This window comes from Tamandua tetradactyla, chromosome 2, assembly GCF_023851605.1.
Source record: "Tamandua tetradactyla isolate mTamTet1 chromosome 2, mTamTet1.pri, whole genome shotgun sequence".
Taxonomy (NCBI): Eukaryota; Metazoa; Chordata; class Mammalia; order Pilosa; family Myrmecophagidae; genus Tamandua; species Tamandua tetradactyla.
The window spans coordinates 68717330-68954950 of record NC_135328.1 but is presented as its reverse complement, the minus strand read 5'-3'; the positions used below and the strand labels follow the sequence as shown (position 1 = coordinate 68954950).

The window sequence follows — 237621 nt, the reverse complement described above, 5'->3', positions numbered from 1 at the left end:
ACTGAATAGGGATTAGAAGAAGCCATTGTCTCACAAGATTGATTAGGATTAAGACATGTCCTAGAGTACATAAAGCCATTCAAATTGGCACAGCAGCCATTCTTATAGGTGTGAGGTAGTATATCATTGTGGTCTTGATCTGCATTTCCCTTATAGCTAATGAGAACGAGCATCTCTTCATGTGCTTTTTAGCCACCTGTATTGGCTCTTCAGAAAAATGTCTATTCATATCTTTAGCCCACTTTATAATTGGGCTGTATGTTCTTTTGTGGTTGAGTTGTATAATTTCTTTATGTATACAGGATACCAAACCTTTATCTGATATGTAATTTCCAATTATTTTTTCCCATTGAGTTGGCTGCCTCTTTACCTTTTTGTCAAAGTCTTTGGAGGCACAAGCATGTGATTTTGAGAAGTTTCCATTTGTCTGTTTTTTCTTTTGTTGTTTGTGCTTTGGGTGTAAGGTTTAGGAAGCTACCTCCTATTACTGAATTTTGAAGATGTTTCCCTATATTTTCTTCTAGGAGCTTTATGATACTGGTTCTTATATTTAGGTGTTTGATCCAATTCGAGTTAATTTTTGTATGGGGTATAAGGTAAGGGTCCTCTTTCATTCTTCTGGCTATTGATATCCAGTTCTCCCATGCCCAATTATTGAAAAGACTTTTCTGTCCCAGTTCAGTGAATTGGAAGGCCTTGTTGAAGACCAGTTTACCATAGATTTGGTGTTCTATTTATGCACTCTCAATTCAATTCCATTGGTCAATACTTCTATCTTTGTGCCAGTACCATGCTGTTTTGATTGCTGTGGCTTTATAATAAGTATTAAAATCAGGGAGTGTTAATCTTCTCACTTCGTTCTTCTTTTTTTTAGGAAGCTTTTAGCTATTAGGGGTTTGTTTTCCTTCCAGATGAATTTGGTAATTAGCTTTTCCTAGCCTTAAAAGCAGGTTGATTGGTACAGAGTTAATATGTAGATAAATTTGGGTAGAATTGACATCTTAACTACATTTAACCTTCCTATCCATGAATATGGAATATCTTTCACCTATTTAGGTCTTTGATTTCTTTTAGCAATGTTATGTAGTTCTCTGTGTATAAGTCCTTTACATTCCTAATTAAGTTTATTTCTAGATACTTGATTCTTTTAGTTGCTATTTTTAATGGAAATTTTTCTTTAATTGGCTCCTCAGTTAAGTCATTGCTTGTGTATAGAAACATTACTGATTTTTGCACATTAATTTTATATCCCACCACCTTGCTGAATTTGTTTATTATCTCAAGTAACTTTGTTGTAGATTTCTCAGGATTTTCCAAGTATAGTATCATGCCATCTGCAAATAATGAAATTTTTACTTCTTCCTTTCCAATTTGGATGCCTTTTATTTCTTTTTCCTGTCTGGTTGCTCTAGCTAGGACTTCTAGTAAATGTTGAATAGTAGTGGTGACAGAGGGTATCTTTAGGGGGGAAGCTTTCAGTCTCTCCATTGACTATGATGCTGGCTATGGGCTTTTCATATATGTCCTTTATCATATTGAAGAATTTACCTTTGAGTCCTATCTTTTGAAGAGTTTTTTTCAGAAAAGGATGTTGAATTTTGTTGAATGCTTTTTTTTAATATCAATCAAGATGATCATCTGATTTTTCCCTTTCAATTTGTTAATGTGCTGTATTACATTAACTGTTTTTTTTGTGTGTTGAACCATCCTTTTCATTCCTGTTATAAACCCCACTTGGTCTTGGTGTATAATTATTTTAATGTGCTTTTGGATTCAATTTGCTAGTATGTTGATGAGAATTTTTGCATCTATGTTCATTAGGGCGGTTGGTCTGTAATTTTCCTTCCTTGTAGCATCTTTACCTGATTTTGGTATTAAAGTGATGTTAGCTTCATAAAATGAGTTAAGTAGTGTTCCGTTTCCTCAATTTTGGGGAAAAGATTGAGCAGAATTGGTGTTAGTTCTTTTTGGAATATTTGGTAAAATTCCCCTGTGAAGCCATCTGGCCCTAGGATTTTCTTTAGGAAGATTTTAGATGACTGATTGAATCTCTTTACTTGAGATTAGTTTGCGGAGCTCTTCTATTTTTTCTTGAGTCAGTGTAGTTTGTTTCTGTGTTTCCAAGAATACTTCCAGTTCTTCTAAGTTGTCTAGTTTATTGGCATATAGTTGTTCATAGTACCCTCTTATGATTTTTTTTTCTGTTTCTTCAGGCTCTGTGATAGTGACAACCCTCTCATTTATCATTTTGTTTACTTGCATCCTCTTTGTTTCTTTGTCACCCTTGCTAGTGGCCCATCGATTTTATTGATTTTCTCAAAGAACCAATTTTTGGTTTTATTGATTCTTTCTTTGTTCTTTTATTCTCCCATTCATTTAACTCTGTTTTAATCTTTGGTATTTCTCTTCTATTTGCTTTGGGCTTAGTTTGCCGTTCTTTCTCAAGTTCCTCCAGGTGAGCAGTTAAGGCCTTGAATTTTGCTCTTTCTTCCTTTTTAATATAGGCATTTAGGGCAATAAATTTTCCTCTCAGCACAGCCTTTGCACAGCTCATACATTCTGATATATTGTATTCTTGTTTTCATTTGTCTCAAGATAGTTACTGATTTCTCGAGCAGTTTCTTCTTTTACTCATTGTTTAAGAGTATTATTTTATCTCCATCTATTTGTGCAAGTTCTCATTCTTTAGTGGTTATTGATTTCCAGCTTTATTCCATTGTGATCAGAGAAAGTGCTTTGAATAATTTCAGTGTTTTAAAATTTATAAAGACCTGTTTTGTGCCCCAGCATATGATCTATCCTGAAAAATGTTCCATGAGCGTTAGAGAAGAATGTATATCCTGGTGTAACAACCTATAAATTTCTGTTAGGGATAATTCATTTATCAAATTGTCTAAGTCCTCTATTTCCTTCTTGATCTTCTTTCCAGTTATCTATCTATAGAGGAGAGTGGTATATTGAAATCTCCTATGATTACTGTTGAAATGTCTATCACTTCCTTTAGTATTATTATTATTTTTTTTAACATGGGCAGGCACCAGGAACCGAACCCGGGTCCTCTGGCATGGCAGGCGTTCTTGCCTGCTGAGCCACAGTGGCCCACTTCCTTTAGTTCTGACAATGTCTGTCTCATGTACTTTAGGGTTCCTTGATTGGGAACATAGACATTTATGATCATTATTTCTTCTTCATTACATTTTCCTTTTACTAGTGTATAGTGTCCTTCTCTGTCTTTTATGTCTTTACATTTAAAGTCTATTTTGTCTGATATTAGTATAGCTACTCCTGCTTTCTTTTGGTTACAGCTTGCATGGAACGTCTTCTTCCACCCTTTCACTTTCAATCTATCTATATCCTTGTGTCTAAGATGTGTCTTTTGTAAGCAGCTTATAGCTGGTTTATTTTTCTTAATCCATTATGCCAGTCTGTATCTTTTCATTGGTAAGTTTATTCTGTTTATATTCAAACTTATTACTATAAAGATATTTCTTGAATCCACTACCTTATCCCTTGGATTTTGTTTGTTAGAGCTATATATTCTTTTCCTTCTTTCTCTTTTTATCCTTTAAATTACCCTTATTGGTCATCTTCCATTCTGTGCCATCCTCCAGCCCTACCTCTCCTGACTTTTTTTTTTTTCATCTGGTAGAGCTCCCTTTAGCATTTCTTATAGAGCTGCTCTCTCTCTCTCTCTCAATATTTTTATTGTAAGCAACAAACATATAACATTCTTGACACACAGACATTCTTGACATGTTTACAATCAATGGCTCACAATATCATCACATAGTTGTGTATTCGTCACCATGATCATTTGTATCTGTCCAGTCAAAAAAAATTAAAAAAAGGAAAAATTCGTACATGCCATACTCTCTACTCCTCCCTCTCATTGACTACTAATATTTCGATCTATAGAGTTTGTCTCTTGTTGACATATTTTCTCAGCCTTTGTTTGTTTGAGAAAATTTTAACCTTACCCTCAGTTTTGATGGACAATTTGGGTGGGTACAGAATTCTTCGCTGGAAGTCTTTCTCTTTCAGGATCTTAAATATATCATACTACTTCCTTTTCAACTCCATAGTGCCAGTTGAGTCGTCCAAACTCAGTCTTACGTGGTTTCCCTTTTATGTAGTAGATTGCTTTTCTCTTACTACTTTCAGGATTTTCTGTTTCTCTTTAACATTTGACAGACTGATTAGTATGTGTCTTGGGGTAGGCCTCTTTGGATTTATTCTACTTGGAGTTCATTGGGCATCTTTTTTTTTTTTTCTTTTTTGGCATGGGCAGGCTCTGGAAATTGAACCCAGCTCTCCAGCGTGGCAGATGAGAATTCTGCCACTGAGCCACCATTGCACAGCCCTCATTGGGCTTCTTTGATTTGCATATTTATTTCTTTATAAAGGTTGGGAAAATTTCCCCCATGCCCTTTGCTTGTTGACATTTAGTTTTGGCATAATGCCTTTGTTACATTCAGTGGAAGTAAATTCCAATGTCGCTGCTGACTATAGACCCTAGCTTGCATTGATTGTACTTTTTCCTATATACCATCCATTTTCAACACATTCCACTAAGACATTTATTTGTTCTCCCTCATGCAAAAACGTTTTTTATTTGTGCATTTAATCACCATCATTGTCCACTCTAGGCATTCCTAAATTACACCATCTCAGTCTTTATCCTCTGTCTTTTCTTCTGGTTTCATATATGCCCCCCAGCCCTTCTCCTCAATCAAACTCACATTCAGCTTCATTCAATGTACTTATATTATTGTGCTACTATCAGGTATAAATGTGCTATCCATTTATGAATTTTTATAATCAGCCCTCTTGCCCAATCTTTATCCTCTTTCCATCTCCTTATAACCTGTGTTCTTAACTTCACCTTGCAAGGTTCACTCATTAGTGTTAGTCCATGTTAGTAAGACCACACAGTATTTGTCCTTTTGTTTCTGGCTAATTTCACTCAGCATAATGTACTGAAGGTTCATTCACATTGTTACATGTTTCATGACTTTATTCTGTCTTATAGCTGCATAATATTCCATCGCATGTATATACCATAGCTTGTTTAGTCCTGGCTACATTTTGAAAGGAATTAGTATAATGGTTAATATTTGGACTTGGGGACTTTATAAATGATATCCCTAAAGGCCAAGAATGATTTTTCAGCCCCCTTCTTTTTTTTTTTTTTTTTTTTTTTTTTTTTTTGCATGGGCAGGCACCGGGAATTGAACCTGGGGCTCTGGCATGGCAGGCAAGAACTATACCTGCTGAGCCACTATGGCCCACCCTTTAGGTCCTTTTATACACAAAGGTAAGACTCATAATTCATGATTTTGCCAAGATCTAATCAAGATCAGGTGCCCAAAGGATGTTTCATCAAACTCTAGTACCATAACATGATTTACAAAAAACTTTCTTTAATCAATGGATTTGGGAAACACTTCATGTTTTCCCTCTTCTAAACAGTCTTGATGCATGTTAGCCTAAAGCCTCCAAGAATGCTATAGCAAGAAACCACTTTTTAACATTTTTACCCAATATTTTAAATTCATTTGACTGTGGTAAATTTGGAGTTGATGCAATAACTGCATTTGTGGGTAAGTTACTTTGTGACTAAGAGCCTATGAAGAGTGCGCAGCCTTTGTAGGGATGCAAATATTTACTGAATTGCATAAAATTCCCTGCCGTGTTTTCCACTCTTGTCTATTTTTATTGCCAAGTCAAAGGCAGAAATGTTTACTTCCTCTTTTTGGTATATATTTTTCTTCCCTGGAGGACTAGTCTCCTCAGGAACAGTGGATGCCTTGTGGGAAAATTGAAAGGTTTGAAACCCCTTGGCTGACACTATAGGGGCAAGAGCTCCAGTGTTTCCCTACTGCTCTCTTCAAGCCTGCACAGCTTGAACTTCTGTAGTCTTCTCTTCCCTTTTATTCTGTGGGTAGCAGCCTGGTGTGATGGTTACGCTCGTGTGTCAACTTGACTAGGTTATGGCATCCAGTTGTTTGGTCAAACAAGCACTGGCCTGATTGTTACTGTGAGGATATTTCGTGGATTTAAATCATTAGTCATTTGATTGCATCTATGGCTGATTACATCTACAATCAGCAAGGGAGGCTGCCTTCAGCAATGAGAGAAGTCTCATTCAATCAGTTGAAAGTCTTAAAGAGAGAACTGAAGATTTTAGAAATTATTCTCTATAAGAAATTATTCTCTATAAATAATTTCTATCTCTACTTAAGAAGAATTTCTGTCTCTATTTCAGTCACCCAGCTTCTCCTGGGAAATTCATTGAAACCTTTATCAGAGTTCCAAATTTGTGGCCTGTCCTACAGAAATTGGACTTGATAATCCCCATGGTTGCATGAGCCAATTCCTATAATAAATTTCATAATATTTACGTATCTATATATCTCCTGTCAGTTATGTTTCTCTGGAGAACCCTAATATACCTGGTTAGCAGCATCAGCTTCAGTGACAGTAAACCCATATGTTTCCTTTCCTTTGACCCATCAATTTGACAATCTTAACTATTAATCTTAACTTTTCATTAGACTCAGGCTTTCTGTATTCTGAAGGACGCACTCATTTCACATGCATAACTTTCTCATCCATGCTTCCCAAGTTTCTTTGAGCTTTTCTAGTGTAATTTCATGATCCCTATGGTGAAAGAAGCTTTGTCATTAGGTTAGCAAGTGGATCTAAAAGGAGGAATAATTTCTTACTAAATAAAGCAGGGGGAGGAAATCAGTTCAGTGATTGAGAACAGAGGTTCTATAAACAGACTACCTGGGTTCAAATCCTACCCCTCCATTGAGCAGCTGTATGACCTTGAGTTGCTATTAGACCTCAATTTTCTCACCTGTAAAATGGTAATACTAGCACCTGCTTTAGAGAGTTGTAGTGAAGATTCAAGATAAACCAAGTAAAACGCTTGGCATGATGTCGGGTACCATGTGAAAGCAGGAATTTTCCTTGGGTGAACTCTGCACTGTTTCCCAGCATGTAATCTCAGTACCCAACCTCTACTTCTGATATATATTACAGAATGTTCACCAATATTTCCCTCAGTGGATGGTTGTGAGAATAGGATGAGAGGATATGCATTAGTACCAAGCACACTGTTTGACACAAAGTTGAGCCTTCATATATATGAATTCCTGGTCTGTCTTTCCCCTAAAATGCCTTGTTAATTCCCTTAAAGCACTCAGCACACCCACCTGCACTGCTTTCAGTCCTTGGTAACACACTAACTCAGGAATCCATGAGCAGCCGATGTTCATTTAAAAATCACCTCGTTTATCTGCTACCCCTTCCTCCTTTTCTGCAGTGGGTGAGGGGCTTAAGTACCTTCTTTTCAAGTATATCTATCCAACTCGCACAGAAGTCTTTTTGCAGTCACTTAGGAGAGATAATGCAAGTTGCAATAAAGTATTGTGAGCCAAAGGACGGCATAATTATTTTTTCTCAGTGCAAACGACAACAATGACAACAACTGGCTTGTTACGCATTTTCGGAACTTTCTATTTCTTGTATTTCAAACCCAGAAGCTTGCAGGGTTTGCTGAATTCAATGTTCAGATAATGCCTTGCCAGTACTTAAACCAAAGCTACACCTTATATTATCTGTACAACTTTAGAAAGCTCATGCTGAAGTTGAAAATTGTGCTAAAAGTTATTCCTGAAAGTTTGAAATAGAGCTTGCCTTTTGAATGAATTTTCTTTAATGTCCTTGGTTCGGTAGTTGCTGAATCTACTGATTTGATGTTACAAAACAAAACCAAAGACAGATCCCCCAACCACCTGCCCTTCTTTTGATAAATGCTCCCTTTTTCTATGCACTGTAATTGAAGCATTTTTGAACAATGGAGAGCTCATGGAGCCCTAGGAATGAGAAGGCAAAACACATACATTATAGCATATTCATTTCATCCAGCTTTAAAACATAGACTTTCATTACGTCCTGACTTGTTAATGGTCCCTCAAAGGAAACACAAACAGGAAAACGTTCATGGTCTGTGTAACCCCCAGTGACTTCAAAGGAACCTGCACAAGTCAGGTGGATAGAATGGATGCTGCTTTTAAGATGTAATGTGTCTGATTTTAAATGTAGTTAATGGAATACATGTATTAATAAACGTTGGGGTCACACAAATATGCCTCTCAGCTGCATCTTTTTAATTATGTGTTTGTTCATATAACCACATATTTTATATTATGGCTGAAGAATGAATGCCAGTAGATTTCTTTCGTAGATAAGGAAAATTAGCAAACATTAATTGTGATAGTTCTACCAATTTCTGACTGTCAAAGCTAAAGCTTTGGTTTGGGTGTTTCTATTTATTAATTCCTAAAAACATATTTGTATTCCCATAAATATGAGTGAAATTCGTGGAGCAGGACCTAGAAATTTCTTGGGTCTTGTTTCCTCTGTTAGCTGACCCAGGAACACCCTAATCCCACTCTGGGTGATTCCTCCTGGACTTCCAGACTGTCCTCTTGGCTTCAGCCGTCTCAGAGACCCCACCTTGGCCTTGGACTTACCCTAACACCACTCAACACTCTGTGGCTGGATTATTCTGACCTTCTAGTGTCCCCCTCTGTGCTGGTTTGAATCTATGGGGACCCCAGAAAAGCTATGTCCTTTGATCCTCATTCAATATTGCTGGGTGGGAGCCTTTTGATGGTTCCCATGGAGATGTGACCCATCCAATTGTGGGTGGTAACTTTGATTAGATGATTTCCATGCAGGTGTGTCTCCACCGATTGAAGGTGGGGTTGCTTACTGGAATCCTTTAAAAGAGGAAACATTTTGGAGAGAGTCCCTTTTGTAGAGCCACGAGAAAGCCAGCAGATGCCGCCATATTTGCCACGTGCCCTTCCAGCTGAGAGAGAAACGTTGAAAGTCATCAGCCTTCTTGAACCAAGGTATCTTTCCCTGGATACCTTAATAGGACATTTCTAAAGACTTGTTTTAATAGGGACATTTTCTCAGCCTTAGAACTGTAAACTCGTAACTTATTAAATTCCCCTTTTAAAAAGCCATTCCATGTCTGGTATATTGCATTCAAGCAGTTAGCAAACTAGAACACCCTCTTAAATCCATTGTTCCATCTAATCTCTGAATCAGGGTCTCTTTTTTTTTTTTTTTTTTTTTTTTTTTTTAAAGACAGAGAGAAGGAAGGAAGGATGGAAGGAAGGAAGAAAGGGAAACAACTTTAAACATTTTCTTGTTTTTTTTTATTGTATTTTGTTTGTTTGCTTGTTTTTTACATGGGCTGGGGCCGGGAATCGAACCGAGGTCCTCCGGCATGGCAGGCAAGCACTTTGCCCGCTGAGCCACCGCGGCCCGCCCAGAATCAGGGTCTCTTTTACTCCTATTATCTCTAATGTACATCATGATCTCAGATGGATTGATCCTAGTACCACTAATGCAACTGCATTAACAAATGATCAGGAAAGAAATGGAACCCTGAAATTGCTAATCCACCTGGAGCCTGTGGCCATAGAGAGGGAGACCATCTCAAAGAGTGTCCAGTGCTGAGTAGGTGAAGGCACTGATACCTACAGTTAGGCATGTAGGCTCTGGAGCACAGCCGTGTGACATTAAATCCTGACTCCACCACTTTCAGCATATGACCTGATGCAAATTACCTAGGTAACCTTGATTACAAAATCGGGATAAACATAGATAACCAACTTCAAGTCTGTCATGAACATTAAATGAAAAATTTAATGTGAAAAGTCTATAATATGCACTCAAAAATGTAAGCTTTTGGTGTTAGTATCATCAAATTAGTATTATCATTATTATATATTGCTTTTAATTAATATCACTTCAGTAGCAGACCTTAATTAGGCACTAATTGGGCAATGTGAATACATTCATTCCATTCACTCATCAAATATCTGTTGAGCATCTTCTATGTGCCATTTTGTTCTAGGTGCTTGGGATACAGCAATAAACAAAATAGAGACCTCTGTTTTCATGGAGCTTATATTCTAGTATGGGAGACACATAATAAATGAGGGAATAAGAAAATTATGTAAGTGCTATGGGGAAAAAATAGAGCAGAGAAAGGGGGATATCACACGCTGGGGACAGGTGCAGTCATCAGAGGTTTCATTGAGAAGGTGACATTTGAGCAAAGACTTGCAGCAGGAGAAGGCGTCCACCACATGGCTACCTGGGGAAGAGTCTCCCAGGCAGAGAAACATTCAGTGTCAGAGCCATAAGCATGTATGAGGTCAGCAGGGAAGCCAGAGGGGCTGGGTTGGAGGGGAACATCAGGAGGCCAGTGGGAGTGGAGGCTTTTGGTCTAAATGTAAACAGTGGCCATTGCAGGGTTTTAAGCAGAGAAGGGACTAGGTTCATGTTTTCCTCTCTGGCAGAAACATCTACAGACAGGGCAGGGGTGGGCAGGCAGTTCCTCCTGGCAGTGTTGACCTCTCCCGCTCGACTTCATCCCAACTAAAAAGCCTAAGCCTCTTTACCAAGATTTTACCTTCGGGACAGACTTATGTGGGCCAAATGTCCCTGTTGTGCCATCATGTGGGTATAATTTGAGATTAAGATAATCCGTAAGTGAAATAACTAGCCTTTAGATTAATACATCACAATCTATGAATTTGCTAAATGCTGCTGCTTCTTATGGATATCAGTTAATGTGCAGTTTTGGCAATACCAAAGACATGTTGTAAAGAGAGATATAGATGCACAGTTATGTAGAATAAGCAGTTATCCATAATGATGTTTCTGAGTCAATAAAACAGAATTACATTGATACCTATTTTCCTCTGTGTCCTAAATATTTCTTGAGAATGCTTAGATTCTTGTCTTTTGCTTATTTGATAAAATGTGAGGTTATGTCTCAATCATATGAGATGATTTTCTCTGGAATAGATATTTAGCTTAATTTAGTATGCAATAATAGTTATAAGCCCATATTTTAATAAGATTGAATAGGACTTCCTCATTTAGTTTTTAATCTAAGTACTGTGACCTTTTCCTTGTTTTTTGTTTTCTTGAGAGCTGCACTGAAACAATGAGACGTTTCAGTTAAAACAAAATGTTCTGCTCAAATTTATGTAACAAGGAAAAAGGACAAAACAAAGCATAATTTTTATAAATAACACTGGCATTGCTTTGCAAAGATATTTCTTTATCATTTTGGTTAATGTAGCAAATAAAAATACTTGGAAGCAAGAGCTGAAGTTTGTTTAAGGATAATTAAAAGATTGGATTATTTTAATGGTCAGCTTAACTTCTATGGGAGTAAGAATTTTATGAGAGTGTCAACTTTTGTAATTGTTGGGTGGGTGATTAAAAGCCATCTGGGTTGAATTCATTGTCTTCTAAGATTGTTTCCCACCCACTATAATTAATACAATGCCCCTTACTAGAAAGAATATCTAATGTAGTAGACGGTCAATGTGCATGGGATAAATTGGAAAGTAAATATAGAGTTTCCGCGAATGGCCTCTCTAGGCACGGTAGAACAGGGGGTGCGATATGGATGCCTTTAGGAACAGGCAAGAAATGTAAATGAGGAAAGCAGCGCAGTGTAAGAGGACAAGTGCCAAATAACATTCAGCCACGTGTCTGAGAGGCAAAAAGGAATGGTGGGGACAGTGGTAAATTGGAGAGAACATTACTCAACTAAATGGGCTAGCCATTTCTCAGCTAATTCTTGTCACATAAGAATAAGAGCCTGGTGTTATCAGATCTTCTAATTTAAGAGAGGCCAAAAATCCTGACTTTTATGTGTCAAATTTCCCAATATTTAAATTGTTGATGACTAGTTTCCTTTTTCTAAATAAGTTTTTCTAAGAGGACACTGGGAGGTCAAACAAAGCCTCCTGATAAACAGATTCGGGCCACAAGCTGCCTCTGCCACATCTTGGTGTAGAGTTCAGACAGCAGAACTGAGAGGCAGAGAAACACTTTATATTCTGTTGATTGGTCCTCAAAGTCTTGTTCCCTGCTGGCACATGTCTAGAAGTCACCTCATCACAAATAGCTTTTATCAGATATAATGTTTCATTATTGCTGTTAGCAGGAATAGTGATTATTATATAATAACTGATATTATTATGTTAATATGCAGAATGTGTATACTCCAGTTTAAAAAAAACTGTTAACATTTTTACCTCATTTTATACTCCTAAAACATTTATAAGTTACATAGGAACAAACCTATAAAGCCAGTTTGGTTTAGAAATTGTCTAAGCATAGAACAATTAAATAAACTATGCAAGGTCACACAAGTAAGGTAGTGACAAACTTCAGATTCAAATTCAGGTTTGTTTACTCTGGTCAGTGTGTTTTTTCTAGACTTATTGTTACATACCATGTTATCATTAAATTTAATATTGCAAGAAAAGCATGTAAAACATGAATCTGTAGAGAAGCTAAACTATATGCGTGATCTCCTCTTGGGATATTCTGTAATAGGATAAGGAACTTTTGCTAAAATGCAAATATGTTCATGTGTATTTTCAAATGAATTTTGAACAATTTTAGGTAGCATTAATTATAATCCTTTTATTTACTGTTCTAGGACAAGTATAAGAACATATTTGTGAAAGAAATAAATTGGACATATAAAATAAAAGACAATAGATGATGGTTATGTGTTGTTTATTTGTGACATTTGAATTCTAAGCATACATAAAGCTGACTTCATAAATATCCTTTAATTTTATCTTGTTTTTCTAATTGATTTAATTGTGTTAGTCTGTCTTTCTTTTAGTAAAACTCTTAATCTAATCACAGATGGAACTAAAAATACAGTAAACTTTTTTTCTGATGCAATTTTAAAAGATTCTGGAAAACTTTGAATTAAAAATACTGAAAGTTAGTCCAACAGTTTATTTGATTAGAAACAGACTCTTCCCCCTAAAAGTTATGAAAATCCTTATTTATTCATTGAAAATCATACCCCAAATGGAACATGCCCAGAAGGAAATAGTCTGTTGTAAAAGTTGTTGGTATAATTTTTTTAGCACAGGAGAAAAAAAATAACCATTTTAAAAATACACTCTGCTTAATTCTAGAAGAGAATCACCTATTTCATCAAGTACTAAAGAAAATCAAAGCAAGCTTGACAACAGTATTATCCAAACGAAGCCTTGACTCCCTTTAGTGATTCTGCCTTTGAACCCGTTTCTTGACAACATGGTCATTCTTTTCCTGGTATTTCTTTTTCTCTCACAGTGTGATACCCATGGGGTGTGGAAGACAAAGGTCTGGAGACCACAGGCAGTGGTGAGCTTCCATCAATGACCAGGATACACTAAACACAGCTGAGAGGAACTCTATCCTCAATGTTTTGCCAAATTCAAAGAGATGATTTCACAAACAAAACACAACAAAAAGCAGTGTAATCTGATGAAATGTGTTCAAGACAGGCAGGAAGGAAATGGTTGAATATAAGATAGAGAACGCTTTTTGTAAGGGCAAATAAAATAGAAAAGAAAATCTGTGAATGTATAGAAAAGAAAGTCAGGATTTAGCAAAGACACAATATACTTTGGAGGAAGTGTGAGATCATTTCTTACTGTGATCGCTGTTGCTCATCCATAAAGCCAGGGGCCATGGCGGGCTTTGGGAGGGTTCCAAGGTGAGCTACAGAAATGGCTAACAATAGGCAACAAGACTTAAAGATATGGCTACAGTAAGAACTCTGGAAGAAAGAAGGCTGAAGGGCAATTGGTAAGACTTCAAATATTTAATGGATGCTCAAATTAAGTTTTTATTTATTGTATTTTTACTCATGAGGTGTAGTTGTAAAATCTTTCTTAATGTGGGACACTAAAAATGATATGCTAAACTTCAAAGATAATTGTTTGTTGAGTTAAATGGAGCATTTCAGATGCTGTAAGGTGTTCAGTAGATTACACCAAAGGATGCTATGGAATTTCAGTGCCTGAAGATCTGTGACAGGAGAATAGGAGATTCAGTTGGAATGCCCCTGACATGATTTGAGAGGGTAGGAGGGATGTATTAAGAAATACTTCCACCCCTCTTGGCTCTAAGACTGCACTCTTAGAAATAAGAAAACACCCCAGGAAGAGAAAATTAACAGCATAAGAAGCAAAAATTGACTCTAGATCACTATTTCTCTACCTATAGATATATTTTTCTTATCTAAGGAGCATTTTTAGACATTTAATTTCTAATCATACCCCTATCCTACTTATGTATTTTATATCTGTTTATGTACTGTGTCCTTTTTGGAGAGTGATAAGCCATTGTATTATCTAAGACTTTTTTTCTACTCCCCCACCTTTCCTGCTCAAGAACCAATTTTGTCTCCTTGGGCAATTGCCTCCCTTGAGTGTGTACTCGCTTGATAAATGAAACGGGAGGTCACTGAGGATGGGAGCAAAATATATATATATAAAATTGAAACTGGCTGTAGGGACCATATAAATTCTCATTAGCCAAAATACCAACTGATCACCTGCACAGGGAATCTTCCTGCTTCCCTCTCCCTCTGTTAATGGAAAGGCATGAGTCCTTTGTTACTACGGTGTCATCTAATGGCAATTAATCTTTTAATTAATCAATTAATTAATAATCAATTAATCAACTAATCTTTTGGGGATCCTGAACCTCTTTGTGAATATTAAGAAAGGAGTGCATATATACCTAACCTTACACTTTATAAAATATTATGTGTACTGAGGTTCATAACTTCATAGCCAAGAGGGAAGTTTATAATGAATGACCAGGCAGACAACAAACACCTCAACCCATTGCTCAATCTTAACATCACAGAAAAGACAACTAGACGTTAGATGTGATGCAACAGGAACGAAACAATATCACTTATGCAGTTATTCTTGCAAAAAAAATGTTTAATCTGAATCTAATTATGAGGAAACAATCAGGAAAAAAAAATCCAGACTGCAGGACATTCTACAAATAAACAGCCCTATGACAGGGGAACTCTAATAGATTAAAGGAAATGAAAGAGAGGGATAACAAAATGCAACATGTGACTCTTGAATGGATCCTAGATTTTTTAAAAAGAGCAGCTATAAAGAACATTTTTGGGACAACTGGAAAAATTTGAATATGGATCATATATTAGTTGCACACAGGATATGTGTTCAATCTCTTGAGTATGATCAGGATATTGCAGATTGGAAAATGCTCTGATTCTTCAGAGAAACATGAAGTAGGTTAAAGTTTTATGATGCCTGAGGTTTATTTTCAAATGGTTCAGCAATAAGAATCAATATTTACAGAAAGAAAAAAGAAAATGTGGAAAATTTTAGCAATTGATGGATTTCAGTTGAGGGTATATGGATGTTCATTGTAATCTTTCAGTTTGAAATTTCAACTTCGAAATTTGTAAAAATAAAAAAGGGGTGGAAAAAGAAGAGGGGTGTGGGGCTATGCAGCCAGAGCAGCCAGAGCAGCCACAGCAGCCAGGTTTAAGAAGAAGCAGAGGCATCAGTCTGGGACCCAAGGGCAGGAGATGCCCGAGTGCCTGCTGGGAGCTTAGGTCCTCCGTTTATGGTACCAGATGCACAAACGTTGCATTCATTCCAGAGAGATACAAATTGCCTGTAATGATTCTTTGTGGAAGAAAAGGAAATGTCTTCATATAGATAATGGTGGTGAAGGCATGTCTATTTACTTAGGCTGTATTGTATGATATGTGAATAAAACCAAACAGAGAGAAACAAGTGCTAAAAAAAAAAAGAGATGTACCTATTCTCTGTCAGTAGGAAATTGAGGTGCAGCCCCTTGGAGGGCAGCGTGGTAGTTCAGAGGAGGCTAGGGGTGGGGTTGCCATATGATCCTGAAACCCCATTGTTCAGTATATTCCTGGAGGAACTGAGTGTGGGGGCACGAATGGACATTTGCACACTGGTGTTTATGGCAGCAGGTTCTGATTCACAATGGATGGAGGTGGCTTAAGGATAACAACTGAGGAATGGAAGGGGAACTGTGGTGTATACATACAGTGGACTATTGAGCAACCACAAGAAGGAATGAAGTTGTGAGGCATGCAACTAGGTGAATGAACCTTAAGGACTGTATGTTGAATAAACTGTCAGAAACAAAAAGACCAATATTATCATGCCTCACTCATATGGACTAACTATCATACAAAAATCCGGTGAACTGAAGTCAAGAGCATGGATTTTCAGGTTGGGGCCTATTGTAAAGGGTCCTAGATTGTAAGCACTCACAGCAATCACATATATTCAGCAATTGTAACTATTATTTCTAAATTTTGAGATGCTGAGCTATTTGAGTATGATCTAGTCATTCCCAGAAACTTGGAGTATTTATGTGACACTGAGACTCAGAGCTCTGAAGCTATGACAGTCAGCAGTACCCCATACAGGAACGGTTTAAAAAGTTGAAAAAAAGGATCAGACTTTAATTAGAGATATGAAGGAAGCTGATTTGGATGGTACTGGAGTAGATCAGAATACAGGATAACGTATGATATCATCCATATTTTAAAACTTTTGTGTGAGATCAAAAGGAAAGCTATATATTTAGTGCAAAATTTATATTTTAGGTAATTTTAGCACATTACCTAATTTAACTTGTATAGCCAGTTTAGTTAAACATGACAAATACATGGAATTTTGACTAGGGGGGGGAGATTTTGTTGGTTTGTCCATGTTAGTGTGATGCCCCAATATATACCAGAGTAATTGGGCAGCAAATAAAGAAGTTTTGCAAAGTCCCATTGGCGGAGTAGGGAGAAAGGAGGAAACATTCACCTTCCCCATTTGGAGGATTTCTGATATTCTCTCAAGCAGTGGGGACAACCAAATCAAGAAGCTGAGCCCTGGATCTTGGGGTTCACCCATACGAAATGTATTCCTGCAAAGGATAGGCTAAACTTACTTAAAATTAGGCCTAGGAGTCACCCCCAGAGAATCTCTTTTGTTGCTCAGATGTGGCCTCTCTCTAAGCCAACTTGGCAGGTGAACTCAATGTCCTCCCCCCTACAAGGGACATGACTCCCAGGGGTGTAAATCTCCTTGGCAGTGTGGGATAGAATTCCCAGGATGAGCCCGGACCCAGCATCAAGGGATTGAGAAAACTTTCTTGACCAAAAGGGGGAAGAGAGAAATGGGACAAAATAAAAATTTCAGTAGTTGAAAGATTTCAGAGTTGAGAGGTTATCCTGGTTATTCTTATGCATTATATTGATATCTTTTTCTAGGTTATGGTTTTTTAGAGTGGCTAGAGGGAAGTGCCTAAAGCTTTTGAGCTGTGTTCCGGTAACCTTGATTCTTGAAGATAATTGTATAATGATATAGCTTTTACAGTGTGACTGTGGGATTGTGAAAACCTTGTGTCTTTCACACACCTTTTATCCAGGGTACGGACAGATAAGTAAAAAAATATGGATAAAAATAAATAATAGGGGGGTAAATGGTAAAATAAATGGGGTAAATGGAAATACTAGTGGTCAACTGGGGGGAGGCGTATGGGATGTATGAGTTTTTTCTTTTTCCTTTTTTATCTTTTTTAAATGGAATATTCTAAGAAATGATCATGGTGATGAATACACAACTATGTGATGATATTGTGAGCCACTGATTGTGCACCATATATGGACTGTATGTGTGTGAAGATCTGTCAATGAACATATTTTTTAAAAAATCGCCTATAATGATTTTCTTTAAAATTTGCCAAACAAAGTTCTGCAGGAACAAGAACACCCTGTAATTAAAAATAAGAGCAGTTTGCCAGAACGTACCCTAGAAGAGTTGATTAGTGCAATTAACAATATAACCAGAAGGAAGCTGTTCCATGACATTTAAAAAAAATTGGATTTTTGAATTGAGTGGAATTTTGATATGCACAGTTAATAGAAAATAATCTTAAAAAGAATGAATAACAAATGTCCAGATTCTAGACTCCTACTTATTTAGACATAACTGAAATACAGGAACATAGTCAACTTGCTAATATAAAAATCCTGTGGTCTCCCACGGTGCAGCATGGCAGAGTTCCTCTTCGGGCAGGTCGCCACGCTGTCATTTCTCTGTCCTTCTGTCCTGTATTTCCACGTGGTACTACTGTATTGCACGGGCCAGGAACAAGGGCTCCTCTTTCTCGTTCTCTGCATCCTTGGGTCAAATATTCTTTCAGCCAAAAGTGATGCTGAGAAAAACCTTTGCCTATCTTGTCCTCTCAACGTTACTTAGGAAGCAAAAAAAGAAAACATGTTTGTTGATGACAGCACAACATGGAGAGAGGTAGCAGCGCTTGGATTCCATGAGGTAACTTTTGCAGGATACAAAGCAAGGGTCGGTCTGCTCAGTGAGGACAAAATTGAATTCCCCGCACACACCATCAGCCCTTTCTTAGTGTGGACAATGACCTCGTGCTTTCTAGGACTCCCGTGGAGGCACAGATATCTCTGACACATTACGTATAATAAAACAAAATCAGAGTTGTTTAGTTATCCTTTAATTGTTATTATGTTAAAATGTGCTAATACATTCTTATCTACTTCCCCCCACTGATGAATAATTTGTTTAATTCAAATGATCACTTGAAGTATGGTTAGCGCCTATTGGCAGGCATGCTGACAAGACCACCACGGTTTTGTGAATGAACCAGAGAAGACATTATTTCATCAACTAAAACTCACTCGGGTTTCAAAAGGCAGGATGTAGCCCAGAACACATTATTCTGACTGTCTACTGGAATAGAAAAAGTGAAAAGGATAAACGTCAGCTCCAGCTCCACTGTTACCTTGGCAACTGTGGCACAGTCGTAAGGACAGAAATTCATTTTGTGCCATGAAAAAATATGGTGGGGACGGACAGCGTGGAGGATGAAAACATGGGGTTAGAAGCTGAGCTCGCGGGTCCTGTTGGGAAGGTTACACGTCAATGGGCTGGTTGTTTGATTTATGTGCACCAAAGGACCAATTGTACCTTTGTTTTTTCACCGACATTTTAGTATTACGGGGAGACAGCCATGGCTCCATTCTCTTTAAAAAAGAACAAACACAGCATTGATCTGGCTCAGAGCTCCTGCTGATCATTCTCGGTCATTTATAACTTCCTTTTATTTCTCTCTTCTGGGAAACCGGAAAGAATATCTCGAATGGGAGAGACAAGGAACGAGGATGGTTATAAAAGACACATTCGGATCAGGGTGAACTGGTAACTTATGCTGGGGACCAGTCTTTTCCCTGTAAGTTAAAAAGTTTGGGGCAGGGTGCACGGGTGGTGCAGTGGTAGAATGTTCGCTTTCCATGCAGGAGACCCGGTTCGATTCCTGGGCCATGCACACCCCACCAAAAAAAAAAAAAGTTTGGGGCAGAACTGAGCCACCCCCAGGAATGGTCCCTGATAAAACCGTCTATTAGGGAAATTGTGTTGATGCTGCCAGTTGAGGTCTCCAAACTCCTACAGCCCCACCGCCCTGCACAAGGCTAAGCCCCCGGATCAGGGTGGAAGCTTTAGGAGACTCTTAAGGAAGGCTTGCTAAAGAAAGCCTTGCTGCACATCCAGAGTCCCAAAATTCACTCTGTACTTCAAAACAAATGACAGAAAAATCGGCCAGCTGACATGACAGAGTGGAAATACACATTTGGGCATCTCAGTCTCACAACCTGAAGCACAATAAAGCTTCGGCGGCAGGTCCCGGACAGAGCTGCAATGCGCTTAGAAGTGCAGAGGCTTCCTTCCAAACCATTCCCGAGCCGGAAGGAAGCAGGGGACGGTCTTTGTCTTTTCCATCGTGGTCTGCCTGGTCACAGGTCTTGGCTAGCAGCACTCAGGGGGTTAAGAGCACACGGAGAGGGTGGGAAATGTCCTCTGGGGGTGGTCGCTGGTCTCCACCCCTCCTGCTGCGGGCAGTACGCCCCCTCCTGCCTGCGCAGGACTCCAGTAGGAAACAGCTCTCCTCTTTCTTCTGAAGGGTGAGAGGGAGCACTAGTGACACATTCTGCTCGTCATCTCTTTCTGGAAAACAAGGGGAGAAGGAAGGTTAAGAGAAACTGTAAGCAGAGCAAGTACTGGAGGGATTCTGCAGATCTCCGGAGCCTTTACGTAAGAGGCTGCGAGCCTGCCGTGAGTCAGGCTCAGTGTGTGGATGTGTTCTGTTTCGGGTTCGTCTGCAGAATTTTTTCGTTTGCTTGCTTGTTTTGTTTTAACAGAGGCAAAATTTAAACCCTTGGCTATTATCTCAGTTTGCCTGGGCAGTGGTATCAGACAACCACAGGCTAGTTGCCTTAAATGAGAATTTATCATCTCACAGTTTTGGAGACAAGAGGCCCAAAATCAAGGTGTGGTCAGGCTCACCCTTTCTCTGAGGTCCGTAGTACCCCAGTGGTGGGCTGCCAGCAGTCCATACCTCACCGTCTCCCTCAGTCACATGCCTTCTGTCTCCTCTGCTCCTACACCTGTATGGGCAAATTCCCTCTGCCTATAGGAGTCTAGCTATATTCTAGCTATATTCACTCTGACTCAGTTTGGCCTCACCTTAGCTAATAACATCTTCAAAGTTCCTATATACAAATAGGTTAACAGCCACAGGCTAGGGGCTAGGACTTGAACATGCCTTTGTGAAGGATTGGTTTAACCTGTTACAGCTATTTTGCAAAAAATTCAGATTGCTGGCATTTTTCTGAAAAACTTCAAGATTTGGAGCCGTTGGACAGCTGAAGATGAAGAACAGATAGAGAATTCCCTTCAGATGGAGAATACACCTTCCAACTTGTCCCAGGTTCCACCACTCCCTGTTATCACTGGATTTGGACTGCCATATTTCTTAAAGTAGAGAACAATTTCTCTTTACCCAAGCTTCGATAAAAGGTAGGAAAATGAAAAATAGCTTAAGTGGGTCGTGGTAGGTAGGTTCAGGTGTCAACTTGGCCAGATGAAGGTGCCTAGTTCTGTTGCTGTGGACATGAGCCAATGGTACGTGAACCTTATCTGTTGCTCATTAACATTTGCAGTTGGCTAGGAGGCGTGCCTGCTGCAATGAATGATGTCTGATTTAAGTGGCTGGTGCTTAAATGAGAGAGCTCAATGTAGCACAACCCAAGCAGCTCAGCATACCTTATCTCAACACTTGCCTCTCAGCCCAGGCCTTTGGAGATGCAGAAAGAAGTCACCCCAGGGAAAGTTGTTGGAACCCAGAGGCCTGGAGAGAAGGCCAACAGAGATCATCCTGTACCTTCCTGTGTAAGAAAGAACCTCAGTTGAAAGTTAGCTGCCTTTCCTCTGAAGAAGAAATGAAATAAATCCCCTCTTATTAAAAGCCAATCCGTCTCTGGTGTGTTGCATTCTGGCAATTAGCAAACTAGAACATGGGTATAGGTCAAGAAAAGTGGGGGAGAGGCTATTTCTTATTGGGAATTAAGGCTATACCAGTGTGTCTGACATGCAATCACCTGGGTGTTGCCCATCTATATCACTTCCCTGGCTCTTGTGGGCATTTGCAGATCCCAAATGCACCATCTTGCCTCTCACTTCTGGGCCTCTGCACTGGCTGAGACCCTGCCTGTGGCCTGCTCCTACCAATTCTATCCCTTTTTTTACTTGGCTAATTCCCATTCCTTTCCTCAGGAAAGATAACTTCCACCTGCCTGGGGGACCGTTCTGACACTCCCTACCCATGGGGTTAGCCACGCTCCCTCCGTTGTGCATACCTCTAGTCTTACAGCTAATGCACTGGCGTGTACCCGTGTGTGTTTATGCTGGAGGCATGGCTGTTTGCCCTACTGGACTGTGAGTTACTAAATGGCAGGAAAAAACAAATACTCATTGAATCGCCTATGTGTCTTTCATCTTTGTATACGCCATCCCTAGCACAGTGCCTGGGGCGCAGGCTGGTCATGGGCCCTGTCATTCAGCATCTTGGAGGGACAAATTTAATGTCATTTTAATTTGATAAATAGGCTGCTTCCCCGTTCACCTGCTGCAGAGCTGGTGCCAGCTGCTGTATCTCTTGCAGGCTGCCCTGGATCACTCAGTCTGTTAAACTGGAAACATCTGAGTAAAAAGAGCTTCATGGGATGAACACAGTTTTTGGCATTAGTACAGATTCTATGATTGCTTGCAATGGGTCAGTACTTACAGAACTAGCATTTGTTGAGAGTACCAGGTGCTTTGGGATGGTTATGTCATTGCATTGGTTTAACTCGAAGAGAATACCAGAAGAAGAATCCAAGTCTCAGGGCAGAAGTGATTTGCTCACGTAAATAGGTAAGCTTCAGAGCCTGAGCAATAACAGCTGCCCCACTAAACAAAAGTCTGCTATTTGTCAATTCTGTTTTCCACTGCTCTGTGTATATTACATCATGTAACCCCCTTCCTCTGCCCCTGTAAGGCAAGAGCTGCCATCCACATTGTAGTGGTGAGCAAACAGGCCCCGGAAAGGATGGTGACTTGTTATAGCCACAGAACTAGAAAGCAACAGGGGTGAGATTTAAACTCAGGTCTGTCTGACTGCAAAGGCCAGGCTTTTCCCACTATACTACATGATTCTGGCTTGCAGCTTCTGGTTTTAAGAATCTGAGATATTCTTATGAATGTGTATCAGGCGAGTTTGACTTATATATTAATTATAGTTTGTTGCAGCCATTCCTGAAATTTCAAAATGCTAAAGAGACCATCTTTTCTTCTCTTAGACTGATGCCATTTGAAATTATATTATGAAAAATGCGAGGGGTAAGTATAAATTATGCCATAGAATTACTGTGGATAACAGGAATATAGAAGAGATTTTTTTGAAGCAAAGGAAGTTTCAAAGTAGTCATGGGGCTTATCCAAGGCAGGTGGGTTAGTCTGTGAAGAGCCAGGACCAGTGCTTTCCCACCACATGACACTACCTCAAAATGTAGGAGAAAAACTATTTTCTGACGTGTTTCTTAAAATTCCCTTAGGGGCAGCGTGGTTGAAATAGCAGGTCAGAAACTTGAGGAAGGGCCTTTCATTTGGAGTTTTTCTGCACAGGCCTTCTAAGCTGTATTCTGGAACTTACCCACTGGGTGGCGCCAATGAGTTTTTTTAAAAGAAAACCTGGTTCTGGGGAAAACAGGAACATTGAGTTCCACAGCCTCTTCCTCATCAGAACCCTCCTGCAAGCCCTGGCATCTAGCAGGGTCATAAGGGACAGTGGCCTAAACAACTTCTACCCAGGGTGCTCTTAAGGATGAATTTGCCACTGCAGATGTTACCCGCACAAAGGCAGACCACTACAGAAGTCCAAGAGGTGCTTTACCAGGCTTTCACCAAGACAATGAGAATTTCCTGAGAAATGTTCAAAACGACGATACTTAGTTTGTACAGGAAAATGCTTTCAAACACTAGCAGTTTTTAAAATATATTATTCAAAAGAAGGGTAAAGCAGGGTGTTGGTTTTGGTTGCTCGGTATCATTTGCTTTAATATAAGGTGGGAATTGATTCTGTAAAACCGCTGGTTCCCTGTTGATTACTGAACAAATTCCATACTCCGCAGCCTGACAAGCAAGGGCTTTCAGGACGCAGTCCCACAGCTCCCCTCCCCTCCTGTTGAAGCCCCCCCTGCCCCCTGGGCAAACTAGATTTTTCCGGATCTGCCACAGGCCAGGTTCTATGAGGTTTCTAGTTGTTTCTCACACGCTGTTCCTTCCGTCTTGTATGTGCTTTTTGCTTTTCTATACCTAGCAAATTTTGACATTCTTCCTGATCAAACTTTCAGCTCCCAGAAACTACTGTTAGCAACCTCCTTGGGTTACACCCTCACTTTGCACGACACCTGTAGTACGTCATGTTCTATCAGCATTGGGATTCATCATTTTATTTCATTTTTTGCTGACTCTGAGAGGACGTTTAAAAGTTGGTAGTAAGGACTAATGTATGATGAGAAATATTTTAAGTTACATGATAGTATATATGGTTTGATCCAGTTATTTTGGTAAAAATATATGAATAAAAGATGAGCCCAGCATGGTGAATTTATCTCTGAGTGGATAAAATTATGTATGTTTTCTATTTCTGACATTGTTCCCCCTTTGTATATTTTTTCATTTTTAGATTTTTAATAAGCATATAACTTTTTCTGATAAGAAAAAAACACAAGTAATTTTAAAAATAAGTAATTTTAAAAAAAGGGAAGTACAAGAAGACCCCAAATTGAAATTATATTTAACTTTTGAAGTGAAGTTAAAATTACTTTTGCCTCAGTTTTGGGGTGGGTGGTTGGTGGTGGGGGATGAAATCAGTATGACTTTTGCATGATATTTAACCTCTGCTACTCTGTTCTAAACACTTTAAAATGAAAATATTTTCTATGTGCTAACCATTGCAAAAAGTGTTTTTTTAACATATGTAAAACAGATCCATGAACTCTGAGACAAATTTCATTCTTCTCCCTCAGTTTACAGACTTTAGAAATGGCAGAGAATGGAGGGTGGGGAGTAAGAGGTCCAAAGAAGTAAAATGATGTATTCAAGGTCACACAAATGATTTCTGATTCATAGCTTACTACAGTACACCACCACACAATTTATTAATCTAATTTTTACATGGACTATATAAAGAAAAAATAATTTTGATGCCTATTGGGTGTCAGTCCTCATGCTAGTCAATTTTAATGTTAACTTTAAAAATGATAAAACAAGTCCCAAGAGAACACAGTGACTTAATTATGTAATTGTAGACTACTGCTGATTCTGGGAGGAGACCTGGGGTATCATCAAACCCAGCACTTTCATGTCAGAGGCATGAAAACTCAGACCCTGAGAGATGAAGGCTGCTGAACTTCACCCAGTGGCCAAACTAGGATTCCTGGCCTGTGAACTCTGAACTTGTTGATTTGAAAGAGTCATTTTGTGTAAACAAGGATTTCTTAGAGTCAGCCTTGCATACTTCAGGTAAGATCCCCTGTGCATCATGGTACTGCCTAGCCTAAACTCCTTTCGTGGCTCCCCCCTGGTTTCCTAACTAAGTCCCAACCCACAAGGTTCTTTGTGATCCAGCCTCTTCTCAAGCTCTTGCTCACACCCTCTCACTCCCTACCACTCCTCTCCTGCTGAACCCACAGCAGTTCCCAGACAGCTGTGATTTGCTCCCTTTGCCCAGATGGCCTTTCGCCCAGATCCAATACCTCCAAGGCTCTTGATCAGGGCGCTCCCTCCTGCCCTTCCCACCTGTCCCAGAGAGCCTTAGATGCCTCTCTTCTGGCTTCCTCTTGCATCTGCAGCACCTTTCACAATATTCTGTGATGGCTGATTGCTTTCCTGGTTCCAGAATGAGATTGTTGTTGAAGTGATGAACCATATCTTGTTTTATTTGGATCCCAATGCACAAGATTTGGTGCATACTAGGTGCTTAAACAATACTTGTTAATCAGAATGAATCCAATGAGGAAGAACAGTGATTAGGTCTGAGATCCAAGTCAAGAGTGAAGTAGAGGGAAATGCATTGAGTGCCTGCTATGGCGAAGACATGTATTTATTTCATGTAATTCTTTCTCATAACCCTAGGAAGTAGGCATTACTTTTTCTAATTTACAGATGAGGAGTGGACCCTCAGAGCATTGAAGTTACTTGCCCAAGTTCACATAACTAATAAGTGAATGGATAATTAAGGATTTGAATTCAGGTTTGGTTGACTCAAAATCAAAAACAAGCAAACAAACAAAAACATGCTATTTCCGCTATACCAGTGTGTGTGTGTGTGTGTGTGTGTAAAAAACAAAAAAGAGTGAGGCCTTTTGTTTTTCTGATGTTTTAAAATATATCAGAAATGGAAAAGCTACAGGAATAGCTTTGAAAAGCCCATTTCTTCTTTTTATTTCCAAAAAGGGAGAAAAGAGGAAGAAGAAATACTAGAAACACAGATATGATTGAAGAAGAAACAGTGTGCTGGTTTGAAACTGTTATGTCCCCCAGAAAAGCCATGTTCTTCTATTCCAATCTTGTGGGGGCAGACCTATGTGTGGGGGGCCTTTTGATAAGGTTGTTTCCATGGAGATGTGATCATCCAATTGTGGGTGGGACCTCTTAATTAGGTTGTTTCCATGGAGATGTGACCCCCACCCATTTAAGGTGGGTCTTAATTCTTTCCTGGAGCCCTTTATGAGGGAGAACTCAGAGCTGACGCAGAGGGAAGAGAGGTGAAACCAAGAGATACAGATACTTGGAGATGCTGAGAGAGTTGTTTGGAACCAGAAGCCTACAGAGAAGGACAGCAGACATTGCCATGTGCTGTCTCATGACTCAATTGGCCTTTCTTGATAAAGGTATCCTCTCGTTGGTGCCTTAATTTGGACATTTTCATGACCTTAGAATTGTAAATTTGTTACTTAATATTTTCCCATTATAAAAGCCAATCTATTTCTGGTATATTGCATTCCAGCAGCTTTAGCAAACCTAAACAAATGGAGCACAGGAAGATAAAAACAAATGGAGATAAAAGGGAGGTAGGTATAGAAAGCTTACCAATATGATAAGGAGAATAAAAAGAACATTTTGTGCACAAAACTTTGCAAAAATGACTTTTACGTAAATGGACCGCTCCCTTCATTAGCTACCATTAAGAATCCAGTGGCTTAAGAAGGGTAGTGAGAAATACACAATATAATGTTAGGTTCGGCCCTAAGAAGTAAATTGCCTCTGAGTTAACATAGCATATGCACACATACACTCCCACACACACACACATATACACACACACACTTACACACACACACACACAAGCCAATGGAAATGAAATAGAAAGCAGGGGAAACTCATCTCTCTGAGCATCTTCTCCAACAAAGGAATCCTGTCAACACATTTTAAAGGCAATATTTAAAATGACAGTTGCTGAAAAGACGTGAAAGAAAAACTTCAGTCCATCAGTGAAGGCAAGTCAAAGGGCTTGCTCTATTTATGAAGTGCTTCTTTCCGACCAATCAGCAGCACAGCCTCACTCCCCACCCCTCTCCCGCTAGGCCCTTCTCCAATGCTGGAGCTTGTGCTGGCCTCTCAGCCCCCAGTCTTCACTCAGCTAGAGATAGGAGCAAAACAGGCTTGAACTGCAGCATGAAGTGTAGGGTCACCTTTCTGGCTGGTGTTGGGTAACTTCCAAACCCTGTACTTGGGAAGAATTTCATTCCTGATGGCTACATTAGGCTGTGGGGGCAGCAGCCTAGGTCAGAGAGATGCTTCATGCGGTGCCTATCATCCCTCACACTTTTAGAGACTTAAAATCCTCCAGATTGTTTCCATATTATCCGTGTTTCTTTTGTTATTGGCTATTTCTTTCCTCCCCAAAGTGTGTGGATTGAAAAGGTTCATCATCTTGAAAATTTCATTTCTCTCCTGGGTCTTCCCCATTTCCCTCCTCCACTCCAAACAGCTGTGCTGGTGAGGTCTCTGCCACGATCTCACCAGTATCATCCCCTCCACCCACCCACCGACCCTGCCCAAACCCATTTCCCTCAGGCCATGAATGTTTTTACCTTTAAGGTCAAGCAGACATTTTGCTATTTCCTCATCTTGTAATGAACTCATTGGTATCAAAAGCAAGACCTTTTGGAACAAGCAGTCTTCCGAGGAGCAGTGAGGATGAGAACCAAAGGAAAAGTGAGTTGGTATCAGCAAGGGATGCTGTGAAACTCGGCTAAACTGTGTCGGTTAGTTTGAAATAATTTTTGAGGAGATAGGGGCAAAGACTCAACAAGGTTGCTTCTAACGCTGTGACACTATGAGAAGCGTGATGATACAGGTGTCCTCGAAAGACTCCCAGCTGTAGTTTCAGGGGTGTACAATCAGAAGAGGAGGTACAATTGTGCTAGAGCATTTGAGCCTAAGAATCAAAGAAAATATTCTCTCTGAACCATCCAGGTTTGAAGGACTCAGAAGTTCTTTGGATACCACTATGTTTTGTGGTGATTGTGGTAACAGCCACAGGGTTCCAACCACTATTATAATCCCTGCCGGTGTCAACTGGCTGGAAAGGACACCGCTGAAGCTCCAAAGAGGCATAAGACGTGTTCCCACCCATCTCTGTCTCCTACCACATAAAATCCCAGCAACTTAATGTGACCTGCAGTGTTTTCAGGACCTGCCTCTCTCCAGTCTCCCCACTCTTGCTCACGCCCGTTTGTAGGCTCCTGTGTCCTGGTGCACCTGTTCTGCATGGACAGCTCCTTTCTCTTCATCTGCCCAGCACACTTCCCTTCATCTTTTCAAGACCTGCTTGGGTTGTCTGTGGGGCTTGCAAGCCACCTGGATGACAGACAGAACAATTCAGAGAAGGGGAACAGGACCCAGTGTGTGAGGAAACAGGGAATAGGGACAGAGAAAAAGGGTCCGAGTAAGGCCCCACAGCCAGTTGCTAAGAATTTGGCCTGGCAGCTAGAGGGGTGTCGCACTTCAAGAGAGAGCCCAGGAAAAATATCAGATGGCTTGCTGTACAGAAATCCGCATCAAAAGGAAGAAAAAAAAGTGAAGAAAAACAAACACGCATGCCCAAAGCATCCCAAACAACTCTTGAGCCAATTCCCTGTGGAAAAGCTGGAACTGTTGAAGGTAGAAACAATAGTGGACAGCTCCAGTTTGGCCTCAGGCGTGGGGAGGGCCCTGGTTTCAAAGACCACAGCTGTTCAAATGAGGCGGCCCTCCCATTCCTGTAGTGACGCTTCTCCTTTCACTTTTTAGAATCCAAACAGCTGAATATATCAGAGGAAATAGCATTGGCCTTTTTCCAAAGGGCCTGACAATTCCAGGGGAAGAGCCCTTCCCACCCCAACTACCTGGGGCAGGCCAGGGACACCATGGGGGGCCTCCCGGGGCGTGACTTCCTAAGGAGCTCTAAGTTTGGCCCAACACAAAACGAGCCACCTCGGAGGGCCAGCCACCTTCATCTCTAATGCGGCCACCTGGCATTCTCTCCTCCAGGAGCATTCAGCTCTCCCTCAGGGGAACCGGATTATTCTGAGCTGGGAGCCAGCAGGAATTCCAGGTGAGGAGTCCTGAGGGTCAGGAAACAGGGTGAGTCCTCCTGGGAGAGTCTTGGTGTCTCCCCCCACCCTGGGCTCAGAGCACTTCATTCTCACTCTCAGGGTCTTTAACTGGGAGGGGCCGGCTCCCCCGCTGTGATCAGGCAGGTGGGCGTCTGCTGGGGGTGGGGGGCAGCTGACCAGGAAGTAAAGGGCAGGCCCCGCAGGTGAGGAGCTGTGCCACCCAGAGTGGACATGCTCGTGGCCCTGGTTCATGTTCTGGTGGGTGTGGACCCGTGGTAAATACAATCTTTTCAAGATGTTACTTCAGTTTAGTGGTGGCCCACCTGGAACGGGTTGAGCATTAATCTAGATTCCCAGAGTCCTTTATAAGTGGAGTGAAAGTCAGAAAAGGAAAGAAGCTAAGGGGAGCAGCCAGAAGCTGGAAGTCAAGGGAACCCAGAAGAGAAAGAAGGTGCTGCCATGGGCCATGCCAGGTGACAGAGAAGCTAAGGAACTCCAAGATTGCTGGCCAGCCGGAAGATACTGACCCTGGGAGGGAGCAAGCCTTCTAGCCTCTTTTGAAACTGTGAGCCAATAAATTCCTGATGTCGTGCCAACCCATTGTATGGTATTTGTTTCAGCAGATGAGAAACGAAAATGGGGCCTAAACATTTTTTTTAATTTAAAAAAAATTCCTGTCTGTTAAACAGGAATCAGGAGAAAGAATATCATTAGGAAACTGACACCAGGCACCATAAATTATTTTGGGAACAAGGCTTTATGTGTATAAATAACTTGAATGAATGAATAAATAAATAAATGAATTAAGAAGTAGTATCCAATCACAAAAGACAGGGAATGAGTGAGACAGGGCAGTGGCAAAAGAGCCCTAATTAATCAACAAAAGTATATTGAGGTCCTATTAGAGTAGTATCTACTGCTTGCAAGGTATTTTCAAGGTGCCAGACACTGACTGCATTCAATGTTTTATATTCATTATTTTATTCAGTCCTTGTAACTGTTTTATGAGGTATGTGGTATTATCTTCATTTTACAGATGAGGGAACTGAGGCTAGAAAGGCTAAGTACCTTGGCCAGGTCACCTAGCTGGTAATTAAGGTAGCCAAGCTATGTACTCGAAAATCTTCCCTTCTAATCAGTGCGCTGTGTCCCAAGTCACGTGCAGAATACAGCTTCATTCATCTCTGCATGTGATTTTGGTTGAGTCTCTTTGAATCAGTGGCCATGCAAAGCCAGCCCTGACTATGGGAGAGGGGAGACCCCAAGCAGGAGCAGGGACTTGGCCTGTGGAAACGTTCACAGCTGGGACTGTTGTTTTTCCTTGCTAGCATCCCAAAGTCAGAGTTCTTGGAAGACAGTCGGGGCAGCCAGAAATTCAATTAAAAAAAAATTCTCCTGACTCTAAGTATACTCAGGATCCAACCAGCTCATGGGCATTACAAATGTTCTTTCTGTTTTCTTTTAAGAATATGTGTAGCAAATCAACCAAAAGAAATTAAAAAAAAACATGGCAGGCCAGACCTCCCTATACCTGCAAAGAACAATATTTATTTGGTTAACTTTATTCCTAAACAGCAGCACACATTACTGACACGAAGGGCATTCCACAGTGGAGGGGTGTGTGTGCGTGAGTGTGAGCATCTGCACATATATGCAAGCCGCTACGGACATGCCTGTGGATGTGTGGATAAACATACAGCCTGCCACCTACAAAGAATATTTATTCATACTGATAAAAGAATCAAACTGCTCTTCTTTTTCCAAATCCTACAAGCATTAAAAAGTCACTTCTAAATGTACAAATTTAAAAATGTTTTTGCATGAGGAAGAACTAAGGGGTGTCAATACTGCAGGGTGTTGAAAATAGATGGCAATTCATATCTTAAAACTTTAACTTATGTGTGAGACTAAAGCAAAAAATGTTTATTTGGTTCAAAATTTATATTTTGACTAGTTCATTTCCTAATATAACTTATGTGAACAGCTTAATTGAACACCATAAGTACATGGAACCTCGAGTAGGGCATGAGATTTTCTAGGTTTGTTCAGAGTGATGCCCTGATAAATCCCAGAATAATTTGAACAGTGAATAAAAAAGTATTAGCAAAGTCCCCTTGGGGGAATGGTGAGAAAGGGGGAAAATTCAACTTCCCCAAGTGGAGAATTCCTGATATTCTCACAAGCAGTGGGGACAACCAAAGCAATAGGCTAAACCCTCAATCTTGGGATTTGCTCATATGAAACTTAACCCTGCAAAAGATAGGCTAAGCCTACTTAAAATTAGGCCTAAGAGTCACTCCCAGAGAACCTCTTTTTTTTGCTCAGATGTGGCCTTCTCTCTTCAGCCAACATCACAATCAAGCTCACTGCTCTTCCCCTCTCTACGTGGGACATGATTCCCAGGGGTGTAAACCTCCCTGGCAATGTGGGACAGAAATCCTAGAATGAGGTGGGACTCAGCATCAAGGGATTGAGGAAACCTTCTTGACCAAAAGGGGAAAGAGTGAAATGAGACAAAATAAAATGTCAATGACTGAAAGATTCCAAACAGAGTCGAGAGGTTATCCTGGAGGTTATTCTTACACATTATATAGGTTTCCCCTTTTTAGTTAGGGTATATTGGAGAGGCTGGAGGTAAGTGCCTGAAAATCTAGAGCTGTGTTCCAGTAGCCATGTTTCTTGAAGATGATTGTGTAATGATATAGCTTTCACAATGTGACTGTGTGATTGTGAAAACCTTGTGTCTGATCTCCTTTTATCTATGGTATGGACAGATGAGTAAAACATATGGATTAAAAATAAATAAATAATAGGGGGAACAAAAAACAAGTCACTTTTTGTAAACATACTTCAGCCTCTTGATGTACATTGGTTCACATTTTTGAAGTTCTCTCATTTAACCAAGGGATGGGTCAGGGACCCTTGGCAGGCTGCCTCACAATACGTCAGGAGGAGCGTGAACCTAGATCCCCTCTCAGGAGCCGCAGGGGCCTCCAGTTCTGCAAGCCCACGATTTTTATCATCCTGACTTGCTCCACAGATCCACCTGCGGCAGGACAGAATGGGGCATCAAGGCTGGGCTCTGGTTTCCTACCCAGCTCCAAAAGAGTAAGTGTGCAACTGCAAACTCTGAGGACAAGAATTTCTCCTCAATCCCTGAAACACCCCAAAGCCGTAAAGCTTGTAAGATCATGGGCCCAAAACAGACTTTTAGTTAATAATAGAAAGCCTGGGGTCATAAAGATTGTTAAACTATGTGTCCAAATAATGTGACAGAGCTCTACAAGCACCGATGGTTATCTCCCTCCTCCTGAAACAAAGAAGACACCTGGTGTTCAAAGATCGAAGTGGAAAACCACTGCTAGCAAAACCTCCCTATAAAACAAGCTAAATCCACACCACTCAGTGCAAGTCTCTCTTGAGCACATAGGTGCTAATTTCTTTAACCTTTCAATAAACTTGACTGCTTACTGCTACCTGCCTTCTTGTCCCTGAATTCTTTCTCCTGGTGAGACTCAGAACCTAGGGCAGGGCTCAGCGCTGGTGTCAGCAGAGCTCTGGTTATACACCCACCATTTCCTCCCACCCTCAATCATTTGCTGGTGCACTGTTATCACCTGGCCATGGCAGTGCAGTGGATCCAACCTGACTTCTGCTCACAGTGATGTTACCTCTGAGCCAGTGTGGCAGCTGTCACTGCCCTCTTTGAATGTCAGCCACACCTCCTTCCTGCTTCCCTTCTCTGCCCACCCATCTCCTCCATGGCCTGACTTAGTTCCCACACATCTGTAAGGGATCTAGCTCTCTCCCTCCCACACCCTGCATTTGTCAGCACAGCAGGATGGGCTTCTGACAGATGCTGCTCATGCCCTTATTTAGGGCTGCACAAAGGGCTGACTGAATGTCACCTCCCCCAGCCTCCTTAAAGGGATGAGACAGATTTAAACCTGGCCCAGTACACACCTGTCAGGTTGCCTGTGGCCTTGAAGACTGGAAGTGGGAAGGTATGTAAGGAATTCTCCCATTTGCTTCTGCCATTTAGTGTTTTATCAGATGTGGGAGCATAAGATACTAGCCTATGAAGCCAAGAGGTTCACTTTAGGTTAGGTTGCAGACACAGTTTTATTTATTCTGAGAGTAGCTCAATGGGTCTAACTTTGATGGTGTTCACGTAGCCTGAAGAAACATAATTGGTCATTTTGGGTGTGCCCTGAATTTTTAGGGCACTGGTCCCTAAGGGAAGAATTTACCTTTTCTGGGCAAACAATGAATTGCATAGAAGTCATTCAGCCTAGCTGAGTTCCCACAGGACAGAACTTGCCATCATTTAATAATACCTCTATTGTGTGTCCCATGCAAACATATGGAGACTTTCTTCTTCAGTGAGCCTGAAATTTAAGATGCTTGTAATCTCTCAGCAGTTTCATTCCTTTTGTAGGAATGGAGTAAATAGATAAGAAACAATCTGAAATTTTCACTTTAATAAGATAATCTCTTATCTTATTAAAGATAATTTGATAATTAAAGGTAATCAAAGAAGCTTAATTGAAACCTGTTCTCAAGTTCACCTAGAGGAAAATTTAGGCTTCTCACAGTCAGAACACAAAGAGGAACCAACATTTGCTGACAATTGCTTTGAGCCCCACTTTGTCACCAACTCTCATCTCTGTGGGGTGCCCATTATGCTTCCCCTATGGAGAAACTGAAACTCAGAGAGGTGAATGATTTGCTCAAAGCTAACATTTGGTAAAGCGGGAATTTGAACCCAGATCTGTCATTCAGCCTTGAAATCCCATTGTTTTCTCTACCCCAGGGACTAGCAAACTACACCCTGCTGGCCAAATCCAACCCGCTGCCTATTTTATACGGCCCATAAGCTAAGAATAGATTTTACATTTTTAATTGTTGGGAAAAAATCAAAAGAAGAATAACATTTCTTGATGTATGAAATTTAAAGTTCAGCATTCATGAAGTTTTACTGGAACACAATCATGTCCATTCATTTACATATTGCCTATAAGCTGCTTTTGCACTACAGAGGCAGAATTGAGTACTTAGTGACAGAGACCATGTGGCCCACAGCCAAAAACATTTACTATCTGGCCTTTTACAGAAAAAGTTTACTGACCTCACTCTACACCAAGCCTAATTCCGTGACCAATGTAACTCTAGAGTACCCATGGCCATGTTGTTAGAAAGAGTCCCCAAGCTCCCTTTCCAGAATTGACCTGGCAGTAAAAACAGTTCACTATTTCTTGTGATATCAGTGATTTTGTATCAGTAGAAAAACACATGAAATGAGAGTGGAGTGAACCCTTGGTTCCTTGAATCCCCGTAGGACTAAACTTCTATGGCTTTTAGAATATGGGGGGAGGCAAAGAGCTTTTTTCCCCCCATATCCTCAGATTCCCATTAATGAGCCATGAAAACAGTATGGATTTTACATAAAAGGAATGTGCTTTATAAGCTAAAGTAATTTTTACCTGTTAGGGCTCCTCTCTCACTTGTCCTTCTGAGCTTTATTAGAAGGCTGGGATATTAGACTTTTCAGAGGTCATTATATGCCATTGTTTTTTACACTATGTTTTGCTGTCAATGTAAGAGGGAAATTGCCCAATGCATTGCAAATTGGTAGTAGCACTGCCTCAAGAGAAATAAAAGGAGTTATCCTTTCCCTTACATACTAATTTTTCCCCTTTACAACTTCAATTGTATATTTTCAAGGGCTGGCCCACATATGAAAAGAATGTAAGCTATAGGTATCCATTTTGGAAAAACAATTTCAAAAGCTTCAAATAAGATTTTTTTTTTTTTATTAATTAAAAATAGAATTAACAAAACAATTAGAATTATTATTAAGAATTATCAGTAATTCTTAATAACATCACATAGTTGCATATTCATCATTTCTTAGTACATTTGCATCGATTTAGAAAAAGAAATAAAAAGACAACAGAATAAGAATTAAAACAATAATAGAAAGAAAAAAAAACAAAAAAAACAAAAACAAAAAACCTATACCTCACATGCAGCTTCATTCAGTGTTTTAACATAATTGCATTACAATTGGGTAGTATTGTGCTGTCCATTTCTGAGTTTTTATATCCAGTCCCGTTGTACAGTCTGTATCCCTTCATCTCCAATTATCCCTTCTCTTTTTTTTTTTTTTTTAATTAACGGAAAAAAAGAAATTAACCCAACATTTAGAGATCATACCATTCTACACATGCAATCATTAATTCTTAACATCATCACATAGATGCATGATCATCATTTCTTAGTACATTTGCATTGGTTTAGAAGAACTAGCAACATAACCGAAAAAGATATAGAATGTTAATACAGAGAAAAAAATAAAAGTAATAATAGTAAAATCAAAACAAAACAAAACAAAAACCTATAGCTCAGATGCAGCTTCATTCAGTGTTTTAACATGATTACTTTACAATTAGGTATTATTGTGCTGTCCATTTTTGAGTTTTTGTATCTAGTCCTGTTGCACAGTCTGTATCCCTTCAGCTTCAATTACCCATTGTCTTACCCTGTTTCTAACTCCTGCTGAACTCTGTTACCAATGACATATTTCAAGTTTATTCTCGAATGTCCGTTCACATCAGTGGGACCATACAGTATTTGTCCTTTAGTTTTTGGCTGGATTCACTCAGCATAATATTCTCTAGGTCCATCCATGTTATTACATGGTTCATAAGTTTATCTTGTCTTAAAGCTGCATAATATTCCATCGTATGTATATACCACAGTTTGTTTAGCCACTCTTCTGTTGATGGAGATTTTGGCTGTTTCCATCTCTTTGCAATTGTAAATAATGCTGCTATAAACATTGGTGTGCAAATGTCCGTTTGTGTCTTTGCCCTTAAGTCCTTTGAGTAGATACCTAGCAATGGTATTGCTGGGTCGTATGGCAATTCTATATTCAGCTTTTTGAGGAACCGCCAAACTGCCTTCCACAGTGGTTGCACCCTTTGACATTCCCACCAACAGTGGATAAGTGTGCCTCTTTCTCCGCATCCTCTCCAGCACTTGTCATTTTCTGTTTTGTTGATAATGGCCATTCTGGTGGGTGTGAGATGATATCTCATTGTGGTTTTGATTTGCATTTCTCTAATGGCCAGGGACATTGAGCATCTCTTCATGTGCCTCTTGGCCATCCGTATTTCCTCTTCTGAGAGGTGTCTGTTCAAGTCTTTTTCCCATTTTGTAATTGGGTTGGCTGTCTTTTTGTTGTTGAGATGAACAATCTCTTTATAAATTCTGGATACTAGACCTTTATCTGATATATCATTTCCAAATATTGTCTCCCATTGTGAAGGCTGTCTTTCTACTTTCTTGATGAAGTTCTTTGATGCACAAAAGTGTTTAATTTTGAGGAGTTCCCATTTATTTATTTCCTTCTTCAGTGCTCTTGCTTTAGCTTTAAGGTCCATAAAACCGCCTCCAGTTGTAAGATCCATAAGATATCTCCCAACATTTTCCTCTAACTGTTTTATGGTCTTAGACCTAATGTTTAGATCTTTGATCCATTTTGAGTTAACTTTTGTATAGGGTGTGAGAGATGGGTCTTCTTTCATTCTTTTGCATATGGATATCCAGTTCTCTAGGCACCATTTATTGAAGAGACTGCTCTGTCCCAGGTGAGTTGGCTTGACTGCCTTATCAAAGATCAAATGTCCATAGATGAGAGGGTCTATATCTGAGCACTCTATTCGATTCCATTGGTCGATATATCTATCTTTATGCCAATACCATGCTGTTTTGACCACTGTGGCTTCATAATATGCCTTAAAGTCAGGCAGCGCGAGACCTCCAGCTTCGTTTTTTTTCCTCAAGATGTTTTTAGCAATTCGGGGCACCCTGCCCTTCCAGATAAATTTGCTTATTGGTTTTTCTATTTCTGAAAAATAAGTTGTTGGGATTTTGATTGGTATTGCATTGAATCTGTAAATCAATTTAGGTAGGATTGACATCTTAACTATATTTAGTCTTCCAATCCATGAACACGGTATGCCCTTCCATCTATTTAGGTCTTCTGTGATTTCTTTTAGCAGTTTTTTGTAGTTTTCTTTATATAGGTTTTTTGTCTCTTTAGTTAAATTTATTCCTAGGTATTTTATTCTTTTAGTTGCAATTGTAAATGGGATTCGTTTCTTGATTTCCCCCTCAGCTTGTTCATTACTAGTGTATAGAAAAGCTACAGATTTTTGAATGTTGATCTTGTAACCTGCTACTTTGCTGTACTCATTTATTAGCTCTAGTAGTTTTGTTGTGGATTTTTCCGGGTTTTCGACGTATAGTATCATATCGTCTGCAAACAGTGATAGTTTTACTTCTTCCTTTCCAATTTTGATGCCTTGTATTTCTTTTTCTTGCCTAATTGCTCTGGCTAGAACTTCCAACACAATGTTGAATAATAGTGGTGATAGTGGACATCCTTGTCTTGTTCCTGATCTTAGGGGGAAAGTTTTCAATTTTTCCCCATTGAGGATGATATTAGCTGTGGGTTTTTCATATATTCCCTCTATCATTTTAAGGAAGTTCCCTTGTATTCCTATCTTTTGAAGTGTTTTCAACAGGAAAGGATGTTGAATCTTGTCGAATGCCTTCTCTGCGTCAATTGAGATGATCATGTGATTTTTCTGCTTTGATTTGTTGATATGGTGTATTACATTAATTGATTTTCTTATGTTGAACCATCCTTGCATACCTGGGATGAATCCTACTTGGTCATGATGTATAATTCTTTTAATGTGTTGTTGGATTCGATTTGCTAGAATTTTATTGAGGATTTTTGCATCTGTATTCATTAGAGAGATTGGTCTGTAGTTTTCTTTTTTTGTAATATCTTTGCCTGGTTTTGGTATGAGGGTGATGTTGGCTTCATAGAATGAATTAGGTAGTTTTCCCTCCACTTCGATTTTTTTGAAGAGTTTGAAGAGAATTGGTACTAATTCTTTCTGGAACGTTTGGTAGAATTCACATGTGAAGCCATCTGGTCCTGGACTTTTCTTTTTAGGAAGCTTTTGAATGACTAATTCAATTTCTTTACTTGTGATTGGTTTGTTGAGGTCATCTATGTCTTCTTGAGTCAAAGTTGGTTGTTCATGTCTTTCCAGGAACCCGTCCATTTCCTCTAAATTGCTGTATTTATTAGCATAAAGTTGTTCATAGTATCCTGTTATTACCTCCTTTATTTCTGTGAGGTCAGTAGTTATGTCTCCTCTTCCATTTCTGATCTTATTTATTTGCATCCTCTCTCTTCTTCTTTTTGTCAATCTTGCTAAGGGCCCATCAATCTTATTGATTTTCTCATAGAACCAACTTCTGGCCTTATTGATTTTCTCTATTGTTTTCATGTTTTCAATTTCATTTATTTGTGCTCTAATCTTTGTTATTTCTTTCCTTTTGTTTGCTTTGGGGTTAGCTTGCTGTTCTTTCTCCAGTTCTTCCAAATGGATAGTTAATTCCTGAATTTTTGCCTTTTCTTCTTTTCTGATATAGGCATTTAGAGCAATAAATTTCCCTCTTAGCACTGCCTTTGCTGCATCCCATAAGTTTTGATATGTTGTGTTTTCATTTTCATTCACCTCGAGGTATTTGCTAATTTCTCTTGCAATTTCTTCTTTGACCCAGTCGTTGTTTAGGAGTGTGTTGTTGAGCCTCCACGTATTTGTGAATTTTCTGGCACTCTGCCTATTATTGATTTCCAACATCATTCCTTTATGGTCCGAGAAAGTGTTGTGTAAGATTTCAATCTTTTTAAATTTGTTGAGACTTGCTTTGTGACCCAGCATATGGTCTATCTTTGAGAATGATCCATGAGCACTTGAGAAAAAGGTGTATCCTGCTGTTGTGGGATGTAATGTCCTATAAATGTCTATTAAGTCTAGTTCATTTATAGTAATATTCAGATTCTCTATTTCTTTGTTGATCCTCTGTCTAGATGTTCTGTCCCTTGATGAGAGTGGTGAGTTGAAGTCTCCAACTATTATGGTATATGAGTCTATTTCCCTTTTCAGTGTTTGCAGTATATTCCTCACGTATTTTGGGGCATTCTGATTCGGTGCGTAAATATTTATGATTGTTATGTCTTCTTGTTTAATTGTTCCTTTTATTAGTATATAGTGTCCTTCTTTGTCTCTTTTAACTGTTTTACATTTGAAGTCTAATTTGTTGGATATTAGTATAGCCACTCCTGCTCTTTTCTGGTTGTTATTTGCATGAAATATCTTTTCCCAACCTTTCACTTTCAACCTATGTTTATCTTTGGGTCTAAGATGTGTTTCCTGTAGACAGCATATCGAAGGATCCTGTTTTTTAATCCATTCTGCCAATCTATGTCTTTTGATTGGGGAATTCAGTTCATTGACATTTAGTGTTATTACTGTTTGGATAATATTTTCCTCTAACATTTTGCCTTTTGTATTATATATATCATATCTGATTTTCCTTCTTTCTACACTCTTTTCCATATCTCTCTCTTCTGTCTTTTTGTATCTGACTCTAGTGCTCCCTTTAGTATTTCTTGCAGAGCTGGTCTCTTGGTCACGAATTCTTTCAGTGACTTTTTGTCTGAGAATGTTTTAATTTCTCCCTCATTTTTGAAGGATAATTTTGCTGGATATAGGAGTCTTGGTTGGCAGTTTTTCTCTTTTAGTATTTTAAATATATCATCCCACTGTCTTCTAGCTTCCATGGTTTCTGCTGAGAAATCTACACAAAGTCTTATTGGGTTTCCCTTGTATGTAATGGATTGTTTTTCTCTTGCTGCTTTCAAGATCTTCTCTTTCTCTTTGACCTCTGACATTCTAACTAGTAAGTGTCTTGGAGAACGCCTATTTGGGTCTAATCTCTTTGGGGTGCGCTGCACTTCTTGGATCTGTAATTTTAGGTCTTTCATAAGAGTTGGGAAATTTTCAGTGATAATTTCTTCCATTAGTTTTTCTCCTCCTTTTCCCTTCTCTTCTCCTTCTGGGACACCCACAACACGTATATTTGTGCGGTTCATATTGTCCTTGAGTTCCCTGATACCCTGTTCAAATTTTTCCATTCTTTTCCCTATAGTTTCTGTTTCTTTTTGGAATTCAGATGTTCCATCCTCCAAATCACTAATTCTATCTTCTGTCTCTTTAAATCTATCATTGTAGCTATCCATTATTTTTTCTATGTTTGCTACTTTATCCTTCACTTCCATAAGTTCTGCGATTTGTTTTTTCAGTTTTTCTATTTCTTCTTTATGTTCAGCCCATGTCTTCTTCATGTCCTCCCTCAATTTATCGATTTCATTTTTGAAGAGGTTTTCCATTTCTGTTCGTACATTCAGCATTAGTTGTCTCAGCTCTTGTGTCTCATTTGAGCTATTGGTTTGTTCCTTTGACTGAGCCATATTCTCAATCTTTTGAGCGTGGACAGTTATCTTCTGCTGCTGGCGTCTGGGCATTTATTCAGATTTCTCTTGGTGTTGGACCCAGCAAGGTTGTAATATTTTTCTGTGAAATCTCTGGGTTCTGTTTTTCTTATCCTGCCCAGTAGGTGGCGCTCGTGGCACACGTTTGTCTGCGGGTCCCACCAGTAAAAGGTGCTGTGGGACCTTAAACTTTGGAAAACTCTCGCCATCCTGGGGGTTCGCTAGCCGAAGCGGCTTGAGCCGGCCCGGGGTCTGAACGCAGGGAGGGTGTCTGAACGCAGGGAGGGTTGCTGGTCGCCGCAGCCAGGGAAAGAGCCCGTCCGAATTTCCTAGTCGGCCCTGGGCAACAAGCGTGGCGGGAGGGCACCAGCGGCAGCGGCCCACCCGAGAGAGTGCACGTTCCCCGGGAGTCACGGGGTCACCGTTCTCCGCGGCCTGGGGGTTTCCGATCCAATTCTCTCAGTTGGTCCGGGGGCTGCGCGTGGTGTGGGCGCCAGTCGCCTTGGTTTCAGGGGACCGCCTCTCCAATTCTCCCAGCCGGCCCGGGAAGGGGGAAGGGAGTAACTCCGGCCGCTTGCCACCCTGCCCGGTAAGGCCCGCGCGCCTCGGCGATCTCACCCGAGCTGCTTCTCTCAGCCAGCCAGCCGTTCCAGGATGGGGTACGCTGTCTTTTTTATCTCTGTTGTGGCTTTGGGCGCTTTCTGTATCGTTTCTACTCCCCTAGTAGGTGTCCTGGAGAAGAAACTAAGATCCGCGCGTCTTACTAAGCCGCCATCTTCCAGGAAGTCCCAAATAAGATTTTTATATACAATTCCATTAACAAAATGAAAAAAAATCCCTAGAAAAGGGCTTTTGAAAGATTTGAAACTTTATCAGGAATAAATGAGCATTAGCACGTGTATGTGTGTTTCAGGAAAACATCCATGTCCAACAAATGCAATTCCCTCTGTTTTGCTGTTAAGCGGAAGTAAAAATGTTTACCAGAATTCCTCCATTTAGAATAATCTCTACTGATGGAAAACTCTGAGTACTCTTGTACCAGCAACAGAAACCAAAATAAAGACTACATCTGAAAACCTCTTGTAACTCTCTAACATCTTACACCAGCAACACCAAAGGGGGAAACCCACACCTAGTGAGCCACTTATTAAGATTCCTGGGTAGTGTTACATACAAACGCTCTTGCAACTGTTAGAAGAGTGCCTACCAAATAAAGAGAAAACCAGAATAGAAATCTTGAATTAAGAATGGAATTTAGATACAAGCAGGAGTGCCAACCCTAATGAAAAGTTTTTCTCTTCAATCATTAGGCCGTAAAACTAAAACCAGCATATGTTGGATGTGGCCAAACATCTTATTTGACTCCTTTCCATTTGCCAGTGTATTTCAAAGATTCATTAAGATAAAATCCCTCGAGCATGTGCTGTGAGGTCTCTGATACTTTCCTTGTTTCCCAGAGCCGAAGTAGTATATGGCACGGGTTTCTGAAGGCCCTACTGTTGGCGGTAAGCATATACAATAACAACAGCTGCCTGGCAGTGACAGGGTCAGCAATCTAAAGTCCAACTGGTGATGACACCAGTTGTGTTGAGTAAAGCCACTGACAAAGGAACAGACGTGCTCTGTGTTTCTTGGGGCCTGGAAGCAACTCAGACACTGCAGACCAGCAACGGTGATGGAATATGGAGCAGCGTGATGTGAAGTTGGCATCAACTCCATCAAATGGCTACTGAGTGTCTGCCTCTTATAAATACCATACCATCCTCTTCCACATATACGCTTCACTTTATAGGCTTGGATGTTCTGGACTTTTCAAGTTAAGGGAAAACTTTTAAAATAACACTATAGGGCAGGTTATGGTGCCTCAGCAGGTAGAGTTCTCACCTGCCATGCTGGAGACCCAGGTTTGATTCCTGGTGCCTGCCCATGCAAAAAAACTAAAAATAAAAATAACACTATAAGTGGACACTAGATGTGTTAACAGGTTGTAATGGGCTAGGACCTGTCCTGTCCACCATAGGTTTGATATAAAGCAGGGACGCAACTGATGGCTCCTAAGCAAATTGAACTTCTAGAAGGAGTTTGTTAGGCCTGTAGATTTAAAAATAAGTCAAAAATCAAAATGGCTCTGATTAGTTGTCACCATTTAAAATTCTGGAGAGCTCATCTAAAATGTTAGCGCTCCAATTTCTCTCAATTTGGAAATATTGGTCCTCTATTCCCACACTGGAACAGTTGCCCAGAGTTGTTGTAGGACACTCCCACAGCTTCCTATTTTCTCCTACCTGCTTGCCAATTTATCATTGCTGCCTGCCTGGTATCAGGTGGCTTTGGTTTGGGATCTTTTGCTCTGTATTCATTAATATTCTTGAAGATTTTAGTCACTCCAGTATTTTGTACTAGCTTTTTACATACTGCATCCCTTTGGAGACATTAAACAATGTGCACTGCAAGGGTTCAGGGGACTGAAGTGACTCAGTCAGGGTCTCCCAGACCAGTGCTGCTGAGACAGCTCTAGAATCTGCTCTGGCTGGGGATGTTAGAGCCAGAGGCCCTGGCAGATCATCTGGTTGCTGTAGAACCACAGAACCCACTGGAGTCTATGTGCCCCTGAGCAAAAATCCACCAAAAATGAATTTCCTCATCGGAGGGTTTTGTCTGGGTTTTGGGGGCAGACTGTGTTCAACTCCTGGCTCCATAAAGCTATGTGACATTGGGCAAGCATTTCATCTGCCTGTCTGATACTCCTTAAATAAAAATAAAACAGTATTTATCTCATAGAATTGCATGCAGATTAGATGAAGTCATGCTTAGTCATATCTCCCTTGCAGCACCTGATCCATAGTTGTACTCAGACTTTCCCCTGCTATTAGCTCCTCAGGAGCTGAACATATAAAATGAAAAAAAAATGTAATTTTTACAGGACATTTAAAGTTCTTCTATGCCAAAGTATTTTAATAAGACCTAAATCGAAATCTCCACCATAATTTTCTATTTTAAAATAATTATATTATTAGAAAATTACATGAAATAAAATGAAAGGCAGTGATAATCTGTGTCATTGTGGATTCCACAATGATACAGAACTGGAAGAAAAACTAAACCTTTCCTTGTTTCCTGAATATAATACTTTTGTTCTAGCAGCAGAACCCATTTATGCTAACATAATCTTACACAGAAATCATTAATAATAGAAATGTAGCAGCGCTGGTTGGAGAGCTTCCCAGGTGTTCCTGGGCAGGAAAATCTTTGATAGACACCATATTCACTCTCACCTGGTCTCACCTGTGGCATCAACCAGAATCACCTGGAGAGCTTTCCCTAAAAATGTTGCTTCAACCCCACTTTTAAAGGTTCTGACTTAATAGATTAGGAATGGGACCTAAGAATTGGTACACTTTCTGAAATCTCCCCAGGTGATGTACACCAAGGGCTGTAAACCATAAATAAGTGGTTTGCAGAGGTGGGGAGAGCCTCACCTGGAAACAAGTGCTTGCACACCTGCAACAGCTGGGGTGTGTGAGGGCTTAGGACACATGCCAAGGAATCAGGATAGTCATTTTCCTCAGTCACTGGGCTGGGCAGAGGTTTGAGAGAGGATCCGTGTCTGCTGAGCTCTCCAAATGGGTTATGAGTCCTCTCAATACCTCCTGTGCAGGCCTTTCCATTCAGCTGCCACTGCATCTGCTATATGTCTGCTTATATTACTTCTAATATATATGCATGCCTAGGAGACTGACCCTGAGCAACACAGAAAATTTCCCTTGCAGTAGATTCCTCATGTCTTTCTCTGTGACATGAATTATTTTTGCTATTATAACCAACCAAAAATGCAGATATTCTCATTTGCCCATAGAGATAAGTTACTACTTTCCTTTTCAGTTTGTCTAGTTAGCCACCCAGGCAACAAGGAAGAGAAATATTTTCATCAACACCTGTTGAAATACTGTTCTTGGAATACTCAAGTTGTTTTTAAAATATATTTAAAAAAATCAACTTCTTTGAGGTATAGTTTGTCTTTTATAAAATGAATCTATACAAAAGCATAGTTGGATGAGTTTGGACAGGTATATGAAACTACCATCATGCTTAAAATATGGAACATTTCCATCACCCCAGAAAGTTCCCTTTTGTTCCTTTGCAGTCAATCCCCTACTCCCATCCCTGGGCCCAGACAACTACTGATCCACTTTCTGACACTGGTTAGTTTAGCTTGTTCGAAAATTTCATTTAAATGGAATCAAACAGTATATACTTTTGAGCCTGGTTTCTTTCTTCCTGGCACAGTGTTTTTAAGATTCATCCATAAACAGACGTTGTTAATGGATAATGATATCCATTGTTTCTTATCTGTAGTAAAAGTTAAGTGCACAAAGGCTGAAGAGAAGGAATGAGTTTCTGGAGTGGTAAAGGCAGATTCCTGTGAAGTGAAAGGGAAGAGAGGACATGGAGACAATTGGCTAGAGTTCTTTCAAGGAACATGACTAGGAAGGGGAAGAAGAAGAGACCGCATTGAGAAAATGGGGGCAAGTGGTTTCTGGAGCAGTGAGCACTTTGGGGAAGCAGCAGACCTGGGCTGTAGGAAGTGGGAAATGGGAGAGAGACATGTTGGGGATTGAATTAAATCCCTCAAAAAAGGCATGTTCAGACCCCAATCCCTGGTCCTGTGTGTGTGAAACCACTGTAAATAGTTTCTTTGAAGATGTTATCAGTTAGGGTGTGCCCAAATTGCATGAGGGTGGCCTTAACCCAATAGAGCTGAAGTTCTTACAAGCAAAGGAAATTGGGCACAGAGCGAGAAGCCATAAGGAACAGCAAGAGGCCGGAAGCTAACGGAACCCAGAAGAGAAAGGAGAAGACATCGCTGTGTGCATTGCCATATAACGGAAAAGCCAAGGATCCACAAAAACTGCTGGCCAGCCTGAAGATATTGGCCTGCCCACCTGGGAGGAAGGCGCTTTCCAGCTTCTGCAATCACTAGCCAATGAATTCCTATTGTTAAACCAACCCATGTATGGTCTTTGTTTTAGCAGCTGAGAAATGAAAACTCCAGGAGACCAAAAACAAATCTAGCCAGTTAAAAAATTTTGGTCTGCATGGTGGCTTAAAAATATGTACAAAAATTCTTTGATATTCCTCCTTTCAAGAAACAGAGCTTGATTCCACTCCGCTTGCGTATGGGCTGGACTTAGCAATTCACTTCTTATGAACAGAAAATGATGGAAGGAATGGTATGTCACTTCTGACACTGGTCCATAAAAGATATCGTGGCTTCCATCTTGGTTGCCCTCTCTGGGATCAGGGAACTCCAGCAACAGTCAGCCCTAATATAGTGTAGGGTGAAGAGAGGTCATCCCTAGATTGGGAAATTAACTTGAGACTCGTAGGATAAGCAGGGCTTAGGAGGACATAGAGGCTGAAGAAACTCCAGGTCCTAAGTTCTGCAGGTGAGAAGACCTGGTTCATTCAAAGAACTCTAGAAAATTCCCTTTGGAGTAGTCTGCATTTCTCTTTTCTTCATCCAGAACTACCTGTGTTCATTTCTTTGTTTTTTCGCTTGGGCAGGTACCAGGAATCGAACCCGGGTCTCCAGCATGGCAGCTGATGTGTTCATTTACTTTTCTGTATTGGTTCAGTAACAAGGAAACTCACAATGTCATAGGAATCTATTAGCAGTAGCATTGTGGAACTAATTGTCATTAGTAAAGTGCTCTAGCAGTACTTTGTGTTTAACTGGCTTTGTAGGAGGCTCATAGATCTGGCCTTTATATATACAAATTTTACGTTTCAATTTTATGTATAAATAAAAGTTTTATGTATAAAATTGTTTCCTAAGATTATACAAGTGTCTATATGAATCCCTAGGTTAAGAACTGCTTGTTATCTTGCCCTCATGCTTTTACTGTTGTCGGATGGTGAAAGAAGATAATTATTATTAATAAGCTAAACCTTCTTGCATTCAAATCCCAAGTTAATACTCATTTGATATCTTTTAAATGCCTCCAAAATCTACTCTTACCTAGCTGGGAAATTTGAAGTAGTCTGGACCACACATAGCAGCCCAAATTTGGCAGGTTTATATATGGGCATCAAGCCATACTGACTATTTATATTTTCATATAAATGTTCATGGAGGGGAATTAACCTCTGTTGGGACTGACATTCTGCAGCAACTTCCAACACTGTTTTAAAAAATGCACTTAGGATTTGTTGCCTCAGAAACAGAAAGCACTCCTGAGGTGCTGAGGAGCTCCCTGATGTAGAGACCCAGTGGGTCACCCGGGGAGAAACATCAAGCAGAAGGCTCTGAGCTTTATCTAGTCTTCATTTGTGAAGTGGGAGAGAGCTGGCCTATCAGACAGAAGCAGACCCTTCCAGGGGCTTAGGTAGCTAAATGGCCAACACCTCTCTGAGCAGCATGGGGGCCATTTTGAATGCATCTGGCTTACTGATGATGGGAGAGGGTATTAAAAGTATATTGTAGGGCGGGCCGCGGTGGCTCAGCGGGCAAAGTGCTTGCCTGCTATGCCGGAGGACCTCGGTTCGATTCCCGGCCCCAGCCCATGTAACAAAAACGGAGAAACAGAATACAATAAAACAAGAAAATGTTTAAAAATGTTTCCCTTTCTTCCTTCCTTCGTTCCTTCTATCCTTCCTTCCTTCTCTCTGTCTTTCCTTTAAAAAAAAAAAAAAAAAAAAAAAAAAAAAGTATATTGTAGGAAGTAATTTGAATATAGAGCCTCTAATTTAGTGATTTCCAATATGATAATGGAAATGTTCTGTGCCTGGGTCATCCAATGCAATAGCCATTAAGTGCATGTGGCTAATGAGCATTTTAAATGTAGGTAGTAAGACTGAAAAACTAAGTTTTAGTTTTATTTAACTTAAATTTAAATGCTAGCTGATGGCTACTATATTGGAGTGTGCAGCTCTAGGTAATGGGTTAAAGGGTGTAATTCTTTAAAACTGTGAGCTTTTTAAAGAATGGGTGCATCTGATTTGACTGTCACACTAGTGCTTAGCCTAGTGCCTGTCATATAGTAGGTGTTTAGAAATGTTTATTAGCTGACACTTAGCAGTCAGAAGAGGATTGACTTTATAATACAGATGGCAGATCAGACAAAACTGAAAGGTCAGTATTTCCCAAGGGGTCCTTCAAAAACCACTAGTCCCACAAAATGCTCTGTAGAAAAAGTATTCCTTGATCAGATAAATACTGCATATTCTATGCCTTGTTTGGAGAGTTAGGATGCATGTTAGCGTATTAAAGGAATAGCTTTAACTCACTGTTTCCCATAGTTATTTGGCTGTTAATTCATGAAGACCTCTCTGAGCAAAGCGAGGTCATCTAGAATGAAAGATGACAAGGCTAGTGTCACATCAACTCACAGATCAGTCTCAGAAACTAAGGGGACTCTAGAGATGATCCAGTCTTGCTCTCTCTCCCACAGATGGGGGAAACTGAGGCCCAAAGACATTATGCACCATGCCCAGGGTCAGATACCTAATGTGGTAATGTAATAGTGGAAATGACAAACTGCCAGACTTGCAAGCTGAAGCTCTTCCTGGCCGGCTGTCTCCATGTCCAAACCATTTGGCTGAAAGTCAAGGAACCCACCTGACAAGCAGCCCAAAGGCCTTTGCATAGATAATGTTGCAAAAGAAAAGGTCTTTTTGAAAGTCCAACAATGCTGGTTCATGGTTCACTTTAGATTTTTCACAGTCCTGACCCGATCTGGTGATTATGGCCCAAGCTTGGCTACTGTATTCACCTAAGCAGCTCCAGGGGAAGTACAGGACCAGCACGGCCACCTCTCAGGGGAAGGCTAGCTCAGCATTTGCTTAAGCCTAGATGGGCTTGTACCTTAGCCATTATAAAACAGGCTTTCCAAATCTTTGGTTCTCAAATTGTTTATTCTCCATTCTGTCTTACAGTACCTGTTTTTAGGGATGGTTTTGGTGTTGAAGTGTGTACCTCAATCATTTGCCAAAAGTCCCTACCTACAAATCAAAGGGTGTGTGTGTGTGTATGGGGGGAGGGGGGGGAGTAGGGGGCATTTCTTGTAACAAAATGATGGTAATGGATGAGAGGGGTGGGGAGGAATGGGGTTTGGAAGCTGAGAAATTGCCTGTTTGAAGTGGAGATACCCAGCGTGAGGAGTAGGCAAAATAATATACAGAGAGAGCTTAATGGAATGAATATCTGGCATCCAAGAGGAGCTATTGTTTATTTCTTGAAAATGCTGTTCTTTGCACATCAAAAGAACTCAGAGTGGGATGTCATAGCCCTGCATTTGTGGGAGGATTGAGGAAGGAGAATGAAGAGGTTTAGGTTTCATTTTTTCCTTCCATGAAAGACCTGCTATATGAGGAATTTCAATTCCCTCCCTATCCCTCTCTTAATCTTTCCTTTTCATTCCCCACAGCAGAGGGGAGTGTGTGGTTGGAAAGCGGTGGCAGCGGGGAGGGAAAACTCAAAACCTAGAGACACATCATAAAGATGAGCAGGGTTCTCGAAATATGTCCCAAAGCTCATGATCTCTATAGGACATAAACTGGTGATGACAATTAAACAACAAAAATGTTTAGTAGCCAAATGCAGTTAAATTGGGTGATTGGGTGAACTAGACAAAATCAAACCAGTTTCTTCACTGGATGACTTCTCAAGGCCTTTAATCTGACACTGCACATTGTAAGTCTTCTAGAGTGGAGCTGATGTAATATTTTGTAAACTCATTTGACCAAGAAAGGAAGTCTCTCTTCACTGAGCATCACTCAGCGAGGGACACTCGTGGGATGTGCAGCTCCTCAAGTTATTCGCCTTTATTGTACTTTCCCACCTCACTGAGCTAACTCCCAATCTCAGAGAAGGAGAAAAGATGAGGTGCTAAAAATAGCAATTCTCAAATTTGAGGGCACCATCTGAGGTCTTGGTCCTGAAACCAGCACAACGGATATCATAAACCCTGGGAGCGAAATGCTGGCCAAGCCCCGCCCCAACTGCCAAATAGGAATTTGCATTTTAACAAGATCCCAGGTGATCCATATGCACATTAAAGTTTGAGGTGTATAAACTGAGGATGCTTGGTACTAGGCACTAAACTCACTAATTCTAATAAAGCATGCTTTAGGGAGGCCCGGGTATGCACATTTTAAAAAGCTCTCCTGGGAGGTTTGGATGCAGGTGGTCTGTGCTCCCCTTCCCCCATGAGGAACATTGATTTAATTAAAGAGTTCCTAGGACCCTAGCTTTCTGATGTAAGGGGTGACATTTGGTTTCAGGGCAGCACTGTGGCCAGGCAGGTGATGATGGGTAGTTACCTTCATTGTTAGAAATAAAGAGACGAGTCTGGAGAGAAAGTGAAGTGCCTAGACCAAGGTCACCTAGAGGTCACCAGGTGCATTTGGTGAACGAGCACCTCCTGCCCCTCAACCTCACCACCTCCTCCAAATCTTTCCCCTTTTGTCCTAAAAGATTCTTCATTCCCCAGATACTGCCTTGCTAAAAGCCCTCTTCAAGTCTGTTTTTGTTTTCAGTAAACGTCCACTAAAACACCGCTGGCTATGAGCGTTTGCTAATGATAATTCTGTTAGTTAGATTTTGTCCACTGACTCCTAGGCTGCCAAGGACCAAGGGCAGCCTGCTTATTTGATCAGGGGCTGCCTATTTTCTAATGATCAGGATCACTGGGCTGGTTCTGCCAACTGTGAACTTGCCTGAGTTTGGGCTATCCTCAGCTGTAGCAGTCACATGAGAAATGGATGATTTGTCACATCTGTGTCTAGTCAGTGCTCCAGCCTCCCCCTCCCTGTTGGGGACCAAATGAAATGGCATGTGTTCCTTGGTTCCCAGGCTGCCAGGAGGCAGTGGCTGAGAGACAGGCCCCAGGGGAGGGCCATGTGGCAAGCCCTGTGGGTGGATGGACATGCTGACCTTCTTCACTGGGCTGACCAGGGAGACCTCTTCCCAGCTTTGGAATCCCAAGTCACATTCCCACTGAGAGGCCTGATAGAGTGACCAACTGTCCCAGTTTGTCCAGGACTGAAGTTTTTCCCTGGACCCTGGACTTTCAGCGTCAAAACTGGGAGGGCTGATCACGGGTTGCCCTATGCCTGACATGCCAGGACACATGGGCAGTATGAGAGCATTCAACATTCCCTGTGTGAGCCCTGTCTGCAATTTGGAACAGAAAATTGACTGGGAATTGGGGCCCTATCTTCCTCTATGAAGCCTAAAGCCTAGGATGCATCCCATTACTGCTTTGTGCCTTATTTTGCCTTTAATCTCCATTGCTAATTGATAGGATGAAGCATTATTTCCAAGAAGGGAATGGATAAGTGGAGGGCTGCAGGCATGCTCTGATAAACGCTGGTACCAATGAAACAAAGACTGGTATGGAATCCCTTTGAATCATCCTTAAAGTAATCTCAACTCAAAAATGTATTAAGTATTTATTATGTACTAGGCATATGGGCAACACAGGCATGCTCTGCATACCCCAAGCCCTTAAAGATTTGTCATTCCCATGGGAGAGACATTACAACACAATCAATACACCTGCTACCCAGGATACCCTACGATGGCCAAGGGCCATAGGATCCAGGAAAGAGAGAGACAGGGTATGATAAAACTGTATTAAAAAAAGCCCTGGGGAGCCCTTGAGAGAGAGAGAGAGAAAGAAAGAAAAAGAAAAAAATACTACCAACAACAACAAAAAAAACCCTATACTCTCTTAAGGTCCCTTTTTATCTTCTGAAACTTGAAATCTCCACTAAGGCAGCTGATCCAGGTAGCCAGTCAAGCCCTTAGTTCATGACATTTGCCCCAATACAAAATAAATTCCACCTGCCCTAAACCTACCCCTATAACACAGACAGACCCTGGTCCAATCAATAGGAGTCAAGCTACCTTCCTTTTTATGCCTATAAAAGCCATTCGTCATCCCTAGAATGCAGAAGCTGCTTCTGTTCTGGTATCCTTTGTTGTAGCAAAGCTTCAGAGAACTGAATAAAATGCCATAGTCTGCAAACTCGACTGATTTCTCTTTCCCAGGTACTTTCACTTACTATGTGCCTGATTACATTCATTTCACTTAACAGATTGTGAACAGTAAGTTCAGGAGCACTTATCATGTAACTAGCCCATTTAATTTTTGTAACAATTCAACTATTATATCCATTCTACGAATAAGGACATGAGGCTTTGAGAAGCCAAGTATCTTGCCCAAGGATAGTAGTAAGTGAAGCCTTCAGAATTTGAACCTGACTGAGCCTTGTGTTAAGCACCGAGTCTCCCACCTTTGTGGGTTTCTGGACCCCACACAACCAATATGTCAGATATTCAGTCAACAGGGTGGGCCCTGGGAACAGAGGAGTGTGGCTGCAAATGGAAGAAGCTCAGCAGTAGGAAAGAGGAGGGGTTGTCTCAGCTCTACACCATGCAGTCTCAAGGCCCCACACCAGGAATGTCCCACTGGAGGGGTGGGAACTCTGGGAATGCTGGGATTCTAAAGGAAACTGGCTGCACAAATGCTGCCCTCTGGCCTCTAGCTACGTGAGACTCTAAAGAATGTACAATTAGAATGTGAAGCCAAATGCCTGACTTCATCAGCTTCAAGGGCCAAAGCCGAGTGACACTCATTATTTTATATTCCTTAGACTGTACTATACATTTGGAAGCATGTCTTTCTTATGCATTTGGAACATCAACACAACTTGCTTTGCGTATATAAAGTACTCAAGATATGCAAATAAGGAATGTGTTGGCCTGATATGCTGTAACTGATTGTAATATGTGCACTGCAACAGTATGCTTAGAAGTCAGATATCCACTATCATCAACTATTGGAAATGATAGCTCTCATTTCAGCAATAAAAATCCACAAGAACAGTATTCCTAACAGGCGCAGCATGTGCTAAGTATCTGGCATCTGACATTATTTAATTATTGTCCTCAGAAATATCCTCTTTTGCTGGCCATTTATAGGTTTTGGTTTATAAAATAAATACATATTTTGGGGGCAATTAAGCATTTTTAAAAATAAAGCTTATTAATATGTAAAAGCATTAAATGCATTCATTTCCTTGTAATTATATTGAACAAAATAAAGTTGTAGGAAGGATACCGTTTCAAGCAAGATTCAGAGTATACATTTCTGGGGAAAAAGAAACCAACACCAAACTAGCTCACTTCCACTATTAATAATTCCTGGTTAATCTAATCTTTGTTTTTCTCCCAGTTCCCCAAATTAGCTCTTTTCTAGAATACTGGCTAGTTTGGAGTTTTGTCTGAGCTCCTGGCACTGCCAGGTATTAGCCTCTCTAGTGCTTATTTTCAATGGCAGTAATTAACTGAGAGTCTTTTGATGGCAAAGAGAGGATCTCTCTACTTGCTAACTTATGTTCAACTTTATCCTATAGTGGCTTTCATGCCTCTCTCTGTAAAGGAGAGATTGACTTTCAGCTCTGCCTATCTGAGGTTTCTGCTCCTTTAGCTTACCAAAACCACCAGCATGAGCATTTAGGAAACCATCTTCCTTCTGGTGAGTCTCTGAGGAGAGTCCTTTCACTTTACCCCAACATGTCCACAGGTGAGAACTGAACTAAAAGAACAGAAGAAGCACGATGGAGGATGCACAGTGGTTTCTCCATGTGCTGGTTTGAAACTATTGTGTACACCAGAAAAGTCATGTTCTTTAACCCTGATTTAGTAATGCTGGGTGAGACCTTTTGATTAAGTTGTTTCCATGGAGATGTGGCCCACCCAATTGTGGGTGGGACCTTTTGATTAAGTAGTTTCCATGGAAATGTGTCTCCACTCATTCAAGGTAGGACTGCTTATTGGAGTCCTTTAAGAGTGAATCATTTTGGAGAAAGCTTTAGAGCCCACACAGTCAGAGACCTTTGGAGATGCAGAAGGAAAATACCCCTGGGAAAGCCTGATGAAATAAGGAGAGAAAACTAGCAGTCTTTGCCATGTAGAAACCCCAAACATCATTGGCCCTTTCTCTAGAGTTAAGGTATCTTTCTTCGGATGCCTTAGTTTGGACACTTTTGTGGCCTTAGAATTGTAAATTTGCAACTTAATAAATTCCCTATTTAAAAGCTATTCCATTTCTGGTATATTGCATCCTGGCAGCTTTAGCAAACTAAAACACACCACCTTCTTCATTTACATGTCCTCTAGCCATGTTTTCCTTTGCAAAACTTTATGAAATTAACCTTATTAACTCTCCAGTCTTTTAAACTATCTCGAATGGTCTGTACAGTTTTTTCCCATAAAGATCGTGTAGTGGCTATTTACCCACAACAGTCTTTGTAAAAGATGCAGTAGCATAACCCAACCATCAATGCCTTTAGCTTCTTTCCACCGTAGTTGTCCAACTGAGTTCAAGATGACTCAGTTCCTGCCCCCAGAGAGCTTTCTGGAAAACTGTTGTGTATGGAAAATGAAGAAAATCAGTTCATCTTAGATATAACATACATCTCAATTGTATCCTGAAAGTCTTGATTTGTCCCAGAACTTTTGAGTGATGCAAAGAAAAATATTTTTGCCATGAACTCTCACAGCACACTGACATATTTCAAGTTGAGAAGCTCTGAAGTGATATATAAAATATACTAACTTTTTCTTTTTTGTAAGACACAGGTCGAACACAGAAAGAGAAAGGCCAACAGGGTAGCATGAGAGGACAGCCTAGCTCCAGCATTCTGGCCATTTTTTCAAATAGACTTGGATGGAATTTAGTTGTTCTGTCAGGTGTTTTTGGTAAAACTGTCACTTAAGCTGTTTCAAGAAAAAAAAGCATGATTTTACAATAAAGCAATACATTTACTGGATAAGAACTCAGAGCCAGTCAGAAACAGCGGTGACGAGGCCGTGCACGTTAAGTTGCCACACGGTACAAAGGGTGCTGGGCTTCTTTGGGGTCTTTGGCTTCTAAAGGATAGATTGAGTCCAACTGGAAAATAGTTTATGAATAAAATAAAAGTGGTCCCCATTCACCTAGGCAATAACACTAAAGTTTTTATATGAAAGCCCCTGAATTCTAATATATTCTGTTAAAGCTGCATTGCAGGAGATTCCACATGAAACGTCAACTCCCTATGCACTGTATTTTCAATTTGGATTTACTTCTATCTCTATCTCTGGAGTAAAAGTCGCTCAAAGGCAGTTTTCCTGACTTTGTATGCCTCGCACTCGCACATTGTAAGGCACTAAATATTCATTTACTACCTGATGAAATGTTTCTGATCCTCCCTGATTAGTTACATAAACAGGTGACTGATATTGGAGATGGAATGCAAAGCCACTTCCTCTGGCCAAACATTATCTTCCCACTAAGTCACACCACTTCTAAGAGAGGAATCTAAGACACTTATTTAAGTGTCAGTGAACATCTTGGCATCTCCTGGCCTTCAGCTGACTTCTAAACCCATTCTAATTCTGCAGTGCCCCACTAACAGCTAACCTTCAGGGGGCATTTTCCATGGGTCTGCCAGTACCGAGGCAGATGGCTGAGTTCCTGAGGGTGTCTCAGGGACTACTGGAGCACAGTGGTGCTTACCAAGGGTTCCAGCTCCTTGCGATCTATGAGGTTCATCTCTGTGACGAAGTAATAGAAGTGTTTGTAGCAGGTGTTGACGTGGGCTTCTGCACCCATGACAATGACCCGATCGAAGTGGTGGATATAGACATGGACAAAGACCCGGAAAAGGCGGCACAGGATCTTCTTGCAGATCTGGAGGAAGTTCTTTGGGAAGGGAACCCCTAGAGAAAAAAAAGAAAAGAAAAGAAGCAATGAAACCATGATGGGGAAACTTTGACCCGGAGACCATGAGTGTGTCTGGAGGATGGCGCTGACCCTGAGCTTCCAAATCGGCCTGCTAAAGCCCAACTCTCCTTGGGCAGCTGTGTACGAAGCTGTTGGAAAAATGGCTAAAGGTGGGTTAAGTTCAAACTCCAACAAGGATCAGAGGGAGATAAAAATGAATGAAGAGGGGGTGGTGCGGCAGTGGCTCAGTGGAAGAATTCTCGCCTGCCATGCTGAAGAACCCAGGTTCGATTTCTGGTGTCTGCCCATGCAAAAAAAAAAGGAGTGAAAAGGGCCAGGCTTCTTTCTTTGGTTGTATTTTTTGTTTGTTTGCAGATGAACTTTGCATATTAAACATGCAGAAATATTTTTTTCTTTCTAAAAATAAATACATGCCTTCCCATTTTGCTTTTTTTTTTTTTTAAACTTTTCCTGCATTTTAGGGCACAAGAAAGTTTATCTTCCTCTTACCTGTAGTAGAAGAAAACTGGTCAGGGGAGCAATAGGAAGTGGAGGGGACTGGAGCAAATCAGAAAGTACCTTCACCTCAAAGGGAGCAGCCACTGCTCAATTCCAGCCAATAATGGTCAGGTAGGAATGGAGGCCCTGGCTGCCAGAATTTCTGATTTGTTCAAGGAAATTCTGAAATCTGGAGTTTTATGTGAGCATGCTACATTTTTAAATTGTTAGCAATTGAAGTTTTAAAAAAAACACCATGGAGCAAAACCAAACATCTCTATCAGATTTTCCCTGCATGCTGTCAGTTTACCAATTTTGATCCAAAACCTTTCTGGGATATACTGTTTTTGAGCTGGAAGAATTCAAGAAAGTTCATAGATACTCATCACTTTCATTCCCAGTTTATCTCCTTGAAGAAGGTTAGTTTGAAGAGTTATGTTTTTCATTCATAACACAAAAAGGTGAGTGGTCGGATAGAATCATCCAGATTTCCTGCCTGATGGCCACTGCTTCCTGCTTAGTCAAGGCAGCAAATGGCAAGATTGCAAGCCCACTTCCTTTTCTCCCTCTCAAACACTGCTTAAATTCTTGTTATTTACACTGTTCTTACGAGGTGACATGCTGTATTGGATCTCTAAGTTAAACTTTGAATCCCTCGTCTGCTCCTCTTCTAGGTGTATGGCCATGAACAAGTTATTTAACATCTCTGAGCTTCAGTTTTTCCATACGTAAAATGCAAATTAAAATTTCAATGGTTGTGAGGATTAGAAGCAGTACCTGTGCAACTTTGGTTTCTCATCTGTAAAACATGGGTCTTTGTTGCTTGGTTAGCTGGATGTTAACATCAGTAAAATCCTCCTGTAGTCCCTAGAATATGGGAAGAGCTCGCTAAATTGGAATATCCCCCTTCTCTCTGCAAGGTAAGATCTGGAGCTAGCTCTATATTGTTATAAGGAGAAGAGTTACTTCCAGCCTTTTAGCAAAATGTAGAGCTGTACTCTGGGCATGCCCCCAGTCCCCAGGAACTGGGATTCTGTGACCCATGCCTTGGCAGGGACCCAGTGACAGCTGTCTGGTAAGAGTTACTCTTTAAAGGGATCACCTGGGACCCCCAGGGCACTTCTGGTAATCAGCAGTGGCAAGATCTGCCTCCCCACAGCCCTAACATTGACACTGGCTTTTCTTCAAAATCAAATTGGCAACATAGCAAATGAACCAAGGGAGAGAAGGAGACACAGCTTGGCAGCTGACTGCCTGGGAAACTGATGCTGGGTTTTAGAGGGTGCGGTGGGGAGAAGGTGGAGAGCAGCCACCTGCAGAGCTCATGGGCTGGTCCCTCTGCTGCAGTGAGACCTGCAGAACCCCACGGCCAGGTGGGTCTTTGAAGAAGCTGAGTCCCAGAGGCAATGGAATCCCTCTGGTTGAGCCTAGACCCCTCGGAAGGAGGATCATGTCACCCATCCAGCGCCAGGAGGCTGACATGGAGGACCTTCTCAACTTCTCAGTGAGGTTGGTTTTATTATTCCTACTTTTCAGATTGAAAAACCTGAAGCTCAGAGGCATGAACTAACTTGCTTCAGGCCGCTCATCTAAGAAGTGGCAGGGCTGGGATTTGAACCAAGTCTGCCTGACTCTAAAATCCAAAGTATATGGTTATGTTGGAGTGTGGTTCCCTCTCTTGCCTACAAGACAGGCACTACTTGGTTGATAAGGACAACGAGGCATCTGAAGGTTATTCTTCAGTGGCACAGAAATCTAATTAAATAAAAGAAGGGTTAAACAAGCAGTGATAGCACAACCTTGTGAATGCAATTAACAGCACTGAAATATGAAGCTGAACATAATTAAAAGGGAAAATGTTAGATTGTTTATTATGGTAACAGAATAAAAAAATTTTTTTAAAAAAACTGTGGAGTTACACTGCCTAAACAGGGAACTCGAAATTAAATCATGGACTTTAATTAATAGTGCAATTATAAAAATATGCTATCATCAATTGTAACAAATATTCCATACCAATGCAAGGTGTTGGCAGTGGGGGGGTTACATGGGAAACCTGTGTTTCATGCATGATTGTTCTGTAAACCTACAACTTCTCTAATAAAAGGAAAAAAAAGAAAAAAGAAATAGTCCACAGCATGCAGAGACACACAGGTGGAGGTCATTGTGAGGTCAGCCGATATACTCCACTGCCTTCAAGGAGAAACGTGCTTTCCTTGCCCGGGCTTAAGGCCATGAACCTCTGATTGATAGTAACAGCTAACATCTACTGTTTTCCATGGACCATGCCAGGCACTTTGCATGGATTAGCTGATTGAGTCCTCAGAACCACTCTTGAAGGAAGGCACTATTATTACTTGTATTTCCTAGATGAGGAAACAGACTTAGGAAAATCAAGTCACTTCCCAAGGTTACCCAGCTGGCAAATAGTAGAGGAAGATTTGGAGCAAGTAGTCTAACTCCAAAGCCAGTGAGCCCCAACCACCCTGAAATCCTGACCTCTTGCTCTGGGGTTCTGCACACACCTTAAGCCTCATGGCCCTTCCATTCCAAGTGGCCTGAACTCCCTCAGGTGTACTCATCTTTCCCTTCTCCCAGCTCCACTGGGGAGGCTCACTACCTATGATGACATCTGGGGAATTTCAGCTGTGCCATCTCACCTGTCTGGCCCTTTAAGCCAGTCCCCACACCTATGACTATATATAAGGCAAAGTCGTGAACACACATACATGGCAGTTGCCGGAATCTTCTAGGTTATCCACAAGCTGCTTTTTTTCCCCACCGTACCTGTATCTGCTCAGATCTGAACACTTGGCTCTGCCCTCCATTCTACACTTGGTCCCTCTGGCCTTGAACTTAGTTTGCCCCTTGCCTCTTCCCTTTTTTTTTAGGCCCAATTTTTTAACATTAATTTTTTAAAAAATATAACAACAAACAAACACAAACATTCTTAACATATGATCATTCCATTCTACATATATAATCAGTAATTCACAATATCATCACATAGTTGCATATTCATCACCACGATCATTTCTTAGAACATTTGCATCAGTTCAGAAAAAGAAATAAAAAGACAACAGAAAAAAATTCATACATACCATACCCCTTACCCCTCCCTTTCATTGATCACTAGCATTTCAATCTAAATTTATTTCAACATTTGTTCTTTCTATTATTTATTTTTATTCCATATGGTTTACTCATCTGTTGATAAGGTAGATAAAAGGAGCATCAGACACAAGGTTTTCACAATCACACAGTCACACTGTGAAAGCTATATCATTATACAATCATCTTCAAGAAACATGGCTACTGGAACACAGCTCTACATTTTCAGGCAATTCCCTCCAGCCTCTTCATTACATCTTGACTAGCAAGGTGATATCTATTTAATGCGTAAGAATAACCTCCAGGATAACCTCTCGACTCTGTTTGGAATCTCTTAGCCATTGACACTTTATTTTGTCTCATTTGGCTCTCTACCCTTTTGGTCAAGAAGGTTTTCTCAATCCCTTGATGCTGAGACTGAGCTCATTCTAGGATTTCTGTCCCACATTACCAGGGAGGTTTATACCCCTGGGAGTCATGTCCCACTTAGAGAGGGGGAGGGTGGTGAGTTTGCTTGTTGTGCTGGCTGGAGAGAGAGGCCACATCTGAGCAACAAAAAAGATTCTCTTGGGGGTGATGCTTAGGCCTAATTTTAAGTATTGCCTCTCCCTTTTACTTTATGGCTGGGAATTATCTTTCTAGTAGTTGAAGGAAGTTAGTTTTGGAATCTGGAGGACCTAGTTTAAAATCCTAGCCCTACCACTTCTAGGTACACAGGCAAGTTACTTCATGACTGTGTTTTATTCATAACATGGGTAAAAGCCATTTACCTTGTAGGATTCTTATAAGTGTGTGGCACTTAGTAGGATCTTTGGGACCATGTTCTACTTCTGTTATTTCCCACCTGGCTCCACAGGCAGGTAGGATTCTATCCTCAGAATTCTGGTCCGTCAGAATCTCTTAGTTCTGGCTGCTAAGTTGGACCTGACTTTTCCACCATTCCCTCTAATTTAATTCATTCTGCAAAAGTGAAAGTTGCAAATGGATCAGGTCAGGACATGTTCAATATGCACCATACTCACCACAGGCTAGCACGAGCAATTGAAGAGAGGCTGGGAGTCAGGGTAGAGGGCCTAGGAACTCCAGTGAATGCTCTGCTAAGCCAGAGAAAAAAATCCCAGCTCAGAGTGTGGGGTTAAGAATAAGAAAACTACACAGACTTTGGGAAGTTCACTCAAATATTGATGGCTCAGGGGCCAATTCTATAGCTTGGTTACTATCTTAGCCACTTTCTCCTTTTCTCTTTTGCTTTTTCAGTATTCAGATTTTCATGTATGTCTGTGCATGTGTGCTTTAAATAAACTTTCTTCCAAAAGTGAGAAATGAAAGAGATTGCCCCAACAAATGCAGGGAACCTGGATGAGAACACTTTGGCAGACTCTGCAACTTTCTCTCTCTGTGTATCTAGCCTCATGGCAGCAGGATGGGTGAAATCCACTCCTGTTCCAGCTAGGTCCTACAGGGGCCAGTTCTTGCAAAATTGATTTATCCAATCCCCACTTAATAACCAGAGAAAAGGGAACCTGGAGTGAGGCCTAATATGTACATGTGTGATATCATTTAATCTCTGTGACACCCTGGATTGTGGTATTATTTGTTTAAAGAAAAAGAAGAGATAACTAAGGCTTAGGTCACTTAAAGCCCTGCCCCAGGTCACACAGCTAAAAGGAGGTAGATATTCGGCTCCAAAACTCAGGCTTTTTCTTCCATATCCAGTTACTAAAGGCTCCAAGGAGACAGGGTATATTATGGTTTGAGACCAATATTTTATTACCTGCACTTAGCTCAGTATCTGCAAGTAGTAGGGATGCAGTAGATGTTTGTTTTAAATGAATACAGCATAGCAGTAGGAATAAAGAAAGGCTAATGAATCATCTCAAATGAAGCCATGGCTAGTTACAATGGCAACTTGCACAAATGGTGGTTGGGCAGTGACTGGGTCTGGGCAAAAGGTAGTCCATGTGGTCCACTTAGCAATACCAACTCAGCATCAGGACCATTTCCAAAACCCTCCTTCAATTCCTTTTCTTTCTTGAGAACATCATCTTCTATGGACTTTCCAGTTTAGTATTTCCCAATGTGTGTTTTAAAAGATCACTAATCCTGGGGGATCCTCTGCTAAAAAAATGCTGCTTTCAGAGAGATTTACAATATTCCTAGGCATAGTAAAGAATCTGAGCATTCATGTAGCAAAAAATCCTATTTAGCATTGGGACCTTCTTTTCCCCAAATATCTATTGGTTTAAAACACAGACTCTGTAAGCAGACTTTCTAGATTTCATTACTGAACCCATCACTTGATAACGATGTAGCTATTGCTAATTGCCTATGACTTAATCTCTCTAAGTTTCAGTTTCCCCATCTCCAAATGCGGATATTAATAGCATCTATACCTCATGAGGTTTGGGGAGGATTAAATACTTACACATAAAAGACTTTACAAAATTCCTAGCAGAGAGTAAGCACTCTATTGTTAACTGTTAATTTTAGTCTCCCATTGGCAAAATGTTCTTTTTTTACCTTGGAATTATATTAATTGCACATATTTATTTTCAGGAGGGCAGTCTTGGTATTAACATAACAAATTCTGAATTTACAAAGAAGTTAGAGAGGCAGATACTCAGTGAGGCACTGGGTTATAGTCTGCTTTGAATTATTTCCTAAGTTTCTCATAATTATATCTTATATTGCCATACGTTCCTTGAGCAAAGGGATTGTTTTATATTTTAATTCTACCTTTAAAAGCACCTGGCACAGGTCTAGGTAGAGAATATGTCAATCAAAACTGAATTGGAAAAGAGCAGTGGTCATGTTTAGACAAGATGTAAATCCATCATCTTCTATCTGGGGGAGGAAAAACCCACAGCCGAAATTACAGCTTTTTTCCAGCATCTTGATATAGCTCCTGGCATGGAAGGATGCACTCTGCTTTCGGGGAGAAGAGAGGAGAACTCTGAGTTCAAGAACATTTTGATCCAGCCCAGGGGGTGGGGAAAAAAGAATCTGAAACTCCACTTGTTTTACCATTAAAACCTCCCTTCTTCTCCTTCCAGTTTGGTTTTTCAGGTAGTGATAGTAAATTTTCAGTCACTGTACTCAATTAAAAAGTTAATGCCAGACAATATTAACCAGGAGTCCTAACTGAAATAGGATTTGGAGTTAAACTTTGACTAGTTTTATAATAACCCAGACAAACCATCCAGCAATAATCCCAGACAGTTAGATATGTACTGATAGCACAGAAAACAAACTTTGATCAGAAGGTTATTAAGTGATCTGCAATTACTAATTGAGGCCCAGAGCATGCTCTTCCTCTACCCTACCGGAGACTCGCAGATTAAAGCCAACTAAAATATCTCCAAGAAGTTGCCTGGGATGAGAAAATCTGTTCAGAGGAGGACTCCACAGCCAGGTGATGGACATCTACGTGTCAAAGGTTGACCTTGGACCTGGATGACCTTGGGCCGTATGGTGTGACTTGGTCTCTGCCAATTGTCACTACTGAAATGAGACTAATGAACCTAAAACAGGGCCTGGCTGAGCTTAGATTCCAGAGTGATCTGAGGCATGATGCTGGGATAGAGAATCCCAAGCCAATCCACTTGGTTCTATTAGATTCAGAAGGCAAGTCTAGGGTTTGCTGGGTGATCAGGCCACGGAGGAGGCAGGCCTGGCAGTTGAGGAGAAAGCAGAGGGTGAGGTGCGTCTGTGGGCCTGGAGCCCTTGGAGGCCTCGTGTGGCGGCCCCCAAGCTCCGGCTCCCAGGCTCAAGAAACCTCGGTCCTTAGTTGTGAACCAAGATCTGACGGGGTCCTGCTGAGTTGATAAATGTTTCTAACCACAACTTTCTGATTTCCATGCTATATTCAGTGTGAGAGCTAAATCAAGTATGGAATATAATAATTTCCCTGGGGCTCCAGCTGATTTGCCTTTCATGTCTGACTTAGTAAATCTCCTTTACTCCAAACAACATTTAATAAAAATTCCAGGACTTCTGAGCTTCAATCTACTTTTTTCTTCCTCTTTCCCTCCTCTCCCTTCCCTTTTACTAACTCCTCAAATGCTCCATTCAATCCTTCCTTTTCTGGCACCTGTGAAAGAAAATAACTTATCTAAAATGCTTGTGTTATTTCTTTTATCCTGTTGTGGAGTCCAAAAATGGATAGATCCCTCAGAGAATGCAGAAATGCACTGGGCAACAGTGCCATGGAATGGTGGCCAAGACTCCCAAATCAAACATGACACTGGGAGTTTCTGAGCTAGCTGTCATTCCTGTTTTTACTCTTTTCTCTTTTAGGAACAGGACTCTGGCCTGAGGTCAAGGCTGGACTCTGGAGGTCTGAAGGGTTAGGACTAAAAGTTTGTCTCTAGGAGCATCAGAGAACTGCTCTCAAAACATCTCCAGTTGCATACACAGCTTACAGATGTCCCACCCATTCATTCACCTAGTTAAGGCCGCTCCGAGCCCAGCTCAAGCCTTTCCTGACCCTCAGACTTGGGTCCTTGGCATTTGCTATCCTGCTCCTAAAATTTTCCTGACTGCAGGCCACAGACAGTGATTGCACACTTATCTGTGGAAACCCTGACTCAGGTCTCTGAGTCACTCTATTCAATACACTCCCCGAGGGCAGGAATCTGTCCATCTTCTCCTCAAATGTGTCCTTAGCGCCCAGCATGGGACCTGGAGCAGGGTGGTGTGTAATAAACATTTGTTAACTGTTGGAATAAGCCAAGCTCCTGTGCCCTCTGCTTACTCCGAAAGCAAAGCTCAGAAAGATGAAGGCGCAGGGTTAGGATTCACAGAGCCAGTCTGCGATGAAAAGAGATCTGAATTCAAGTCTGATTCCAAAGCCTGCGCCCTTTCTGCTCTGTCACGATGTCTCAAGGGGTTCTCGCCTCTCCTTTCATCTCACTCCAATCCAGCTGGCAGAATCAGGGAAGCAAAACTTGTTAAAAGACGAATGTGGAAAAGGGCGGCTTGGCTCTTATTTCCCAAATATCTGTGTCGTCAGCAGTTTTGGACAGCAAGTGTTTGTCTCTGGCGTCAGTCATACTTAGGTTTAGATGCCAGCGGTGGACTTCCTTCTGTTTACCCTTGAGCAAGTCTGCTAAGCTCCAAAAAGCACCATTTTCCTATCTGAGGAATGGGGATAATAATACCTCATTCTACGTGAGTTTGTGAGGATTAAGCAGAGGGCCAGCCGGCAGGCATGGAGAAGACAGTCAGTCAATGGCAGTCACTGTTATTAGTATTACAAAAATGACTCTTCCTCATCAAAGCCACCAAGGGTAGGCCAAAGGAAACGGGACAGGTGAAGCTGCCTTAGCTCCAAAGGACAAGCTCTTTCCTGGAAAGTGGATTTGGAAGAGTCGTGATTTACGGGAACATTGTGTGAACCATCTTGAGGAGCTTCCACATGACACATGATGAAACCTACTGTCCTGGCCAATCCTCTGGGGACCCCTGCTAGCCTGTCAGTAACAACCGTTAATGCCCACATCACTCTTTAAACCTGTATTTATGTCTCTGAGAACATTTGTGCTGCCTTTTGTCCTGGAATAGGAGTGCATATGTGAAAATCTCTCTACAATGAAAAAAAATCACTCATTCTCAACAGCTCATGAATAAAAACAACATCCCACACATGTGGGAAAAGCAAACAGTGCTCCTCTGGCAGCATGGCTGAGAACATACCATTTCCAAAATACTTTCAAAACAAAATAGAATTGGATCACAGGGTGAAAAAAATTAACAACAAAGATCTGCTTCTTAAAAATACACATACCCTCCTCTTAATTTACTCTCCTGCCCCTTCATGTCCATACGCATTCTCCTGCCTCCTGCAAAACAGATACATATAACATGGTTGTATATATATAAAGTCTTGTACTCTTGCTTATGAAACTTCAGCTGTGGAGGACCGTTCCTCTAAGCAGATGTTTTATGTTATCTCAGTGCATTCCTCAAGAAATTGTCTGTTCATCCTGCCAAGGAAAACAATTCTGTGTAGTAGGACTTTGTTCCTCTGCCTAAAAAACAAGAACAACAACAACAACAACAACAAAAAAAAAAACCTTAAAAAAAACCCTAAACAAGTGGACAGCTGCAAGTGGTTAAAAATAAACGGCTACTACTCTATTCCCCAACTCCCTCCCTCAGCACCGCTGGTGTTACCCTCCTGCCTATTATCACAGTGGTTGAAACAAAAGGAAGGAAAATATGTTAATCTGTGATTAAATGTCCTAAACTGATTGTGAATTCTTTCACACGCGGGGCATGGGAAGCCCCGTTTCAGCCACCAGAAGGAACGGCTGGAAACCCTGAGTGCCGCCTTGCCACACTCCACGCTCCTCCCGCAGGGCCCCTTCTCTGTCCCGGGAGGCTGTTCCGTGTGCACGCACCCAACCCCCCCGACGGCCGCCTCACCCACTGCTGTCGTGGCGAGGAGGTGGAAACAGATGAAGACAGACCCGAGACACCCTGAGAACGCTGTTCACTATGGACGGACAATAAATGTCATTACAAACAAACGCCAGCTAGTTAGAACCTGCTGAGGTTGCTGAAAATCACATGGCCAAATGAGACGGAGTGAGTGGAGAATGGGATGTTAATCGACTTCATTAGTCCTGGGAAGTTAGAATGCACGCAGTTTCATCGTGAGCCTCAGGCAGAACTGGAAAATAGTTCAGACTCCTTGCCGTGAATGTGATATTGTAAGTGCCTTCACAATAAAACTTTATCAGCAGAAACTTTCTTCCATTATGTGGAAGATCTGCTTCTTAAAAATGCACAGACCCTCCTCTGAATGGACTCTCTGGCTCCTTCATGTCTCTCCACATTCTCCTGCCTCCTGCAAACATATATAACAGGTATATTATGTATAATGTAATTATAAGCTTTCTAATTTATGAACTTCTATCCAACAAACCTGCCACTACACTTGCGCAAGCCAACATCACCTCCTGCCTGGGTTTATTGTAGCTGCCCCTTTACTGAGTTCTCTTCCTCTTCTCTTGCATTTCTCCAGCCTTCACTTGATAGTACATCTTCCAAATATATAAATCCAACTAAGATTTCCTCCTGCATAAAACTCTAAAGCAGCTTCTCATGCCTTCAAGTTAAAAATCGTTGCAGGCAAACTTTTATGATTCAACACCAGGCAACTCTCCATCATTACTTTTGGATCTTTCCAACTTGCATATAGTACTGCCGCCAGCCTGAGCTAAGCTCCTCTTGCTTATTTCCAGGTGTTGCTACAATGGGAGGTTGACAACTGGAAACTCTCTTTCTTAGTTTTCCTTCCTTGTCTGGCTAATTCCCATCTGTTATTCAAACCTCAACTAAGTTATCACTTTCTCTATAATGCTTCTTCCCCTTCCCGCACCATCTACTTAGGCACATAACACTCTGTACTTCTTCCACGACAATACTTAATACATCTTGTAATTGTCCATTTGTTTATATATAGATATAAACTTCTTATTTTAAAATAATTTCAAACTTAAAGGAAAGATAGTTGCAAAATAATACAAAACGTATACAGAGAACTCCAACATGCCCCCACCCAGATACCCAGATACACCAATTTTTTATTTTGCTACATTTGCCATATCATTCTATCTCACTATCCATCAATCAATCCATTATCTATCTATCTATCTATCTATCTATCTATCTATCTATCTATCTATCTATCATCTATCCATCCATCTATTTCTGTCTCTACCTAGTCTATCACCTACCTATCTTCTGTATGTCTATTTCCTGAATATTTCTTAGTAGGTTGTATACATTATACCCATTTCACACTTAGGACTTCCATGTACTTTTCCAAAAACAAGGATATTCATTTATGTAAACACTTTAAATACAGTTATCATGTTCAGAAAATTTAACATTGATATAAAGCTTAGAGTCTATATTCTCTTTAGTTTGTCTCTCTCTCTCTTTCTAATTGTAGAAACATATATCAAACATGAACTTTCCCATCTCAACCACTCCTAAGCATACAATTCAGTGGGATTAATCATATCCAAAATGCTGTGCTACTCTTACCACCTTCAATTACCAGAACTTTCCCATCACCCCAACCATAAACTGTACCCACTATGCATTAATTCCCTATTCTCACCCTGCCTCTCCCTCCAATCTGTAGTTTTGTACATTTGTGTCACATTAGATGGAAAGTTTCATAACGTCAGGGGATGTACCTTTGCTGTTCACTGTTATATCCCTGGCTTTTAATGTAGTTCTAGCATCGTAGTACTGTTTAAGTATTTGTTGAATGAATAAATGAGATGTTGGATGCATAAACAAGGGTAATGTGGGGGTAGTAAAGAACTCGGCCTATTTGGGTTCCCCCAGCTTCCTCCAACTCCAAGCAGTGGCACTTGAGTCACACAATGTGAACTACATTGCTCTGTGGAAAGATCCTCAGGGAACAGAATTACACCCATGTTCAACCTTGACATGGCTAAGGCTGTAGGGTGAAGTGAAAATTAATACATGTCTATCTCTTCACCCTTGGCATATCAGAGAGATATGCATTTTCTATCAGGTTTGCATTGATACCCAGGAAGATTGTATCTCCGTCCTCAAATTGTATTGGATATTATCACTGAAGGCTGCATATTTTCATCTATACAAAGAATTGTCAAACTGGTCATTTTCCAGAGTAACCAAAGCTGGAAATATGCTTGGATTAATTAACAAACAAAGCATCTTGAGATACATGATGGGAGAGATGGGAGTGTAGGAAAGGTAGCAAAAGTGATTGATTCTCATTAGAAAGTGTGAGGGGATCCAGAAAGAATGATAACTAGAATCCCCAACCCAATTTGAGAGGTGCTTTTTAGAGTCAAAAGGGGACAGTGACCAGGAAGAAATTAATCTGAGGCAGGGCTGTAGTTATTGGGGGGTGGATGGTGGGGGGGTGGTTAGGATGGATAGTGATCTTCTCCAAAAAGAAAGCGAAATTTGTTAAACTAGGGGAGGGCAGACTCTGTATGCAAAGACTTCCTCATGCATGGGGCTGAGGGGAAAGTGAATGCAGAACAACTCTTTCCACCTAAGATGGAGGAGTTAAGGCAGGAATTAAGGAAAGAATGATGAGTCATTGCATTTGCATGAAAGATCCAGTGCAAGTTGGTGGGATAGGTATGAAACCAGAAATATAGCTCTAAAATCTGATCATTGGGTTGAAGTCAAGCTACATTCATGGACTACGCCACATACCCTGTAAATTACTTACTTGAATATGCTTTGAACCAGGAATCACATGTTCAAATGCCTTAAGGGTCAGAAAAGAGCATAAATAAGTCAAGTAGGTTGGTGTATACAAAAGAGAGTGATGTGCACTGGGTCTACCTGGGAAGCGCATTTTGCTAGAAAGGAAAAGTGTCTTTCAGCTTTAGCTGATTGGTGCCAAGCAGGAGTATGGGCCCAGATGTCCACACTTTCTAGTCTCTCAAGAGAATCCAGAGAAGTATATTTTTTATGTGACATCTTCTCAAAGTTAAATACTGGTAGTTTCGATGATTAAGTTCATGTATACCTTGGCTAGTTTGTGGTGTCCAGTAGTTTGGTCGAGTAAGCCCTGGCCTGATTGTTACTGAGGGTATTGCCTGGTTTTTAAATCATTAGTCTGTTGATTGCCTCTAAGGCTGATTACATTTATGATCAATATGAGAGACGGCCTTCAGCAATGAGAAGTCTCATTCAATCCGTTGAAACCCTTAAAGGGAGAACTGATGATTTCAACAGTCAAAAAGAATTTCCATCTCTACTTCATTCAGCCAGCCTTTCCTGGGGAGGTCATTGAAACCTTCATCGGAGTTCCCAAGTCATGGCCTGACCTAGGGATTTGGACTTGCCAATCTTACCAGTAGCATGAGCCAATTCCTATAATAAATCTCATAATATTTACAAATCTATTTCTCTGGAGACCTCTGACTAATACAGTAGTTAATCCAAAAACATTTTTTTAAATTTTCAAACATTTTATTTGTTAACACTTATTTTTACATAGTTAATTCAGCTGGAAAAGTTTAATCTCCCATAAGCTAACTGCTGAATTAAAAATTAAAAAAAAACTAAAAACACTCGGCTTAGCAACAAGCTACCAGCATCCAGCTCTTGGTTTCAAATGCCATTTTTTTCAGTGAGAAAATCAGGGCTCTTTAGAGAAATAGCTGATTCTAGGTCTAGGGCAGGGACTATATAATGTGCCAGAAAGCAGGGGAGTGGTCAAACACACAAAAATCAATAAAACCTACAACAATGGGGTATGACAAGGGATACAGAAGCCAACCTGCAAGAGTTCTTCATGGCCAAAGCTGGAACAATTTCAGTAGTATTGAATTATAACCCAAAGTATACAATAAATATCCATGATTCCATACTGATATAAATAAATGATTGAATATGTAAATGGGGTAGAATAGAGAAATCTCCAATGAAACATATAATTTATGGAGAAACTCCCCCCTCAAGGAGCATTTCCCTAATACGGCAGGTTTTATCCCTCCATTCCCATTAAAAAAAATTGTTTCTTAGTTAACCCCATTATCAAGCAAGTGCCCTGCAAAGCTAGTCACACAGCTCTTAAAATCCATAACTGAAATACATTACTGTGAGGTCATTAGCCAACTTTAAGGTCTTTCATGAAACATGGCTCTTGAGGAGAAGAGGCTGAGAGTTTAAGAAATTTCCCTTTTGGAATTTTTTTGGTGGGGATGGGAAGAAGAGTGAGAGGATGCAGGATGGACTAAAGCAATTGCTCCTTTAGAACTTGAGGTTCTAAAGTAGAGGTGAAAGACTGACAGCGGCAGGCTGGAGTCAGCCAGCAGGAGTGTTTTCTTTGGACTTTGTCATATTTTTAAAAATGCTACCAGCATTTAGAAACTTGGAGCTATAACACGAAGCTCAAGAATTCTGGCTTCTCTTTAAGACCTACCATAAGTGGATTGAAATTCCCCCATAGCAACAGCTAAGAAATGTTTGCTCCCTTACAACATAGGCCTGGGCAGGCCTATTCATTTCATTCATTTATTTTACCAGCCTGGATGCTTGAAAGAAGAAAACATTGCCTGTGGTTGCAAATTCAATTGCAGCAAATGGTGGGGACTCAGGGCTGGGTGTCCCTCCTTGGGACAGGTCTTCTGTCCTCCAGAGACAAAGGATGTCATCACTGTGGGGCCACTGACAACTCTAGGTTGGACAATCAATCCCAGGTATTGTGGAAGCAGATGGTCAAGACACTCTTTGTTTTGTTGTGGTAAGACTAGATGGGACTCAGTTGCACGTAAAATGCCTATTGGCCATATTGAAATATCATTACCCTAGTAACACTGTCCCTGTGGCCCTCATAATTTCAGATTCCTTCCTTCTGATACCTGTAGTGGGACTCTTGCTGTTTCTAGTACCAATTTTACACCATTTGCTTTTTTCTGAAGGCAACCCTGAAAAGCCCCAACAGACTTCTGGGGAGTGATGAAGGCAAATGGGCTTGGTGTTTTGCAGCACAGGAATTTTTTCCCTCCATCTCTTCTTTGTTAACATTTGTAGGTGGTCCTCATGCTACATTTGCTTGACTTTGTTACCACCTGCATATTTGCACAGTACACAGAGCCATTACTAAATCGACATTGATAGAGTTGTATTTGATCTATGACACATGAACTGATACAATGATGCTTTGGAGATGCCACACAGAAGCACTGTGAACCAACTGCCCTTCCTGGAGGAGAGAACCAAAGGCTCCCCTCCTGTGTGCATGCTGAGAGACCCCTAGCAACCCTGCTGCCTGCGCCCACTAGGGGGAGCAAGTGTCCTCTTGCCCAGCCCACCTCCCCTGGGTTCCTATGAAGGTTCTCACATTTTCTGGGCCCAAGGGCAGTTAGCACCATTTGGGACCATAATCAGCAATTTCTAAATATTTCTGAAGGAGAAGGCTTATAATTTATAAATCTATTGTCTTTCAGACAGGAATTTTTGAAACATGCTATTTATTGCCTAAATCATTTTGGTCTAATCATAAAAGTAATACTGTTTGAAAAACTAGAAAATGTCAGATATGAAAAAGATCATTATCACTCATAATCCCACACCAAGAAATAACCACTGGTTATGTTTTGGTGTGCTTTCTTCCAGTCTTTTTTTCTAAGCATATCTATTGCATATAGTTTTTTAAAAGTAAGATTGGAATCATGCCATCTATTCAGTTGTATTCTCCTTTTTGCTTTTTAACATTGTATCATGAGCATTAATTAAATATTTTTTGAACAGTGAATCATCCTATACCCATCATACAGATTCAACTAACAGCAAGACAAAATGACGTTTGGATGACTCTCCTTGTGCATATCTTTGGCAATTAGTCTGGCAATTTTCCTTGGCTGGATTCTTTCAGGTGGGTTAATTCCCATTTTTTAAATTAATAGGTCATGCACATTTTGCACTTTACTGCATAGCAGATCCATTTGCCTTGTGGAAATTATTAACATTTCTCTAAATCTTTTAATTAAATTCATGTTCCCTATTCATCCTGCAGCGTTGATCCTCCCTGGCACACCACTACTTCCCTGGTTGGAAAAGCATTGACACAGGACTTAAGAATCATAGCTGTAAACAGCAATAAGCAATCTTCCTTTGTGAGTAGCAGTGGCTCTCAACCCTGGCTGCACATTAGAATTGTCTGGGGAGCATAGTTTTAAAAGAAGAATGCCAGGGCCCCACACTGAAGCCATTGAATCAGAAATTCCCAGGGATGATTCTAATGTGTAGCCTTGTTGAGACACACTGGCCTCCAGCAATGGTTCCTAAAGGGTGGATCCCGGGACTGGCAGTACCAGCATCATCTGGGAACCTGTTAGAAATGCTGATTCCCAGGCCCCGCCCCAGGCACACTGTATCAGAAACTCTGGGACTAGGGCCCAGCAATCTATATTTTAACACCTCTCCCGATGGTCGTGATCGCTGCTAAAGTTTGAACCCCCCTGGCTTAGAGTGTTCCCTTGTGCATATTCTTGGCTCAAAGATATGGCCTGCTTGCCCAGGAGGGGAAGCTGGTTGAAGATACACAGAATCTGGCATTGGACAGGCTTGAGCTCAAGGCTCCTTCTGTCTGTCGCTTACTAGCTCTGTGATCTTTGGCAAATAACTTAACCTCTCTAAAGCTGTCTCATCATTTGTGACATGGGGATAATATGAATAGTAGCTACTGTTTTGGGTCATGAGAATTAAATAAAAAAATAATAATGAAAGGTATTTTCCAACATAGATAGAGCTTGGAGATATTTGCTATTATCATTACCCATCAGAGATATCATTATTTTTTAGTCAAGAGGTCAGGAGGAACATCCAGGACAGATGTTTCCTGACTCTTCTCTAGATTCAGGCTCAGATTTGGATTTCACCTGCAGTCAGCATGTCATCTCAACCCCAGAATGAGATGATAACCCATTCTCTCAGGAGCTGCCTTTAGACTGTGGAAGTGCTGACAATATACAGCTAGAGAGCTGGGCTTGGTCCCCTGGATCTGTAAACTGACAGGGCTGGGAGGAAAGGAACAGCGGAGAGGGACCCTGCTAACACCTGGGTCAGTGTTCTCAAACTGGAGCCAGGAGAAGCAGCTGGAGGGCTTGTTAAAACAGTTTACTGGGCTGCACTGCCAGTTTCAGCAGGTCTGGGTAGGGACCCAAGAATGTGCACGTCTAACAAGTTCCCAGGTGACGCTGCTGCTGCTGGTCTGACCACACTGTCGGTGCTAAGTTGAAAACACTGGCAGAATTGATGGGTCTGAAATGCAACCCTGAACTGTGACCTATAAAAGTGCAAGAAGGGGAGAAACATTCTCTAGGACTTTCACATCTCCTCTGTAAAATTCCAGTTTGCCTGGTAGTGCTATTTACATTTGCCTCAGAACAGGACTAGACAATTGTACAGACGTGCTGATGGCAATGTTTTCATTAGAACCTGTGCGGGACATGGGTGGGGGTGGGGGTGGGGGTGGGGTGGACAGGAGGATGGATGGCTGCGTCCCTCTCTGTTTGGCTTTCACCTGAAGTGTGGGACGGCTGGGAGTGAGAAATCAATTGTTCCGAGTTGTGCCCCTCCCCTAAAGAAACCAACATGTAGCAATCACTTTGTGTACACTAAGTGTTTGTATACACAATGTCATTTAATCTTCCCTGCAACCTTCCTAAGGTGGGTATTGCTTGCAGTCCCATTTCACAGATGAAGGAACTGAGTCCCGGAGAGGTTAAGTAAATTTTCTGAAGACACATGACTGGTAACAAGGATTTTCAGGTCGGCAATCAGACCTCAAACGTTCACTTCCTGATCCAAACAATGGACTGGAGAGTCCTGGCTTCTAGACTGAAAAGACCAAGTGAATGATTTGGGAATAAACTGCAGTTTTGGTATCAGATCATTCTGCATCTGAGTTGGGACCCGCTCTTTGGCCCTCTGGTCCACTCTCCCAGCCACTGCCAGCTCTGATTCGGTATCTGATTCAGAACCGCTATTGGAGAACCACAGGCATCTCTGGATATGATATGATTGGCTTGGGGCAGAGCCTGGGCAGATTACTAAAACAAGGGAAATTGAGGCCTTATCATATAGGGAGACTGAGGAAAAGAAAATAGAGAGGGTGAGGTTCCATTATCTGAAAGACTGTCATTTGGAAGATGAAAGGAAAGAGTACATAGGAAGCCATTTGGCCAGTGCCACAAAGCTAACAGACACTGTCATGGAGTTCAAGCCCAGTTTGTTCTGACTTCAAAGCAGTCTTTGAAAAAAGTTCTGACTTTCCACTACTTTGTTCTGCCTCATTATGAGTGGAGGCAGGCCCTTCCTTCTTTATGTCAATGTAAGAGCAAGCTTTCATATAGTCAGAGGGATGCATTGCCTTGAGTGGTAGTGAGCTCTCCGCACCAGGAGGTATCCAAGTACAGCTCTGGAGTCCACATCCTAGGGTTGTTACAGAGGATGTTCAGGTTAGAGAACATGCTTTCTATCATTGACTGCACATCACAATCACCTCTATTGCTTGTAAACAGGACAGATTCCCAGGCCCCTTCTCTTTCTGTGGGCCTTGGATGAAGCTCTGGAATAGGTAAGTTTTAAAAACACCCTAGAGGATTCTACAGTGACTTTAGGAATGGTAGGGGTTTCCTTCAACTATGGATCCTATGGCTTCAGGAACTCTGGTGTAAGAGAAGGCCATGTGCGAGCTGTCAGTGGTAGTGATAAGAGCATCAACAATACTAGCTAAGGATTGTGTTGACTCCAGGTCAGGACCTGCTCCTAAGTGCTTCACCTACATTGCCTCACCAAGTCTTCCTGGCAACCCACAAAGCAGGCACTGCTGCTATCTCCACTTCACGGATGAGGAAGATAAAGCTCCCCGCCCAAAGTCACACCTCAAGGAAGTGGAGTGTCCTGGCTGGGAGCCCGCACAGTCTGGCTCCAGAGCTTTACTCTTCCCTGGAGAAGGAGGGGGCTCCAAGCATGTCCTGACCCAAAGCCATTCTGTGCAGGCAGGTTCTAATAAAACCTGCCAACGGTTAACCTTCCAAATAACAAAAATTGCACACTAGCGGAAGCACCAAGAGAAGGAAACCGACTCTTAGACATTGAAATGACGATAAGAAATGAGAAAAGAGTTGCAAATCTCGTAAGGCATGAAGTCTAAACCTTTCTTGGGTCTAAAGGTATTATATTTGGTTTTCAAAATGTAAACGTTTCAATACAGTTCAAAGTTCACCCAGGTGATTCCTACCTCCACTCCATCATTTTTAAAAACCAATTGTTCACTGAAAGTGTTTTCATTCTGTGATGGAGTGTTCAAACAGAATGGCATGAGTTATATTGACACAACGGTTAAAACATTAACCCCAGTGAAACTCCTGATATGCTAATTCAACAGAACCTACCCACGCCCTTCTGAGAAAATCTAGGTCAAGTCCTGTACCTGGAAAGGTGTACCCAAATCCTCACCCATTGCGGGGTCTAGAGGCCACCTTGGAGAGGCCCCTTAGCACGAGTCTCTCTCTGGGCCAAACTCAAAGTCTTAGGAGGGCCAAGTAGCAGAAAAAGAGATAGGGTTTCTATACTATGAGGACTGAAACCGGTGGGGATTATCCAGGTTAAACGACCTTTTAAACTAACCCTTCCATTAAAATTGGTTTAGGAAAAATGGTGGGAAGAGTGGAAGTGACTGTTTTCTGGCTTCTCCTTCTTTTCTCCCAAGTCACAAATCGCCCTCAGGGAGTTTTCGTGGCTCCTGACCACAGATGAGATGCTTTAAAACTTAAAGGAGGGAGTTAAAATAGCCTACAGGGCATCATCTAGTCAAAGGAGATGTCTAGGACTCTTCATACTGATAAGGAAATTCAATTTACAATGGCAGTGTGTGGTGAGGGAGAGCTCAAGTCATTTTTTTCAGCCTGAGACATCGTCTGGAGCGCGTCAACTCACCAACATCTCACCAGACTAATGATTGGGTGACCTTTGGAGGAGCTTGATTAACCTCTCTTGGTTCAGGGCTTCTCAGCTGAAAAAGCAAGAGGTTTGGCCGAGATCAATGTGTTTCAAACTCTTTCCTGTGGGCGCTGGGGTGCTGCCACAAGGAACAAGAGATCCCTTCTTCTACCCACAACCGATTCAAGTTCTTTGTAGGATTTCACTTGATGAAGTTAAAGCATGAACGTTGCTGGCCTAGGTGACATGTAGGGTTCCTTGATGAGCACTGAGACCTAATGCTCTGTGGTTCTGAGGCTCTATTTTTCCACAGAAAGAGGTGGTTATTGCCTCTTGGCACTGTCTCCCCAATCCAGATCAATCTGAGGATTGTTAGTGACTTAACACACCTTTCCCGGAGTCATCAGGGCTGCACGTCTGCGTTTACCAAATACTATGAAGCCAACTCTATTTTCTGAATATCGTCAGTGCTCCTGGAATTCTGCCAAATGCTCATGCTCACCAAGCCAAAGGGGACAGCAGGGATCTGGTGGGATGGCCACAGGTGGTATGCACCCCCACCAGGGCCCCTCATGGTACTGCCTGATCAGTGATGGAATTAAGGATGTTTTCCTTTCAGGCACTTCCCCCAGGATTTCTAGGTCTGTGTCAGTGATATTAAATGGCTTAGGAGTGGGCATTAACCTATATGCAGTGGGCATTCTCTAGCCTGGTGCCCTGGAGTCAGAAAAACCGGGTTTCATTTTCTGATTCTCCTCCTTCTAGCTCTGTGGTCTTGAGCAAATTGTTTCATCTTTTTGAGCCTCAGCTTCTTTACAGGTTGAACCGGTGATTGAGGATATTGTGTGTGTTGATAGCTTGGTACAGTGTCTGGCACTGTAAATGCTATAATTATTGCCACCACTTTGTACTAGTTCATCTTTTGGACTGCTTTAAAATGTGAGGGTAATAAATAGAGGCAAAAAAAGTGAAGAGGCTCAGTCAAAGCCACCCAGCTATGCGGGATGCCCACTGCTTCAGATACAAAACCAATGTTCTTTCTACGTGGGCTCCTCTGCAGAAAGCCCCAGGTGCCCCATAACACACTGAGCAGAACCAGACATTCCTAACTTTCTGTTCCCTGACTCACTCTTTGCAACTAAGAGCTGTGCAAATGTGGGTGCTGTTCAGAAGATCAGGGCCATCCCTCCCAGCCCCCCACCCCATCCCGTGACATCAAGGTACATGGTGAGCATCTTCCTGCTGACCCACACAAATAGCTCCTTGAATCCAGCCTGGGTTGAGAAAAGATAAAACTAAGAACTCCCAGGATTTTGCCCTCCTAAGACAACACCAACCAGAAAAACCGGCACATGTAGTGAGATGTGGCCCTCCAGTGTGCTGCAAGGATAGAAGGACACACTAGGGACCCCCTTATAATGTTATTCCTTGCAGAGCAGAACTGGCAGTAAAGGGGTGCTTCCCACAGTTCCTCCAGAGGTGTCAAATTACCTGAATAAAACCCCTCCCTACCCCAGTTAAAGCCCCACAACTTCTGGAACTTGATGCGATGTGACCTTTATGTATTAACCATATAAAAACATAAAACTTTATTAAGCATTTACTGTGCACCATTTGAAGGAGATGCAGAATAAATTGATCAGTAAGATCGATTTGCTACAGAGACAAAAGTTGAGGAAGGAGAAGGGATCTGGAGGGAAGAAAAAAATGCCCATCAATATACACCTATTATGGCGCCAGGCACTATTTAGACCCTTTGTATAAGAGGCAGGATGGTGAAGTGGTTGAGATCATGGACCTGGAACCCAGCCTGCCCATGTTCACATCTGGCACAAGAACAATTACTTAACCACTTTGGCCACAAAGTTAATAACAGACCCCATCCTCAAGGCTGTCATGAAAATGAAATGAATTCGTATGTGTTGTAGCCTTCAGAACAGAGCCTTGCACATAGGAAGTGCTAGAGAAGAACTTGCTATTATTCATAAACTAGTATTCACATTCATTTTCAATCACCCCATCTGGTGTTGATCTTCATGAAATGGACAAAGTCCAATTTTGCAGTGGGAAAAACGAAGGCACAACTAATTTATACGAGATCACATGGATAGTAAGTGGAGGTCTGGGGATGCAAACCTAGGCTTCAGTGATTCCAAGTCAATTAGACAAATAACACTGGTGCATGATGGTGATATGACAGAAGGACAGAAAATATATGAAAGGAGTTGACAGAATGGGCTCTATAGGTGGCTCACAAGCCCAGTCCTGAAGGGCGAATGGGTTGTTTATATGGGGAGGTGGGTGTCGAGGGATAACCATTCTTGGAAGTAGATTATTTTTCTTTTAAATCAGAAGAGAGCAGCTCCATAAACCTAGTGAGCTGGTGCCTTGTAAGAGTGATTGGGAAATGTATACGTTTCCAGTTCAGGTGCTAGCAGACTGCGTTCTTAATTTGTTGTTTACTTATACTGTGCTCTAGAATACAGTGGGCACCTAATAAATGGCTATAATTACTGTTACTACTACTCTATGTTAGCATGAGGTTAAATTTACATATACTGTCCATCATCCCCCAGAGTTTGATCTGATATGACAAGACACTCCTCAAAAAAAGTTTTAAAGATTATCACAGTCAAGTGAGTTCTTTCCAGGAAATGTGGTGCATATAAACCTTGTAAGGACTCTGAGAAATTTTACAGTAAGAAATTCTTCTTACTTTTAATGCAGTGTTTCCAAAGCCTACTTAACCATGGAACCCTTTTCTGTACCATAGAAACTTCAGGAAATACAGAAATGACCTCAAATTTCATGACAGCCCTGCAAGGGAGCGATTATTATTCCCACTTTCCGGGTGAGAAACCTCATCCAGTTAGAGGTAGAGCCATTATTAGACATCAAATTCCCTGTCTCCAAAAGAAGGAGCAGTCCCATTTCTAAAACACATCACACTACAAAACCTACTATCCATTTCATTTTTTAAATTTACAGGTAAAACCAAACTAAATGTTAGTGGAATTTCCCTGGAACTTCAGATATTTGTGTGACATTTGAGATTCAGAGTTACAGCTCTGAAGTTATAAAACTCAGCATGACCCCACACAGCAACTGTTAAAAAGTTGAAAAAGTGATCAGACTTCAACTAGAAATATGAATGAAGCTAATCTGGATAGGACTAAGGTAAACTAGAATACAGGGTAAAGGATGCTATGGTCTAAATTTTAAAACTTCAACTTCTGTATGAGACCAAAGGAAGAGATGTTTATTTGGTGCAAAATTTAGATATTTGGTAGCATACTATCTAATTTAACTTGTACGGGCAGTTTATTCAAACACCATAATTACATGGAATCTTGAATAGAGTGTGAGATCTTGTTGGTTTGTACAGGTTAGTGTGATGCCCTGATACATCCCAGAGTAATATGGGCAGAGAATAAAAAAGTATTTGCAAAGTCCCCTTAGGAAACTGGGGTGAGAGGAGGAAATATTAAACTACCCCACCTGAGGAATTCCAGATAGTCTCACAAGCACTGGGGACAACCAATTTAATAGGCTGAACTTATTAAACTATGTAGCTTTTACAATGTGACCATGTGATAGTGAAAACCTTGTGGCTGATGCTCCTTTTATCCAGGGTATGGATAGATGAGTGAAAAAAAAGGATAATAGATAAATCAATAATAGGGGAGATAAGGGGTACAATAAATTGGGTAGATGGAAATACTAGTGGTCAATGAGAGGGAGGGGTAAGAAGTATGGTATGTATGCATTTTTTCTTTTTTGTTTTTATTTCTTTTTCTGGAGTGATGCAAATGTTATAAAAATGATCATGGTGCTAAATACACAAGTATATGATGATATTGTAAGCCATTGATTGTATACTTTGGATGGACTGTATGGTGCGTGAAGATATCTCACTAAAAAAAATTTAAAAACAAAAAAACTAAATATTAATGGAATTAAATGACTTGGTAAAGATCATAAAGCTGTTAAGTGCTAGAACAGGGTCTCGGGCTTAAATTCACTAACTTAAAAATCTATAAACATAGAAACAAACCACCATCATTTGTCATGGTGGTTTGTGTGCACACCTGGCTGAAGCACACCTGAACAGCAGCTGACCTCTGAAGGCATGGAGGGGTTAGTTCCAGACATGGGCTGGGGGAGAACCTGTTATCTCACAGTGCAATAGTTCAACAATCTCAGTCTATTCATCTCAGCAATCGGTTGGCACACACCTCATTGGACTGATGAAAAAAAAAATCTGGTCATTTGGAGGCAAAATCACTCTTACTAAAATGAGTGTTTTCAACATCCTTTATCTGGCACTAGAAAAGAACAGCAGAGGCAACTATGCTTTAGGAGTGTTGCACACCCACAGCAACGCTCTCTCCATCTACTCTCTCCAGCATCTCCCTGGCCCGCCTGAGCATCTGACAGAAGTGCCCCCCAGCCTTGCCAAATGGCCACTCGCATGGCGCACTCGCTCTTCCTCCATATGTAGCATCCAACACTGAGGAGTCCTCCTGACCACACGGCTCCAAGCTTGTTCCAGGGCAATTGAGCTTTGGTGAGGGCAAGAAAGTGCTCAGATCCTCCACCCACGCTCTCAACCTCCAACCACTTAGGTTGGTGAGGCTGGCAGTCCCTATCAAGAGGAAGCAGGATAAGCACTTGGGGACAAGTAAGTGTTGGGGATTGGCATTTTGCCCTAGAAATTAACATCAAGTCAAAACTGTTTAATTGCTGCTACAATGTCCTGCCACAGGGCAGGAAGCTGGAGAGAAAGGGGATGAGAAGAGGGGCAAAAATGAGGAGTTGTGGAATACATTTCCCTGAAGGAGTTTTCCAGCTGAGTTCTCCTACAGCATTTTACTTATTCTCCTGCCCTCTTATACAGTACGTAACATTTTAAAAAGCAAAGCATGACATGCAAAAGAACAGTGCTTATTTTTTGTCCAACTTGTTTTAACTCAATCAAAAATTATTGAGAACTTCGGCCCAGGATTGTAAGATACAGTAACAAATAAGATGAAGAAGAAGTTAGGACAAGACCCAGCAGTGGTTTTGAAATTGTATTCTGAAGGTTTTACAAAGGTGCCTTGCGGGCCCTGATGTGGGGGTGAGGGTGGCGAGAAAGGCTGAGAGTATGGAGTTCTCTTCCCATATCCCCTCCCACCAATTTGGGCAGCTCTGCTTTCATCAGTTCTCCATGTTTCCTTACAGGAAGCACTGTTGGGAGACCTACTTTATTACTGTTTGAAAAGCCCCTGGAGATTTTTGAGGGTACTTTCTGCAGGACTGAGCGAGAAACAGGACTCATACTAAGCATGCAAAGACAGATGCCAATACTGATTGCTTTAATGGGTTCTGGCAGAGGGAAAACACTTTGCTGAGAGCTTTTGAGCAAGCACAAGCGCAGACCGGGCCTGGCACTGCCTCAAGCACCTACTTGCCACCTCTGACAGTTGGCTGTAGCAGCTTCTGGGATAAGCCCTGGAGCACCTTGAGGTTTGGAGACTTCTCTTGCCAACCTTTGTGGAGGAGGCGCCTTTGGGGCTAATGCACAGGGAATGAAGAAGGTTCTCAGACCCATCTAGGGAGTTTTTTAGACTCATGAGTCTGGACACATGGATTGCTGCACAGACAGCACAGGGACTATCCATCCTGCTGCTGCATTTCCTTTGGTTGTTCATGTTCATAGCAGGAGGCAGCAAGTGGACGGGACTGGGAGCCCCAAAATCAGACAGTCCAAGGTTCAAGTCCCCACTGGTGACCTAGGGCAGGCAACACCTCTCTTCAAACCTGTTTTCTCTTCTGTAAATGATTTACCTCTCTCAGGGGGTTGAGGGATTAACCTATCCATGAGAAGTGATAAGTACATAGTAGGTTCTGATAATACTATTATTAACATTATCATTGACACATCTGAGAGGAACAATTCAACAAAGCCAAAGAAAATGTCCAGTAAAAGCAATAAGCCATTTGATGATCTCTGTTCTGGAAGCAATGCTTGTCAAAATGAAAACTAAAGCAGATTGAAGGAACTATTTTGTGGATGGCAATTTTCTGTCTCCTCAAAAATAGCCTGAAGAATTTTTTTTGCAGGCTCCATTGCATAAGTACAAGTAACTTGTCTCTGTAGAGAAATTCACCAGATGGAAGCGCTTCAAAGGAATTAAAAAATTTACAAATGTGCCATGAACAGGGACAGGTGCAACCTTGTTCCGGTTGTCATCACACTCTTGATGGCACTTAAGGCCCAGTCGGCCCGAGATCCACCGATACCTCATTAGCTACAGGAACTGCATTTCAGAACTCCATTTTTTTTTAACTTTTTTTATTGTATAATGTAACATATATACAAGCAAAGAAAGGCAAAAGCAATAGTTTCAAAGCACTCTTCAACAAGTAGTTACAGGACAGATTCCAGAGTTTGTCGTGGGCTACCATACGATCCTCTCAGATTTTTCCTTCTAGCTGCTCCAGAATATAGGAAGTTAGAGGGCTTGAAGATTTTTTTTATCATCACAATCAATTTTTTTCCTTTTTTTGTGTGTGAAAAATAACATATATACAAACAAGCTATAAATTTCAAAGCACAGTACCACAAGTAGTGTAGAACATTTGTTAGAGTTTGACATGGGTTACAATTCCATAATTTTAGATTTTTACTTCTAGCTGCTCCAGAATATAGGAGGCTAGAAGGCATAAATATTTTTTTTTATTATCACAATCGATTCTTTTCTTTTTCTTTGTGAAAAATAACATATATACAAAAAAGCAATACATTTCAAAGCACAGCACCACAGTTAGTTGTAGAACACACTCCAGAGTATGACATGGGTTACAATTCCACAATTCTAGGTATTCACTTCCAGCTGCTTCAAGATACCGGAGACCAAAAAAGATAGCAACTTAATGATTCAGCATTCATATTCATTTGTTAAATCATATCTTCTTTGTATAACTCCATCATCATCTTTTATTTTTCTATCTTTCTGTTTAGTGGTATTTGGGCGATGGCCATTCTAACTTTTTCATGTTAGAAAGGCCTGTCAGTAATATGGGGTAGGTAGATGGAACTAGCTGATGTTCTGGAGAAGCTGGACCCCCTTGGTTTCAGAATTTATCTGGTCCAGGGACTCATCTGGAGGTTGTAGGCTTCGGAACTCATTTTGAAGGAAAACTTCATGAGCTTATCTTTCCAGGAGCCAAGACAGCAATCAGAGTTTCAGCTCATGCTCATGCTCTGTCATTCAAGCCCATTTCCCTCTAACTCAGTTTGATACCAGGGGGCAGAGTGTGAGAACACCCCTACTAAATCATGTAAACTCAGCACACCTGTAATTTCACTGCTGCCTGCTGTTGCCACAGAAATGGAAGTGCTCCTAATGACTCCTCCTTGCAATCTGTAAATAGCAGCAAAATGTGCAGAGCTACAAATCCATGAAAATGAATCACTGTGGTTTAATGAAATCTGTGGTCTGCCTGTGTACTTGTTAAGAAAATTTAAGTTAGATGTCTTCTTTGAGCAGATTGAAAGGCCAGTGGATGGATGAATCAAGGAATAACTATTTACTTAAAATATTTATCACCAGTGGGAACCATGCTTCCCAAAATACTTTTGACTTTGGGAATTTTCTCCTGAAGGGTCTTCACAAATTTAGAAGTGTGATTAAGGATTAAAGGTGATGAATCTTAACAGGAAGATCATTTTATACCCATTTCCTTGCTGCAAATTCTCCCTCATAAGATGCCCTCCTCCCTTGGAAATGCAATAAAGTTAAGAGCTTTATGAACTCAGGGGCCAGATTGCGCAGGTCAGGATCCAGCTACATCCCCTGAAATAGCAGCATGATCGTGGGTAAATTATGGAACCTCAGTTTCCTCGTTTGTAAAATAGGAATGAGAGCAATAGTACCAAAATCATAGTGCTGCTGTGAGGATTAAGTGAGTTATATTCATGAAGTATTTCAAACTATGTATGGCACATTCCTATGTAAATGTTTGGTATTATTATTATTATCACCATCATCAGATTCTCCTAGTAAATTCTTCCTCCTCCAGTCTGCCCTGAAATCCCCTGAATCAGCAACCTTAATGGAAATATTTTGAGGCCAGAGATGCCATCTCCAGGACATCCTTCTAGTGTCTACTTAACTATTGCCCTGGATTAGCATTTCAGATTTGAGCAAAGTCACCTTCAAAGGCTGTGAGTACAGGCTCTGCGGGGCTGGTGGGGAATCAGGAACATTCAATGGGGAGGAAAGTTTCTCTGTGGCAACGCATATGACAAAGGAGTTAAGGGTAGAAGAATGGCACTCTTAAGGTGGTAGTTACTCTTAAGGTGGTAGTTCTCATTGGGGGTGCTTTTGCTCCCCCACTCAGGGGACAGTTGGCAACATCTGGAGATATTCTCCCATTGTTACAACTGGGGGGTGAGCAGGTTGCTACTGGAATGTTGGTGTTAGAGGCTTGAGATACTGCTAAACACCTTAAAATGCACAGAACAGCCCCCCACTACATAGAATTTTCCTGCCCAAATGTCAATATTATAACAGCTGAGAAACCCTGCCTTAGGGTGAACCTCAGATGTAAAAGTACCCTGGTCCCAGAGGAGCTTCCACTTCAGGCTGAATGTAGTGTTAACCTCCAGCCACCAAAGAGCTAACCTAGTTTCCAAGGGTGCCTGACCTACTTCTAAAATGACTTACATGGGCTGTTGTTCATACAGTACAGAAGCAACTTATTTCAGAACATACCCAGTTCCTGGAGAGAGGAGGCAAAGGCTCTGGCTTGGTCTCCTGGTACCTGTACAGTTTAGTTTGAGCAAACAGTTATCGCCTCCAACATTTTTAGTTCACTCATTAAAGCCTGTATACATGCCAGGTTCTCACCGTCAGAGACAAAAATAGATGGTTGTTTAAATTTAACATGTCCAATTTATTCTTTTCCTCACTCCTCTCAACATCCTCCACTTCCTCTCTTTCCCTCACCCATCCCATCTAATCCACAGGTTAGTCCCACTGCCAACACTGTCTTAATCCATCTTGAATTATCCCGTTCTTCTCCACAGCCACTGCCCTGGTCAACTTCGTCTTCATCTCTAACCTTACCACTATGAATAGCATCCTAAATGGCCTCTCTACTTTTATTCATGCAACTTTCTAATCAAGTCTCCACACAAGGGCCTAAGTAATCTTTAAAAGAAAAAACAATTATGTCCCAAATAGCTAAAAATACCTTGAGAAAGAGGAATGAAGTTTGAGGTCTCACAATACCTGACTTTAAAGCATGTTACAAAGCTTCAATGGTCAAAACAGCATGGTATTGGCATAAAGACAGCTATACTGACCAATGGAATCAAACTGAGTGTTCAGACATAGAACTCTCTCATGTATGGGCAATTGCTCTTTGATAAGGTGGTCAAGCCAATCCAACTGGGACAGAGCAGCCTCTTCAATAAATGGTGTTTTGAGAACTGGATATCCATATCCAAAAGAATGAAAGAGGACCCCTATCTTATATCTTGTAACAAAAATTAACTCAAAATGGATCAAAGACTTAAACATTAGAGCTAAGATGATAAAACTTTTAGGAGAAAATGTAGGGAAATATTAAAGATCTCATGATGGGAGGTGGTTTCCTAGATCTTACCCCAAAGCATGAGCAATGAAAGAAGAAATAGATAAATGGTATCTCTTAAAAATTAAACACTTCTCTACATTGAAGGACTTTGTCAGAAAAGTAAAAAAAAAAAGGCAGCCTTTGCAATGAGAGACAATATTTGGAAACCACATGTCAGATAAGGCTTTAATATCCAGAATATATAGAGATCCTACAACTCAACAACAAACAGACAAACAATCCAATTAAAAATGGGCAAAAGACATGGACAGACACTTTTCCAAAGAGGAAATACAAATGGCTTAAAAACAAATAAAAAGCAAACAAGCAAAAGCAAAAACAAAAACAGCAAATCACAAGTGCTAGAGAGGATGTGGAGAAAGAGGCACACTTATTCACTGTTAGTGGGAATGTAAAATGGTGCAATCACTCTGGAAGGCAGTTTGGCAGTTCTTCTAGAAGCTAAGTATAGAACTGCCATATGATCCAGCAATCCCATTACTAGGTATATATTCAGAGGAACTGAAGGCAAGAGCACAAACAGACATTTGCACACCAATGTTTATAGCAGCATTATTCATGAGTGCCATAGGATGAAACAGCCCAAAGGTGCATCAAAGGATGAGTGCATAAACAAACTGTGGTATATACATATATGATAGAATAATACACCATGGTAAAGCAGAATATAGTCATGAAGCATGCAACAATGTGGATGAAACGTGAGGACATTATGTTGAGTGAAAATAGCTAGGAATAAAAGGACAAATACTATATGGTCTCACTAATATGAACTAACGTTAATGAGCAAACTTTGAGAGTTAAACTTGAGAACACAAGGTTTTAGGAGATAGAAAGTAGAGATTGGGCATTTGATGCTGAAGGAGTACAGAATGTTCAACAGAATTGATTGTATAGATCATAAATGGATAACACAATACTATCTAATGGTAGCACAATATTGTAAGTACAGTGAACAAAGATGAGTGTGAGTGTGGTTGAAAGGGAAAGGCCAGGAGCATGTATGACACCAGAATGAATGATAGGAGACAAACACTGGGATTGTATAACTTAGCGAAACCTAGACTGGTCAATGATGGTGATTAAATGTATACATATAAGAATATTTTTTACCTGAGGAAGGACAAATGAATTTCAACAATGCAGTGTGTTAAAAATGGGATGCTATATGGAAAAAATACAATCAATTGCAAACTAGGGTCTATAGTTAACAGCAACATTGTAATATACTTCCAGTAAATGTAACAAAAGGCGATTTACCAAAGCTAAATGTCAATAAGAGGGGGATATAAGGTGGGAGGATGGCTTGGTGTTGGAGTTTCTCCTTTTTATTTTATTTATAAAATAATTACAGAAATAATCTATTTATATTTTATTCTTCATTTTTCTTTTTCTTCCTCTTCCTCTTTCTTTGAGGAAGAAATGGAAATGTACTCATATGGATCATGGTGGTGAATGCATAGCTAAGTGAGTATACCAGGAACCATTGATTGTTCACTTAGGATGTATTATATGGTATGTGAATAAAACAGTTTAAAAAATAAACAAGAAAAATTCAAGTGCTGGAGAAAAAGTGGAGAGAGGGATGTACCGTTCCCTTTTCTTTACTGTTGGTAAAGAAGTAGAATGGAGCAGCCTCTCTGGAGGGCTGTGTGGTGGTTCCACAGGAGGCTGAGTATAGAATTACTATATGATCCAGCAACCCGTTATTAGATGTATACTAGGAAGAACTGAAAGCAGGGACATGAATGGACATTTGCACACTGGTGTTTATGGTGGCAATATTCACAATTTACAATGATGGAGGTGGCCTAAGGGTACATCGACTGATGAACAGAAGGGTAAACTGTGATGTATACATACAGTGGAATATTGAGCAGCTGCAAAAAGGAATGAAGTTGTGAGGCATGCAACTAGGTGAATGGACCTTGAGGTCAGTATATTGAGTGAAATAAGCCAGAAATAAAAAGACAAACATTTTAACACCTCACTAATATGGAATAACCATAATGTGCAAACTGAGAGCATAGGTTATCAGGAGAAGGTTTATTGTAAAGGTTCCTAAAATGTAAACTCTTACAGCAGCCATAGCTATTCCTGAGTTGTAGTGCTTATTTCTAAATTCTGAGGCGTGAGCTCTTTGTGAACAACCCGGTAGGTCCTCGGAAATTTTGGGTATGTGTGTGACATCTGAGACTCAGAGCTAGAGTTCTGCAACTCTGAAAGTCAGCATTACTGCATATAGCAACTATTGAAAAAAAGAAACTGAAGTCAGAATTACCCCATATAGCAACTGTTAAAAAGAAAACTGCAAAAGAGATCAGATAGCAATTAGAGATATGAATGACTAAGACTAAGTTAGGACTAAGGTAAATCAGACTAAAGGGTAAAGGATGATAATGACTGTGTTTTAAAACTTCAACTTCTGCATGAGACCACAGGAAGAGATGTTAATTTGGTACAAAATTTGTAGTATACTATCTAATTTAACTTGTCCGGTCAGTTTATTTGAGCACCTTAATTACATGTAATCTTGACTAGGGAGTGAAGTGACATCTTGTTGGTTTGTACAGGTTAGTGTGATTCCCCAAAATATCCCAGAGTATTTTGGGCAGAGAATAAAAAAAATATTTGCAAAGTCCTCTTGAGGGATTGGGGGAAAATATGAAAATATTAAACTTCCCCACCTGTGGAATTCCAGATACTCTCACAAGCATTGGGCCAGTTTGATAGACTGAGTCTCAATCTTGGGGCTTGCCCTTAGGAAACTTGTTCCTGCAGTGGGGAAGCTAAGCCTACTTGTAATTATGCCTAAGAGTCACTCCCAGAGAAACTCCTTTGTTGCTCAGATATGGCCTCCTTCTTGAAGCTGACTTGGCAGGCGAATTCAATGCCCTCCACCGCACCCCCCACCCCATGTGGACATGACTCCCAGGGATTTACAGCTTCTTGACAACGTGGGGTGTGACTCCTGGAAATGAGCCTGGCCCTGGCAATGTGGGAGTAAGAAAACCTGGATCAAAAGGAGGAAAAGAAATGAAACAAAATAAAGTTTCAGTGGCCAAGAGATTTCAAAGAGTCTTGAGGTCACTGGAGGTTATTCTTATGCATTACATAGATATCCCTTTTAAGTTTCCAGTGGATTAGAATAGGTAAAGGGAAATACCTGAAACTATTAACTGTATTCCAGTAGCCTTGATTCTTGAAGACAGTTGTATAACCATATAGCTTTTAATGGTGTGGCCGTGTGATTATGAAAACCTTATAGCTGACACTCTGTATAACCAGTATATGGACAGGTAGGTAAAAAAATTAAAGACAAAAAATAAATAATGGTGGGGGGATAAGGGGTATGGGATGTTTTGGGAGTTTTTTTATTTTCATTTTTTTTCTTATATGTATTTTTTTGGGTGTAATGAAATGGTCAAAACTAGTGGTGATGAATGAACAAATCTATGATGACACCATGAACCATTGATTGTACAGTTTGGATGATTAAATGATATGTGAATAGATCTCAATAAAATCGCATTAAAAATAATTAAAGGTCATCACTCTTGACATCCTTTGATGATTTCCCACTAATGCTTCAAATAAGATGAAAACCCCCATACCTTGACATAAAAAACGCCTTATATTTATGGGTTCCCAATGAGAGGTCCCTAGACCAGCAGCATCATTACCACCAGGAGCTTGTCATAAATATAAATTCACAGACTACATCCCAGACCTCATGAATCAGAAACAGGGGGTGGGGACCAATAACTTGTAGTAATGATGATGAATGTTGCAAGCTGAGAACCACTGCTTTATATCATCTGGCTCCTGCTGACCTTTCTGACCTCATCTTGCTCTGTCCCCTCCTTTACCATTACACTCCAGCCAAATGGTTTTATTTTTTTTTTCTGCAAATCTTATTGCGATATATTCACATACCATATAATGCCTCCAAAATATACAATCAATATCTCAGTGTCATCACTTAGTTGTGCAACACATGGGCTTCTTTGCAATGCCTTGAACATGCCAAGGTCTTTTCTGCTTCAAGTCTTACCTAGGCTGTTCTTCCTGTCTGGAAAACACATCCCAATCTTTCTTCTTAACACTTTAGATCTTAGCTCAAGAGGTCTCCTTTGATCACTCTTTCTAATGTAGATTTCCCTCCCCACCTTTAATTCTCAGTGGCTACAAATTGATGTTTTCTTCACAGCATCCCCCATCACTAGTTATGGTCCATCCTTATTTTCTGGCTTAACTTCTCATTACCTGGCTCCTCCACTAGTCTGCAAGCTCCATAAGTCCAGGAGCCAGGCACTACAGGGCTTGGAACAGAGTAGGTGATCAGTAAATTAAGGGCATGGATGGGTTAATACCTATAAGGCACTTCCAGTCTGGTGGAGGAAAAGAAAATATATGGCTTATATGTCCTCATTTCCACCCCTTGACTTAAGCAGACAGGTCTACTTCATCTCCACAGTCTTTCCCCCTTATGCCCAGAAATGGGCTCAGAATTTTTCACAACACTGGATTCTAAGAATCTGCTTTTAAAAAAAAACAAAACAACAGCAACAAAGTTTTTCCTTGCAACAGAAGTAGAAGAGATGGATACATGAATTTCTTAAATAATACTATAGCCATAATTTAACTGCTGATATTATTTATGTATCAGACATTGTGCTAACATTTCATAAGCATGTTGGGTCTTATGAACCCTGTGTGGCAGACACAATTATTCCCATTTATAGATGAAAAATGGAGTGTAAGATGATATTTGCCCAAGTTCTCACAGAAGGTAAATGGTAAAGAGAGGCTCTGAAGCCAGGATGAGCTGATTACAGAGCCTGAGCTCATCACTGAATCCTTTCACCACATTAAAAAATATATATGTGATCAGTGTACAGCAGTGAGAAAGTAATGGAGGAGCAGTTTAAGGTGTCAGAGGGGCATCCTGGAGAGACTCTGGGCAGAAGTAAAGTCAGGCAAAGAAGTGGGGAAGCAAAGGCATGAACCCTTTGCTCACATCTATTCTCTCCTTAAAAGAAGTCTGAGTTGGAAGGAGGAGAGCTTTGATAACAAGGAGCTAAACTCACAGGGTGATGTTTGGGGAGCATATTCTATTCAGAGGAGATGCTGCTGCCTACCTCTAACCTCAGCAAATTCTTCAGTGATAATCTTCCTGTTTTGACTATTGGTGGCATATCTGACCTCTATAATGTTTATTCATATAAATTAATGGTGGGGTAAGGTGAAGACACTGCTTAAAGGAGGGGTTAGTGCTTTTCAAGTTATACTTTCGTGCCCCAGATGATCTTATTCACCTCTCCTGGGCCAATAAACCCTCTGGGTAATGAGGTATGTTATTGTTGGAAGGAAGCATGTCATTCATGTGAAAAATACGACTGCAGAAAATATTTAGCCACAGATATAAATTATTAAAGTATTCCCATTAAAGTAAGTGTAATACATTTAAATATACTCTCTTAGTGTGCCCATACTAATAGAAATAATTCTCAATTGATTTGCATTAAAGGAAAATCTGTGTGGAGGTGGAATTTATACACAGCCTTCATTTCCATGGCAACTGAATGTGATATCATATGGGCCCAGGACTCAGCTTGGAGGTATGATATGTTTATTTAATCCCAAACATGATTTCAAATTTAGGGAATGGCTTTTTTTTTCTTTGGCATGGGCAGGCACCAGGAATCAAACCTGGGTCTCTAGCATGGCAGGCGAGAACTCTGAGCCACTGTGACCCATCCTAGGGAATGGCTTTTTAATATTATTTTTATCAACTTATTTAAGATAAATTAATTTTAGAAAGAAGTGCTTAAAATAAGTCAGATGGTTCTGCTCCAACCAAAAATGGGTGTAGATGCCTCATATAATTCACAAAGTGGAGCTTGACATAATGCCATGCCTGTATGGAACGAATACAGAGAAGAGATCACTTCTTATCAGATCCAATGCCTTCCTTTGAGGGTTTCTAGAGAGTATTATCCCAGACAAATAGCTTACTATTCAGGAAAAAGTTTCTCCAAATTCTTATTTGGAACCATGTTTTGATGGAATCTGAAAAAAGAAAGAAGGAAACATTTCTTTATCCTATCAAGGAGCAGGTTAATTCTTAAACATCCCATAGCTTACTGAGCGATACAGACCATAACCACATACTACACCCAAACCTTGTAACAGAATGCAAACGGGGACATTTAAAACATATTTTTCACATGAATGACATGCTTCCTTCCAACAATAACATACCTCATGTTTAAAAAGTTGAAAAAGTGATCAGACTTTGACTAGCGATATGAATGAAGCTGATCTGGATAGGACTAAGGTAAATCAGAATACACGGTGAAGGATGATATGGTTCATATTTTAAAACCTTAAGTTCTGTGTGAGATCAAAGGGAAAGATGTTTACTTGGTGCAAAATTTATATTTTGGGTAGTGCATTATTTAATTTAATTTGTATGGTCAGTTTATTTGAACACCTTATTACATATAATTTTGAATAGGGCATGAAATCTTGTTAGTTTATACAAGTTAGTGTGATGTCCTGATATATCCCAGAGTAATTTGGTCAGAGAACAAAAAAAGAATTTGCAAAGTTCCCTTGGGGGACTGGGGAGAAAGAAGGAAATATTAAACTTCTCCATCTGGGGAATTCCTGATATTCTCACAAGCAATGGGGACTACCAATTCAATAGGCTGAGCCCTCTATCTTGGGTTTCGCCTCTATGAAACTATCCCTGCAAAGGAGAAGCTCAGCCTGCTGATAACAATGCTTAGGAGTTGCCCCTAGAAAACATACGTTGTTGCTCGGATGTGGCCTCTCTCTCTAAGTCAACGCAGTAGGTAAATTCTCAGCCCTCCCCTCTACACAGGACATGACTCCCACGGGTGTAAATCTCCCTGGCAATGTGATATAGGACACCTGGCATCCAGGTATGCCAGGACCAGGCATCATGGGATTGAGAAAGCCTTCTTGACCAAAGAGGGAAGAGAGAAATGAGACAAAATAAAGAGTCAGTGGCTGAGAGCTCTCAAACAGAGTCGAGAGGGTATCCTGGAGTTATTCTTATGCATTACACAGGTATCCCTTTTTAGTTTATAGTGTATTGGAGTGGCTGGAAGGAAGTACCTGAAACAGTTGAGCTGTGTTCCAATAGCCTTGATTCTTGAAAATGGCTGTATAATCATATAGCTTTTACGGTGTTACCATATGATTGTGAGAACCTTGTGTCTGATGCTACTTTTAGCCATGGTATGGACAGATGAGTAAAAAATAAGGATAAAATAAACAAATAATGGTGGTGAGGATAAGGAATTAAAAAAAATCGGGTAGATTAAAATACTAGTGGTCAATGGGAAGAAGGGGTAATGAGTTTTTTGGGCTGTATGAGTTTTTTCTTCTCATTTCTTTTTCTGGAATGATGCAAATGTTCTAAAAGTGATCATGGTGATGAATACACAACTATGTGATGATATTGTGAGCCACTGATTGTATACTTTGGATGGACTGTATGTGGGTGAGTATATCTCAGTAAAAATATTTTTAAAAAAAAAAGCAGAGAAAAAAACCCAAAACATCTATATATATTTTGAGGAAACAAAAATAGCATAACATAACAAACAGTACTAGAATTCTGGGGTCCGAAATCCAGCAAAATTTCTTAAAATGGGCCATAACATAAAGTTACCTACTTTTATTTTGCCAACAAAGGCAATTTAAAAACCTTACCAACTGTCATTTTCAAAAGAAAGTGCATTTTTAACCCCCTGTGCCTTCCCCCCCCCAAAAAACAACTCAGGAACGACATACTCTGGGAATAAATGACAGTATTTTCAATGGATTAAATTTAGGAATAAATATGAAGCACTTGATACGGTGCCCACATTTTTTCTCATTCTTATTGTGCTCAGGTGAAATTCTCCTTTGGCTGTGGACCTGTAAAATTCAGAACAGGTTACCTACTGCAGGGAGCACTGTCAGGCATTGACACTGGGACGCTCTTAGAAGGTGCAGAGACCAGGACATCTTAAAGACAAAAATCAACTTCTAGCTCTGATCCTGCTAACCATGTGATTTGGGCATCACTTGCATACCTCTCTGACTCTTGGTTTTCTTATCTATAAATAAGGATAATTGTCATTATGCTGATTAATGACCTGATAATGGACCTGACACACAGAAGGGACTCAAAACAAGTGCTACCTCCTTGGTTTCTTCTGATGGCTTTACAGTCTACTAAAAATATTCTTGCACTTGAGATAAAAAGACTGGAAATAAAGAGTTGCTTGAGACAAAAAGAAAGAAAAGGACTGCTTAATTGATTGTTTCTAACATTTTTTTAGCCTCTCTTTATTTAAAGTAAAACATTAGACAGTTCCTTTGGACCCGTTACCTCAACTAGCACTTCTCTGTCTAATTTGTTACAAAAAGCAGGAGGTACATGTAAATTGCTGGCACAAGCATTAAAACTCTCTCTAGCTCCTTTCTGCTTTTTCTTTTGTGCCTATTTATGAATAAGTTATTTCCCTCAAGTAAATACAGGCCAGGGTGATTATTGTATAGGATGCAAACTTATGTGTGTGTGTGTGTGTGTGCACATGTGTATGTGTGAGTGAGAGAAAGAAACAGAGAAAGAGAGAGAGACTGATAGGGAGGTTGTGGAGGAGGGTTATTGTCTTGTGCAACTCCAGGGGGCACCATTCCAACTGTACTCCATGTGAATGGTGCCCCAATATTAATGGTGCCCCAAAGAGCTGTGCACAATGATAGACCTGGATAGTAGAAGGCACAGACACTGAAAATATTTTGCCACAAACATCCCACACATGGCCCTCTAAAGAATTTAATAGCAATAATTTCATACCTAACATTTGTCAAGAACTTATATGTCAAGTATTGTGCTAAGCATTTTACACACATTGACACATTTTATCCCCGACAACAACTCTAAGATTATTATTCTCACTTTGTATGTGAGTCACCTGTCCAAGATTATCCAGCTAGTCAATGGCAGAGAAGAATTTGAATCCACACCTGTGGGAATCCAGAGCCCAAAGTTCAATCACTTCTCCAAGAAGAAAAAAATAGTGAATAGAGATCTTGCTTAATAGTTAATTAATTGATTAATTAAATGAATATTTAATATTCAAACTTTAAAGGAGGGCTAATTTTCTTTTCTCCTTTCCATTCTCTTAAAAGTAGTTGACCAGCTTTGGCTTACATTCTACCTCATGAAGAAAGAAAATAAAATCCTTTGTGAATAAATCATTCATCAATCCCTAGAGCAAAGATATCTCTGGTTATGAGGGACAGGGAGCGTTTTAGTTTGTAAAAGTTGCTGGAATGCAATATACCAGAAACCAAAATGGCTTTTTAAAAGGGGAATGTATTAAGTTGCATGTTTACAGTTCTAAGGTCATGAAAATGTCCAAATTAAGGCAACAACAAGAGGTTAAGGTCATTCAAGAAAAGTTGATGCCATCCGGGACACTTCTGTCAGCTAGAAAGACACATGCCTAAGTCTGCCAATTTTCCCTCCCAGCTTCTTCAAAGGTTTCCCCAGGGGCATTTTCTTTCATCTTCAGAGGTCTCTGGCTGTGTGGGCTCTGAAGGTTTTTCCAAAATAGTTCACTCATAAAGGACTCTAGTAAGTGACCTACCTTGAATGGGTGGAGCAGATTAGGAAAACACCTAATCAAAAGGTCCTACCCACAACTGGGTGGGCCACATCTCCATAGAAACAACTTAATCAAAACAATCTCACCCAGCAACATTGAATGAAGATTAATATTCTGGACTTCCGGAGAAGATGGCGGCTTAGTAAGACGCGTGGCTCTTAGTTCCTCCTCCAGAACAGCTACTAGGAAAGTAGAAACGATACAGAACAGCTCCCGGAGCCACGACAGAGACCAAGAAGACAGCGTACCCCATTCTGGAACGGCTGACTGGCTGGGAGAACCCGCTCTGGTGAGATCGCTGAGGGGCGCGGGCTTCCCTGGGCCGGGGTGGAAGGCGGCCAGAGTCCCTCCCTTCCTCCTTCCCGGGCTGGCTGGGAGAATTGGACAGGCAGTCCCCTCAAGCCGCGGTGGCTAGCGCCTCCCCCCACGCGCGGCCCCCTGGACCAGCTGGGAGAATTGGATTGGAGATCCCCAAGCCGCGAGAATGGCGACCGGGGTCCCTTCCAAACACGTGGCTTCCCGGTCTGGCTGGGAACGGTGGATAGGCACTCCCCCAAGCCGCGGAGGCAGGCGACCCTCCCCACGCGCAGATCCCCGGGCCAGCTGTGAGATTCGGATTGGCACTCCCCCAAGCCGCTTCGGCTGGCAACACCCCCCCCCCCCACAGCGAGAGTTTTCCAAAGTTAAAGGAGCCACAGCATCTTTTACTTGTGGGATACGCAGACAGATGAGCACCAAGAGCGCCACCTACTGGGCAGGATAAGAAAAACAGAGCCCAGAGATTTCACAGAAAAATCTTCCAACCTGCTGGGTCTCACACCCAGGGAAATCTGATTAAATGCCCAGATGCCAGCAGAAGATAATGGATCACACTCAGAAAATTGAAGATATGGCCCAGTCAAAGGAACAAACCAAAAGTTCAAATGAGATACAGGAGCTGAGACAACTAATGCTGAATATACGAACAGAAATGGAAAACCTCTTCAAAAACCAAATCGATAAATTGAGGGAGGACATGAAGAAGACATGGGCTGAACAAAAAGAAGAAATAGAAAAACTGAAAAAACAAATCACAGAACTTATGGGAGTGAAGGACAAAGTAGAAAAGATGGAAAAAACAATGGATACCTACAATGGTAGATTTAAAGAGACAGAAGCTAGAATTAGTGAATTGGAGGATGGAACATCTGAATTACAAAAAGAAACAGAAACTATAGGGAAAAGAATGGAAATATTTGAACTGGGGGTCAGGGAACTGAATGACAATATGAACCGCACAAATATACGTGTTGTGGGTGTCCCAGAAGGAGAAGAGAAGGGACAAGGAGGAGAAAAACTAATGGAAGAAATTATCACTGAAAATTTCCCAACTCTTATGAAAGACCTAAAATTACAGATCCAAGAAGTGCAGCGCACCCCAAAGAGAACAGACCCAAATAGGCATTCTCCAAGACACTTACTAGTTAGAATGTCAGAGGTCAAAGAGAAAGAGAGGATCTTGAAAGCAGCAAGAGAAAAACAATCCATCACATACAAGGGAAACCCAATGAGACTATGTGCAGATTTCTCAGCAGAAATCATCGAAGCTAGAAGACAGTGGGATGATATATTTAAATTACTAAAAGAGAAAAACTGCCAACCAAGACTCCTATATCCAGCAAAATTGTCCTTCAAAAATGAGGGAGAAATTAAAACATTCTCAGACAAAAAGTCACTGAGAGAATTTGTGACCAAGAGACCAGCTCTGCAAGAAATACTAGAGGGAGCACTAGAGTCAGATACGAAAAGACAGAAGAGAGAGGTTTGGAGAAAAGTGTAGAAAGAAGAAAATCAGATATGATATATATAATACAAAAGGCAAAATGGTAGAGGAAAATATAATCCAAACAGTAATAACACTAAATGTTAATGGATTGAATTCCCCAATCAAAAGACATAGACTGGCAGAATGGATTAAAAAACAGGATCCTTCTATATGCTGTCTACAGGAAACACATCTTAGACCCAAAGATAAACATAGGTTGAAAGTGAAAGGTTGGGGAAAGATATTTTATGCAAATAACAACCATAAAAGAGCAGGAGTAGCTATACTAATATCCAACAAATTAGACTTCAAATGTAAAACAGTTAAAAGAGACAAAGAAGGACACTATCTACTAATAAAAGGAACAATTAAACAAGAAGACATAACAATCATAAATATTTATGCACCGAACCAGAATGCCCCAAAATACGTGAGGAATACACTGCAAACACTGAAAAGGGAAATAGACACATATACCATAATAGTTGGAGACTTCAATTCACCACTCTCATCAATGGACAGAACTTCTAGACAGAGGATCAATAAAGAAATAGGGAATCTGAATATTACTATAAATGAGCTAGACTTAACAGACATTTATAGGACATTACATCCCACAACAGCAGGATACACCTTTTTCTCAAGTGCTCATGGATCATTCTCAAAGATAGACCATATGCTGGGTCACAAAGCAAGTCTTAACAAATTTAAAAAGATTGAAATCATACACAACACTTTCTTGGATCATAAAGGAATGAAATTGGAAATCAATAATAGGCGGTGTGCCAGAAAATTCACAAATACGTGGAGGCTCAACAACACACTCTTAAACAACGAGTGGGTCAAAGAAGAAATTGCAAGAGAAATTAGTAAATACCTCGAGGCGAATGAAAATGAAAACAAAACATATCAAAACCTATGGGACGCAGCAAAGGCAGTGCTAAGAGGGAAATTTATTGCCCTAAATGCCTATATCAGAAAAGAAGAAAAGGCAAAAATGCAGGAATTAACTGTCCACTTGGAGGAACTGGAGAAAGAACAGCAAACTAATCCAAAAGCAAGCAAAAGGAAAGAAATAACAAAGATTAGAGCAGAAATAAATGAAATTGAAAACATGAAAACAATAGAGAAAATCAATAAGACCAGAAGTTGGTTCTATGAAAAAATCAATAAGATTGATGGGCCCTTAGCAAGATTGACAAAAAGAAGAAGAGAGAGGATGCAAATAAATAAGATCAGAAATGGAAGAGGAGACATAACCACTGACCTCACAGAAATAAAGGCGGTAATAACAGGATACTATGAACAACTTTACACTAATAAATACAACAATTTAGATGAAATGGACGGGTTCCTGGAAAGACATGAACAACCAACTTTGACTCAAGAAGAAATAGATGACCTCAACAAACCAATCACAAGTAAAGAAATTGAATCAGTCATTCAAAAGCTTCCGAAAAAGAAAAGTCCAGGACCAGACAGCTTCAGATGTGAATTCTACCAAACATTCCAGAAAGAATTAGTACCAACTCTCCTCAAACTCTTCAAAAAAATTGAAGTGGAGGGAAAGCTACCTAATTCATTCTATGAAGCCAACATCACCCTCCTACCAAAACCAGGCAAAGATATTACAAAAAAAGAAAACTACAGACCAATCTCTCTAATGAATATAGATGCAAATATCCTCAACAAAATTCTAGCAAATCAAATCCAACAACACATTAAAAGAATTATACATCATGACCAAGTAGGATTCATCCCAGGTATGCAAGGATGGTTCAACATAAGAAAATCAATTAATGTAATACACCATATCAACAAATCAAAGCAGAAAAATCACATGATCATCTCAATTGATGCAGAGAAGGCATTTGACAAGATTCAACATCCTTTCCTGTTGAAAACACTTCAAAAGATAGGAATACAAGGGAACTTCCTTAAAATGATAGAGGGAATATATGAAAAACCCACAGCTAATATCATCCTCAATGGGGAAAAATTGAAAACTTTCCCCCTAAGATCAGGAACAAGACAAGGACGTCCATTATCACCACTATTATTCAACATCATGTTGGAGGTTCTAGCCAGAGCAATTAGACAAGAAAAAGAAATACAAGGCATCAAAATTGGAAAGGAAGAAGTAAAACTATCACTGTTTGCAGACGATATGATACTATACGCCGAAAACCCAGAAAAATCCACAACAAAACTACTAGAGCTAATAAATGAGTACAGCAAAGTAGCAGGTTACAAGATCAACATTCAAAAATCTGTAGCATTTCTATACACTAGTAATGAACAAGCTGAGGGGGAAATCAAGAAACGAATCCCATTTACAATTGCAACTAAAAGAATAAAATACCTAGGAATAAATTTAACTAAAGAGACAAAAAACCTATACAAAGAAAACTACAAAAAACTGTTAAAAGAAATCACAGAAGACCTAAATAGATGGAAGGGCATACCGTGTTCATGGATTGGAAGACTAAATATAGTTAAGATGTCAATCCTACCTAAATTGATTTACAGATTCAATGCAATACCAATCAAAATCCCAACAACTTATTTTTCAGAAATAGAAAAACCAATAAGCAAATTTATCTGGAAGGGCAGGGTGCCCCAAATTGCTAAAAGTATCTTGAGGAAAAAAACGAAGCTGGAGGTCTCGCGCTGCCTGACTTTATGGCATATTATGAAGCCACAGTGGTCAAAACAGCATGGTATTGGCATAAAGATAGATATATCGACCAATGGAATTGAATAGAGTGCTCAGATATAGACCCTCTCATCTATGGACATTTGATCTTCGATAAGGCAGTCAAGCCAACTCACCTGGGACAGAACAGTCTCTTCAATAAATGGTGCCTAGAGAACTGGATATCCATATGCAAAAGAATGAAAGAAGACCCGTATCTCACACCCTATACAAAAGTTAACTCAAAATGGATCAAAGATCTAAACATTAGGTCTAAGACCATAGAACAGTTAGAGGAAAATGTAGGGAGATATCTTATGAAACTTACAATTGGAGGCGGTTTTATGGACCTTAAACCTAAAGCAAGAGCACTGAAGAAAGAAATAAATAAATGGGAGCTCCTCAAAATTAAACACTTTTGTGCATCAAAGATCTTCATCAAGAAAGTAGAAAGACAGCCTACACAATGGAAGACAATATTTGGAAACGACATATCAGATAAAGGTCTAGTATACAGAATTTATAAAGAGATTGCTCAACTCAACAACAAAAAGACAGCCAACCCAATTACAAAATGGGAAAAAGACTTGAACAGACACCTCTCAGAAGAGGAAATACAAATGGCCAAAAGGCACATGAAGAGATGCTTAATGTCCCTGGCCATTAGAGAAATGCAAATCAAAACCACAATGAGATATCATCTCACACCCACCAGAATGGCCATTATCAACAAAACAGAAAATGACAAGTGCTGGAGAGGATGCGGAGAAAGAGGCACACTTATCCACTGTTAGTGGGAATGTCAAATGGTGCAACCACTGTGGAAGGCAGTTTGGCGGTTCCTCAAAAAACTGAATATAGAATTGCCATACGACCCAGCAATACCATTGCTAGGTATCTACTCAAAGGACTTAAGGGCAAAGACACAAACAGACATTTGCACACCAATGTTTATAGCAGCATTATTTACAATTGCAAAGAGATGGAAACAGCCAAAATGTCCATCAACAGACGAGTGGCTAAACAAACTGTGGTATGTATATACGATGGAATATTATGCAGCTTTAAGACAGAATAAACTTATGAAGCATGTAATAACATGGATGACCCTAGAGAACATTTTGTTGAGTGAGTCTAGCCAAAAACTAAAGGACAAATACTGTATGGTCCCACTGATGTGAACCGACATTCGAGAATAAACTTGGAATATGTCATTGGTAACAGAGACCAGCAGGAGTTAGAAACAGGGTAAGATAATGGGTAATTGGAGCTGAAGGGATACAGACTGTGCAACAGGACTAGATACAAAAACTCAAAAATGGACACACAATAATACCTAATTGTAATGTAATTATGTTAGAACACTGAATGAAACTGCATCTGAGCTACAGTTTTTTGTTTGTTTGTTTGTTTGTGTCTTTTGTTTTTTTTCTTTTTCCTTTTTTATATAATTTTTTTTATTATCATTATTATTTTTATTTTTTTCTCTATATTAGTATTTTATATCTTTTCTGTTGTTTTGCTAGTTCTTTTCCTAAATTGATGCAAATGTACTAAGAAATGATGATCATGCATCTATATGATGATGTTGAGAATTACTGATTGCATATGTAGAATGGAATGATTTCTAAATGTTGTGTTAATTTCTTTTTTTTCTTTAATTGATAAAAAAAAGATTAATATTCTGGGGTACAGAAGATTCATTTCTGGGGTACACAATAGTTTCAAACTGGCCTAGAATTTCATCTTCTGGACCCCAAAAAGACATGTTCTTTCCATATACCAAATACATTCATTCTATTAAGATATCAGAAAGCCTTAAACCATTTCAGTAACAACACAAACACAATACAAAGTCAGAAACAGGGCAAAATTTAATTAAAGTCAGTTACAGGAATGGTCTATCCTAAGGTAAAATTCTCCTCTGGCCGTGGACCTGTAAAACTCAGAACATGTTATCTACTGCCAACATATAAAGGAGAGACAGCCAGAGGATACATATGCCCATTTCCACAGGGAGAAATGGGAAGGAACACAGGGGTACGAGACCCAAACAATTCCCCAAAACCTGGGTAAACTCCATTAGTTTTCAAAGTCTGAGAGTAATTTATCCTTGGGGCTTTAGAAAGCAGCAGTCCCACCCTTTCCATGGGCTGACACAACAGCCCTGTTCTCTCCAAATGCAACCTTGGGGGACATTGGAGAGATCACCTTTTCTTGGCTCCACCCTCTCCAAACATATGGGCAACACCGGGGTTCTCTGCCATCTCCAGGGCACATGCTCAACCACTCAAGAACAATGTGGTGGCAGGAAGGTTCTCCCCAATCCCCAAGGAATGTGCTCCACCCACTCCAAGGCCTGAGGCACTGATAGTCCTGCCCTCTGACTTTGGAGCTAACTCACCCTGTACAAGTGCATGGGTGGGTCCACTCTCCTCGTCCAAGGTTTCTTGACTTCAGACCTTAGCTCCCAAGGTTCTGCCTTTGAAGGTGTTTCTCTGTCAATTTGTTCCTTTTCTGTCTCTTTTAGTCCAGATGGGCAGTGGTTCCATTTATACAGATCCCACAACATTCTTGTTGGTTTTCTATGTAGTATACAGGTATTATAACCATCAAACAATAGGGCTTTCCACAAATCCTTCCTGGATAACTCCATCTCTAATCTTGGCTTTCTCTGAAATGACTGACTGGTTCCATGCTTGGTTAAATCCTTCCATGGGGCACTATTCTCTGGGGTCTCCATTTCTGGAAGCCTAGAATTTTCCAGACCATCAATTTCCGGTTTCTTTGTCCCAAGAGTTCAGTTTGCAGCTCATCACTTTCCTGTCACATTTCACTATATGCTGCAAGGAGAAACCAGGCCGCACTTTCCATATTTAATCTGGAAATGGAAATCTCTTCTGTTAAATATCCAAGTTCATGGCTTTTAAAATCTGCCTTCCATTTAAAGCCAATAGTCAATTTTGCTAAATTTTCTGCCAATTTAAAACAAGATTCACTTTCCTTCCAGTTTGCAATAACATATGCATCATTTTCATCACAGGCCTTATCAGAAGTATCTTTAGAGTCCACTTTTCTAACAACAGTCTCTTCAAAGCATTCTAGACCTTCTCTATCAAGCTTCTCACAACTCCTTCAGAATCTTCCCCTTATCCATTTAAAAAGTTGCTCCAACATGTTAGGTATTTGCAAACTGCTGCACCCCACTTCTCTGGCACCAAAATCTGTTTTAGTTTGTTAAAGCTGCTGGAATGCAATACACCAGAAACAAAACAGCTCTTAAAAGGGGAATTTATTAAGTTGCAAATTACAATTCCAAGGTCATGAAAATGTCCAAATTAAGGCATCAACAAGAGGTTACCTTCTTTCAAGAAACACCATCTGGACACCTCTGTCAGCTGGGAAGGCAATTAGCTGGCATCTGCCAGGATCTTTGACTTCTAGACACCTCTGTCAACTGAAAAGGCACATGGCAACATATGCTAGCTATCTCTCCCAGCTTCTTCAATGGCTTCCCCGGGGGTATCTTCTTTCATCTCTAAAGGTCTCTGGCTATGTGGGCTCTGAAGCTTTCTCCAAAATGGTTCCCTCTTAAAGGACTCTAGTAAGCAACCTCACCTTGGACGGGTTGAGACACATCTCCATGGAAACCACCTAATCAAAAGGTCCCAGCCACAATTGGGTGAGCCATATCTCCATGGAAACAACTTAATCAAAAAGATCCCACCCAAAAATACTGAATGAGGATTAAAGAATATGGCTTTTCTGGAGTACATAACAGTTTCAAACCAGCACGAGGGGGAGGGGAAGCTTGGGGAAGAATTCTGAGACTCTCAGTATTTGAGTTTTTCTCAGGATACATTGGTTGTTGTATTTCCTAAAGGGATGACTCCCTTTCTTCAAGAAGTAATCACCCACACCCCACTAAACTGGGCTGAAAGTGGTAGCCAAATATCCTGTCACCAAGCCTCCTTCAAGATAACTCTGATGAGCAGTTATTTTGGCAATGTCTCTAATCTGTCATGCTATGTAGCTTTGCTAAGATTCACTTTATTAGTTACAACCAAGAGCTAATAAAACATGTCAGGAAGTCTCTGTAAGCTGTAAAAACATTTCCAAAGGTCACTGACAACACTCCAAACTTCAATGACTTTTTAAAGGAAAAGAAATAAAAGCAGAGGCCTAGAATTCCAAAACACAGAACTACTGAAAGAAGTGAAGCCAAAAGGGTTTTAAGGGCTGACAAATTGATTACACCAGCCAACGAATAAACCCCGCCCAAAGACACCTTGAAGAAAGAGACAAAAAGCCTCACAAGCGCAAGGGTATGTTGGTAATGAAAGAAAGAAGGACATCTTGGCCTTGATCTCATCTGATTATTTCTCTTGGTTTTTTAGATTTTCTGTGTGGGGCTGGAACAGCATCTATAACAGACTTCTTTATGATAAATATTGTGGATGTCAGAGAAGAAATAATTATAGATTAACCATAGCATATCAGGCATTCTTCATAAGAAATGACTTTTTAAAATTATAAAAGTAAACAGACTTTATTATTAAAGTTGTAAAAAAAAGGGAGAAAGAACCATATTACATTAAAAGCTGGGCATACAGTTTGACAGCCACTGTATATTTCATGTGCTGGGAGACATTCATTGACATTGGGGATGTTTTGAGATAAGTGATGGTGAGCCAGCGATCCTACTAGATTGGAAACATTAATAATTTAGATTTCTATTCACTGTTGATAGAGAACTTAAGGCACTGAAGAAACAATAACATTTTTATCCTAGTTTAAGATAAAAATTTTAAACATGAAATCTTTACCTTGTTTGGGGGGTAGGGAGATGGATTAGGTCATCTGTGGAGTCGGTAAATCAGGATGCTGCCTTACAGAAGCTCAGTTTCAAAGACCGTTGATAGGTTGGTATGCCACTGACAGAGGCAGGTTCTGTCCTGCTTTTGAGCAGTTGCTGTCCTGCTCTAATGCACTGATTATACGTGGCTGTCAATCATTTATTGCCGACTTCAATAGGGAGTGAATGTGATTCAAATCCCTAAACATTGCAGTGTTCTGAGATATCTTACAACTGAGTTGCTACTTCCATTTTGTGTTTCTCTCTTTTCCTTTTCCTCTTCTGTTTGCTAAGAAAAAGCAACATAGAGTAATGAAAAGAGCCTTAACCTTGGAACCTAACTGACCTGGAGCGAGTCCCTGGCTCCATCCTTTAGTCTCTGGCTCTGTCCTGTCTGCTTTCTAACTTTAGACTGGTTCTTTCCTCCTTTAAGTCATACCTATACAATGGACAATTAAATAAGATATGCTTTTAAACCTCTCAGCAAGAAGCCTGGCACCTAGTAGGAAATCAGTAAATGAGGAATTCACAATTATTGTGTTGCTGGACTGTGAATTCTTTGAGGACAGTGGTCATATTTCCTTCTTCACATCCTGAGCACAAGGTGCCTGGCTGGCAAGGGAGAGGGGATCTAAAGATGTTGAAGAACAAATGAAATTGGTTGGATTTATTTCACTTTCCTGGTATAGTTTCCCTATGTTTTTTTTTTCCTTCTCCAAAATAGTAAACTACTTTTCCTCTTGCTTCAAAGAGATGTGTCATCAACAGCAAGTTGAGGCTGGCCCAATTCTTATTTTTTTACTTATTCTAGAAATATTTATATTTGAATATTAAGTACTATATTATTCAGTACTATAATATTTTCAGCACTGTATTCTTTCCCTCCTTCCTCTTTTCATAGCTTTCTTCCCTGGGGTAGCTGCCCCTCCCTTAGTCATTGTGGTTCTGAATAGTTTGCTCATCTCAGCTCTCCCCACCAACCCCAACCTATCCCAATTCATATTCACCCAGAATCATCATTTGACTCTGAGGCTTGCCCGCTTTCTATTAAGTACTCATTTCCTGTTCAGATTACTCATAGTTTCTGTTATCTGCAACCAAAGGGCCTTAATTGATTTGCATCTTGTGTGTTTCTTCCTTTCTAGGCATGTCTCTTGTTTACTTCATTAGATGAGTTTCCCACATTTCTCCTTAACCATCTACTACCAAAGTCAATCTGGTGATTAAATTTGAATAGGGCAGAATATATTCCACTCTGTGAGCAAGGATGACAACACCTCTTGTACAATGAGTTCAACCCTCCCTTTATCTAGCACTTGGGCTCCCTCAAATTTGGTTACCCTCAAGGCAATTTGATTTCTTCCTCAGCAAAATGTTAATGTTGGCATGCAAAGTGCCCTAGACAGCTATCACAATCTAGAAATGGTAATGCTTGAGAAGTTGCCACCATTCTCTCTTCATTTTACAGTGAGAAGAAAGGAAGAGGCTTTAATGATTTGCTGAAGGTCAAACCACCAGATAAAGGACAGATTAGAATGCAGTCTCCTGATCCTTGGTAAAGCACTCTCCTCAAGTCACCTTGCTGAGCAACTTATAAGGAAGTAATGTTGTTGACCCAAACCAAGAAAATTCTGTGAAGTAGAAAAAGATTTTGTCATAGAACAGTGTATTAGTCAGGATTCTCTAGAGAAATAGAACTGACAGAAGAGAAATACCTTGTTGAGAGAAAGAGAGAGAGACAGCGATTAAGGAGTTTGGCTCATGCAACTGTGGGGCTGGCAAGTTCAAACTCCATAGAGCAGACTGCATGCAGGAAACTCTGATTAAGGTGATGCTGGAATCGTTAGCCAGAATTCTCCAGGGGAAGTTGCCTGGCTGGACACTGTATCTGTAAAAATGGGGGAATTCCTAGAGCTGCATATGTACCCCAAGACAGGAAGCATTCACTGAAAGGATCAGGGAGGTCCCTATGCTTTGGTTTTGAGTTATTCTGTAAACTCATTGTAAGGATCAGCTCTGAAGGAAAACACTCACACAATCTGCAAAAACTAGGAGAGGGAAGCTTTGTCATAACACTAGCTATATTCAAGCTTAAGGAATAGATGCTTTAGAATCTAAGTTCCAGCGCTAACACATTAAAATATCAAAACTTCCAGATAGCAACAAAGAAACAGGAAGTGATGGCCCAGACAATGGAGAATATTAAAGCATTGAAAAGCATCAATGAGGAGGATCAGACCTGGATATACCAGGCAAAGACTTAGGAAATGAAATGGTCCTAAATGTGCTCAATGAGCTAAAGTAAAACATGGACAAAGAACTAAAAGAAATCTGGAAAATGATAAATAAACACAAAGGGAATATTAAAAGAGAGATGGAAATTATGAAAAGGAACCAAACAGGGCTGAAGATCACAGTAATAGAAATTAAAAATTCCCTAGAGGAGTTCAATAGAAGATTGAAACTGGCAGGAGAAAGAATCAGTGAACCTGAAGATAAGACCATTAAAATCATCCAGTCTGAATCCCAGAGTGATTTGATCAGTGAGTGGAAAAGTATTTGCAAGCCCCCTTCGGGGAATGGTGAGAGCAGAGAGAAATTCATCCTCCCCAAGTCAAATTCTTGATATTCTCACAAGCAGTGTGGACAACCAAAGCTACATGCTGAGTTTGTTCATATGAAACTTAACCCCACAAAGGATAGGTCAAGTCTACTTAAAATTTGGGCCTAAGAGTCACCCCCAAGAGAGCCTCTTTTGTTGCTCAGATGTGGTCTCTCCCTCCAGCCAACATGACGAGCAGTCTCACCACCCTCCCCCTCTCTGTGTGGGACATGACTCCCAGGGGTGTGGACCTTCCTGGCAATGTGGGACAGAGATCCTGGAGTGAGCTGAGACTCAGCATCAAGAGACTGAGAAAAACCCTAGAATGGGCTGAGAATTAACATCAAGGGATTGAGAGAACCTTCTTGACCAAAAGGGGGAAGAGCAAAATGAGACAAAGTGTCAATGGCTGAGAGATTCCAAACAGAGTCAAGAGGTTATCCTGGAGGTTATTCTTATGCATTAAGTAGATATCACCTTGTTGTTCAAGATGTAGTGGAGAGGCTGGAGGGAACTGCCTGAAAATGTAGAGCTGTGTTCCAGTTGCCATGTTTCTTGATGATGATTGAACAATGATATAGCTTTCACAATGTGACTCTGTGAATGTGAAAACCTTGTGTCTGATGCTCCTTTTATCTACCATATCAACAAAAGAGTGGAACAGATGGAATAGAAATAAATAATAGGGGGAAAAACGTTAAAATAAATTTAGTTTAAAATGCTAGTGGTAGATGAAAGCAAGGGGTAAGGGTATGGTATGTATAATTTTTTTTCTCTATTATCGTTTTCTTTTTTCTGTTGTCTTTTTGTTTCTTTTTCTGAATCGATGCAAATATTCTAAGAAACGATGAATATGCAAATATGTGATAATATCGTGAATTACTAATTATATATGTAGAATGGAATGATATCTTATTGTTTTGTTTGTTTGTTGTTAATTCCATGAGCATGTGCCCATTCCCGCACTTCATTTGCTGTGAAGTGTGTTCCTTGATCCGAAGCAATGCTATGTGGAATACCATGACGATGGATAAGGCATTCTGTAAGCCCACGGATAGTAGTTTTGGCAGAAGCATTGCGTGCAGGGAAAGCAAACCCATATCCAGAGTATGTGTCTATTCCAGTTAGAACAAATCACTGCCCCTTCCATGAAGGGAGTGGTCCAATGTAATCAACCTGCCACCATGTAGCTGGCTGGTCACCTCGGGGAATGGTGCCATATCAGGGGCTGAGTGTGGGTCTCTGCTGCTGGCAGATTGGGCACTCAGCAGTGGCTGTAGCCAGGTCAGCCTTGGTGAGTGGAAGCCCATGTTGCTGAGCCCATGCATAACCTCCATCCCTACCACCATGACCACTTTGTTCATGAACCCATTGGGCAATAACAGGAGTTGCTGGGGAAAGAGGCTGACTGGTATCCATAGAACAGGTCATTTTATCCACTTGATTATTAAAATCTTCCTCTGCTGAAGTCACCCTCTGGTGTGCATTCACATGGGACACAAATATCTTCATGTTTTTAGCCCACTCAGAAAGGTCTATCCACATACTTCTTCCCCAGACCTCTTTGTCACCAATTTTCCAATTATGGTCTTTCCAAGTCCCTGACCATCCAGCCAAACCATTAGCAACAGCCCATGAGTGAGTATACAAACGCACCTCTGGCCAGTTTTCCTTCCAAGCAAAATGAACAACCAGGTGCACTGCTCGAAGTTCTGCCCACTGGGAGGATTTTCCCTCACCACTGTCCTTCAAGGACACCCCAGAAAGGGGTTGTAATGCTGCAGCTGTCCACTTTCGGGTGGTACCTGCATATCGTGCTGAACCATCTGTAAACCAGGCCCGAGTTTTCTCTTCCTCAGTCAATTCACTGTAAGGAACACCCCAAGAGGCCATAGCTCTGGTCTGGGAAAGAGAAGGTAATGTGGCAGCAGGAGTGGAAACCATGGGCATTTGTGCCACTTCTTCATGTAACTTACTTGTGCCTTCAGGACCTGCTCTGGCTCTATCTCGTATATACCATTTCCACTTTACAACAGAGTGCTGCTGTGCACGCCCAACTTTATGGCTTGGTGGGTCAGACAACATCCAACTCATGATAGGCAACTCAGGTCTCATGGTAACTTGGTGGCCCATGGTTAAGCATTCAGTCTCTACTAAGGCCCAGTAGCAGGCCAAAAGCTCTTTCTCAAAAGGAGAGTAGTTATCTGCAGCAGATGGTAAGGCTTTGCTCCAAAATCCTAAGGGTCTGCATTGTGATTCTCCTATAGGGGCCTGCCAAAGGCTCCAGACAGCATCTCTATTTGCCACTGACACTTCCAGCACCATTGAATCTGCTGGATCATATGGCCCAAGTGGCAGAGCAGCTTGCACAGCAGCCTGGACCTGTCGCAGAGCCTCCTCTTGTTCAGGTCCCCACTCAAAATTAGCAGCTTTTCTGGTCACTCGATAAATGGGCCGGAGTAGCACACCCAAATGAGGAATATGTTGTCGCCAAAATCCAAAAAGGCCAACTAGGCGTTGTGCCTCTTTTTTGGATGTGGGAGGGGCCAGATGCAGCAATTTATCCTTCACCTTAGAAGGGATATCTCGACATGCCCCACACCACTGGACACCTAAAAATTTTACTGAGGTGGAAGGCCCCTGTATTTTTGTTGGATTTATCGCCCATCCTCTGACACGCAAATGCCTTACCAGTAAATCTAGAGTAGTTGCTACTTCTTGCTCACTAGGTCCAATCAACATGATATCATCAATATAATGGACCAGTGTGATGTCTTGTGGGAGGGAGAAACGATCAAGGTCTCTGCGAACAAGATTGTGACATAGGGCTGGAGAGTTGATATACCCCTGAGGTAGGACAGTGAAAGTATATTGCTGACCTTGCCAATTGAAAGCAAACTGCTTCTGGTGGTCCTTACTAATAGCTTTTGAGAAAAAAGCATTTGCCAGATCAATAGCTGCATACCAGGTACCAGGGGATGTATTGATTTGCTCAAGCAATGATACTACATCTGGAACAGCAGCTGCAATTGGAGTTACCACCTGGTTGAGTTTACGATAATCCACTGTCATTCTCCAAGACCCATCTGTTTTCTGCACAGGCCAAATAGGAGAGTTGAAAGGGGATGTGGTGGGAATCACCACCCCTGCATCTTTCAAGTCCTTAAGAGTGGCAGTAATCTCTGCAATCCCTCCAGGAATACGGTATTGCTTTTGATTTACTATTTTGCTTGGTAGGGGCAGTTCTAGTGGCTTCCACTTGGCCTTTCCCACCATAATAGCCCTCACTGCACGAGTTAGAGAACCAATGTGGGGATTCTGCCAGTTGCTCAGTATGTCTATGCCAATTATACATTCTGGAACTGGGGAAATAACTACAAGTTGGGTCCGGGGGCCCACTGGACCCACTGTGAGACGGACCTGAGCTAAAACTCCATTGATCACCTGGCCTCCATAAGCCCCCACTCTGACTGGTGGTCCAGAGTGACGTTTTGGGTCTCCTGGAATTAATGTCACTTCTGAACCAGTGTCTAATAATCCCCGAAATATCTGATCATTTCCTTTTCCCCAATGCACAGTTACCCTGGTAAAAGGCCGTCGGTCTCCTTGGGGAAGACTTAGAGGAAAATTAACAGTATAAATTTGTGGCAGTGTAACAGGTTTCTCCCCCATAGGGACCTGGCCTCCCCTTCATTCAAGGGGCTCAGGGTCTGTAAACTGTTTCAAGTCTGGAAATTGGTTAAGGGGCCGTGACTCTGTGTTTTTGTAATTCAGGTTAGACTTCTGTTCCCTTGACTTAGAACTCTTTTGTTTATACAGCTCCAACAAGAATTTTGTAGACTGCCCTTCTATTGTATTTCTAGGCACCCCATGATTTACTAGCCAATGCCACAAATCTCTGTGTGTCATATAATTTTGATGCCTCCTTTGAGTTTGTTGTCTATTATAATACCCACGTCTACCCTGTCTTTGGTGATTTAGTGCTGCCACCTGGCTTCTGCCAACTCGGGATCCTGTCATCCCCATTGTGTTTAAGGATTCCAGCTCAGTGACAGCAGTTCCTACAGTAATATCTGACCTACAGAGAAGTGCAACCACAGAGCTCTTGAGGGATGATGGTGCTAGTCTCACAAATTTATTTCTCACTGTTCTGGTAAAAGGTGCATCCTCTGGACATTCCTGGGGTGTAAGAGCAGGCTTTGCATGATAAATCCACTCTAATATCCCAATCTCTCTAAGCCTCTGGATCCCCTCGTCTACATTATACCAGGGCAGTTCTGGCATTTCAACCTCAGGTAATGTTGGCCACCTTTTGATCCATGTTTCAACCAACCACCCAAACAAGCTGTTAACACCTTTTCTAACTGCTCGAGCTATAACATTGAATGCAGAATCTCTGCTTAGTGGGCCCATATCAATAAATTCAGCCTGATCCAGCCTTATATTCCTCCCACCATTATCCCACACTCTTAAAATCCATTGCCACACATATTCCCCTGATTTCTGTCTATATAAATTGGAAAACTCACACAGTTCTTTTGGAGTATAACGTACCTCCTCATGTGTGATACTTTGTACCTCACCTTTAGGGGCCTGTTGGGACTTTAGTCTAGTTACAGGTCTAGAAGAAATGAGGGGTGGTGGGGGTGGGTCATGAAAAGAATTAGAAATATCTTCCAAGCCATTTGCTTCAGGGCTTTCATTTGCAGTTTCATCTGGTGAAACAGGATTAATAACTCTAGGGCTAATCCCTTCAGGAGGAGGTTGGGTGGCCAATTCCTCAAGGCAGGCTGGAAGTGGGGCGGCTATGTCCTCAGGGCAGACTATTACAGGGTTATCTAAAGAAGGCTCAGCATGGTCTAGGGTTTCAACCTCACCCCCAACATCATTATCAATCCATATGTCACCATCCCATTTTTCAGGGTCCCACTCCTTTCCAATCAATGCCCTCACTTTAACGGCAGACACCATGCAAGACTGAGATTTCAGTTTACGTTGTAAAGTTGCTACTCTAACAATAGGATTCTGAGTCTGATTTTCAGAGATCTCAAGTCTACGGCTACAGGAAATAAAATTTTCCTTCAGGATACTCATAGAAACCTCTACATCTTTCAGACGGCACTTAAGCTTCTTGTTTGAAGCCTTAAGCCCATCCCTTTCACCCTTTAATGTAGACAGTGTATCTAACAACAACCAACCAACATCTCTATAACTCTTATTTCTACAAAACTCTGTAAAGGTGTCAAAAACATTATCCCCCAGAGTCTGGCTTCGTACAAGCGAAGCATTAGGAGAATCGAATGATGATATTTTGACTATCTCCTTTGCCAACTCAGTCCATGGATTGGGAGTGTCATTCTGATTATGGGAATCAGAGTCCTTAGTGTCTCTGAGCCCAGTCAGAGTAGAAAACCATTCATAAAAACCCATTTTTAAGATTCTGTTCCTTAAGAACCACTCCCGGTACCAAGATGTATTAGTTAGGGTTCTCTAGAGAAACAGAATCAACAGGGAACACTTGCAAATATAAAATTTATGGAAGTGTCTCATGTGACCTTAGGAATGCAGAGTCCAAAATCCACAGGGCAGGCTGCGAAGCCGACGACTCCAATGGATGGCCTGGATGAACTCCACAGGAGAGGCTCACCAGCCAAAGCAGGAATGCCACCTGTCTCCTCTGAGTCCTCCTTAAAAGGCTTCCCATGATTGGATTTAGCATCACTAATTGCAGAAGACACTCCCCTTTGGCTGATTACAAATGGAATCAGCTGTGGATGCAGCTGACGTGATCATGACCTAATCCTATGAAATGTCCTCATTGCAACAGACAGGCCAGCACTTGCCCAATCAGATGAACAGGTACCACAACTTGGCCAAGTTGACACCTGTCCCTAACCATGACACTTGGTAACTGCAATTAAGATGGTTATGCAAGTGAATATCCCTGGTCTTAGGAAATGAATGTGGCAGTATTAAGTGTTGAAGGAGCATGATTTATACAACTCAAGTGCTTAGAAAATGATTGCTAAATAGACAGATGGCTAAATAGATAGGTGGATGGATAGTTGGATAGATAAATAGATTCTACACAAATGAAAAAATGTTAGCACTGGTGGGTCTTTGTGGGGAGAAAGGGATGTTGGAGTCCTCTATGAGGTTTGTATTATTTTTGTATCTGTTCTGTAAGTTTGAAAGCATTTCAAAATTAAAAAAAAAAAAAACCAACCAACAAACATATGGTAGACCTCGGATGAGACATTATTACTAGGAGTCTTGAAGAAATGGCAAAAAATGGATGACTGATACATTAACAATCCCTTTTAATTCAAGTGTTTTCTTTCATTGAACCACAGTTGGTGTTAATACGGTTTTGGCTCTACTAGCTGTATAATTTTAGGCAGGTAGCTGAATCTCTCTTAGCCAAGCACATAGCACAGCAGTGGCACATAGAAATCATTTCACATCTGATAGCCATTGCCTCTGAATGCATCTGTCCACTTGCCTCTCTGATGTTATCCTTCTGGGAAAATATAGTTTATATTATGTACAGTAGGAGGTAATATGAATTGAAGATGGTATCTCCCCTCCTTTCCCAAAAGGAATGGTTGGTGTGTGACAATGAGAGAAAACCATTTGGTTAACAAATTGTATATTACTTATATCATTTGGATATATAACTACTTAGAAAGTAATATCCAAATAAATACAAATCAATAATCTTCACTGATTATAATGTAATGCAATATATTACAAGGGAATAAATCAATAATGCTTCAACATTTTCAAATTTCACTAATTCTGAACAATTATTTCCTTTGCTTGCTCTAAGTAAAAATGTGTGAAGTTTGACTATATCTCTTTTCTTATTAAAATACAGTTTTTGCATTCATAGAGTCCTCAGAAGAGTCTAATAATAATTTATTAATAACACTACTTATTTTTGATGATAATAGATATTCCCTCTTAAAAATTGCTTTAATGAGCATACATTTTATAATGAATAAATACGATAATTTTTTGTGCAAATTAGTACTTCTAAAATACCTGATAGTTTGTTGAAATTAACTCTTTCTTTGAGATCAGTTGAGCCATTTTCCCTGCAAATTCACTTTAGAACAGTGTTTCTCAACCTCAGCACCTTTGAAATTTTGCACCAGATAATTTTTTATTGGGGGGAGGGGGGTGTGTCAGTTTGAAACTATTATGTGCACCAGAAAAACCATGTTTTACTCCTGATTCAATCTTGTGGGGCCAGACCTATTGTTTAGGGCTGGAAACTTTGGATTGTTTCCATGGAGATGTGACACACCCAGTTGTGGGTGTGACCTTTTGGTTAGATGGAGATGTGATTCCACCCATTCAAGGTGGATCTTGATTAGGTTACTAGAGTCCTGTAAGAGGGAAAACATTTTGGAGAAACCTCAGATGCAGATGCTTGGAGAACAGTTGCTTCAGAGCTGATAGAGACACTTGGAGATGCTTGGAGTGCAGACAGAGAGCAGATGCCTAGACAGGAACATTTGGAACCCAGCAGACATTGCCGTGCTCCTTCTCATGAGATGCTCAGCAAGCCTGAACCAGTTGTACCCCAGAGGAGCTAAGTGAAGGCCTACTGACACTTAGAGAGGAAACCACTGGCATCAGATGCTGGAAGCAATGAACTAGGAACAAGGACTTCAGATGCCAGCCATATGCCTTCCCATGTGACAGACATCGGCCTTTCTTTAGAGTTAAGGTAACTTTCTCTGGACGTCTTAGTTTGGACATTTCTATGGTCTTAGAAATGTAAACTTGCAACTTAATACTTTCCTTTTTAAAAGTCATTCCATTTCTGGTATCTTGCATTCTGGCAGTTGTAGCAAATCCAAACAGGGGGCTATCCTGTACACTGTAGGATATTCGGCAGTTATCTACCCATATATGACAGGAGCACTGTCTCAGTTGCGAGAACAAAAAATGTCTCCAGCCATTGTGAAATGTCCCCTGGGGGTGCAAATCATTGAGAACCTTCTCTTCAGACCACTTATTGCTTACCAACCTCTCCTCTCCTTCTAAAGATCATGCAAAGATAAATTTCATGCCATGTCTCTTTCCCATCCAAATGATCATGCTTCTGGGTTATAGAAATTAAAGGGATTTTACCTTAAATTATGCAGCATCCTGGGAGGAGCTCATGTGTTATCTTCATTTCAGCATTGAGAAACAGAACTGTATATCTCACAGGGAGATACAGATACTATGTATTTCTTGAAGCTCAGCTCAGGATTCTTTCCATCAAAGCACAAAGCTTCCTTAGAGCAAAAATATATCTCCCCACCATGGAGTATTCTTTTATCACTGTCATCACTTCACTTATTACCTTCTTTGGGAAGATAATTTTGTGTTGGAGAATTCCATAGATCAGAGAGAGTTAAGCAACAGTTACCATCTCCTAGGTAATTTGGGGCACGTTATCTAATCTCTTAGAGCCCTAATTTTCCTACTTATAAAAATAAAGATAATACTTCCTACCTTTTAAAGTCATTGCTAGGAATTAAAGAAAATAATGTACAAAAAGTATTTAGCGTGGAGTCTAGTACTTAGTAGGTGTGCACAATAAACTTAGGTCCTTCATTCCTCTTCAGTGGGAAATCTGACTAGTGCCAAATGAAGTCATGCTGGAGATGAGAGGAGTTGTGTGGAAAAGGATGTGGCACGTGTCCTACCCATCACAGATTTAAATGAATGGGGGAATTCAATATATCAGGCAAAAAAGATTTTGAAGCAGAAATACTGATTTTGTATATCACAAAGGCTTTCTACCAGCAAATAAGTGACATGTAATCAAATACTGCAATGCCTTTTTAAAGTCATGTATGAGCTGAGTTAATTAAAAAGACATCTGGAGCTGTCATGGTAAATTACTCAAAATGTACATAGCATTTCTTTCACTTTCACTTCACTGTCTCCATCCCTTGCTGTTTATAGTTTAAACCATAGGAACTTGCTTAAAAAATAGTCGACTATTTTTATCTGCAAAATGATTATTTCATATGGTTCAATCAAGTAATTTGGAGGGTAAAAAGACTCTTTCAAATATCTAAAATATAAGTTCTCAAGTGGAGGTCAAATAAATTATCCTTACTTGTGTGAGGAGAATTCTGAGGAAGCCAAGCCCACGTGTGAAAATTTCATTCCTCCTCATTGTTCTTCATAAACCTTAGATGCAAATTTATACAGCACCCAAAAGACCCTCCAGTAAAAGAGGCAGCTGCTTGATCTCAATTCCCAGCAGGACTCTGAATTAATTACAGGGAGAAGGCATATCCTATCTAAAGCTGCCAATAGGCTATTAAATAAAAGAGATTGCATATGCATGCCACACAGGGCAGGATAAAGAACACCTGCAGCATAAAATGGCATGAGGGAAATGCAGTTCGGGCCATTATGGATTTGGAAAGAAATCCATGAGTGAGTATCCCGCCCCTCAGCTCACTCCCACCTAATTGCCCTACAAGGGAGCAGAAAACACTGGGGAGTAAGAGGTGGTGTTCCAGGGGCAAGTCACTGAATAGCTGTTTTAGAGTGTTCTGCATAGCGACTAAGCCATCATGTGGTGTAGGGAAACTTTCATTAATAAAAATCTTGAAAACTATCATGTACATTTCTTGGGGCCATTTCACTAATCACAAGGACAAGAGTGCTAAAATCTCCCAAATTTTTATATTCAGTCTTGACTGCCATGAGATCACCTTTATCTCTATATCAAATCTAATATGTCCTCAAATGAAATAATATCCCCTTTGTCCATTCCTGTTCCCATATCATCTATCTCAGTTAATAGTATTACCAATGACACCATCTCCAATGAGGAAAACCTGTGGATTTGGCATAGGACTGCTTTTCATTCACCCCATACATGTAAATAATTCTGCCTCAGAAGCGTCTCTGAGACCCACTTGCAACTCTCCAAGCCACAGCCATTGTATAGGACCAGACACTTGATTCTCACTTGGATGATTTCATCTGTCCACTGCCTGCCTTTCCTGCTCTCCATCTCCCTTCAGGCCAAGTCTCTTCTCCCCACTGACCACAGAGCTGTCATCTCACCAAAGTGGCTTAAAAATCTTTCTATTCTCTCTCTCTCTCTAAGCCCAACTTTGCAAGTGAAATCATTACCTTTCCCGCTGCATGGGACAAGACATCCAGGGGAGAAAGTCTCCCTGGCAGCATGGGAGATGACTCTCAGGGATGAGCCTGGCCCTGGCACTGTAGGATCAACAATACCTTTCTGACCAAAAGGGGGGAAAGAATTGTAATAAAATAAGGTATCAGTGGCTGAGAGAATTCAAACAGAGTTGCGAGGCTATTCTGGAGGTTACTCTTACTCAAGCTTCAGATAGATATTCCTATTTATCATGGTTGCCAAACCCCAACCAAAACCATTCCTGCCAACCCCTAAAGAACATTTAAGGCTCTATCTGAGATTCTACAAAAGTTCCATGCACTATCATTATTTTCCAGAAATCTACAACCTCCAGATGGTTTCCTAGGCCAGAGAAGTCCCCAAACCCAGGGGGCCTAACCCCTCTAGAACATCAACTTGTTCCATCCCCTTATCCCATGTTATCAACAGCCCTTTCCAACATGAAAAAGTTGGACTGGACATAGCACAAACACCCCTAAAATACCCCTAAAAAGATTAAAGGAGAAGGTGGAGTTACAATACAGAAGATAGGATTTCACAAATGCATATGACTGCTGAATCATTATATTATTTTTTTTAATCTCCAATGTCTTGGAACAGCTAGAAGGAAAAACCTAAAATTGGAACTGTAACCCATACCAAACTCTAAAGCCTGTTCTATAACTAATTGTTGCAGTGTGCTTTGAAATTTGTTGCTTTTTTGTATATATGTTATTTCTCAAAATTAAAAAGAAAAATCTTTACATTGGTTGAACATTTTCCACAACACATTTGGTTGGCATTTAATTAAATGGAATAATACATATAGATGACTTACTTTATCTCTGCTACAAAGTAATGGAAGTAATAATAATAATTATGAATTGTATTTCTAATTGTATACTTGGCTCTTTGAAAACTGACCCAATCCCCCTCTCTATCCTTATTCCTGCTGCTTACCACAAACTCCCACTTCTCCAACTGCACTTTCTCCTAGTTCCATGAATTCCATGGGCTCTTACAACTCCCTGCCTTTGCCCATTCTGTTCCCTTTGTCTGAGTGCCTGCCTCCTTCCCCTCATCCACAACTGCTCAGCAAACAATTACTCACTTTTCAAGACAGAGCTCATAAATCACCTCCAAGATGAAATGTTCTCCAGTATTCTCAAGTGAAATTAGTCATTCTCTTAGAGGAATTTTATTATAGTTCTGCTATAGAAGCTCCTACATTTTACAGTATTTTTATCTGTCTTCCCATATTAGACTGAACACCTCAAGAACTGATGCTATATCGTTCATCTTCATCTATCCAGCAACTAGCAAGAGCCTGACGTAGAAGAGTTTCTTCTAATGATGGCTGAAAGGAATGGCCAGTGACCTGAGCTTAACATTATTCTTATAGTGTTACATTAAGTGTATAATTACCTCAAGTGGGTGAATTTTCTTATGTGCACTCTATTACTTCTCTTAGAATAATATGAAACATCTAGCATAGTCTTCTATGCACAGGGCAGATGTATCTGAGACCTAAAAGTAGGATATCATGGGGTTGGTTCTTCTATTCCCTTTAGATGTGTTACAAATTATTTTACCTACCTTGAAAGCATGTGTTTTGATCTATCTATTACAAGAAGCATACTCGAGGTATTTAAGTAAATGGGAGGTTTTGTGTGATAAAACATGGCACCCAAGAGCATGGGGTGAAGCACAGTGGTGGTCCTGGGCCAGGGAACCGACGGGTGGACACTGAGCATTTTTGCTTTCACTGGCCATGTGGTCTCTCTTCTCAACCTCACTCTAGTCCCTGGAGCAGTACACCCTCTTCATTTTGACATGCACGTGACCCCCAAATAGCAGCCTCAGCCTGAGTCTGACAACTTTCCAACTCAAAGGTTTACATCTGACTAACAACTTCCCTCTGGGTCTTAGTATAAAGGTCTTAGCTCGAGTGGCCTTGCTTTCCTTTTGGGTGGTACACAGTTCACATGGCAAAGGCCCACCTGTGTGCTCCTGCCTCAGTTCAGGTGTCCGCCCTGGTCCAGTCACCTGTGTCAAGGACAGGTGGGATCACATGGATAGCTGCTAACTCACCTGGGTCTGTGAGTATGTTTGCAGGCAGGATAACCTTCTCTAAATGTATCCTTTTCCTCAAAGAAACTTGTCCTATACCTCTTCTCCCTCCATTCCTCATTTTTGACCACACTGCCAGCTTTCTGCTCTGCCTGTGTTGACAGTGCTGGGACAGAGCAAATCTATATGCCAAAAGTTAAATCTTTTTAGTACAGTAATGAGGAATTGAACTATTAAAGTAACTTAAAAGCAAGGAAAGCAAAAGGAAAATATACAGGTAAGTCGAAAGTGAGAAAGTTTTGCAAATTTAGCAATCTATCTCCTAGCTGATAGCAGGCTTTGAAACCTGAGAGACCACAACTACTCTGGGAGCTAAACGTCATTTCACCTGTTATTCCATATGACAAGTGGGCATTACACTCTATCAGTATTCTCTGCTCACCTCCAATGGCCTGGTATACAACGTGAAAATACTTCTGTACTGGTAGAAATAGAATGTAGGAGTCAGACCAACTGAGTTCTGCTGCTTAATACTTGTGACCAAGGGAAATTCATTTACCTTCTCTATGCTGGTTTTCTCATCTATAAAATGGAAACAATAAAATCTACTTTCCAGGGTTCTCTTGAAGGTTAGTTGTGATAGTTATAAAGCATGTGTGCCTATGCCTGGTATATAGGAAACATTCAATTAATAGTATTAGGTTGAACTATATGAACCATATGACATTTTGGTAGGTTACATTAATATTACATACAGCCCTTGTCAGAAAACTTATCACCTTTTATTATTATCATGTATTTATATGTTTCTGCCATTAAACCATGAGCTCCATGAGAGTGTAGACTCTGCTTATCTTACTTTACCACACAATGCCTGGTAAACACTTGGCATTTAATAGGTATTTTATACATACTTTTAAATGAATGAATGTTGATAACAATAACGATGGCAGTGATAATCAAGGTATCCCTTTAAACTGCCTATATCTGGGAACAGTTATTGTCAATGCAGTCCTTTATCACAGTGCCTGACATACAGGAGGGACCTAATAAATATCTACAAAATGAATGAATGAGTGAATAAATGAATGAATGAATTTCAATTCTCCCTATAAAAAAAATCCAGATAGACCATCAAGTCAATAAAAGCTGCTAGGAAACTGGTTTTCAGTCATTGCCATCAAGACGAACATCTAGAACCTTGCCTTCATTATCACGTCTCAGCAAGTTCCTCGGTGCAGTGTGGACGCTGTCAGCACTTACTTGGCCTCACAAGCCTCCCAGGAACATGGGAGGAGAAATGCCATATGACAAGCCAGTAACATGTAAGGATGTTGGGTTTAGCCCCCAGACACCTGCTGGCTTTAGTCTACCCAGGGACAGCCAACAGCTCAAAATTATGCAAGGAGCCCTTTGGATGAATAAGACCTTCTCATGGCCCTGTGTATGGCTACTTATTGCAATTTTGATCCATAGAGCGTACTTAGTCAACCCTCTACATCCCTCACCCAAACATTCAACCTCCATAAAGGGAAACAGATTACAAGGAAAATTAATCCTGAAAAAAAAAAAGATCCGGTATCTGGCCCTAATCACCCCAGGACAGTAGAAAAGGCCCTGGGCTTGGAATGATCAGGAAGACAGAAAAATAAGCTACAGTGAAAAGTGAAGACTTAACCCAGCCATACATATGTCCTTATTATTTCAAATAATGGCCAGTTTATGTCTCTGGATATTAGAATAGAGTGACATCTAATGTAGGGGAATGTACTATGGTTTTGACAACAAATAAAGGGAAAACAAAGTATGCAAGGTAGAGTGTAGTGGCATACACAAGAAAATCAGTCACTTTCATTTATTTAAACTTCAGAGACAACAAATATAATGTGCGGGTGGGGTGGTGGGGTGGAAGAAGAATTGCTGAGTCTAAAAAGACAAATTTCTATTATCTCCAAATATCTCCAGCACTGTTTAATGCTTGGCCGTCCTCTCTATGTTATCCAACAGGTCTGGGAAAAAGTTGTGCATGTAGCATTTCACCATCTCCCTTTAGGAAAACATTTAGAGCAGAGAGCATCAGGGAACCACTCCCAGATGAGGCTGAGGATTCTGCCATTTCTCATGATTCCAGAGCTGGTCTTTTCAACTCAAGCTACTGTTTACAGGAGTGTCACCACAGGAATATAATTACAGGTTTTGTTTAGTTTTAAAGCAGGTCTGACTCTTCCGTCAAAGGAGAGAGGAAGCAACTCAGAGGCGTAGAGTGAATCTTTTAGACTCACGGCTTGATGGAATTCCCGTGCTCCTGGAACACCCACATGCTCAAGAATGCCTCAGTCTCCTGCTACCTCTGATCAGGTTTACACAGCAGGCTCAAATCTCACAACAAACAAGGTGCCTCCAAAAGAAGGTGGTGAGTGAAGAGGGAGATCTGTTAGCCTTTCATCCCCATAAGAGCCTGCAGAGATTAAGATAATATAGGTGACTTGGCCACTGGAATAATGCATGCACCACTTCTGAAATGACCTGGCAGGCTCTGTCGAGTTAATGAGACACACAAACCACACTGGGGCTGAAAGTAAAAACTAACCTCCTCCTAAGAGAAATCAACTTGACACTATCCAGCACCTACTCATTGGATACATAACAGACCAGGCTAGGACTTAGTCTTCAGCCTATCTAAATTGCCAAGAATCTTCATTTCCGCACTCAGATGGGGATATTTTCTATCAACATCTGAACTTTGCCTTCTTTCAGTCTACTTTCTTCCGGGTCCTGGAACATTAGCATTCCATTAACATTTGGCTACTTGAAGCTACATTTTCCCATTGCATTATTATGCATTGTGAAAGAATGTGGTAGCTGCTGCTATAAGACCCACCACCTATCACAGGTCAGTAATCTTCATGCAGTGCAGCTCATATTGCACTCACTGTGTCTGTTTTTTTCTGGTTTATGGTCTGGTGGCTGGGCCAATTGAAAGCATGCCTCCTGGTTCTCCACCCTATCTCTCCTCACCACCCCACCCCCACCTCACCCCAGCATCATTGCCAGGGAGCACATTTGCTCTGGGAGCTCTGGGCTTAGTGGATTTTGCAGCACTTCCCCTTCCTTCCTGCTACAAAGGTCTGGCTTAGCATGAAAGCCGCCCACATCCCTGAACCCATGGCACACTGCCTGCCTCATTGAACTCGTCACCTATACAGCCTCAGCACTGGCCTGTATAGGAAGCCCCCTACTTAAACATAACAAGCACACCAACTACCATCTACTGAATACTCACCAGCAGCCTGCTATCACTGGCATTTAATTCCTGGTGGTATTTAACTCCCTGCCAGGAGGGCATCATCTTGATTGTCATATTATTTAGTTGAGGAAACTGAGATGTAGTTTATTAAGTTAGGTAGCAAAGTCAGTAATTAATGGAACTGGAATTCATTTATTCAACAGATATTTTTAAGCTCTTAACGACATGCCAATCACTGTCCCAGGGATCAGGGATATGTTAGAAAACAAAGCCATCTAAAATTCTTGTCTCATGGAACTAACATTCTAACTGGGTTTAAACCCAAAGCTGCTTGACCCGGGAGCTGGAGTCCTTAACTATTCATTAGATGATGCTACTTAGTTCAGAGATGGTCACATCCCCACAGAAATGTTCACCTTAAGAAGTTTGATCATAGAGGCAATCAGCCCAAGAACAAAAGACAATAGCCAATTACTGAGGGTCCGTGGGGTTCACAGTACAGGCCTGCTCCTTCTGTAGTCTGATTTCAAAGTGAACAAACACCTCTGCCCCCAAGACACTTAGGGAAATAAACACACCAGCTTTCCAGAAAGTCTCAGATCATCTTTTTGCAGTGGAGTCATTGAGCACTGATGCACAGTCAGTAGAATACAAATATAATGAACACAGTTTGATAAAGAAGATTGCCTGGGAATATTAGGAACTAGCAAATTTGAGTAACCCAGTTCAAAAGAGATCTTTAGATGTGCCTGTAGAAAAACTGCAACTAGCTAGGAAATTGCTTAGAAAAGAGGATTTTTGCCTTGTGTTCCAAGAAAACTTTTCTTTTTAAGAGTCCACTTGCTCTTGTGATGAGTGCATAGTTTTCACCTGTTTGTAGTCAAGCATGAGCAAATTGAATACTCAATCTGACCAGGGCTTTGCACCTCCATTACTTCTAATGAGATTTGCTAATTAAAGGAAGCTGCTCAGTTGTCTTCTGTCTGGGCACATCTCCTAAAGATAGTCATAACACAGGCTCATATTGCGTTCTTTAAAACAGAAAGTCATAATGTTTTTCTGATTAGAAAATGAATGCAAGCTCACTGTAGAAAATTTGGAATGACTATAAACATAAAAAGAAAATAAAAATTGTTATAATCACATCAGAAAGAAATAACCATTGTTCAACCCACTTGGTAATCTGATTCTTGCTCTCTCTCTATTTATATATATAAATGAAATTGGAATCATACTATATACAAGCCTTATAAACCATTTTTCCTTTAACATTACACTGAAAACATATCTCCATATTTTAATATTCTTTGAAATGTGATTTATAACGACAGTCTAATATTGTGTCATATAGATACGTGACTCAATATTATAAATGATAATGCAGAAGCATGATAGAAACTTGGTCTGCTGTGAATCTGTGAGGAAATGATCCTCTCATTCCTATATGCTCAGACTGCTTTTTATATGGACCTTATGCATATAATGGGGTTTGATACAGGTATTGTCTAGGGCACGTATTAGGGCCAATGTCCTGGATCTAGCCATGGGGTCTTCTCTAACAGGTGACTTATTTTGTGGCGTATGTACTTCTTGTATAGAGAAAAGGCATATTCCTTTCAGTCTGAAATTTGTACCTGGGAGGAAAAGTCATGGGGTTAGGGGGATAGAGTATTACTGCCGTGAAGGAATCCAACTCTTTCTTGGGCCCATAATAGGGTTCAGCATTTCTAGGAAGGAACACTTAAAGGTCCTCTGTTTGAAGATAGGCCATGAACTTTTCCAGCAAGACACCTGCAGATTTGTAGCAACCTTTTGGGATTACAGTGCTGAGATCAGAAGCTGGTGTGGAACTGTGAATGGGCAGGAGAGCCTGGAGAAGCAGGACAACCACCATTAGAGCGCACATCGGTCCATTTGTAGACTTTGAAACTGTCAATGTGTATTTCCTTGCTGGTCTCCCTCAGGATTTGGCAAAATCTTTTGAAAATTTGAAGCATTATCAGCTGTACTAAGTGAACCAAAAGAAAGGGTCTTGCTCACATTTGGAAACATGACAATAAACAAATTAAAAAATCCATTAATAAGGAAAAAAAAAAAAGGAGAAGTACCATGCCTCAGTCCAGTGCTCTGGTCCAGTTTGGTAGCTATAGGGGTAACTCAGGGGGACAGGGAAATTGGATCCTCTTCCCACCTGGAGATTCTTCCCAAGAGCCACATCTTAAAATTTCCTAGTTAACTTCCAGTAAGGGAGGGAAGCATTCCATGATGAAGTCCTCAACTTTCCAGGTAAAAAGGGTTATCGGTTACATGAGGAAACAGAACCAAGACTAAATTTCCTTTTTGCTTCTGTATTTATTAGGGTTTTCTTTTTTCTTCCTTCCTTTCTCCCTTTCCTTCTCTCTCTCTCTAAATTAAAGCACTGTGTTCCAGTTCCTGAAAGGAAGTCATCTGGATTTATAGCCATAAACCAAAAAATGAGGGACTAGATAAATTTTCCTAGGTAAATTTTTATCTAGGAAGAGAATAACAGTTTGTGCTGAGGGTGTACACAGCATTGTCTCAGGATTAGGACGAGCGCATCTTATGGGTTGAAATGTGTCTCCCCAAAAGACATGTTCAAGTGCTAACCCCTGGCCTGTAAATGTGACCCTATTTGGAAACAGGGTCTTTGCAGGTGTTCAGATGAGGCTGTACTGGATTACGGTGGGCCCTTATCCAATAAGGACTTGTGTCCTTATAAGGAGGGGAGAAGAGACACAGACACAGAGAAGGCCCTGTGATGATGGAGGCAAAGATTAAAGCAACATAAGACAGGGAATGCCAAGGATTGCTACCAAACCACCAGAAGCCAGGAGAGAGGCATGGGACCGATTCTTTCCTGCAGGCTTCAGAGGAAGCACGTTCCCACTGACACCTTGATCTGGGCCTTCTAACGTCCAGCGCTGTGATGCAATAAATTTCTGTTGTTTTAAGCCATCTAGTTTGTGGTCATTTGTGTTAGTCTTAGGAAATGAAGACATTGCTACAGCTGGTCCTGCTTTAAATAGAAACAGTGCCCCTGGCAGGTAACTTAGCTTGTTACAGCTAGTCACTAAAGCAGTATCTTTCAGCTTCTATTTCTTAGTTAAATTCTGATGACTCAACCACATCTCCTTGGACTACAGACCACACCACAGTCCTACTCTGGGGCATCACTCTTCCAAGGCCACAGATGATTGGACCTTGAGTGGACCAGGCGGGTCATCCATTTAGTGAGAATCTCCCACCAAAGATTTCTTTAAAGAGTTAGCTTTAGCCGTCCTGGCCCAGACAGCACTTACCCGACTGAGAAAGGACTATGCTATCTCTTGTCTCCTGCTCCCTCCCCTCTGCTTTGATCCTGGAAAGGTCCAAAATAGCAGCCCTTCCTAGGAGAAGGAAGTCTCGGAACAGGAGCAAAATCCTGCTGCATCTCCATTGCTCCATTCCCTGAGGCACACAGCCGCATTACAAGTCTTAGCACAGCAGAGGGCTGGGGGCCAGGAGGAGTCATAGTTTTAAAATGTTATCATCTTGGGCTGGATGCATTCTTATTACTGAACTGGGACTTTTTTGTGACTTAAAGTGACATAAGACTGCCATTACCTGAGAGTGACCATAAAAGTGATGGCCTGCCAGAATTTTATCTAGGAACAAGGGGACAACTACCATATTGAATACATTTTTTAAAAGGATAGTAGGAGAAAAAGAATAGATTTACATGTTGTTTGCAACATGAGTTATGCCCACTGATGAACCACTTAAATAAATATGACTAGGTTTGTTTTAAACTCTCCCTCTGAATATATTGAAGAGGTTGGATTGGAATGGGGCAAGAGTGAGGTCAGGGGACCTACAAATTGGATGGTGCTACTGTATTCTAATTGAGAGATGACAATGAAGAGAAATGAAGAAATCCAAAATGCATTAAAAGGTATACACAATAGGGTTTGACAGTGGAATAAAATTGCAGTTAAGGGAGAGGGAGGTATAGGTTTAAGTTTCTGGCCTGATCAATGGAGTGGAAGATATGAGCACAACTGTGAGCCAAAGACCCTTTTAGGAAAAGTGGCTTTGGCCCAGAAAACAGAGGGTGTCTCTAACAAATGCAAGCCTTAGAAAGTGCCTGAGACTACTTTAAAAACAGTCTTCTAAACAGCTTTGGTTTCTTTGAGGTGCCTCAATGAACAGACGGCAAATGTGTAATCTGAGATGTATTTTAAAAACTGACATATGGGTTGGCTGGAGTCAAGTTTTCATTTAGCTTGGGAGCAACAAACCATCCTGTGACGTCTCCACACCATGCCTAGCTCTATAAATCTAAAATGCGTTCTGATAGAGAAATACATGTGATCTCTCTCATTGCTGCTTCCCAAGGGAAGACCTTGCTTTTCAAAACAGAAAATGCTTGTCTACTCTAGTCAACAGATGTCAGCTCCTACAGGTACCATTAAATGGCTTCGGAAAACGTCAGAGCATGACTGTGAATAACCATCATCCCTGGCAACAGTCAGGGAAACTGTACACTCATTTCCCAGTATTCAAAGCAGAAACATGTGTCTAAATTCACAATGCCTTGATGGACTCAAGTAGCCGGGAACCCGAGGGGCTCATTCATCTTAACACTAGATTGTTGCAGATGTTTGCAGCTGCTGTGAGCCCTTCAGAAACTTATGGCCTCCGTTCAACCGGGACTGGTCAGTGGCATGGCCCTGAGGATTCCCCACACCATGTAAGACATACCTCTTGCCTCAGCAAGGCTAAAATGAGAATTCAGTTTAAAATGTCAGAGTCTTGAGTGAAAGACAGTTTTTCTTGGCTCCTGCTACAGAGGATATATTCCCCACGGCTCTAGATTTGGTGATAAAGAACCAGTCACAGACGGTATAATTTTCAAAGTTGTGCCTCATTACTTAAATCATCAACATAAACACAAGAAGACTCAACCACAATTTTTTTTCTTCTCCAATAAGTCAAATTGATGAGACCTTCCAAGCAGCTGTTTGTAGGAACTGCTGTTCAGATCTTCAAAGATTCTTATCCAAAATGAGGAAGAAACCCTGCAAGAGATCTTGGCTGAACTGTACTTTAACGTTGGTTTTCAAGTTATTTGGAATGAAGGAATTTTTAGATCTGGCTTTGAGTGTGTGTGCACAATCTGTAAAGACAACTTGCCAATTTTCTTTCAAACAAAGGCTAAAAATGAAATTTGCTTTCAGAAAAATTATTAAAATTTACGACTTTTTATTAACTTTTTGGGTTTGAGAAGTGTGCTATGGCAATGTAATATGTTGACATTAGAAGGAGGGTGAATGATATATGGGGATTCTATGTGCCATTTATGCAACTTATGTGTTAAGACTAAAATTACTTCAAAGTATAAAATTTTACAAGTAGGACTTGGCTCTATGGTCTCTGAGATTTCTCATCATCATTCCTTTCTCCAGTTTGATCATCTGATCAAATTTAGATGGGATGATTTAAAAATCAATGAGGTAAGCACTTAACATTTTATATCCATCTAAACTTTGTAGTAATTGCCCCAACATGGGAGCAGAGCAACATCAGTGCACGATGTGAGAAAGATCCTTATTTTTTTTCACTTTCAAATGGAAAAGGTCCTGGCTGATTTAAATGGATTTGGCTTTAGATCTAAAAACAACTGTATCCTCTGCGGACAACCAAACAGATGTGTGTCTACTTTACTGGAAGTGCTGCCTTGCTTAGGAAAACACAATTCCATCACATCTGGTTTTAAGCTCCAAGACTAGTGGATTCCATCCCTATACAGATTTTAATAAGGGTTTTTACACACTTACATATTTCGCTAATTCATGCAGATATAGGATTAGATTTGTTTTCTGGTTGCTGAAACCTCTGGATTATCTACAGATAATCCTAAAATGATAGAAGAGTTTGCCAATATTTGGACTTATAACATTTTTTTGTCTTCCTACTATATAACAAACCTGTATTTTGGGTTAATGCAAAACTCTGATTGATAAAACTGTTATGTAGCATAGACAAGTATTATTGAATTCTGAATAATTAGAATGCAATAAACTATATTCAGAGAAAATAATTAACTATTTCTATTAAGCATCAGGATAAGATTTCCCTTCATGATCTTGAAGGAACTCAAGACTTGATGGCAGCTGTGTTTAAGGATCAGTTAATAGGAGAAATCCAGTAAGTGGCATATCAGAGAAAACAGCTTTCACTGGATTTGAATATGAACAAATTCGGTGAAATTTCAATAGTAGAGGGACCTCAGAAATCTTGTCTAATCCATGTTTCCAAATTTCAGGAATTTTAAAATGACTGGCGCTTACTTTGGGTGTGGGGTAAGATGCTAGACACTTTTGAAAATCTCATAAAAGCTATTGATATTCTACCTATAAAATGCCTTCTTAAATGCTTTAGCTATCATTCAGAAAGTTTTGTGGAATCCTGGAGCCAATTTCTTAAAAAAAGAAAACAAAAGACAACCACCACCATAAATCTATAGATGTGTTTATAACTGTTTGAATAAGCAAGGGAAAACTAAAGGAAGATACATGCTAACTTAACTTTAGCTACATTCAGAGTTTGGAATTGGAGTAGGGTTGGGAATGGAAGATAATTATATCAAGACTCTAGACATTTGGCTTTTTAAAAATTATTTCTACCAAGATGTACTACATTGAAACACAAATGCATGAATGAATAAAGGAGAGAAAAAGGCCCTCTGCTTTAAATGAAATGATAAAACTATGAGTGAATGAGTTCACTACAGTTCCTCTCTGCTCACGGGTCTCCCTGACCCAGGACCTCAGAATCAAGAGCTCTCCTCTCAGATTTTTCAAATCACTCTCCTAAGCCACTAATCTTCTCCTGCTCAGAGTCCTCAGGGGAAAGAAGGGAAGCTGGTACTTCGGAGTCCAATAGTAAAAAGATGGAGAAGGAGACCAATGGTTACTGAGCTCCACTAGGCACTTTACATGTATGATCTCATGTGATCCTTATATGAACACTCTGGGGCATGAAAATAGGAAAATCAGCAACATACATCACTGATCCAGGGCTTGAGGGCAATCATAAGCACATCGGTGTTGGGAGGTCTTTACCATATGTGAAAGGTAATCTTCCCAGCTTTCTCCCAGAGGGAGTAGAAGGCAGTCTCACTCCCACTTTACAGCTGAGGAGTTGAGTCTTGCAGGCATGGAACTAGTTAAGTGAGGGTAGCAGAAATCAAAGCAAATTTCTCCTCACACCCAGTACCTCTCTCAAACCTCACTGTTCTCCAAGAGGTCTCAAACCATACAGCAGCTGGTCCGGTTCTTTTATAATAAAAGAGAGATCCCTTGATGTTTCTGCTCAAAATCCTCCTCTGGCTTTTCACCTCCCTCAATAAAATTCCCTAACCCCACCCTGGCCTTACCTGATTTGACTTCCTTCAACTTTCCCCATTTCTCCACTCCAGCCACACTGGCCTCCTTGCTTTTCCTCAAGTATTCCGACGAGTGTCCCTTCTCAGGCCCTTGGCACTTGCTCTTGCGTCTGCCAGGAAAACAGTCTCCCCAGCTGTCCGGGCACTGGCTCCCTCACTTCATTCAGGGTTACTCCAGTATCACTTTCTCACCATGGCTTTCTTGACCCCGCCACTAGGTAGTTCTCTTTTTCATAGCACTTATCAGCATCTGACATACAATATTTTTTATTATGTTCTACACTGCCCACTCAGATATAAATTCAATGAGAGTGGGACCAAGTTTTCTGCTTTGTCCCCAGTACGTGTCAAAACAGTACCTGGAACCTGGTAGGATGTCCATTAGTATTTGCTGAATGAAGGAGGAAGTAAGCACATGAATAAGTGAATGAAGGCTATTGATACAGGACAAAGGCGGTGGATTCTCAGATGGCCGATTGGCCCCAAATTTGTCTCCCTGAAATGCAGTACTCCCCAAAACTTCATAGTGTCATAAGATGGGCAGGTTCTAGGATAATGAGCACAACGGCTCCAGAGGATGTAATTAGAAGTGATCTAATTATTGAACATGCACAGATTGATTACATGTTTAGTCAAAGAACATATGTAAGAAAATGGCGGTCTTAATATAATGATGGGCATGATTTTTAGTATTATAATGAGGTATAGTTGGTTTGTGGGTGAAAGTTTAAGCTACTACCCATATCAGGTGGGGTAATTTTTGGTTAGATCCAGTTTCGGTTATCAAAATAACTTTGGAATTGGGGTGGGTTAGTTCTGGGCTGACCCAACCCTGTATTAATAAAAGTTAGGGGCTGTCTTTAGTGATAACTAAGAAATTTAGGCGTTGTCTTTAGGGATTTAGAGAAGACTCTAAAGTAAAAAAGAAAAACTGGATAAAAGGTACAAATAAAGGTCAGTCACAGAGTTTTTACAATCATAAGGGCACAAAAAAGGCTATACTATCATTACCAGAGATCAAAGCAGCTGGATTATAGTTCAAAGATTTCAGGCATTCCCTTCTGTACACTCTAATATACCAGAAAGTAAAAAGAAATATCTATATAATGATTTAGTAATCATAATTGTCCATTAAATCCTAAATCTCTGTTATACTACTTCTCCTCAAGGGAGTAAGTTACAAATGAAAAATGGTGAGTGATCAAATATGCAATTCAACTTGCAAATCTTTACCATCCTGCTTTCCAATTAGATGGCTGACTTAAGATTTATACTTCAGTTTTCATTTTCCATTATTTCTTGAGTTCATTCATTTCATCTCCTGTGCATTAAAATAAATCAAGCACTTGCTGTTTTCATGCATACATTAAATGCAGTTCAACCTTACTCCTTACTTTCAGAGAAGACTTTTAAAACAGAGACATTTGTTGAAAGTGAAATATAGTGAACACCTATCTTGACGTCATTTTTCTGGTTTTGCTGATGTAGTGTGACCGAGGTTAAAATTAGGCGTCCTGTAGTTGTTACAGTTATCAATGGAATGTAACTACTGCATCATGTTTAATCAAGATAGTGAAGACAGATTTTATTTTTCTATTTTCATGTATGTGCAATACTTAGTTTTATATCTTGCCAACAATTTCAGGGCAACAAATGTACTTCTTAAGCTTTTTGCATGACAATCTTTATGAGAACAGCCTCTGATGAATATTAATGGTTTGGAAAAGATTGGCTCTGAAAGAAATAATTCTAGGACTGGTTGAAGCATGTTCACCACTAATTCTACTTTGCCTGTAAATTCCAGTTACAGAAAAACTTGGCAGGAAGCATCATGTTATGATTTTGAAAAATTACTAAATGTATATGTAAGATTTTCAAAGATATGCCTTGAAAATTAGTTTTCTACATTCTGAATTAGTAGACAGAAAAAAAGGTGCAGATACACAGCTTCTGGGACTAAAAAGGGTCAGGAAGAAAATGTTCAACTGTTATTTGGAAAGAAGTGGAATATTAGATAAATAATTCTAATAATACTAAGTGAGTGTGAAATCTGAAAATACTACATAATTGAGGTTTTACTTGTCTTCTGCATGGAGAATCAGAAACAACACTACACAAGGAGTCAGGATGCCCGAAGCCATTCAATCCAACAAATTATTTCTTATGCTGATTATGTTTCAGGCACTGGCTATGCCTGCGATTTGGACTCAGCATTTACTATTTTGAGCTTCAGTCTTCTCATCTGTAAATTAGGGATAAACCCCACCCCTCGATTTCATATGATTGCTATTACAATTGACGGTAAAGAATGAACTGCTAAGCATTCAAATCTTCTAATTATTAATATTATTATTGGAACCAAAAACAATGACTTCACCTGTTCTGTAAACATCTTTGGTTTCCACAAATAAGATGGGAAGGAAAATAACTTCTTTTCCTACCAAACCCAAGATTTAAACTACTTCTTATCCCAAGCAAGCAACTCTTGGTATGACTGCTATTCTAAGTCATCCTCAGTACTAATGATTCCCTGATCCTTAAGAATGTATGGGATATTTAGTACAGAGTTTCATAGGGTAAAGACAAGTAAGTTGGATTTATGATGTTCTGATTTCTGGTAATCTGTTTAAAAAGTATAAAGCTTGAGTTAATATGCTCATTACATGTATAATAACTTGTTTAATATCGATCTTCAACACTAGAGTAGAAGATAAATGAATGGATCACCCTTTCAAATGCAAATGCCTGTACATGATAGATACAAAATATCTACAATAAATATTTGTTTAATGAATGAAGAAGATTCTGACAGACTCCATGCTCATCAGAGGAAAGTACATGGATAAATCTGAAAATAGCACATATTATCTAGAATTTATTGTATATCAGGTGCTTTCTAAGCACTTTTACATATATTACCTCATTTAATCCTCACACCAACTATATGAAATAGTTGCTATTATACAGATGAAGAAACAACAAAAGGTTAAGTAACTTAACTTGCCCAAGGTTACACAGCTAGGACATGTACCTAAAAAGGCTTGCTTCAGAGTCTGTACCCTTAACCACTGGGCTAATATTTTGTGAATGTCTGTGACTACTGTTTAGGTACGTGTCTCAAAGCTCCCACTTCCTGACAGTTAACTATTGTCCATGTTGATTTAGATTCTTGATATCCCCTATGCCTATGTATGAAGCTTTTAGAAAAGAAGCAAGTAGGGAAAGGACATTTAGAGATGTTCTACAGCTTCATAAATGTACTTAGAAGAAAAATAATTAGGCTGATTTACAGGTTCATCTCCCAAATCCCAAATAGTCATGTTCAAATGCAACCAGGCCCCAAGTCCTGCTGGCCAAGGAGAGAGCTTATATGAGTGGAACTCAAAGTGAAAGCCCAAAGAAATGCTGAGGAACAGGGTAGGTCCTGAGTGAGTCCTTCATTTCAAATCACCAGTTGCTTTTTTTTGCCATCCTTCGCCCATTTTACTTCATTTCTCATATATGTCTCAGATGAATGACACCCTAAGGCTGTTGGGAAAATCAACTCTGATTGAGTCCTGCTATAGCCAGACCCAGTGAAGGAGCCATTAAGAATTGATCAGAAACAACATGGGGACTCACAAGTGTTCAGTCAACCTGACTGCTACTCCATTGAATGGAAGTTTAGCAGAGCCTTGGAAGACCAGCATAAAGAGACTCTACAAAAGGCAAGTTCTGATGGTGGGCTTAATAGGAAAGTGCAACTAACTCATGCTGGTCACCAAGCAAAGAATATGTCAGATTGGAAAGTCAATCCATCAGTTAAGTTCCTACCACTTGCCATAGATTAGTCTCCCAGGGTTATGACTGGTGCATCAGCAGCAACCACCCATATCAGTGCCATAAGATTCAGAACTCTACAGAGGTTGCCCAAGACCTGCTGGGTCCTGCTTCCATCCCTTTCCAGAGGCAGCTGCATTTCTGCCCCATGGTTCTGTGAGATAATCCTATAATCCTTGAAATAAATTTCTCCCCTACCACCCCCAATTTATTATTTGTTTGCTCAAGCTACTTCAAGTTAGTTTTTGTTACAGGAAAATCTTTAGTCAGTGTCATTGGGCACAGATTTGGCCCTCAAATTCAGGATTTTTCAGAATTTAGAATAGTAACACAGTGCATATATTATTTATTATTTAACACTCCCAGTAGAGGCTGTGGCAGGACCATGGAATCAGTGCCTTAATATCTATCTTTGTAATAAAGCTTACCAATGTTCATACTAAGTGAAATAAAGAGTATAAATAGCCTTGGGCGAAATGAAAACGCTTTGGTTTTCAGTCCTTTCCTGGGTTTCAGAATGGCTGATAACGAATTGTGGAACTGTATTTATAATCCATAATCCAAAACAGTGGACTTCACAAACCTAGAAGAGGTCAGCGTAGGGTGCAACACAAGCTCGGTTTGTCCATCAATGGTCTGTGGGTTCTCTCATCAGTCCTCTCCTCACTTCCTTTTTCTTTTCTAACAGCCCCTTTCCCCAAGGTATTTCCAAACATAAAGCATTTCAAGCATACCTTTACCATTTGTTTATCAATCAAACCAAAGAGTTGGGACTAGAAAAGGCATAGATAAGTAAGGAAGACTGGACACTGACTTGCCCACTAGGTAATATAGCCTGGATTCACCTAGAAGAAAGAGGAGGGATTTGCTTCCCCATGAAAAAGGAAAAACAACACACAAAAAATCCAATATTTACTCAGTGCTTGCCATAGTAGAGCACTGTGTTAGGCCTGTAAATATAAGGTTTCATTTCATTCTTTCAGTAAATCTTAGGAGAGAAGAACTATAGGTGCTATTACAGTCCCCATTTTACCTGTGAAGATGGGGACACTCAGATTAAGTGACTTGCCAGCAAGAGCCGAACTGGGATCCCAACCTAGCCTATGTAGTTACCACACCCCACAGTCACACTGTTTAACAGTGTAAACAAAGTCACTACACTGAATATGACTCAACCCCAATTTACTAAATTACAAGCACATTTAGGAAGGAAGAAAGGGCCATATAATTTGTTGTTTTGGATTGGATTTCGCTTTTGATTTTGGAATGAGCAGGACAGGGGTTATGTTGGGTGGTGAGGTTTGGGAAGGAACAGTGTTTCTCAAGTCTCAGCAGAAATGCCACATATATTGGCAGAGCTTGTGCACACGGACGTCCAAGCCGGTGACCAGGCTGCTGGGAGGTGAATCTCCACTTTGGCAAGAATTCCTGAAACCAACGTGAGAAAGTCAATGCCTCTTCCCTGTCACAAGCCCTAGATCATATCTAGGCAGCAGCTGCTGCTTCTGCAAATGAAGTCCCAGTTCAGCTGAACTCTGATCTCAAAATAACATACGACATTCTCCCCCTTCTCTCTGCATCCAAGGGGAAATAGAGCTCTTCTAAGTTCCCCAGGGCTTATGTCTCTGGCCTGCACTGTTTCCTTCTCTGCAGCTTTGTGCTGACAAGACTGGGTGGACTGGCTTCAATCAGATCTATTCTCCCTCCCTGTGGAGAGCCGCCTCCCGGGTCGGGCCTAGTGGACACGCCACAGCCTGCTCTAGAGTTCCCCCCGCCCATCGAGTGAGTCAAGATGGCGCCCGCATCCTGTTTCCGCGTATGACGCACGCGCCCACCAACCCTATCTTCCAATCACCTCTGTATACGTGGCACTAACCTATTGGGTTTGGGCACAGTATATAAGAGGTTACCCGGACAGGGTGGGTGGAGACGACCCACAGGGAGCCGTACCTGACGGCCGCATAGAGGTTGTTCCCCCGCGGGGTATCTTGTCCCGCGTGGAATCTGTAACAGAGAATGCAAGCTTAACTCCAGTAAAGGTCTGTGCTCACAACCGTTGCGTGCCTCGAACCCGTGTTTGTCACTTAAGTTGGTTTGCCTGCGTCTGTCTCTTTCTCCCCTCCTGTTCCCTTCGCCGGCCGGGGATCAGAAGCCGAACGAGACGGCTGCGGACAAGTGGTGGCCCGTACGGGGAACCTCCTCTCTCGACACCTCTTCTGCAAGGAGAGCCGTACTGTCTCTTCTTGAACTGAGAAGGACGTGCATCCTGAGCTCGCAGCGGACTTCCCGCGCCTGATCACCGCGAGAAGGTGAGTACTTCTTATTATGTGAGAGTTAAGGCCCGCGGGCTTTCAGGTAGCCCCGGGGACTCGGAAGAGCTCTCCGAGTGATTAAAGTACAGTGCCGACTGCAAGCATGGGGCAGTCAGGAAGTTCACCTTTGTTAGCTCCCTTAAAGACCCTTTTAGCGGACGGCTCCTGTGAAAGTGAGCCGCCCACTTGTAAGCCGCCAGAGTCTGGCGCTAGTTCAGACGACTCTGACTCAGAGTCAGATGGTGACGAGACCGAGGGTGCAGACGCGCCTCCGCTGATCGATTGGGGGAGGCCCCCTGTCTCACCCACGCAGCCTTCCGCCCCGCCAGCGCCTGCTGCAGGGGCGCGGCGGCTTCCGGTGAATGGTTTTGGTGATCTCGCCAAAAACCCTCACCACGGGCTCCCTCTGGTGGCCGAATCAGGTAATTACAGTGGCCCTCCTTTGCGAGACCCGGAACCCCCTACAGGCTGGTTTAGGGAGGGGCAGTTACAGCTGTGCCCCCCGCCTGCGTACGCAGGCCCTCAGGGTCCCACGTCATCAAACAATAGAGGGAGGCATTTCTGGAATTGGATTCCTTTTTCAACTTTTAGACCTTTTGGTATGCTGGGTGGTTACAAGCCACTTGGGCCGGAACCAGTCTCAGAGATGTACCCGGTTATTGTCAATCCCCAAGGTAACAATCAGTATGAGTCATATGATTACAAAGTCTTAAAGGAGTTGAGGCAGGCCGTCCATCAGTATGGCCCCAATGCTCCTTTTACCCTGAATATTGTTTCTGATTCCTTGTACGTCGTAAATTCTGTAAAAGTTTTAGAGACAGTAGGCATTATAAAGTACTCCTCCTCAGTAAGACCATTTTTTCTCAAACTTCAAGAGACAATACTTGCTAGACATCACCCCTTTTACATAACTCATATTAGGGCCCATACAGGCCTGCCTGGCCCCATGACACAGGGAAATCACATAGTAGATGTAGCCTCTCGAGAGCCACACATTTTCCCTGTGCAGACGCCGTATCAGCAAGCCCAAAAGTTCCATGCCAAATTTCACATCAATGCAGGTACCCTAGCTAGGCGGTTTAATATACCACGTGCGACAGCTAGAGATATAGTCCGAGCGTGCGGAAATTGTGTAGAACAAAGAGCAGTCCCTTCAGTTGGGGTTAACCCTAAAGGTCTCATCCCGGGAGACATTTGGCAAATGGATGTCACCCATCACTCAGAGTATGGTAAAGTTAAATACCTGCATGTGTCAGTGGATACTTGTTCTCAAGTTTTATTTGCCTCTGCCGAATCAGGAGAAAGAGTCCACCAAGTAATTGCACACTGCCTTGCCGCTTGGGCAGCTTGGGGTAAGCCGAAAATATTAAAAACAGACAACGGACCCGCTTACACCAGCAAAGCCTTCCAAAGATTTTGTGAAAATATGGAAGTGCAATTAAAACATGGTATCCCCTACAACCCTCAAGGGCAAGGAATCATTGAAAGAGCACACAGGTCTCTTAAAGACTTGCTCAAAAAACAGAAAGGGGGAATAGGCCACGGCCTGTTCCCGAAGGCTCAACTGTCTGTAGCCTTATTTACATATAATTTTTTAAATGAAAATTCACTAGGAATGACACCTGCTCTTCAGCACACTACTCCGAGTCCTCCACATAGAGGTCTAGTCCGATGGAAGGATGTCCTGTCAGGACAATGGCAAGGCCCTGACCCGGTGCTCAGCTGGGCCAGAGGCTCTGTTTGTGTTTTTCCCCAGGAACCAGGACGTCAACCTGTGTGGGTTCCAGAAAGACTGGTGAGAACCGTGACACCGCCCGGGGGCGCCGAGGAACTGCTGCCCAACAAATCAGCAAACCTTCAACCTGAACCGTCCGACCCGGCCTCCAACTCTGCTGATGATGGCGACGAACGACAAGATGACAACAGGAGCGCTAGTCACCCTTCTATCGTATAGAAAGGGGACCAGCTTTAAAACCTCCCTACCTTTACTAACCTCTCCCAACAGGTGGATTCAGACCTTCGAGTGCTTGGGGATATCAAGTTGACCCCCGTTGACTTCGACCTTTCCAAACTGGGCGAGACTGTACAAAGTCTGTGGAACCGAGTCACCTCATGGTTCTCTTGGCCCAATTTGACTACTTGGATCCTCGTGGCAGTGGGACTATTAGTGGGCTTAGTCACTGTTAAATGTTTGTTAGAACGCTTGTTCCAGACACAGCAGCAATTACCTGTCACTACCATGTTGGCTATGTCACTCGCCCCTGATGCTCCTGGCAACGACCGTCCCGCTACCCAGTCCTTCCCCTCACCGTATGACCCGTCCCGGCCACTCAGGGCGGGGCGCTCGAAAACAGGATCTGCTGCAAAGCCCATGGCCGTGTCCCGGGTGTAAAAGGCGGCACCAGAAGTCATAATTTTTGTCTAAAGGATGATCTCTACGGCGGAGTCACGGTCCTGGCCAGACTAGACTCCGGCCATTGCACAGAGACACCTAATGACGCTCTCGGCTCTGGTTGCCGCTCTCCTGCCCCCCTACATAACCCAGTTGCGAGGCGAAGCACTGCAGGGAGAGTCACGTTGTTTCCAGTTCACGGGCTCTCCGGTCTCTATATGAGGAGGCATTCTGGTTGGTGCCTAGCAAGCCTAGTCCAGACTCCCCAAAGCACCAAAACATGTAGTGGGCCGCTCAAGCCCACGGGAGCTCACTCATCAATGGAGACACTGGGTCAAAATAAAAAAGGGGGAGATGTGGAGAGCCGCCTCCCGGGTCGGGCCTAGTGGACACGCCGCAGCCTGCTCTAGAGTTCCCCCCGCCCATCGAGTGAGTCAAGATGGCGCCCGCATCCTGTTTCCGCGTATGACGCACGCGCCCACCAACCCTATCTTCCAATCACCTCTGTATACGTGGCACTAACCTATTGGGTTTGGGCACAGTATATAAGAGGTTACCCGGACAGGGTGGGTGGAGACGACCCACAGGGAGCCGTACCTGACGGCCGCATAGAGGTTGTTCCCCCGCGGGGTATCTTGTCCCGCGTGGAATCTGTAACAGAGAATGCAAGCTTAACTCCAGTAAAGGTCTGTGCTCACAACCGTTGCGTGCCTCGAACCCGTGTTTGTCACTTAAGTTGGTTTGCCTGCGTCTGTCTCTTTCTCCCCTCCTGTTCCCTTCGCCGGCCGGGGATCAGAAGCCGAATGAGACGGCTGCGGACACCTCCCCATGAGGGCTCTGGAAGCGAATACTCAGAGTTCATTATAAGCAGAGAGAGGTGAAGGGGAATGGAATGAGAAAGGACACGATTTTTCTTTCAGAATCTCATGCCTATATGGGCAAGATGGAATTTGCAAGCATACACTGGATTATCCGAGGTGCTAACTTCTGCAGAGGGTGTTGAAGTTGGCCATGGGCAGAGGCAGAGTGAGTGCTATGTGCTCAAGTCCCAAAAACAGATCCTAGTATTCCAGGGCAAGGAGGGCAGAAGGCTTCAAAGGCTTGACATCCCTCTGACCTATAGAGTTCAGGGACCCTTGACACAGTGTTAAAATAGTGCTGCTTCCATTTTTCTCTCCCATCCTAGGCCCAAAGCTAAGCCTTCTTGGCATAACCCACAAGATTTATGTTTAACAAAGGGGGGAATTTCTGCAACTAATATGGCACCAATGTACAAGCATCCCAGAAGGGCATCTGGTTATCACCTAGTAAAAAGGAGATGCCAGTAGGAGTGAACTGCTTCACCTGTAGACAGTTCCCATGTGGCTGACATCAAACATTCCTCCAGAGAGACCAGTTGGCAGGGAGATGTCTGCACAGACAAGCAAAATCTTTTCATAGCCAGCATTTCAATGCCCCAGTTACTCTAATGGTGCCTTAATGTCAGTCCAGGTCATCATGTATTTGAGATAAGTAGGTGTGGAGAAGCATCTACTAAAATCTCAAATTTTCTAACTTGAGAGATGGATTTAATCCACTATTTATTTTGGCTCCTTTCCCTGTTAACTTCAAATGCAAAGAAAGAATGCTTAGAACAAAGAAGATTTTGTTCATATTTTCTGCCTTGTCTTTGATTTAGTTGGAATTTCTGTTTCAATACTGGATGGGAAATGAATGCCAGTCTACTTGTCCAAACTTACTCCCCACCATGCCCTTCCGGAACCCTCACAGAGGCTACCCTGGCCACTCTTCTGCTTCTTTGGGTCAGTCTCTGTTCTCCTCCCTCCTGGTTCAGGTTATTCAGTAGGAACACAATTTTTGTGAAGCCAACCAAGCCCGCCTGGGCCCACTTTGCCTATGAGGTTGGCTATTACACCTGTGGGTCACTCTACCCAGCCTCAGCCCAGCCCACTCTTCCTGGCTCCACTGAGTAGGGTAGGAGTGAGGATAGGCTCCACTCCTATCCTCAGCTTGCTCCAGTCTAGCACCTCCCAGATTACACATTAAGCACACATCCTGCCCTTATAGCAGCTGCTGCAAACTGAATATTTGGACTTCATGATTATTACAAGCCATTCACACACATCCAGCAGTTATTTATTGTGGGATTGTCATGGGCTAGGCACTGCCAAAGGGGATAGGGTAGTAAAAAAGACTGTACCCTTGTGATCAGGGATCTTATGGTCCAATAGGTCTGTACTCCTCACACTTTAGAATGCATATGGGTCACCTGGAGATATCATTAAAATGCACATTTTTATCTGGGGTAGGGCCTGAGATTCTGCATTTTTTTTTTTTTTTACATGAGCAGGCACCGGGAATCGAACCCAGGTCCTTGAGCATGGCAGGCAAGCATTCTTGCCTGCTGAGCCACCGTGGCCCGCCCAAGATTCTGCATTTTTAACAACTTAAAATGTGAATCACACTTTGAGTACCAGGTAGTAGGGAAGTTGATGGGCAGGTAGAGGGTGCTGAGGGAGCCCACCCAGATACATATAAGCAGGTCAGTGATATTGCAGCTGAGATGATGAGAAGTTGGCCAGAAAAAGATGTATTTGCGGTATAGGGGGACATAAGGGTAAGCTGGGGCTAGAGATAAAATAAAGTAAAAATGCTGAGTTTCCAATCACTTCAGTCCCAAAGCCTGCACAAAAAAGAATTTAAGGATTATTGATATGACTTATTGCCAGGTGAGAGGGCAACATCTAAAACAGCTGGATGGCGGGTGCCAAGACTTCTAGCTGTGCCAAAGATTCCTGCAGCCCAAGATTGGCACAAACACAGCACATTCATGGGGACCATGTGGGCTGGTATAATGGGCATCTCAGTGGTAACCAGTGTAAATAAAGGACTGGCTGGACTGCCTTGATGTTTTGTCTCTGAGAAAATTCCCAGAAGCTTTGCCAAACTTCAAGGAAGGATAGAAAATAATGTCAGAGGCTGGATCTCCCACCACCTGGTAGACTAGGAGCTGTACTCAGCTGCAAGTTGAATGAAAGAAAATAAAGAAACATGATACTATATTCACATTCAAGTTTGTGGTTTTGATCCATACCCACTTAAGAAGCATAAGGAATTCCATGGTTAAATTTGTATTTAGCATTTAGGAGACACTCTGGCTTCAGATTCAAGCTGTGGGTGCCATGCACAAACAGAAAGGCACAGAGTAAAACTTCCAGTGCTTCTTATCAATCTCACAAATACCCATGTTAGAGTCACTACAACTGACATGTCTTGGTTGGGTTTACAACTTCAGAATGATATTATGTGAGGAGCCACTTGGAAAGCCAACTAGATATAGCAGTTATGTGAGCCAACTGCACAGTCCCACATTGAAAATTGTGATCTTTGGATATATCCCCATGCAGTGAATGCAATATGTAGAAAGAACAGTAATATCTCACAGCAGACAGCAACTGGAAGCTGATCACTGAGTTCATAGGGAAGGAAAAAAAATGGTAACAAAACTGTCCAAATTTTTTTAGATCACACTCAAAGCACTTCAGTACGAAAAACAGATAAGAGAAAAATATAACCACAAAACATTAAAAGACACAGAAGAAATATTCTTGGGAACTGGAACATGATTCATTTACATAGTATGCTGTGTCAGTTTGATTGTGGCAGTAGGAAAAAGCTGGGCTGGACACTAGGAACATAGGAATCTGGGAATAGGCATACTCAGATGTGTGCTATAGCTGTGGCATGGCTGCAAAGCTTGAACCAACCTGCCAATGGTCCAGGTGGAAGGTTACCCATGCAAGGACATGAGCTTAGTGTTTCATAACCATGAGTTTCAAGGCTACTCAAGGATTAAACACAACTGACAGCTAAAAGCCTGACATCTCTAATGATGTCCATGAAATCAAGTATCAGGGAAGAGCATAGATGTGTTGAGGGTCAGAGGGTCTAAGCTAGGATCTGAGGCCCCTGGGTCACAGGGGGAAATGCAACTGAGCTATCTGCAGTCCCTCTGCCTCAAAGAGAGGGAAATCAATTATCCTGTAGGAACTTCTCAGAAATGTTAGTTAAACCACCCTGCCTGATCAACCGCTCTGGTTTTAAGGAGACATCACTACTTCCTGACCAGGTACTGTCAATTCTCACTATTCACTGACTCTGTATTCATGAATTCACTTACATGCTAAAATTTGTTTGTAACCCAAAAATCAATACTCAATGTGCAGTGCTTTTGCAGTCATTTGCAGATATAGGCAGAGTCACCTGAAGCATACTTTCTCGGTTGAGGTTGAACAAGGCTTTCTTGTTTCAGTTCTCATACTATAAATGAGTGGTATTTTCAAGGTATGTTTAGTGCCAGTTTTTTTTTGTGTGTACAATTTTATTGTTTAAAATGGCCCCAAGCATAGTGCTGAAGTGCTGTCTAGTGTTCCCAAGTGTAAGAAGGTTGTAATGTGCCTTATGGAGAAAATATGTTAGAAAAGTGTCATTCAAGGATGAGTTATAGTGTTGCTGGGTGTGAATTCAATGTTACTGGGTGTGAAGTCAATGTTAGAAAATCAATATATAATAAGCAAGCTGTCTTTTAAACAGATGCACACAGAAAACAAAGTTATGTATTGATTAGTTGGCAAAAATGTGACTAGAGGCTCACAGGAACCTACCCCTGTTATTTCCCCTAGGAAACACAACCATCGTATTCCTAATTCAGTGTTTGCAGTGACTTTATAGAACCTAACTACTGCGAATAATGACAATCAACCATCCACATCTTCTGCCAGGGTGATCTTCTCAAGATAGATGGGGATTCTTGGAGAAATTGCTCAATCCATGAGGGGCTTGAACCTGAACTCCCAGCCTCCTACTTCCTGTGATGTAGGGATGGTGGTCTCAGGTAGCCTCTCATGGTCTGTGACCCCTTCCTGACTCCCAATAAAAAGAAGGAAAGTAAATCCCAAGGGAATTTTGAGTCACAAAGGCTAATGGAGCAGTGGATTTCTGTTTCTCAAAGTTCTAAGGAAGCTATCTCAAGGGGAAGGGGTAGAAATGAAATGGGTAAGACTCTGAGGCTTTCCCCCACTACTGCAGCCAAAGCAGATCCATTTTTATTTTACTTACACCTTCTTTCTTTCTTTGTTCAAAAATCTAAAAAGGTTTGAAAATCGCCATAATGGTACATCTGTATTGACAACAACATGCCGTATTTTCTTCAGTTAGAACAACTGGAGAATTGAAGCCAAGGTAAAAATAGAGTGTGTCCAGATGGAATTCAAAGGTGATGGAAAATTCCTGAAACAGGTTATTGTGAAACACAAAAGCTCATTGGGCCAGTTGTCTTGCCTATTAAGTGAGGGTTTTGTGTCTTCTTCATTGTTTTTAAGTATTGTCTGTGAAAGTAGGCCCAATTGCTCCTGATTCTTAGCCATGATGCTAACCTTCTGAACCCTCGCCTTCAGGAGGTTGACCACGTGGGATTCTTTCACATAGTTTGCTAAACTGTCATCCTGCCTGCCAGAAAAAGAGAAATATTTCCCAATCAAGGATCAGATTTCACTTGAGACACTTTTAAGCCCCCAAGAATTTAATCACTGCTAATTTAGCCATTCCTTAAACAGGTTCCTCTACTTGTAAATGCATAGCTGGAAAAATTGACTTGTGATTGTGGAAAAAAAAAGTCAACCTTCTTTTTTTTTAAGAGAAAAGTTTTCTTTCTTCATTTTTCTGTGATTTTCCACTCTTGAAGGGATAGTCTTTATAATCCCAAAGGAGGAGATGCTAGATCACCCTACAGTTAAGAAATAAACAAATAAAGCCCATGAATCACATCCCAGGAATTAAAAGTTAAACAAACATTATTTCCCTCACTTAAATAGAGATTTAGTGTGTGGTTTTATTTTGATTGTTAAATCTAACCTCTAATCTCTTTCCCAATTGGCCTATTGACTTAATTACCATATTTGAAAGGCGATCTAAGAAGGAAAATGGGGACAGGCAAAGGGACCAGGGGATGACAGGTGAACCTTCTTGGATGTTCCCTCACCAATCATCACAGGATTCAGAGGGAGTCCTGCCCCATCAAGGAAAGAGCCTTAAACACTTTTTAGAAAGACAACGCCTCCCTTGGGAATGAAAGTTTGACTTCAAGTGGCCATGAGAGCTAACTGCTGTGGAGAGACCATAAAGACCATTGATATAAATCATCCTTATAAATCAAAGGACAACACAGATGACTGACACTCATGAATTCTTGTCTCTCTACTCCCCACCCCCATCTTATTTCAAGTCCGCTTCTATTTTGCTTTTGAAGTTGTGGCGTGAGGATGATTAAGAGGTGTGATGCTAGGAATTGTGAAATGCAGAACTCTTGAGGCAGCCCTGGAGGAAGAAGAGAAAGAACATTCTTCTCTAAATAACACCAAGCAGCCTTAAGCAACATTATTTGTTCAGAAAAGGTCAGTAAAGTCATGCTTTTCCCATCAAAAACTGTACACAACTGATCAACATGAAAGATAAACATAACCCCATGTACCAAGAGAGGCAAACAGGCTAAAAATTACCCCAAACTTTCCAGGATACCAGGCTGATGTAGCGCACGTGGAATAGATGGGCATCACAGTGTGTGGGGCTGGTTAAAGCCAAGCTAAATTAACTTTTAGGACTAGAACAAATAAGCATTAGCCTGGAGAAAAAAGTAATGTTGAGAGACAGCCCAACATCTATTAGGCAGTGCGCTTCACAAAAGCAAAAGATAATTTTTGCTACACATTTACAGATAATTTACTACATGTTTTCAGAAAAATAAAGCAGGTTCTTGTAGAGCTAAGAGAGAAATTAATTAAAGGGAGGAAGACAGCCTATTAAGAAAATGGTAAAAGAAAAAGTAGTGAATTCAAAGTTTCATAAAACCTATTTTGATCACCCAATCAGACAGGATTCTTTCCTTCTTTTGCAATTCTATAAGGTATATTTTTTTCTGTTGAAATGAATTTCTTCCTCTTGATAGTAGGGACTGATACTAATCAAAACTGGTGGGTTCTCTGCCTGATACACTCAAATGACCAATCCCTGAGTCATTCAAAGAGAGAAAGAGTTTACTGTTAAGCACAAAGCAGATCAGATGGCCTGTTAGCCCAAAAATCTGTCTGTCCAAACTACAGTAACTTTGATCATTTTATAGTATCAAAAGATGGGCAGGTGTAGGATAATGAGTACAATGACTGGAGATGACGAGGTTAGAGATGATTTCATTATTGAGTATGTACAGATTGATTACATGCTTAGTCACAGAACATATGTAAGAAAATGGAGGCCTTAATATTATTATAATGAGGTATAAATTAAAATCTAAGCTAATGCACATGTCAGGTGGGCCAATTTTGGTTAGATCCAGCTCCATCTAGCAAGATAGTTTTGGAATTGGGGTGGGTTTAGTTCTGGGCTAACTCAAGGCCCTTCATTAATAAACATTATGGGTTGTCTTTAGTTATTATAAGACTCCAAAGTTGAAAAACAGGATAAGGGGTACAAGTAAGGGTCAGTCACGAGGGTTTTACAATCACAAGCTAAAGCTATATAGTTACACAATCAGTATCAAAGATCAAGGCTACTGGATTAAAGTTCAACAATTTCACATATTTACCTCTGGCTATTCCAATACACCAGAAATGTAAAACAAATATCTATATAATGATTCAGTAATCATAATCATTTGTTAAATTCTAACTTCTCAGTTACAGCTCCTTACTTTTATTGGACCATTCTCTCGATCTTGAGGGATATTGGGACAACAATCATTCTAACTTATTCATGCTGAAAAGGTGTGTTGACATCATGGTGTAGAGGAATGAAACTGGTTGTTTTCTTGGAGAAACTGGTAACTGTGTGTTTCAGGGCTTATCTGACATAAGAACAATCCAGAGGCTTTAAGATTCTGAAAAATAAACCTAATAAGTAAAACTTTTATATAGACTTAGATAGAGCCCAGGGTATTCTTAAGGGTTTTCAGGAACACTGTTGGTTGAGGTGTGGCATATTGTGGCAGTTTTACAATATCTGGCTGAAACTTGCATAAAAGAAACCTCCAGAATTGCCTCTCTATTTGAAATCTCTTAGACACTAAAACTTTATTTTGTTGTATTTCTTTTCCCCCTTTGGGTCAAGAAAGCATTGCCATTCCCCAAAACTTGGAGCTATTAAACTTCCCCATCCAGGGAATTCCTGCTATCCTTTTAAGCAATAGGGCCTCCCATTGTTCTCAGGGAGTTTACATTATAGTCAGAGATTAAGGGGTGAGGGAAGACACAACATATATATAAGTAAAGTCAGTATACAGACACATCATTAGAAGAGCTATAAAGAAATAATGTAGAGTAAGGGTAGTAAGGTGTGTGGGTGTAGTGGGGAAGGGGCCACACTGCAATTTCAAATAGAGTGGTCAGGATAGGTCTCACCAAGAAGGTGACACATTTTAAAACAAACATCAGATTTAGCAAAACTGAAAGTTTTATCAGTATTTGTTCAATGCAAATTCTCTAACTGTGCCTGGCTTCTCTTTTGAAAGTTCCTTTTTGTGGAAGATGAAGTTCTGATTTATAGCTGGCCACATGTACTTTTAGAGAAGCATTAGAGGAGAGTAGTGTAACTGAAAAGAAGATTCTATTGCTTCCATGATCTTTAACCTTCTTCTGAGAATAACCAAAACTGTGACTAACAATATCATATCAATGTTGTTTAATATCATGCAGCTCAGTGTTGAGATATAATATGGACAGTGAGAACATTATAAAGTCTTTAGGGATTTTATATAACCCCTAAATATATGAATAACATTTCACCCATACAAATTTAGCTAACAGAAGGATAGAAAATCTCTTATAACTATTATAATAGTTCCTGAAAACTTCCTATGTAAAATGTTAAACTGTTTTAGTCCCTCAATTTTCCAAGGTGAAAGAACAAATCCTTTGTAGCAATTTTCCTTTAAAAATGAGAAGAATTGTCTTCTGAAATAAAGGATAATAAGGTCAACATAAACATCAACAAGGATATTATTCTGATGTGATATAAAAACTTTGCCTTCTAAACAGAGTACTCAGATGGTTAAGAAAAACTCTTTATAACTTTTCATTAAAAGTAAAACAATCCATGTTATTTTAACAGAGAGAGAACTAAACTCCAGTTTTGAATGAATACATGTTTGACACCAAAGCTCTTTTAAAAAATATTATAAATAAGCCTATCAAATTTTGGGTCAGCATTGACTATGATAGACATAATTTACCTTCAAAAACTTTCTACAACTTTCCATATCCATTCAAGTCTTGTTTTACATATTAAAACCAGGCATTTTACTTTGAACAAACCATATCACTTTAGACACGCTTATCAAATTTTAGTCAGCATTGACTACAACAAACAAAATTGACTTTCGAAAACCTTCTACAGCTTTCCACACTCACTCAGTCTTTGTCTGACACATTCTCAAGGTTAAAATCACACACTTTTCTTTAAAAAGCACATCTTATACATTACATACCTGCATTCTTTACATTATCATAAAGATCTCTGATACTGCGTTTAACTATTTTATGAAGCATAGTTATTTTTGAAAAATTTTGTCAAAGTAATAATTTTATTAAACACAAACTTACATTTTTTAAACCATCAAGTTTATTTTATCAGCAAACTAGTATAAATTAAGGGAAAAATAACTAAGTAGAATAAAATGTGTATTTGTTCAATTCAGAAAGTCATCATGAAAACAGAAATTAGGACCAGGGTTTGTCACTGTATTTTTTTGAGGCTTTATTTCCTTTTTTAATTTTTGCTATTGGAGGCTAAAAAAAAATCATTGTTTTCATAATATCATAAAATTATGAACAACCTCAAAAGTGTGTTGACTATCAAACTCTGGAAAATATACTACAATTGTTTAATTTCTCCCAAGCACAAATCCAGGAAAGTTTTCCCATAGCTGTCAAGGACATTTTCTTTTACTTACTGAAATTTGGGAATTAAATCTTATTCAGTTACTCCTATCTCAAGGCTATTTATATTTTAATAATGATTTGTTTACTATGGTTACCATTGCAAAGGTATTACTGGAAAAATAACTTTAATTGGGAAAGTCTTTCAAAAAAAAAAACATGGACTGGGACTTCCGGAGAAGATGGCGGCTTAGTAAGACGCACGGGTCTTAGTTCCTCCTCCAGAAAAGCAACTAAAGAAACAGAAACAATACGAAACAGCTCCTGGAGTCAAGACAGAGACCAAAAAGACAGCGTACCCCATTCTGGAACAGCTGACGGGCAGGGAGAATCTGCTGCGGTGAGATACCCGAGGGGCGCGCGTTTTCCTGGCCGGGGCGGCTGGCGACTGGGGTCCCCTCCACGCACGTGGCTCCCCGGTCTGACTGGGAACGTTGGATAGCGGGGCCCTCCCATCACGCTTGGCGTTTCGGGCCAGCTGGGCAATTAGGACCGGCACTCGCCCAAGCCGCGGCGGCCAGCGACCCCCGCCTCCACGCGCGGTTTCCCGGGCCGACTGCCGTGCAGACAGACGAGTGCCACGAGCGCCACCTACTGGGCAGGAAAAGAAAAACAGAGCCCAGAGATTTCACAGAAAAAGCTTTCAACCAGCTGGGTCCCACACCCAGGGAAATCTGATCAAATGCCCAGACACCAGCAGAAAATAATGGATGATGCTCGGAAAATTGAAGATATGGCCCAGTCAAAGGAACAAACCAATAGTTCAAATGAGATACAGGAGCTGAGACAACTAATGATGAATATACGAACAGAAATGGAAAAACTCTTCAAAAACCAAATCAATAAATTGAGGGAGGACATGAGGAAGACATGGGCTGAACAAAAAGAAGAAATAGAAAATCTGAAAAAACAAATCACAGAACTTATGGGAGTGAAGGACAAAGAAGAAAAAATGGAAAAAACAATGGATACCTACAATGGTAGATCTAAAGAGACAGAAGCTACAATTAGTGAACTGGAGGATGGAACATCTGAATTACAAAAAGAAACAGAAACTATAGGGAAAAGAATGGAAAAACTTGAGCAGGGGATCAGGGAACTGAATGACAATATGAAGCGCACAAATATACGTGTTGTGGGTGTCCCAGAAGGAGAAGAGAAGGGAAAAGGAGGAGAAAAACTAATGGAAGAAATTATCACTGAAAATTTCCCAACTCTTATGAAAGACCTAAATTTGCAGATCCAAGAAGTGCAGCGCACCCCAAAGAGAATAGACCCAAATAGGCGTTCTCCAAGACACTTACTAGTTAGAATGTCAGAGGTCAAAGAGAAAGAGAGGATCTTGAAAGCAGCAAGAGAAAAACAATCCATCACATACAAGGGAAACCCAATAAGACTATGTGTAGATTTCTCAGCAGAAACCATGGAAGCTAGAAGACAGTGGGATGATATATTTAAATTACTAAAAGAGAAAAACTGCCAACCAAGACTCCTATATCCAGCAAAATTGTCCTTCAAAAATGAAGGAGAAATTAAAACATTTATAGACAAAAAGTCACTGAGAGAATTTGTGACCAAGAGACCAGCTCTGCAAGAAATACTAAAGGGAGCACTAGAGTCAGATACGAAAAGACAGAAGAGAGAGGTATGGAGTAAAGTGTAGAAAGAAGGAAAATCAGATATGATATATATAATACAAAAGCCAAAATGGTAGAGGAAAATATTATCCAAACAGTAATAATACTAAAAGTTAATGGACTGAATTTCCCAATCAAAAGACATAGAATGGCAGAATGGATTACGACCCAGCAATACCACTGCTAGGTATCTACTCAAAGGACTTAAGGGCAAAGACACAGACGGACATTTGCACACCAGTGTTTATAGCAGCATTATCTACAATTGCAAAGAGATGGAAACAGCCAAAATGTTCATCAACAGACGAGTGGCTAAACAAACTGTGGCGTATACCTACGATGGAATATTATGCAGCTTTAAGACAGACTAAACTTATGAAGCATGTAATAACATGGATGGACCTAGAGAACATTATGCTGAGTGAGTCTAGCCCAAAACTAAAGGACAAATACTGTAAGGTCCCACTGATGTGAACCAACATTCGAGAATCAGCTTGGAATATATCATTGGTAACCAGCAGGAGTTAGAAACAGGGTAAGATAATGGGTAATTGGAGCTGAAGGGATACAGACTGTGCAACAGGACTAGATACAAAAACTCAAAAATGGACAGCACAATAATACCTAAGTGTAATGTAACTAGGTTGGAACACTGAATGAAGCTGCACCTGAAATATGGTTTTTTGTTTGTTTGTTTGTGTGTTTGTATCTTTTGTTTTTGTTTTTTTCTTTTTCCTTTTTATATATATATATATATTATTAGTATTATTATTTTAATTCTCTTCTCTATATTAACATTCTGTATCTTTTTCTGCTGTTTTGCTAGTTCTTTTCCTAAATCGATGCAAATGTACTAAGAAATGATGATCATACATCTATGTGATGATACTAAGAATTACTGAGTGCATTTGTAGAATGGAATGATTTCTAAATTTTGTGTTAATTTCTTTTCTTTTTTTTGATTAATAAAAAACTTAAAAAAAAAAAAAAAACCATGGACTATTCTGTGGCATTTCTTCTGGGCCTACCATTTTTTAAAAATATTTTTATTGAGAAATATCCACACACATACAGTCCAACCATATTATACAATCAATGGCTCACAATATCACCACCTAGCTGTGTATTCTTCACCATGATCATTTTTAGAACATTTGCATCACCTTAGAAAAAGAAATAAAAAGAAAAAAAAAGAACTCACGTGTCCTATAACCCTTACCTTCCCTTTCAATGATCCACAGAATTTCAATCTACCCAATTTTTACCCTTTATCTCCCCCTATTATCTATTTGTTTTTTAATCCTTTTTTTTTTTTTTTTACTTATCTGTCCATATCCTGGATAAAAGGAACATCAGACACAAGGTTTTCACAATCACACAGTCACACTGTAAAAGCTATATAGTTATACAGTCTTCTTCAAGAATCAAGGCTACTGAAACAGTTTCAGGTACTTCCCTCCAGCCACTCCAATACACCATAAACTAAAAAGGGATATACATATAATGTGCATGTAAGAATAACCTCCAGGATAACCTCTTGTCTATATTTGAAATCTCTCAGCCACTGAGACTTTATTTTGTCTCATTTCTCTCTTTCCCCTTTTTGTCAAGAAAGTTTTCTTTTCCCCATGATGCCAGGTCCTAGTTCATCCCCAGGAGTCAGGTCCCATGTTGCCAGGGAGATTTACATCCCTGGTAGTCATGTCCCAAGTAGAGGGGGAGGTTAGTGAGTTCATCTGCCAAGTTGGCTTAGAACAACAAAATAGGTTCTCTGGGGGTAACTCTTAGGCATAATTTTCAGTTGTGTCTATCACTTCTAATCTCCAGGATGAGTAAAAAGAATTCTAAATCAAGCCCACACTTCCCCCATCTTTCTGCTCCCAATCCTTTCACTATTGCTGCCAAAGTTTAAGAGGCCCTGAGAGCAGGGATAGGTGATACAAAGAATGAAACCTGGTCTGTCAAACTTGGATTTAAAAGTTTTAAATAAGGGTGGTGTGATTAAGATCCCTAAAATGACCTTAGTGTTGATGAGCATTCCTATGCCTTTCTTATAATTTATGCCCTTCATAATCTATTTTTCTTAAAGTTGCAACTCAGACAATTGGACTTCCTATTTCCCAAGGTGGCCCTCTACTGCCTTAGGACAGCTCTTTCTTCCAAAATCCAGGTATGGTTTACAGTAATTACAAATACTCATGCCTTGAACCTTGGCACCTAGGTTTTTTTTTTTCTTTTATCTGGGACTCCAGGACTGCTAAATATATATATTTGTTTTTAAGCAATTTGAATTTGAATAGAGTTCTTTAAGAAATTTTTGCTAATTTGCTATTACCATCCAGAGGTAGAAAGATATAAATTTGCTAATACTATCTGGAGGAATGAAAATATACATTGACCAAACAGACAGATACAAATAAAAAGTTAGTCACACAAGAAACAGAAACACAGAAATACTTTTGAGAGGGACAAATAAAGGACTGCATATACATCATCTCATCCCATTTCTGCTTTCTTTTGCAGACCAACTCTAACTATAATGCAGTGTTCTTTTCTATAGAGCCCCATTCAGGCCATTTCTTTCCTGATTTTAAATCATATTGAGGCCAGGATGTGTTACAGAAATAAACTTTGTTTTGTTTTGTTTTCATAGGCTCAAAACTAATCTCTTTCCAATTTTTCAAAATAGAGCACAAAGACTATATTCTGGAACTCTATTAGAATTAGAATTTCTCATTTTAACATATTTCCTCAATCAGCAGCCAATTAGGAACATTTGAAAACACAAATGCAGTAACAAACCAACCAACAAATTTAAACAGACCCTTAACACTTTCTATATAATTAAGTAACACACTGATTAACAATTAAACAGGTATTAAACACTTACTATACCTAAGTAACCCACCAATTAGCAGTTAAAAAGGCATCATACCTTTACTTAATTTCACTACATACCAATTTGTTGATGGATTACTTATTTTCTAGGTGCATGCTCAACAGATAAACTCAGGTCAGGGCCTTGAACCCCATACAGAATGGTACTCAAAAACAGAAAGGTATAGAGGTCAGAGCAGGGGGATCGTTCTGAAAACTGGGCAAGGGTCTCAGACTCAGATCCAGGGCCGTCGAGCCTCCATACTGATTTCCTGGTCTACTTTTACCTTGATAACACACTCACCCAGTCTGACGTCTGGACTTGGAACTGGAAACCATGTCTCTCTTTGAAGCATGTTAAGTTGTCGAGAGTCTGGAGTACTTACAGGCTGAGTCTCTAGACAAAAAGAATCTAGTGGCTGCAAAAGGCTCAATTACTGTGTTTTCCTGTCCTGCTGGGTCTTTAGAATTTTGGGCAGTCAGACTCCTTGCTTCTTAGGAACCTTTGTCCCATCTGGGTGGCCAAACTGATACTAATCAAAAGTGGTAGGGGCAGGCCATGGTGGCTCAGTGGCAGAATTCTCGTCTGCCATGCCAGAGCCCAGGCTCAATTCCTGGAGCCTGCCCATGCAAAAGGAAAAAAGTGGTGGGTTCTCTGCCTGATGTACTCAAATGATCAATTCATAAGACTGGGGTTTAAAAGAGACAGAGACTTTACGGCTAAGTGTAATGCAGGAGATCAGTTGGCCTATAGACCCAAAAATCTGTCTCTCCAAACTACAGCAAACTTTGATCATTTTATAGTATCAAAAGACGGGCAGGTTTTAGGATAATGAGCACAATGAGTGGAGATGATGAGGTTAGAGATAATCTAATCATTGAGCGTGTGCAGATTGATTACATGTTTAGTCACAGAATATATGTAAGAAAATGGAGACCTTACTATTATTATAATGAGGTATAAGTTAAAGTCTAAGCTACCGTGCCTCTCAGGCAGGCCAATTTTGTTTGGATTCAGCTTTGTTTTTTTTTTGTTTTTTTTTTAACATGGGCAAGGCACCAGAAATCAAACCAGGGTCTCCAGCATGGCAGGTGAGAACTCTGCCACTGAGCCACCATGGCCTGTCCTCAGCCCTGTCTTTAACAAGATAGTTTGGGCATTTGGGTGGGTTTGTTTGGGGCGTGTCTTAGTGATCATAAGACTAAAATTGAAAAACAGGATAAGGGGGACAAGTGTGGGTCAGTCACAAGGGTTTTACAATCACAAGATACAGGCTATATAATTATACAACTATCAAAGATCAAGACAACTGGTTACAGTTCAGCAATTTTAGGTATTTCCCTCTGGCTATTCCAATACATTAGAAAGTAAAATTAAAGTCTATATAATGATTCAGTAATCAAATCATTGGCTAAATCAGTTTCTTAGTTACAAGACAGTATTAACCATAACAGAGGATTACTGCCATATGATATATTATAGAAATTTGTTAAACCAAAACTCAGCACTACCAAACTGGTAAAATTTTTATTTGTACTTGTCTTTTTTCATTTCGAGAATGTAAACTTGAGAACAGAGAACAATTTTTTGCTGTTATTTTTGTGCCCTGTAATGCCCAGCCACAAGCCCAGCACACAGTTGACAGTCATTTAAGTATCTATTGACCTGAACTGAATGCCAGCTGGGATTGCTCGCCCCTTGTCTTACCTACCGAGCAGATACCATCATTGGCAAAACTTCCATAGTAGAAGGCTAGCACCTAAGAAGACCCTCGGAGTCATCTAGTCTGATTCCTTCCCAAACAAAAAGAGTTGGGGAAAATGAAGAGTTCCTAGCTCTCTGTTTTTTTGCATGGGCTGGCACCAGGAATCTAACCCAGGTCCCTGGCATGGCAGGCGAGAATCTTGCCACCGAGCCACCATCGCACCACCCAAAATTCTACCACTGAGCTACTCTTGCATCCCCTTAGCTTTTTAATAAGGGTGAGATTCGATTAGAAGCTCAACATTACAGTGTTATTAATATGAGGGGGTGCTATATGGGGACTCTATATCTTCTGCATGATTTTTCTATAAACCTACTTCTCTATTAAAAAAAAATAGATTTTTTTTAAAAAGCTGTGCATTAACCAGTGTCCCTGGAGGGGATTCCTCCTCTGCTCTCCAGATCCACACTCTCTTATTTAGGAAAAGGAAGTCTCAAAGTGAGGTTTCAAAGATGATGTAAAGTAGGAAAAAGAACAAGGAAACTATTTTCCAAATTTTGCTAAAAACACAAAAATATGCCCCAATTACATTGAATAGTTGACTAACTGGGAGACAGGAAAACACTACTAGAAAACAACAGAAAGGGAATTACTCTTCTCCAAGAATATTATCTTCCCTCTAAGAAAACTGACATTTTCCTTTAGAATTTTTTTTCTACACCAGGTACACTGATTTTCAACTAGGCATCCCCAGAGTTTTAAATGAGAAATGGTTCCAGACCCTACTTCTCTTCTTTTCTAGCTCCAAATTCATTTTCACCTATGTCTTTTCCATGCTGCAGCTATTGCCTTTGCCCATTTTAAGCAACAAGATTGTTTTAAACTGAGAGGTAACTGAGAGTTAAGCTACATGTGGTGAAATTTCTTTCAGATATTCAGTGGAAATGGTGTAAACCTCATTTACTGTCAAAGAAATTAGAGATGTGAAAAGTTTATGAGATAAACCAAATTCATGTCTTCTGCCTTGAAAAGAGAATTCTTTATCTCATCACTTCATCAACCCAAAAATGAGCATGCAAAGCCCCATCTCCACCCATCCAGTAAATCAGGTTGGAAAAAATTCCTGGAAGTAGAACTACTAAGGGAGATTGCATTGTGGATTGCGATGACCTTTAGAATTCTTGCGATTTATAGATGAGTATGAAGCCTTTCCCTGCATATTGAAGGTGCATGAAATTCTTAATTTATGGCTTAGGAGTTATAGGTTATATCAGTAAACTGCTAAACTACTGAATCACCACCAAGGGTGACCTCAGCATATAGTCTGCGGAGGTCACAAAGCCTTTCTTGGCAAGTTAGAGTCCTGGCTTAACCAAGGCACTTTATGAAAGGTTTAGGAGGTGAAAGGGTGAGAAAGAAGGAAGGTAGACCAGGAAATTTAAAGTGGGCGGGTTGTTTATTTCTGCGCTCCCAGGCAGAGCTCACCAACCCAAGATGGAGAGAGATGAGTCCGTGCGTGGGCTTTGGCACAGGCAGCTTTTAAGGATGGAGGGGGCAGTTCATTAGTTCCAGAAGACATGTTGGGAGGGGCGACACAGCCTCCGCAGCTCAAGTTGTAGTGCCCTTCCCTATCCCCAACCTAACACTTCATGGTTGAAGAGTTAAAAACAGTTCAGCCAGCATACATTAACAGGGAATCTAGTGAAAGAAAAAAAGAGCAGGAAATGCAGCCCCACCTCAGGAGGGAATGGGGTTCAGAACAGATAAGTCAAGAACCCAGAAAATTCATCCACCTTATCTACAGGGCACAATAGTTGCTTGTCCTCTCGCTCCCTCTCCGTTTGCAGGCTGACAGTGTCTGCTACGGGACTGGCTATCACAGGAGCTGGTTGGGCTCTGTAAGACGCTGATGGAGAACATAAAATCTGTGAAAACACAACTACATCCTTTCAAGTGTTTTTTGCCTCCCGTGGCACCACACTTCTTGGTTTTTCTTTGACTCCTCCTCACACTCCTTCCCCAGTGATCCCTCCTCTATCCAGCTGCTAAATGGGATGTTCTTCAGGGCTCAGTACCTGGCCTTTTCTAAACTCCCTCTCTTTGGGACCTCAGCCACACCCATGGTTTTAATGGTCATGATATAGTCCAGCCAAGACCTCTTTTCTGAGTCCCCAACCTGTACATTCCCCTGCCTGGTTCATATTCCCACTTGAGATGTCTCCAAGGCACCTCAAACTCAGCTCAACCAAACTTCCCACGCCCATAACTCTTCCTCTGCAATTCTCAGTCTCAGTAATGGCTCTACTCAGTAGCCCAAGCCAGGAACCTAGGAACTACCCACTACTACATCTGCTTTCTGCCCTACTCCCCCATCCATTCCATCATCGATTGCCCCTCTTAAATCTCAATAATCCACTTATTTCTCTCCATACTTGAGTTTAGGCTCCCACCATTCCTTACCTGGACCACTGCAATATTCTCTCTGCATCCATCATTGCCCCTCAACAATCGATAGCCAAAGCAATTCTCGTGACATTAAAATTTTAAAACCTGGTCCCTCATCTACTTGCAGAGTCTTCCTACAGCCTAGAATAAAGCCTGGAGCTCCTACCAGGACTTCTGTGGTCTCCTGCACTGTCTCCAAGGCCCTGCTACTGCTCTGTGAGCTCATCCACTGTCACTCTCCCTTCGCTCATTAGGTAGCACTCACATTTGCCTTCTTTTAATCCCTCAAGGATGCCCTTCCCTTACTTCGGAGCCTGCGTACTTCAGAGTCACACTCTTCCTCTGTCCAGACCATGCTTGCTACCCAACCTTTTCCACCTTGCTGATTCTCTCATCTTTTAAGGATCACCTTAAATATCAATCTAAGGCACCCCCTTTAGAGATTCCATTTGTGTTTGGGAGTATTTGTGTATATATGTGTATTTTTACTCTGTGTATGTGACACCTTGTGCTTTTCCTCTGCTAAATTCTTCACACTTTAACTATGGGTTTCACTTATTTATTCATCAACTTACACAGATTTTATGGGCTTGTACCAGGCACCACTCTAGATACTGGAGTTGCACCATTAAATGGCTTCCATCCTTTGTTAATATCTGAATCCACTGTTTGTTTCCGAGTCCCATGAGGAGAAGGCCATGCTTGTTTTGTTTATCACTAAGTCTCAGTGTTGAGCATACTAGCAAATGGTCTACATGTGTGAAATATTCAATAAATTTTTGCCAACTGTCTGATTGGCCTCCTGAGTTATAACTTTACTGTGCACGTAGTAAGTAAATGTATGTTGAATTAGATAACAGCTTCCAGGCAGCCATGTCTATAGAAAAATGCAATAATTCAGATTTATTATGATGCTTTTCATTTTATTATCTGATTCTTACTAGGGAATTACTGGTTCTCCAATCTCTGTTGCGATTAATATATGTCAATAAATGAAAAAGATAAATAATTTCAGGGTGATAAGTAATATTAAGAATTATACAGTATAATCTTGTGTGTGAAGAGTTGTCAATAAAAATATTTTAAAAAAAGGAAAGTGGGGAAATGGGAGTAAAAATCTTGCATCAAACTTCCCCGAGGACCCTGAAATGTTGTTTGTGAAATGTCCTAATTTATTATTTCAGATCCTGTATCAAAGTAACCATTAAATACCACTAGTGAGTATAAAAAAATAAAAATTAAAGAAGAGAATTATACAGTATGACCTAATAGAGAGAAACTGTTAGAAGTGATGTCAAGTTATATTAGATGGTTAGAGAAGTCCTCTCCAAAGAGGGGAAATTTGAACTGAGACCTGAATGACCAGAATCAGCTACGCAAAAATCCAGGGCAGAGTGTTTCAGACATAAGGAACAGAAAGCACAAAGGCTCAGGGAATGGGGGGTGCAGAGTGAGAGCAAACACTAGACAGGGCTATTTTAGAAGTATAAAGAACACTAGGGGGGCTAGAGTCCAGTGGGAAGGATCTGGTAGGCCAAGGAAAGGATTTTGGGTTCTATTCTATTTGCAATGGGAAGCTATTGGATGTTTTTTTAAAGCAGGGAATTAACATAATCTGATTGATGTGTGTTTTGTTTAAAATGTCTGTCTGCTATGTAATGAATAGGCTAAAGAATTATGTCCCTCTTGGCATTAAGACGTCTCAAGATATCAAAGACTACTATAGGAAAAAATAATATCATTATCATGTTTAAAAACCTCACTTCATTTGGAATTACTCAATAATTATAAAAGCATTCACTGGCTTTAGTCCTTTTTGGTAAGTTTCAAGTCCTCACTGATAGCAGTAGGACAAGTTTTCCATTTTACTGGATATTAGCCAGCTAAGGGACCACCGCTTTGTTATCAATTTGTTTATATATTTGTATGTAATCTATTTATTTACTAAACACTGATGAGCCATTTGACGGACATTAAGCATGCACTCTTTCACACACACACAGAGCAGGGTCATTTCTAGACATCTCCCTTCAGCTGCTATAAAGTGCTTTACACAGACATCAGAGTCCTTCCTTTTGAAATTCACTGATCCATTTTACCGTTGTCAAGCTCATTATTTATGAGCAGTGAGCTATGCAAAAGAAGTGAGAACCATCCTTAGGAACACATCTGCGTGCCTTATATTTGAAAATGTTTATCTCCAAGGAAAGAAGAGGGCTTCAGTTTTTTAAAGTGTAATTAAAAAAAAAAAAAGGTATTGGAGTGGTTTTCATCCAGAACCTTTTTTTTTAAAGCATGTGATAACAACTGTGCTAAATCCTACTGAAAACAGAAACACATCTAGAAGCTATGGAGTTGCAGAAGCCATGCTGCCACTTCTCAAATTCAGGCCTGCGGTACTAGATGGAGAATGACCTCTCAATAAGGCCAATCACTGCAACATGACAGGATGCATTTTTTTCTTCTCTTATTTAGTTGCAAAATGATTAAGACACTGTGATACAAACCAGTTTACCTTTCAGAAGCCAGGTTCACAGACTGCAGTAACAGTAACTGTATAAAGAGTCAAGAGCACTGAAAATTCTTTTAAGGGAGATCAACACCATGGTCACTCGACCTTGTACCATGTCTTTTGCTTGGACAAAGAAGCTGAGTATTAACTCTAGAAAAAGCCCTGAGTAGTAAGTTCAGGACACTAGCAGCTTAAAAGGAACTTGATTCAGAGCCCGTTCCCTGCCTGAGTCTGGGAGCACTCACTTGCTCCCTGCCTCAAAGCACTCTGCCTAGGTGGAGGTTGGGGCTGGCTTGGAGCCAGCTCTTGACTTGGTGGTAGGTGGTGGTCCTCAATGGGAGGAGTTTCAGGCCCCCTGATAAAACCGTAACGATCTCACAGGTGCTTGGGACAGTCTCAGTAGGAGGGGGTCAAGCAAGCCCTAGCAGATGGACAGAGGTAATGAGGCAAGAGGACAGGGGACTGGCAGAAGAACTAGGGAATGGCCAACGGCCAGTATGGAAGGGCCGGCATCAGGTAGTTGGGACCCTGTCATGCCTGCAGTATGACTCCAGTATGGGGAAAACTGGGCAGACAAGGTAGGGCACAAGTGTTTAAATGACAGGAGCATCAGGCAGGGCCCGAGGTACGAACCCTATTCCCGGTCTTGGGATTTGGGGCAAAGGGATTGGCCCAATAAATAATATGAAGAGAGCCCATCTTATCGCTAAAATCTGGGGAAAAAAATCAGAGGCTATGGTGGGTCTGAGCCTACCCCACTGTGGGAGGGCTGTGGAGGAAGCCCCACAGGATAGGCACAAAACCCAGGCAGACCAGAATTGCATCTCACTGCCTAACACCCTATTCGGAATATAGTAGGTGCTCAATAAATAGCTGTTGAATTAGTAACCCTGAACTTAGTTCTGAAACTTAGCTGTTTCAAGAAACCTATTCCACATAGGTCTATTTGTTAAGTAATTTAAGAGGTTCACTTTGATAGCTTCCCCTTTTCCAATGTCCTGGGAAAGGTTGTAATACTTTATCTGGAAAAGCTTAAGCCCCAGTTTTGATTGCATTTCTTATGAATAGAGTGCCATGCAGACCTTCTTCAAAAGCCAGGTGCTGGATAGCACCACAGGGAAGACAAGGAGCTATAGGAAATGAAATGTACACCTGTGGCACCTGAAACATTGAGTCCAATCAGAACTGTGAGTCAGCACAGACCGATATGGGAAGTCAGATTCCACGGCTATTTTAAGAGTGAACAAATTTTAGTGCTAAAAAAAACTCCATAGGCCCCAAAGTGTCAAATGTCCTACAGATGAGGGAGGAACCATAGCTGTAAAATCTACTTAATCAGGAAGTCCAAACACCTGCCCCTACTCCTACCTGCCACGAGAAACTTGGGCCTCCAGGGTTCTTATTTCTGAAAACGTAAATGATTTATTGGCATGTACAGCTTCAGTATGGAATAGATATGCTGCAAGTATTTTGCAGAAATACAATATTGACAATATTATTGGTAATATTATTAGCTGATATTTATTTAACATTTTCTATATACTAAGCCTCATGTACTATCTTATTAAGACCTCACTGTAACCATACAGCAAATTCTACTGGTGTCACAGAAAAGGATATAGGGTTAAGAGACCCAGGAGTGAAAAAGGGAAGGCACAGAGAGTAAGAGAAAGAGACTGTATACACTGGACTGAAAGTTAAAAGTTGCATACTTTGAATTTTATTGGTCTTCTCATTTGTTAAATGTGAAACCACAAGTCACTATGTGTATCTTGTTGGCATACCCTCATATTACTTTTGTTTAATTTTTTCCTCTTCCTCCTAATCAGTGAGGTTTTTTCTTTAAAAGACAGAGCGAAAGAAAGAGAAAAATTATTGATTCATCTGTCTCACCTTATAAATGCTAGGTTTGGTTTGTCCCACTGGTACCAGTCTTCATAGGTTCCTATTCAGCAGACTGTGAGTCTAGATCCAAACATTCAAGGCACTATGGTAAAGTGGCAATGCCATGACTCGCAGTACCTAATTTTGGCTATGCAGGGTTTCTCTGCAAGGGCCTCATGCCTTAGTGCCATAGAGAAGCTAAAATGTTTACTTCTTCAAATTATCCTTTTTTTTTTTTTTACCTTTCACTCACCCAGTCTTTGAATATATTCATGTTTGTGTATTTATGCAAAGGCATAGATGCATGTGCCTAGAATGCATTTGTCACAGATGTCCTGGGGTAGTGAAAGAACATAATGGAGTCATTATAAAGGCCTACTACAGGCCTTTATAATCTGTGTCACCTGTGTGACCTGTGTAAACTCTCTGAGCCTCAGTTTTTACATTTAGAAAATGGGCACAAAACACCTTTTTAAGATGGTTGTTGGGAAAAGTAAATAAGCAATGTAAAGCACCTAATCATATTGAGGACCCTCTAAAAAGACATCATTATTACAGCAACTTACAAAATCAAAGCTAGATTTGGCAATCTGCTTATAAAGTTAGGTGTGAGATGTGCCTCTGACACCACTAATAAAAAATATTTCATTTGGCATAAGATATTTTATAAACTCCATTCAAACTCATTTGCAGGCTGAAGCAATATGGCCACATCTACCTAAAGCTGACCGATGATCATCTCCATCATAATGTCCCTTTTCGTGGGGCTCAGTTAACGCTAAATGTAGTTATCTATATTGATGGGAAGAGCAGGGACACAAATAATTCAAAAGAGCAAAGACTTTCAGATTCATTCCATTTCTTTTCCACAGTAGCTATTTTACAATGTTGCTTAGGTCTTAGCTAATGTTTGTCATTCTATAAGGAGACGTGTCAGTTGATAGTGCCAAGGAACTCCTGTTCTCTCTGATCCAGACAGAAAGCTAACCTTAACTTGAATACTTACTGCATAAAATTCACAATATGAATCACGGGTGGTGGTCTGCCACTATTATACGATACAATAATTATATCACAGCAATTCCATTCAAATTTTAATGCGCTTCCTATGTGCACATCAAGTACCACCAATTAAGTCTAGTCTGAACCAGCTTTGCAAGTTGTTAAGGAAATCATAGGGTAATTTTTTTCAGACATCTATTAACATCTTTCTTTCAGAGGTCCCACAAAATTCAGTATTGCTGGATAAATTCCACAAAGCATAAGTCCTATTGATCATTGGGACCCTAAGAACAGCCCTTTCTAAATGGCTTATAAAGCGTTACCATGAATGCGCTTTACCATAATGCCACCGTTCATGGCAAGGAACACTGTGAAACCCTCGATGCAATCTTAATTTGAATGAATTCAACCAACAATTATCAAGTGCTGACTAGGTGTAAGGAACTGGACCCCTTATTGCTTTAGCTACACTAGCAGTTCTCAGAGTGTGGTATGGATCTCTGAGGTTTTGTCCGGTGACCACACAGTCCTCCCTTTTCCAACTACATATTTGTGTAAGGCCAGAGTGAACCAAAACAGCATACCACAATAGATGGAAATGCAGAAGCAGACATAAGGATCTAGTGGTCTTCTATCAAAACAGAGAGGTTTGCACACGGAAAACTGCCACTTTCTTTGCTCAAATTTTCTTTACGATTTTGGGAATTAGAGTTATTTTTATTAAATCTGTTACTATTTAAAGGATTTATTATTTTTTAATAAATTAATAGATAATTATCTGGTGTTTCACCATCCCCCTTCGGCTTTTCAGCTCTCCCAACACCTTTGTTCTAATTCTAGGCATTAATTCCTTTTGTTATATTGATTGGTATAGGATCTGTTTTCCTGACTGGAATATAAGCTCCATGAGGTCAGGGCTTTGCCTACCTTGCCCACTGCCATAGCCACATTGCTTTGATTTTTTTCCCCACTAACAGCTGTGATAAGTATTTGACAAATATTTGAGATAAATATTTGTATCACTACTTTATATATTTGAAAAAATAAGGTTCAGGGAGGTTCGCTAACTTGCTCCAGGGCAGTCAGTCTCAGACTCTACAGTGAATCAGTAATGCCTGGAGGATTTGGAGTTGTTAAAACACAGATTTCTGGAGCAACCCCAGAATTACTGACCCCATAGGTCTGGGGTGGTGCCCCAAAATTTGCACTTCTAATACTTTTCCTGTTGATACTGACAATACTGGCCTGGGAACTACTACTAAGAATTACTTTCATGGATAATTAATAGTGGATGATCCATTGTGTCTCTGAACATAGGACACTTAATACCAAGTTTAACAATCAGGAATGTACCAGATTCTCTCAATAGCTCACTATGGGACTGTAATTCAGGAACCTATTGTATCATTCAGACAAATCTCTATTACTTTTAGTTTATACCATACGGGAAGCAACAAATTCCTAAGTTTCCAAGTACATAATATTCTACTGGTCTAACATTGATCCTTTTTCAAGCTTCAGTAGGTACACTACAACTTTTATATATCAGGATCAGGGGGCAGGGAGAGGCTGTCTGTATCATTGGTCCCTTGTGATTTTACAGATTTTCTGTTCCTGAGGAGTTTGAGTTAGTCTGCACAGTCACCTCCACTCTTTAATTTCTAATTTAATCTTCTAATTATTTTAGAAACCACACTCTGAACCATCTCCTGAATTACTCTAGTGCTGGGGACTTGGAATTCAAGACCTACCATCAGAGTTCTCTATAAGAAGATGACATTTTGTTTGATTTTAATGCACTTCCTTATTATACCCAGGCTTTTGTTAGCTTTGTTAGTCCTGTCAGTGGGTTGAACTTCAGGGATCCAAATGTATGCATGCCTGGTCCTTTTCCTGAATCGTAAATGATCACTCTTTAAGTACAGTTAAGAGCAGGACTAACATAGATGACACACATGCCTTATTTTTTCTCCTCATACCAATGCAGACATCACTAATTGATCACATAATGTTTCCCATTGAGTTCTATATAAGAATGGCATAATATTCTAAGAGCACAGAGCCACAATGGATATTTCACTGCCTCTGTGAAATTGGCCTCTTCACTGGGACTTCCTGCCACTGCCCACCCCCATCATCCAGGAAAAAAATATAAGAAAGAAAACATCCCACGTCAGTTTTCTTCAGTTCAGCTCTTCACATGTCAATTTTAAATGAGGCTTAGTGATTGGGAGTGAAGTCAGTGAATTTTTTCAACATAAGCATAAAGGTATTTTCACAAATTCAAATAGGTAAATATATGAAAAAGTGGGCCTAAAATTTTCAACTTGAGAAGAAATGCTTTATCCCAATAAAGGGATAAAGACATTTTATCACAACATAGGGGGTTACAGATGCTATTTCTATCTTAACTGTCCTTAAATTATGTTTTTGGAGAGAGGGAAAGTTTATAATTTCATTGAATGGCTCTAATGAAAATATTTTAAAGTTTGTAGATGAGAAAGTCTAGATTCTAAGCCTGGCTAAACCACTTACTAGGAGAGTGACTTTAGGAAAGAAACTTAACTCAGTTTTCTCATTTGAAAATAATAATAGACATGATAATAGAGATGATAATAACTGTCAAACAGGACTGCTGTGAGGATTAGAAGAAAAATATACATAAAGGACCTTATATATTGCTTGGCCTAGAGATGTAATCAATGTTAGTTAATAAAATTATTACTATTTTAAATTTCCTTACATGGAATGTCTCTTTCAGCTGGTATTCAAGTTTTGATTGTTAATGTGCTGATATCCTAATGGTTATGAAAAAACATATCTCAGAGATAACTACTGTAATTATGACATGATCAATAGCTTTTCTCAATTTTTACTCCAGTTGGAAAAGAAATGTTCAGCGAATACTGCAGACTAAGTCTCCTATGCAATAAGCATTACAAACTACAATATTTTAGAGATTTTCCCTTTTATGTCACCATAAAAAGGAAATAAAGCCAAAATCTGTTCAGCACTTAACTCTACTGGGAACTCACTAAGAGCTCTATGCACATTATCTCATTTAATTCTCATAACCTTAAAAATGATTTCTACCCTACTTCCCAGATGAAGAAACAGGCTCAGAGAGATTTAGGGCTTGCCAAAGTCACATAGTTCATAAGAAGAGGAAGAAGCTTTGAATCTGGACTGAAGATGAGCCCTTAACCAATGCATTATCTCAGAAAACGGAAATAAAGTTGGTAGCCATTCCATGTGTACTGACAACTACTGCCCACTGATAGCTTCCTGGGGGCCCTGGTGCCACATTGACATATTTGCTTACATAATACCCCAAAGACATGGAAAAACAGATACCCTCAGCTGCAAGCTGCTTTGGAGTTATTCTTTCCTGCTTTGGAATACCCAAATGTGAATGATTATCTGAAGGTGATAACAGGTGAATCCCCAATATTCAACAAATGTCTCCTCTCTTTGCTCCTGATGGCCATGGCAGGATTCCTTAGATGGGCCAGGCAACCAAGCTGACTTGAAGGAAGCCATTCACAACTAATTTTGAGTGGTTTCCCAGAGGCTGAATGAGGTTCCATCGCGTTACCAAACTAGATTAGGGCTGCCTCGCTAACCAGAAACCAGTAAGAGTCTCCCATTAGCAGCAGATTGCTCAGGGATATGACACAGGGATGGCCAAAAACAAAAACAAAAACAAAAACAAAACACAAACACCCTATTATTGGTTGGAGCTTTTCCCCTAGATCATCACTGCTGTCCAGTCCAGGGTGACCAGGGCTGGAGGATGTCAAAACAACTAAAAGCTTATTGCTTCTTTTGAAGAATCTTTTTTCCTTTTTCAGAATGAGAGAGAACTAATAATCCCAGTTTGTTTTAGAATGAAGACAAACATTTTTAACTTCCAAAGACATGAACAAAGAATCAATTAGACACATCACTGGGGAGGTATTCGCATAATAAAAGGGTTCTTTGCCAAACTTTCTTTAAAAATTGAACTTCTTCTGAGAAATGAAAAGATTAGTGGAATTGTAATTGAGAATTTAGGATTTAAGTGATGATTTTGATTACTGAATCATTGTAAAGATATTCTTTTTTTGCTTTCTGGTATACTTGAAATCTCTAAACTGTAATCCAGCTGCCTTGATTTCTGATAATGATTGTATAGCCTTTACCTTCTGCCCCTGTGATCATAAATACCATGTGACTAACTTTCATTTGTACCCATTTATCCAGTCTTTCAATTTAGAGTCTTATGATCACTACAGACAGCCCCTAAGGTTTATTAATGAAGGGTCATCTTTTTTTTTTTTTTTTTTAAACCTGACTGCTCTGTAAAAATCTGCAACAGAGCATCCAAAAATTAATGAAGGGTCATCTTGAAGACCCCATGTCCAAAGTCATCTTGAAGAACAAGACTGGATCTAACCAAAATGGGCTTACCTGACATGCACAGTAGCTTAGACTTTTAAGCTACAAGCCACCTATACCTCATTATAATATTAAAAAGCATGCCCATTATTATAATTAAGGCCACCACTTTCTTACGTATGTTCTGGGATTAAATATGTAATCAATCTGCACATGCTCAATAATTAGATCACCTCTAATTATATCAGCTGGGGCCACTGTGCTCATTATCCTAAACACTGCCCATCTTTTAATTCTATAAAACTATCAGAATTACTACAGTTCAGGGAGACAGATTTTTGGACTGATCTCCTGCTACATGCATAGTAATAAACTTTTCCTCGCTTTGAAACCCTGATGTCTCAGGAATTGTTCATTTGAGTGCATTGAGCAAAATGCCTTTGTCTGGTAACGGAATGACAAAAAATTCAATTGCCTTACAATTTTCAGGAATACAGCTGTTCTGCAATATGACAATATGGCATTAGTCAATCAATTTACTTTGGCAAAATAGTAATTAGTTCACCATGTGTCTACTGTGTACAGGGGGTTATGCTAGGACTGTATCCTAAAGTAGAAATAAGAAGGTAGAATTGACTTTATACAAGCCATATATGCCATGCATGTGAAACCACTTCCTGGTTCTGGCTGTCAAGGTCAAGTAAAGTTAATCCCATCCCTCAAATGTTTACCTTTTCTTCCACTGGTTCTACAAGATATATCAAAAGCAAAGGGAACACGGATGATCAACTCCACAGCTAAATGCTTGACAGAATTATAGATTTTCTCCTAGGTCCCTTCCTTTCTCACCTCGATTCACCTGAAAATTCTAGTCTTTTATGCTGAAATTGTGTGATATTGAAGGAACTAACATTTAAAGCACACCTATTCTATGTCCCAACACTGTGCTAGGTGTTTTACCTGTAACATGTTATTTAATTGTCTCAACAACTCCATGAAGTACTTACTATTATACCCATTTTCTAGATAAGGAACAAGGTTCACAGAGGCTGAAAATTCTGATAGCAAAACTTGGTAACTGGGATTCAAACTCAGTTCTGATGGAGACTAACACTTCTGCTTTTTCCTACCTCCCCATGCTTTCCAAACTAGTTTGGTTATCCAGAACACCCATTTTACTCTAAGAAGACTTAAGGGGGAAAAATGATGTATGAAGGAAAATATGGATAAATTATCAATTAGAATATGGCATTAGCATGATTTTTTTAAGATAAAACACCAAAAAAGGTCCCATCTACAGAGGCTTTTACAAAATACACACATCCCCAGACCTAAAAAAAGTATTTTGAGAGAAAAGCTTGGGAACTGTTGTCCACACCTATAAGCTTAAGGTATGCTAATAATTTGGCTTTCATCAAAATGACATTATTTAAGTATCTTTGCACTCCTCTATCTAGAGGGGAGGCAGAGCACTGGTAGAGGAGGGCACAGAGAGAAGACCTCTAGTGCTGTGGCCCTTCTCGTAAGTGCTGCTCAGCTGAACAATACCTGTGCTCTCTTTGGAAGTCACTTGGGACCTCAGTAATAATTCCAGTGTGGCTCTTGGGACTCTCACCTTCACTGCAAATGGTTTATAAAATGATTCCTTACAACCCCATCCTTTGTTCTTCTGGGTGGGAGTTTGGGTTGAGTAATTTTCCTCCATCCAGATATACTTCTAATTACATTTCCATGTCCTTTAGAGCTTGGCACTGAGCTGGCCTGCCTCTCAATGCCACATTGACTGCCACGATGCAGCCTTCATTGACCAAGGACACCAGGGCTACCACTGATCAACCGAGTAAAAGCAGCAGAGTCCCTTTCTCCCCACCCCTGCACACGCCATTATGGCCTTTGTTTTTAATCTTTGGTTTCCACTGAATATCATATATCCCATTTCCCTTCCCAGCTGGTGCTGGCATATAACAACTTGTCACCTGAGATCCAGCCCATTAAAATTACATAGCACAGGTAATGGTGATCCTGGGGTAGGCTGGGACAGCAGGCAATTGGCCTTAATTTACAGGGCAGTCTCTTTGCCATCTGGCTCCCTGTCTCTAGCCCCATTCCTCTCTGCTTCTTAACACACTGAGGTATCCCTCACCATGTTTCAGAGGCTTCTCTTGGAATTTGCTGAATGGAGTGGTTATTTAACACTGTCCTCATTAACTCAGCCACCAAGTCACTGCAGCACTGGAGTAATAAGGTCAGGGCAAAGATTGTGCTCATCCACAGTACAGCACCAATTTTCCAGTGGTCAGTGAAAACATGTGTGTGCACGCATGCGCATACAGGAGTGGTGTTCAGCTGTCTCTGAATGTTTTCCATAAAAGACTGCTGACAAACTTGGATAGCACTAAAATCTAGAGGAGGCAAGTTCTTAAAAGGAGCAAAACCTTAGGGTTCCCACCAGTGAGGACCCAGCCTAATTTACATCAGATGCTGAGGCCTGGCTCTTTCCCACCCTATGCCTATTGATTTTTGTCTTAAGGATCTGCTACAGAGGATGCAATATCTGATGCCACATATAGGACAAACCAAGGGTGATGTTGATTCTGGGATAAGAACTTCACAGGCAGGGAATATTGGAGTTTTTGAGGGCATGGGCTTTGGGCTTGGGCACTTTGCATATGAATCTGGGCTCTGTTTGTGTGATCCTGGAATAGTTACTTAATCTTTTTCATTCTCAGCTTTCTCATCTGTAAAATGAAACTTAAATTACCTGCCTTATGGGTTGTTGTTTTACAGATTAACTGACATAGTGCATGTAAACTGTTTAGGGTAGTGTGTGTCCAAAAAATGGTGGCTTTGTTATTATGTCCTCCCAGCTAGTAAATTCTTAGGGATCCAAACAGTTTACCAGGATGCCAATGGTGAATTATGTCTCCAGAGCCCTAGAAAAACTAGCCAGAAAACAAACAGACAAACAAAAAAACCTAGCCAGTTGCCTGGGCTACCTTGTAGAGCTCCATTCCTGTCACCAAGCACCCTGAGAATTTTTTTCCTATCTTCTTGGGAAGTCAAATCCAGTAACCGTCCAGCAGTGATTTTGAGTGACTTCTTCTTAGGTGACTAGCAGGTTGACTTTTTCTTAGGTGACTAGCAGGTTATCTCCCCATTTCTCTGGTTAATGCATACCCACCCTCATCTGAGGTTAGCTGGTTTGGCACTGGACATAGGTTTAGTAGCTAGTCTCCTGAAAACCAAGTGAGAAGATGCTTCTTGGTGGCTGCCTCTCTGAAGAGGTAGATGCTCATTCCTGAAGCCAGGAATCAGTCCAATTCCTAAAGAAGCATTGAAAATTCCCACAGCCTTCGAGAGACAATAACCTAAGGTATTTATGCCATAGAGTGACTCAGCAATGGGGACTGTTAATTAAAAAAAAAAAAATCTTTTGAGCCTTTTATTATTCTCAGAACACTGTTCAGAAATTGTCTAGTGGCATCTTCATGATAGAAACGTGTGCAAAGAGAGGAACAACTAACATACATTTATTCTTGACACCACTTCTGTGGCTCTGGGCTGGGTGTTTTCATTCATACTACCTCATTTAATCTTCACAACAACCTTGTGAAGTCAGAATTATAATCTCCAATTTACAGAGAAATGGGAACTCAGCAATTACATGCTTACCTACATCACAAGGCAACTTGTAAGTGGCAGCTAGTTGATTAAATATCACTCTCCATCTGCAATCCCAGAGCTAGTTTTATCACAGTGTTAATATATTTTGTGGGTACATAATCTTTCTTACCCATGCTATATAGATTTACATCAAAACAAAGAAACATGAGGGAGACAAACAATAGAAAATAAAAAATTAAAATTTAAAGGCTAACTATAAACAGCTTCATCACATCCCATGTCTGAGACCCTTGTCCCTATGGACATTGTTACATTCTCACACTCCTGGCCACAATATTTTTTTAAAACTTTTTTATTGTATAGTTTAACATATATACAAAGCAAAGAAATAAAGAAGCAATAGTTTTGAAAGCACTCTTCAAAAAGTGGTTACAGGATAGATCCCAGAGTTTGTCACAGGCTACCATTCAATCCTCATATTTTTCCTTCTAGCTGCTCTAGAATTTAGGAGGCTAGAGGGCTTAAATACTTTTTTATCACAATCAATTTTTTTTCCTTTCTTTTTTTATGAAGAATAGCATATATACAAAAAAGCTATAAATTTCCAAGCACAGCACCACAGTTAGTTGTAGAACATATTTCAGACTTTGACATGGGTTACAATTTCACAATTTCAGGTTTTTACTTCCATCTGCTCTAAAATACTGGCAACTAAAAGAAATATCAATTTAATGATTCAGCATTCGTATTCATTTGTTAAGTCCTATCTTCTCTGTATAATTCCACCATCCCCTTTGATCTTTCCATACCTCTCATTGGGGTGGTTTGGGCTATGGCAATTCTAAATTTTTGGTATTGGAAGGGTCTGTCACTAATATGGTGTAGGGAGATGGAACTATCTGATGTTCTGGAGAGACTGGGCAAGGTTTCAGGACTTAGCTGGACCAGGGACCCATCTGGAGGTTATAGGTTTCTGTGAAGTTACTCTAGTGCCTGGAACCCTTGTGGAACCTTATAAATTCTGGCCACAATGTTTTAAGAGAGGATGAAACTCAGCTCAGCTACAAGCCTTATGAGAAAGGTTGTCAAAGGGATGCAGCTATTTCCATAATACACTTGCCCACTGAACATACTACCCATTTTAGAAAAATGTGCAGAGTAATTTAGAGCAGCAAAGCATTCTGGACATTCTATAAAATGCCCAAGGACAGGGACTCTCTGCTTTGCTCTCTCTGGGTGCCTAGCAGAGGGCTTAGTCCCAAGCAGGTGCTCAGTAAACAGCTATTAGAAGAATGAATGACCCAATGGCAGTAAAAGATAGTCCTAGACCAGAAAAAGGTTTTTGTGAGGCTAAGTTATCCTCTGCTCATCCTTAGAATGAAACATGGGAACAGTTACAATACCTGGACACTCTTCACAGGTATTTCAGGGTGATTAGAAACAAACAAACAAAAAGATTTATTTCCGTTAAAGCATAACAAATAACAGATTTTCTAAAATTTTCTCCATCTGAGGCAGCCCCCTAAAACCATCCATTGAAATGTCTTAGCATGTTTAGGAAATAACATGAAAAACTGATATGTGCTCTGAAGGGTAGTAAATGACAAGGATGCAGAATTTTGGCCAGACATCCTATAGCTCAAATTCTAATTGCTAAATTTTAAAAATTGTACAACCTTGGGAAAGCCTCTTTGCTTTATATATATGTAATATGTATATATTACATATATGTATGTAAAGGAATATTAAATCTATTTTTTGAGTTATTGTAAGGAATAAGAAAAATTAACAGTGGCAGATGTAGTGAAGCTGGCTCACCAAGTATGAATTTCCACCCCTTGCTTCCCTTCCCTATTCTTATCTTTCATGATGCCCATTTGTTCAAACTATAAAGGTAGGCGAGACCATGTAACTGTTTTTTCAAATGTTCCTATTCTCCCTCTCCAAAGCCTTTTTTAAAAGCATATGAGTTGGAGGAGCTCTAAGTCTTCTACTTTTTTCTTTCCGAGTGTTACATCTAAGATAATAAATCCTGTTATATAATGGAAAAATAGGGAAGCTGGGGACTAGAACATAAAAGTCATTACATTAGAGAGGCAATAGAGTTAAAAAAAAAAAAAGATTGTGGCTTTCTATTTCTATTTCTCTATCTTGGTTGTTATCTCCAAAAGTAGCTAAAGAGAGGGTGCAAATGTAGTTCAGTGGTAGAATTCTCGTCTGCTGTGCAGCAGACTGGAGTTCGATTCCTGGTCCATGAACTTCCCAAACAAACAAAAATTCAACAAATGGTGTGCAATAGTGGGATACTCAAATGGAAAAAGAATGAAATGTGACCTTGCCATACAGCATACAAAAAAAAAGTAGTTAAAGAGATAGCATCAGTGAGGAGGTGGCTCTTGGTTCTGAGGATACTGCTATTTTAAGGGCGTTAGTCGGGACGTCTGTTGCATTTTTAAACAATGGGAACAGGAGGGAGTCAAGGAAGAATGGAGGAGACTAAGGCTGATAAGGGAGTCACATCTGTTTGGTATTCTCCCATCTGAGAAAACTCAACTTCAGAAATAGCACAGGTCTCCTAGTTAAACATGAATCTAGGAATAGGTGAAAGCTTTTCTCTCCTCCATGTTTCAGTGGTAGAGATCAACAGCTGTTACATCCTTTAATATCTAACTAAGGATGAAACCCTCACATCTGTCAGTATTTTCCAATTCTGTTTCTTTGGATCACAGTGGGGAAGAGGTAATGTTTAAACCCATTCCAATTCCCAGGAAGGAACACAAAAATATGCTTAGGATTCAAAGCTGTAATTCTAAGCAGAACTCCCCACTTTTCATCCACCCAGGGTCTGTTTGCTGAAAATTCTTCTTTTACTTTATCCTGACAGACATCTTGATCTTTTCTATGATAATGACTCATGACAGCACAATGATCAAAAAGAAAAAAAGTAGGCTGGAATTAGGGGGAGGAAGAAGAGGAGGAAATGACTTGAAACAGAGAAAGTGGTTCCTACAGATAGGTTCTTTCAAAACACAGCAACTATGATGTCCGAGGAGGGCAAATAGGGGTGAATAGGATGCTGATGAAAACCCGCATAGTGATGGTGTATGCCGGTGGTTTTTACTGACCCCTAACATTTCACATTAGGAAAGTCAAACCGAAAAGAAATTAAACTTGATGGAGTCAAGATGCAGGAAATACCCAGGAACATTGACAACGGGAGTCAAAGACGTTTGTTTAAGTTTGCTTCAACCACCAGTGCCATTCACATGCTGGAGTTTTATTTGTTCATTTCTCCATCCATCCATCCATTCAACAGTTTATCAGGCACCAAGACTGGACTTAGTGCTGGGATAGTCATGTGACTAATGCATGTTCCATAACTATAAGGGGCTTACATTCTAATGGGTGAAAGCCTTCATAGAGGACATGGTATCTGAGCTGGACCTTGAAGGGTATATGATAATTCACTAGACAGAGAAGGTGGAAGAGAGATGAGTCTAAAGGAGAGAATAACATGGATAATATTCTCTCAGAGAGAGAAGAAACAGACTGATTCTGGGGGAAAGAAAAGCATTCTGCATTGTTATAATAACTGGGGAGGTAGCAATAAGGTTGGAGGAGTACATAAAAGCTTGTTTGTGAATAGCTTATATTACTTTTCTCAAAGTAGGGAAGCTTGTTAAAAGCACAGATTCTAGGGTCTCACATGAAAGATTCTGATTTAGTTATTATGGGGGAGGACTCAGGGATTTACATTTTGAAGAGAAGCCCCAAGTCATTCTAGTACAAACTGAAGTTTGAAAACTTCAACATATAGATTACATTTTCCAAACTCTAACATTTAGATATTAGCATAGCCCATAGAGATAATGGGCATTCCATTAAAAAAAATTCCATGGTCAGTTAGGAAGCAACACTTATTAAAGCCTACTTCTCTTGGAGGCCTTCATAATGCATACTAGCATAATAAAAGTCCTGCACTAGGTAAATCGACTTAACTTTATTTCACTCAACATGCCCTAAGCTCATTTAACCATTGGGAAATAAATTCATGGTACACCCATTAAAATCTCTTAGAGGATTCATACACTTTGGAGCATAGATTGGGAAAAGCTGAAACAAAGGATCATGATCAGGTAAGCTTGTTCCCTAAGCATGCAGAATGGCTAAGGAAATGTCTAGAAAAGAAAGCAAAGTGAATTATTCTGAGGGATATGGAGGCATCCACTGATTTCCTTTAAGCCAAGTCTAAAACCATCTATGATATCTTGTTTTCCAAGCAGACTGCCAGAAGCTTCCTCTCTCTCAAACAACACCCCATGGCTCTGTGATGTTATTTCTGGTCAGCATCTCTGTGTGTTAACCACAGCTGCCAGAGAGCAGAAGTGCCCAGAGTTCAAAGCATACAAGAGTAGAAACAGAAGGGAAAAGATGAAGAGGAGGTAGTGTTGCCCACATTTATTTATCCTTATTGCTATCATATGTTCTGCACAGAGCATTGGCAATTGCTTGTAATGCTTCTGGAAAAGAAAAATTCCTTCCAGCTCCAAAAGAGGTTTCTGACAGTCAATGAAAGTACAAAAGGATATAAACCTAAGAAATTCCATCCCCCTGAGGTGTCTAGTATTTCACTAGGGGAGTTTTTGAAATCTGCCTTCTTCCTCCTCTGCCTTCTTCCTCCAGTGAACCAAGGGAGCATGCACTACCACAGACCACTCCCCACCCCAACCCCACAGACCTCCTTCCGGTTAACAAAGATGGCGAGAAAGAGCATGAGTGAACTGGATGAATCAAGGCAACACAAGGATTCTGAGCAAATTAGTTTGTGTGCTGAATATTTCAAGATGTACATACTGCCCCAATCAATTTATACACTTTTTTCTAGTATAAACTTAATTATTTCCATATACCCCATACCCCAACTTTCCATATACCACATAGGGACAGACATACCCCATCTAGAGGTGATTTCAATGGTGATTTCCAAATCTTTTTTTCTCTCTCAACCATCTCAGAGTTTTTACATAAAATTTTCCAATAGACCAGTATTTATTCAACCATTCCACAGATATTTCCTGAGTGTGTACCAAGGTTCCATGGCATTGTGCTAGGTACTGGAGACTGGAGTCTAAAAAAATGAATTCTAAATTTGGCCAGTCAGTGTATGGGAAATCCAGTGATCATCAGCATAAATAAATATAAGAGGTATAAAAGTTTGGTCCTTCCCCTTGAAGAGTTTTATAGTTTACAGCATAAAGCAAGCAAAACCATTTGTGTTTCATTTCAAGTGTCCCGGTCCAGCAGCTAGCTACATAAGTGTCCAGGATTAACAACACAGCCTGGAATTAATAACCTGAATTGGAAGATGGAAGGACAGAATGCCAGGTTCTTTATTTCTCCAGAATGCCAACCCTCTGTTCACTAACCCCCCAAAAATATATGGATTCTTGTACCAGGATTTTTTAATTCTCAGTGAAAAATACCAATAATTGTACCAGAGTCAACTTAACTATTCAAATTAAGGTGAACAACATAAAAACCTTAAAAAACAAAAAAAAAAAAACAAAAAACAAAAAAAACCTTACCAGAATAACTGGGTAGATCAGAGTCTACTCCTAAGGAAGTCAACCAGATCAACTCTAACACTTCACGAGGTCAGAATTCCCCAGCAAATGGTATGTTTACCACTGGAGGCCACAATTTTGAGTGGCCCACAGATGATCTTTTAAAATTTCAGTGAAATATTTAGATATGGAGAAAAGAAAAATATATGAGAATGATGAGATTTAGGGAAACATTGACCTGAGTGCTATACAGCTTTCAACTGCTGTCTTAGAAGAAGCCTCTGCAAACTTTCTGAGCTTGGGTGGGGCATGACCAAATAACTAAGAAGCTGGTAAAGGACTTACCCACACACGTTGGAAATATGTCCTCGTTGTTGATCTGGACCTCGATCCAGTCCATAAGAAGGTTCATATACTGGGGAGCTGGCAGTGCAGTCGGCTTCTTGTACTTGAGATCATCCTGCCACCGATACTCATATTTTGGGCCCCCTGACATCACTGGGCAGGTCCGCTCAGTGCAGAACTCGCAGATGGTGCCGTAGATGAGGTTGATCCGATTGAAGAAGTCCACCACGTGCACAGCCACCCAGTCATTCTGGTCTTCCCCACTGGGCAGCTGCACTGCTGCCTTCAGGTCCACACCCGAGTTGAGGGACGCCTGAGCCCGTTTGTGCAGTTCAAACCTTTGTGTGCCAGGCTCAAATTTCCTCTTGGGCCGGAAGGTCTTGTCCTTGTTGAAAACCTGCTTCAGCGCTATGGACATGGTCTTTTCCTTATCTTCCTTGCTTTTGCAGGAAGCAAAAAGGCACCAGGAACGTCTCAGTGTGATACGACAGCTAAACAGGGTTTTCCACTACCAATCTGAGACCCCAGTCTTGTGGCCTGCAGCTTTTATTCTCTCAAAACAGATTAAAAACAGCCTCTTCCATCTTCCTCTTGAATGATTTCCAGGGGGACCTCATGTTCTTTCTAGAAGCAGAAGAGAAAAAGGGATTTGTGAGTGCCCAGTTTGCATTTATGAAACGACAAATGCGTACACCTAATCTTCCACTTCGTATTTCTGGCTATGCCCACTTCTGTCTGGGTGGAAGACAGACATGGACACAGAAGCTAAGCCACTCCTCTGTGAATCTGTACTTGTGATCCAACCAAGCAAATAACCAATGAAGAAAAGATATTCCACTCTCTTTCTTCAAGGCCTTTCTCAACTCTCTGCCAGCTGGTCCTTGTGTGATCTCAGGCTTAATGCACCTTATAGTAGAGCATGTTGGCCAATGACCTGGCCCTATTCCACATATGCTCATATGCTCCTTTTCTGAGCATCTGCTCACCCACCACTTCCACCCCTCCTTAGTAAGCCTGGGGCGAAAACCCTCATCCTCCCAGATACAGCTGATTGGAGCAAGGGTAGCCATCATACCAAACTAGCTAATAATAATCCCTCTCCTGGGAACTGGAATCATAACCCAGCTTTGTTGGGCATTATCCCTGAGCAATGATGTTAACTGTCCTGACTGAGCCCTCTTCAGGCCATGGGTAGAGGACTTAAGAAAGCTGTCTGGAGAGAGAAAAAGGAGAATAAGGCCAATACACAGAGAAACAAAGATGAGATCACACAGCCATAGGGAAAAGAAAATATGAAAAAAGAAAAGAAAGTGTTAGAAGGGGAGACTGGCTTCTTTAGTTCCTGGTCATTTTCTATTAACTAGTTCACTACAAACCTCTTGAAACTTATGTTCACTGCTGTTGGGCTCTAGAAATCTTCCTCAGTTAGTCAAACACATTCCTTGTTTCACTTCTCCTAACTTGAAAGGGTTCTCTTTCTCTCTAAGGATCCATAACTATGACAGCATTTTTCAACCCTGTAACATGTCATTCTTATATCCTTAATATCATATCTTCTATAATGCTTTGAGGCTGTGCTGTCCAACCAAATTTTCTATGCAAATGCTCCCTTTCCCTGTTGTCCAATATTGCACCCATTAGCCACATGTAGCTATTGAGCCCTTAGAAATGTGACTAGTGTGACTGAAGAACTGAATATTAATTTTCTTTAATTTTAATTCATTTATATTTAAATAGCCAGATGTAGCTAGTGGCTACCATAATAGACAGCATAGTTTAGAAGTTTTGAGTGCTCACTTCTCCATTATCTCACTGACTCTTACAAAAATCTGGTGAGGTCTATAGAGGACAAAACTGAAATATTATCCCTGGATCTCCAAGAGATAAAATTACCTGCCCAACAAGGTCTTGTAGTTAGTAAGGCATGGTTGGGGTTGAAATCCAGCTTCTTGAATTCTAGAAAATGCTCTTACCACATGGCCTTATATTTTTTAAAATGATGGCCTTCCAAGCCCTTGATCTTGAGGCTTAGTCTCGTGAAATTTATGTATACAGCGGAGAAGCTTAGCCTACCGATAGGTATGCCTCTAAGTCACCTCCGGAGGACCTCTTTTGTTATTCAATGTGGCCTCACTCTCTAAGCCCAACTCTGAAAATGAAACCATTGCCCTCCCCACTACATGGGACATGACATCCAGGGGTGAAAGTCTCCCTGGCAGCATAGGAAATGACTCCCGGGGATGAGCCTGGCCCCGGCACCATGGGATCAACAATACCACCCTGACAAAAACAGGGAAAAGAAGTGTAACAAATAAGGTGTCAGTGGCTGAAAGAGTTCAGGTAGAGTTGAGAGGCTACACTGGAGGTCACTCTGACACATGCTTCAGTTAGTCATTGCTACCTATCATAACTTGTCAACCCCCAACCAGAACCATTCCTGCCAATCCTAAACAATACCTAGGGCATTATGTAAGATTCGACAAAGGCTCTATGTACTTAGGGTAACTTTCTAAAACCTACAACCTCCAGATGGGTCCCTGAATCAAATAAGTCCTGAAATACAGAGGGACCAACCTTTCCAGAACATCAGCTAGTTCCATCCCCCTATCCCATATTATCGACAACCCCTTCCAATATGAAAAAGTTAGAATTTGGGCATAGCCCAAATACTCCTAAAGAGTGGGAGAAAGATCAAAGGTTTTGGTGGAGTTATGTAGAGAAGGTTGGGTTTAACAAATCAGTATGAGCATTGAATCATTATGCTGATATTTCTTTTAGCCTACAGTACCAGCTAGAAACAAAAACTAAAATTGTGGAATTATAACCCATATCAAACTCTGTAATCTGTTCTATAACTAATTGTTATGATGTACTTTGAAATTTATTGCTTTTATATATACATGCTAATTAAAAAGGAGAAGTATAACAGAGAAGATAGGATTTAACAAATGAATATGACTGTTGAATCATTATATTGATATTTCTGTTGGTCTCCAGTATCTTGGAGCAGCTAGTAGAAAAAGTGAAAAGTTGTGGAACTGTACCAAACTTTAAAATCTGTTCTATAACTACTTGTTAAAATGTACTTGGAAATTTATTGCTTTTTTGTATATATGTTATATTTCACAATAAAAATAATGTTAAAAAAATAAATGATGGCCTTCATGCTGTTAATCCTTTTGGCTCATTAATACCCTGTTCCCCGGAGCTTCCCGAAGACCACTAACTAATATATATTGACTGGAGGTGAAGACTGTGTCCGGTATCCTGGAAACAGAGAGGAAATAACTGGTTCACTCACGAGTGAAGCACTTACAAAATCAGCCAACAGCTGTGCTTGGATTCTGAACGGCCCATTATGGAATCTATTAAAATGGACTTGGCGCAGGATCTCACCAAACTGCTTGGAAAGTGTTCTGCTGTTCCATACTCAAACACGGTTTGGGGACGCATTCTGCCTGAAGTCATTCAGGCAACGAAAAATACCTGTGATGCGCTGGTCTTCACTTACAAACTGCTTTTTTCTCAGAACTGCTGATCAGCTGAATGCCTCTTTCCTCCATTGCCTGCAGCATCTGGCTGCTCACTTGCTCCCTCTGACCCCTGCCCTCTCTTCCTAAGAGGTTTTCACATGATGTTTTTCTTTGTCTCCTCATGTGCCCCCACCCCCTACACACAGACCCATGTGGAAAAGCAGTTCCACGGCCTCTGTGCCTGAGGTTGTCTGTGAATGACATCATGGATACTATGGAATGTCACCTGCAAGGATATCAACAAATACAGCGCAACTCCTCTCGACAAACTCTAGGGAAAGAGAAGGATATTCTTTTCGAAAGAATCCCTTCTCAAAGGCTTAGCCTGCCTGGGAAGAGCCCTAAGAAATCTGGGGGCTTTGAAAGAGTATTTCCAAAAGAAAAGCATGATCTAGAGGTTAGGAAGATTTTTTTAAAAAGCATGTTGAGAACATTTTTTCTTTAAGTAGACAATAGTCCCTCTGTGTCGCAAATGCTGACAAGAAAGCAGTAACAACCCAACAGCCACCCCCTCAGGTCTGGAGCAAATAGGACTTGCTGTTCTGATAATTCTGATAATGAGGGTGCCATCAATACACAAGTTCTCAGAGCCTCTAATTCAGAGCCTCAATGGCCCTCTGTGCCGCCAACTGCTGTTTTCCAGCAGCCCGGGATGTTTGCTTACGTGGACACCCACGGGGACACATTCTTCCACATCAGTGCCGGCTCTTGCGGACACCATCTTCAAGTCTCTCTGACACCTCTGATGGGGGCACGTGAACGAAACAGAATAATCACAGCCAATCTTCCTCGTTACAGAGCCCTGTAGCAGTCGGTACTCACAGATACTTCAGTAAATATTAAAACCTTGCTTGAAGTTTGAGGATTTTTTTTTTCAGAGCTATTTAGATTATGGACTCCAAGATACCAGTCTCTTGAATTGTGTGGGTGTCTCTTCAAAACTTTAACCAGTTTTAAAGTCACCCTCTTTTTACCTCACTCTAACGGGCTCACTTGAGGGAGAAATTGCCTTTGGAAGGTTATTTCCCAACAGAGCCTATTAACGTGCTGCTCTCAGCCACCATTTAGTAAATTCTATTTTGCACAACATCCCTTTTATGGGCTATCAACATGTCTAATCCTCACCACAGCTTTGTAGAGTAGATGCTTTTATGACCATTTTACTTACAAAGAAATTGAGGCTCAACTCATTTAAAAATCTGCCTAAAATCATGTAGGAGATGGGAAGGCTCAATTTGAATCCAGGTCTCTCTGACACTAAAACATTTTTTCTTACTAAAGCTGTTTTATAATCTCACGACCATCCTTATGTTTTCAAAGCTGCTTCACATGTCTATTTCAAAGCTTCTCACAGTAAGACTTTTAAGGAAGCCAGAACAGATGGTATTATTCCCAATTTACAGACAAGAAAACAGCAACTCTGATCCCCTGATGCTGGGTGCAAACTTGTTAATCATTCTGGCATGCTCAGATATGAGCATATCTGTTCTGGACAAACATTTTGGTCTAGAAGAAGCTCTTTTGAGCAGGGTGGTTGGCTGGACAGTCCCTCTGTTTAGAGGCAATGGGAATCCAGGATGGATGACAGATTCAGCCGGCCACTGAATGACTGAACAAAGAAGCACCTGTCTGTGTCTTGGAGTATCAGGTGCTATATTGGCATACCCTCCAAAAATACTGGCGTGAAAAAGGAAATATTAAATCTACCTTGCCTTATTTTTCAACCAGAGCCCCATCAGGACTCATGGGCATAATTTATACTTGCAGGTGCATTCATTTATTAGAATGGTATTTCTCAAAATTTTAAGCAAGGATCTTGTTAAAATGTAGCCTCTGATCCAGGTGGTCTGGGGGGAGGTCTGAGAGCTTGCATTTCTAACAAGCTTCCTTAGATAGATTAGACCTGGATCCCTGAAGTGCCCTCCACTGACCAGAAGATTTGGCATCGCTGAGAGCTTTTGAGAAATGCAGACTCTCAGGCCTCATTCCAGGTCTTCTGGATCAGAATCTGCATTTTAACAAAATCTCAGGAAATGTGTATGCTTTGAGAAGCACTGGGTTGGAGGGCTGTAGGACTGGCTGAGTAAAGAGATGAATAAATAAACTTCCATTTGTTATTTTGTCAGCAGTTTCCTTCATAAACATAGTCTCTAGTTGAGTGTGTGTGTGTGTGTGTGTGTGTTTCAGAAATAGAAGGAGGAGAGATTCACTGTTTTGAATACAATTGCCTTGACAGATGAAGACAACGGGCGAGTCTTTTATTCTGGGTTGAATGGGCCAGCACTGCACCCAGCAGCCAGGAGGTGCCCAGTGAATGCCTTTTCACAATACCAGCCGGAATGGGAACCGCTGCTGCTGCAGTCTCATACGGGACAGCTTCTTTGGCTCAATAATAGGCAGCACAAGCAACAATACAGTGGTTATTCTCTGTCCTTGTCCAGCTTCCAGAAAGAAAAGAACAAGTCACAAGTTTTGCCCACTGGGTAGGAACTAAAAACAAATTCTACGTTCTGAATTACACCTACTACAATGCTGGTTCTCAATAGGTGTTGGAAGCCAATTGCTCATTCATTCAATCAATAAACATTTACTAAAACCTTATTTGTGAGATACATGGTGCTAGGCACTGGGGATGCAGAATTAATTAAAGCTTGGTCCCTGACTTTGAAGAGTTAACAATCTGATGCCTAGTTTTGAGGTTAGTTATTAACTTTTGCTTTTTAAGCCACAAATTTAAATGTACCAGCAGTGATCCTGACATGATTCCTTCAGAGAATTAGATTAGGTATGAAAAGGACAATAAATAGTGAGGTCTTATGGAAAGAGAAAAGCGGAAATCCAAATAAACAGCCTAAAATTGATATGTGTTGAGCTCCATGTGTTCTTCATATTTTTCTGCTTAATAGATCAATTAGAGCAATAAAACATGTGCACTATAAAAGACACAGAGACAATTCAGCTGGGCTGCAAGGGCATGTTGATGAAGTAACTAAGCAACACTGGCAAGTAAAATTCTTATTTTTCTTTTCCTACTGATGTCTTCTACTTCATGAGTTAAGAACTCAGCAGGTCCTTGCCAGGGATAAAGAAGGAATAAAACAACTCTTCGACACACTCCTAAGAGATCCATCTCCTCTAGCTGAAAACCCCTCTAAATGGCACCGGAGGGTGGATGGGAAGCAGAATGCAGAGGGACCAAAGTGACACCAGTCAATAGCTCATCTCTAGGATGGCAGTCTCCTGCTGGCAGGGTCAGCTGGCAGGACAGTTCGCTACAGGAAGGTCATTTAAGAGAAATGCCCCAGAGGGCACTGGGTCATCTTCACTGCTGGGCCCCCAGAACCTAGAATGGTGCTGGCGCAGAACCAACTTCACTAAATGTTTGTTGAATGAATGAATAAATAACAATGAATGAAGAACTCTTTATATCAAAGTGTAACGTAGTTATTTGTGAGCTGTACCTCAACCTGTATGCTTACTGAAGTCAGGCATTTTGAGCTTTTAGATGCTCTGAAGTTACAAATGTACCTCCTAAAAGGCCAAGTCAACTAACTTCTCTCTCAAACAGGCTGTCCCTTTCCCCTGCATTATGTATAATTCTAGTCTTTCAGAATTGAAGAATGACTAGTCTGATTTCTCATCCTCTCCCTATATATTTTTTCTCTCTATGGTTTCCCATGGAATCTCTTTCCATACTACAAATATTGAATAAAAGTAGAAGGGAAACTACACTCTGATGTTGAAGACCAATAAAATTCCATTAGGCCCAAACTGATTCTAATAATCTCTTTTTGTAGTTTAGTTTAGGGTACAAAAATTACAACAAATGCCTTTTAAAAAATATTACATTCTGAAATGATTATAGAGGTGAGAGTGTCTGCATATATGCAAATAAGATAAACATCATCTGACCTTCACAGGTTCCATAAAGGATGCATTTGAGGGTGCAATATAATTAAACCTGTGTACACCTTTACTCCTGCCTGCTCATTAAATGCTATCTTCACTCACAAGATATCCCCACAATTAGAGAGATTCCTGCATTCCTACCTGAAAAGAAGCTTGCTTATATATATACACTTTTTGGCCCAACCAATCAACCACCTCAACTCTGAGTCACCATTTCGATGCATGTTGTTAGATTAGTTGGGAGAGACATTAATGTCTTGTTTTAGTCTTCAAAGGCATGTATGAGTTCATGGCTTTAAAATGCTTGTTGTGTTTCTGAACGCAGATGAGGTCAGCATGAATGGGTGTAGCCCCACAGCATGAATGTGTCACGTGAGCCTCACTCCCCATGACTTAATAGCTCTTCAATGGCCATTCAAGTTGCATTTGTTTATTTATCGTCATCAGCGGGAACATTCCAGAATTAAAAGTATGAGTAAATATTCCAAAAGTGAAAATATCTCACAGAACCTCATATACCATAGCAGCAGCAGTAATCAGTGCATAGGTGTTTGCAGTACAGACTCATTACGATTTATCATTTCATAGACTTAGAGACATCGACATTCAGAGAGGACAAGCCATACATAGTGAGAAAGGTGGAAAAGGTGGAAGGAAAGAAATGAGTAGGACTTATTTAGTGTGGTTTAAGACACCACATACTCTGTGCTCTGAAGAAAAGACAAGCTTTCTTCCTTTTTTTTCATCGTTCTTTTAAATAAAGGAGACCTTCTAGAGACCAGTAGAGACTGGTTGGGATTCCCAACAACAGGAAAGAAGTAAATCCTTGGTCCAACCTTGGAATTATAGGGTTGGTCTGACCTTACCACAATTTTAAATATAAATAGTGAAAGTAAAATTATTATGATATAAAACCAGCTGATCCATTTAATCTTTAAGAAAGACATCCTAGTGATTTTACTGATTTTTTTTAAAGGAAGAAAAGAACACTTAAAAATCCCCACCAAATTTGTAACTGAATACAAAGATGGACGGTTTGAGAACACAACCACATAAGGCAGGTGATAGAAGGGGAACGGGAGGTGGGGAGGGAACTGCCCATGGAGTTAATATAACAGTTGGAATAAAAAATTGAGGCAAGTTACATTAGCTTTCCAGGGTTGATGTAAGAAATTATCACAAATTTAGCAGTTTAAAACAACAGAAGTTTATTTCCTCACAGTTTCAGAGGCCAGAAATCTGAGATCACAATGTCAGCAGAGCTACACTTGCCCTGAAGTCTCTAGAGGAAAAACCTTTCTTGCCTCTTCCAGCCACTGGTAGCTCCTGGTTTTCCTTAGCTTGTGGCAGAATAACTCCAATCTTTGCTTTCGTCTTCAGATGGGCTTCTTCTCTATGTCTCTCTATGTTTCCATTTCCGTTTTTTATAAGGACACTCTCGGCTTTAGGGCCCACCCAAATCTAGTATGATTTCATCTCCATCTTTCCCTTTACATCTACAAAGACTCTATTTCCAAATAAGGTCACAATCTGAGGACTTGAATTGGGGTGAAGGGGGATACTACTGAACCCATCACATAGGTAAAAAATGTAAACATTTTTACTTTTAAAAAGCACAGGTGCATACCAGTTGGTATGATGTCACTCAGTAGCTCCACCAGATACTGGGACAAAGGTCATTGCCAATTCCCATTTCTTTATATTCTCTTGAGACAGAATATGCCAATCCTTTCTGGGAAAAGTCTCATTACTTTCATCCTTGCTTTAAAGGAAAAAATGTTCAAATTTAAGGAAGTTGGTTCCTGTAACTGTCAACAGACTTATTTACTCTCAATCACTTTAAGTGAATTTGAGTCTCAGGGTCTGGAAAATTTTTACCGCTGGAACAATAGGAGCTTATGTGTGACATCTGGAACCACTACAAGAGATGTTTAAGGGGGTAGAAAACAAAATGGGCTAGAAGATTAGAAATTGGAACATACAATTCTAATTTTCAAAAGGATATAAGTTTAAACTTAAGGATGGTAAGTAAAATTGACATAGATTGCAGGTTAGTCCTAGAGGTCATATAGTCTAGGGCTAAAAGCCCAACCTTTGAAGGGTTGCTGTGAGAATTCAATAGGGCGTGTGTAAAGTGCTTGACACACAGTAGGTACCAAATAATACAGTAGCTGCTGTCATCAACACCATCATTTCACACTATGATGTAAATTTGAATACAGAATTCAATTCTTGAGAGACCAAACAGCTACCTAGAATCTTAGGATGCTTAGAATTCTAGTCAACATAATTATATAACAGCAACAACAACTGACATTTATTATGGACTTGCTATTTATTATAATTTGCACAACCTATGAGACAAGTATGATTATTAACCCCATTTTACACTTGATGAAACTGAGACACAGAGGGATTAATATCTTTTTCCAGGTCAAAGAACTAGTAAGTAGCCAAACTGACTTGAAAACTCTTAACCCTTACTTCAAGCTGTCTCTAAGATAGTTGGGTGTTTTAACTCACAAAGTAAGACTAGAGGAACTACTAGGAATATCAAGAGTCAGGAGAAAAACAGACCTTCCCCTATGTGCATAGTTACAAGCCACTCCAAAAGACACATGTTCACATGTTTCTTGAACCATCATGGCATGAGATAATAAGAGACAGCAGGGGTAGGGTGGGGAGTACAATGGGGAACCTTGAATAGTAGTCAGGAAAGAAATCAGATTCTTCCTTCTTGCTTAATTTGGGTGGACTTCTAACTCAGGCAAAAGGAATTAGTATTAATTCAAGTGATTTGTCAATATTCCCTAATATCTATGTTTCAATTTGCTAAAGCTGTTGGAATGCAATATACCAGAAATGGGTTGGCTTTTAACAATGGGGATTTATTAAGTTACAAGTTACAATTCTAACTAAGGCATCTACAAGAGGATACCATCTCTGAGGAAAGACTGCTGGCATCAGGGGTTCCTCTGTCACATGGGAAGCACATGGTGACATCTGCTGGTTCTTCTCTTCTAGTTCTGTTTTCAATGGCTGTCTCCAAAGGTCTCTGGGTATTTCTCTCTCAGCATCCCTGAACTCTCTAGAGTTTCATCTGTTTTTTATCCTCTCATAGTGGACTCCAGCAAGGGGATTAAGATCCTCTTTGAATGGCCTGGGTCACAATTCCATGGAAACAACCTAATCAAAAGGTACCACCCAACAATAGATCTTCTCCCACAGGGGTGGATTAAGAGTACATGGCCCTTTATCTCTTACATAACAGATTCAAACCAACATACTCCACCCTCTGGACCTCCAAAAGACAGTTATTTCCATAAGAAAAATATATTCATTCCATCATCACAAAAGCCTTAAATCATTTCAGTAACAATATTAAGTCAAAGTTTCCAAAATCAGCTACAGGTGTGATCTATCCTAAGGCAAAATTCTCCTCCAGCTGTGGACCCATGAAATGCAGAATAAGTTATCCGCTTTCAATGTAGAAAGAAGGGGAAGTCATTGGATAAATGGTCCCATTTCCATAAGGAGAAATTGTAAGGAAAACAGGAGTCAAAGTTTCCCAAACGGTTCCAAAAACCTACAGGAAAAAATGTCATTAGATTCTAAAGTCTGAAGAGTCATCTACAGAAAGACATTTACCCTCAGGGTTTGAGAGAGTTGCAGTCCTACCCTCTCCAAGGACTTATTCAGAGGGCCTGCTCTCATCAAGCCTTGGAGAAACCGCTTTGTTCTCTGGTCCACCCTCTTCAAGCCTTGGGACAGCACCCACACTCTCTGCTGTCTCTGAGGTACAAGCTCACCCATCTCCAAACAGTGGGGTGGTGGCCAGGTTCTCCCCAATGCTTGGGGAATGGGCTCAGACCTTTCTGAAGCCCAGGGAAGTGGCATTCTTCCTGTACAATGAGGTGGTCAAGCTCCCTTCAAGTACCCAGATATCTGAGAGCCTTGAGGTGGCAGCACTCTTCCTGAACAATGGGGAAGAAGGCCCACCCTTTGCAAACTCCAAGAGCACGGATGGGTCTGCTCTCCTGACCTGAAGTTTCTTTGCTCCAGACCTAAGTTTCCATGGTTCTGCCTTTGAAACAGTTTTTCCTTCAATCTGTCCCTTTTAGTCCAGAATGGCAGTGGTTCTGTTTTTGCAGATTCCACAGCAAACATGTCAGTTTTCCATGCAGCATACAGGGGTCCCTGAATAGTAGTCATCTACTTGGGTCCAAGTTATACCCCATATTTAGTTACCCTCTTGGAGGAAACATTATCCTTTTTTGTTTCAGTTTCTTCTTTGGTCAAATGAGGGTACAACATAGCATGTTCTGGGATAAGTAGGATAATGTAAATAAGATGAGGAAATGTCAAGTGCTATTTATTAATCCAGTTTTCTCATACTATCAGATTTCAGAGGCTATATGATCTACAGGATTCTCAACCATAACCTAGTCTGTTCTTTGACTTCTTCCCCACAAGACTTGAACACCTGTCCCATGAAATATGTAAAATTATGGAAAATATGGGAGGGGGGTATCATTTCCCCAATCCTGCTTTTTAGAAAGAAGAATTTTCCTTAAGTGCACGCCAAGTTTTTCTTTGTCCTTTTCTGATATTGCCCCAGGGGAAGTGGAGGTGCTAATTCACTTAATTGGTAAATTTGAGAAGAATAAACCAAGCATGCACCATTTGCTGTTATCTTTATTTTTGTGGTTGCTTTAGTCAAATTCTCCAAAGCCAGGTGAAGAAGAGTGTTATTTATTGGGGACCCTGTTAGAGACTCCAATATTAGGTTACACAGACAGGTTTGCCTATGCAAAAGTTCCCACTTTTTGAGTAGAGACCAATTCAAGGACATCCTAGTTTTAAGAGACAACTTATTTCTCTATAGAAGGTCTATATCTACACACCAGGAGCTCGGTTTTCTCAAGAGTGTTTTTTAGACAAGAGAGAAAACCCAGTCACAGGGAGCCTCTGGCCCTTTTTTTTTACAGCCCAGGTTCAGGCATGGAGATGAGGATGCTCAGAACAGTGTACCCTCATCTTCGAGGTGCTTCTAAAGACTCCATGGGCGTCAGTAAGCACTAGGCTTTGCAGTCCCATGCCCCTATATGTGGCTGTTATCCAGGAGCTTGATGGCAGTAGTGTTCTCCACAGGGTATCCAAAATCTTTTCATCAATCTAGAAAAGGTCTCTTTTGTACAGCCAGTTTCCTGAGAATTCTTTCTGGTTTAACTTTCAACCCCTGGTAAAGGAAAGGAAAGGAGGTGGAGAAGGAGGGAGGAAGAAAGAAGGGTTGGCTAATCATCCCTGTCCTGTGGCTTCTGCGTCTTGTAGACCCCACTCTCATGCTCTCATTATGACCACGCACTAGCCTGTATTTCTGTGCTCACCTGTCTTTCCCCTCCATCAGTCTATGAGGGCCAGTATTGTGCCCTAGACTTCATGGCAGCACAAGCATCTAACACAAAACCCAACACAAACAGAAATTCAGTAAGTCTGGGGGGCTGAAAAGTGTACATAGATTATTGCTAATCAAATACTGCACAGATAAACAGTTCTTCTCCAGCTGTGAAGGTCATCATGGTGTCATATAAATGGACAAAAGAAACCTTTTCAGAAAACAGATATTTCATGCAAAGATCAACAGCAGCTACTAGACATGCTGTTATTCAAGCCAATCTAAACAGCTCGCATGTTTTCATTTTCCAGCATTCAATAAAAAGCCACTCCTCTGGAGTACACCCAACCTTAAAGACTCATACTGGGCTTTTGTAAAGATCTTTGCCTGGTGCCACAAAGACCTCTACCTGTACATATTGTTTAATGAACATATTTTTTAAAATAAGAATAATGGGGAAGGGAAGAGGTTAATCAGCTCGGGGACTTTTTTTCTAATTTAGGAAGAAAATGTATTATGTTACCTCCTTGAGTGTAAACTTTACTTCTGTGGCTTTGCAGCCAATCTCCACGCTTCATCTCTGCTGCTTCCACCCTTATTTCCTTCCCGCCTTTCCGCGGGGACGCTGCAACAGGTATCCGGGCCCCTAAATGGTCCCCCACCATCATCCTGCACAATACCACGAAATTAATTTTCCTCAAGCTATGATCCTGCTGCCCACTCCTAGGTGAGGGTCAGGATGAGAATCAGATAGTTGCTGACAGGATTTTATAGGAGGAAGAGCTCTCTCAAATCACTTAATTCAATCCAGTCTCTTAATGTATTAAAAATTAGAAGAAAACCAAACAAACCTAATCCCCAGAAAAGTGAGTTGAAATTTTTAAAGCCCACCATTAGGACAGCCCTGAGCCTGAACACAAAGCTTGGACCTCAGCGCAACTGCTCTTTCCACTCTGCTATGGATTCTTAAACTCTTAAACTTGACAATGAAGCCCTTCACCAACTGCCCCAACTTAAACTTTCTAGCAATATCTCTGTCAATACTTCAGTATACACACAATACACTATATATATATATATACTTTTTTTTTTAAAACTGGTGATTTTTAAGCACCCCCCCATCCTTTTTTATTTTTCTTTTTTGCAACAGGAATATTTTTCCCCCTTCAAAGTTTTACATAGGACCCCAATTACATAAAAATAGGTCAAACCCCTCTCTGCTGTGGTTGAAGCAGGGAGAGGGGCCCCGCCTTAGGCCATTTAAGCACCTCTGAGGAGGTGATTTTAAACTCTCAGCTTTAAAAATCAATGGCTTTATCAGCCAGACAACTCACCGGACCCCTAATGTCCTCTGTTCTAGCTAATGACCAGTTTTCTGTTCTGTGATTTCCGGCACCTGCCCACCAGCCTGTGGTATCCCACCACCTCCTTCACTGCCTCTTCCAAGCAGCCTGACCATGCTGCTAAGAAGCCACTTCGTCTCTCCTTTTCTCCAAAACTCCGAATCTGTAGCCCCCACTTTGAACCAAAACAGTCCAAATTATTCTTGTTCTTGTGCCTCACCCCCAACTTCTGGCCCACCCATAACCAGGGCCTACCCGCCCATCTGTCAGCCCCTACAGCCCAGCAAAGAAGCCGTCAAGCACCAACGGGCACCAGCCAGGGAAGGCACAGCCCTCCCTTCATGTGTCCCTAATTCAGCTTTGTCTGTGGCCCTTTTCTCACTCATTTTGAACGCTTGTTTCTCATCAAATATTTATGGGTTTGAGTTCTATACCCCAGGGCTCAGCACCACCCCCCATTTGCTCTTTTCCTCTTTCGCTTTTCTCTACTTGAGGTCTGGGGGCACTGGAAGAAGGTGGCCAATGGCCCAAGAGGAAAAGACAAATCCCTGCCCACCCTGAGCCGCTGTCCACTGACTACCATCAAGTTCCCCTGGGGACCCTCAGAAATGACAAGAAGACCAAAATCACCTGGGCTATTTGCTTAAAATGCAGACTTAGGTCCTGCCCCTTGTCTTCAGATGCATGGACTCTGATGTACCCAATGTTTAAGAACTTTCTGAGCCCGTGAGTCTGAAAAGGCCGGACTGGCACATCCAGAGAGCCATGGGCCAAAATTCATTTACTAAAGGAGAATGGTCAGGATGGAAATGAGGGCTGCGTGAGGAGCTGAATTTCTAGGAACAAAATGACAGAAAAGTCCTTGGGGAGAAGGACGGCTAAACGGAAGCATATTGGGTATTGAGGGTGGCCCTTCCCCGCCTGTTCTACCAACACCGATACAGAAGCTGTTTCAATTATCCCCCCTCCCCCCGCCGTGTTCTGCATTTGCTGGGCTGGCTAATGTACACACTGGTGGTTTAGCATATGGGGGTCTGGAATCAGACTGCCTGGGTTTGACTCTCAGGTTTATCAGGCTCTCAAATGTCTTATTGTCTCCAAACTTGAGTTCCTTCTCCTCTAAAATGGATTTAATATAACCATCTACCTGATAGTATTATTGTGAGGGCAAATAATAATATCCAAATAGAGTGTTTGCCATAGAACACAGGCACAAGATAAATTTTTAATGAGCATTAACTTTCAATTCTTATGATTAATAGTGCATTCTTTCTTTTTTTTTTTTAATTTATTTTTGTAAAATACTTTCAAACTCACCGGACAGTAAAAAAATAATACAACTTTATTCAGAGAACTCTCACCCCCAGACACCCAGATACACCAATTTTAACATTTTGCCACGTTTGCCATATCATTCTATCCATCTAAGTGATTCATCTATCTTGCCTGACAATGTAATGCTTTCTTAAACTTCCTCATTTATGTGTGTGTCCCCTCTATGAGATAGGGAACTCTTGAAAGCAGATCCCAGAGACTTCTTAAGTTCCCTCTTTTTCTCAGAGGAACAATCTTGGTAGATTATACCTCACAGGATTGGGGATGGTGATCAAATAAGATAGTAGGTAAAAAGAATTTAGCAACATTATCTGCCACACTGTAGGCACTCCATATTTGTCAGTGATTACTGAAAAGGCTGATCCATCTTAACCACTTTCTGGAACGTGGAACAGTACAAGCTTCCCATTCGGGGTCTAAGACATTGGCATTCCCTAAGCAGACAAGCCTTTAGGGAACGCGGGAGCCTGGGTGGGAGGCTTCTCCAGGGACCCCACCAAAGAGCTGGCCCAAGGCCTGTGTTGACTGGGCTTCTGTGCCTCTTATTTCATGATGGGAACATGAGCTCTCTCAAGGCAGTGCCAGAAAAAATCCATCCTAAGCCCAGGGGTGGTTTTTTCATACCAAAATCTAAATTCTAAATTTTCTTATGTAACCACAGTGTGTAGCCTTGCCAAAAAATGTTAAAAATAGAAGACAACCAAAATCAAAGAGCAAATCTTGTCACAGTTTCTAAACCAACTTGCATAGGAACCGTAATCCCACAAAAGTATGACGAGCACATTTAAGGGAGTTGTTTTTGTTTTTCCTGTTTTATTCTTTAGGCAGTTTTATTTGTTTTTCCCACACTATCCTTTAATGGCAAGTTACTCCACTCTTCTTAAAAACAATAAAAGCTGAAGGGAGAAGAAAAAAGAAAGAAAGAAGAAGAAAAAGAAACCTTCAAAAGCGTTTTTTTCTCAATAGGAACTTTTGCCCTGAGAAGTGTGCCACTGAAGCAAAGAGATGGAAAACAACTGCTGCTCCAGGCACTGGGCTAAGCCAAACCCCTGTGGTGAAGACTTGCTTTATTTTTGGTCCAAACAGAATCCAGGAAGCCACATCTACTGACTTCTTTTTCATTTAAGACTCTACATTCGTCAATATGTCTTGAAAAGAAAGCCTCCATCAGAGATTTCCTCTATTTATTCTAAGAAAAAGGGGAAAGACAGAAATACATCACCATAATTCCTAGAAAAATAGCACCCACCCAACAAGAAACTAAAACAGGTGTTTGGTAATATCTCTTGCTCTATTCTCTTTAAAGTGGATTTTATTTACTGACCTTAGTTAAATAAAAAAAAAAATTAAAGGCTTAACGCTGAAAAATAGTTTCACAAAGAAAAGCAAGACTGTCAAAGAAAATGAATCTAAAAGCCACTTTAGCATGTCTGAAAAAATGCAGTTCTTTACATAACTGGTCAAGATATAAACCATTTGCAAATGTTTGTATTTTAAATCACAAGGTAGCTATTTCCAGGCTCCAGAGATTTTAAGTGATTACACAAAGAGTTGGTCCTCAATTGGTCTCCCCTAATTTGCCCTAAGCCTGTTTGGCTCCCAGAAAAAGACAAAACTGACAGACCAGGGTAGTATGGCCAAGGAGCCCTGATTTATTTCAGTTTTGAAAGGCCACTGCACTTGGATTCTCATTTTTGTGGGGAATGCAATCCACACGATTGAGCTCGCTGTCCTTAATAAAGTACACGTTTTTCTCATCTAGCAGAGTAATCTTGTGAAATGTGAGCACAACCTGCCCAGGCGATGGAGGGAGGGGAAGCAGGGAGGATGGGTCGTGCTGGGACACAGAGTCACTCCACGTTGGGTGAGTCTTGCTCACGTGGCACTAGGCTTACAGGAGGGTGCAAAATGAAGGAGACAGGGTCACGAGAGGTGTCTAGGAAGGAGAAGCTTTCCAAAGGAGAAGCTTCTGCTCTGAGAACTAAGTCCCCACACTAATCCGCATCAAAGAGGAGCAAGGTAGGGGAGGGCCAGGGAAGGGAATCCCCAGCCCCTTCTCCAACCACAGGGGCTGTATCCACAAATAGGAAAAGTTGATGATGGAACCTGTCAAGACACTGCCTCAGCATCATCCGAGATCATGCACTTTTCTTACTTGCACACCAACCCCTCCTTGCTTATAAGAGGAAGGGGAAAGAAGGCAAGTTGACTTTCCATTTGGGAAGCTGCCAAGATATCCTAAGCTTTCAATTGAGACACCCAATATGATAGTAGCCATAGGCACTTGAGACACCAATTGTCTTCATTTATTTATTTATTTTATTTAGTTTTTGCATGGGCAGGCACTGGGAATCGAACCCAGGTCTCCGGAATGGCAGATGAGAATTCTGCCACTGAGCCACCATCGTATCGCCTATCCATTTATTTTTATTTGTCTAGATTTAGGATGTGTTTAATCTTGTAAAGTCACCTCAGAGTGATGGGAAGGAGAGAAAATAATCCTGGCAATAATATACAGCCCATGCATAATATGTCCTGGTAATCATAATCATAAGTAAAGGTGCTTTCTACCCATGATGTGGAAAAAAATGTAATGTTATTCTTCCCTGACCTACCAGAAGCTTCTGAGGACTAATGATTTCTTGGAAGAAATGATTTGAGCGGCGTTTTACCAGCCCTCAACTGCCCAATCTACATCCCCACATCATCTATTTCTTTTACATCCCTCTTGCCAAGCCTGACTGAATAAACGTTACCTGTGGAAATAAAAAAGTGAAGACTATGGCACTTTTAATGGCACGACTTAGGTTAGCTTAACCTAGACTGGTTATCATGGTGACAAGGATGGCATGTTCCTGCTGGCCAGAACCTTTGTATCATTTCTGTTATTAGAAAAATAGTTATTTCCTGTTTTGGGAAGTTGTGGAGGGGTGAGAAAAAGGAAGACAAAGGAAAAGACATTTACAACAAAATATAGCAAGGTTCTTTGAGGATCTACTAATCTTGCTCCCAGACAGTACCAAATAGTCCCATCTATTTTGAAGTTTATATTAACTTTGAAATCTAGAGCGAAACTTTTGCAAAGAAATCTGGTGGTATATATGAAATTTTTAAAAAAGTGCTTACTCTTCTCTTCAGCACACCCACCTCTAACAATGTAAAGACAAATGTAGAGGGTTATTATGATAGGCAAACTTCTAAGATGGCTCCAAGGAAACTCCCCTCCATGTATCCATGACCTTGTATAATCTCCACTCAAGCGAGGCCTGGACCTAGGAACTTACTTCTAACCAAAAGGAATAGGGTATCACTTCTGAGATGAAGTTATAAAAAGTTGTGGCTTTGGTCTTGCTCTTCCTCACTTCTCACTATAATGAAGGCAGCTGCCATGTTGTGAGATGCTCTGCGGAGAGGCCCTCCTGGCAGGGAACTGAGGGAGGCTTCTAGCCAAAAGCCAGTGAGGAGTGAAAACATTCAAGCCAGCAACCCACAGAGTGAGCCTGGAAGCTGATCCCTCCCCAGTCGAGGCTTGAGGTAACTTCAGCCCCAGCTACACTTTGCAGCCTGTGAGAGACCCTGATCTGTTGAATCCAGGGAGGGCATACCCTGATTCCTGATCTGCAGACATTGTGAAAATACAGTTTGTTAAACCATTAACAAACAATTTTGGGGCAATTTGTTTGTTATTCAGCAATGGAGAAATAGTTATTTAAATTTTGGGGCAATTTGTTTGTTATTCAGCAATGGAGAAATAGTTATTTAAGCATCAATATTTATAATCTAATACAAAAAAAGAAAAAAACCCCAAATCCATTAATAGGTAAATAGTTTAATCAAAAGTGGCACATCCATACAAGAAATACTGGACAGTTCTCAAAATGCACTGAGGTAAATATATCTGTATTGAAATGGAAAGAGGTCTATGTCTATGTACATGAATGAGCAAGTTGCAAAACAGTATGAGACTTGTAAAACAGCAGATACCTAGATTTTCATTTCTATAAACTCTAGATACATTCCCCAGACAGTGTTCCCATCTCAGAAAATAACTCTAGTTATCTACTTGCTCTAGGGAAACAAAATAAAACAAAAAGACTTGAGAGCATTCTTCACTCTTTTCTCTCCCTCACACTGTTCATCCAATCCATCAGCAAATTATACTATCTTCAAATTGCCAGCACATCCACACTACTCATCACCTTCACAATGACCATGCTTGCCCAAGCCACATCCTCTTTCTTGCACATCTGCAATGACTTCTGACTGGTTGCCTTGCTTTCACTTTTATTTCTCTACAATCTATTTCCACATCGCAGCCAGAGTGGTATTTTAAAAATATAAGTGAAATCAAGTCATTCCCTTCTCAAAACTCTTCTAAAAAGTCTTCCCATCTCATTCAGAAAAAAGACCAAGGTTGCCATCATGTCCTACAAACCCACGATCTACAGATAAAGTCCCTGATACCTCTCCTTCCTCTACAACTCTTCCCCTCACTTCTTTCTTCTTTTTACATAGGCTTCCGTGATGTTTCCCCAACACAGCAAGTCCACTTCAGAATCTTTGTAATTGTGATTCCTCTGCCTAGAAGGAATTTTTACCCAGTGAGGCATCCATTGGGATGTGCCTTACAGACCTCCAACTTCGAGGAGTGCAACTGACCAAGGATCCTAACTGTTGTGCTCTGTAATTCATCTCCATATTGTACAAAAGTTGTTTCCCAGAGGTACTCCCAGTCAATGACCAAACACAGCAGGAACACCATGGAAAGCATGCTCCCGAGAGATGAAGAACTTTTCTGACATTTGACTTTGGCCCAAGGACTGCCTGATGACCTTGACAAACTTTTAGAACTGTATGACATTCTAGGATACTTCCACTTCCTATACTCTCTCCTTCACCTAAGGTCATAATTTCATCACAATCTGATGACTCTCCCAGCCTTCTGCCAGCTCCCTTCTCATTTTCCCTCAAGCAGAGCTGGTTCATGGCTGTGTGACCGGCACAATTGCACAGGGTCTTTCATTCAGAAGGTCCAGCACTGGTTGAATGCGCTACTGTAGTCATCTTGAAATTCTTTATTTTTAACATGAGGCCCCACATTTTCACTTTGCACCGGATGCTAGTCTTGCTCATAAATTGCCTTAATAAATCTCTTGCACAACTAACATTATCTTGGTATGTGTTGGGGGTTGGATCATATCTCTTATAAAAGGCATGTTCAGGTCCCAATCCCTGGTCCTGGGGGTATGAACCCACTTGTAAATAGGACCCTTGAAAATGTTACTAGTTTAAGTGTGTCCAAACTGAATGGAGGGTGGGCCTTAATCTAATATGGCTAACACCCATATAAGCAAAGGAAATTAGTCACAGAATGAGAAGCCACAGGGAGCAGCCAGAAGCTGGAAGTCAATGGAATACAGGAGAGAAAGGAGAAAATGCCACCATGTGCACTGCCATTTGATGGAAAAGCCAGGGACCAAGAATCACCAGCCACCATCCCCAGAAGGTTACAGTCTCTGGGGGAGAAAGCCTTACCTTGCTGATGCTTTGATTTTGTCTCCCAGTCTCAAAACTGTGAGTCAATGAATACCCATTGTTTATGTCAACCCACTATATGGTATTTGCTTTAGCAGCTGGGAAACGAAAACAGTGTCTGTTTCTTCAAGGGCCCAAACTGATACCACATACTTCAGCATGGTTCATTATCACTGCCATTCAAGTCTCCACTAAAAGGTCACCTCCTCAGAGAACCTTCCTTTACCATTCCAAACAAAGCACACCCCACTCAACCCAGTCCCTCTCTATCCCCTTAACCTGATTTATTTTTCTTTAGCGTTCCATCAGGTGTTCCTGTATCTTTCTATTTAGTGTTTGCTTTGCTTCTCCTTAAGAATGTAAACTATGTGGGGGCAAGGACTTTGACTTGCTTATGGTCATACCCCATGACCTATAACAATGTCAGGTACCAGACTACAATAAGTAGTCAATAAATAGCTGTTGATTGAATTAAATTATAAAGAAAAAACTATCTGACCGAACTGAATGTACTCAGATCCTCCTTCAGTTACCAACATATATAAATGCTGGATAAAATGAAACCATTCTTTTTAATACAGCCCAGAAATGAAGAAAGAACTAAAAGCAGTAGGCATGAGACTTAATGTTGCAATTATCCAGGGGTGGGTTGAAGCTAGTTAGGGGACTAGGGCTGGAATTATAATACTCTGGTGAGGGCCAGTAATGTGGTCCTTGAAAGAACAGGTCTCTATGAAAAAAATAGCAGATTTCTAAAAATAACTATCTAGAATTTCTAATAGTGAAAAATTCAATATTAAGTTGCATATTAGATACACTTGACAAGAATTATTATCATGGAAGATAGATCTTAAGAAATTACTCAGAATGTAGCACAGATATAAAAAAAAAATGTGAAAGGTTGGGCCACAGTGACTCAGTGGCAGAGTTCATGCCTGCCAAACCAGGGACCCGGGTTCGGTTCCCAGTGTCTGCTATGTATTAAGAAAATGTATATGAGAGACGTTATAAGACATTGAGAGTAGTTTGAGAAAATAAAACAGAAATTTAATTGGAGTTGCAGGAGGAAAGAAGAGATTATGAGAGAAGCAATATTGGGAAATGATAATGACTAAGAATTAAAGGAATATATGTGTTCTTGAGTTGAAAAATTACACGTCTCAAGTAGGATTAAGAAGAAACACATACACTTAGACACATTGTCATAAACTGCAAAACACCAGAGCCAAGTAGAAAAGTCATAAAAGCCACCAGAAAGCAGAAGACAGGTTACCAAGCCACTAATAGCGATCAGATTAGCAGCAGATTTTTCATCAATGATAGAGAGGCCAGAATATAATGGGAATAATATATTCAAAGTGGTGAAAAAAAAACAATCAAATTAAAATTACATACCTAGCTAAAATACTGCTCAAAATGGGAGTGAAAGAAAGACACATTCATTAAAAAACAAAAACAAACAAACCTAAGGGAATACCCAATTCACAGGCCCTCACTGAAAGAAATATTAAACAGTATACTTCAATACTAAGTAAATAAAACTGAAAGTACAACAAATAAACATGAGTAAAGAAGATAATAAGCACGTTAGTACATTTGTAAAATTCCCTATTATTTAAAATTAAAAAAAAAATTAATGGATTAGGAGTTGCAGACAAGGTGGAACTAGAATATTAGATGATGAAAATATGGAAGGGGTTCACAGAAAGTATTTTAAGATCCTTGTACATTTTGATGGAAGAATAACAATTTTGAATAACTTAAAACTTTTAAAAATTGAAACATATAATTTTAGGTGACTTGGGGGTAAAGTAAAGGAGCAGAAATGGAATGCTAAGTTATAAAGCAGGAGAGGGAAGGAAAAAGGAATAAAAATACTCAACTGACACATGTTCAGACAAATAAAACCTGAATCAATTTGCCACCAACAGACTCTCACTAAAGGAAAGTTTAAAGAATGTACCTCAAGCAAAAAGAAATTGATCATAGATGGAAGGCATATAAGAGAAGATATAAAAAGGAATTCCAAGCATATAAGGAGGTATAAAATATAAAATTCTGAGATAAAGAAGGACTTAAGGGGACAGAATGTGGCAAATATATAAGTAAGTCAATACAAGCATTGACTTAAAAAAGAATAAAAGAAACAATGCCTTGTGGGATTTTAAAAATAAAAAAATACATAAAATTAGCACACACAAAAAGAATAGTATAGAATTGGGAGAGGAGTTCATAAATGAGAAGGTGATGTTCAGAGGAAGGTAAAAGTATTGGTCACTTTAAGATATGGTAACTTAATGATGCATGCTATATTTCCTAGGCTAACCACTGAAAGAATAAAGGCAGGCAACATCCCTTTCTGAGGGGTAAAGAAGAAAACATGGAGTGAGACAACATAGGAAATCATTCCAAAAAAGACAAGAGGGAGAGAAGAAACAGAAATTGTGGGACAAAGAGAAAACACAAAAGAGAATAGCAATTGTGAATTAAAGTATATCAGTAATTATAACAAATATAAAATGACTAAATTCTCCTGCTAAATGCTGGTCACAAACTCAAATGCCAACTGGAGCAGGGCAAGCCACATAAATGAATAAGTAGCCACATATAGGAAAATAACAGTTCAAGTGAAATGGTAAGTGATCTCTCCTCAGGGTCAGAAAGTCAGTAGAGTATGGTGGGGCCTGGAGAAAACTGGTGAGAATATATGTCTCTAAAGAAGACAGCTGGGCTTCAACTTTTTTAGACTGTTGCCATTTGGGAATACAAGCCAGAGTCATGTGTCATAACTTCCAAAAATAGCTGGGAATTCATAGTTTTATGGGAAATCTGATTTTTAAATAGTGATTTTTAAGAATGAAGCACTGAGAAAAGAAAAATGGAAAAGAAAATGGTTATCAGTCTAGTAGATGGAAAGAAGGGAGATTAATGAAACACACAAAAAGCATGATAAATAAAACAGAAAAGCACAAACAAAAGAAAAAAGCACAACCCTTGCCCCATGAATGGAAGTAATAGCTTCTACTAAAACACCAGTGTGATCCCCACCCTATAATTTCCACCCTGTTCAACTTATCATTTGGCTAAAGAGACGTAACATTAAAGGCTGGGAAAAGTACTGCATAGTCCAAACATAAAGCAAATGGAGCACCCATGGTCATTCAAAACTCAAAATAATGTCTGGATGTTTGTTCTGTCAGTTCTGCTTAGACTGTGTTTCCTCTTGGGGCTTGCTGTATACCTGGTAAACTGTTTATAATAAAAATTACTAAGGTTAAGGCTTCCTGGCACTGTGCCTGAAAGGATGGCTAGGAAGAAGGAGAAGACAAAAGAAGAGGCTAACAATGTTAATGGTAAGTTATTCTTGGCATCTGTTATCTGAGCCAGTACCAGCAATGTCAGTCCTTCCCCATGGCTTATGAGGAAAGGTCCAAAAGTTTAGCGTGGCTTCCAAGGTTTTTCAGTCTGGACCCGTCAGCCTCTCAGAATTCACCTCCACATCTTAGCCCACCCTGGTGCCTCTACCAGCATGCCGTCCTCTCCAGATCTGCCCTTCAAACCAAATCCACTTCCAAATGAAGCATTCTCTAAAGGTTCCTTTAGGTTCCTGATGAAATCCCTTTTTGAGGAAACCATCACATGGCTATTTTTAAACTTGGTCATGTTCTGCAAAAAGACGTGTAATGAGACAAAGAAAATTGTGTTCATCCTAATTCCAGAGAGCATGAGGGGTAAACTGGTTGACCTGATGGCGTTGCTCCTGGCAAGGTATGAAGCTGGGGTGGGGACTGGGCTCTTCTTAGAGATCTGGCCTACGGATAGGCCTCCTACCGACTTGTTTTATCCATTGGAAAGCACAGAAACAGGGCATTGGGCTTTGCACCTTTATGGGGTCTACACAAATATGTGAGAGCTTTCAAGAGATTATTGTCTCTAGAAGATAAAAAGAAAAAAATAAAAATTAACAAATGCATAAGTAAATGTCTACAAAACATGATGTTTGCTTTTTAAATTGTTAATTTAATATTCAAAAATATTTTATTATATGTGGAAACAACTGATAGGTTAAATTTTCTCACTTTTCAAGAACTTTTGACTGGGTAACTTCCAAGAAATCCGAGCCAACCATAAATTTAAGTGAGTTGCTTACAGACAAATAATTTTCAAGAGCCAAATTGTAAGAATGCTTTTTATTTTTTGCAGCAAAAAATGCATCAATGTGGAATGTGGCTGCACGTTTGCTATGTTCAGTATGTGTGTGGGCGTAAGAGGACCCAGGGCCTCTGAAAGTCTTAAAAACCTGTTCCTGTGTTGGAGGGCTCAGGGGAGCTCACAGAATGTAAAGCAATACAAGGAAAAGGGCAATGAGTTACTCCACGGCTAAACCTCTACTCCCCACCCCTCATAAAATCTTCAGAAAAGCCACAAACTCATAAAAAATGCTCATTTCCACTGAATTTCTTATAGGAATGGAGAAGGGATGAGCTTTGAGTCCAGATCACATTCTGAGCAGAAGTGAGGATTCTGTGCAATTAAGGAAGCAAGGATAGAGGAGCCCAAGCAGGACCAGAGCAGGAGTGGTTACATATTGCACTCCTCAGAGCCTGCCGTTGGGAGCCAGGCAACGTCCTCCCTAAGTCTTAGAGGGCCAGTGATGCCCAGGTGACCGCATTTCATAATGTGTATTCTTCTAAAAATACAGAACCGGTCAAGGTCACCAAGGATGATCTTGGTTTGAGTATAGAAATGGTCAGGAGTCCTTCATAAGAACTCCCATGCAGAGATTTGGCGTTAATTATGAGAGAAGGCAGAAGGGCCAGTCCAGTGCTGTCACAGAAGACCCTGATCCAACAAAGTCTCCCAGGGTTTGTGTGTCAGCCTCCTGCCTGCTAGGTGGGGGCTGACAAGGTAGCCTCAGCTTCCAGTTTCAATGGACCAACATTAAAAAAGAACAACAACAAAATATCAAAACACACTAACAAAAAAATGTGGGGGTTGGGAAGACCTAGGAAGGGCAGAATTCTCGTACAAAGCTGATGGAGGAGAAGCAGCAAGCACGGAGCAAACTAAAGCAGGTTATTTCAAGTTTATTTATTTATTTATTTATTTATTTATTTATTTTTTTTTTTTATTAAGAGGGAGGAAGGGAAGGAAAGACAGAGAAAGAAGGAAGGATGGAAGGAAGGAAGTGAGGAAGAAAGGGAAACATTTTTAAACATTTTCTTGTTTTATTATATTTTGTTTGTTTGTTTGTTTTTTACATGGGCTGGGGCCGGGAATCGAACCGGGGTCCTCCGGCACGGCAGGCAAGCACTCTTGCCCGCTGAGCCACCGCGGCCCGCCCTTCAAGTTTATTTTTAATCTAAAGAAAAAGCATGAAGAATTTGGAAAATATTTGCTGTTAGTCTCCATTCTGTGCCTTGGAGCCACTCCACATTAGAAGGCCACCATACAGGCTCCAAAGGCCTTCGGATGGCTCTAGACCTGATCCCCGCTGCATTTCAGGTCTGCTCACCATGCAAGCGCTGCACCTACACTTTGGCTTGGATTCCCGCACAAATCAACCCCTCTGCCCCTGCCACACACAAACACGTATTCTCTTTCTTTTTATGACTCTTTCTCTCTCTGAGAACTCAGAATCCCAGGCATCTTAAGGCTTTTTCTGCAGGTACTCATACCCAGATATTGGGCTCACCAGGGTATATCCACACGGCCAGGGCAATGCACGACCTTGGAAGGGCTAGCCTGTGACTCTGGGACACACAGTGACAGTGGCCATTATACCTCAGTTATGGAAATATGACTCCTAACCTTTAACCCTGAGAATACATGGACCACCCTGGAAAATTGGCTTCACCGCTATTTTTAAATACTCATCCAACCTCCACACCAGCATTTTCCATTGCTAGGTGAACAGTTTCAGCTGGATGTCCTATAGACTCTGGGCCACACACAGATAAAATACTAATAACAATAGGGATCCTAGCAAATACTTCTATCACTTACTCTATGCTGTTAATTCATTTAAACATCAAGACAACTCTATGAGGTAGGTACTGTTATTATTCCCATTTTACAGATGAGAAAACTGAGAAATAATAACTTACTCATCTAAGAGTATATAGCTAGTAAGTGGCAGGGCTTGATTTAAACCCAGAATCAAGTCTGGCTCCAGAGTCCACAGTCTTAGCTTCTATGCTATATAGAACAAAACTAAGCACATCTCTACCACAAAATAAGTACTTTATCTCTTCCTAATATTATAAACTTCTGTTTGAGTTGCTTTACATTCTCTGTGTTTGAGCTGCTTTATATATATTTTCTCTAAGCCACACAACAATCTGGCAACATAAAGATTGCCAGACTCAGCTTACAGAGAGAGGAAATAGATTCCCTGAAATTAGAGGACTTGGCTCTAGAAACAGAACTGAGACCCACGACTGCTGGCTTCAAGCCTGCTTCTTCCCTAGGTCTCTAGGCCTCTCCATTACCACTTATTCTGGGAAGAGCTTCATCTCTCTTCCAGTCGCAGAACCCCAAACTTCAGCATTGATTGGGCAATTCCTGCCCCTCATGTCCAATGAGTCATAGCTTTCCATTGATTATGTTTCTGGGGGGACCCTAATATTAGCCCCTTTCTCTCCACGCCCATGTCTTCTACCTCACTTCAGGCCTTCACATCAGCTCTCATCTGGACCTTCTCAAACTGATCCTACATTCTCTTCCCTCTCCACTCTACCCTCTGGCAGATTACTCTTCTTTAAAACACAGCTCTACGAAAATATTAACAGCAGAATTGCCAAAATATTAGAATTTTCCCCTTTGTGGTCTGTCTTTTCTGAGTTGAAGACATTGAGAATGTACTGCATTTGCAATAAGAAAAAGTGGTATAAAAGACAATATTTTGGGGCAGGCCACGGTGGCTCAGCAGGTAGAGTTCTCGCCTGCCATGCCAGAGACCTGAGTTCGATTCCCAGTGCCTGCTCATGCAAAAAAAAAAAAGACAATAATTTCTGATAATGCACCCCTGCATTAAACTTAAGGATAAGAATAGTTATTCTTATATGTAAGATCTTATTACATTAAATAATGATTATAACTTTTACCTGGCATTCAAAGACCAATATTCTGACTATAACCCAATTTTCCATCTTTGCATTCTGTTCTTTTAGAGGTGAATAGCAAAAACCCACCCAAGCTAGTGTACATAAGGGGAGAGGTCGTGCCTTTAAGAAAGTAACAGCAGGGCGTGCACAGGTGGTTCAGTGGTAGAATGCTCGCCTTCCATGTAGGAGACCGGGTTAGATTCCTGACCATGCACCCCACCCCACCCCACCCCACTCCACCCCCACACACAAAGGAAACAGCAATAAGAAAAATGTGTGTTTCATGTGAATCTAAACAGGAGATAAAATAGAACTTGGGCTTGCATAAACTGGAATTAGAGCCAAAGCACCTTAAGAGGCCTTAGTGTTGGAAAGCAATTCTCCATGATGTTTCTGAACACTTTACGCCAAACTCTCTTTTCAGGGATGTTTGCATAGCAAACAGCTTCGGAAGCTACAGTGTCCTCCTTCAGATCAGAGGGCACATTTATTTCTTGATCATCACAAAGACAGTGAACATTTCCTCCCTAGGGAATTTGTTTATATTCAAGGTAATAAAGATAATGTCATTTTCTGGAGTGGCAGATGGGCAGACTCCCTTTAAAGATTCTCTCAAGCTTAGTGTTACTTAGCTTTGAAACAGACCCTGGTATACTGTGCACATCACCCCCATGGGATTTGGGGGGCAAAAGGGAACTGATGTGAAATGAATCATGCTGCCTGTGGTACTGTATTAAGTTATCTAAATGCATGTGGATTAGTTCCCTTACCAGCCAATCTAGTAGCTTCCCACCCTAAGTTGCTGCTTAAGTACTACTTAACAACTTAATACTTAGGAGCAGGAGTTTGGAGACATTTACTCTTGTGTTCAGTCACTTATATGACTCAATACTTTCAAAGATTTTCTGCTAGATCATGGCTTCTGTCTTCTCACAACTTTGATTTGCTCTCGGTCTCTTATGTGCATCCATTTAGCTCTCCTGCTTTCTGTTATTCTTTTACTTCCAAAATCAAATTTCTGAAAGAAATAAACTAATTGAGCCAATTTGTCTCTGATTAGATGGAAGTTTTCAAGCCAGGTCAGTCCATAAATCTGACAGTATGTAGACAGGCTCACTTTGAATCAGGTGACCATTTGTGATTACTTATCTTCTGTCTCTCAGCCCCATACCTGCCTACTGCACTATATTTCCCAAGCACTAAACATTTACACAGTGGTTTCCAATTTGATTGTGTCAATAGGAGGAAGAAGAGGGAAATTAGGAGGCAGGATAAAGAGAATTTTCATTCAATTAACTCTGTCAGTGTAACATCTAAGGTAGTAGCAGCAAGAATGGAGTGATTCAGAACTCGAACCATGCTGCCCATTGCAGCTCAACATTGAGCCTATCAGATATCATGGGACACTCTGCAAACATGATACAGTCATTAAATAACAATAATTTAATCACACAACATACTCCTTTCCCTAACCAGCAAAACACCATGACACTGTGGTCAGCACCTAAAGGGAAAACATGCCTTACATCATGTCCATATTTCAAGGCTGCCTATACCCACTTACCTTGAATCAAGGCAGAGAGAAGGATGGGTCCAGTTTTAGAGCCATCCTATGGCAGGGCTCAGAATCATTCCTACTTATTCTGGAAGGATCAGTAACTTGCACATAAAAAGGGTAAGACACGATGATTCAAATAACAGTGCCTGGTGGGAATTTTAGATAATTATAGTTCCTACCATGGTTTCTGAAAATTTGGATGTTGCCAGATTTTCTTTCCAGTCATTTTGGGTTTGCTTTTCAGATTTTCTTATTCCATGCTCACCAATCTTTGCCCTAGCACAGTCTCTTGTCACTAGTATTCCCTTTTACTTTTCCTAGTCTTTCTTCTTCTTTCACTTGTAGTTTTCTTCCCGTCATTTAAGCTTTTCCAGCTATGCACAGAAATCCAACAAAAGCCTTTTGTGTGGGGGATTCCCTCACTCCAAGGCAGTTGTGAAAGCAGCAGGTGCTTCAGCAAAGGCTTCTGTTGAACCTTAGACCTACACTCAGCAGCTGCTAATCCTAGGATCTTACTCTTAAAAGCAGTAAAATGGACTTAAATAAAAAACAAGTTAGGGAGGGGGACCTCGAATTCATTTTATGAATTCATTTCATGAACACATTTGCCTTGAAATTTTCCAAAACACTGAGTTCATTCTCTCACTATGGGAAGAGAGAAAGGCTATATTGCTGGTATGGAATATAGCTTACATTAGAGGTGGTGAGGCATGGATTTTTCTAATCAGTAGATAAAGGCAAAATGTGTGTATGTGTGGGTGTGAGGTGGGGCTGAAGGGAGTTGCAAGGTGCGGGAGCCACATATAGCAGTACAAATTTCCCCAGCTGGGAACAGGTTCCTGGAAAGGGAGAAGCCACATCAGATAAGGAAAGAATTTCCTTCTTACCCAGCAAGGCACAAATGCTCATATTTTGCATCTAATAATGTTTACCTATAAAATAACACAAAGGCTAGATTCACTACATCGTCACCACAGATGCATCTCTGAAATGGTTATGAGTTAAAAAAAAAATTAAACTTTACTTGATGTCTTTTATAGATTCATTCATATATATCAAGAAAAATCCAAAACATAAGCAGTTGCTGCTTATCAACTGCAAGATATTTGTTAGTTCTGGAGAGGAACGAAGTGAGAAAGAATGGGGATATAGCTTAGGTGTATCTGTAATGCTTTATTTATTTAATTAAAAAAAGGGAGATCTAAAGTTTTCACAGCAAACGGTTTACTCTCCTAAATCTGGGTAGCTGTACATTGTTGTGCATTGCATTATTTTCTGTATATTTCTACTTGTCTGAAGTATTTCGTGATATAAATAAATAATTAAAACATGAGAAATGGGGACTGTATAGTGAGATGCCTGAAATCACAGTCCTCCTTTGATGGCCTGGGAAATGAGGATAACAGTTATGAAATCACATTCATAAAAATAAATTAGGAAAAAAAGCAATAAACACATATATGATTGAAAAAAACCTACTTAGGAATGATCTCGTCCATCCTCCACACACAGTAATCACAGTGATCTTTCTACAGCACAAGTCTGACCAAGGCCCCCATGCTCCGAGCCCTTCAGGGCTCCCCAGGGTCTTCATGATGTGGTTAAAGCCCCTTACCAAGACCCCCCCTGATCTGGCTCCTGCCCACCTTTCCCCTGGGGCTCCATTCTCTAACATCTATCTTTGTCTTTGGACACACTGTACCCGCTCTCTGCCATGCACACTTGTTCCCTTTGGCTCTCCCTGGCCTCCCTCCAGTCTTGGTTCCTTCCTATTTACTCTTCAGGTAGGACATTAGACCAATTTCTTCTTGGGTCCTCTATCCCTGCCTCCCCAGGTCTGGGTAGATATCCTCCCTCTGTACTTCCCCTCTCACAACTCTTATCATGGTGGAACCTATAGCCTGTCTCTATCCTCACCAAGGAGTGAGCCCAGGTCAGCAAGGACTGTTCCTGTTCTCTGTATGCTCAGTATGTGTTGTAATGCCTGGCACACGGGAACTTTCAGTACGTATCTCTTCAAGAGTGGGAGGGTGGGGAAGTGAGTCAAAGAATGAATGAATCTAGAGGTGGGAGTAACCAGCTCTCCCAGTCACTTATAGTCCAATATCAAAAAGCCCAGTAATATATTTCTTTTTTGATAAACAAGAAGAATTTAGTGAAAACCTTCCAATCAGGTTTTGTTTTTTAACATGGTCACTTTTCAATTAATTAATCAAATTCAGTACACCAGATCAAAAACAGCACAGGAAGGCAAAGATTATTCAAACCAGATAGAGAATGGAACAGAGAATAACAAAACATTTTACAAGTCTATCATAATAATAACCTCCCAGCGATTACTCTGTTGATTTTCTAAGGCAGTGTGACAAGAGATCAGGATCAACAACAAAGCTAATTAAGACTCAAAAAAGGTAATGTGACTTTTTTTTTTTTGCCATACATTGTAAAATGACAATGCAGCCAACCTTCTCATTCTCCCGATAGACTTCCCCTCTGTGCTGCATGCACAAATCATCACCTACCTGGGCCTCTGCAGACCTGGAACCTCTTGCTTAAGGTCTGTGTGCAGACAAATAATCCCACAAGTTTGCTGTGGCACCATCTAGTCCAATATCCTTACTGTGGATAAGGAAACTGAATCCCACGCCTTCAGGTGTAGAGCACTTTCAGGGAAAGTACTAGGCCCCGGGGAAGATAAAGAGTGAATAAGACAGATGGTGGTAAAGGTCATCTCAGAGGTTACACTGCAGAATATAGCAGACCTAAAGGTACACAAAAACTAGAGATGGGGGAAAGGCTACCCAAAGAGGGTGAATCTAAAATGTAAGGGAATGAATAGAAGTGATGGTAACTAATTAGCAGGGTTATAAGTAACATTGCCATATTGAAGGTGAATATGATTGAAAAGGGATGTATAATGCCATGTATCTAACTGATTAAATCTATAATTATAAATAAGTTCTCACATGAACTATTTCAAAGAGTCAATAGTAGAGGGGCATGGGGGTGATTAAAAATGCAAGCTATGGCCAGTAGTTAACAGGAAGACATCAATAGTACCACAGCACTATCAGTGGCAACTAACTGGGTGAGGGGACACGTCATAAGGGCTAGTCTTGAACTGATGCTGTGTTTGCTGATTCTTTGTCATTATGGACCAATGAAAACTGTCTAAAATTGAGAGTGCTGCTGATTGTACAACCAAGCAAAGACACTGTAAAGCATAATTTGTTTATTTTGAACATTATCCATGATCCCCAATAGACGGAGGGAGCCTAAGGGTACTCTGACTGAGAAGCAGAATGGCAAACTGTGATGCATTTATGTGATGGAATATAGTGTGGCTACAAAAAGGAAGGAAGTCGCCAGGCACACAAGGAATTGAATGAACCTTAGGGACAATGTATTGTGCAAAATAAGCCAGAAACAAAAGAACAAATATGCTAAAGTCTCTTTCAGAAAATACTTGTAAGAAAGTGGGAGCCTAGACTGTAAGTCCTTATAGCAGCCACACCTAGTTTGAAGTTGTAAATGCATTTCTAGATTCTGAGACACTGAGCTATACCAGCATTAGCTGGTATTTCCCTAGAACTGTGAGTAACTGTGACACCTAAGACCCAGAAATGGAGTGCTTCAGCCCTAAAAATTAACATAGCTATTTATAATAACAGTAAAAATAATCAAAAAGAGACCAGGCCTCAAAGACTTTAAAATGAAGCCAGTCTGGCTGGGTCTAAGGTAAATTAGAATACAGGGTAAAAGATGATAGTGTATGTACTCTAGACCTTCACTTACACTATGAGACTAAAGGCGGAAAGATTTATTACATCTAGAACCTAAATTTTCTGGAACACATAATATAAATCAACCTGCCTGGATAGCTCATTTAAACAACCCAAACTCCTGTGGTCCAGAACGGGAATGAGGCCTTATAATTCTGTATAGCTTAATGTAATACCAGGATACATCTCAGACTATGGTGGGCTGATAATTAAAAAGTATTGGTGGAGTCCCTTGGGGACTCCCAAGAAAATGGGCCAAACCCTGGATTTTGAGGCTTGCACTAACAAAACTTAGTTCTGTAGGGGAGAAGCTAAGACTACCCATAATGAGACTTAAGAGTTGCTTCTAGGAGGCCTCTTTGATGCTCAGATATGGCCTCTCTCTTTCTAGAGAAAATCATTACCCTCCCTCCTATGTGGTACATGACATTCAGGGGTGAAAATCTTCCTGACAAGGTGGGGTGTGGCTCTTGGGAATGAGTCTGGCCCTGGCATCTGGGGGATCATGGGATCCACAATGCCTTCGGGACCCAAAAGCAGGGGAAAGAAGTGTAATAAAATAAGGCATCAGTGGCTAAGAGAGATCAAATGGAGTCAAGAGGCTATTCCGGAGGCTACTCTTATGCAAGTTTCAGTCAGATAGTGCTAATTGCCATGGTTTGCTAAACCCCAACCAACATCACACCTGTTGACTCTTAAGAACATGTAGGGCTTGAACTGGGATTCTATAAAGTTTTCATGCACTGGCTGTACTTTCCTGGAACCCATAATTTCTGAAGGGTTCCTAGATTAGATAAATCCCGAAACCCAGAGGAACCACCCTTCCAAGATAATCAATTAATTACATTCCCCTAACCTTTAGTATGAACACCCCTTCTCAACATGAAAAAGTTAGAATGGGAGTTGTCCAAAGATCCCTCTAGACTGGGTGAAGGATCAAAGGAGAAAGAGGAGGTGTAGCGGAGGAAATAGGATTTAACAAATGAGTACGACTGCAGATTCACTAGCCTCCAGTGTTTTGAAGCAGTAAGAAGGAAAAATCTGAGATGGTGGAATTGTAGCCCTTGACAAGCTCTGGAATCTGTTCTGTAACTATGTGTTGAAGTGTGCTTTGAAAGTTATTGCTTTTTTCTTTCTTCGCTTTGTATATATATTTTACAATAAAAAAGTTTAAAAAGAATGACTAAGATATAATTCCTGCCCTGAAGGTGCTCATGGTCAAATGAAGGAAGTTTTTACACACACACACACACACACACACACACACACACACTCTCTCTCTCTCTCTCTCTCTATCAAAATGGAATATTTCCACAGGTGTTTGCCAAATTATGGGATTGTTCAAAAAGGAAGAAGCAACTAATAGTATTTAAGAGAGGGACTCAAGAAGAGCTTCCCAGAAGAAAGGTTAATCCTGTACAACCACTCTAAAAATATAAAGGATTTTTTAAGAGTTTCCTTTATTGAAACATAAAAACAGAAAGATCCAGAACTCCTTTCTTCTGCTCTCAAGGGAAGTCTCTGTCCTCAGGGAATAGTAACTACAGTTTCCTATACATTTCACATTTCTTGCAAAACAAGGACTTTGGCATAATATTATAATTAGTTTAGATTCTCTTCTAAGATGCATAACAGGTTTCTCTCTCTCCCTATTTCAGTTTAAAGGTTTTTTAAATAATTAAAGATCACTAAAGCAAAAACAAAAATAACCCTGGTTACTTTTATGAGAAAATATAGCAAATTTCCAACAAAGACTTTATGGTTGAACTGTGGTACCTCTTAACAGAATTATACGATTCCATTAAAGATGATTGTGGTGGATTGAATTGTGTATGCCAGTTTGGAAATGTTCTTGGTCCTGGTCCAATTCTAGTAGGTGTGAACCTATTGTAAATATAATCTTTTCATGATGTTTATCCACTTTAGGGGTGACCCAATTGAATCAGGTTGGGCTTTAGTCCAAATTACTAGAGTCCTTTATAAGCAGAGTGAAAGCAAGAGAGAGAAAGAAGCCATAGGGAGGAGCCAGAAACTGGAAGTTAGAGGAATCCGGAGGAGAAAGAAGATGCCACCACATGCATTAGCACATGATGAAAAAGCCAAGGACCCCAAAGGTTGCCAGCTAGCCAGAAAATACCAACCCTAGAAGGAAGCAAGCCCACTTGTGTCTGAACTTGTGAACTAATAAATTCCTGTTGTTAAGCCAACCCATCATACGGTATTTGCTCTAGCAGCTGAGATACTAAAGCAATGATGCATTACATCTCTAATAAAGGAAACAAGAATAAGGCATATTTTCAATGGAAGCTTTAATTCAATCAAATCACCCTAGGTAGTCAGACATTTTATTCTTTATCAGTAAAGGAATCCATCCACTGTGAACTGAATATTTCTCCTGGGGAGCCTATGGCACTCTTTCTCCCTAAGCTCTAGAAGAGCTTTAAAATCATTAATTGATGCTCTCAGCACCCCTGTGGTGTCATTATGCTGTTGCTACTAAGCATTTTATTTTCTTGATCCCAAGGATTCTCAAGCAAATGCATGTTCTCCAGCAGACATTAACATTTCTTATAAAAGAGTTGGTTTTCCACTCATGATTTTTTAAAAATGTCAATTCAGATGACAGTTAAGATGGCCCCAATTTTTCTAGACATTTTCATGGTTGGCAGCACTCTGCTTTTCCCTTCCTAAAAGCCAAGAAACTCCAGAAGTGGTTAGTCTTTATGGAGTAAAAGTAGCTAAGCAGTAGCAGTCAAATAATCAGACCAGCTTCCCAGAAGGACACTCTCAGAAATGCTCCCCGTTGGGGCTCTCTCATACAATACCACTGGAAAGTTCAATCACTACAGCCTCTCCAGAGATCATCATACAACCCAACTTACACCCTTTGACTCACAAGTCACTTCTGTGAATTTTTCCTAAGGAAAAATCTTGGATGTGAAAGCTAATGCATCAACATCATTTGATTCAAATTTGGAAATCCTAACTTTCCAAAAACAGATCAATTGTGGAGTATCCATACAATGGAATTCTATGTAGACATGAAAGCAGCTTTAATAAAATATTTAGAAATGAGGAAAACAATTTAGTATTATACATAAACAAGCAGATAACGAAATAGCTATCATGTACAGAATTATCTCAATTTCTTAGAAATATATAATATATATTTGACTGAACTAGGACTAAACCCCAGAGATAACAAAAATCATCTCTAAATGGTAGGATAGAGTGATTTTAAGTTTCTTATTTGGACTTTCCTGAATTTTAGTATTTTCAAATTTTCTATTATAAATCTATTTCTTTTGTAATTAGAATGCAAAATGTTTTCCTCATTTTTTCTCTTAACCACATGAGCATAGTCTTCATACTATAATTATCAGGTTAGTAGAAAATTAATAGAAATAAATAAAGAAGGATGATCAGAAAGTTAACTTACTATATAAATTTGGCTTTAACTTCTTGTATTTAAATAAATTCCTCCCAGTAAATTCTCTACTAGCAAGCTCCAATATTTACTAGCAGATTCTTTTTTGGAAGCAGTTCAAAGTTTCTTAGTCAATCAAAATGAAACTCCAAAACAGACAAGGAAATGAAATGCGCAAAGGAAGCTGGCCTTGGTACTAGTTAAGGTGGAGACCATGAATATGAATGGATAGAGCCTTTGGAAAATACAGGATAATGGAAGGGGAAAATGCTATTCAGTTGACAGCTGCCCAGCTCCCTCTGCCCTGGTTGTCGCTACCCTGCTGCCCACCCCCTTGTCCTGGCCTTGATTCCCAGCCTGCGGGAACAGTGTGGTCATGTTGCCTCCTTGGTGTTCTCACACTCCAAAAGCACAGAGGATAAAAGGTCACTGTGCTGAAAGCTTATGCACAACAGAGTAACAACAGTGCTAAAAGTGCTTTCAAAACTCTTTGCTACTTTTCATCTCAATCACAGCATTTGCTAAGCTACTCCGCAATCTCCTGGGAGTTACAAGAGTGAGCATTGTTTAATTGGATTTCCATGCTAGACCTTTAATTAGAAGAGGACTTGTTGGGATGAGCATGCAATGTGTGCACTGGGAAGATGAGAGCTGGTTACTCTATGGCCTTGGCAAACCGTTTGCAAATGCACCTCTGGACAAATTTAAAAGGAAGCAGCAGAAAGAATTCACTTCTTACAAAAAGAAGTTTTTGTTCTCATACCTAATCTCTTTGAATATGAATACCACTTGATAATGCTTAAATTGTTCATTCTTAATGCCAGAATCTTCTCATATAGGCCAACAAAGAAAACCCTAATTTGTAGAATCAGGGGTCTCATACTCAAATATGCTTAGCTGTCAGGTAGCTAGAGCAACAAATGGTGCTGGGGCCCAAGTACTGTGAAAGGGGAAATACTCAGCACTAGCAGCAGTTGCCATGTGAGATACAGACTCAGCACTCCTGATCTTCTAATTTTTCTAAAGTAAATGGAAATCCAGTTTTCATGTGAAAAAAATGTATTTTTACAAGTTGACAACTAAAAAGAAATACCTAAGCTTTCCATAAACAACAAAACATCTCTGAGGGCCAGCATAGGCCTGGGGACTGGCAGTTTGCAATTGCTGATTCTGAGAGAACAAGATCTCAAAACAGGATTTTTAAAGTCATGTCACTAAATTGTCTATAAATGCATAAATCACCATAAAGGAAATGGACTAGAAAAAAATCATGAATTTTATTTCTAAACTGCCTGAACAATTTACCCTAATCAACCTCCTGAATTGATTTTGGGTCTGTTGTCCTCTTTTTATTAAAAAAAAAAGGAATAATATATAAATAATAAGGGACTTAAAAGGGCAAATGCATTTATTTATTTACTATTATTTTTTTTGGCATGGGCAGGTACCGGGAATTGGAGAACCCAGGTCTCCGGCATGGCAGATGAGAATTTTGCCACTGAACCACTGTCCCACCCCCCCAAAATGCATTTATTTTTACACCTCAAAGAAACTGCTAACGATTTATTTCTTTTTATGTATGAGAAGATTGAAGAACAAAGAAAAATCACATATAAGCCAAGGGATGAGGCTGGAACCCCAGAATCTTGTCTCCTTATGATTCAACAATCAAATGAAAGCATTCTCTACAGGATCACTCTAAGCAAGCCTATTAACACTTTAGGCTCAGGAAGCAAGTCATCATGTAAACAAATTACTATTACAATCATTCCAGAAAGATGAACTCAGGTTCTCATTTAATATACATGGAAAGGAAATGGGTCAGGTTAAGACATCTTTACCTATCTTTAACAACTGGAATATTAATCACATTTAATCCAATTGTTTTTGTTTGCTAGCTGCCGGAATGAAATATACCAGAAACAGAATGGCTTTTAAACAGGGGAATTTAATAAATTGCCAGTTTACAGTTCTAAGGCTGAGAAAATGCCTAGTGAACGCAAGTCTATAGAAATGTCCAATCTAAGGCATCCAGGAAAAGATACCTTGGTTCAAGAAGGCCGATGAAGTTCAGGGTTTCTCTCTCAGCTGGAAAGGCACATGGTGAACACGGCGTCATCTGCTAGCTTTCTCTCCTGGCTTCCGGTTTCATGAAGCTCCCCAGGGGGCGTTTTCCTTCTTTATCTTCAAAGGTCGTTGGCTCATGGACTCTGTGCTTCATGGTGCTGCCACATTCTCTGCTCTCTCTGAATCTCTCTCATTCTCCAAAATGTTTCCTCTTTTATCCAATTCCAGTAAACTAATCAAGGCCCACCCAAATGGGTGGAGACACGCCTTCACCTAATCCAGTTTAACAACCACTCTTGATTAAATCACATCTCCAGGGAATGATCTAATTACAGTTTCAGACATATAATACTGAATAGAGATTAGAAGAAACGGATGCCTTTACAAAATGGGATTAGGATTAAAACATGGCTTTTCTAAGGGTACATACATCCTTTCAAACCAGCACACCAATGCATACTTTAAGATAATGTATATTTTAACATTAAACACTTTAATGTTACTCATTTGCTTTCCACACATGCCATTTCTCCTCACAACAGCAACTACCAGATTATGAGGAAAGTGAGTCATACCATGTAACTATCCCACCTTCTGAAAGACAGGTTAAAGCAGGAAATGAATGGTGCTTTTTTTTTTTCTCTTACTGAGACAGAACAGGAAAACAGTGTATTCTAATAATGAAAGCGCTCAACTTTGGGCATCATTTTTCCTAGATTTTGTTTGAAATTTTCAGAACCTTCTTATGTATTAAGATAAATTAAATAGAATTATAATCTTACCATCAAGTCTTATGTTGAAATGATATGTAATATACAGGTATCACTAATGTTTATGAATTTTCACCAAAAAAAAAAATCAACATTTCAATTAGTCTAATACAAACACAGTTTCAATTAGAGTTCCACTTTTCACATGTAACTTAACTATATCTTGTTCTTATATACTGCAGCATATTTGGCCAAACCTGAGGACCTTCAGTAACTTCCAAATAATGGTTGAAAACCAATACTAAAGTGAGCATCGCAGAAAACAGAAATCCAGAATCGGGGTGCCAGAATTCACTTTGAGTCTGTTTACTGTCTTTAGTTTCTTTCTGTGTCTCAAATTCCCTGCACTGAGAAAAAAACAACTGGGACTGTGTACCTATAAGTTGTTTTGTAAGGAATGCAAAGTTTCTTTGCTGCGCTGCCTTATTATTTCACCCAAATTACAAAAAGGTGTCCTTAGCAGATGAAATGAGCCATCTTGTAGAATGCCAATTGCAGCAACAGAACCTTAAAAAATGCTATTTATGAGACAAGGAATTTATGTTGAGTACTTTCCAGCAAAGGAAAGTTGTCAGAAATTTGTTACTGATTATTAGAGAAGCCTTGGTTGTTTGCTTCACCAAAAGAGAAGGTTCTGGGCAGACAGAAAATTTTTAAAAGAAATTCAAAGTTTAATTTAGCCCATAGTCCTTGATGCTGTTTTGGGGAAAGCACACTTTTCACCAAAATGGACAAAGAATTGGAATGTGTTCCCTTTTGGGGAACCTTTCTGCCACTAATTCATCTCATATTTCTTCCACATACACACCAACCCTCGCCTCATTAATTTTGTAGCTCCCCAGTTTCCAATAGTAATTTTCTAAGGATAGTGTGCCAGTTCAACTTTCATACTTCACTGTCTGCTTTCCACCAGATCAAATGAGTTCATGAGGGAATTCATCATTTTAAACCCATAACAACCTTTATGTCAGCCCCCAGGGTCCCAGCCACATAGCACCAAGAACTATCCTGGTGGATTCACTGATCTGTCTCCTACAGATAATACCCACACAGTCTAATTCCAACTGTCACTTCCCCCATTCAAATCCTTATTTTAGGATTTAATTTATTCTTCACTTTCCCCTAGTCTAGGGACTAGACAATTAACTCTTTAACCTGTCATCTTATATTCAGCAATTACCCCCTGAATAACTAAAAAAAAAACCTATGCACAGCCTCTACTGGATCAAAGAGGTAAGCACTGGATGCAGTTTTATAAAACAGAAACAACAACAAAAAATCAACCTCTGTCAATTGAGGACAGCTGCGTGGAAACTCTAGACCAGAGATGGCCAGAAACATGGCAGATGGCCTACTCCTCCCCAGGTTATGGCCAGGCAGCCATCCTCAATCAGAGAGAGGTTCTTTATGGTTTCAGAATCATTCTTAAAACAGCCTCTCAAGGCAGCCACCACCAATGGGTCAGACTTGGTTCTCCAGATGAAAAACCTTTGCTATGTGGGTTCCAAATCCTTGGGCTACCAGGATGCTGAAAAATTCTTCCATAATTTTGTCCAGACAGAATGCCTTCAGTCATTCTAAAGGAGAGTTTCATGAGGGAGTAAGACATTTGTGGTAGTTAGAGTCAGTTGTCAACTTGTCCAGGTGAAGATGCCTAGTTCTATTGATGTGGACATGAGCCGATGGCAAGGGAACCTCATCCGTTGCTGATTACATCTGCAGTTGGCTAGGAGGTGTGCCTGCTGCAATGAATGATGTTTGAGTTAACTGACTGATGCTTAAATGAGAGAGCTCAACGTAGCACAGACCAAGCAGCTCAGCATACCTCATCTCAGCACTTGCAGTTCAGCCCAGACCTTTGGAGATGCAGAAAGGAACCACCGTGGGGAAATACGTTGGAACGCAGAGGCCTGGAGAGAAGGCCAGCAGGCATCGCTTTGTCCCTTCCCACGTAAGAAAGAAACTCAGTCAAAAGCTAGCTGGCTTTCTCCTGAAGAACTATACGTTAACTAAATAAATCCCCTTTTATTGAAAGCCAATCTGTCTCTGGTGTGTTGCATTCCAGCAGCGAGCAAACTAGAAAAACATTAATCTCTTTTTATCTGGTATTCAGCTCAGGTATTACTATCAGCAGTTCTAAAGCACAATGTCAGCCCATAATGACAAGGTCTCTTGTTATCTTGTTCATCTCTCTGCTGATTTCTTAGCAATCTCAGAGATCTGCTGACCTCTTTTTAAGCAAGAAGAGGGGCAGGAAAGTTCTCGAGTATAAGCTGATGAGTCACTTCAGAGAATGGGGAATTTCACTGTTTCCCAATTCAGTGAAGTGGGAGCCAGATACCAGGCATCTAATTCTTCACAAAAAAAGACTTAAGGGTGACTAAACTGGAAGAAGAACTTGGTGTGTGTGTGGAGTCTTGGAACCGAAAGGAAAAAGGTGGGCAGGAGCAGGGAGGTACTTTCTTTTGAAGATACCTATATTTTACAAGAAGCAAAACTGACCCCAAAGATCAGACCTTGTGAACCTGGTTTTTATTTCAAGTTCTTGTCATTTTTTTCATATGCTTCAATTCAGAGCTCAGGAAACAAAGAGTCTTAGAATTCTGCCCTAATCTGTAACAAGAACTTTGGCTTCTCTCAAATTAATTAAGTTACAGTAAATGAAAATGAAAACCGAGGCCATCCTCTGTTTTGGGAAGGGAGAGTTGTCACTGGAGGTCTAGAAGGGGCTTTAGCTGCTTCCTCCTGCAGTCCTGACCGAGGCTCAGCAACTGCGGTCACCTCTGCTGTGCTCCTGTTTTTCCTGCCTTCTTTATCCCAGATTCCGACTTGAGTCTTGCTAGAAATATTAATTAGCCTCCTCTAAAGGTCAGCTGTCTGGTGGCACCAGAATCGTAGTTGGTGTGGTGGACACTATACTGTGCCATTCAGATCCTTTCAGGACTGGCACATTTATTGCCCCAGCTGTTGGGAGTATTGGAGACTGGCAGCTGGTAGAGCATCTCTCTCTAGGAATCGTACTTGGCTAGAGAGAGCCGCTTTGCTAGAGGGAATTTGTCTCTCAATGATTGGATGATGGAGGGACATAAGGGCCTGGCCTTTTTACCTTAATGCAGGAAAACTCTTATCTAAGCTCCAACCCCCCCCCCAGGCCTCTGCCCAATTTTGCTGCTCTAATGTCTTCCCAGGTATTGACATAGCGATCCCCAATAAATCTCCTGCACGCAAATCTCAGAGTCTCAGGGTCTGTTTCCTGGAGAACTGACCTGTGACCATCAGAAACCAGATAAGTACTTGACTATCCTTTGGTCAACTTTAAATCCCCACATTGTTTACTCACATCCTTAACTCCCATATTGGCCAAATTCAGACTTTGGTATTCAGCAGATAGCTATGAGAGCATGGCCAGACTGCCCACCAATCCAGTTTTAGCAACTCTACTGCAAGATTTGTGCCACGATTTTAACCCACAGTCCTTTTGCATGGTCCTGACATACATGAAGATCAGTGACCACAGTTAAAAGAAATAACACCAGTCCCCCAACAGTACAGTTAAAATTTGTTACCATAGTGTATTAGCTGTAGCTGGATAAAGGGCAATTTACACTGCTAGCTCCTCAGTGCACAAACTACAACATAGAGATGTCCACCATGGTCAGTGACCAATCACATACCTTCTTTCAAAGTCTATTGGTGATCAATCACTGCACATCTGAGAAGTATAAGCAAGAGCTAGAAGGATGTTTGTTCCTTGGGGGTAGGCATGACGGTGGGAACACAGCAAGAAAGCAGGACCCCCTTGGCCGGGGGTTAAAGACAGGGCATCCTCCCTTGAGTATCAGTGTTCTGAAGGGGAGCGGGGTCTTAGAAGGGCACTGGGAGTGTGTCAGTGCAGGAAAAGTAGGAACATTATTGAATCCCATGTATTAGTTTCCTATTGCTGCTATAACAAATAGCCACACACCTAGTAGCTTAGAACAAGATAAATTAATAATCTTACAGTTATGGACATCAGAAGTCTAAAATGGTTTGGCAAGTCTGTGTTCCTGTTGGAGATCTATGAGAGAATCTGTTCCTTACATTTTTCAGCTCTACAGACTTCTTGTGTTCGCTGGCTTGTGTCTACATCACTCCAGATTTGGCTTCGGTCATCACATATCCTTCTCCGACTCCCACCCTCCTGCTTCCTTCTTATAAAGTCTCTTGTAATTGCAAAACTGGCCCCACCTGGCTAATCCCAGATAATCTCCCATCTCAAGATTTTTAACTTAATTATACCTACAAGAGCAAAGGAATAATTTTGCCTGGTATTTCTGACCCTGAATCAACCTTCCCTAAAAGGCCACTCAAGACTCTAGACCCTGGATACAGTATACATTAAAAGGTATCATTTTCCCAATAAGTTTGAGAAGTGTTGCATTCAAGTCCTGAGACTTGTTTAATACTGAGTTTTCACATAAGGTCAATGAACATCCCATTGAACACTTCGGAAATGCTGTCCTAGAATATATTCCAACTTTGATCAATGCTATGGAAACAGCTCTGCAGGAAGCCTGCAGACCTCTTTGGCTTCTGTTAAGGGCCTAACACATGAAGCGCCCCTGCCAGCACCACTTTAACTCTCTTGGAGGACGTGGTTCCTTCTCTGACATTGGCCCTCAGGTGCACTTTGGCAAACCTGGAGCCTGCCAACTGATTCACATACACAGAGTATGTGAAGTGACATATTGTTCAAGTGTCTCAGTTCTGTCTGAAGACTCATCCTGGATAGTCTTCTCTCTCTCTCTCTTTCCCTCTCTCTTCCTTCTCCTTCACTCTGGCTCTAAAATATCCAGGAAATAGTGTGTCACCAAATATACTCAGCGACTTTTCCTCTCTCTTTTACCTGTCAAATCAAATTCGTGATTTGGGCAGCTCACCACATGGAAACTGAAACAAATGGATTGCTGTTGTCAAAATAAAGAGCATTTATTCATTGCCTGATTGTTGGTGTGTTTCAGATGCTAGCCCTGGATCTCTTCTGCAGTGGGATGTTTGATTCACCACTGTCATTCTCTGGAATCACTAGAAGTCTTGAGGAAACACAGAATCTCAGAGTCTCAGAAAAACTGAGAGATCACTCATTCAATTTTTTCTTGGAATTCTGGAATCTTCCTTCATATCCCAAATTAAAAGTCTTTTACAAGCTTTCACAACCATCATCTACTTTTCAACTACTACTCACCTAAACAAATCTTTTATTCAAGAAGATCTAGGTAACTTGCTTAGCCTGTGCCTCCACCTTATGTCTGAAACGCCCTCCTTCATCTATCCACACTTTTCAAAATAATAATAGCAAATATTCATTGCGCACCTACAATATGGTGGGCACCTTGCCGTTTAATTAACTCATCTCATTTAATCGTGACCAGTCTTATGAGGCAGTATTGCTACTTTATAGACCAACTATTTACTTAAGTGTTCCATTGTATTTTACAGATACTATTTACTGAAGTTTGCCTATATCAGACGCTGTACTAAGCACTTTATATTTTCATCATCAACTCTATGAGGTAAATGTTATGGTTTCTCTTTGGCAGATAAAGAAATTAAGAGACTTCTATATGGCAAGAAATTCACCCACAGTCACGCAGCTAATAAGTGGCAGAGCTGTGATCCAAGCCCGTTAGGACCTTCCACTCATCCTTTATTCCTTCTTTCTCCTTGTTGGCTTTCCAGCCACTGTGGCCCTCTGTATCCCTCTAAATTCACAAAGCATCTATCTATAATCCAACTTTTATTTTTTTGTCATATACTATTTGTTCTCCTCACTGGGCACCTCATATTACTCTGCATCCCTTAGCAGCTTGCTCATTACCCATGCACTATAAACATACACTGCTTTAGAACAAGTCTTCTCATAGCAACCAGGACTGGCTAGGTTGCTTTTAAATGAACAGTTTCCAGATCCAAGTTGGGTTTCTGGGTTGTTTCAGGAACCTCTATGCAATAACATTTAGTATAAGAAATTAAACCGAATGGTTTGTCCCTCAATGCTTATTTTAGCAGCTAATATGGGAGAGGGTGGCTGGCAGGCTGAGTCCCCTCAAATCTACTTGTGTTGCCAAGGTTTAAAGAGGGTCTATGAGTCAGAGTTGTATTTCCAACATCTAGCAAAGTGCCTGGCACATAATAGGGATTAAACAAATGTCTGTTGAGTAATGGCCAGTTATAAACATCATATCCTAGAGTCTCAGCATTCCGATACAATATTTTCCTTTCACCTCTTAGATGACTCTTAGAAATCATTCACCTAGAAAAAATTTTAAGTTCTTTGAGTAGTCAAAGTTGACAGTAATGATAAATAATGTCATTTTTCTTTTTACGTGCATTTGGCATAGTGACAAGCTTTTGTTTTATTTTGTTTTTTAGGAATTCAAGGTTACTTACTTGTTGCACAGCTAAGAGGAGGGTACTAGTAGAGAATTATTAAGTAGCTCCAACCAAGGGCCTTGTACCATTTTGGGGGAATAAAGAATATATACTTGGGAAATATGACTCTTTCTGTCATATACACTTGGAACACAGACATCCTGTGAACAAGTTCTTAAAAAAACTGTTTTACATACAGCATAATAAACACCTTTTGGCTAAAGCACAGCAACCCTTAAACTGAGCTTCTTGAACTCTCCTCAGTGCTAAGTGTTGATGTTCTATAAACTACAGATCATAACAGGATTTAACGGGGAAAGGTTTTATAAAGTATCATGTTAAAAAAAATACAAAGCTCTTTAGAAGTCTTTTCCATCCATTAAACCACTGGGAGCTTCTCAGGAGCTGAGGAACGCACATGTAAGTTGTCCAAGAAGCCCCAGCAGGAAGGTGGAAGGGATAGGTTCCCTGGGAACACAGCCAAGTAAGTTCAAGAAAAATAAGCACGTAGAGGGGGTCTAAATCACCAAGTGCAAGGGATCAAAACATTTATTCTTTCTTCTGAAGAATTTTTGAAGGCAATTTTTCTCAAAATAAACAAATTAGATAAATAAAATTACATTAAAATATTAGCCCACCTAGAAAACAATGAGACAGATAAGGAATCAGAGATCTTTAATAAATGCAAAAAGGATATCGATTGGAGTCCCAATTGGGTAGGGTGAAAAACTGTGCTGTTTACATTAAATGTGCTGCTAAGAGAGTGCCTTGCATGTGGAAGAATAACACTAAGATGGCTGTTTAAAACAATCTAGGAATTACGTAGTCTAAACATACGAAGAAAATGGGTCCCACCAAGGTTGATTTTACCAAGGTCTAATACCTCATCAGAACAGAACCAAGGTCTCCTAGCACTCTGAGCCTTCCACTACTCCAGGTAGAGCAAAAGTTGCTCAGTAGAGGCTGCCTATCTGTGACTTGGAGAAAGCCAGGTCTAGGCTTAGCAACGGTGAGTGCTGTGATCAGTTAGTGATGTCTGCCATGGGGATTATGATAAGCGGGGTGGTATATGTGCTACATGTTTGCATCCCTCCAATAAGCCATGCCGCATATCTAAGTTTATATAAAAGCCATCAAAACTGTTGAGTGATTAAAGCACCCAAATGTTTTTAGTTTCTTAATGTTCATGATTCACATAACAGATAAATTTATTCACCCAGTAAAAAATATATATATATAAATATATACATACACATTGAGAAATATTTTGAGTGTTGCAGTTCCAATGCCAACCTTTAGCATATGAATATATTAGATACTGGAAGGAAGGAGGGAAAGAAGATGGAAAGAAGGAAGGAATAGAGAGAGGGAAGGAGAAAGGAACAAATTATATACTTCAAGTCTTCCAACTTTAAAGAAGCTTCATAGGACATCATCAGTTCAATAATTTTATATAACATTTTTTCATGACAATTTTCACTTTACTAATAACTGTTCACTCTCCCTTCAATGGTATTTTAACCCATCTTCTGAAAAGAATTAACATTACAAGTTCAACTCATTTGATGAGAACAAGAAGTTTATGTGGTAATAGAAAAAGGAGCGCAAAAGGCATTTTATACTATAAAATGAGTTTTACATATTTCTCTTTTGTGCAAAACCAAAGAAAGCACTGGGGTTACGATGTGATCACTGTTGCTGCTGCTTCTGCCTAAGCAAAACAGTAATTTTGTAATTCTGTTTATAATGTACCACTGAAAGTCGGACATCATGTGTTTGCTTTCCAACATTATCTTTGAATGCTCTCTTTAGATCAGCATGTGCCTTCAAACACTAGTTGTTCAGAATATTAACAAATACAATTCTTTAAAAGTGTGTGGTCAAATAAGTTTGTTATATCTTGTGTTAAAAGACCTTAACAGTCATCTTGCTTCAGGATTTTAGAAGCTTTTGATACGTTAATAGACACTGTAAATCTATATTAAATATATAAAGTTTTCTAAATATCTTCAGCCATAAAATCCTTCTTTTGTGGTTGTGCCTTAGCAAAATTAGCATTCTATGGAACTCACTTGGAAAAACTGATTTGAAAACTTCCACATCACAAGATGCTATCTTGAAAATCACCCTATCCTCTCTTCTAACTGAAGGATGCTTCTGGTTCCCCCACAGCCTGCCTCTGCTACACGATCCTCCATCTGACTTCCACACCGACACAACCCGCCAGGCCCTGGGACACCCTCCTCAGCCTCCTGCGGTGTGGAAGTCTTGGCAGGCCCTGGCTCTGGTCTCTCCTCACATAGACAGCAGCAATGTTTCCTCTCTCTGCCATACAAGCCAGAAATGAATATCAGCCACACCCTGGAACTACACTTGCCTGGCCTGCTATGTTGGGTCAAGCTGCAGGGACTCAAAAACTGGAGGTACGGGCGGGCCGCGGTGGCTCAGCGGGCAAGAGTGCTTGCCTGCCGTGCCGGAGGACCTCGGTTCGATTCCCGGCCCCAGCCCATGTAAAAAACAAACAAACAAACAAAATATAATAAAACAAGAAAATGTTTAAAAATGTTTCCCTTTCTTCCTTCCATCCTTCCTTCCTTCTCTGTCTTTCCTTCCTTTAAAAAAAAAAAAAAAAAAAAAAAACTGGAGGTATGGCGAGGGAAAGGGTCTCTCTCTCCGCAGGCAGAAAAGAGGAACTCAAGGTTGCTTGAGAGACACTCATTTTATTGGAGAAGCTCATTTCGTAGTTAAATCTTTCTGTGTGAAGCTATTTTTGAGAGTTAAAGTTGTGATGTTACCAGGTAACAAATTTTCTTCTCTATTTATAAAAGGCAAAAAAGAAAAACATGTACTGAAGATGCCTATTTTACATTTAAAATAATAGGATAACAGAAAGATCAGGCAGACCTTAACGTTGTGTGACTATTGCTAAATTATGTAAGTTTTTGCAACCTTGGTTCCTCAACTTTAAAATGGGGATAAAAATATCCATCTTGCAGGATTCTTTTGGTGATGGTAGTGAAATAATATCTGCAAATTTAATAACACTATGCTCGATGCATGGTTAATGCTTAGTATAGGATTAGCTGCTCCTGTTATTTCACTAATAAAATGAGATTTCTTAAAAAGGATGATACTGAAGGACCATGCTGTTCCCATGGTAAATAAGCTCTATGGGCTCTGTTTTTGAAAAAAGCAAATGACAGTGCCTTTCTACCAAAATAGTTTCCTTGCAAAGAAGATATGCTTTTTTTTTTCCGCAAGAAGGCCACTTATGAACAGTCTTTTATTTCAATAGTACTTCTACTCTTCAGAGGGAAAAAAAACAACCACCACCACTAAAAAGCTATCTATGGCTGACAACACCAATTCTCTCCAATTTAACTGTTTTCAGAAATCTTTATTGGGAATCAACGGTATGCCTAATCATGCCAACCCATCTGCCTGAGCCAATTCATACCAGTACCAATATTTTTTGATTGTTAGATTGCTTTTCCAAATGGACTAGGAATATGGCATAGATATTTCATCAAACTACCCCCTGTTTCTGGGCACATGCTAGATAATTCCTGGCATCTTTTGCTCTTACCTGAGTCTGACTGAATTCCAGCTGATGGGATGTGACTAGAAATAATGTGTGACCCTTCCAAGCCTAGCTCCTAACAGTCTCCCATTCATATTCCTCTATGCTCTTGCCCCTTTGCCCAGGCCTGACACAGATAAGCCCTGTAGTATTGGGAGCCTCATGGAAGATGACAGAGCCACAAGATAAAATTTCCTGCCAAAGGACAAAAAGAGACATTTTATGGAATAAATTTAAGTGGGTTTTTATTAGATTGGCAGAGCCTTCTCATGCCCCAAATTTTAGATTTTCTTTCTATCTGAGCAATGCCTAGGTTGGGAATGTATCTGGGAATAATCTAGAAGGACCAGGGGATATAGAGGAAGGGTCTCTTTATTCCTGCCTACACCCCTCCCCCCACGTAGCACAGACACTAAATCACAGAATTCCGGGTTGGAAGAATACTTAGAGTTAGACCACTGGGGCCAGAGGAGCAAAATGACTTACTCAAGGTCATAGCATTCTTGGAGGCAGAAGCAAGCTATGGCCAATGTCTCCTGATCTGTAACTTTTTGAGTGGCAAATGGAAACCCCTTTACCCTTGCCCCCACTCAGGGAAGGAACCCTCCAGGACCCAACAGAAAGGGGATCCTAGAGGCCCAAGGCTGTCCCTGCTGCCAGGCAAGGCAGGGATGACAATACTAAAGCACTTGCTTGTACTTCACAAGTGATACTCAACCCTGTGGGAAAGACTTTAGCAAGGAGTGGTCAATGACAGGGATGGGTAAGGAGTATGGTATGTATGAGTTTTTCCTTTTTTGTTTCTTTTTTCGTGAGTGATGCAAATGTTCAAAAAAATGATTATGGTGATGAATATACAACTGTGTGATGATACTGTGAGCCATTGATTGTATACCATGAATAGAATGTTTGTATGTTGTTTTATCAGTAAAAATGTTAAAAGAAAGAAAAAAGAAAAAAAGGCTGATTGAGTCTGGGGTTTCTCTGTTACATAGGAAGGCACATGGTGACATCTGCTGTTCTTCTTTCCCAGCTTCTGGTTTCAAACAGCTCTGATTACAGTGGCTTTCTCTCCAAGCATCTGTAGGTCCTCACTTAGCTTCTCTGGGGTAACTCTGGGTTTCATCTCTTAGCTCAGCATCTCCAAATGACTGTCACTTGGTTCCATCTCTCTGCTTTCTGTGTTGGCTCTGAGCTCTCTCTCTCTGTGAACTATTTTAAGGACTCCAGTAAACTAATTAAGACCCTCCTTGAATGGCTGGGGCCCCATCTCCATGGACATAATCTAATCAAAAGGTCACACCCACATAGGGGGTCATATCTCCATGGAAACAACCTAATCAAAAGATCCCACCCAACAGTGGGTCTGTTCTCACATGACTGGATTAAAAGCATGGCTTTTCTGGGGTACTTAACAGTTTTAAACAAGCACAACAGTCAAGAAGGAACCAGAGAACCACGGAAGAGGTTGGACCCCAATGCAGGAGACAGTAAAAATGAGTGAAACACCAAGCTGATGGAGCTCACATGGTTGACCCAGGGTTGGCACAGGGCTAAAATAACTGTACATAATTATGTGTGGTAATTGTCCACATACCCTGTGGGAAGTACTGCTGGGGACAGACACAAGGCTTCCCATCTCTACCTACTCTTCTGGGTAAAAATAAAAAATCAAAGCTACTATCACCTTCTGACTCCACAAATAGATTTACTTTCATGTACTGAGTAGCAAGGATGATCAACACATTAGTCTTACCCTAGTTTGAAACTTCTTAGGGAGAGTAATAAATCTTACCAGCAGATGCCAAATGCCCCTTAGCTGAATCACACCTATTTTGTCTAGACTGAAATGTCTCATCTCCATTTTGTCAAACAAATTTTGTCTTGCCCATTACTGTTAATCTTATAATCCATATAGATGTCATGCAGTTCTATTGACAACAGGAAAGCCCCTGCTATACAGCTTTTCCTCTGAGGAAAACCTGACCACATATAAATGATCCTAAGACATGCTAAGGATATGAGTGGATATCATGGAAACAACATGTAAGTCACATCAATGTTTATTTATTACATGGTCATTCTTTTGAAGTTTCTGACTAAACATTGAGATACCTTCAGACAGCATGGCTTTAGTAGAACAGAGCCATAACCAATAAGTGGTCATTCAATAATTCTAATCAGAACAATTATGTGTGAGTGTACACATATGAGTGTGTGTACTATTTTGTTTTAGAGTGTACCCTCTTCAGAGTGTGCACAAGTAATGCAAGCACAGAGAAATGAAACTGAATGCAACCGAAGGCTATAAAAGGTGGAGAGGTAGCACAGGGAAGGCTTCGTACAGAAAGTATCATGTGTGATCACAATGGATTTCTCTCTAAGCGGCCAGTGGGAGCTTGCATGGTGGAGAGAGTTGCCAGATAAAACACAGAACTCCTAGTTAAATGTGGATTTCAGGTAAACAATGAATGCTTTTTTAGAGTTAGTATGTCCCAAACATTGCTTGGACACTCTGAATAACAGTGGAAGAGAGGCAAGAAAGCATGACATCCATGTTTCTTTCATCTTCGTCATGAACACTGTCAACATCAGTATCAATTAAAATTTGCATCAAATGGAGAATAAAATTGATGTTATTAGAAAGCCCTAAGAATTACTCCGGCTACTCAAACCACTGAGCTCATGCTTGCTTTTCCCACCATGAACTCCTTGAGATCATGGACTAAACCTTATTTCTCTTGCATCAGGAACTAGCCCAGTGATTTGGCACATGGTAAAAAAATTTTAACCACCCATTATTTTTCTAGTCAGAGATAATGACAATATTTTTAGCATATGTACTAATAGAATATGTACTAATACGTACATATATGTATATATCTATATTTAACAAAAATGGTGCCAGAAACATTATTACATTATTACATTCTTAATTTAATAAGGCTATGACATTGGAATGACAGTAGATGGAGGACATTGGGGGAGGGAGGGTTAAAACGACAAAATTGTGCATGACAGAAGATACAGGGATCTTCAAAAGGTGGTTGACAGTAGCCACCTCTGCAGCTTCCTCCACTGTCTATGAGCTGAGCCACTTAGCCTAGTAATACATTGAACAATCTTAGCTTGGTTATATTTGGTAAAGTGCCTCAAACAAGTACAAGGTATGCCAGGCACTCTGGGAAGTCGGGGGAGGAAGGCACCTCTGAAAATTGGGAGTTCGAAACTTATAGTTATCTGTAAAAGAAAGCCATACTTAAGCAAAATAAAGCACTGTAAAAGCCCAAAAGAGAAGCAAGCATTTCTGACTGGGACTGTTGAAGAAGTTTTAGATAGTAGAAGTTATGTAAGGTATGTAAAAGGAAGGTATGGCCCTCAGAGATGCTTTGCATTTTATAATCTCCAGTGTCATTCTCTCTGTGTCACTGTCTCTCTCTCTCTCTCCACACATACACACACACACACACACACACACACATTTGAAAAAAATGAAACAACAAAAAGTTGCAAGGATAATACCTTGAACTCCCACATACTCTGCCATTCATATTAACTGAATTGAAATTGAGTCTTAAGGAAAATTCACATTTTGAAATACCCTAGAGTGGAAATGTTTAAGTAAAAAAAGTATTATAACCATTCTTTCTAAATTTCTTTTCCTTCAAAAACAGTTCTGCCATAATAAAAAAAGAAATACTTGCTGACTTTACAAAACTAAGAAAATCTAGGTTAAAAAAAAAAAAAATTCTTAGCCACCCATTATTTTTCTAGGCAGCAATAATGACAATATTTTAGCATATATACTAATAGAGTTTTCTGTACATATATGTATATATCTATATTTAACAAAAATGGTGCCAGAAATATACACCAATTCAAGTGACAAAATAAACTCCCACAAGATCATTTTTAATGCTTGCACAGCAGTTTTCTACTGATGGCTATATTTACTCAAACCCTTGTTGTTGAATATTTAAATTGTTTTCTGTTTTTCTACTGAGATAAACTTATTGACAGCTAAGTCAAAGTACATCAATCATTATTTATTGGGGATAAATTTCTAGAGGGAGAATTGTTGAGTTAAAAATTATGTACATTTTTAAGGCTTTCAATATGTATGGCCATTTTGATCTCTATGAAAGTTGTGTCAATTTACAATCCTACTAAAGTGTATGAAAAGGCCCATTTTCCTAATTATCTCTCAAAGTTGGTCATCTCAAGAAATCTGTCTGTGAAATCAAATTTACATAGATAGAGCATATAGAGTAATATGCATAATAAATTTTCTTTTTATAGGGAACTAGTCCAAAAGCCAGAATTTTAAGTAACCTCACTGGTCCATAGTCAACCCTTGGTGCAACCAACTGAATTAGACAAGAACTCTTATGCCAAACTTCCAATCAAAGTCTGCCATATTTGTGGAATCATGGTCACTCAACATTCTAAAGTGGCTTTATTGAAAATGAATGTATTTCTTTTTTTTTAAGATGATAAAATAAGTTAGCCATGTTTAATGACATCTCATTTTACTTTCCTGAGAAAAGAATCCATTTGCCGAGAATCATAACCAAAAGTAGGTTATTCAGTCAAACAAGTGAAAGCCATAAATGCTCCGTAGCCATTTATACAGTAACATTGTTTCAAACTGAATTAGTTTGGCTAAAATGCGACTACCTCCAGTGAAAACAACAACACAGTAATAAACAAAAATCTTTTCAGTCTAGAACCTCCAAGCAAGAAGGAAAGATAGCCAAGCAGACATTTAAAAATATTGTCTAAGCTGTACTGAAAAGAAAAGAAAATGTATGATACTACAAGAGAGAAGCAAATGAAGCAGAAAAATATTCCCAATTATACATCCCCTGGGGGACTTCTAAGAAAGGTATCAGAGATGTGTGAGGTATTGGTGGGGATGGGAATCACTGGTTCACTTTTAACTGAAGGAAAGGACTGTTGGAGAGCATCAACATTTTCTGATGGTATCAGAAAACAAAGACAGCCTAGTCTTCTACTTATAAGTGCCATGCTAAATTGATCAAACTCTATGTTGTTCTTCTTTTCTGAGAACCAGAAAAAGCAAATAAAAAGAGAAGCCATCCAAATATAGAAGATTAATTTAACAAGATTGGAAAAACCTAAACTGTGTTATGCTCTGAGTCCTTGCAACCAAATAATCCTAGTCTGGTCAATGACTATGATTAAACTCAATGGGTGAGGATGTCTGGTTATAGCGCCAGGTACAAAAAATACTTTCATGAAGGATCACTCTCATAGATAATAGACTTAGCTGAGTTTACAGAGTTACACAGTCTTTGGTTTTTTTTGGAAATGATGATTCTGTAGTACTGGGATGGATCATTCAGGCATCAGAGGTAACCCAATGGTAATGCTTTGCACATAAAAAAAAAAAAGATAGCATCTCCAAAGTCAGCGTAGTCACCCATAGTTGAGTAAAGCCTCAGAGGCAAAGGAAAGGGGCTGTAACCCTGAGAAGCATAAAATGAAAAATGAGAAAACTCCTCCCACTGAAGATTTCAGGTGTATAAAAGGCACAGGAAGGAATACTTTAGACCTAAAACATTATAGTTAACTTTGGGTCCCGTCGATGTTTTAGCTTGGGAAAATTAATGAACATTAAGCCTAAAATGATTCAAAACTGTTTGTGGGCTGCATGCCTTGTGGGGCTGTTCATCACCAGTGTCCTCTCTCTGGACTGTAACTTATTGAATGTTCATCTGAGTAGAGTCACATGGCAAAATATGAGACTTCTGAGGAGTATGAGCAATTCATTTCCTGTAGAATGTCTAAGAGAAATAGAAGCCTTTGAGCTACCCCAAGAGATCTTATCATACACCCAGCCTGTGAAAAGGGACATCAAGGAAGTCTTCTATGAGATGTCCATTCAGGCTTTCAACATCTTCCATCAATACACCTTCAAGTCTACTTGGGAAGAGAAATGCCTGAAACAAATTCAAACGGGACTTGATTGGCAAATAGAGTACCTGGAACAATGCATGGAGGAAGAGGAGAAAGAAAACGAAGGTATAAAGCAAATGGAAAAGGATGAGATGAGTTACTCAGGACCAGCTGTCCACCAACTGAGCAACCTAGAGCTGAAGAGATATTTCAACAGGATACACAATTTCCTGAAAGATAAGAAATATAGTCACTGTGCCTGGGCGATTGTTCGGGTAGAAATCAGAAGATGTTTCTACTACTTTCAGAAATTCACAGCACTACTTAAGAGGAAATAAGGTATATTTTAGAATTTAAATTGTTTCCCTCTTAAGATTTCCTTTTTATTCTCCTCCATCTTGTTTTTTAAAAATTACTGTGTTTATATAAACCTGTCTTCAGTTAGATTGGTGATAGTTTATGTTATGTTTGCTATCTCTAAAGCTTGACGTTGCAATATCTGTCATGTTCATTTCTCTGAGGAGAGGTGATACCAACCATCTCCTGGGTGGAGTGTTGTTAGAAAGTCCTGAAGACAATTTTAAAGGAACAGAATTCCTCTTCCATCTTATCCTTCTGTTCTCTTTTTCCCTCCCCTTTTGCCATTTTGTACTTGCTTTGCTCTACTGTATTTGAACTTCACGAAGCCAACAATTAGAGGATAAGGATCAAAGAATGTTGCAAAATATTACACATTAATGACTTTACTTTCTTTCTGCCAAGGTTGTTGATTCTTTCTCCAAGTTCAGTTCCTTAAAAATTTTCACAACTTTGTAGAGTGAAATCTCTCCCTTTCTCTCCCCAGAGAAAAAGACTGATATCTCTAGTCCTTTGCTTCTCAGTTTGGTTTGTTTAAAAAGATACAAAGGGAGTAGCATGTATTTTATTACTTGAAATTATAAAGGTCCACAGTGAGACTGGATGTTGAATTAGTTGACCATTGAAACTCTCCTCTAAACTTTGATAGTCTATTACTCTAATGCAGAACTGTATTCATCCCTAATGAATGTAGTTTGATTTCTGCATGAAAACACATGGAAACTGCTGCAAAAAGCATACTTCATGCCTTTCAAAGTAGTAACTGAAAAAGCAGCATCCCCAGGAGCTGTTTGGAGAATCAACTTGGCTGTGAGGTAAGGGCATGCTGCTTTTTCATACACCCAAAAAGAAAAACCTGGAGTCATACTATAGAACATTTTTACATTGGATTGTATCAATCATAAAACAACTTTGCATCTGTTAAGTAAACTAGCCATTCAGAGTAATATGACACTCCAGTATCTTATTTTTTAAAAGTTATTTCATGCACAGATTACCTAGATTATTGACTTGTATTGTCCTTCATTTGTATTAATTTATCATCTAGCTGAAATAAATTTTCTCTTCCTCCCTCTTCCTGACCCAATCTCAGAATCATCTACATTCAAGCAAGAATTAACATAGAGATGTTGCCACAAACCCCACAAAAGAGGGTGAGATGTACCTGCTTCAACCCTTGGGAGACCTCTCCCGTATAGCTATTAATATCATGGAGCTAAACTGCTCAGATTCAAGACTGATCTAAGTGCAGGGCTCAAATGATAGAGCCAAAGAGACATCCTTATGAAAAAAAAAAGCTAGGAAATTTCAGTCTGAAAGTTAGAAGAAACATATTAAAAGAACAAGAACAAGTTATGGATCATGTTATACTGGTTATCAGTGGAAGGATCAGAAAAAATGAAGTAATATGATCCATTTCAACAAAGTTTTTCCAAATGCAAAATGTACTACAAGCTGAAAAGGAGTTGGGACATGTAAGCTACCAAGTAAGAAATAGAGACTTGGCATTTTCCATGAATATCTCTAATAATGCCTTTGCTCAGTGTCCCTAATAACTTGACTGGAATCATGTCAGATATTTCAGTGATTTATGGCTGCAGTTTTGCCAAGTGTGAGTTATGTGGTAGAGAAGAGAATTGGCCAAGAAAGCTGGCACTTACAGTCAACATAGATTGTTCAACTGCATAAGTAGGAAGGGTTTTATAAAGAGCACATCAAATAAAAAAGAAAAAGGAGAACACCTCAATGAAAAATAGGTAAGGACACAAACCAGCAATAGCACAAAGGAAGAAATAGCAACATATAACATGAAAAAAAGTTTAATTTGGCTTGTGATTAATGAAATGCAACATAAGACACACCGTGTCATCAGTTTGGCAGAAAAAATAACATGACACTAAGTGCAAGGGAACAGACACTTGTGTAGGTTGGAAAGTTTTCTACAGGACAATATGGAAATATTGAACATCCTAAAAAGTGCATCAAACCCTTTGAACTATCTATCTCACCTCTAGAAACTTATTCTAAGGAAGTAATTGAATAAGATTGTTCATTGTAGCCTTGTTTATGATAATCTTTTTTTTTTCATTTTCTACAATGATTTTTGGAGGGAATTTATTTAAAGAAAATGTACAAGTTTACTTTCCATTATAATTACTGTTTTCCTTACTGGGTAGATTGGGACAAGGACTGTCCTTTCACTTGGTTAATGATGCCTTAGGGCACTTCTTGAGCAACCCAGGTCTTTCCTGCTGCTTCCCTCCTGCTGCTGATGTTTCTAAATTTCAAAAGAATTCTTCCTTGGGGGTCATTCTCATAATGAAATGTTTGTAAAATGCCTTCCACTTACTTCAGAAGTTTGCATTTTGTTCTTTTGTTGGCCCCACTGGTAATATCCAGGAACTGTGAGAGAAAGCATTCACTGTTTCCACATTCCTGACTTAGCAGTTCTCTTTCGTTGTTCTTTATTAAATGAAAGCTCACGAGTTCTATTAAGTTGGGTAAACGGGAAAACTTCTAGAACTACGCAGAACCAAGAACACAGCTTCCACTTAGAATTATAGTTGAGTGGGTACATAGCTCACAGGTGATCAGGAGGAAGCTTCCTCCCTCCCTGGGGTGGGGAAGGGATCAAAGTCGGAAGATAAAAAGAGCTGTCTAAGGTAATTAAATCTCTTTGGAAGAGGGACTGATTGGGTGACCCGCAGAAAAAGCAGGTAGCACTGGGTTAAGACAAGGTAGAGGCTCCAAGAGGGCACTAACACGCCCTCCCCTCACAGGCAAGGTGATTCTCCGGGCGGTTCCTGGGGACCCTGACTTTTCAGTTACTACTTTGTTTTTGTCCTGGTTTTTTAATAGGGCACTCACGAAGAATGCGCACGATGTGTAGACACCTAAGTTGTGAGGGAACCGGTTGGGGGGGGGGGCGGGGAATCAGGGCCACCTATACTAACAGGCACACCCTCAAATAACTCAGCTCCAGCTCCAAGTCATTTGTTTTTAAGTTAACCCTGCCATAGAGCGTACGCGCCGCGTCCTCTCCAGTCTGCTTGTCCCACAATGTTCCTTGTCTTTCCGAGTCTGCTTGTTCTACAACACAGATAGGGGAACCAGATTTACACTTGGAGCCCTACGTGAAGTCAGAACTACACATTCATTCCAGAAGGAGCCAATCAACCCTTATTCCCAGGCAAAGTCTGGAGGTTTTCTCGGTTATTCGCACCCTCATCTCTTTATGGCGACTCGCATGTCTTCCCGACCCTGGAAACTTGCAGACCCCCAGAACCTTGACTTTTTGCCTGCCAGGGATGCTCTTGCCCCCTCCCACTGCTTTGGCAGCAAACAGGTCTCACGCCTTTAGCCGGAGATTGAAATCTATCAAAGGACACTCTGGATTGGGGCGGAACCTTGCTTCCATTCTCTGGAAAGCAGCACCCCTCTCGGATCTGCGCACTTTTCAGCGCGCCTGGAATAAGATCTGAGAAATGCGCCCTGGGCCACAGGCAGCCGAGGAGGCGGGGAAGGAACAACTTTCCCTTTGCCCGCCCTCTAACCACAAGGCCCGGGTGGGGCGGCCTCTCTGGAGTCAGGCTCCTCTCTTTCCCCAGCCGGGATCTCCGACCAGGGCTTGCCCCGTGGCTGGCGTGGGGCTCAGAGGGGGAGGGAGAAGCAGAAGGGCTTCCTCCCCTCCCCAAAAAGCTCAGCCAGATGTTGGAAAGGCAAACAATAGGGGAAACGCGGAGAAACAAAAGGCCGTTTGCCGCGATTTCAGTCAGCTCGTCGGCGCGGTCCCTGTGGGGAGGGTACAAGAGAGGGGAACAGAGAGGCAGGCGAGGAGGGACTCCGAGGGGTCTAGGGTGCCAGGTCCCTGTCAGGCGCCGGGGGTTGATCCCCTACCATACTGGCAGGGGTCCAAAAACGTGAAGGAGCAACCAAAGGAAAGTTGAAGGCTTTGTACTTTCTTCCCCAATGTAGAGAACGGGAGGGGCTGGGTTTCCAGATGTTTGACAGTTGTTGGCCCAAGGGTTCCGCAGGATTTGTCGGTTCTTTACACACCCTGTCCCTACAGGAAGCATCAGTAGTCCCGGAGGCGACCTGGCTGACCGTGCGGAGTCCCCCTTCGCGGCCCCAAGCCAAGTCTCTTCCCTCACAATCAAGGCGTCTAAACATCGTCTCAGGACACACTTTTGTAAAAGTTTTTCTTCCCGCCACCCTCAGCCTAACACGCACCCTGCAGGCAACCGCGATTCCGGACAGGCTCTGGGACAGTCTCGCACTCCTTAGGAAGGAGAATTTTATTTATCTTTTAAAATCAAGGCCCGGGAGCCCGAGGTGGGGACTGGACCCGTGTTTCTGCCCCGGAAAGGCGCACGAGGAGCCGGCCAGAAGCCAAAGTGCAAGCAGGGGTCTGAAGCCCGCGGCAGCGCCGGAAGCCCGCGGGCGGCGGGCGGAGGAGAGGGGTCTTCACCTCCCGCCCCCTGTTGCACTCGTGCCCTAGTGCGCTCCTCTCTTCCGCCCTCTCGACCCCCTCCCGAGCAAGGGGAGCGACCCGAGCAATGAGCTGCGCCGCCGCGCCGCCGCCCTCGCTCGAAGCCGGTCCTCACTCACCGTGGGGTTTTTACCTCCAGCCCGCGGGCCCTGTCGACTCCCGGAGCGGGGCCAGCTGAAGCCGGCGCGAGAGGAAAAGGGCGACCTCAGGGCAGAACGAGCACGTTGGTGATCCAAGCGAGGGGCTCCCAGTTCAGCACCGGCGGTCCCAGCGATCTGGCTGGAGGGCGGGCGAGCTGGGGTTCCTGCTGCAGTTGCGGCGGCTCGGGAGAAACCCCCACATGCACCCTATGCGCCGCGCCGTTGGCCGGGGCTAGGCTACTGCCGGGGCTCCGAGAGGGAACCCCCTGGCGGCCGTCCGCTGAATGGCAGCTCCGCCGAAAGAGGTAGGAAAGAGGCATCTACCCACCCAATGGCCAGTGGCCCCAAGGAAGACATTGGATCACAAAAGATGCGTTCTGGGATCTTTCAGACCACCTACAGAGAGAGAAATCCTTGCTTGCCTTCTCCAGAGTTTTCTGTTTAAAACTGCCGTGGACTACCAAAATACTTGGAGATTGTGGCGGATGTACTAGAACAAAGTGGGAGTAATTGGATGCTTGGACTTTGAAGTTCAACCCGCGCAGTTTGTCACTTTCTACCTGTGTGTGATCTTGGCCAATGACCTCTGACTTGGTTTCCTGCTCTGTAAAATGGGGATAGCAAATACCTATACTGCAGGGTTTTTGTAAGGAGTAAACTAAATATAGGAAGTGAAGTCCCCAGTTCCTAGAAGTCATCATTTATTAGCTTCCAGAGAAAAATAATTGGGTCTTCTACATCTTTTTAGTTCCATAGATAGTACTCTAATGTATATTGATTGAGGAGTATGGAATGATTTGGCATTGCATTTTACATTTCTTACTACACACTTTAAACAGGTGTTGTAATATTTTTATAGGAATTTAGGATATATGGAGAAAGCATAACTCCCCCAAAAGAGGATTCTGTGACTACTAAATGAGAATCTCAAAAATTACACACACATTTTTAAAATGTCGAATCATCTCGCAATTGCAAGAGATATTTATTAAATAGTCATTGTTCTAATGATATCAACCCTTG

The 237621-nt window shown here is 40.6% G+C and overlaps 2 protein-coding genes across 4 annotated transcripts; one reads left to right on the top strand and one right to left on the bottom strand.

Moving 5' to 3' along the window:
- Window positions 1–12633: 12633 nt before the first annotated feature.
- Window positions 12634–236974, bottom strand: MOB3B (MOB kinase activator 3B). 3 transcript variants are annotated; one of them, XM_077147989.1, is made up of 4 exons: window positions 236578–236974; window positions 175943–176566; window positions 54935–55137; window positions 12634–19967 (listed from the first exon to the last, which is right to left on the bottom strand). In XM_077147989.1, the coding sequence occupies exons 2-4, from the start codon at window positions 176358–176360 to the stop codon at window positions 19938–19940; spliced, it is 651 nt and encodes a 216-aa protein (XP_077004104.1). In that variant the 5' UTR covers window positions 176361–176566; window positions 236578–236974; the 3' UTR covers window positions 12634–19937. The 3 variants fall into 3 exon arrangements, with proteins under 3 accessions (XP_077004104.1, XP_077004105.1, XP_077004106.1); XM_077147990.1 differs by having other exon boundaries at window positions 236592–236974; XM_077147991.1 differs by lacking the exon at window positions 236578–236974 and adding an exon at window positions 196993–197253.
- Window positions 231324–231996, top strand: IFNK (interferon kappa). The gene has a single exon (XM_077133929.1). It carries the CDS (start codon window positions 231324–231326, stop codon window positions 231948–231950), a length of 627 nt encoding a protein of 208 aa, XP_076990044.1. The 3' UTR covers window positions 231951–231996.
- Window positions 236975–237621: the final 647 nt, after the last annotated feature.

What these genes read in the sequence shown, in the direction of transcription:
- MOB3B (XM_077147989.1), bottom strand. Translation starts at nt 176,360, where the DNA reads ATGTCCATAGCGCTGAAGCAGGTTTTCAACAAGGACAAGACCTTCCGG. An exon ending in CATATTTCCAACGTGTGTGG is followed by an intron (nt 55,138 to 175,942) that starts GTAAGTCCTTTA and finishes TTTTTTCTCTAG; the next exon opens with GGGTTCCCTTCCCAAAGAAC. An exon ending in GCAAGGAGCTGGAACCCTTG is followed by an intron (nt 19,968 to 54,934) that starts GTAAGCACCACT and finishes CTTGTTTTCCAG; the next exon opens with AAAGAGATGACGAGCAGAAT.
- IFNK (XM_077133929.1), top strand. Translation starts at nt 231,324, where the DNA reads ATGAACATTAAGCCTAAAATGATTCAAAACTGTTTGTGGGCTGCATGC.